Here is a 288,358-nt window from a genome sequence, read left to right as displayed (position 1 = left end):
TTGCATTGCATCACATCATATAGTATAGAGGAGCTGTTCTGTAATTGTAGGCAGAATTTCCAGGAAACCTTTTTACCTAATGCTAATGAGTTGTGACATCAGCACCTTAGTGGGATGAAAACACGGGCACAATGGCTTGAAGGCGATTAACTGTATGCAGACTCCATACTGAATAATCCACATCTTCACCCAAGACAGAAGAGGATAACATGCAGCTCTGCCTTCTATTCACTATACAGTGAGCTGATCCAGTGTGCTGTGCATGATTAATTAGCTTTGTGCAAGTTTTAGAGGAGACAATATTTCTCTGTTTCTACATTTAGTCATTCAGATAGCAATTCATATCACAGCCCTGCTAACAATTTATCTCTTGCTGAATTTTTCAGCCATTTTAATTCAGTACCAGGAAATAATCATTCCTCACACTTATCTTAGAATACACAGAATCTTGTTGTAGTCACATTAAGCCCTAATGATTTATAAGTCTCTATAACAAAACACTGAAAGTTAATGTACACTACACATGAGATTTTCCATTAATGATGCCAGTAGCTTGTGTGGCCATGCCTCCACTTTAGTGTTTTGCAAGCAGCCTTATCTCTGGCTCCTTGTGCAATGTGAGCAGCCAATTTACAGAACCTCGAACTAACTGCATAGAGATGAATTCCAGTTAACATTAATGCATTATTATGATTATGAAAATCGCAGTATTCGACACAGATATTTACTGTCTAGTAGAGTCTTATTAAATGTATACATGAACATCAGAGACGGTAGATTTTCAGATTAGTATTAAATTAGCTTCTCTGACACTAGCAGTTGTGGAGCTGTTTATGCCAGGAATAGCTATGTCATATGGCATAAGATGACGAATGTAGTAGGGGATGTAACTAGCACGCAGCTGAGCTAACAAATAAAAACACCCTATAATTTATAGTGAGTCAAGATATCCGTTTCTTTAAAAAAAAATGTTAGATAAGAGTATGACTACAACCAAATGTTTAATTGCATAGGTACTCATAATGAAGTATGCATGTTATAAATGTTTTATGTCTATTCGTATATCTGCAGTGTAGGGTAGCAGAAGGACTTCCAGTAGTAAAGCAGTATCTAATTATCCTTGTGTGAAATCCTGTTATAGGCTTTGCAGCGGGCTACCTGTACAAACATAGAAATGTGAGACAACCTCATTGGTAATGAATTTACGGTGGTTACACGAAAAGCAGAGTTCCTCCAGTGAGGCATATTATGTCATGTGAATTCAGCTGCAAGCTTTGTAGAAGGATTGAAATTGACCCAAAATTCTGTTCAGCCTTTCTGCACAAAGATCCTCTGCCAATGATGTTAATGTAGCCGTAGAGCCCTCTCTCCCCATCTACAACCAAAGATACAGGAGTACCATACTTCATTTGTAAAAATTTTGAGGCGGGCATTTGAAAACTGAGTTGTACTAAAAATACTCCAAGCGCATCTTTTAGAAAGATAACACAAATGGGAAGAATGCTGTATACCCAGATTGTTTTGTATAAAGCATCAAGAGCAGACTAGCTGTCAAAACATTAGCAGATGCCAAGGTTGACTGTTGCTTTATTTGGAGATTACCTTAGGCTTAGTTTGTACTTCAAGTGTCTGTGACCAAATTCAATGTCTGCAACCTTTTGAATGATTTCAAAGGCAGGTGCAAGGTTTGAGGCTTTTTGTAATGGACATACTGCTTTGATCAGTTCATCTGCCACCTGGAATGGATTAAGATCAGCAGTTGCAAATGTTGTATTTTTTATCAGTCTTACAGGCTGTTTCTGTCATGAAAGATTTTGCTTGGGCATGTTATTATACAGGATGGTCATAAAGCCCCAATCTAAACTTGTACTTAAATTGCACTTACGTGTTCATACTCTACATTTTCTGGCTCAGGTATAATACAAGATTTGACATTATTATATTACTTTATTATATACCATACTATTATTATATTGGGCATTATGATAATATATTAGATATATACATAACATATATACAGTGTTATATTATTGGACAAATGTACAATGAAAATTGTACATTTGTGTTAAAATATGACATTTTAACAGAAATAGATCAAGACTTTATGACGACGCTGTGTATTTAACCCCTTTCTGAAAGACTGTAAACCTGACAAAAATAGATTGTGTCACTTGAAGAAAGAATGTTGACAAATTTTGAGTCAGTGCAAGGAAACATGGTTAAAATGATGAGACAGGTTTGTCAGAGGAAAATAGGGAAAAGCGGTTACTGGTTGGAAGCTACCTAAATGGAAGTACTTTGACTCGGTAAACAAAGCAGAAATAGATATTAGATATTGACCTCACCTCAGTCACTATGGTATAGTATGTTCAACCATGTCTATTCAATTCCATTCTTCATCTACTAATAACCATTTTGTAGATGGCTATGTTTAAGTGAGGATAAGGAAGAGGATGAAGGAGGCTCAAGCACCCATTTAGAGGCCTCTCTAGAGCCCCATCTAGATAGATATATGTTTCGTATATCTCACCAGACACTTTCCCCGGGGTCCATTTCCTCACTGACTTTAAGTGCCATAAGTAGAGAGAACCATTAGATCTCCACAAATCATTTCCACAGAACATATCAATTTAGATTATCCAATAACTTTTATTTATGCACAGAAATCGTTTACTCTAGCTTGTCATGAGAATGAGGGGAGTTAACTGAAGAAGACAGAGAGCCATCCACAAATGTGCGGCTACAATCGCAGAACCTTGGTCAAGTCCCTAAGGATTGCCCTGTGTCAGCTGCTTAAAGAGCAAAATACTGCATGTAACTGCAGACACAATTCCAAACATAATGCGTGGCTCATAGCCCAGTGACTTGAAACAGGCCTTGGAACAGCATGGCTTTTCATTGGAGGTTGTGAGTTCCTGTTGCTAACATACTGGTTCCACTGGCAGCCAACGTGGAGTGGTGGGAGAGCGACACATAGCAGCTTCCCAGCTCCGTCTGCTTGCCTTCTGTAATCATCTATTATGGATGGCGTGAAAAGAGGATTTTGGTAACGCTTCTCGTTTCTCACCAACCCGGCTTCCCCACCTTCTCTTCGCAAACACATCGTGGGAGTGGGACAGTCAGTCACTGGTTGTACTACAGTAGAAGATGGTGAAGTCGAGGGACTGGGAAAGCACAATGGGGAACTTGGGAGCAGGCCAATATTGAGCTAAGTTTTACCACCACACACCATAGCATGCACAGTCTATTACTGCAGTGGTGTGCGCTGGCTAGCCGTGAGCCTCTGGTCCAGTCTCATCTTATTTGCTAAATGAGAGCAATTAAGTAAATGGAAACTTGAATCACCTGTTGTCAAGGTTGCAATCATCTCTGGTTGAAAGGCGTCGTGAAAATGCTGCACATATCCAGGAGCAGACAATACTGGGTTAGTTCGTCACATGCAGGGTACAGGAGTTTACTTTTCATGTTTCATTCTATTCCATTCCATGCTCGATGATGACTCCTCTGTCAATGTCTGTGATTTTGTTTCGTGGTTGTTATGCATAATTTATCTTTGTTATCATAATGAATGACATGCAATTCACAAAATGACTGCATTATTCCATATTGTGCACCTTATTGTGCATGCCATTTCTAAAAGTTTAATGTCCACCTGGCTGTGGACATGGTTGCAGGCCCCTTTTCCAGTAGATGTGCAGCCTCAGGTTTATTCCCCAATGCCATGTTTAGTTATAGATGTAATCCAAGTTCACAGAGAGTCCAGCCTCGCGGGCTACCTGGTAGTAATTATATGCAGCTCCAACTTGTTGCTTCTTCTTCAAAGTGCCGTATCTTTTTGAAATCCATGCATATTTCATAGCGTGAAACACTCAATCGATGTATAGAAGTGAGTGAGTGAGTGAGTGAGTGAGGGCTCTTGTATGAGAGTATGCGCGAAACATTCAAGAACCCTAGTGTTCTGGGTAATGGACTGTATTTCTGAAGAGGCTCAAGTGCTGTAGAGTATTCCTCAGGAAAGACTACAGCTTTAGCTATCTTTCTCAAGTAGCAGGTGACACAAAAGTTGTATCCATTAATATATTAGCTTCCTCCATGGTTTGGTATCTTAATTTTATTGATTTGCTTCAAGTGCTTTGCTGGAGGACCCAAAGAAATCCCTCAGAGACCCACTACAGCTTTTGCAGCACACAGCCCAAAGCTGCTACTGCTATGTTGCTTGCGTTTATATGAGGATTGAGCTGTCGGTCCCTGAGGTATAAGCTACGATCGCCAATTAACAGGGCTGTCTGCCCTCATTCCTCCAGTGTGATAATTACATTCAGCTCTGTGGCTTTCAGTATAGTATTGAACCAGCTGTGGTGGGAGGTTCCTCTGTCCGTGCCTCTGGACATTATTGGGTCAGCATTCTATCTGCCCGTACAAAACATATTTGTGTTCCACAAAAGCGTCAGGATCAATGGGAAGCTCAAATTAAAATTGGTCTACTTATCCCATTATCACAACTGAAATGTTTTTCTGGCCTGTCAAAGGGTAAGAATATCAGCACGGTCATTATTTTTCATGTTGTCAATATGGCAAAATTTTCTGAATGGGCAATTGTCATCTCTCTCTCACCCTCTTTCTCTGTCTGTCTCTCTCTGAGTGGATTGTTTGCTCTAATGAAGAAAGTGGGTATAGCCACACAGATTCAGTGAATTTTCCCCTTGGCAATGACAGTTTAGAGATGTCACTTTTCAGGTCAGCTTTTGCCTCCTCCTATCTTTAAATGTTAATAAAGAGGCTGGATCATGCTAAATAAAAACAGCCACCCAACTGTTTAAAAATTAAATGCAACAACAGCTGGCATGAAAGTATGCAGAACTAAACACTGCTGAAAATTTAAACAAATCTGAACCTAATGTCACAGGACCAAAGTGATGTTAAAAATTAATAAAGCAGCAGATTTTAAAACCCCTCAGCTTCTGTGAGCCAAACACTATACAAAAGGAGCTGGGCTAAGCAGCCAGAGCAGCACAGAGGAGTAGGCCAAGATCCAATTTGCTCCTAGCGCATAGCACTGCAGTTGTCACTTGGGTGAGGAGCTGGGAAAAGAGCTCTAAATGCCAAGGGAAATAAGTTTGATTACACACTACTGTATCAGAGGGAATGTATTAGTGTTCAAATGACACTGTCCTCCATAGTCTTCTCAGAAATTTGCAGGCCCCCAAATTGTCATACAGGCTACCTCATTAATTCTTTCTTTTCTCTTCTCCCTTTTAAAGGTCACGTAAAAAACTGCAGGGATTGAAATAAACTGGGTTTGATATCAGCTATGCTTACTGTAATTGTAGCTGTGGGTATCATTGTCAACCAACAGTGTGTAAATAGAATTTCAGAGCCATACTTTAAAAAAAAAAACAAAACATAAAGCTAATAATTTTGCAAAACATATAGGCAAGGTATAAAAGTGCAGTAGAGTCAAAACATATTTGTGGGGATTTGAGGCTAATATATGTTGAAATATTTTTCAGGTCAAATCAAAACTGTTGTAAATATAGATGGTGTTTGTGGTGATTTGTACATTTTGGGGTGATGAAAAAGTTCATATTTAGTTACGTTTTGCTTGAAATATTAGCATAAAACTGAACTTACTGTGCTTGGAAAATGCATACTATGAGGGTGTTTTGGGAAAAAAATGTAGCTAAGAATAGCATTGTAGCTGCTATAAAATTGATTTATGCCTGACATAATACCACAAATACAAAAATCATTAGTGTTATATTTTGTGTATCCATCTTAGCTTCATGCAAGCTTGGCATTCAGTTGTGGTATGGAGGTGCTTGGAATAAATCATATCCTGCGCCTACAGTCACAGCATATTTTTGGAGTTCTGCTCATGCGAGTTAGTTCTATTGTCTGTGTGTATTGCTGTAAAAAGACTTATTTTATTCAGTGAATTAATAAAAGGGATGATGAATAAGATTTATTTATGTTATCTTTGAGTGTGTGCATGGTCCCACACAACCTTTAGCTGAATAAGGACCTGTTTTGAGCTGTTCCCCTGTTATGTCATTGCTGAACTATGAAGCATTGTGTGTTACAGAGCATAACATTTATATCATACTGTAACTCATTTGTAAGTGTATTTAATAGTAAAAATGTATAAACAGTATCCATATCTTGTGGAAAAAAATTCTGACTGTGAAAAATAGATTTCTGGCATGTATTTAGGAATGTATCCCATTTTGTATTTGGGGAAAATAGCATGCAATTCCAAACAATTCAGTTGAAGAAGCAGTTTTCAAGGAATGTAGTAAAGATGTGGACCACATGTGTTTGTGTAGATTCCCAAGACAAAACAGCTCACATGGTTCAGGGAGCTTAATTGGGTTAAGCCAAACGTATTTCTGTTTCTGATTAATATACAAAAGAAATAAGCATGTGAATTCCAAACTATGTATACAACTGAGGAGCCCCTTCAGACCCTACAGATTACATCACAGCACATTTAGCAGATGCTCTGCAGATTGCGCTTTACTGTCCACCAAACCCAATCTGCCTCCCTCTCATTTTCTTGCTGGGGTTTAAGGAAAGAGCACAGAGAGAGGGACAGTGGGAGTGGACCGAGGCAACAAAACAGCAGCATGGTGGAATAAGCCAAGGATCCTCCCCTGATCTGAATCAGGCTGACGGTGGGGAAACAAATCTACACAGGTCTATCTCATCTTCTTGCTGTCTGGTAGAAAAGCTATGACACCAGCGCCAGCGCTAACTCACCGTCCATTCTGGACAAGGCTAGAAAGGGGGGGTGGGCGGGAGCAATGTAATCATATTCCAATTGGAAATCACTCGCCTGGAACCACTGAGCCCCACTCCAAGAATGGATTTTACATGCGTGCTATTGCAGTCCAGCCTATTTACTCCAAAACGCCTGGAAATGGGTGGCATTATATAGTGCAGCCAACAGTGAATGTATTCCCTGAGGTCGATGGCAATGGCTTATCCTTGTTTTTCTGAAGCGCTTCTCAGCTATTTGTGCATCTGGGCGTCCATTTGCCCATGGAATGCACCCACCGTGGAGCCATCAGCACCCCGCCCACCAGCAGGAATGCACAAAATAATAAGACTTGCGCTCTGGCTGAGGTCAATGAAGTTTTCAAGAGGATGGAGTCGGGAGGATGGTTCAGTTTGCTGCTAGCAGCACCCTCCCTTCTCTCCTCTCCTTTCTGCTCCCCATGTCTGATTTCTTCCGGAAGGGGAGCGAATGGTCATACACGTGCTTAGCTCTTCACAGCTGAAAAGGAACAAAAAAAAAAAAAAGAATCTGGAACCTTATTGTAACCCAACGTTTCCCATCTGTTCTTGTTCTTGATCGCACCTTTAAGGAGTGTGAAATAAGCAATTAGGCCCTCCATCTGTAATTTCTCAGGAAAAAGGCGACGCTACACTTCATAATGATAAATTCACCCTTTCAGGGATCAATACGACGGTTAATTGTGACAAATCTGATTGAGCGGAATATTGAGGTTACGTAATCACACAGTCATAATGTGGGCAAGCAACCACACATAGAGGTTTGCTCTATACTCATATCAATAATTTAATTTGTGTTTTCCTTTCGTGGAATCGCAGTATCTGTGTACCACCTTAAAAATGTTCATTCATGTTCATTCTGGTTTTAAGCAGTGAGTCAGACGGAATTGAATGTTTAATGTGAGTGTTGCAGAACAACAGCAAAGGTAAGATCAGGGCATGCTGAAAGCAGATTCACTCATCCCTCTTGTCACTGGCATACAAGTTGATGTTGTTTGCCTTTTTAGTTTATGTTATTCTTCCTGCCTATCTTGGCAGTGGTGTTTTGTAGTTTCCTAGTGTCTCTGGTTGAACCATTTTCATAGTAGCAGGTCCCTCACTATTGTGGAGCTCACCATTATTTTCCATTAATTATATTTCTGAATGCCATTTGAATACAGCCTGCACCTGCTTTTAAATATCAATTTATAAGTGTGTTTAACTTTTAATGAGAGGCAGTTACTTAGGTAGGGATAGGTTCCAGCCCTTGGCAATTTATACCCATAATGTGGAATTGAAATACATAAAATATTTTTAACTTGAAAATGTCATTGAATATGTCCCTCTTATAAAATACAAAATATAATTTTGATAATTGTGAGAATTGAGGATATTGTTTTATTCATTTTTAAAACAGATTCAATATTATTAGGAATTAAATAAAATTACGAGCACCTTCAAAGGCTTCCAGGCCCAATTACAATTATTAAGAAGTAATTAATGTGACAGGTACATAAAAGAATTGGGTTTTAATAGTATAAATGCTATTGCCACCTACCTGGAGTATAAGGGCATAATATAAGGCAGACATCAGAGGGAGTGAGTGGGCTTTCAAGCACATCTGTGTAAATTCGCTATACACAATATGGCCACAAAGGTATATAACACAACCAATTGCCAATTCTAGAGTCCTCATCAAAATAGTCTCATTATGAAACACTTTGTAACATCCCAAGGCTATGTGAATGGCAGAACTGTGAAATGGGAAAAAAAAAAATCACACAAACCTAAATTCACTGGCACACATTGTCATGACAAGGGAGATGACACGTTATAGGAAAATGCATGCCGAGCTTCAAGGTCTTGCACTTTGTGCCTCAGGAGGCTTTGGAATTTGACTGAAGAGCTGAAAATGTACTGGGAAATGTATCCGCAAATTGTAGGGCATAGCTTCTAAATGCAGTGACATAGCGACTGTTCATTCTCAGTGTCATTAGGGCACTGCCTCGATGGTATTAACGGTGATTGTGAACATCCTGTCCTTTTTCGTCTGGGAGGCTTACATATTCTGGCAAAGTAATGAAAAACCAACATTTTTAGCATGGCTGACTGGTCTGAAAACTATTTTACATGCATCTACATAATACTGTGGATAAGCATGCCAAATTTCATCTAGATGAGGTGAAAGCACAATGTGTTATGTGAGGGAGAAAAATAGGAAGAGAATGAAAAACCAACCAGACGACAGACTTCCAGATTACAGCCCTATGAAGGCATGCCCTACGAAAAGAGTCTATATTGTAGCACATTTACTTGCACTACTTTTGTGCAATTCGGTGCCATAGGTCTTAGTGGAAGTCAGTCTCTGCATGCAGTGAGGATCAGTACGTACACACTCCGTGTCAATGTTGTGAGGGTGTTTCAGCTTTCTCTCAACCACAGCTTGTTGCTTAGATTAATAGCTTACTACTGTAGAGTAGCAACATCAAGCTGAATTTAGGTGCCGCACAAACTAAAAAAGTAGCTCACTTGTTTAAAAATGTAGCCAGGATGATGCATGGAAGAACATCAACCGGACATTCAGGCAACATTTCACGTATTATGAAGGCATGGTAGTTCAAGCGTTCCATATAATGACTCACATCCACATCTGGTCTTCTTAATGTTGACAGGTCTTTGTTGTGTGCTTGCTTATGTGGTGGTTGTTCATACTTAAAACTTCATGACCATAACTTTATATAATCATACTGAGTTTTTTAAGGCATAAATTATTCTTGTTGGGGCTGTCAGATTTTTCAGTGCTTTTTCATCATTGGTTGATCAATGATTGGATCAATCAGTTCATTTAATTATTTTGAAACGATGCCATGATGACATGTTTGATCAAATGTATCATGATAAAACTGCATTTTGAAGAACCCGATCACAAAAAATTAACTCCCAGCAGTGTTTTAAAAAGAAGCCTTAAACCAAATCAATTACCCACCAGAGAACTAATTCCAGTTTCTTAAACCACAATCAAGTACCATAATAATGTTCAATACTCAAATTAAAGCTTTCATTATCACACTATAAGTAGTCTAAATGATGTGTAGGAATGTATTTGAAAATGGGCTTGGGATTTGTTATCCCTGCCATTGCACACTTGCCTGTAAATGTACAAATTGTAATGCTAGTCTGTAAGTGGATGGATTCCTTCAAACATTGTTGGCTGAAGGATGTCCAGTGGCAAAAATCTTATGTCATTACCTTGGTGGAGAGGCCTCTCTTTGGCTATAAGGGTAGCAACCTACAGATACTTGGAAAGGCATCATAAATGCAATGAAAGCAAAGTGCCTAAAGCTAACTGTAGGGATGTAGAGAAATGCTGTTTAGTTTTGGTTGAGTTTACTCCAGGCACTCCATCACTGATATTAAGTGCACACTATTTAAAAATACAGATGCAAAGAAAAGTCGGAACAAATTATTCTAACCAGCTTCTCTCGTCCACTTCTTACATGCACATTAATATGAATTGCCTGTTATAAATAATACTTCTGCCTGTTCAATCAGACTGTCTGTGCACCTATTTATGTTTATTTTAACACCATCTTCTCAAGAGAAACTTACAAAGCCATGACAAATGCATAAAATGCATCTCAAATGAATAACAAGAGCATAGTTGGAGAGTAGTCAGTGACACGACGCATGCCAAGCTGTTAACAGGGCTGGTATATAATCAACCAACAATAACTGCTCTGTATACAAAGTGCCTAGCAATTATCATTAAGAGCAGCTTCAGAATGATCCTTAAGCGCATCATACTTGCATCACTCCAACAATAAGAGGATTTTAGTTCATTGTGTTCATGTGGTGCTAAAGGATGATCTACAAGAGCCATATTGCTTTGCATTATATTAACATACTCATGGTCCAAAGCAATGATCTAATAGATTCATACTGTATCGAATATCAGTCGGCGTTTAGAGTGAGGAAGTATTGAATGACAGGAACATGCGCACTATGTTGTGTTTAATATAGATGTGGCAGGACCTCTCCTTAAGCAAGGATAAAAGTTTTGCAAATCCATGTTTCTTTATTCATAGTCCAATGAGCAATATCAACTCACCAGTAAAAGTGACAAGGAACCTTGGGATGATGCACAAGCTTGACCTTCCTGTGGTGTGTTTTCCGAAAAGACACCCTAAATCGTGATAATGACAGATGATATTGTTGCAGAAATGTGCAATAAGGTTCGCCGCTGTGTCCCGTAATTACTGTGCCTCGGATAAAAAGAGAAAAGGCCCCGCGCACCCTTGACATGGAGACAGTTCCACCACTGTAATTAAAGCAAGTGGGATGGAAAGAAATTAGATGAGCTTTTCAAGGTTTCCATTGAGCGCTGCATGGCTTAGGAAGTTCTCCTCCATCACTGGGAGGTCCTCACAGTTACAGCCGACAGGCCTGTTTCACGCTGGCATGACTACATCCATGTCTTTGGCAGATTTTAAACGGTTTAAACGTTTCCCCTCCTGCTTTCTCCCCCACTATTTTTACATTTTTTACATTTATAGTGTATTTGCACCTCTCTTTGTCTGTGTTGTGACTTAACAGTTTATTGTGTGTCAGCGCAGATTTCTATACTGAATGGCTTTAAGTCCCAGAGCAAATACACGATGACAATTTGTGAGACGATAGTCACTGTTCTGCATCTGCTGTCTACTTCTTTGCTTCTAGTATACTTTGCTGTTGTTATGCTGAACAGCTTTTTTGTCGCCGATGAAGTAGCTGTCAACGATTATACTAAGCATGAGTATTGCCATAGTAGTACAGATGCAGTGAAGACACTGCGCTTCCGTCCTGTTGATCAAATGCAAGTATCAGAGACACTGAAACATAGGGGTGCAGGCAAAGCAAACGTGTGGCGTTCACTAGGTGTATCGTGCCACTGAGACAACTGGCCCGATGGAAGAGGGCCAGGGGAAAGGTGTGACTGTCTACTGCCCACTCAGTCGATTATAAGACCTCCAGGAGTTACACTGACTTTCATAACTGATGAGGCATTATATGAACTTTGCAAACTTTAGTGCAGTTACATGCAATCCCAGTTATGTGTAGTCCTGAGAAGAGGTGTAGTGTTAGCCTGATTGAATGCAAGTGGGAGAAGGTATGGATAAGGAATAATGGATAAAAGACATGAGATCAGTGGAAGCTTGGAGATGATGACCAGGTACAGAGCGGCTGCAAGGGATGCAGAAGTAAAGAATGACCGATGAATATTGAGTTTCTTCTCACCATGGAGAATTTCCAGTAATGACTTTCATCAGACTGTTTGGTAAAATATCAGATGTTGTGTATACTGTATAATGTTGTACATGAGAGAGAAATATTATATTAAAAACTGCTATGCTCATGCAGTCCAATTTGTGAAAGCTTCTATGTTCCACATCTTTTTTGTTTAAATTCACATGAGAGCAGTGAAATATTACGTTACAGACGCATTTAGCAGACACTCTTACCCAGAGCAACTTACATAGGTTACAGTTTTTTACAATGTTATCCATTTATACAGCTGAATATTTACTGAGGCAATTGTGGGTGAAGTACCTTGCCCAAAGGTACAACAGCAATGCCCCAGCGGGGAATGGAACCGGCAATCTTATAGTCCTGCTCCTTAACCACTGCGCTACACTGCCACCCATGTGAAGAAGAGTTTAATTTAAATGAACAAGCAGGATTAAAAGAAAGATTTTCATTGATAAGTCTTTGACTCCCATTTACTTTTTATAGTTCAGGAGTAGAACTGTGGCAATATTGTTATTAATGTCAGTAAAGCTTTGAAGTTGAATTTGAATTTGGACTTGATAGATCCACCATAAAAGTTCATTTTTTTGTCATACTTAATCAGCCTATTAGGCCACCTCTTTGACATCTGGCTAAATTTAAATTCATTTTCTTTTTATTCCCATTGTTCAAGAGTGAACATGACAGCCTACCGCACAGTATACCTAAATTTATTCATAATTGAATGATTCAAGGAGGAATCCTTTCCTATAGATGCTGTATGTTCGTGGCATTCATGGCAACGGTTTGGATTATGGCTTGGACAGGAGTATTGAATCATAACCATGTGATTTTTGTCCACCCGTGGCTGTGAGTGGTTGGGTCACACTGCTTTTTCTCTGCATGAGATCTCTGACACTTCACTAATCTATACTAAGTCTTTGATTTCAATACATTGGAACAGACTTTTATGAGAAAGAACACTGCCTGTGGTGACCATTGTGGGTGCATGATGTGAATGAGTCAGCCTTAAGTGGTCTTAAGTGTAAGGCCCTGGTCTAGGGTCCATGCCAGTAGGAAGTGGCCCTTTCCTGTTTGGTAGGTTCATGATGTCATTGAATTAATCATTTATTCAGAAGAATCTGTCTCCATTTCAAAGAGTGATATGGAAAAAAAGTTGTGGCAAAGGTGTAATAATTGCCCTCACATAATTCATCTCTGCTCATGTGTACTTCAATCATCTATGCGGGTCCGAAATGATATTTTTCACTTCTTGTTTTAGATATTACATAGAGAAAGGGACTATCAATAAAATCTGCCACATCGCTATTAGTGAAATTATCTGAATTGTCTCAAAATAATAGCTGCTTTATCAGTAATTGATCTTATTTCCACTCTGTATGCTGTGCACTGTTTTTGAGTTTTCCTTTTATCAATGACATGACACAGCCCCAGAGTATCTGCTGTCTAATAGTTGGCTTTTCCTCATGTCTGTTGTGTCCACAAAGGCCAAAAGAGCGTGCCCCCTCTTGATGTCAGCCGGACAATAGCAACCCTCAAGACTGATTATTATCACAGAATAGCGCTGTCGGCTGGCTGAGTCAAACGTGGTTGTCGGAGATGCAGTCAGGGCGACTGAACCCCAATTGCCTGGCTTTAAATGGACGCTGAATAGGTCACAGTGGCTGTCCCCCCTCCTTGGAATTCGATTTCCACAGATGGCTCTTTCAGGAAGCGCTCAGCATCCACCTCTCTGGTTCTGCTGCTTGCTCTTCAGCTCTCCAGTGATAGACTGCCACTGGCGATCCTCAGCATAGCTCTGGGATAACTCCACTCTGAGGGTCTGTGAACAGCTCAGGTATTTTTTTCATTGCCGTGGTTCTCCCTACTCCTTTTTATATCCATAAGTTGCTGCTTTGTCATATACTTATTCCTGTTTATTAGGAACATAGGCTCAAAAGACAGAGATTCAGGCAGCTCAATATTACAAAGCCCAGTATTGAAGTTTTCTTTTTAAGCTTCCTTTTGAAATTAGACAGTGGGGTAAATGCATCATTTCAGCTGCAGGGAAACTAGGCTTCAGAGAGTGTTGCACATGGTAGGGTACTCTTTGTTTGGCAGCTGGTGAAAAGAAACAGAGGGATTCACCCTCATTCTCCAGTGTATCTGGAAACCCTGTCTTTGAAATGTCTAAATGGTAGACAAGACCTCCCTCAAGGCAAAGCTTATTGAGATGTGAATTCATTGTCACCTAAGCTTTCAGTTGCACTGCCTCCTTTGCTGGGGAAAAAGGAATAGCCAATCAGGTCCTTACTTCAGAGACTCGCACTTTCCCAGCTATATGACTCACAGTCATCAGAAGTGAAAAACACCACTGCAGAGGATCCTTTAGGAATCATTTACATTACAATACTACATCCAAATGCCTCTTTGATTTGTATTATCTTTAGCACATATCAGTGTCCCTCTTGTCTGTCTCCCCTCTTTTGTGCTGAGTTATTTTTGTCATTTCTTTTTCAAAGAAAACGGTCTCTGTACAGAGCGTCACAGGCCCTCTCGTGAGGCTGGTCGATTGAGGATGGGGAAAGGTCACAGAGATTGCTTGAGGCTGACTCGCTAAGGCTGTGTTTTAACTTTAGACAGCTATCACAACAAGGGATGTATGCTGCACTGTTATTTCTTCTGAACCACAGCCTGCTCATAACAGCCTGTTTGTCTACTGGCCAAAAAATGTGATTTTTCAAGCAAATTCAAGCTGGGTGTTATACGTGTTAAGAATCGTTCGGGAGATATAACATATCCATTTTCCCCCCAAAAGATTCTTATTTTTAAGGCTAGTATGATCTTAAAGGGGATGATGGATTGAATTAGAAGTCATGATTAAAGTTGATAAGACATTTTACCATGACTGCAGCAGACTCGGCTCAGTGTGATTGCTTAAGACAGCCTACAGAAATAAGTCCAAGTCTATTGGGACATGCATTGTCAAAGAACCTGACTGGGTCAGACTGTGCCTTGTTTGTACTTATTTGAGTATCTTAAAATTAAATTAAATACTGTATACTGAATGAATTTGTAGTGCATATATTTTCATAGACAGCACATTCCACAGTCTTGTTTTATTAAAAATACTATTCTTTATTGATGGTGCAGTGGTCCTTTAAACCAGCTTGGTCTGGTCATCTCGACTGCAACACTGATCTTTGTCAACATGTTCTAATCCCTAATGATCTTTGTCAGGGAAAACTTTGTCTTATTTATGTGCAGAAAAATGAAATCATTTTTGGGAGCATCAGAGGAGTGTGCAGACTATACTTCCTCTTTTGATCTCTTTCTTTTCTATACCTGCTGTGCTGTGGTAGCCATGTGTGTGTTTCCTGTTTTGTGGAACATGTGATGATGCTATCTGAGGCTGTTCCAGCCCACCTCAGCTCAAGAGATTGTCAGCGCACAGGAGAGGTCAGCTGACAGTAAGCAGATTGTCCCCTTTCGTCCACTGCCTTGGGGCCTTTCCCAGGGGAAGAAAAATAAGCATATTTAGTTTTGAAATGTTGACGTTTGAGCTGATTACTCCCTGAGGTACCAACCCCCACCCCCACCACCCCCAGCCCCCTACTGAGCCGGATGTTGTCTATGAGCAGCCCCTGGGTCTTTGCTGTGTTTGGATTCAAGGTGAACAGAGTGAACAGCACACTTCCCCAAGACTCAGTGCTGCAAAGCCACACGGGCGTATTTGCAAGAATAAATGTTGCACATGAGTCGTCCTCAACAGGAGGCTGGAATCTAATTAAGTGTCATCGGGGATTACAGCCTCAGAGTAACACGCAGCTTATTGTAGCACTTCAATAACAGCACAGCTGCAGCTCCACAACATCTTAAACTTACAGCTCCCATTTATACTTTCTTTGACGAATGCAGATGTGAAATTTATGTTCCTGACTTTCATTCGCTATGCATGCGATCACTATTTTAAGATTTGGTACACAGCACTGAGTCGGAGGCAGGAGGCTTTAACAGAGGAGTCATTGTGCTCATTTTCTCTGTGTATTTCCACTGTGTCCACCAATGTCAGGCACAGGGTAGGACTGTTGTTGGAGTGTCTCACTCTTCGTTTAACCATTTGAAACAATATTTAGTTATCCAGTTTAATTGTTTAAAGAGGGTGTATGAGTTCAATGAAGGAATTGCGCAGGTGGGAGGGGTGCACAGTTCGCCATTTCCTGCGGGTTTTTCCATAAGCATTTCCCGGAGCCCCTGCTCCGGTTTGCCGCCATGCGATTCTGCAGGAGCGCCTTGACTGGGGGAATTTGTGTCAGGGCTGTCGCCGCCGCTCAGCCTCTCCCCCGTCAGATCTCGCTTTTCATCAGCGCTGGAGGAATTGACGGATGTCACCGCTCTGCTGAGACGGCACTTCCCGAAGCCGCGCGGCAACGCCAAGGTTAGGGCCGCGTGACATCATCACTGTCTACCCCCCGGGGCAGAGATGGTGCATCATCGCCGCCCATCACATCAACCCATTTGTTTGTTTGTAAATACATCACTTCTTTATTATGTCAGTGACTGGCTAGCGGAAAATACCCTTAACTGGATTAGAAGTTTCTATTTTTTTGCCAGTGCATTTGCAACTGATTCAAATGATTGTTTTTTTTTCAGTTCTGAATTTGCTCGACACTGCCAATTATGTATCCTTTGTATTGGTTTAATCTAATTGGGAGCCTGCATGAATCCGCACAAATAGTCTGTAATGCTAAATTAGGCTATCAATTATGTTTCTTCTGTGAACATGCTGTGTTTAACCTTGATGTTATCCGTTCTCTAACACTGCCAGGTGAGTCAGACAGGGGGCGCTGCTGCATCTGTCTGGCAATGTCATTCCTCCCTCCCCTGTCTCAGGGGGACTACACAGAAGAACAATCTAGAATGAAAGTCATTCCCATATAGATTCAGGTTATACTTAAGTGCCACATGTAAATATGCCAGGCATCTTTTAAGATGGATGCCAAATTGGACTGTACGTTGTCCCAGGGGGCAGAGCCCTGGTAAATTGTCACGTCACATGACCACCCGGGGAGATGCTGCTAAATGCTAGATGTTAAAGGAGGTGGCCCTGCAGGTAGACTTGGAGGTGAGCGGAGGGGGGTTGTCTTGGGCTGATGATAAGGCCCATTGTGCCAGAAGGGGCCCTGCTGTGCCCATGCCAGGTGACGCCAGGCAGGGTGCGCTCCGACTCCACTCCCTCTTCCTGGGAGCGCAGCACATTCCTGTAATTATGCAAAAATATTCCAACCACAGCCATTCGTACGCAATTTGTACTTACACATCTATTGTTCTTGAAACAGCTTTTTGGCTCAGCCACTTCCTGCTGTTCAGAAAAAAAAAATTGAAAAAGACATCCCAGCACAAGGTTTTTTTTTTTTCCTCCTCTGCCAGCTTGACATACAAATCAATCTGATTCAAGTTTTATGTGAATGTCAGTTTTGAAATGAGGGCTTGGAAAAATGTTTGAGAATGCTGTGGGACTACAGTGGCAGACCCCTGCTGTTATTGTCTGCTCTGCTGAACCCGTCTCATGCATGGTAATGTAACTTTGCACTTGGGTCACCTTAACGTGGAGGGCACCACGGAGTTGGCTTCATTCTACGTCAGTGCAGACGAAAATTAAGAATCTGATTCCCTGTCAGTACTTCAAATGGTATACTGCAGAAATAAATAAATAAATAAATAAATAGATAAATGTTTCTGCATAGCCCCTCACTGATGGTGACATCAAGTGGGTTATACTAGAAAGCTTCCCTTGGTGAATGGGTAACTTTGATCCTTGTGAATTGAAAAGGACAAGTGTTTATTGGACTATTACCTTTCAGGACAGAAACCTTTGCTCTAATGAGAAAAATAAACTTTCGGCTTTTAACCAGAGAGTATAAGATGTGCATAGAGCATTCATATTCTTCTGAAGTGCTCCGTGACCCACTGATAATGGAGAAATACGTATTTGTAACAGAGCATGAACTTGCCTTGATCATAAGGTATTAATATTCTGTGTCAATTGATTTACTATTAAACACACAACTTCTTCATATTATAATGATACTGATAAGGTATGATATTACTGAAGCTCTGTAGTTTAAATGGAATATTTTAAGAGAGAATGTGATGTTTCTTTATCAGATTTAGTTCCCGTGTGTTGCACAGTTTGGAGCCGTTTTTCTTCAACCCACAGGAGGGACTAGGTTTTCATCAGGTACATTACAAAGACCGATTTAGGTGACTGTAGGAAGGCCATTAAAGATATGAGAGTGAAAGTTGTACCAGTATCCTTCAGACAGAACCTCTAGTGTCTTCTGTGTGGAGTGATGATGTGTCCTAGGTTCTGTGGGCAGCTTATGTTTGTCTTTTCTCAGTGTTTCCCCCAGTCATGCAACACTGCATGGAGTAGGGTGAACACGAGTGGGAGAGAGTATGCATGAGACTATGCATTGCACGTGTTGGTGACGTGTGCAAGTATGCATACATGTGTGCTTTTGTGTGCATGTGCCTGAAAGTATAAGTTCGTGTGTGCCCGTATGTGTATGAGTGTGTTTTGTTTGTACACGTGCCTGTATGTGCGTGTCTGTGCTTTTGTGTGCATGTGTGTGGTTTATGTGAATCTCCTCATATGTCCATGTGTGTGTTTCTGTGTACATGTGCATGTATGTACCAGTATGCGTGTGTGTGTGTGCACGCGTGTGTGTGCGTGCACGCTCTTGCATGTTTAAATATGTGTGTTTTGAAATGGAACTGGAACTGCAGCCTGTCCTGTTGTTTTAACCACTCACACTGTTGTGATCAAACGTTTCCCTCCAGGCTATCCTTGTCGCTAGTTCATCAGAACAGCAATAAGACAATTTACAGACAGATGTGCCTATTTCACTGTTATTGTTCCTATTAAGGTAATACACATAGATTCATTGTAGCTTAACAATGCTATAGATTGCACATTTGTAAAAAGGAATTTTCGATGCTAAGAAGCCGCCATCCAAAGCAAGGCAGATGTCTTCTCATTCAAAAGTAAATTGAGGCCTACTTCGCCTGGAGCTTCTGTTTATGAACTCATAAAACACTGAAAATGAAGGCCAGGAAACAAAAATGAAGTTTGTTTCAATGTTATGTTGAGAAATGAACCAAATTCATTACAGGATTAAGACAAGCTGGCACAACAATTAGAAGGCTAAGTGTGGATTCAGTCAGGGGAGAATTATTGTATTTCATTCCTTGGTAATGCCTACATTTATTTAGTAATGTGATGCAAATTGCAATTTTTATAATGGACAATACAGATGTCAGATGAGATAATATTGTGTACTGTATTGCAATTTATATTAGATTTCCCCCTCTTTTGCATAGTATTGAATAATGCATTTAAATTTAAAACACATATAATCCATTGGAATACAGTTTGTAACAACATCTATGTGTGCTGAACTGTTTGCATCGTAAAGTCATTGAATTTTTTTGATATGAGTATGCAATTTCAGATGTACCAGAGGTCTGTGCCACACAGGTGGTGTGGGTAAGTGCACAACAGATAATCTTCTTCTTGGTGTTTTAAATGAAGATTCAGGGAAGGGATTCCCAGATGTGTCCTGCACAATTAAACTAAAACTGGCTGAACTGGTACCTGCTGTTGAACTGTTTCTGGCAGTAGTCCCGACGGCCATTTGCCATCTCCTCCTCAAGCTTCAAGCCAAAGATGACGTTAACTATTCCTGTAATGCAGTATCTACACCTCCTATATCAGTACTTTGTCTAGTAATTCGAGAGGAACATTAGTATAGTTACCTCTAATATTTTAAGTGTCATCGTAACCCAAAGAATTTGATGAACAGAGTAAAAGCTTGAATGACTTTGATTCATTAGGTGTGAACTTTCCCCAAGACTTGAAGTGTCACTGAAACAGATTTCCTGCCATCACATGTATATCGTCAGTCCTGTGAGCGGAAATATAAATGAATACCGAATCAAAGCCCTGAGTTTGGCTGCGTCTCACTTCACTTCCGCCTGTCCGTTCACATCCGACACCGGGCCATCCTCAGTCTCCCGAGAGGAAGCTGGTGTTGCGTGGTCAAGGCTCCCTTTTGCAGAAAGCAGCCTTGCCTTCAGTGTTCACACACTTCCAAAGAATGCTTACATAAGGAATGGCCTCTTCTGAGCTCTGCTTATTGGGGCGGTCGCTGCCGCTACAGGGATTGAATTATGTTTGTCTCACTTGAATGCATTGAAACGTTATGCTTGGCTCTTTCTATGAGTGGATAACCTGGACCATTAAACATAAGAAGCAATGGAAGAAGTTTCAAAATTGCAGTCACAACATTGGTCCCAAAACTTTGTGATCAAAGGCCCAAGGTCGGGCTGCATTATAGTTGAAATTTTCATTCAAATGTACATGCAGATACATTCATTATAAACAAATACAACTCACTGAAGATTACTATTTCTTGCCAACTACTCTTGTGTAGTCTCTTGGTTTACAGTGTAGTGCAGAGTTTCAGAACTTGTGTAGATTGCAGTGTGTACATTGTTTCTTCATTGCCAGTGCAGATGTAAAAACTTAATTGCAAGAGCAAGGATGATTCTTTTTAATGCAAGCCCATTATAATTATGCAGCTTAATCTAGACAACACCAGATGACAGAGAGGCAAAAGCTGCAGTTACAGTGAAATTATTCTTAATTATTCCTAATGGCTTATTAACCAAATAAAGAACCACCACTGCGCTACCTTTGTTGAGCCTGCATAGTGTATGCTGTTTGAACAGTAAAGTTTTGAATGGGGAGAAACATTAGAAAGGTCAATAAGTGCATGCTTTTTTTATGGTAGTAGTAGCACTAAAAAAAGTCACCTACCGGTTGGATTAATCTGCGGCCTCTGGGGTCTAAATCAACGTTATCTACACTTTATTCATGTCAATTAAGTTTTTATTTCATATTTATAAACCTACGTTTTAGCGTAAGATCCAGTCCTTATGCAGCATATTTCCCCTCCATGTTTCATTACTAACGCTGCCCTGGCCAGAGCAACCTAAATATTTTAGGTTTCCAAAAATGTTTTCCTTCCAATGAGCAGTATAAAAATTGCATTTTGCTCTCTGCATTTTATGAGGAAAAAGCCCAAGGGCTCAGAATCTGCTCAACTCTTTCGCCTTTTCTGAATGGAGGCAGCGTTTTTCGTAAGAAACTGAGCTCTTTATGAAATCATATTTACACTTGTCTTGTTTGTGTCACTTGTTTGTGAAGGTCACACCTTCACGTGTGTTTCCTTGGGATTGGCTGATTATCGCCTGTGTCACAGACCCCAATGAGCACTTATCCAGGACTAAATCACACATTTGAACATGGGTAGGAGCCTTGCAATGTCTGAAAAAGACTCCTATAGGGTCACTGCTGTTGGTTTTAATTTTGTGCAGTTTAATTTAGTATACTACTACACTACACCCACACAAACACATATACATTCACTTATAAAAGTGGGGATACTATCAGAGGTCAGAGGTTGTTAGTTTTGGTCTTTTGCCAATGCAATGCAAAAAACCTCTCCTCATGGACTGAGGCTTTTTACAGTAGTTTTACAGATGAGGGTTGGGTATTCAAAGAGAGCTTTGATCAGAACCACTTGAAACTCTTTGTGCTATCAAACAGCCTTGAACTTCATTCCCTGCCTTTCTTTAGCAGGAGTTCAAGCACCCGTTGTCTTAGTTACCATAGCGAAGGCCTACACACACACAGGTAGAGACCTGCCATCAGCGGTCAGAGGCAGAGGTCGAGATATTGCCCCAAGCACTGTGGCTTTGAAGGCATACATAGTACCATATTGTCTTTATCAATTACCTCTGCTTTAGTGAACCGCTGCAGTGGATGGATTCTCCTCCCTCTGTCTCCAGCTCTAATGTGGCATATGCGAAAGTTATTTGAAGGCTGGTTTTATTGTTCACAGTCCATGTAGAATGAATGAATCTAAAATATTTGGAGAGTTTTTAGTCATTTACTTTATACTGCATTGAAGGTTAATTTATAGGTGGATTAGTTGATTCTTGATGTTGCTATTTTTTTTTAACTGTATTGCATTGCAAATTGACATTGATATGGGTGCCTACTGAATTATGCTAATAATGCTCATATGATCATCAGAAGGATAATTCTTCATTTAAACATTTTAGTTGCAAATGTCCATGGGATCAAAAAATATTGATGCAAAATGCTTACTATTTTGGCTTTATGCAGAAATGTATTTTGATATATACAGTTTGGCCATTTTCGCCCTGAACAAGTTACACTATTGCATGTGCTGTGTGTAATTTGCTTGCTTGTAAAATTTGGAGTTTTGCTTGTAGGGAAATTGTTCTGCTGTACATTTGTCTGTGTGTGTGTGTGTGTGGGTGTGAAGGGGTATCACCACACTTGACATGTATAAAAATGTTAAAAGGGACAGGAAAAGAAAGCCTTCTGAAAAGTGGTGGGGTGTCAGTTACATGTATAAAGTATGGAAACTAAAGCTTTGTTTAATTTAAGGTAGGACAAAATACATTCATTTCAACAAATTGAAAAGCAAAAGCTGTGGACGAACAGTCTGTTCAGTGGTGACTTCAGTGTCTAATAACAGCCAGTACAGTGGGCCAGCATACGGGAATGTAATAGACACAAAATAAATTTCCATCTCTGAGTCAGGTCTATTACTCTGCGCCTTCACAAGGACGGTCGTGCAGAATTTACCCTCTGTTGCACTTTTGTTTCTCCCGGCGTCACGTTGCTTCAGAATGATGGTCCATCAGCGCACGAGGCACCTTCACCACATCTGTTTATTTCCTCTTTCTGCTCTCTTCCTCTGAGTGAATTGTGTTTCTTGCCTCTTTCTGGGTCACTGGCTAGTTGCGGCTTTGGTTGGGCGCGACCCCCTGTTAATCCCGGTGAATCACTGCTTAGATGGGTGGGCAGCGGCACCTCCTCCCTGTGCCGTAAATGGCCTCTTAGCTGGCTCTCCGCTGCTCCCTCACTGGCCCTCAGGGATATCTAAGGCTGACAGCGCTGTTTGGGCTCAAAGAAAGAATGAAGATATGTGATCTGAATCATTTCTCCCAGCTTGTCGACAGCATTAACAAGAAACAGAAAAAAAGTACACAGCTCAGGCAAAAGTAACACACCAGAGGCGAAAACACATTCAAAACATATATATTACCCAATTATTACGAAGATACTCACTGGTTACTTGAGGGTATTTGCATTTGTTTTGTAGATATGGAATCTGTGGAATATGTTCTAAATCTCTGTAGAATCTTTGCAATTTTTCAAAAATATTAATGTGGCATTTTATAGCTTTTATTGCCTCCTGAGTGGTTCAGAAGTTAAAAGCACTTGATTCAAGAGAAGGGTGAGCACTATGGCCTGGGATCAAAATTGGTTGTGCCTATTGCCTACAGTGACCAGGAGCATACAATACCAGAATCACCCAGCTTCATTCCACTGAGGATAAAGGTGGATAGGTTGGCCAGGTTCCAGTCGTTCCTCCGCTGACACCCTAGGACCCCTGTAGGTGCTGAAGGATGTGCTTATACACTGCTGGCATTTGCCTCTAGGTGCACAATAGGACCAATGCAAAAAATAGTTATGGTAGGCGTGTGTTCGTGTGCATCATTGCACTCCCCTCACTACATGCTCCTACGTGGGGTTAACGGTTGTTGTTGAGGTAGCGATGAGCCTAGATGCCTACTAAAAAAGTTGGTTGAAAAAGGAGAAAAACGCCAAAAAAGTGCTCGTTTAATTTTGTTACATTTAATTTTGTGAATTAGCAGATGCTCTTAACCAGCAATTTACAAATGTGCACACAGGAAACGTTTTTCAGTGCGTATCTGACTTATCACATCTGGAACTCAGAGAGGCTTTGTCTCTGGTTTGGCGTGTCTCAAGCATTAAACAAATTTCCATTAAAGTCTATGTAGGGATTGTGCTCCAATAACTTGAAGCAGTAATTGTATGTTCTGGAATTAGTCATGAATGTTTGGTGATTAAGTTTCTGTTAATTGAACTTCCTCACATTTTTACTCAGAGTGTTTTGTTCAGTGTTTTGTTTTTTCTTGGGGAAAATGTAGTGATGAAGCTTATCTGAATGAGCAATGTGAGGGCAGTAATACAGAGAGTATGACTCATGTTAACATGCATTATATACCAAGCAGATGCAGTTTTAGCCAAGGTTACCGTTTGCTCTTTCAGTTATCCTTAAGCTTCTCACCGTGATAATGACATTGATGGCTGTTGTATCCTGCGCTTTTACTTGTATGCTTTAAAATTGTATGACACGAAGCGAAGGAGCAGAGTTCTCATTGTGATTGAATACACACCATCAGTTACTTTTTGAAAGACGTTTTATCTGTATCTGAACATGAATGTTCGTTATAAATAGTCATACTATCATATTCTCCAAAGCGCTGCATTGTTGTGACCAAATTCTGGCAGCCCATTACTCTGCCGAATTATCCTAAATGCAGGTTATTATAACTCATAGGTGTATGAGTTATAATAGGTGTCTTAATAATAAGTGACTTAATTGCATTGTCTTTATATGATTTATTCAGTGACAATATATTTAGACTGTTTCAGCAAATTCTGAAATAAATGCACCACTCTAAGCCAATGCACACTGTAAGTTCTCTGAAACAAAATAAGCAGAATTATAAATGCTTTGAAGCATAATCTTGGCTGAACAGTACATTATGATATTGCTTAGCAAACTGTCTTATCCAAGCTTACATACATACTGTAGCTTTCTCTGTACACATCCATATATATGTGGATAATGTGTGCAGAAAATGCTGGATAATTACGCAATTCTGCACAGACACAGTTGCCCCATTTGGGCTTTGAACATGCAACCTACTGCTGACCAGTCCAGCACCCTAAACCAGCTGCCAATACTATCTGTTTGTGCATAGAGAGAAAGAAGTGCTTCCCAGGTAGGAAGGGGGCATAAAGGATGGGAAGGGGGGCTCCTGACTCAAGTATTTTCATCTTAAGGTAAAGCAAAATGTTCCTCTTTCTGGTTCCCTGCCTTTGTAGTTAATTTTGTCCTCGTGCTTACTAATGAAGTTACATACTCTGTACTGCACTGCAGTGGCATTATGTGGTCCCAAGATGATTGGACACTATGTAGAGCACCTGTGAAACTTTAACAGTAAATCAGAGAACATTGTCACATGACTGCCACACACAGTGACTATGAAAGTAGATAAAAAGACACATGTTCTTACATGTTTTATGCGCTTGCGAAGTCATTAGTGCATGCATTTTCAAAACCAGAATTTAGGTCAACCTTTATAGTGAGTGTATCTTTATGAAGTAATAATACCATGCTCATGTAAGTGTCACATATGAAGGCCTTATGGAGTTCAATTTTACATGTAATGTGGCCAGTATATTTTCTCCAGTGCTTTATCCAAATGTGTTTATTCAACTTTTTGTAATACAGAAGTAAGTCGCTTGATTTATTAGAGATGCAGTCAGATCAGATTTAGTAAGGTACTGTGCTTGTTCTCTACTAAAGCAGATCAGGTCAAGAATGCAGCTCTGGATGCTGTCTCCTCTCCAGAAATGGTAAGTCCCATAAAAATCCAGAAAACACTATGAAAGACCTCTGCATTGCCTTCAAACCTTTTCAAGTAGTTCCTTTATGTAAGCACCGGGTTGGAATTTAGGAGCTTCTTGGTGACGAACTCCAATTGTGTCTGTGACTATAATGGCCCAAGTTCAATACTGTGTTACATAAGCACTGCAGACCTTGCCCAAATGTCCTCCTTTCCCCAGCACTATCACTGTTCTCAGCTGAATTCCTCATTTTAGATCCTTTGTTCTTAAGCAGCACACTTTCAGAGGATGTGGAATAACAGGATCAAATCCAAGATGTAGGTTGTCAATACTATATATAGATCTGCGGAGGTGGAATGGTTATTGACAGAGGAAAACAAGATTTCCTTCGGATTTGTAGAATTTCTAATTAGCAGTAAAGATGCTAGTAGTTGTACACAAACACTGAAGCCATTCTGATGTGCAAAATTCCAAGGAAATAGGGATATCTTTCCATTGTGGTAAAAACAAATGTACAAAACAAAGGCTGGTTAATGAGAATAACTTTGTCATATTTGTAATAAGATCAGCAACCAGCCTTATGTAGAACAAACAAACAAATATTATTAAATATTTCACTGTTGACATTTAGGACTCTATGAGACTGGAATCTTCATAAATCTGTCAGAGGCCGTGATATTTTTAGAAATGTTATGCACAGTAAAAAAAAGTAAATGTCTTCACAAAATATATATGGGCTGTAACATGTATGCGTGTGCTGTGCTACTTGAAGTAAAGAGCTGCTCAAGAGAGAGGATGAATCCTGATTGCTTTTTGCCATGCAATTCAGTCGACTCTGCGACTCCTTCATGGATGGAAGGAAAAAAAAACAGTCCCAGGAGTAAGGATTAGAGTCAAGATAATTGAAAATGGATCAGAGCAAAACTCCATCCATTTAACCACAAATATGTGCCCAGTGTTGATAATGGTGCTCAGTATGGGTCTGTTAATTGAAACCTATGTGATGGTGCTGCAAGGGTGAGGAGTGAAACTTAAAGGCAGCTCCGAGCCTAAAGCATGTGTGGCATTTATGAATTGAAATGAAACACATGCATTTCAGGAAGCTGTTTAACCAAGTAATAAAGACACAATTTACAGGATTTGACTTGATTCTGAACACATACTATAATGAATAAGTGTATCTGTGCTTAGCAAATGACATGAATGCTCTCATCCTTTTCATACATTTGTTCTGGATGCTGGCCACTGTCCAGTAATACAGACAAGTATGATGGTTGGACAGAGAGAAGACTACACACTCAGTGACAGACACCGAATAAGCCAAATAAGTTTTGACACAGAGAGGTTTCTTACAGTACACTTGCAATGTGTTCGTGCTGCCTTAGCTCTACTTTTAATTCCTGCATGAGTGATATTAAAATCATGAAAGTTTGTGAGAATAGGATATCAAGATATGTAACAATGCACACCAACACTGTTTTATTGCGTGGACACATGTATTTGTGTTACATTGTGTTCATGTCATTTCTTTCCTTTGAAGTTAGATGTGATTAAGCTACAACAGTATATCAGAAGAGTGACTCAACAAATCCATTTATTGTTGATCCCCCCACCCCTTTTTCATTCATTTCTGTGTTGTTGATACAGTCTTAAGAAAATGAATTCATGAGGTAATGCATATTTATCATCTGAACTCTCACTGACCTCCACAATTCATTTCATTAAGATTAAAACAATAGACTAGATGAATCTATAAGCTATCAGTTCTATTCTAATGAGCAATACAGTATATGAAGCCAATTAAAAATATGCTAAAAAAAATAAATAAAAATAATAATAGTTTGACCTGAGGCAGTGATGTACGTTCTTTGCTTCTAACAGACTGGAGAAAATGACAACAACAAGCAGCCAGATCCAAGATAACCGAGGAGCGTGTTTTCTTTGGACACAAGTTTGTCGACACCAGCTACTGCAACTACTGGCACAAAAGACTTAGTTGTGAATCAGTGAAAGAATGTGGGCTGAGTCACAGCTATTTCACACTTTATAATTGCCAAAAAGCTTCAAAGGCACCCTTTAGCTAGTTAGAAAGCAGGCATAATTGCTGTTACATCGCATGCTTGGAAAGGGAAACGGCAAAAAGGGTTTTTTTAATTTGTTTGTTTGTTTTAAGCTAGTAATAGCCATCCGCTGCTGGGTATGTGCTGTCTTCCTTGTCCGATTACTCATTGTAAGTCAACAGATAAATCATCCTGGAGCACTGTGATTGGCTGGAAACAGAACCACAGGGAGTGCCGTGATTTGACAGTCTGAGACTGAAGGTGAACCATGAACACTAGCCCAACAATCCAATAGATGTTAGCTCTGTAATCATGAAGTATCGAGTTTAAAGTTTGAACAAAGTCTTCAGAAAATATTTTCAGGTATATATTGATTTAATCATATAAATATGTCCTCATGAGACTTTCCTGTTGTTCAGGGAACTATGGCAGCTGGCAAATCCAATTGAACCTGAGTGTTTAACATTTGCAAGTCATATCACACTTAATATAGTTTCTCTCCCTCAGCATACCTTTTAGACCAGAAAGGTGCCAGTCGATTGGCCTTTAAAATAATAACAGTAAGGTAAGCTGGCAATGCACAATGTTTCCATCTACTTATAGTAAGATATAACTGAAAGTTTAATCTATGAAATGGGCAAACAAGTTGTATTATTGGCAGGTATCTCAAATTTCTTTTGTAAATATGCTGAGGACCAGCAATTAAAATGCATATTCCATGTTTTTCTGCTAGTAAAATAAAACCTAGATGTGCATAATGAACTTAACTTAGTCACAAAACAAATGTTATTTAATTTGTCAGGTAAACATTTACAGAATGCTGGCAGGTTTTAAGCAGGTGTGTTGAAAATAATGAGACGCAGCCTAGCAGTTAGGTCACAACCCAGGACCAATGAACAGGCAACAGTACATACTACTGTAACTGAATAGTGTCCATTCAACTTTATTGCTTATTCGCTAACATATGTTACACGGCTGTTATATTATTGTTACTTTTGTGTTAGTGGACTGCACCTTCCTGTTCGAAATTATCAACAGGTCTCAAAAGGCAAAGATTCAGAATGTTTAAGTGTGAAGACAAACGAACACAGAAATGCCTGCAAAGGGCGACGTCCCCTCGGGTGGAAAGAAGGGCCACACAGGCCAGTATGTCTCCCATGTGGAGCAAACCAAAATCCACAGTGATGTTCTTTATAATGGTCCTTTTCATCTCTGCCTCCGCTTCCTCTCCATCTCCGTGATACTGACAGAGTCCCTGTCTCTCCACTGGCCTGTCTGTACTGTCTACCCTGTCTGTGCTCTGTTAGTCATGTCCCTTGACAACTGTGGAGAGAGAGAGAGAGCAAATGGAATGAAATAGCCTTACAAATAAATTCTGTTTCACCAAACCTCTTCATTTCTGTTCTCATGTCTTATTTTGGAGTAACAGGGCTTAGGGGGTTTTTTGGTGTCAGGATGCGCAGATGGTATGTTTTATGCACTGATCTTTATATCGTCTGGATGGCTCTGCCTATTCACTAAGCCCCCGTATATAGCTGATTTGAACACAATAAAGATGAATCTGCACTGCATTAGTGAACTTCTTAATTAAGAGGTGTGTGTTTTCAATACAGTGCTTCGAAGGCAGTAATATCTACCAAAGGAAATGTCGTTTTATCTTCTCAAGTGGAAAATTATATATTTTCTTGTCTTCAACAGGAAATGCTGTTTTCTCCTTTTCACTGCAGCAAAAGGAATCCTAAGATCCCTGTTTATCAGAAAACTCCACTTTCAAGTACCTTTGAGTTCCTCAAAAGGAAAAAAATGTTGCCTTTAGCAATAGAGATTCCCTCACACCCCTGAGCCATGCACACATATATTGTGTTTGTATATGTGCATAGAAGGCTTGAGCTTCTTTTTAAGCAAATTTGATCAATATTTACTGTATTTTGATTTTTTATTTTGTATTTTGAGTTTGTATTTGTTTGCTCATGCAAATACATTTGCCTAATACTGTATCTGTCTAAAGCAATTTAAACAACTTACACACAGAAATTTAAGTGGTCAATTTCAGTGTTGCAGTATGTGATATCATTGTATTATGTACACACAGTAGATTTCCTAACAAGTTGCCAAGATGTTAATCTGTTGGAGGTGGGCCTGCTGTTTACAGTGTTTTGGGGCAAGAAATGATAAGATTATCATTTGGAGCGATTTGCTAGGTTAGTGCTCGGTTAGATGTTTGGTGTCTTGGGGCCAGGTGGCATATTTTATTAAATCTTCATGCCTTTGCACACTCAAAATTAGCTGGAACAAAAATAATTTGTTACAAGTTGACACTTTTTCATGGATTGCCTGGGAGGCAAAGGTTTTTCTCTTTTGGGATACAGATTCAGCATGCCCCCTTTTCTCAGATGTGTTGTTCAGAGATAATTATGCAGACAGTGCATTACTTTAAAGGTACAAACCCATGAACTAAAAACTGGATTTAAAGAAGTTTTACTTTACAGATATTCAGGTTTTTTTCCCCCCAAAGGTCTTTCAGGAATTTCTTTCTCATGATTTTGTTCCATGAAAGTGGAGTTGGCAGCTCAGTGTCAGATTTGCTCCACAGGCTGGACCAAATGCATGTGACATTGTGATGAGTGGCATTCTAATTTGAACTTGACATTAACATTAATTATGAATACTAAGGCGTTCACTCTTCCCTTCAGTCACCTGTTCCATAACTCCTTCAGTAAAGGGAAGACAGATGAAGGTTAGGAGGAAGTAAAATCCTTCTGAAAGGCGCTAAAGGCCAACAGTTCTCAGGCATTTCAGTAAACACTCACTGGCCACGGCTATGCTGAAATTGGTGTTTGCTCTTCAGTGCCAGAGCTGACCCAACACAAGTGAAGCAAACATCAAATCCCTTTTTCACAAATACACAGTGATAAAACTGTGTACCAACATGCTTGAACAAATGTGGATGGTTTGCCGTGAAAAAGGTGTTATGATCAATATAGGATGAGTCTAGTCATCTAAAATAAAGGGATAAGAAACCTGTAGACATAACACAGAGACCCCATAGGCCTGGCATAGATGGCCAAAAGAAGGACTGGAGTCAAAAGCAACCACTGCCCCTGTAAACAGGCTCTTTATGTTCACCCCCTGAGCTATTCGCTCCCATCAGCACTTTGTGTGAAAGGAATGCGTTTCATAGGCCATCGGAGTGAATAAGAGAAATCAATAAGCAATCTGGGTGATAATTAATTAGGGAGCTGGGAATGAATTACTGTTCCCTCTTTCCCAGATGCAGGTCAGAGTCGCACTTGATTTGGGAGGTGGTCTGTTTCGCCATTACAGCGCGCTCAGTGTTTTTGATGTGAGCAGAATGAGTGATGGGATGCCGAAGAATTGGGGTATTGTGGGGAGCAGCGGCTTGCGGTGGCCGACAATGACATGATCAATGCCTGGGTGGTGGCGGCTGCCAAGAGAAGCCCCCTCCTTCAGTCAGTCTGTTGTTAGCCGAGTAACATGAAGACTGGCCTGAGCATACATCACTGTCTCGCGATGCACATCTCTACCCCTCCGCTTTCAAAGTCCTCAGAGGCTACAGTCATGCCTGTAGAAAGTCATTGGCAATATTTTCTTTCCCTCTTAACATAGCAGTTTTCATCATGCCTCTCTTATTATACAGTGGATTAAACCAATTTACAGTACAAGGAACATGTAATGAATTGAACACCGGTTTAAAGCAGAAGGTTCTTGTTGCGGTAATTGCTTAATTATAATACTGGTAAGGAAACAGGTGGTTTAAGGACGTTAATTTTCTGTCACTATCACGATCATTATTTGTCTAGATTATCTTACGTAATTGCTCTATCAGTAGTTTACACTGGAATAATGTTTTCTGTGTTATGATCATTTCAATTGAGGGCAGTGCATGTGCAATTGTTTATAAATATATATTATGAGCTTACCAAATAAATGATTTCTTTGAGAAAACCGGCTGGTGAAAGTCATAGTAGGAGTAATTGGCATCAGCCGTTATAGGCCCAGTAACTCCCACCAAATATTTCTTCCTTTTACCGGTTCGCTGAGTTTGTGTGTGTACATTTCCTTTGTACTGTTCTTTTAAAAGACTGGAATTGGTTCCCTGTGGAATGCATTTTTTACCTTTTCCCTTCAAAATGTTAAGGTCAATAAAAGTAACACATCAAGCAACTTTATCAGTTGGCTTGGTCTCACAAAAAAAATCATTATTATCAGACCCAAGAAACACATATTGTTTAGGCCGATTGCAATGTCTGTGCAATGCTTGTAGAACGCCTTAACATACAATAAGTACAAGAACATAGTAGGCCCAACTTGCCATTGTCTTTTTGGTTTGAAAAAGACATTCCCACAGTTTAATCCAGCTGGGTTCAGTTTTATAAGCCTCTTCTCCACAACTCAGATAAGTGAGCTCTTGGGGTTCAGCACTGCAAAAAAACACGAACAGCACTGTAGCAATGCCCTAGGTGTGGGTCACAAAAACTACCAGGAGCTCCCTCTGGCTACGTAACTAAGCATTCATTTGTCTCTTACTTATTCCCCAATGTGAACTGACCTAAAATGGCACAGAGCCTTGAGCATCATGGTCTAAGATTGTACCTCTTCTAAGAGGCACCCATCCCTGTGGCTAGTTCCTTTCCTGTTCTCATTGCTTCTCTCCTCCAACAGTGGTCAGAATGAAACTTCATACATGAAGTGTTTCACCTTTCCTATTGTAGATATTCAGATAAATTCCAGGTGCATGTTCGTAGAAATACCAGAGCATAGATTGCCATATTGTTACAATTACATTACCTGCTCTATCTCTGAATATGTTTACAAATATCTGTACCAATGAAATGAGTGTCTCGATTCAGTCTTATTCATTTACAGACACTAGTCATTTGTGCAGTTTAATTTTCTGTTGTATTCAGAATGTAATCATAGATTCAATACCACAAAACTCATAGATCTTTTTTTATATTAGTGTTGAGAGCAGGCAATGGAACAGCTTGGCTTTTTAAGCTCACTGAAAACATCAGCGTCATTACACCACTTCCATCATACCCTTTTTCCATGCTCCAGCTGCCTTCAGCATAGGGTAACTTGGAGCTATTTGTTTATACTGCAGACCAGATGTGCTTTCTTTGCCAGCCAATCTGGGAGGAGAGCACACAAGCGTATTTCATATCCCGTTCTGAGGATAAAGTGATTAGAGCTGTATAAATAATAATAAAATCATATCTCTGTTGAGGCTTTATTGTACTCAAGGGCTTTCACAGCACTGAATATTATTATTAGATTTTTTTTCCCAGAGAACTGAGCAGCAAAGCTAAGATTCTTGAAAACAGTAGTGCATCAATAATGCATTTTCTTGCCTTGCAAGGGTTACGGGTCAATGCTGAATCCTGAGGGAGATGACCCCTCTGTCTCATCTTCTGTCCCCAGCACTGTTCTGTAGGATATTCTGATTCCGCCCACTGGATTACCAAACATGATGGGTGTGGAATTCAGAGATGAGCATTTTCATTGCAAGTGCACGTGCAATCAGCTGAGTGAGCATCAACAGAGCTGACCCGCACTTATTTTGAAAAAATTCCAACAGCACTTAATCATGTAACAAGCATGTAATTTTAAGGTGTTGATTTTGAAATAAATTTGCTCTTCTTTGACCCTGCCATTTCTACCACTTTTGCTTTTGCTGGGTAGCTAAATGTGTAAACAGGAGTAATTACCATGGTGGAAGTACTAATTAAAATGATCATTTGAGGCGCAAACAGAAATGACCACCAGTGACAACATGTTACCAAAACACAGTAGTTTCAGTGGCTGTTCATGAGTAGCTTTGAGATTTGCCTCTGACATATTCCTGTCAGGATTAGCCATCCTGTCTCTACTTCTCGATGTCCGTGTAAATATTTGTGGGAAAAAAAGCTGCTTGATAAAGATTTTTAACTTCTTCATGTCAACGAGGGTTCATATTTCTTTTATGGATGTTCCCAGAATTCATGGTCATAGTGAGGCTTTGCTTTATACAGAGAAAGATGGGGCTGAGAGCCTCCTCCTGCATAGTCCAGTATGAGCTGAAATTTGAATGAATGTGTTGACAGTAATGGGACAAGGGCAGTGCAGATGCCTATATTATTAATACCATCCTTTTCCCTTCCAATTATGCCTAACATGACTCTGAATGACGCCACTGACTGGCATCCATGCGGCGTTTCACATGACATTAGTCAAAGTCCTGAGCTCCTGGTCCACACAGGTAATTGGTGATAGAGGCGAAAGTTGCCGGTGGGAGAAGGCCTTTATGAGAAACTCAGGCAATGCCTCTTCAGTTGATCGACTGCCTTGTTAGAGTTCCGGAATGACCCAGCCTTGCCATGGCTGACTTTCTCTTACAGGGAGTCACAAATAACACTGCTTTTAAAATTGTCATGTCTCTCACTTCCCTCGGTCATCCTGACAGTAGCAGAGAACGAAAGTGTTCATGGCTATCTTCCAACATGTCTAATGTGATTGTAGACATTGAATTATATGTGCCCTCTCTCTGTCTGCTCCTGTGATTTTGACATGCTGTATCTTTATTCTTTCATCATTGTATGTTTATATTAGCTCACTCAAGCAGAGGTCAGATACTATAACATCATTTTGTGTGTATGTTTAATGAATTAATAAATCATTTAGTTAATATACTGTTATATATTAGTGTAAGTGCATAGGTATATCTGTGAAAAATATTCATGGATTGCTTTAATGAAGAAATGTATTAAATGCAGTTTTCATTTTTCATAAAATAAATAAATAAATGAATGTACATTAAAAAAAAACTTTCTAAAGGTGAGTTTCAGCATTAGAAATTCAAATCCACAGCAGGAAATGCAGAAATGGCAGAATTGGATGTGTCTAGACAGAATGCTTCATAGAGTGTACTTTTTGAGATAGCCGACCAGGAGCTACAAAGATAAAAGAGGTTATGGAGTTTTTTGCCACCTAAAGATTAAGAAATAACTTCACATACTGAAAAACTTCACAAGTTACCCAGTTCATAGTACAGTATATGTTTTTGTTTGAATATTAATCATCATTTAAATAAACTCTCTTATGATGTGGCATGCCATAAAGCATAAGGTAAGGTGCTGAAACAGCAGTTTGTTGATTCATGCAATGAATCATGCATGTATGAATCATGAATGATTGTATGTAGGTGGAGTATGAGCACAAATCATTAACGAACATTAGAGTATGTCTGCGTTTCACACTGCCACACCTTTGCAGAAGCCATCTCCATTTTGGCACACTCACCAGACTTCCTGCAGAGGCTGCTTTGCAGTGTTACAATTACCCAGACATTCAACACCACAATGGTTGTAACAATGATATTGTGCTACAAAATACCTATTGAACTCAACTGAGAGAATCAACTCAGTTATGACACCTCCCACTGACTGTTGGATGACTTTTGGATGTGCAATGTTAATGTTTACCTTTCCCATTTGAATCTGATTTTACCTTAAATGACTCCATAAACCATACCTTTGTTTTGATTTGTTTCCAGTTCTCAATTAAAATTAGCTGTTCCTGATAGAATATGGTTGCTTTTTCATCCCTTTCCTATCAGAATGGTGCTGTAGGTGTTAAACTCTCTAACTAATGGATCTAAGATCTTGTGAGCCCGTCAGTAGCTGTCATCTCTGTTATAATTTGAAATAATCCGCCTTCTAAGGCCCACTAGAGCCAGTAGTGAAAGTGGATTTGTGGGTTTGCATGTAAGCATGAAATCCTGCATGCGGCCTTGTATCTATTGAACAAAATTACTCTCTGTTTGATAGAACAAAAACATACTGCTGATTGGTACATCTCAAGGATTTTAGCACACAGCTGAAAGACGCAGAATGTCTCTTTGAACCGGGTACAGCTGAGAGACATAGATTTAAATCTGAAATGCATGTTTGACCAAAATTATGATAAGCAATTGTTGCCATGATCACTGTGGGAGACTGTGCTCACTGGTCAAAAATATATGTGACATAGTATATACTTTTGTGTCAATGAACTCTGAAGCTGCCAGAAAGAGATGGTAGTATTTACCATGTGCAAGGCTGGCTACCAAAAGCCTTTTTTATGTTCAGATGTAAGACCCCAGTTTCAAGTGAAGAATAAATCAATAACAGATCACTGTCCTTTGGTCAATAAATAAATGGAGCAGTTTAGGACTGAGATGGATTACTTCAAGGCAGTGACCTTTTCTCATGCTAAAGAGATAGCTGGATATCTTGGAATTGTATACAGTGCCAATGTGTACCTTTATTAATACTTACGATATGATTACTGTGCTATAGATTTTGGTGAGGAGACATGGGGCTAGTGAAATTGTTAACTACAGTCTCTTCATTCGAGAGTTAAATAAAGTGCCTTGAACTTGTCTCATCTTTACAGACATGTGGAAAGCGAAATACTTAGAGGAACTTGAAAAACATTAATGGCATAAAAATAACACATTTCAGAACCCCAAACAGCAAAAGGACCTTGCGATATTTTGTCTCCTGTATTTACTGAATGATTGGCAAGAGCATTGCTGTGATGCATCATTTTGCAAGTAATATGTGCATGCCCACAGTCATAAACCTGAGGCCTTTAATGAAGACGGCAGGGCAAATATGGAGTGTCACAGAAATATCATAACTCCCTATTACTCCGTAACACAGTATGTATTTGGTGTAACAACCAAGTGTCTGTGTATCAAAATGGGGAAAGTGCTTGTAGACCTTTTTGGTAGTTATTTTTGTGGTGGCTGTCAGCAAAACCTCTGTGTTAGCCTGCCAGGATTTCAGGATGACAAGGAATGTGGGCATGCTCTTCTGTTCATTTACCACTTGCATTCAAATTCTATCCCTGGACAGGCCTTGTAACCAGAATGATTTATTGTTCTATTCAATGAACCACAGTTGCAGTGACTTAGATTTTAGGAGAAACCACATCATTTGAGAGTCAAATCTGAAAGGCTACAGATGTATGGCAAATATAATTACTAATGGACCTCTGAGGAAAGGCCAGTACCTGTTTGAAGTTCAGTCTTTGTGAGCTTGGTACACTTTTATTAGCATACCGTGTCATCGCCAGCGTTGGTGGCGGAGCAAAGGCATCCAGTTTTCAGGGACAGAGAAAGTTCAGCCATCTGGAAACAGCACTGCGGCTCCCTGTCCCATGCTGTGCTAGCCAGAGGAGTGGGCGCGCCTGGGCATGGACCAGCCTGTTTGATGTAAGTCTGATAGCCTCTGAAACTCTCAATGCTACAAGAACGGTCCCAAGAAAAAGTGCTCATCTCATTCTTTGTCACCACTCTTCATGGCTCTGTTTAAGCCCAATTGACCGTAATCTGTGGGAGAAACACTGGCTCTGAGGTTTCATCTTATACGGGACAGACAATTTGCCCTGCACACCTCTGCCCGCCTTCGTGCAGTGAGGCAAGTAAATAAACTGTCTCAGCGGCTGTGAAAGAAAGCAAAATGGAATGCCAGGTTCGCCTGTTTTAAGGCGAGTAGAATGGGACAGTGGATGGGATTGAACCTACTGCGATCGCATACAAGCTGCCTGCAGAACTGCTGATAAATTAAGCATTGAATTTGACTTTAGCATTGACTTAGCCAGCTGTCGTGTGACTGGACCGCTGCCTGCAGAATTGTGCAGCTGTTGTGGTCCACTTATATCCTCAATGAAAACCACAGAAATGTACCCAAAGTGTGCTTCAGAGGATGAAGTAGTGAAGCAAATTCCCCTGCCTTCTCTTAGGCCAGCAGTCATACATTTTATCCACTTTTACACAGAAACCCAGCTTCATTTGAATCCGGTTTTTCCCCCCACAGTGGCCCATTTCTACTAGGCTGTGAGCAACGGAATTTCCTGTGTTCCCCATTTACATTTGGGCATCGTGATTATGGGTGTATAAGTGAAAATGTGTGAAATGTTGCTCATCTGAGTTCCAAGCCTCTCAAAAATTACACAGTTCACCAACGTATAAGCAAAATGTCTGAAAACATTTCAGATAATGTCAGTTAAGTAATTTTAGGTCTCAATTCAAAGGTCCTGTCTGCTGCCATCCTAGATTAATTTTTTGCTCTCAGGGCTTATGGAACACTGAGTTATTATAGGTTGCAACGCTACAGTGATACATAGTATTCGGAAATGGAGACAGTCTTGTTTATGTTTTTGTTGTAAAAGACTATATCATAAAATTTGTTGCTCTGTGACTGAGACAAATGGACAAATGGTCAGACATGTTTTAATTGTATTTGTGTTAATTACTATATTATGTTAATCTGGATGCAGTTCCTTGAAATCTTGTGGCCCTGCCAGTCTGGGAAGCATTGGTTTACTCGATTGAATGAAATCTTGATAAATTCTGAGAGTGAAATCTGAACTGAAAGTCTGTGGCAATATTTACACAGGAGAACCTCTCTGATGTTCTTCATGACAGGAATTGTGAGTGGAGGGGCAACCCACAATAGATGAATGTTCAAAAAGGTCCAAAAAGCAAGGAGTGCATGATGTGCAAATAATGAATCCCAGGATTCCCTTTTACGCTGAAGCAGGGTAGCGTTCCTGCATCTGATAACCCAGGAAGACCCATTTATACCAAGGGCAAACCCAGGAAAAAAACTGACAAAATAGTCCCAGGCCTGTGCAAAAGTGGTCTTATTGTGTGTCTCATCTGTGTTGTATGGCCTGGTATTTTCCTGTGATCTTATGTGTTTTCCCTTGTTTGCACATTCATGGGCTTAATTTTAATGTACTGATTGTTTTCCTCTTAATTGGAACACAAATGAAGGGAAAATGTGCTGGTAGATGTACACACCAACTTTGTAATAATGACCATTTCCTTTTTGCAGTCATACTTACAGAAGGCTGTCTTAATGATGGAACCATGAAGGACAGAGTTCAATCAATGCCCCTTTATATGAAAGTTGAGGCTTTTATTTTTTTTGTTTGTGTTTTTCTTTAATCAGGCTAAAAAAATGGCACCCACTCATGCACATTGACTGTATTAAATACAACATTGACTGTATTAAATACAACCATCAGGAGTACATTTTCTTCATTCCTAAACTGAACAAGTGTTGCATGGTTCAGAATGAAAGTTAAAAGTGTAAAGTAGCTGACAGGGAATTGAGCCTGCTTTTGAAATCCAGGGCTGGAGAAGGGGTAGCACAGGATCATCTGAGTGGATGTGGCCTGCTTGTTCTTCATTAAAGGTTATCTGGGCATCCTTGACACCGCCAGTGGCAGTTCCTCTGAAAATTGCATGCACCTTCAGCAGTTACATTCAACAGAATGGAGAGACTTGGAACATTAGTGTGGCACTGCGGAAAATAGGAGAACAGCCCTGCTGTGTGTGCTTGTTTTATTCAGGCAGACTACCAGGGCGCCTCAACCCCACAGTTTGAAGTGGTGCACTGTTTCTTCTTTTGTTTAAAATGATTGAAAGCAGGCTCAAAAAAAGGTTAGAAAACAAACATGTTCCTTATTTTCCAGGAAGGTATGTATACACAAGCCAAAAACAACAATTATACTTGATGGTTGGGTTTTATTGATATTGATATTAGTTTTGTATTACAGTTGTAGTTGAGACGACAATGGCAGCGAAGATGGAACTTACTTGCTGAGCGGAAATCTGTGATCAGGGTGTGGAAATAGTATGTTCTTGATGATGTTTGACAGAGGTTCATCTCAGATAATTAGGAAACTAAACAAGCTGCCTCATAGTGGATATTTTGACATATATCTTCCTTCTAACTCTGCAGAAAAGATAATCAGTAGACCCATTATGCCAAGAAGCTTCTTTTAGCGTGTGAAATTATGGAGTTGAAATGATGATGAAACTTTTTTTAAAGAGCACATCAGTGTATTTTAGAAGAAGATTATGATGTGCCAGGACTCCCAGTTTCCCGATGTCTACATTAACTGGATTTTCTTCCATCATCTCATTAATTAATAGAAACCAGAAGACAACCTCCTGCCATGAGGATTTTCTTATTGCTTTTCAAAACAAATAAAGTTTCCTCTCTCAGAGTAAATGTTGAGTCTCTAATTACTGTCCAACTCGACACAACTCAGAAATGTCACCAGGAGCCGAACAAACAATAAGCCATCCTGATTGGTGCAGGATCCACCCCCCCTCCTCATTGAAGATGTACAGCACAGACTGTGCTCCATCCTCACTGGACAGCAAGTTGCACCGGTCCACATCACTCATAGGGATGGCAAACAGATGGTCGTTTTACCACAATGAGTCAACCCTTAGCTAACTGACCTATTTGCATCTCCTGCGGCACCAACTTCCCTAGAAAAGCCATTGGCAAAGCCTGGGCTCCAGCCAGCAGCCCTTCCCCTGGTTAGAGCTGGCAGTGACATGTGGGCGGTTCATGGGTCCCTCCGTGCATGTGCTGTCTGCTCTGTCACATGACCTGCTTAGTGAGTCCAAGGTGGTCGTTTGAACAGTGCTATTTCTTTTTAATCTAGGTTTGCATTTACAGCAGTGATGTTGTACATTCAAACTCTACTGGGTACTATACAGAGATTTGCTGGAATAAAGCAGAACAACTATACTTTGACCAAACATGTCCTGAAGCATGTGACAAATCCTTTTGCCTGATGAATTCATCTTAGAGGACATAAGTAAGCCTTTGATTGTTTCTTTTGTTTATTTCTAATTTAGGGCTTTTTTTTTCAACAAGGTGCATAAGCAAGGATTTTATATTTTGCAACCTATGTCAGGTCATCGTGTTTATTCTATTAAATGTTGCAAAATATTTGTTTCAGAGGCTAAGCCGCACTTAATCTGCTTGAAATCCCAGTCTTATCTTTTTGCTCCACTGCAACTTATTTACCATTGACTAATTATTAAATGTAATTACAAGATGATTTGGTGAGATGCAGCTGGTGTGGTGCATGGAGCAGCGATAGCAGGGTAACACAAATCATTGGAAAGACTCGGAGGAGGTTGGCATGATCCATGGTTTAACCTTTTCAACAGCCTTGAACACTTTGAGAAACATTCTCAGTCAAGCAAATAATGGACCTCAAAAGTGCCTACAAGCTACTTTCACTTGACGTGACTTGATAGATTTCTCTTTGCAAATTTGCCCACTAATGTTTACTGAAACTGCAAGCCGAGCTTTGGCTTTGCTACATTAAAAAAAAAAAAAAAAATAGGGCGGTGACTTGCACCTGCAGTTTTTACTTACCCATGAGCCCCATCCAAGCGCCAATGCTCAAATCTGTGTGACTTCTATCAACAAATCACTCGTTATTACTCATTAAAGTTCATTATGGATTATTATTTTTCCTTCAAAGAGGGTTTTATGTTTGTTCAGTAATCAAGGTATGTTTCCTTGCAGCTTTGGTTTGCTGTGGATAAATGTATATATATTATTTAGACAAAAATGTTTGCTCCCATTTTCATATTCTGTATCTTGAAGTCAATTTGCATTGTCTCATTAAGTCATAATAACGTATTTGTAACTGGGTAACAGTTTTATTGGATGAGCCATCTTTATACTTTAAGATGGTGTAGGTGCTACAAGTGAGTGATATTGATGATCTTTGCTATTAGAAGAATTTTTTAACAAAGTAGATGGGAAATTAGAGATTTTGTTTTGTAGCTTTGTGTTTTATTCATGCCATTGATGCAGAAGTGAGCCACATTTTTCCATTTAGTAGTTTGGCACAGACTGTACAGGTTTGATTTATTGCTGTTTTATCTGAAGTTTTTATCACTCCAAGACCAAGGCAACATTCCCATGCCGCTGGGGTCCATATCAGAGTAATAATGAGGTGTCCTGCTGCTTAATCATTAAGTAATGATTCTTACAGGCTCTAAATGGCTGTACATTCTGTATTCACTGAATAAAATAGTTCATTGTGTTTGTAACTTGTAGACCTTTCTAATAGAAAACGGCTAATCTTAATGCGAGTGACAGAAAGCGTAGTCCAAAGTGTTGGCTGTATAGTTCTGCTCATGTTCTTTGTTATTTCGGTGTCATACATTGGTGGATCTTTCATTTCACATTTATGCAACAACTTTCATACATGCCAAGCTCCAGCTACAAAAAGTGTGAAAATAACACCCATTCTAAGTAGATTATCCACTTAAAATTCATTTTCACCAGTTATTCATGTCAGCCATTACTCACTTGGGAATTTCAAGATTTGCAGGTCCCTGCTCTGCAGGTTGGTGCAGTCATTTTCTCCCATTCCCTGTTTGTCTGTGTGTTGATATTTAAACTGAACAAAGAGGCATGCACAACATTCTTAACATTCCTAACTTCCTCCACTTCCACCTCCATTTTCTGTTCAAAAGCAGTAATAGGTCATGAAATGTTGGCTGTTGTGTTTCTTTCCCTGAGAGCAGCGAGGAGAATTTCAGCAAAAAAATGCAGAGGCATATTTGCAGAGTGCATTTCAAGTGCATGATTCTGCCCATCTGTTGTGGCTTTAAGATCCACCTCGAGGTATATGGCAGCCAGTGCTGTTGTGGCAGCCTGTTTACAGTTCCTAATGATGATTTAAATATGTATCAGTCACAATCCTCCTCCCGAGTTCATTTGCTAGCCTGGTATGGATTTGACTTCATCATAAATGCACTGAATATGCTGTGTGAACTCCTGCAGTGTGGAGAAGGCTACGCTCTCATTACAAATAGAAATAAGCTTAAAGAGTGAAAAGTGGAAGAGAGAGGGAAAAATTGATTTGGTCTTTTTAGAGGCATGTCATAATATTCATAACATTTTTTGCAAAAATATGTATTTCTGTATAGCATAGTGCAGGTCATCTTCATGTCAGTGTGTAAATAATTAATCTTTGGAGGCACAGCATCAAACTTCATCTGGAATTGTGCAATAATTAAGTATATTTGCTCTGATGTTTGCTTCAGTGTTTTTGCCTCTAAGGGGATGTTCTGTTTTGTACATTTCATTCTGTGATTTTCATTTATTAACAATAGAAATAAATCCCAGCATTTGCAACTTAATGATTCTTACATCCAAATGTGGCACACTGTTAATTTTTTCTTGTAGAGAGAATGGGGTATGTTAAATGTCTTTCAGCTTTTTAAGGAGAAATTTACACAGAGATAGTGAAAGAGAAATTTAAATATATTAAGAAATTGGAATAGAATATATTATATTACCTTACATTATTGTCATTTAGCAAACCATCTTGTCCAGAGTGATCTGTGTATTGTGTCTAATCAAAAGGCATGAAAGGTTGCACTAACAGAAGACCACTAATTATGAACAAGCTGTCTAGAGCAATATGTGCAATTCAATATACACAACAAAGGACCATACTGTTCCAGGTACAATGAACATATAAATAATTACACATAACCCTGAAGTACTCTTCCACATATATAATAGTTCAGAAGTGGAGAAAAAAGATCACATGTGTTGCCTGAAGAGGTGGATCTTTAGTCTGCGATAGAAGATGGCCAGTGTTTCCGCTATTCTGATCGCAGCAGGAAGCTCGTTCTACCACATAAGGGCCAATACAGGTTGGAAAGTCACGAGAGGAGGCTAATGCTAACTGTCCTGAAGAAGTTGAACACAGTGGTATGGCTGGTGTGTAGGGTCTACAGCTCAAATGAAGGCAAGAGGGAGCCATTACCCACACTGCTTGGTGGGATAACGCTTGTGTTTTGAAACACACGTTAATTGTACCGGTAGCCTGTGGAGGGAGATCAGAATGGGTGAGACATGGGAGAATTTGGGGACATTGTGGACCAACCAAGCAGCCGCAGTCTGAATGAGCTGCAGGGGGTTGATTGCAGAGAGAGCAGCAATGAGAGAGTTGCAGTAGTCTCGGCGGGAGTAAACCAGAGCTTGGACCAGGAGCTGGGCTGAGTGGGTGGTGAGGAAAGGGTGGTTTTTTTCTTTAGGAAGAATCTGCAGGTCCTACTGACTGCTACTATGTGTACTGTGTATGTCAGATCACTGTCCAGAATCACCCTAAGAAACTTGATGGACCAAGAGGCTGACACCATGGTGTTTTCTATGGTGATGAATGGAGAAGACTTGGCCTGAATATACAGCAGCTTGGTCTTAGCCAAATTGAGTATCAAGAGATAATTAGACCTCCACAATGAGACATCACATGTGTAATCTCAGATGCATGATGAAACCTGGGTATCAGATGTGGGAAAAGAAGAGGAGCAGTTGGGTGTCATCAGCATAACAGTAAGGTGAGAAGACATGAGAAGAAGTGGTCTTATATACAAGGGTGGCTAAGGACCAAACTCCTGTAAAGAGTCGATACAGCACATCTTCAGTTCATCTGAGAGGTCTGCCCTGAAAGGTTAGATGAAATCCTGCTAAGATGCCCATCACTGCCAAGAAAGACAGAAGGATGTGCTGATGTACTGTATCAAAGGCCACAGAAAGGTCTTGAAGTATCAGGACAGTAGACTGGGAGGCAGCCCTTGCAGAGTGAAGGACATTTGTAGCAGCACCAATTCAGTAGAATAGCAAGCCTTAAAGCCAGATTGATTGGGGTCATGCAGGCCAATGTGAAAGTTGATTAAAGATAGCACATTCCAGAGTTTTGGAGAAGGGCAGAAGGGAAGCAAAGGGGTCCAGTGTTGGTTTCTTGAGTAGAAGAATGATGCCAGGCTGATTGAAGACAGAGGGGACACAGCCAGTGATGAGGGAGTTGTTGATAGGTGAGGTGATGAATGGGAGGAATGTCCAAGAAGCAGGTAGCAAATGTTTGAAATGACATGAGTTATACTTAAGATGACCATACATTTTTTTATTTCACAGTTTTAATTCATCTTATTTTTTCATGTAACTCTAATATGGTATAATAGAGTGTCTGATTTCTCCTACAACAAAACAGAGGTAAAGCAAAAAACAGTGGGGTGGGGCAGATTTGTACTGTAGAAACAGTACAAACAGACATAGGTAAATTCGCAAAATGAATACAATGATGGCACTCATGAGAACACATGAGATGGTGCTGTCTTTTATTGCACCAGGTAACCTGAGGCAAAGCAGAGTCAGAGCAGTTTCTGTTGAGTCTGTGAGTGATGGACAGCTCATTCAAGGATTTTGAAGGCAAAGGGAAGCAAAGAAACAGGACGGTAGCTTTGAGGATTGGAGCATCGGGTAAAGTCTTTTTTTTTTTTGCAATATGAAACAGGGTTGAAAGCAGATAGAAAACAACCTAAAAGAAAGGATTTGTTAATAGAAGGAGAAGAAGTATAAGATGTGATGGGGGAAATAGCTTAGAAAAGATGAGTTGATACAGGGTCCCGACAGCAGCTGGATGTTTATGGCCCTGAAGGAAGCGAAAGTTGCTGCAGGCAGGATGCAGGCAGTAAAAGTATTAAGGGACAAGCATGAGTCAGTTGAAGATTTTGGAACAGCAAAAGAGAATTATTAAAAAGATAGCAAGGGCTAGTGATTGTAGATTTGTTATAAGATGCCATATTCACCAGAAAAAAAGAGTAAGATGTCTGAAGAGAAGGAGGTAGAAAATCGAGGTGGATGTTGCTCCTGTGTATCATTGTTAGGCTTTAGGTTTATTATATAGTATACTTAGAGCTCAGAGTTTGTATGTGTGTGTATGTGACCTGCAGGGCTTTCATCCTGTATTTTAATTGATTTCCTTCAGGCATCCCCTGTAGCATCTGCACACAGCAATCTTTAAGCAATCAGCACAGGCATGTGAATAATTATACAATGACAACTATACAACAACATACAAAGTGATACAATATCCTCCTTATACGTGGCATACTGACAGATGCAATTTATTTTACACAACCTAAAAAATGTCATCAAACCACACACAAACGGTAATAATAGCCTGGCATTTAAAGTGACAAAAATACAATAAAACAACATCTGAGATAGATGCGAGCAAAGGGAATCCTCTGTCAAAAACACAGGGGGAAAAGAAGGATGTCATTCATGATTTGACAAATCTTCCCATATATTTCCCTTGAGAAAGTGGATCAGCCAAAACTACATGCATTTTTAGACAGGCATGTAATAAACAGTGGGGCAATTCCATCAGCCAGCCAACTTCGCAAGGTGTATCTGCCATGGACCGCTGACTTGCATGAAATCAACATCAAAGAACCGGTCAAAATATCTGACAGCATATCTCAGTCACTGATGAATCAACAGATTGCTAAAGATAGGATAAGGATCATTCAAGCATAATTAATTATGGATGAGAGTTATTCCATGACAGAAGAAATTGTGAAAAGTTTAAATGCATTTGACGTGGATTTTAAATGTTTAAATACATTTGAAGACTTTAAAAACATGACTCCAAATGTGCTGCACAGTGTAAACTACATTAACTTACTTTCCAGCTATTAACTTTCCAGCTATTACATTAACTTTCCAGCTATTACATTAATTTTCCAGCTATGTTCGAACCCTTGAAAAATTTGAGCAGTTAACAAAATAATACTGTAACAGCATGTGCACCTCAAAGACAGAACCAATACACCACCAATATGTTAAAATATTCAGCAAGGTTGCAGAAGAGCTAATGGCAAGAAAATGTGTTCTAGTCAAACAGCTCATAAATTTCCTAAGGCTGTCAGGATTTTACTCCTTAACAAATTAGCAGTTTGGATGTGGAAACCCTAGCGTTACACTCGATGAGGACTGTAAAACCAGACTGGACAAATGCAAACTGTACAATTAAAAAAAAAAAAAAAAAAGTAAAAAAATCAACCTTTAAAATGGAGGGCTGAAGGACACTTGTCAATTCCTACCAGGTCTGCTAAGGCTTGGAGAAGTGTGTGTTTAAATGGTGTTCATTCATTTTATACATTTAGTCCGTGAAAGTAGCTGACAATCGTTAAGAGTATCGACAAAAACGAGAACACTGGACTCTCTCTCTCTCACTAAACTTGACATTCACATGCCCCTCTTGTTTATTTCATCCACTCCTACTGTAAACAGCTTGTCTACGGTTATTGCTTTATACTGCTTTTTACATGGTAATGCAAATTAACGTGTGTGGAGAAGCTGGCCAGTACTTCTCCAATAAACGAGTAGAAAAGAGCAACAAGTTAAAAGAAAACCATAATTTATTATAAAAACTGACCAAAGGAAACCAGCCTATGCAGAGCCAGTAGCAGGGACAAACCAAGCCTCTCCCCTGTGCTCAAGCCACACCTGTATTTAATGAGGCCTCAATCAGCAAGGTGTGGCTTGTTAGCCAATGAGCTGGTTCCCTTACACATTGCCAACATGTGCATACAATTATCCAATGATTGTTACACAACTGACAGTGGTTGACAGCAATTAACAGTTAGGCTTTAGGGAGAGGTGGTGAAGGTTCTCCTTCACAATGTGACTGCATTCATTTTCAAATTCAATATTTTCCCACATCTTCAAAGAAAAACAGTACTGTATACATAATTCTGGTGAACATTTTAAAAATTGTCACATTGTCTGCTCTGCTAAATAATTAGACAAAATCTGACATGTGATGGTGTCAATGGACATAAACATTGTTGTCAATCTTTATGCTTAATTTGTGGTAATTCAATCATTCATTGAAATGATTGAGGTGTCCAAAGATATACTTGTTCAACAAGTGGCTTGGCAATGAGGCTATGTCCTGATGCTGGGGGATTCAAATGCATGCAACATGAGGAGAAAAACTCTGGGCTATAAGTATAATGTATGTGTGTTTTTCTTTTGGATAATTGCTAGGCACTTTGTGTATCCTAATATAATCACTGTCAAATGCTTACGTTTTAACCTTGTTTCAAAAGCTTGATGCTCATTTGTTATGTTACTGGACATTCTGGACTTATTATTGCTGCTCCTGTGATATGAATTTAATAAGCTGTTCTGGACTGACAAATAAGTTAATAGTAGTAATCATAAATATTCCAGACAGTGTGACAGACTGAAAATGTATGTTTGACTAATTCAATGAGTCACTCTACTCTGCCGTGGCAGCCAAAATACTTTGTATACTTAATAATTAGTAATTATAATAATGCTGCTAAGCATAATGTTCTTTCAAAGTGTAATCATTAATTATAGTTAATTAGTAATAAATTAATAGTAGGAGATTATACATCTTGAATTTCTATGGTGCCATATATGTTTCAAAATGAGCTTGCCTTTGAATAATATATGTAGTCCCAGTTCTGCCTAGTGACTTTTAAGGTAATCACTTTTTTATAAGTTAATTCAAACCAATGTTCTGAATCAATCTCGAAGACTTGTCACTACAATATCTTGATAAGTTCAAGGAGTTTCTTCGCTTGTTTCAGGTTTTCTAAACCTGAATTTTCCCAATGAAGAAAAAACAGTAGTTTATTGGATAAATCCCTATTTCCTATTAATACATTAATAGCTGGGAGTTGATATGAGGTCACAGTGCAAAATCTGCTCATCTGGCTGTTAGTGGTATAATGATGCCAGAATCCCTTGCAGATTTCTCTTGAGTGCTCTCAAATAGGCCTTCTTAACATCACTCAATATAGACAGAGCTTATTTTTAGCATCCACAAATGGGCACCTACCATCATCACTGTATGCAGGCAATGTCTTGCTGCTCGGGAGCAGTCAAGAAACAACAGCATTTACATGTACTCAGGATCTTTATTCTGCAGTGAGAACATGTCTTTGAACAGAAAAGAATGAATACACATGATCTTCACTGTGGTAAGGTGATAAGATATGGCCTTTGTACACAGACAACATATTGATGTCACAAAATCAGATTACACTTCACTTATATAATGATAAATACATTCTTACATATGAATGCATTTTGTTCATCAGATGCTCTTAGGTCGTGCAATGCTCTGTGAGCAAAGGAATTTAATTTTAAATATTTCTGTAATTCCTGTACATCAGAGTAACATAACACATGCAGTACAGTATGCTAGAGGAAATATGCTTGATTTTAACTTCAAAATGAAAATGTCAATTTTTATGTTGCCATCCAGTCATAAAACCATTTTTTTGTGTGCGTGCATACATTGTTATTTTGCAGGCTGAGGTGTAAAAATGTGTACCCGTCAGTTTCTGGTGCCGATTAGAGTAACACGACAGCATTCTTCCACCGCGTTACCATGGTCCCCCTGTCATTGGCCATATATTAAGTCTGCTCTCTGAATTCTGCCAGGCTCCAAGAACTTGCTGACAAGCAGAAAAGGCCAAGCACGGCACACACTCCTGCTTGAATAGATGTCCACAATCAGCAAAAGTGACATATTTTGTTGCATGTTATTAGGTTGGACAGAAAAAGGATTAATAATATGGTGTTTGGCATGTGCTGTCAATTGTTCTCCCCTGAGGAACTAACATCAGTGTGTTATTAATAAGGAGATGTTTCTTATTAGTCTTTATGAATTTATCACTTTCCTACTGTGCCAGTGAGGCTGAGTACAATGATGGCTCTGTGATAAAGGCACCTGTCACCACCATCATCCTCACTTATGAAGGGTTGATGGTCATTAATGTGCGTGTGCGTGTGCGTGTGTGTGTGCGTGTGCGTGCGCGTAGGTGTTTGTGTGTGTACATGGGTGGGTGGGTTGTTTGACTTACTGCAGGATCACTGACATGCAACAGATATTAAAATCACAACATGTTACTGTCAAGAGCAGGTTGTGACAGAGATGTCATTATCCTGTCCAGAATTCAAAGCTGTCATCATCCTCTCAAAAGAGTAATATGCCCATTAGGCCCTTTACCATTCTCTGCAGTAAAGATAAGCAGATAGAATAATTAAAGGCTGGCAAATTACTGCTGCCATATTTATAAAGTGTACCTACTGCGTATGAGGGCCTGAAATTCAAAGCCTTTCCACAATGCCCACAAGTGACAAAGCCTGTTTCTGTTCAACCGTAATATTATTCCAAAAGGTTGACTGCTATTGTTTCACTTAGCAGAGTCAGTGTGGAGCACGATGTGTTTTCGACGTTTGACTGTGAGTTGAAAGGAAACGACACAAAAGGAAATGTGTTCAATTCCTTGGCTGATGTTGACTGCTGTGTGGCTTGCTCTCTTCAAAATTTGCCCAACATCTGTTCCCGTATTCTTTATATAACCCTTTTCTTTTAAGGGTTTGAAAATTAATAGGCCATGGTTTCTTGTTGACTCAGGAAATAGAGAACTCTAACAGGCACATCAAAAGCTTTTTGCTGGCATTTCTCTTGGCAAACGGTTCTGCAGTGGAGGTGGGAAGGACCCTTGAGTTACTGTATGCTAATGGGAGGTGAAAAGGGCCTTTGTTCCCAAAGTAGCTGCTGTTCATTGTTTTTGAAGGGAACGGGGTTTAGAAAAGAGGCTGTCCAGGCCAGCATTGATATGCGGCGCAGGGACTGCGGTGCGTGTGAAGGCCATTCACCATGGACCGTGAACAGGTGTTAAATGAAAGCTAGACAAATGCTGAAGAGACCTGTGCTTGACACCTATCCATCATCTGCCGTGCACAGGGCAAAAGCCGCTCCAAAAATCCCCACACCAGAGACACTTATGTCACCGGGGTTACTGAGCTGGGTGGACCTGACACCTCTCGACAGTAAATGATGCTCCAATTGGATCACAGGAGCTCGTTCACCTATCAGGGGCATAGTAAACGAAGATATCTCTTATCTGTATTGTTTATCTCCAATAATTATCTCTAGCCACAAAGTAAGATGTTATTTTCTCCCCAGTGCAACTGCTCCCATTAAAGTAATATTCCGGTCATTGCAAACATGGTAAAGTACATTGAAACTTGTCTTGTTGCTAAGATCTGGCTCACTTTTATATAAAAAATTGTAATATTGTATTGTGACTACACGTCATGAATATCGCAGCTAGTATCTAGGCAAAATATGAATGGCTAATGAGCTAACATATAGTGTGTGTGCAAAAACTTCAGGTGAGCATCAAAGTCTTGGATTCAAGAAAATATGCATTGTATAGGAGCAGTGGCTAAGGCTAACTAAAGGCTTGGCAGGACACTCAAAAAAAGCATATGTGGGAAGCTGCAGGGCTTCAGGACTGTATCTAGCCATCAAACAGCCCACAGTCTCTACACCACCAATACTGAAAATATTAAATGCGAGTGAAGGTGAATTGCTGCAGGAGAACTATATTTTTAAATGAAGCTCATTCGGTTTGTGATCCATTTAACCACTGTAGCACATCATTTTGTACTATGAAGTACATACTATCATTTTGTACTTTTGTAGTATTGCCAGAATCACAGGAACAGTGTTAATGTTTTTTTTTAAATGTTGTATTGTCAAACCAGAAGTGCTCATAAAATTATTAAACCTGGTTGCAAACCATAAATCAGTTGCACCCTGCTATCTATATCAGTTGGCTAGAGTCATATGTTAGTTACTGAATGTTTATTCATTGAATCTATTGGAACTGTAAATTACAACAGTTCTGTTTTCACAATGGAACAGTAAAATATGCCTGCTTGTTACCAGGGGCATTCATACAGAGTAATATCTCCTGTTATTGGTAGGTTCTGATCTAATTAAGATTCGTCCATAAGGATTAACAAGTGTATTGCCTTTTAGACTTGTTTTGGTGTCTTAAAACAACTGAAGGTGCAATTTCTTTCAGTTTAAACAAAAGGAAATCTGAATTTTTTTATTGTCATAGCCACATCTGAAAATGTATTAATACCTTGTACAATCACTGTATACGTATTCATTTACATTCAGATTCATTTGGGCTAATTTCTGTCGTTTGCAGTTTCTGTGTATAGATTTGATTCGCAGGGTAGAAGATACTACATTATGGATATCATATTGTCATTTTTTCGCTCTTAGCAATTGTACAGTATGACAAGTACTAGCTGGAGGAATGCCTGAGGCCTCTCTTGCTCTCAATTAAGAGGAGGATTCAGATAAAATGCCATTGTTGACCCAGTTTGCAGGAAAGGAGCGGCAATGTTTTACTTGAAAGATAACACTCGGCAGCACAGACCGATTTCACCTGAACCTTGGAAGGTGCATGTCAACAATGATTGAAAATAACCATTTGCTGTGTTTTATTAAATTACTATTTTTAGTCGTTTCTCCGATGTATCGCAAATTACGTCACGGCTTTTTGAACCCGGTGGTAAATTATTCATACTTTAACAGGCTTTCTTTTAAGTGTGTTGGGATATTTTTTTTACCTGCAAAGCAGTACATTCCCCTTAAAATGGCATGTCTGATGACACGGTGAGTCAGCTTTCTTTTATAAGACCACGGTTTTACCTCGGAGCTCTGTGCACTGCTGCTCTGGCCCACACAGGTGTGTGTCCACACGAATCGCTGTCGTCCTCCAGTTCGCTTCATTTCCCAGCACCCCCCCCCCCCCCCCCACACACGCACACCTCCCCACACCCCCCAGGCAGCACCGGGAGGTCAGGTCCGCTTTTTAGGTCACCCTGTGCCAACAATAGCGCCACAGGTCATCAGCGTATGGGGCACGGAAGCTTCTTCTGCAAGTCTGGCACGCCACATTTACTCAGCACCGAGAGGCCTGCGTGTGAGAAGACTGATACATCTCAAACCAGACACCGGAATTAAATAAGGAAGCACATTTTATTCCTGGTACCATCAGAGTGCATCCGGAGATTCAGATTCCTGGCTGTGAAATGGGCAAAGAGGGGATTATACATGAGCCATGTGCTGGGTGAGGGGACAAGGGGACACCTGAACTGGTGACCTGGCCTCGATGTGGCAGACCCTGGCTCCTCTCTGTTGTCATGGGCCGGATGCACATGCTTGTCTAATCCGTGTGTGGACCGAGGAGTAATGAATCCCTGTCTTCCTCAAATCCTCCAGGCCATCAGTTGAGGGGGGGGGGGGGGGGGGGGGGGATGGGGACTCTATGTACCCTGACAGGATTTCTCCACCATTTATACATGTGCACGCTGCAACATCCTCTCTGTTTGATATCTGTTCAACCCGATTTTACCAGTTTATTTTTTCTTCATGCAGCGTCCAACAGCTTCATGACTGGAATACTTAGTCGCTGCATTTCACAGACATGGTAAAACGTATTGCATTTTCACTAATGCTTCAGTGTGGGTTGCGGACGACAGTGAATATCAGTGTTAAATACATCATGTGCGAGCACACAAGCGCACACACACACACACACGCACACACATATAATTTATTCTTCCTGAAATTGCCTGTTTTGGTTCTGAACATGAATCTGTTCTGCATGAAGTGCCTGTGTCCCTCAGCACTTCAAGTGCAGTGGTAACCAGTTTTAACACAGTGACCCGTTACCTCCTATGCCTCCTGCAAGGTCCCCCCATGGGGCAATGCAGCCCACACCATTGAAAGTGACTGGAGGTTTGGAGACTCGGGCCCTGGCTTTGCGCACTCAGACGGTGCCTTCAACTGTCATTCTCTAGTTCCACCCTCTGCTATTCCTCGCTGACCTACACAGCGTGAAAGGTGTCATGACTGTCACATGTCGTGGAGATTCATGTCAGTGCCTGACATGGTAGCATGGGGAAAACTGGCCTTATTATTTTCAACTGTTCCTCTATCACAAGTCTGTGTATGATGGAGTTACCAGTGGTAGGAGCTGCAGGTTAGCTGCAAAGGAAGTAACTTGAGAATTCTTGGCTGAATTAGCTTTTTTAGTGATATTAGAATTGTCTGTGTTACTCTTAATAGGATTGTTTTTGCTAGAGATGAAATTAATTCTGCCATTGGTAACATAGGATATTTGTAAAACTTCACTCACATACTTGATATGTAAACTCACTTGATACTCACACATACTCAATTGATATTGAAACATAGACTTTTTTAAGACACACTGTAATCATCTGCACAAATGGATTTTAAATTAATTGTCATTGCACTGGTAATTCTGTAGTGAGAATGGGGTGCAATACCAGGGTATTTTATGATGTATGTATGTTTTTAATATGTAACAGATGTCAGGCACTCACACACACACGCAGTCAGGCATGCAGACACACATATATACAGACACACACACTTTTTATTTTAAAATTATTACAATAAGGTGTTTTTTATTTAACACTGGCATTCTTCTGGTTAAACATATGTAAATTACAAATACTAAATTAACTATGAATTACACTGTCCAATTATTTAATAATTAATAATTAATAATTGTCTCGTACATCCTTTTTTGAATAAATGTAATTTCTCTTCTACATTTCATTGAACAAAACAAGCATCAATGACTGGCAAGTTTTCCTTTCTCATGAAATCAGCTTCATATAATGTCACATAATCAACCAGAAGCCCATACAGCCGACTGGATAGAAATGCCTCAAATAATAGAATTGAGCAGAACTACTGTATAATCTTCAAAGATGGCTTTGTCAGAGCCATTTGTACCAGTGTTGCTTTGTCTACTATTGTGCAGAAGACCTGAAGCTAGTGTCACTCTCAATAATGGCCATTGATCAAGATTCAACACCCAGCACAAAGTGGAATGCATTCATCCCATAAATAGGACCTTAAAGGAAGTGTGAGGTCTACCATGCTTATTTAATAAAAAAAATGACTTAAAGCATTGCAAAGATTACTGTACTCAATAGGAAATATTTTATGCAGGGAGAGAGGTTATAAAGAGGTGTGTGTATGCGTTTGTGTGGGTGTGTGCGTGCATGTGCATGTGTGCATATGAGCGTGCAGGTCCACTTACGAAAAAACAGAGTACAGTGCTGAAATATGGGGCTTTCAGAGTAAGCAGGCTAAGAGACCACAAAAGTCCTCAGTGCAGCATTTTCTTTGGGAAAAATCTTCAGCCATATTATAGACTGGGGCAGTGGAGCATCTAATAGGCACTCAGAAGTTAGAGTCCCTCCTAAGGGTTCTTTACTTTAATGACCCCAAAGAATTTAGTTCATGTAAATATAAAGGAGGCTGGTGCCATGCGTATACAGTCAGCCAGCTGTCACTTGTGCTTCAAGAGCCGCCGTTGAAATGTTGAATTCACACCAACCCGACTGTTGGACTGAGGGCTTAGGTGGAAAAAAAAACAAAGTGCTGACCCAGGAATGGTTTTAGGGAACAGGAGTCTGCTCTGTGGGAGGATGCGTGTGAGACGTGGTTGCCTCACAGGATGTTTGCATTGGTGGAAAGTGACGCCCGGCATGTGGATTGGGTTCTCAGACTCAGATACGAAGAGACATTTACAGCTGGCTGGAATTTCCCTTGTGAGGTTCTTATTGGGCAGAGCTCCATTTGTACCAGGGCAGAGAGAGAGAGAGAGTCAGAGGAGGAGGGAGGAAACGGCAAGAGCGTTCTGACACTTTCTGACACTAATTGGCCCCTAATTTTCCGTTTTTCACCGGCGGAGGGCCAGAAGGACACAGCAAACAGGAGAGAGTGCACTCAGAACCGAATTCTCCAGGGAGGCTGCAGGCTCATAAGAAGCATTTGTGGTATTAAAGACATGCTTCAAATTGTGGCCTGCAGTATAAGGGGCGTGCAACCTTCAGAGTGCTCATTTGAATTGCATTGTTTCACGGGGAAAGGTAGAGAATGGAGAGCAAAGCTCAGTCGGAACCCAAACCTCTCCCATATGCACATGCGGGTTTGGATTCTGAGATTGGTGGTCTCTCTGAATTTGTGCAAGCCATTCTTTTTTAAACACAGCATAGCTGAGCAGCGAGGTAGAGATCAGCAATGTATCTACGTAGTAAATGAGTACAGGAACATTGTCCTTGATGCTCCTTTTGATGATATGAACATACAGCAGATCAACTGTTAGGAAGAGCACACTCATAGCTGGATTTTCTTTGCAGGTGTTTGTCTCTCAAGATGGTTGTGAAGGTCTGTTACTTGACAAGGCACTGTAAATGGGTCAAGGAGTTGGTTATGCTAAGTAAGCAGTGTTCCTCAGTTGCTTGAAAGACATTAGATGTTCACCCTCTATGAATATTTGATATACATTGTGGAGGATATCAACTACCAATTCAGAATGAAAAAGGCACATTATTGCAGGATCTAAGGCAGTTCGCTCAGTTTCACTGAACTGCCACTCGGCAATGAAAGAATAAAAAAGGAATAATCTGTGTGCAATCCAATTCCAATCTGTGTTTATTAGTGTCTGTTACTCAGGTCGAGAATACCCTTTTAAATCAAAATTACGTTAGAGATAAATGTTATAGACAAAATAGCTTTTTATCTCTAATTTAGCCGGAGACTAAAAAATACGAAAGCTTTTATTATGGACAGACGAGCTACACAAAAATGCAAATTTTACTCTATTCGATCATTTTTCTTATTTTCCTTCATTCCTCTACTATGTACTCTGTTACAGCTCTGCTCTTCACAGCTGCAAACATTAAAACATCCACATATTATTAGTTATTGTCAGTTTAATGCACCCCCATCAAAAAGAAACACGTTTGTCCTGTCTGATTTAACATTTTAAGTGAACTGCTCCTGTGTTGAAATATGATTCTTGTGTAAAACACACACCATACAGAGCTGTTTAATGGATAAAAATGCTTGTTACAGACATTTTCAAAAATAAAAATAAGCAAAGATGGAATTTGGCTGTTGCCAAGGTCAAGATATTTGGAATTCAAATGGACAAAAATTCAATGAGATTGACCTCATTTTCAAATGAGCCCTTTTTCCTTAAAAAAGGGCAAAATGAAATGCACTGACACACTGTTAATATGTACAGTAAACAGAAAAATCTTACCGTGTTATCACTTAAGAAATGTAGCCTAGCTCACCTGCCCTCAAATAACATACAGCACTGGAGACCAGAATTCATTTTCTACATTTATCACTTGTTTAATACGAAATCCAAGTGGGCCAATACTATACAAGAAGTGAGGTAAGTACAACAAAGGGGTGGAACTTCATTTGACAGATTGAAGGAATTCCATGAGACATTTCCCCAGTTTACATTTTAATAGGCAATGAATTGATTAATTTGGGATGTGACACTGGTGCCACATTTAAAGCAGTACTGTGTTTCCATGAGAGTATTCAGTGCAGTATGATGGTGTTTCCACTTGAATCCTCCAAGCCCTCTGATGCATAGTTCCAGCCTTTGTGGCATTGGCACTGTCACAAAAATAGACGCCATACAGTAGGGAACCGGAGTTTGATCGAGAGATAAGCGTAACTTGTTTAATATTTTTTGGATGATTCACAATCCACGGTTTGCAGACAACAGAAGGGAGGAATGGGGGGGGGGGCGGTGAGGGGGGTGGTGGGTGTATTTATTTGCAGATTGCGCCTTGGTCTGGGTGACCTATTCCCCAGTTCCCCATGCTGTTTCCTGCCTGCATGCAGCCCCACAGACCATTACCAGCCTGGCCTCTCTGTCTGTGTGGCAGTCTCCCTGAGACCAGGTGCCAGTCGAGATGGATGTTCTTGTGGAGTTTGGGTCCCACGCGTCCGACACGCGCGCTCGCCAGCCCGAGTGTGTCTGTCCCACCGGGCGCGGCTCTGCGGAACCAACGTGGCATCACACGCTGCTGCGGAGCTACACGGTGCGCCGCTCTGGTTGCTGTTCCGCCGGATTGCGAGAGCAATCAATAAAAGGAACGTCACAGGGGAGCGAAAGCTGTAAGCTGAAGTTTTAATGTAGTTTGCATACACTGTGGAAGGGGTCACAGCTGTGTCTTGACTCCATTTGCCATGTTTCTGAATTTTGGAGAACATTTGTTCTTGTAGCAAGTGAGTCTTTTCACAAAACTCATTAAAGGGAAAGGTATGTACATACACACACGCACATACGCATATATATACATACATACACATACACACACTGTAGGAAAATACATGCATGCAGATTACTCGGTTTGGGAAATGTTTAAATGGAATACCTCAAAAACAGATATTCTGTCCCATTTTACAATTCCATGGTGTATTTTGAGTGCTAAAGTTGAATTAACAATGAATTGACAGAAGACCAAAGTCTTAATTTAATAATCCTTAAACATATTTATTCAAGCCATAACCTATTGGAAAAAAAATACTGCCACCTCCTATTTTAAGCAGCATGAATTGTTTCTAAAATATTCATCAAGGTCCGACTGCTATATCTGTGAATGACCACCAGAGCCTGGCCTATTCCTCTGTGCGAGATGCACGGTCTTTGTCCTGGGACAGCATCAGAGAGGAGTGACAGCTGACCTCCGAGTCTGAGCGCCCTTCCCTCGTCAGTTTGCCCTGTCAACACGTATATTCCAGCAGCTCTAACGGCGCACACGCAGAGGCCTCTCCTGCCATTAGGAGCCAGTGGTCGATGGCACAGCTGTCTGACAGGGGGCCCTGCGCAAATCCTGATCCGCGTCAGCAGGGTAGGTCACCTTACTGCAACCTTGCCGTGTCTTTTCACGGGCACTGCTTTTCGTCGCCGTGACCGACCGCAGTCGCTCCGCCATGAAAAAAAAAAACCACCCCGAGAGTGTCTTTACGGACCCGGCTCTCCGTGGGAGCTTCTCGACTCCGGGGCCGGGAAGCGAACCCTCCGCCGGTGGTGAGTGACGGACCGGGACACGACCGCAGCCTTATCTGTCTGCTGACAAAACGTTCCTGCAGCCTCCCCCCCCTCAACCCGCCCACCCGCATTGACTGAGTCTATTGGGGAAAAAAAAAACTTATCTGATGGTAACTGCGTGATGTGCAGATTCCATCTGAAATGAAGATGCTGTTATTGTGCACACGGTACATGTGAGTGAGTGCAGCCATGAGCCAGAGCCATATTGTGTTTCGCCTTGTGTGCAATAATGCATGTTATCAGACGATAAGGGAAGACCGCTGTCATGTTTGGCCTGCATTGGGGCATGACTGTTGTCCAGCTGTAAATATTTTCTTGCAGGGCAACACGGCATGAATCAGAGCCTTCAAATTACGACCGCTGTCATTCTTGCTGACGGAGAGGGGGGAAAAAAAGAAGCTCTGCAGAGTGCAGACAATAAATCCATACTGTGGAGTGCATATCATTGTGCTGTGTACAGTGTGTCTGGCTCTGTAATTGTAATATTCAGTTGATCTCCTCTGGAAGCCCAGAACATCTTCCCCACTGTCAGGGCTGTCAGTGCAGTGGCGGTGCTGTGCGGAGGCTGGCCTCCTCCAGCTCAGAGGTGTCAGCTGAGGATGGGGCAGTAGGAGAGGCTGATGAGGAGGCGGGGCCCGTCCATCTGTTTCCACTCAGAGTGGTCCTGTGAGACCCCACCCCCTTCCTCTCTCTCTCTCTATGCCTCTCTCTTCCGTTCCCTGTCTCTTTCTCTCTCACACACTCTCCCTCTCTCTCTTTCTCAGTCCCTCTCATCTTTCTGTTTGTCTGTCTCTTCCTTTCTCTCTGTCTCTGTCTGTGTCCCTCATCTCCTCTTAATGTTATTTTGACCTTTTTTTGTCTGTTCGTCTGTTCTTTTCTAAACCTATTTATGCCTGTCTCATTCTCTCCCCCTTTCTGTCTGTCTATGTCTGTCTCACTCTCTCTCCCTTTTTCCATCATGGCATCCCTCTCTCTTTTTTATGTCCTTCCCCTGTTGTACCTCTCCCCCTTTCTTTCTTTCTTTCTTTCTTTATTTCTCTTTTTCTTTCCATCTCTTCCTCTCGTCTGTCTTTTTCTCCCCCCTCTCTGTCCATCTCGCTCCTCTCTCCTTCTTCCTCACCCCTCTCCCTATGTCTCTCCTCCTTTTTCTGTCCCTCTCTTCATTTCTCTCTCTCTCTTTCTTTCCATAGTCATAGAGAATGTCATTAGTGTGACATGCTGGGTCTTCCTGGTAAAAACAGCAGGGCCTAACGACTGGCTCCTGGGCCCTGTGCTGTCATCCCAGCGCGTCCCCGACACCTTGGGTAATTGCCTCCGTATAATGGCACTCAAACCCTCATTTGCTGGTCTGGGTCATTTAATTATTTAATATTTATTTACAGTACATCCGTCCTTCAGAATGATCACTGGCTTTAGACAGCACCTCCACCAGGTTGATTAATTGATATGGGAGGCATATACAAGAACAGGCTATTGCAACAAATAGGAGCTGTGTGTTTGCGTGGGGGGTCTTATATTTGGAGGAAAAAGCTGTTGCAATCGGAGTGTAGATTCTGTGCAGAGCTCTTGCAACAGTGCCGTCAAAATGTGTGTAATATGATTATATTCAATACACTATATGTACTTCTGTATTTACCCTGGGTAAATGGAAGTTGTCATATCCAAATGAGATCTGTGAATATGAAAATATGCAAAAACTATATATACAGAAAAGAGGTGCATCTTATTTGTTTTGATCAGTGTAAACTCCAGGGCATCCTCTAGGGAGACTTTGTAATTAGGCCAGCTCGTTCCCTCATTAACTTGCAGACGAAGGGAAACAGGTGCAGAGATTCACATAGCGACTGTCACCGCTAAACAGATACATAATTGCACTTAGCTGTGAAGAATTAAGAGTGCAAAACAGATAGTTGTTGAGAGAATCCAGACGAATATAATAGCAGTGAAAAGAAGCGTTTGTACTACATTCGAAAAGAGGGTTTCAGATTTACCATGGAGCCGGCCTCGGTAGACGTGAGTGTTACTGAGAGCTCATCCTCCACAGCTGCTGCCAAGTTCTAATTTTGCATGACTTCTGTCCTGCAGAGATGCTGTGTTTTAACTCATCCAGAGCTGTCTTTAAAGAACAAAAAGTATCTTCCATCCACGCTGTATGATTATTTTCGTGGCAGATATGAGCTTTAGTGCGCTAAAGCTGTGGGCATTCACATATAATTAACAAGCCTACGTGTATAAATAAAGTAGATCTGTTCGCTGGTGACATGCTTTTCTATAAATCTAACTGATCAGAATGACAGGGGGGCCAGTACAACGTAGGCAGATCCCTCAAGCAGCTTCTCGGTGGTCAAGGTTAGCTGGTTAATGGTAAAGATGTCAGAAGCGTTTCCGCAGGACACGGTTGTGGAGTTGTGACTGATGCTGCGGGGCAATGTTAAATCGTCCTTGAGTTAGGAGGGCTGGCTGCAAATAAAAGGCTCTTTCTGAGGGTCTCTGGCACTGACACCTGCATTGGCTCCGCTTCCAACACAAAATCAAACATCCCACGAGAAGCAGTGAGCTAATGAGAATGCCAGCTCGCTAAGCCATGGATACACATGTAGCTAGCTAATAGCCACACAAAAACACTTCTGTATTTTTTAAACAGAAGATAAAATATCTTTAGCTCCAGTCATCTGCCTTACATAAATTTTCTACTGTAGGTATTCTTTTAAGTACACTACGAATGCGTACTCTGTTAATTGATAAGTTTTTCTTCAGTAATGCATGGGAAATGTTTTTACCTTGACCGTTGATAGATGCATAATAGTTAAACAAATGTGAACATCCCATTGCAGTTGATCACTGCAACTTTTAAGTGATGACAGACTTAAGCGGAAATGATACCTCGCTAAGTAATAATGAATAAAGGACAAATAAAAGTCTAGGGGGTACAGCCTGGGCTTGGTCCGTGTCTAGAATATAATTGTGTGACATTAGCTGACTGGCATTGGCAGGTCGCGTTGAAGAGTCGGCGTGAGGGTGCAGAGGCTGAAGCAGCAGGTAGCAAGGTGACACTGCCTCGTCACCGTTGCCAAGTTGTGATATTGCTCTCCGTACCTCTTTTTCCTCCGGGACGGCCGTATCAACAAAAAAAAAAAAACACGGTGTGGACAAACACTGACTCCTGGATTAAAATGAAGCTCAGAGCCGCGTAACTAATTCTGCGGGTTTGGAAGACCTTGATGTGTGTATTGTAGATTAAAAAGCAACGGGTGACTTGCTGGGACCTGCCTGCCAACTCCTTGTTAAATCTATTTGATGTCCAGTGGCCTCTATTTCAGTATCACCCATCGCCACCTATGGCATCTGAGGTGGGACTTGCTGCCACGATTTATTATTTCACCTGCCAAATGTACAAAGGATTTATGGTATTAATCTATTTTATTATGGTTGTGCAGCGATTAACAAGAGCTAGTTTTATGAAGACCTTGGGCACGTCTAAAAACCAGAATGTTTAATTCTTCCCATTGTTAAAAGACGGCAGAATTTTGCGGGCCAGTGGTTTGATCAGGGAACCTTTAAATGTTCTTCATAAATAAACTGCAGTATTGACTGTGCGTTGGCACCTTGTGATATATCCTAAGTAAATAGCCTAACTGGCATTTAATATGGGTCTCTCTCATCTTGCAGTGACACCTATAAGCCTGGAAGTCAGTCCTGTGCAGCATGCAAGTGACATCAGTGCAGGTCCTGGAGAGGGAATTGCGAGGGAACAAACATTAATCCCTTGTTATCTTTCAAATGGTTAGTTTATTGACATAGTGTCAGAAGGATTTGAGCTAGATTAAGATGTTCGCATAGCCGTGAGGTATAATATTGATTCTGGGTGTTGTTTTTTTTTTTTTTTTTCTCTCGTGTTAAGCATTTTTAAACTAAGGTTAGAGTTTGCTTTAAGTCTTGATGTGTACTTTACAGTAGAGTGAACTATAAAAAAAACATGTTTTCGTCATTGTGGCTCCTGGGGTTATTCTGTTTTCCAGGGAATTAAAGAATAGAGACGTACCTTTTTGCCTCGCAGAGAGACATCCCACCTGAAAGACCTGCACATCCTGGTAAATAATTGGCCAAGCCTGACACGTGTCCAGCTGAAACGAATGACTAGGAGGGTGACGAGGAAGGGGGAGAAAAAAGTTTTCCAAAGAGTGCCAAATCCTCTGGGTTCTCTGCTTGCCTTTCCGGTGGCTTGATTGGCTGTCACCGGTAAATGTCACTCTAACTGTGATGCACGGCGAGGAGAGGAAACATCAGTAACCGAGAGGAAATGGCAGGCGATCCGGAGCAACATGACAATGCGTTTTGAAGTAGTTCATTAAGCGGCTAGGGTATCCGGCAGTCTTTCTTGGCTCCAGTCTCAGCAGGGTGCCTGTCAACGGACAGGTGCAGGGCCACTTCTCTTTATTAATGACAAGCAAAATAAAGCAACCTGCGCAAGGAGCCGGGCTGGGCCAGCGCCAGCGGCACACGGGAGGGGGGGCGGAGGGGGGGGCAGGGGCAGACCGCAGAATGCGTCGCACCTGAAAACTGACAAATACCCTGTCTATTCTGCACACTCCACCAGCACCGTGACAAATGGGTTTTGGGCCCAGTGAACGCGGGATGGATGGAGTTCCGCCGAGGAGCAGTGGCCTGGGAAGGGGATCGCACTGTCGTCTGTGGACTGAGGAAGCCCAAACTAGTCCTGCATCTAACCGAGGTTTTTCCAGCACTTTGAGCAGCCTCTCCTCCTCTGTGCTTATGTTATTGACCCGGGTTTGAGACTACCACCTTTCTGCTGTGTGTGGTTTGTGGTTTTCTGTTCTTGCAATGATGTCAACAGACACCCTGGGTATTCTCTTACTTTGGCTACACTAAACAAACAAACAAGATAAATCAGATATATAAAAATACTATATTTTTCACTTTAATATTCGAAAATCCTGGCCATGAGATGTCACAATTTTCTTTTCAGACTCAAAATTCACAGGAGCAGGTGTTTCAGATGATGTTTTGAGATTTTTCAACACCAGCAGAACACTAGGCACTAGCAAGCAGGCTGCCCTCTAAGCTTGGCCCACTCTGGAATTCAGTACCTCTGCCTCCCATGAGAGACTGGATTTTGTTCACTTGTGTTTAAATGTGCCATTTTTCTGATTTAATTTGCAACACTGGTCATAGCACCTTAGTTATTTGGGGGCATCATTTTTAGGGAGGCAGTGTGACTTGCTCAGGAAGCAGGGTTGCACCTGGTAGAGAGGGGAAGAGCTAAGTTAATCTAGATATCCTCAAATCAAGCAGACCTTTTCTGCTTATTTCAACAGGAACGTCTAAATGTCAAGAGAGGGAAATATATTGCTTCGGAGCAATGTAATAAACTTTCTGGTCTCTTCCTTATTTCCATACTTCTGGTCAGACCGAATAACTGCAATATTTATTTTCAGTATCATGCTCTTATTAAAGTGACTCATATTGCGGTTATACAGTTATCCCCACTCTTACAGTAAGAGTAATAGAAAGCTTATTAAGATCTGAAATGGGTTCGTCACTAATGTAATGATTATCTACATTCTTATCTTCATTTCAGTAGTGGAGGATGGTCACCCATATCTGTCCTTCCACAACACTTTACAGCAAAAACAACAGGAAAGGAATCCTTAAATGGCGTTATAGCATTACCAAAGTAAAGCAATCCTTGCACAACTTTGCAGTATAACCAATAGTAAAGCTTGTCTAATAAAATGCATTACAGCAGAGCCAACAATAAAACAGTCCTTACACAGCACATTGCAACATAACTCAAATTATTGCCTATATAACCAGGGGCTTGTTCGTTTGAGGTGCAAAGCCACAGCTAGGAAATATGGTGAGAGCGTCTTTCCCTCACACAAGAGCAGTGCATGAAGTTCTTAGGAAAGCAATGCCCGGCAGAATGGAAGCGTACACCATGTTGTGGAACACAATGCAAATCTATTTCTGTCAACAGAGATCGACTCCAGGCAATTACTGTCCTTTGTGAACATTTGATTACTACAGCACTTTGAATTAGGCAGAGTCTTAAGCTGCCAGTTATAGAGACATTCATCAGTTGTCTGGCTCAGTGATTTAAATATCTCTTTTTTTCCCCCACGAAGCACAGAAGAGGTTATGTATTTACTCTCTGCAAATGGACTGCAGGATTCAAACAAACAACAGGTCACAGAAAAAAACTGTGGACTTCCTCCATCCTTATTCTAATTTTCCTCCATTGTTTCCTGATTATTGATGTAAATGAATGGATAATTTATTTCAGATGAAAGTGAAATGAAAGCCATTGGCTCTCATTACTGAGCACTTCAGAATGTGTGTGTTTTTACATGGTGCGAATGTCTGGCTAATTTCAATATCATTATCAGTTGATTGTGTTACTGTGACCTGTTTTGTTTTTTTGTTTCGGCTCTTCACAGGCAACCACATATTGGGAGCTGAAAGGTAAAACCATCGGGACATATATATTGCCCTGGGGTTGTTATCTGAGTGAAATTGTGAAGGAAAGTGCTTTTGATTCTCCACTGAATATGACTTTGAAAATTGTATTGTTATTTTGTATTGTATCTTGTCATTCAAAGTTACATGCAGGGGCATTTATTCTGTGTTTGACAAGATGGTTGCTTCACTTTTAGGGGTGTCCTTTTGGTAGGCATAGATATCTGTGTAAGCCGTGTGTTAGACCTGTTTGTTCAGCGGTAACTGTGTGTAGCTCCATTGATGGAGGATAATCTGAAGTTTTCCGGCATGCCCTTGCTGAGTCATTTGCTCGTGTTCTGAGCCACAAGGTGGACATGGCAGTGAAAGTAAGATCATTTGAAAATAAAGACAGAGCTGAACATTTTTAATCCCACCATTAGGATTTCCGGGATCAGAATACCTGACAAAGAAATGATCAGCACTGTTGGCATGCCTCCAAACTGAAAAAAAAAAACACAAACTGACATTTTTAATCATAAACCCTCAAATTATGCTCATCTGCATGACATTTACCATTTAATTTTATTATACACTTTATTAAAGATGAGCTATGTATGAAATGCAACCTTTATTAAAGATCGTTTATGATTTTAGCCACATGTGCATGACATATATGCTGAAGCTGGCATGCTGGCCTATAAATTAACAAAATAAACTATTGGATAAATTGTGGCCCACCCTGTACAAAGTTCTTATAAGAAAGCAGTATTGTCTGAAGAACAAGAAGTTTTATTTTGAATTTGTTTTCTTGTGAAGAAACTTCTTCTGTGAACAACCGCAAAAAAAAAATCATGCCACAGAAAACAACTTAAAAATAAAATAAAATATGAAAAAAGAAATGCCAGCAAGAGCTTGAATGCAAATGTAACTTGTATTCATTTTTTTCTGACAGGAACATATGTAAGATGCATACATCTGTCTCTCGGTTAAAAAAAAAAAAAAAAAACAGCTGGTTACCCAAGTGAAAATCCACAGCAATCAGACGCTCATTTAGACAATGTTGTAGTTACAGAAGTGAAATGCACAGCTGAAAGTAATGCATTCAGGGGTTGTAATGCGCTGAAATCAGTGTTCACTGTAACTCTGCTGCATTCCTCCTTGCATGTATACTGCAGAATTGAAAAAGCGTTGTCGTGTTGCGTCTTTCTCTGAATCCTGCATGCCATAAATAAAAACAATGTGTATATGTTTTTCATTTATCATGTAACATATGGAGATAGCATAAGAACTTGCGTTAAAAGTCTTATTTGTGGGACATGCTGGCAAAATGCCAGAAGCACTGCTCTCACTGTGATATGTAAAGTTTTGAAGAACATGTTCTGTTTGTTTTTAAAGAGATTTGCAATTGAACTCAGATTGTTTGATTTTCATTGCACAACGTAATTATATTGTTTGTGCCATGACCTAAAGTGTTTCTCTGATTTTCAATTAATCTATATTCTGACATGTTTTATGGCATTTTGCTATTTTTGTTTTAGTTTTCTCTCACTGTGATTGGTGAAGCCTATCAGCAACTACCAGACAGCTTCTGATGTTTTCAGAGTCTGACAAACTACGCTCTATGTTATTTGCATGCATATTTTTACAGCACATTTACTGAAGGTATATGTCTGCATATATCTCTGCGCTGTAGGTACTTTTCTCAAGAGTTCTGACAATTTGTGCACGAAAGGTGTATGAACATCTGTTGTGTAGAGCTTTTCATATTCTCAGTTTGGCACAGTATACTGAGCAGATTTTACATTATTTGACTATGCTGTCATTTTGAGATTGTGCTCAAGACATTTATTGCCTTGTGAAAATCTCACCTGAGCATCTGTTGTTATTCTTCATTTGGTAGAATGACCCATTTCCAGGGTTATCTGACTTTCAAAGCAAGCTTAAACATGTAGCATGTTGTTGCATCATCACTTCAGACACTTACAGCAGAAGCTGCTAAAATAGATGAGAGCTAGATAGATAAAACTAAAACAACTGGTCAAGGTGAGTGGCAAATATGAAAGGTGTAAGCGAGTGAAACAAATTACAAAATACAGCTTGCATTGACAGTAGTCTTTTGATATTTTTCACAAAATAAGTTTTAATAAGTTCTTTTTAACAATTTTTTAATTAATTATTATTATTGTACATTGTACCAGAGAAACATTTGCGTTATTGAGCAATTATTTCATATTTCACTGTTTCCCACTATTTCTAATCTGATGAAAGTAAAACTCAAAATCTGTAGTTGTTTGGTATCCCCTTTGGTAAATGAAACACCATCTTTGTCCATAATCATAATTTCCCCTTCAACTCATTGCTAAATCACTAAAAGGCATTTAATGACCAAATCAATGTCTCTCTACACTCAACATCAACTTGTAGTTTAAAGATATCTGTATATTTCTAGGGTTGATATCCACTGGTATATTGAATTTAACCTTTCTCATCGTGCTTTCCACACAGTCTGTGTATAAATGTGCTGAAACCAGATGTTATCTGTCAGTATTCAAGATACCATTCATTTCACAACAGGAAAACAGCATTAAATGACTCACGGACCATGATCCAAGGTCTAAGCCTTCTAGGGAGCAAACCACTATACATCAGGGACAAAATGGGAAAAGTTGTTGCTCATCTATCAAGGACTAGGAAGGCAATATGACGATTGACCGTGATATGATGTACGGTGAAGTGTATGGTGTACTAATATCTTCATAGTGTGAATGAATTCTGGGAAAACTGGTGGCAGTTTCTTTGTGATATTAAAAAGAAACTCAAAAGCCCACACCAGAAAACATGGCTGCTTCCCACTACCCCTGGTGCTGTAGAGACTGCAGGCTTTTCTTCTGTTACCAGTCAGGATAATGGCTTCATTGCTACTCTCAAGGAGATGATATTCTCAGCGGTCACCTTACTGCCTGCATTTGTAAAGGGGCTAATAATTCACCCCACCCCAGCCCCTCCTCTCCAAACCGGAAACTGAGTACATGAAATGAAAAATCAGAAACCAGCTCCAGGGGTGTCAGCTCCCTACAAAAAATTGTGTGAACAGTTTCTATTAAAGCAAAATGCTATACTCGTAGACAAAATGATTTTGTCTTCTGCCTTGTGGGTCCTCTAGTCTTAAATGCATTGTTCTGCACACAGTACCTACATGCTAATGATTATGATCAGATAGAATAGCGCACAAACTGTATTTGTGAAATGTCAAATGCATAACGTGAGTGATTGACTCTGCAGACTGTCTAACCCAGAGCAGGGCAATTTCCACAGCATGACAGTGCACTGAATCAGACCTAGATTTATTCATGTTTAAATCTAAAAGAGGCAGAGGAAGTGGTGGAACCTTCCAGCCCTCAGCACTTTTAAAGCGCAGAGATATTTAAGATTTCATTTTAGTAGCATTACATGAAATATATAGGTATGTGCACAGAGAAGCCTAAAAAGACTGTTGTCAAGCATCAGATGTTCCTCTGTCATGTCTGACCTGTTACTTCACACTCCCTCAGGGCTGTGATACCAATGTACAGGTGGCCATACTCTCTAGGTAGTTAACACATCAGACTGCTGATGTCTCTCAGGATCACAGTATCTTTTGATGCCGTCCTCTCTGTCTTATCTTCCCATGCTATCTTTCCTCCCTTTCCAAACGGTAAATATGACCACTGTGAAGTTGAGCCATTCAACGGATTCTCACGAAGTATTAGAAAGTATGGTGCTGAAATAACAGACATAGAAGTATTGAATAAAATACAATAATAAGCAAGCTCTGGTGGCATATATCCAGTCTTTCTTAAAGAATTTGGCTGGGAACCGTTCTAAACTCACGTACATAAATGACCTTGATAAGTACAAAATAGTTAGGTTTGCCAGGGCCACAGAACGCAAGGGAGTTTAGAAATTACTAAGATAATACAGGCACTTTTGAATAAGATCCAGAAACAGGCAGCTTCTTGGCTAGTGTGTGCCCAACATTAGAAATACTTGGGTGTTGTAGATTCAGCACTGTCAGGAACTAGACATTGTGCTGAAGCTGTTAAAACGGAGAACTGCATACTGAACTATACAGCCATTCTGTAAGCAGGTTGTGCAGAAGTGAATACACTGCCTTAGTTACACCAAATTTTGATTACCACATTACACAGAAGAAAAGTTGGAAAAGTTGTATATATTTAGAAGGGAGCTAGTGTGGTGCATTATGTTAATGCTATTCTGACACTAGAAAGCATTTTTTCACACAGATATATTAATGGGTGGAATAGCTTGAAAAACCTGCAGAGTAAGTGACCATGTCCCCTCAAAGCCTGGACACTGATAGTTTCACGCTAGAGGCATTGTCACTGTAATCTACTTCTTGCTATTTCATGGATGGCTCCAATATCTGTGGTGGGGTGTTTGTTTAATTGCAGTATTTATTGCTATGTGCGTTAAAGGTTTATTGTCATTATTATAGATGTTGGCAAAAGAACAATCCAAGATGGGCTGAATGGCCTGTCCTCATAAATGTAATGTGAGACATTTGGCTTATCATCAGTTATTCTGTCATTTCTTCAGGGAAAAGGCTATTTTATGGAGAATGTTTCTATTTGCTTACAGTTCAGTGTTTCTTCTGTAAAATGATATGGAATTCCTATAAAAGTTACATTTTAGCCACCACTGAGGGTGATGTGATTTATATGTTCTTTAAATGTATTCAGATTCAAGAGACTTGAAAACAAAATGCCCTAATACCCCATCACATATCCCTTACCATGTGTTTACGTGACTGACGTGGCAAATAAATTCAAATCCTTTTTGTGGTCTGAAGGGGCTTTTGTGGTCAAGTCGATTTATCTAAAACGCCCTACAAGTTGTGCGTTGATAAACTGCCTCCGTCACAGAGAGAGGACCATTACCCTCCTCACATTTCCATATTTATTTCCCTCTGATAAGATTGGTTTTGCCTGTGCCTCAGTGTAACTCATTTCTGGAATCATATTGAAACTGCTGCACCCCTGGTCCCATTTATACCTGTGTAAGGATACATGTCCACCGAAAGCTATTCATTCACTCTTTCTCAGAAAATAATAAACAAGCTATCAAATGCAAGTCGGGACTGAAATTGCACATCAGCACAAAGTATTTGGTGGGCTATAGCTCTGACATTGACTTTTTTCCCCCTCTCTCAGCTGTCATGGCTGAAATTGCTATACTGCCTCATGATAGACTTGGCCGGTGTGCAGAAGCTGGGTCAAGCTATTATTATTGCAGCAGGTGCCAGGCTCTACAATGGATTCTACAATGGATTTCGGCAGCAACTGTGAGGTCTGAAGTGCTGAAGCCAGACAACAGAGCTTTTCTAGTTGCTTATGCACACGCATGTGTGTGTGTGTGTGTGTGTGTGTGTGTGCGTGTGTGTGTGTGTGTGTGTGTGTGTGTGTGTGAGAGAGAGTGCGTGCCCATATATGCATATATTTGTGTCCTGAAGTTACCAGGGATGTGTTTAAAATGGTTCAAACAAAACTCCTGCTGACCTTTTTATTTTACTAATACAGTTTAATGCTCACATCAGTATCGTCAGAAATTAATTTAATTGAAAAGTTTATGGTTCATTAATCTCTTTTTTTGGAGTTTAGAAATAATTAATTTCATGCAAAAGAGGATACAACCACAGAATTTCACATTTTATCTTTGGAGATGTTAATTCAGGCCAAATGGCAACATGGCTTTATTAATCAGGTCAGCAAAGATGATTGCATTAGCTTTTAGCCACTGTTTTATGACATAGTAAATTCTACAGAAGAGGTCCCCTGTCGTGGTCTTTTGGGGCCACAGTCAGAATGTCTGAAGAAGTTCAAAACTGGGACAAGTGGTTACATTGATTCAGGTTTTTTTCATGATTAGAGGGAGTCCGTTTGAAAAGAATTATACTGTGTAATAATCCTGAAGTAAGTGCAGTTGATACCTTGTATCTCCACTGCACCACAGCTGTGGCATGGAGGATCGGTATACGTTAGAGAAAGGAGGCAACAGTGTTGATATAGATGGGGCTGCAGACACGGCACTCCGTTAATTTTCAGGAAATTGGAAGAAATTATGCCAGCCTGAGAGGCAGACCTTAGATGACCCTGTAGTTAAAATTCCCACAGTACATAAGTTTATGCAGAGTTCCTGAGAGCATTTTGCATGGAGCGAACAGTAGGCTGTTCCATTCCCCCCACCCCCCACCCCCACCCCGCCCTCCTGTGCCAGCCACTGTTTGTCACAGCTTCAGTGTTGTCATATGAAGACTCGTATCGGGGCCACATCCATTTGCAGGTAGCTGAATAGAGTGAAATATCTTACTGCGTTAGACAAGGCCATCACAATTAGCAGGTCCCCTCTGCAACCGCAACACTGCGGAAAACACAAGACACGATGAATGAATCATTCAGAAAAGCACATTCACAATGACCCGGGGCAAGGCGCGCCTGCTTCACCCAGCGCCTCTTTACGTAATCCGTAACCTGTGCACTCAGCGCAAGCCTTTGTCTGAAAGACAACGCATTAACCCAGCAGACCGGATTAATGTGCGCTTCATCTCCCACATCCATCCACATAGGAGCTCTCATGCGCAAGCCCTGCACATCAGCCACCACCGCCGCCACCGTCCTCAGCCGCACGGAGCACACGTGCCCTCGGTGATGTGATGGATACCCATTTGTATTGTCAATTTTTCTCTGGTTATGACCGGAATTAATTTAAAACGAGTGTGACAAAAAATGATCGGAATAAATGTATGTAAGAAATCTATTTTAAAAATTGGTTGTGAGTGACAGTCGTGTGCATAAATTACAGGGGACAGATTTTGAATGTAAAAATTATTTATGTGACAGCGTGCAGAAAGACAAATTACTTTGAGTCAGTATACACACACTTGTGTAATTGCTCATAAATTATCATGGTTCATGTTGATATGCACTCAGTTTTCTTGAGGCCAATGAGCTCCCTAAAAGAATGGGAAAGAAGATGTGACAGCAGATTTTTGCAGTGGAACTGAAGAATGGTGGACTGTAGAAAATTGCTTGAAATGTCTTCTAAGAGCAATTCTGTTCTGTTGCTGATACAAAGAAAACTTGGACATTTTACGGTTTGAAAAAAAAAAAAAAAAAAAAAAAATAAAAACTGCCGAAAGTGTTCGAAGTATTTTTTGTACTTCGTTCAAGCAAGCATTTAGCAACACATAGTGCAAAAGTGCAAAGGTGCAGAAGTGTAGAGTAGAGCAGCACATTTCAGTGAGGCTTTCATCGATGTGCATTTAATACAGTCCTCTGCACTGCTGTACCTTCGGAACTTCAGCAGCAGCAGACACACGTTCGCTTTGGAAAACTTTCCCCGCCTTCGGTAAACTCAGACCATATCTTTGGAATGCGTATCTTTGGAAATGGTTTATAACGAGCCAACCTCACGTGAGGTGCACTAAGATGGCGGGCAGAATTTGGTGATGTTAATATTTAAATGCAAATATGGTCTCCACTTACAGGAAGAGTGCTCTCTCCACTGTCATTACCTACTGCTCTGAAAGTGTTCATCTCGCTGCACTTGGTATTTGATCTCATTGAGTCTTTTTTTACATTAAAAGTGCTTTACTTGACAGTTAGCCTCCAGTACGTGTGTCCTTTTGGAAATTGAAAGCGACACTACATTTTAAAGAAAAAGTCATTGGACCAGATCCGCTATTCACACATGCAAACAATTCTGTGCAGTGATCGTACAATCAATCTGACAAACATTTTAGAATTCATCAATTTGTTCTTCGTTGGAATTTGTGCTTAGGTTCACAAATGGTATAATACATTTACGTCTGCTCCAGACTACATGGACCACGTACACAAGTATACATTTTAGCAAGACAATGTGTGTTTTAACCATTACAATAAAACTGTAACTATCAAATTTATATGTGAACAAACTTACCTTTGTAGACAAACCTACTTGGTAGCATCAGCCGGCTATTAATTAAACTTACTTGTCACATTGTAATCCTGAATCTGTCTATACTGTAGCTAAAAGGGGTTACATGGTGAAACTGTGGCTGATGGCACTGTTGGCTAACCTGTAGAAACCACAGGGAGCCTACAACCATAGACATGCCAGTATATACACTCGCTTGGTGACAGAGTCCAGCACTTGTATGATAAAAGGCCTGCTGGATGTGTTTAGACTTACTGCTGTGTCCTAGACAATATGGCCATGAAGTAGAATAATTAAGCATCTTTCAGTCAAGTAGTGAAATACACGTGACCTGTAACCTTTCCACTGCCTGGTTTACAACTGTAATGGAATGAAACTAGGTGTTTCCGCAGGTGGAATGGATCCAACATGACTTTATTGGAATAAAATATGCACATTTTCATTACAATTTGATGAATGAGGCCCAATGAGTATATGAAATTTATGAAATGTGTTCAGTTGAATGTGTCATGCACGCACCAAGGCAGTGACCCTGAAAAGGCAGACTCACAAGTGCTTCTCCCTATCTTTTGAGTTATGCAGTGCCTCCTGTCCTGTTCTTAAAAAAGGAGGTGGTCGATGCTAGTGGTGCTTCTGTACTGTAGGCGTTGTATACGCTCTAAACCACAATGCATCTTTTATTGTAATCATGATGCCGAAATGATGTTCCCTTCACCTGCTGTTATATGCTATCATTTTGCCTTGTGTCACGGGTTGAAAAGATCATGCTCTGTTGAGCTGCACCGAGTTGTCATTAAGGTGGGGGTTGCCATGGGTTCACGCTCACCTCCAGCGGAAAATACAGATGAGAGCCACTGTAAATTACCAAGCAGAACTTGAAATGTCTTTGAAGCTGGGGAAAAAAATCTCCATTTTAGAATGCAAATGAAGGTCCAAATGAAAACACTGAATAAGAGAGGAGCCCAGTATGCTAATGCGTGGTGGAGGTGCACATACTTTCGACTTCATTTCCATCTGACCCTAGGTCCAGCGGCAGTGCTTGTTTAGTTCCATTATGCTCTTGCCGAACTGCACTGTACTCTGAAGACTCTTGGCACGCAAGCTTATGCAGCTGACCCTTTTCATGTTATTAAATGTGTACTGTGTATAATGTGCTTCCTTCACAGTGGACGGTTGTATCGACTGGTCGGTGGACCTGAAGAAGTACAGAGTGCTGGCGGGCGAGCCGGTCAGAGTGAAGTGCGCCCTCTTCTACAGCTACATCAGGACCAACTACTCCATGGCCCAGAGCGCCAAGCTGCGGCTCATCTGGTACAAGAATAAGGGTGACTCTGAGGAGCCCATCATCTTCTCGGGGCACAGGCTGAGCAAAGAGGACGACTCCATCTGGTTCCGGTCAGCCGAGATGGAGGATAACGGTTTCTACACCTGTGTCCTCAGGTAGGTCCCACTCCTTGGCATCACCTTGCCAGTCAGCTAATGACCCAGTCACAGGGTGGCTCAACTTCACTGCATCCAGCACCCCACTAGGGCAAAGCTGGTCTCCTGACTGCTTGGAACAGTAGAGGGAGAAGTCCATTTTTCCTGCTTGCTCTCTCTCCGTCTCTATTTCTAGCCTTGTCTTTCTCTTCCTCCTTGGAAACACACATGACTGACCATGTGACATTCACAGATTCGAAAGGCAGCAGGGATTATGCATTGAAGATTTTCCTTGTACCAAGATATGTAGCTGACATTCCACAAAAGGACCGGCTCTTCCAGCTTCATTAATATATCATCATTGCAGCGCGCTCTGTGTTTGTCTTCAAGTGCTTGCTTGGATTACTCAAAACCAAGGGTTCAGTTCATCGTAACACATGACGTTGAAAGGCCCGCCTGACTTACAGATTTCCTCTTGTAAATAATCAGGAAGAGTTAAATCAATATCTATACCTCATCACCAAATTTATTAGTGACTTCTCTATCAATGATGCTGTGAGACGCTCTCTTTTTCTCTGTTTCCAGCACAGAACTTTTGCAGTTCTTGCAATGAAAAAAAAGGCTGTTTCTCTGACAAACCTGATGCTTTTCCTGGCCAGTAATAAGGTTCCTTAATAAGTGCAGCTCCATATTCCCCTCACGCTATGCTGACAGTCTAATTAGAACCAAGTTCCTGTCAGTTTCACTGCGGCTCTTATTATACTTACTTTCCCACTCAGTCGGACATGGGCAGGGACAGACGCAATGAATGCCAATGTGTTGGTAGATAGCCATCAAGCTGAGCCTTTTTCTTCAGGACGAACCACAGAGACCGGTGCTCTGCATGGGCGAGAATTCGATGGGAATGGCTACCTGAACTTATGACTGTCTGCTACATACTACAGTCTCTATCTGCATATATCTATCACCACTATGGTACTTTGTCCTTTACCTAGAGTAATGACTTTAAACAGGCACTCAGTTTTTCAAGTCTGACAAAATGTTTTTCATTAACGTCAGTGCAGCCAAACTCATTATGATGACTAAGGTTGGAAGAAAACATAATGCTTGAATGTGATTGAATACCCCCTATAGTGTGAGATGATTTTAGACATTGCCGGGTTTACGTGTTAAAACATTACTGCTTTATTGCATATCGAGTATCGATCACTGTGATAAAAGAATTATGGAAACCAAATAAACAGTGTTCTTGTTCTCCGCTGATCCTCGTGCCAGTTAGAATACCGACAGCACATATAAATGAGTCTCCTAACGACAATACGAAAACACAATCAGCATTCAGAAGAGCTGATATTCTCTTCCAAACAGGGGAGCTCAGAGCCCAGCGTCGAGTCGCTGGGTATTTACAGAGAAATGTGACACGGTTCTGAGAGACAATTGCTGTAAAATAACATTGGCAGTGGCTGCTGTGCCTGAAATGACAGGATGGGACTGGAATAGAGGAATCTATTTGCCGTGAGGGTCCAGTGACCTGCGGGAGGGATAATATGCTATCTGTTTTTGTCCCAGACTTACAAGCCCCCTCTTTCTAAAGAAAAATAAACCCCTGAACCCACAAGTCACCTGCACTCCGGCACTCCACCTGTACCCCGGGAACGCAGAGGTGCCGTGGGGGACTGTTGGGCAGTGATGGAGTAGGCCAGTGCACCAGGTCAAGCCCCTGCCCTGCAGATGTGTGACGAGGCATGGACTGACCACTCTGACTTTGGAAGTGCCCCGCGTGACACATGTTAAGCCCCAGCCAATGGCACGCACTGACCACTCTGACTTTGGAAGTGCCCCGTGTGACACGTGTTAAGCCCCAGCCAATGGGCCCATCAGGCCAGTATCACTAACAGCCAGCAAGGTGGATTCCACGTAGCGTCTGCCACTAGCATTGGTGGATGAAGACAGGCTTTTGTCCAACAGTGCCTGTGTGTTATTTGCTAATTCAACAACTTCAGGTCAGAGAAAAAAAGTACATTCTCTCGGTTGGGATGACACCTCTAAATGAGTCCAGAGCACTTGTTTTGTAAAAAAAAAAACCTTCATTATTTTTCACTCTGCTGCCACTGTGTCCTTTTTCTTCAGCTCGGCCCTGCCTTGAGATAGTCCCCTGAGATCTGGCGAGTAATCTGTGCCACCTGTCTTTTTTTTCCTCGCTTATAAGATAATTCTGCTCCCGGCAATTGCCCGGGTGTCACGGACCTCACCTTACAAAGCAGTCCAGCTTTTTAAACTTCCTATTAATCTGGCCAAAGAGAAAACGAGAGAGCAGTCTCTGTGCCTTGCAGGATTAGAATCAGCTCTCCCTCGCCAGTATTTCAGAGATTAAGAACAGGTCTCAGTTCTGACTTTAAATGACTTAAGCTTTACTGCCACCTCAGTTGTGTTTTTTTCCTCAGAACAGGATGGGTTAGTGAGTGCTTAGACCCTGCTGCTCAACACAGATTACAACCTAAAGTTTGATTTTTATGGTACATGTTAGTAATGTTTTACATTTTCTTTGTGCATTGGATGGTGTTTAAAATAAAGTACTTTATTTCTGCACATAGTGTAAAGCTTGTACTTCTGGCTTTTTTCTGAAGTTTGTATAACCAGTCATTTTTCTAAGGCAGGATTGTAAACTTATTACATTCAAAGATTTGTTGTCATTTGAAGCTTCACAGTATGAAAAAATAACCAAGCGGGTTGTCTTGAACAAAATCGATAAAAAAGAAGATTCATTATATCTGAACCATGAAACAGCTTCTCTCGAAAAACAAAATACTATTAAAATCAAACTCCTTAGAATCAGTGTTATCGTTTGCTGAAAATCTTGGATTTTCTCAGGCAGCTTGTTTGAGAGAGGTCTTCAATGTCTGGTGCTCTTTGCATGGCCTTTCCAAAGCAAACCTCTCTCCACATAGAAGATAGAGGTATTTGCGACTGATTCTGCACATTCATTTGCCTCACAAGCAGAACTCCATGAGTGTTATCTTCCATGGTTAGGAGTCACCTTGGCTGGAGGCTGAACACCACTGGCACATTTTTACAGAACACAGCATGCAGTACAGAGAGAAGCCCAGACTTAACTAACCACAGTAGAAACCTCATCCACTTTTACACCTCCCAACACACACACAGTAACACATGCACACACAGACACACAGTAACACATGCACACACAGACACACATTTACACTAACATGCATGCACATATGCACACACACACACACACACACACACACATGCACACACTTGTAGACATGCACACTCTGAACCAAAAAGTTTATGATGTCAGGCTTTAAAATGAATTCAGAGTGTTACTCAGCTCCCAAGCATTGTCCATAGGGCTGTTTTTGTGAAACAAGTTAGAGTTGCTGATCTCCAAATAAGTGAACAAATAACTGAATGAAATTATATAGGTTGATCATTTAAAAAGAGGCCCCTGTAATATATAGCAGCCATACCTTTAGAATAGCATTCGTAAAAGCTATTTAAGTTTGTGACATTGTTCTACAAAACCTCTAAAAGTCCTGACTGGAGTCTGAAACCTCATTATTTCTTTGTTTACTCAAATTTAGGAAGGCAAATAATAGTGCCATTGATAATCAAACAAGCAGCCGTAGCGCTGCAAATTGCTTCAATCTGAATACCAATCGCTTTAATAATCTAGAGGCGCTGGCTGGGCCTTGGTGCACGCTGGAGGGTATAAGCCATTACCAGAGCCATCTCGGGCCCAGTGGCCCCAAACCAGGAGCTGATTTCCCTCCATGTTCATTAGCGGAAATGGCCTGCTTTCTCCGCGGGCTCGGGCTGTGGCGTTAGGCAGGGGGGCTCACCCGCAGGGCTGGCGGACGGACCTGGAAGACTTTGTGCTCCCTTGTGTGTGACGGTGCTCTCAGGAGCGGAACGCTGCTCCTCTCTCACCAACCGAATCTCTTCCGTCCTAATTACCAGTGGGGTGGGAGGAGGGGGTCACCTGGGAGTGTTGATGCTTGTTAAGTTGCTTTTGCGCACAGTTTCCTCTGTCCGCGCACAGCTTTTTGAAATCACCTTCCCGTTAACTCTTGCCATAGCGACGGCCCGTCCACAATGGCCCCCTGCTTAATGGCACGCTGTGTGGTGTGAAAGAGCCTGCAGAGTAAGCAGGTTTTAGGGCTTGAAAGCCCAGCAGTTTTGATTTGCTGTTGCCCAAAGGGACGGGCCTGTTAACGCTTGCACCCATTTGACCTTGGACATGAAATGTAGCCATTGATCCAGCCACGAATTGCCCAAGACTGTTGATCTGTATGGTGGGTGCAATCATAAACATTAAGTGTGCACAGTGAGTCCATGAAAAAATAAAACAACAAAATGCTGTAGTAAAGGAAGCTGTCTTTTGTGAAATACTGGTCTGTGTTTGTGAGCCAGATTTTCTACAGCTTTTGAATTAAACAGCGTGCAAGAAATATTAATGCCCGCTTTTGCATAAGTTGCTTCCTTTGTTATTAAATGCATGTAAATCCAGTCAATGCAGTATTTCGTTTTGTATGATCATTTGGAAGCTGACATGAAAAAGCATGATATTTGTTGTTTCATATTTTTTACAAAACATTTACCATTTAGCGTTCTACATTAAGTATTTAGTGTTTCTTTTAAAATGACAAAAGGGATGCTCTTTCAAGTACAATAAAATTGTGGAAGTGCTTTTCCCCCAGTTTGATCTATGGAATATTCCTGGATTTTGTGGCAAAGGTCAGAGTGTTGAATTTCCCTATCTGGAATGCATCTTTATTAAGCTCTTTTATTAGGTTCAAGCAGCCCACAGAGTCATTTTTCAAACTCGTGAGCAACCCAGGCGGAATGAGAGGCTGGTTTAAAATGCTATGTAGGAGCTAAGCTATACTCAAGGTCAGAGACTACACACAATCAATGTTCCTTGAGGACTTATGAGAGCAGTGCCCAAGAACTATGACACACATTGATATGTAAATATATGTTTAATATTGATTTACAACCAGGCAACTACAATTCATTCCATTCAGTGATGCCGCTGATATATCTGTTGCTTTTAAAGCTGCTATGCTTATGCCATTGTAATGTAGGGATATTGTACTTAAATTACTCCCCAGGAATAATATTTAAACGTATGTAAACTGCATAAGGTTCTAAAGGGAGGGGATGTTCCCTGTACAATTTGAGAGTTTCCATGGAAACACTCAGGAATCAATTACAGCTGGAGATTTTGGAAATTTTCAATTACATTTTAAAAATATACATAAGAATATATTGATGTAGTGTGCATGAAAAATACATTTTCAAGGCTGAAAACCAGCTTCATAAACATAACCTGTTAATGGGCCAAAGAGGCAGTGTGCAACTACTGCCAGGGGTTCACTGAGTTTTCGGTGGACAGCAAATCCAGCAGGCAGTGCCCATGCTCGTTAAGCACCACTCTCGAGAGCACGCTCTCAGTTAACACTTGCTCAGCTTTCCAGCCTGCTGCTTCTGGTTAAGGATTCAGAAACTTGTAAGGATTTCACTTACAGCATGTGAAATTCTACATAGCGAGAAAGAGAAAATGGTGGAAATACTAATTTCAGCTGTTGCCGAATGTCCCGATTTATATAATATAACTAGCTTACATTGTATTGAGACTTATACAGGCACAGTGCTGCATGGCTGAGAGACATGGCTGAGAAAAACTTTGAATGTATCAAATAAACTGTAATTGCAGCTAGTCTTGCTTTTGCCATAAAGTTATCTATGTAAACAAACCATTGTAATATTATAGAAAAGGTTATTTTTCAGCCATTCTGAAACTTCTGTCTTGCATAAAGTTGCTATAAAAGTTTGCTCGCTACTTACAGATCTAGGTAGACAGCAGTGTGCATCTGTTCAAACTGTATTTTATTATTTGTCCTTCTGAGTTTTTCCATACAAAGCAGCACAAAATAAGTTGGCTAGCACACTACTAATTACCATTGCTAGATAAATCATGAACAGCCCAGGCCCATACGGTTTGTATCATTTCTTTCTTGCAAGCGAAGAATAACACTTCAGTCAAGCATCCACTTAAAATGAAATTAAAAAGTTGGTTACTTGGCTAAAGTGCTAAGAGGCATATCAAGCCAACAACAGGCCACCAGAGTGTTACAGCAACATGTGGACCACCGTCAATGACCCCCTTTAGTGCAGTGTGTTGTGTTCCCATACTGTTTATTCTGTCCTTAACTGAGTGAATACCATTGATATGTTTAGCTGTGTAATACAAAGGGGCATTTCATTTAACAATCTCATTTAACATGTTATCACACTACTATCAGTGTAGTATTAGCCAGCAAGCTAATATTGCCGAATTGCACAGTTCCTGCAATGCGGTAGCATAATGACACCATAATGCCAGCTAATGCTATCATGGGTTCATTGTATTAATTATCATGTAGCATATAGCTTTACATCCACAGAAGCAGGCAGTATAGCCTACTCAATGTATCTGTGGGAAGGATACGAGAATGCAAAACATTCAACAGTTTAACAACTAAGGAAATAAGCATACAGCTAAAAATGTGTGTCTTTTAAAAATCATGTTCATACTTTGATTTGTAATGCAGGACATTATCTCATTGCGGCTGGGCGGGGGAAATTTTGTCCCATGAGTTGCAGAATATAATCCTAACAACCTAAATCGAATACTTTGCCACTCCACAAGTGAAAGAAACACAAATATTATTACAGGTAACTATAAAAAATCTTACTTGTTATGTCAGATTTCCTTTTTAAGTAGTTAAGGCCAATAATACATTTGCTGGAATTGTTTAAAAGTATTATTTTTCATTTTTATCTTTCGTTTTTAGCTTTTTTCTTAATATTTTTTTCCTCCATAACATAATTTTCTGTTCCAACGGCATGAGCACACAGATAAAGAATTCTTTTTAAAAATCTACTTTTCTAAAATACTAATTACGTCCCAAGTTTCCAAAGTTTCTATAGATCCTGTAAATTATAGTGGCATAATTCCTAAACCTTCACAGTAAATAGCATAGAGCAGATGCAGTGGTGGTACCAGAGTTAGCAGTCAAGGAACGTCATCGTCTCATTTCTTGTGGTAATTGGTATGGAATCTGCAACACCTCATTTTCTGATAATCGTATGTTCAAGAGCCTGTTGACATGCTTAAAGAGAGAGGTTCATAGTTGACGAATAAACTATTCCACTTTCATATTTTCCCCATAAGAGGTCACAGGGGGTATGCTCTTAGTGTCAGACAGACAGGGTGTCATTTCCGCACCAAAGATGCAGGGTGTCATTTTAAGCAGGTTCTCGCTCCTTAAACTCTGATCCTCTGATCTGATCTGTGGGAGTCTGTCTGGTAGGTAGTATCTGTGGTGGTCCAGAAAGAGCTGGAAACACAGCTTGAAACCTGTGGTGGAACACATTCGGTGACCTCAAATGAACTCCCAGTAGCAGCGTGTCAGTGGCCACATGTTTAACCTTATGGATCTGTGAGCCTTTCAGTGAATGTTGCTGTACTGTAATATTTGTGGTATTCATTTACTGATCCTCAGTCCAGTGCTTACCTAGAACAGGTTATCTCGTACACTCTATGATAAAAGTTTAAATAGAAAGCGACACTTGATGGCACTTTTTGGCATGCATGACAGTGAAAAGCAAATTAAATTTGCTCTGGGGAAAATAAGCACAGGTAAATGCATTTGCCTTTGACAGGGTATGGAACATCAAGAGTGCTCGGGGGGCATTAAGTAGACCATTAAAATGACTCACGTGGATACCAATACAGGGTTTGCACTTTATTCTGAAGCAGCTCACATACAAGACTGTGAAAATGAACTGCGGCTTATTGAAATCCCTCATTAGTAAGTATATGAATAATCAGAGGGGTGTTGCTTAAATTTTTGTTTGAGAATATCAGCACGAAAAAAAGAGATTATTAAAATGGAAAGGAATCAAGATTGCTCGATAGATTAAACTGAATTCTTCTATTAATTGTCAGCTGCAGTTCTTTGAATGTGTTCTGTTCATTTGTCCTTAATGATTGCAGCATCAGTCAGTTTACTCTTTTTGTTGTGCTTTTTGACGTTGGCAAAAAAAAAAAAACAATATGCAGTTTTGGCTAACATGAATGCAAATCAATCCCTGTCCCTTCACTCAGAGGGTAAACTAACTGGCAGAATTACCCTGTATTCCCCTCGCCCACACACCAACCCAGGGGTTTTGCAGGGCAGCAATGTGACGCGTGGTGCGTGATGTCCGCCTGTAGGCCAGCTGAATGTTTGATGTGGAATGTTAGATCTTGGCACCGAACACGGTGAACTTGTTTAAGAAGGTTCAGTGCACAGCAGGGCAAGGGCTGACACACATTGCCCACATGGCTGGCGACCTCATGCATTTTCAATCAGGGTGGCTGTGGCAGTCACTTCCGATGACACAGTACAGTCGCCTGCGTCGTCCAAGTGGGCCGCCTGACACAGAAATCCTCAAGGACGCCTGCGGGGGAGGAGGTGTGCGAAACAGCCTGATTATCCCTCTGCCATCTTTTTGCCACGGTTACTGTGCTCAGTTCATTAAACCATTCATAGACAGATTACCATACACTGTATCGAAAAGGGTGTAACGCTGAGCTGGTAGATTGGAACTCGGAACTGCAGAGCCTTCCTTTTCTCCCCTACCAGGAACTCCACGTACTGCATGAAAGTGTCCATGTCCCTGACGGTGGAGGAGAGCGACGATGGCCTGTGCTTCAACAGCAAGATACGCCACCTGGAGAAGGCCGAGATCACCAAGAGCAAGATGATCACCTGCCCCGACATCGATGATTACCTGGCTCCCTACAAGCAGCCCATGATGACATGGTATAAGGTAATCAGCATCACGCTAATGCACTACCTGCACTCTGAAAACATAAACAGTGGCAGGGATAGCTTGGTCAAAATGGGAACGTGACACTGAAAAAATGCAGATGTGTCACAGTTTAAGAGCGCATAAATGACCAGCGGCTGTCATCGGGCAGTGTTTCAACATCATCCTGTTCTGTCAGTTGTACTATAAAACTGTTTTATGAACTGTCAAATGCACTGTTTTTTTTTCCAAGACTTTTCTGTCTATTTGTATGTGTCTGAGCCATATACAGTAGTAGATGTGGTAACCAAATAAATATGAAGTGAAATGTATATGAAACAGTGTTGGCAGATATGGAATAGATAGACAATAGTCAGACTCATAATTTTTTAGATATAACGCTTTTGTGGTTGTGTCTTCCTCAAGGGTACAATGGCACTGCCCAGTCTGAACCTTAGAACCGGCATACTTCTGTATAGAGACAGCATAGGGATCAAATCAGAACGCTATTCCTTATCTTTTACACGGGGACCCTTTGCCTTCAGGAGTGTCAGAAGAAGACGTGGCGGAGTTCAATCATTGTGAACACCACCAGTGTGTGGATCCCAGAGGTGGAGGAGGACGATGGGGGGAACTACACCTGCGAGCTGAAGTACGGCAGCAGAGTGGTGCGGCGGACCACAGAGCTCAAAGTCACAGGTAGGGTGACATTTTATGCACCCAGCTGAGCCTCTTTGTCACATGGTGCAGGGGACTTTGGTCAAGCTTCAAGTTCTCAGAGCTGATGAGGAATCCTGTGTGCCTGTGTGTGTATATATGCATCTGATTTGTGTGATGTGTCTGTAGTTGGGTGGGATGCATATGTGCAGATTTTTGTGAGTGTGCATCTGAGGAAACCGTTTTAAAGTGCGGCACGCTGATTATTCAAAGCATGATTGATGCAATGTTGTGAAGAAAGCCGTGGTGCGCTCCACCCAAGCAAACGTGAACTTCTCTGTCATAGACTGAGCGAAGGCTGCACCATATACTGTAGACCTCTCAGCGCTCAGGGATGATTCTGAGTAAATGAAATATTGTGGAGTGCCATAATGGGATGCGCTGCAGCACTTTCAACAGTGCTATTCATCATTCGAGCGTTTCCGGAGCATCACTGTGTCTGCGCGCTGCCCTGCAGTATAAACGCTGGCCTCTGCCGTGACGCGAGATGGATTTATTTATTCCCGTTCCTTCCTGCGGTTTTGGGTTTGATCTTGCGTCTCTCCCCCACCCCCCGGCCCTGTCACGTGAAGGCTGGAATTCCAGGCCAGTGCACTGGACCTCAGCGCCGTGAGCGCGGTCCTGATTACACAGGGAACAGCTGCCGGCCGCGGCTCACTCGCCCCGTCCGCCTACTACCCTCCTCCGAAAACAGGGCCCATTGTGACAACACAAATAGCCATTACATAGCACTAAAATTACAGCGTCATTACACTGCAATGAGGCAAAACAGTGTCATTACACAGCACTGAAACCAAACATTCATTACACAGAGCACTGAAACCACACAGGGTCATTACACAGCACTGAAACCACACACAGCCATTACACTCACTGTTGAAACCGCATACAGCCATTACACTCAGTATTGAAACCACACACAGTCATTTCAGACAACATTGAAATGATACACTGTCGTTAAACACACTGAACCACACAGTTTCTACGTTACACCTAGCACTGATACTGTCAGTGCTCTAGAAACTATGGAAACATTACACAATACAAACATATATAGCCCTGAAACCACACAGTCACATTGCACTGCAGTCAGCTCTGGAGAAAACCACAACGTTGACCTTAGAAAAACCCGATGTATAGGACCTACTCCACAGCACAGCTGTGTGGGGCTGGAGGAGCATCCTGATTTAATGAACCTTCTGTCAGTCATACAGCACAGAGAATCTGACCTCCCACTGACGTGGTTTGAGATGTAGTACTGTAACACTGGAGGGAAAAAACAGCACATGGAAGAGCTCTCTAAGATGGGGAACCATATGCTGGTATCTTCTCAGGCTATATACGTCACCACGATTTCTCTAGAGAGTGTAAGAGTCTTATGTACTTATGCAAATATGAATCTCAGTAATTAACTGTATAGTATGTTTTTTTTCTCTGCTTTAGTAAAATGTTAGTTTTGAGCTGAAGCTGTGTAAGGCAAAGGAGATACTGTAGCATTAATTCACTATCTGCCCAGTGAAACATCACTCATTGCTTTATAAGCACCTGCACGCTTGATTTCCGAGGAGCCCCTCGCATCTCCAGGGTGTGCTTACAGTGCGTGCTGACAGGGCCAGCTCTGACAGGAAGGAGGCTGTCACGAAATGGGGGGTAAATGACAATGCATGGTGCTGCCACTGAATGCCACTGCATTCTGTTTGTCTCCATGCGGCCTGCAAGGGGGAGATCTGAGGTCTCCTCACTATTTTCACTGTGTTCACATGTCACATGCTGTGAGCTGAATGGCCTTACGGGGGGGGGGGGGGGGGGGGGGGGGTCGTTTACAGGCGGGCACTTTGGCCCACCACTGCTGTCTGCCCCACTGCACCCCCCAATGGGCAGCACAGACACCCAGCTGACACACCAACCAAAATGACAATAAGTAGAAAAAATGGGGTGAGGCCTCCCTCTACAGTCGGTGGCTAGGTGATAAATATTTCAGAAGCATTCCACAGCAAAATGCCTGTTACGAAAGAACATTGCGTTCTGGCTAAATTTAACAGTCATCACTGTCTCCATGAGAGGCAATGCAGTATGGCCATGCATATTGTGAGCCTACAAAATATTTGTAACGTATTTGTTTTGTCGAATTAGTCAGCACCGTGAATTGTGAAAAATGAGTTTACCCCCCTTCTTAGGAAGGCCATCAAGTTCATAGTCCCTGCAATTCCAGAGTCTGAGCTACCTTTTTACCCTTGTGTATTCTCCATGACCTATTTACTTTAATGCCTCATAATCCATCATAAAATGCTCTCTGCTCCCTCAGATCAATTTGGGCAATTCTTGCCCTTTTTTGGAAACTTAAATCTTTGCACATAAAACTTGAACTATCTCTGCTTTATCTGGATGTAAGGTTTCCATTAACGCACCTGCTAAAGTATGAAAATTTTCCTCTAGACATCATACTTCATGCACCATTAAACTGGATGCTGGCTAAACAGAACAGCCCTTTGAAAGTAGTTTTTGTGGCAAAAAAAGACATCACAGCTTAATTATTTGATTAGTGTCCCCCCATTTTACCGGATGTCTAGGAAAGGTTTGCAGATAAGCAGAGATAAATTGCCTAGAGCACACCATCTGTAAACCCAATGGATCATTCCATCTGGGCCGTGTGTGGAGTAAATGCAGGTACATAGCCACAATATGATGCCATTAGTCCCTGGATGCATTAGGCATTAGTCTTTTAACACACTGACACAACGGGTTATCACACACAGCAGTTTCAACCACCAGGGACCTCTACCTGTTATTTTTCAGGTATCATTCAAATTTGAACCGAGTATCACTCAAATTTTGGGATCAATCTAAAAATGAACATAACGTGCATTGCCCTGAACTTTGAGCAGTGAATTTATTATTACTATGCAGGTATAGCTCTGCTTTTGCTGAAGAGTGCCATCCTTACTACCATTCTGCTTTAAGCAGAAATTGTTCATTGTACATATCACTCCACGTCTCCAAAAAGTTACATAATACATATCCATTTTATTAAAGAAAAGGGACACTTTATGAGGTATTGAATGCACAGACTTCTGGGTGGAAGTGCAGTGACCTATGTAAATCTGAGCAGCATCTCCTTTTCTTAAAAATTCTTACAGTGCCCTTTATTGCAGACTAACAGAATCTGAGCTCTTGCAGTGATGGATTTTACTTGTTTCGGCAGCGCAGATGCATTTGGCTGTGTAGGGAGACACATGCCGTACAGAGCTGTTATGGTCGGGTCAAAGCTCTGGTACATATCAAATTACAAACAAGTCGAGCAGACATATTTGAATGTGCGTCTCTGTTAATGCGGGCCGAAGTTATGACACATCTAAATGTGGGCTGTCAGGGGTCCTGGAGCGATGCAGCTGTAGTTGGTTCACCAGGAGAAGGGGCCCTGGCCCACATGGCTGCCTCCGAAGAAGGGCTTTGGCTAAGCGAAGCGGAGCGTGTGATAATGAGCCGAGGGGAAGGAGGAGGATGTATGGCCTGTCAGAAGACACCACCGTGTCCTGTTTGTCTTCATACACCGTGTAACGCCGGCCGATGATAAACACATTTGTTTCTGCGCAGTCAAAGCTGACACGCCCTCAAGTTTAATAACCCCACATCTCGTCAGGTCATGCCGCGGCGACACCTTCGGTCCCACGCATGACGAGGACGGAGGCCAGAGCCCGGAAACAGGAATCGCCTGTCACTCATTCCTCCCTCACAACACCAAGGAAGGAAACCAAAATTTCAGTAAAAAAACACCCACCTCTTCTCAAAACCTGCCACTGGCTGCTCACCTCTCCAGCAAGCAAACTTTTTAGCTCTGTTTTTCCCTCCTCAGTGACACCATAAGGACATTTGAGAGAACCGTAGCTCTGGATTCTTCAACTGGCAATGATATAAAGGCTCATAACAGAAGTGATCTGAGACAGAAGACAAATAGATTCTAAGGGCAGGTTCAGCACATTATATTTCTCCGTGTGGCATTTATAACTATTTATTGGAAACTGAGTGGAAAAGACATTACGGCTTGACACTGATGAATCTCAGATTTACTTTGAGGTCTATACCGTTGGCTCGGCCCTGCATGGGATGCTATGATAGAAGAGTCTGGCCTGTTGTAGACTGTAAAAATGGACATGCGCTTTGCCACAGCCGACGAAAAAAAAAGAGTTCATCTAAGGTTTTGTTGTCGTTGGTAATGGCTTAAGCAAACCTGGAATTAAAAGTCTTCTCCGGGTCACAGTGCATTCATTATTTGGAGGTGAGTTGATACCCAGTGATTACCAATGGAAGGAGCACCGTGGTGAATCTTAACTCTGATTCACCCAGTGACTCGGAAAATTAGAAGCATGACTGGGCTCATTTGTTCATCGACAGGAAAATGCACTCAGTCATTGGTCAGGCAAATTGCATTATATCACCTACAGATATTTCATAGGAATAGCTGAGGTTTTCCGGTTTGTTCCTTCTAAATAGATGGGGGAGGATGTAAATCCATTGGGTTTGCACACGAGAGTTTAACCGTGTGGCAGAAATATGCCCTCCTCTACTCTTTTGTTATCCTCTGCAATGCTCATATCATGTGAGCCCCATCAGCTTATAATTCAAACACCTTAATTAAATTCCAAAAGATTCATTGGTTTGTGATGATATGGGGATTTTCTTAATGGTATGCCCATTATTATCATTACTTTTCATGATAATCATTGTTATATTCTTGTACTGTCTTCTGAACTAATCTCTGTTTAAAGAGCATTGCTTTTTGTGTCACAATGGACTGTCAAATATTGGAATCTGATACATTGACCTTCTTGTTGTAAATGCAAACCGTGTTGCCCTTGTTAAATTTGAAATGGAGTGAGTTTTGGCACCCAGTCTGGTCTTGCTTTTACCTTATCTCTAGCTTTCTTTTCATTATAATTCATAGCATGTTAAGATAAGCAGACAACCCCCACTTGCTGCGCTATTTCTGATGAAGACAGCATTATCAAAAGTGAGCACGTTTTAAACTTATTGACTAATAGTTTAGTAATGAAATCAGCAGTAATATATCATTACCATTCATAGAGGTCTCCTCATGGATAATTGGTTTGTCAATGCAGCCTAATTATAGAAGCTCTTTGTGTAGCTCATAGTGCCAGTGACCTATAGGTTGACTTAAAGCTTTTAAAGAGTGTATTGGCAATGATTTTAAGTCTATATCGTTTACCATGACAGGGGTGTGAATAAGAGCGCTGTCATCTTTGGCTTTTGCTCATTCTATTGATAGTGTTGGATGAGCAGGACTGCGGACAGTGAATATAGCACAGTCTAATCTAAACTAGGAACGCGAGGCCTTGGGACATTAAAACGTTCTAAGAAGAAAGAGCTAAGGAGGTGTGAATTTGACATTGAATCTGCATATAAAAGGAAAAACAGACCTTTACCCATTTAATAGATAAAAAGTAGCCCTTGAGGAAGCTCTGGAGTACAGTATGGGATCATTGAGTTTGTGGTGTGTCTTTCTTCCCCTTGTGGCAATAGACTGGTTACCTTCACAACTGCATGGCATAAATACTGGACATAGATATTCAGTTTGATATACTAAATCACTCAAGTTCCTGGCACATGCAAGTCAACTGTCTTTTAAGGCTCACTGTAAGATCTGAAGTCATCTCCGGAAAGTGGTCAAATCATCTCCTGAAAGGGTTCTGTTCCAACTGCTTATTAATAACACAGTAATACTTCTCTGGAGCCAGGTCACTGTGCATTTGGGGAAAATGAAAACCATCATGTTTTTGTGTCACATTTCAATTGGAAGAAACTTTGTGTTGCAGCTCCCGAACATGACATTGTCAGGATACCTGCTTTCTCCCTTGTTCTGAAAAAATGTGGTTAGAGTGCTTGTTGGTATTGATAAATTTCCTTCGATTGTCACAATTCACTACCCTGTTATTTCCCCCAGGTCTGTATGCTTGGGTTCTAACCACAGATACACCAAACGGCAACCTCAAGGGAGCGTCTCTGTGTTCCCCCTTTCTTTTCCGTAGAATAGGGCCACATCTCCCTCTTGTATATAAAGCTCCGGAGTTGCAGCTTTTCTTTTGACAGCTTGATTTGCTTGTTTTTTTTTCTCCCCCTTTTCTTCTCATTCTTAAAGGGATTGCACAGCTGATCCGGTAAGAAGATTTAACGTGACGGGAACGAAAATCACGTGAAGATTTTCACGCTGTGTATCTAGGTCTCGGTACCTGCTGTCCACGAAGGGAAGGGTATCACACAGGATTGCCATGCCCGCCATGTCTGCATTTATGCAGCAAATGTTGTATATAAGCACAGTAAATAAATGTGACATGCTGTGTAGACCTAAGACATGCTGTAATCCCCATGTCCGACCAACCTTTCAAAGGAAATCTAAATGGGAGCCCTCCCCTGGGAGAGGCACTTTGGGAGCAAATCCACTTAGTGCGTTCGGCTCAGTAAGAATTTGTGATGGAGAAGCACCTTTTTCACTCTTCTAATTGGTGTTTTAATTCTAAGCGTTATTTACTCTTTAACCAGATAGCAATGAATCCATTCCAGAAAACAGAGCTATTTGTCTCTGCTGAAGTCACGGGGGGGGGGTTAGGCTGGCTTTGAGAGGAGGAATTCAGCAACACTTTCTTGTGTACAGCTCATTTGTCAAAGTAATAGATGCGGCATCGCAAGCCCTGCTGCTGCGGTTGGAGAGCAGTGTTTTGCCACTACGCAGAACTGCCTTTGCAAATGGAACGCTAACATAATATCCACCTCTGCAACCCATTAGCCTCTTCCAAGGGCTCTCCTGATCACTCATTAAAAATGACACTGGGAAACGATCACGCGCATTAATCCTCGGCTCAAAGGCCAAAGGTAGCCGTTTGAGTTTGTCAGGGCTCCACCAGCAAGAGTTTTTTATTTAAATGTCTAAGTTTACAGTGGTGTGCCCTGTCAGTTATATTTTGTATTCAGCACATGTGGCGTGAGCGTCAACAGTCAATCTAACCACAAAGAACTTTAAAAAATCCTAGTGACTGCCGTGTAAATTTATTTTTCAAAGCTAAGAACTGTGGAGGATCAATTAGCCCCTGATCCCAAACACTTCCAGTCATTGAGAGAATGTTTACCATCATATTGCAGGGATGGTTTTATTGAAGAAAATGTATGCGCATACTTGTAATGCTTGTTGTTCTGTGGGGAAATGTATCCTCCAGGTTGCCTGAATGACCACAGTTTTTTCTCCATCTTATCCATCTTAATTTTTGCTGTTTAGCCTTGCTGGTAGCAATGTTATGTCTCTTATAATTTATGGTCATTTTGGGTGGATTTCTCTTAGTGTGCAGTCCATCTGTGACTTTTCCTAAATGTACCTATTAATTTCTCTGGCTGTTTCCGATCCAAAATCCCTGTTTCTTCCTGTGATGAATCAATCTGTGTAGTCTATCACTTCATAATTTATAAGGAGGCGGGTGTGACACCATGGCCATTTTAGCATTTTGCTATAATACATTCCTGTAAATGTCTGTCATTTCAAAGTATCTAAGCACATTTCATTTTCCCCCTTCAGGCAGCCGACACACTCATATTTCAAATGGTTGTAAACCTGCTTTGGAAGTGATTTGTCCGCTGTGATAGCCTTTTAAAAGGCAGATGTCAATCATTGCAATTTAGTCATATTAATGATGCAAAACATACAGTAGCTGTCACCTGCTAAAATGTGAAAACGTTAAGCATAAAGCATATTTTATATAACATATAAGGTATAAGGTGTCATTTTAGTTGAGGCATTAATTTGGACTGTGGTTACTTTATCCCACAGCTTTCCCACAGATCTGTGGTACATTAGTCTTATCAGGTTTACAATATTTAAGCAATGGTTACCTGGCACAGCTCTCAAAATATGCAATTACTGTTTTTGTATATACATTTGGACAATTTTGATTACAAAACATTATAAAGGACCTTAATTATATGTTTAGTAGCACTGACATATAATTACCTCTTGATTATATAATTTCTTACTCCTGGTTTTGTCTGATAATTCCATTGTACTCTTAGCCTGATGAAGATGGAATTATGCAACGTGCTTGCCACCAAAGAACGTTTTCTTCTCATTCTGCTATCTAATTTTTGAAAGGATGAAGTGGTTTTTGTCAGTCGTATAGAGAGCCATATGTGGATAGTCTTAGCAAAAACATGATAATATCTGTTTTAAATGAGATCGGCTTGTGACAGCAAAGTGGCCTACATTTTTGAAGATTAATATCTGACATTAGATAATAGTTTTAAAGTGATGGCTAGCCTCTGAGTAATGTTGAAAAGTGTCAGTATGCAGTTGGTTGAGCCAGCAAGCTACAAATCTGTATGATTTAAATTGAATTTAAGGCTTTGGGTAGACAGAGCATATTTGTACTTGCTAATTAGTTGCTGGGAGCTAATCTGCATATAAAAGAACAGCCATGATCTGACTGTCTTTCTGCCCCAGAGCAGGGTCCATCGTGTACCACCTGTGATATTACGGGCACATCCCTTCAATTTGGAATGCAATATTGTAATTTCTTATGCTAGGACATATTTTGTGTCAAACATGATTTATTCCTTTCTTCCAAATCTAACATAATTTGGTATACGATGATATGTGGACTAACCATACGTCATGTGGTCTGTCTGTTGAAACAAATGAATTGAAGTTGACAAATTAAGTCATCACGGTTATGCGTAAATATTTTATGAAAATCTCAGCTCCTATTCAGCAGATTGTGCATGCACCGGAACAGTGGTCTTAGAATAACTGTAATTACTCCAGGGACATCATGGCAGGATGTTATCTGCGATGCATACACATATACATGCACAATGCCCCCAGAGGCTGTGCGGGACTAAATGGACAGACCCCATTTGAAGTGGGTGGAGGAGGGACTATATTAGCAGGTTCTGAATGGAACCCTTGTGCAGCAGGAGCACGAGCCAGATGGACTTTTCTTCTTGTTGTTTCATCTGTGTTTCGGGGCGGGTGCTCCTTTAGCATGTGGCTTAATGGGAGAAGGGGAAAGGAGGGGGGGGGGGACAAAGGGTCCCATTATGCTGCAGTGTCATCCCCAATGTCACTGCGGTAACACTTCAGCAGTTCTCTAAACGGCAGAGTGTTGGAGCGCAGATTGATACACGCTGATGTGTGGTGACAGGGTGATTTATCGCAGGGCCCGCAACCTTCCCTCCACAAGCCCAGCCGAGCAGGGCGAGCAGGATCACCCCTCGATGAGTCAGCAATTCCACGCTTCTTCCAAGCACCCCTGGAGAACAACAAGTCGCTTCATGCACAAATTTCGGCTCGGGGAGCCATCATCTCTTCTGATGCTCGCTTCTTCCTCTTTGTTTCCATTTCGGTCGCTCCCTCAGTGTGAACTTGTTGACGGTTCATGGGAAGAGTATCAGTTATGATAGCAAAACGCATTTAAATGAGCAAAGACTATGAAACATTATAAAAATGGTAGAGAATTGTTTATATTCTTGGGATGTATGTGTTATGGACTGTTTAGTCACTTCAGTGTAGGTATAGCCTGCATGCTGTCACTATAAACTATGATATCTGAATGGAGTGGTTTTGCATGGCTCATTTTTTAATTGCATACTAGTACATTGTCATTAATATCTGCATACAGTTTACATTCCTATACCCACTGCTCTTTTGAAGGTTCTCATTTTGACATAATTAAAAATGGTGATTACTGATTCAGAGTTAAAAAGTAGAAGTGAAAACGCTGTCTAAAGTATGGCCATACGGTATATACGTAGAATTTTAAGCAATGCAATTTCAGCACAATAATGATAATCCCAAGCACATTTTATGACACATTGTAATGAGCATATTTTGAAATATTTTCATACATTTACATACATATATATATATATATATATATATATATATATATATATATATACAGGGTTTGCTGTGGGAATCAGCAGCTAAAACAACACGTCCAAAGGCAGCAGTCTGGAGAGCCAATTAGAGCAGATATATTTCAGATATCTGGCTGCATTACCATAAAATGAGAAGGCAAACAAGGATCTTCTCACAAACTGAATCCGCCAGAAATGTCAAGTCCTGCAGCCTTTCTACTTTTGCTTGCGCACTAAGAAGACCGCTTGAGAGCACGCAAGTCAGATCGTTGTAGTCCCCCAGATAACAAAATATGTGCATGGTAATTGTATAATTTCACTTGCCAGGCAGTAATTGAATTAAGACTTATGCCCTGCGAAGAGGCATAGCCAAAAAGTGAGGCAATGTGTGTGTGTGTGTGTGTGTGTGTGTAGAAGACCCTCCCACCCTCCTGCTCTCTGCTGTTTGTGTGTGATGGGGTATGTCAGCTCTAACTGCACGTCTGCGCAGATCATGGGTGGGCTGTTTCCTGACACTGAGGAAGATGATTCACTGTGAGCGCTTCCGTCCCTCCAGCTTCTGCTTAAACTTTAACTCACCTTTTCACTTGTCATGCCTTGTCCTTAATAGTTCATTACTGCACAGCATTGTTTTCACTGCTAGAGGAGACAGCGGCAGAAATATTTACCTCCAGTGCAATGTCACCAAAATGTCACTGCAAACATTGCTTTTTGTAGACTAATGAGAGAATGATTATCTGAGATCATTCCATTTTGTCCTGAACTCTGATAGTCTGGTACAGTGTTGAGACAACTACAGTAGATCAAATAATAGGTAGATGAGAATATGTAGTGTGTCTGAGCTGTGTGGAAAACAATGTCTGCTTATTTTTTTAATCTGTTACTGTCCGTGATAGCTATCAAGTGGAAGAGTTTGTTGTCCGAAGCAGGTGCTGTAACAACACTAGTGTAGCTTGCTGGAGTAGCTGACAGGAAGTTCCGCTGTGTTACTTCCTGTCATGTGCCTTAGAAAGTCCCATTTTTGTAACCTTCTCAAGCATAAAATTAGCTGTGGGAGCAACTCACACGTCTTGACTCCCTACTCCCATCCTTTCATGCAGTTCTGTACATACCGAGAGAATGTTTGCCCAGTGTGTGTGCCCCTTACAATCAGCAACACATTTAGCCCAACCACTGCAGGGGTGGCTCATGACCAACAAGTAAGGGAGACAGAACTTAATTTGATAATTATCTTGAATGTGTTCTTTATCGTTCTGCACAATTAAGAGGCATGCCAATTTGAGAAGAATCATTAGCACATTCCTTTTCTGCTTTATTGTGTCTACTGTGTTAGCCCTGCTTTTGTGTGCTTCACTTAATTTTAGATGTAAAAAATAGTTTTAAAGTAAAAACAAAAACATCTCCAGTCTTTGTTATGGTGAAAATTTTTATTTTATGTTATCCAGTTCCTTTGTGATGATTTAAATGATGTGACACGCACAGAGGTAACCACGGTAGACGTAATTAAGAAGAAAGATATCAAGGTGATTCTTGCTAAAACTTGTTAACTAGGAAAAACACATTTAGGACTGTTATCATTTGGAAGGTACATGCTCTGCCTCACTCACTTTTATACATTTTTCCTCTCAAGTGACTGGCACAGGAAGCCTGTTTCTGTGTTGACATAGGGCCTGCTTCTAAGCCTTACAGCAAAATTTTAAGGTAACAAGGTAACTTCACCAAAAAGTAGTTCTGTCAAGGAGATATCTACTTTCATTTTTGGCCTATTCGTTAACTTGGAAATCTTCCACCGGGTGAAAGTTTCAGCCGCCTGCTCTCTTTGGTTGAAGGGAGCTTATCGACAACACTGCATTACCATTCAGAGCATGAGGTGCGGTATAGGAGCACAGATAAATGAGCTGGCACTCCTGTGCTGGGGTGCAGAGGTGAGGCCACAGCATAGTGAAGGGATTGTCACCGCAGGCGTGGAGAGGCGCCATACAAGACAATGGAAAATTTAATTAACCCGGCACTGCTGCTGCCGAGGATGCTGCAGGTAGCAGTCCCATTGGAGACGCTGCCTCGCCATGTCACATCTAACTATCTGTGTAGGTCAGTGGCGTGACCTCAGGGGAATCCGGGCTGACTTTGGGATCTCTTTCTAGACCGGGCGCCCCGTGCCTGCTCAGTCTGTTTTTCATCTCTGTCGGAGGAGGATTGAGATGGAGCTCCCCTAAAAAAATAAGGAATCTATGGGTTTCCTCACAGAAGAGGGAGAGGATGGGCGGGGAATCCTGCCCCCATGTTGCCTTTGCCCCTAAAGTGACAAATCATCGGGATGGAAAGGCAGCAGGAAAAAATGCTTGTCCGATTATGAGAGCAAGAGAAGGTGTGGGAGAGAGAGTGAAAAAGCTGAACAGACTAAAAGTGAATGAAAGAAAAGGGATGAGAAAGCAAAGTGAGGGCTGGCGTGGTAGAGGCAGATGGAGGTGGAGAGAGAGAGGGACACAGAGAGAGCAGCAGAGAGCTGGAGGCTCAGAGCTCAGACCACAGCCGGCCCCTCGTTCCACCGGTGAGGAGGTGGAAGACGCAGAGCAGCTCAGCCTCGCTCCTCAAATAATGGGAAAGTAAATTGGAGTCGAGCCTTAATCACTGCGCTGAGGACTTTATAAATAAGTGGATTATTAAAGCGGCAATCACCTGCTAATTCTGATATAAAATGACTTTCATCATAAAAGAGTTGTTTTTCAAATTCACTCTGAGCTAGGGATTACTGAGGTAATAGTATTAGTTGGGGTGTGGAGTGTGGGGAGGGGGCTGGCGGAGGGTGGGGGGGGGGGGGCGAGGGGCTGCAGCATCAAAGTATGGGCAGGCTAACAGAACGACAATCATACATGGCAAGAGCAATGTCTTACTGCAAAGAAAGGGAAGTGACAGACTGTTTAATGAAATCAAGAGACTGGGGGAGCCCGCTGTGGCCTACTGTATCAGGCATGATGGTCTCCAGATAAAAAAAAGATTTATTCTTGCTCGGTAATGAGCTGGATAATTAATAACGCTGACATCCATCACGTTCTCAACAAGCCCATTGTCTTGGAAATTGCTCCTTGAAACCATTCCTGCCAATGGAGCAGGTAGAGCCTGTGAATCGACGAGGAAGTAATGAAGTGTGGGATTATTCAAGCACGCCTTATTAGAAAAGCTAATAGTTTCTCTCTTTTAATTTGCCGTATAGTGAAATGAACAGAGAACGTACATAATGATTGGAACTTGCGACCTGTAAATACAACGCTGGCAGACATTTTATGACGGAGAATATTATTGATGTCTTTTCTGTACACCAGCATATGTTTTTCCCGTGTTCATTCATGTGCTAAATATCTACGCCTGATAAGGTCACTCCACATATAAGGAATGCCTGGTGGTTGATATTGTATTCATCAGTGCGGGGGCACGCACTGCAGGTTTCCCACAAACACTGCTCTTGCTATAATGCATATCAAACTATCACCTGTTGAGTAGCACCCGCTCAGCATGTCCAATCTGCTGGCACAATAACATTTCCAGTGTCCTGCTGTGATCACTGTTACTTTTCAGCCAGACTGATGGTTCTGTTTTGAGCCTCCATCAACCTGACTTCACCTCCAGAACCTGATGTTAGTCCACATGACTGCGTCCCCACCCAGCCAACAGGCTACTGTAACAGCAGGCCTTCTGCATTTGCACACAGTCTTAGACAGAGTGTATCATATTGTATGCATTGTATGCACAAACCATTGCTTCTCGGTTTTCAGACAGTAATTTAACCAGCGGGGGTGTCCAGTATTGTTTGGCAGTATTATTAGTGATTGGTATTCTTAGTGATGTGGTATTAGGGTCAGTTAATATATTTAAAAACTATTTTATTTTTCCGGCAGTATTCATTTTAAACAGCAACAAGTCTGTATTTAATGAGTTTGAAGTCAGGAACAAGTTGGAGAAAGTTTTAACTTGGCCTTTAGCTGTAGATTTAAAGACACGTTTCTACACGTTATCAGTTATTTATGTGATTTTGCATGGTCATTTTAGAGTCACACATTTACAGTTAACATAGATATACACTAGGCTAAACTAGAAGTGCAATACATACATGTTAGTGAGACACAAGCCAAATGTCAAATAATGTTCAGCACTGCTGGTCCCTGATTGGCTGGGTAAAGTTGGCTCCCTGAATTGGAATATCATGGGGTGGAGCATGACCCAAGGGGAGGTGGCTGCCAGGCATGAAAGAGTATGCGCAAAGTCACAGCTAAATCATTTTTTGTGAAGTAGCCTAATAGGACTTTATCCAGAGAGTATCAGAGTTGTTAAAATGCTCAGAGCTGCATCGGGATCCCACGGGCATACGTGTGGAGTGGGCTAATGGTGCTCAGCTGACAAAAAGAATTTGCTCACTTCCATGTGCTGAAGGGCACAGAGACAGTTACTGAGCCCGGAGCAGGCCCACTTTATGGCTATTGGCTGTCTCATTTGGGTCCACCTGGCCCATTGTGTTTGTGCCTTTGCTTTGTTTGTACACCTTTTGCCAGTGGACTGAACGAGGGCCAATTTAGCGCCTCTCCGCCACGGAGACAAACGAAACCATCCATTAGATGAACTTGAGCACCATAAATCAATGCAACTGAGATGTGACAAGCACAAATAGGGCATATTGATTAAAAAGATGAAAAGAGATCATTTAGTACCCTTCACACTGCTTTCCTTGCAAGTCTCTCAAACAAATGCATGCATTGGAATGAATTTGGCACCCCTTTTGCCCTACTTTGATGAAATTAGTGTGAACTTATTTGCACTGATGTGTGATCAATTTTTTTGTTTTAGATTTGACGTGATTGATAATCTTGTCAGTGCAAGGATGCCAGTAATATTCATTCGTTACAGCTGCTGATTGACTGCTTTGAATGAGAATGAACACTCAGTTTGATGTATTAATATCTACAGGGGACAGTTTGCTGACGTACAGTAGAAGGCGTGCTTCTTGTTACACTGCACTGAATCTGTTGTTATATTATGAATGGATTATAGTCAGGATGCCAAAACAGTGTCACAAAGACAAATATGCAGATATCTGCCAGTGTTTTTTCAGATTTTGATTCTGAAGAGGAACAATGCTAATCTCCATCTTCCCCCTCTCTCTCAAATGCAATGGTCCAAGAAAAGCAATCAATTTTGGTACCTACACAGAGGTCATCTCACAGATAAGTGGGCCTGCTTTTGCTGGTAACATTGACACTGAGATAGTGTGTGCTTTCTATTTTATTTTGCTGTGGAGCCGCCATGAAACTGCTAAGCCTCTAGAACTTGTACAACAGTCTGGCTTCTGTAAAGGGTACCTATAATGCTCAGAATATGAAGGCATTTGAAAAGGACTTTGAGAGCCTGAAGCCTTTATTTGTATTCCCACTGAACTTGCAGGCAGAGCAGAAAAAGGTTGCAGAGGAAGTGTAAGTCATATTATTAAAACCTTTCATTTACACAAATTGATTTTTTTTAGCGTCAGTGCTTTTGTAGAGGCTCCATTCAGTTTCTCTTGTGGGTCATTTCAAATTTGTAAATTCATTAAGCTACATTGCAATTTTCACATTAGACTTTAATGAGGTAGAAGATTATGCTGTTAACTGTTTGGTTGCTGTCATCTCTGGCTTTCATTACTGCCTCAAAGCAGCAAAGACACAAAACAATTACTACTTTGAGGACATTGAAATAAGGGCTCTTTTAAAAATGGTCCGTTACCATGGCCACCCATCATGAGGAGGGGAGAGCAGTGGATACATGCTAAATATGAACACTACACAGTTGCAGTCTGCAGTCGTGACTTTTTCTACACTCGCTACGCATGAACCAGCTCTTTAACTAGAGAACCAGCCTGGCAGGAAGCTTTACATCTAGAACAGCACGGTAATTAGTATTGCAAAGGTGACAAAGTGAATATGGGAGGAGAGTGTGAGGTAGATTACATGCAAAATTTGGAACTTCCGTTGTGTGACATTGATACAGACTAACACACCCAAGGCCTAATCTTACGTTCACAGAAGGTTAGGGAATTGTCTCCTTTGTAATGAGAAGGAAATCCTTTTGACCTATTCAGCACACTTACACTTAATAACCAAAAGGCAATGGAGAAACTTATTTTTTTTAAATATACAAGTGACAAAGTGGTAAAAAAAAAAAATGTAAACATTGTATTGGACAACATATCTACCTTAACAGTAACCCATAAGCCTTTGTCCCTGCTACAGTGAATACACATTCCAATGCTTACTGATCTCTGAAAAAACACATTTGTCTTTCATTTAAGGATTGCTTAAGCTAGAAAGACACGCTACGCGTTTAACACGCACTAGTTTTCATTCACAAATCAAAAAAGTTGTGTCGAGGAACTTCTATTGACCTCCGACCCATTGGCAGATGTGAGACACCGCAACGGGATTCAATCAACACTTTTACATTTAATTAGCAGTGATACGAGGCAGTGGCTGAGCCCCGGCCACCAATCCACTCACTTCTCTTAATTTGATGCACTAACAAAATGTCCGGCCATCTGTTTGCCGCTCCGTGGCCCGGGCAAGCGCGTGTGGTCTCCATCCAGCTCCTTGTGAACCGCCGCCCAAAAAACAGATGATGAAAATTGCCGCAGATGGGCCCCTTTGATGGGTCTCTCACAGGGCGGAATCGCAGTCAATTAGACACCTTTCACATGCGATTACTGACTTTATACATAATCGGAGAGAACTCATTAGACATGACAGTACGTGAAGCTGCCAACCCGTGCCAGAAATTAAACCTTTGCCACTCGGTTAATTTCAGCAACTGGAATAATGAAGGGGGCCACTTCTAGACACGCAGACGTGATCATAGACCGGACAGCTCGCCCGTCTATCTTCGCTGGGATTTCTGCAGCCGCCCGCTGTTACACACGTGCCAATCATACGCATGTATCCCCTGAAGCAGGGCATGTAGGCTACTGCCGTGGGGTACATGGGTAAGCACTTGATTGGCGCGTGCATTTACAGTGTTGACCATTTTGTTTATCTTGCAGTTTAAGCACTGAGGGCATGGGAAGCTAAGACACAGCCACTGTGGTTAGGAAAGTCATAGATAATGACTACATGGTTCTGTTCATTACATTCAGATATGGTTTCAAACATCAGTCCTAACATGCTGTCTTTGAGGGAGACTGGAGTTAATTTCATGTCTAAACTACTAATCCATTTTAGCTTTTTTATCTTTTTAATTTAGACAATTATTGAAATTATTACTTAATTACCACTTTTAACCTCAATGCGGTATCGCCCAGAATGGAATTATCCACACAAGTGAAGTTAAGTGACCTCCATTAAAGGACTGTAATGGGCTTTAATACTGCAGAGAAAGAAAGTCTTTTGTGAGACTGTTTGAAAAGTCCTCATAATTTTGTGTGTGAGGATATGTTGGTGTGCAGTTTTTTTTGGTTCAATTGTAAAACTACTCCTGATAAACATGTTTATTAAGAGTTTGCCTTTACAAAGATATCTTCTGAATAATAGGTTCCTACTCAGAATTTTTAAAACTCAGCCCGCAGTGCTGAACCAAATCAGAAATTCATCTCCTATTTCATTTTGCCTGCTGACCTTGAAGAAATTGCATGAAATTGACCTTTGGGTCAATGTCATACATATGCATTAACTTTCAACAGTTTAAAATAATCTGGGGAAAATGTTTTATACCTCAGTTCATTACTAATTTCTGTGTTTAGCTGGACCATTCCCTAAAGCCAAATTCTAATCACCCTTTTCTTACAGCAGTCAATAAATTAATCTGGCACCCAGGATAATGCAGACAAAAACTCGTATAACTCTTGAGAACATTGCAAGTGGTGCAGAGACTATATTAACAAGAGATGTGAAAATATTGAAAGTTGAACAGCCTATTTATAACAATGTGGTTCATGGCTTTGGTCTATCATCTTTGTGCAAATCATGGAATTATATACTCTGGCAGTTCATAACTTGGCATTATGGTCTCCTCTCCTTTCCAGTGTCTCCTAAGTTTTAATTTCTTTGCTTATATATGAGGTGTTTATGGCAGGATGATTGGCATGTTGTGTCTTCAGCCCCAACCGATATTCCCACTGGAATAAAGGTATTTGGGGTCCAAGAGGCTCTTTAAAGCTAAGAAAAACAACCATCAAATGCAAATGTAAATTCTATTTACCACAACTGAAAAATGTAAAGTATATCCAACTCAGAATGAGACAGGTTAGAGGATACTTATTATGTGTCAAATTGTGTGCGTGTATGTGTGTTTGTCTGCATGCATGTGGGTGTGTATGCATGTGTGTTTGTATGTGTGTCTGTTTGCATATTCTAGTGTGCTCAAAATTGGCTTTAATTATTCAAATTAGCTTTTTAACTGAGCAGGGACTATTATTCTAGTACCGGTGCAGTGTGATGTCAGTGTTGGCCATATTAAAGACCTGAAAGCACCGTAATGTTGAGGTGATACTTCACCTATCCTTGGACCACATTGAGATCCAATCTGTTAAAGAGTGAACCCTGTCAGCCAGGTGCAGGACGCCATATGTCCACCTGATTTAAAAGGCGAAGGGCTTCCTGCTAATGGCACCTCTGCAGTCTTTTGCAGCCCATTCTGAGGGATTTGGTCATAATTGCTCTGATGTTCAAGGCACTTTTTGATTAAGGATGCTGATAACCTTCCAGTGGGCTGCAGTTGAATCCTTAAATCCACCAATATGTGTGTTACAGTATGGATTTTATTTAACATGGGAAGGTGAGTGTTCTTCTTTATAGCCTTGCAACTACAAGTATTGAACTGAGAGCACTGTATGAATCTAGTCATGTTTTTGATCTTTTGTAAAGACTGGTGCTAGTCAGGGAAAATTACGAGCAGTTCACCTTTCCTCATTTTTTTCAGGCACAGTAATGCATTATTAGTACCGTAAAGAGCACCAGCACAATTCACACTGAAATTGTGTCAGTTCATGTGAGATGAATGTACTGTAGATATGGCCTGCAGTGCAGCTTCAATGCAGACATGTGGTCAGTCATGTTCATGCTATTTATCCCTTGAAACCATAGGTTAGGTTTATACAGTCTCCAGGGTGAGAATATTTTCTTCCAGCTGTACTACTTTATTCCAGAACATATCATCAGGCATTCATTCGAGTCCACTAAAAAAATGGACATTGACTTGGACTGGACTTATTTTTGGATTAAAACCTGTTTTTTTTTTTAATGTGATGACAAAGTCCATAACATATCAAATAAAAATGCCTAAAATTAATTATTAATTAATTAATCCATTAATTAATTCACAGGAAAGGAAACTCAGAATGCTCCTGTCGAAGTCTGTCATTCTGATGCAGTGTTTTTATCCTTTTCACCAGATTCTACTCTGTCATTTCAGACTGCAAACTTTCTTCTCCTCCCAGTAAAATACTTATTTGCAGTCATGGCAATGGATTATCAAGCAAAGCCTAAATGTATGCAGAAAGTGTATCTGGGGCGATATGACAAACCAACACTGCTTACTGCTGTTTATTGTTATGAGTTGAGGCACAATATGCATAATAAATACACATTTGTCTGCCAGTATATACTGTAGATGAAATTAGAATATCTCTTGTTACTCACTTAACCTCGCTCAAAAACAATTGAAGAATATAATTACTTATTGGTCATTTATCAAGTACTGAAATTTTTACTCTTAAATGATGCACTCCTGTGAAATGAAGTGTACTGTGATTATCAGAAAATGACCCAAATAGTTGCATAGGGCATCTGATTGGCAGCTTAAACTTCAAGTTGATATTTGTCCCTAACATTACTGAAGCTCAGATACAGTGCTTTCATATAATTTTGTACGTGTGTGTGTGTCTGTGCACATGTGTGTTCTCTGTGACCTCATGCTGTCAATCCCTGCTGAAGTCACTCGGCAGCTTGGATTTTTCTGCACTGCTTGACAGGTTCTGTGTAGCTCTGATCCCCATGTGTGTGCTGGGGTTTTGCTCTCTGTGGAAGCACAGAAGCGTTGTCTGTAACACACACACACACATAGCACTATGGGAATCCCAGACCGCAGCCGGAGTGCATGGAGAGGACTGTCCTCTGAGTGGCAGGCAGTGGGGAGCGCGGGGTACGAATTATACCCACTCCTCAGTGACAGGTCCATAAAGCTGCCGTTCCCGCACACTCAGCAGGTCTGGACCAGACACTCGCTCAATACAGACAATAATGTTGGACCTGTAGATAGATGACCTCATACCAACAAACAGCCCCTGTGCACAGCAGGACGCCAGCCTGAAGGATTCATATGGCTATCTGATTAACTAACATGAATAAACTCACCCGCTTATTGGAATTTTGCTTACATGCAGTCCCAGTTTGGTTACTGTTGGTAGTAAGCATTCCCATATACTGGACTGTTGCTTCATGTCTGTCAGGTATAACACCCTTCCTCCTGTGTAGTCTACACTTAGCTGTTCTATAATGTCCATGGGCATCAAAAACTCATTCTAGATCCAAAGATATCCTGCCTGCCTCAGCTCTCTTTTGTATGGGATACCCACAAAGAATTAAAGAAAATAGCACAGACTTAGTATTATATTGGAAATTTGTGCTAATGAATTTGTGTTTTAGAGAAGATTGAAAATGCTTTAGCTGGAGAAAGTCAGAATAAATTAGATGTGGTGTTGGTGCTTGCACAAACTCATCCTTGCTTATTGCTGTCCTGCAGTTACTTTAGCAATAGGGGATGTTTTAAAGCACAGTAACACTGTACCTTGCCCTACCTGGAACTCTGATTTGAACAGGCCAATGTTGAGTGTCCTCTCTCCTGTGTCACTCCTGTCAGTACTGTAGTGCAGTGATAACACTCACCTAATGGCCACCATTCCATCTAATTTTTCACTTAGCGGCAGACAGGCGGCGCGGTACTAATCTTAAATCATTTGGATTTTAATTTTCTGATAAAAGGGAGGCATATTTCCAGGACAGCACACTGTCACCTGCTGGCACATGTGAACACAGGAGTTTTGGCTTCCTTATTTAAAAGTTAGGGCTGTGGAAGAATCTCTGCAGTTCTGCCCGCAGTGGCACTGTTTTTTGTAGAATTACCTTTGTTAAGCATTGTTTATTTTTTGACACTTTGCAATCCTGTTGTTTGCATTTTACATTATATTTTACATTATCAACTGGTAATGCTAGTGCAAACACACTCTGAACAGCCATTTGTTGAAATCTACAGCAGCACTGCACATTGTATTCAAATTAAACTGTGTAAATGAGGTTAAATGAAAGTGGTTGCTATAAGGAGGATAAAAGCAGTGGCCAGGTGACCGTTTAACTATGTTAAATGCATTCTTATTGCGGTGCCTTCACAGTTCTCTCTAGTCAAGTCACACCCATGAGGAAATCAAAGTTGACAGCAGTAGTTGTTGCCCTCAGTGTTTCAAAACAGTTTACATTCTTGGAATGGCTACAGACAATCAGAATACTGCTACTTATATAATGGCATCATCTAAGAAAGGTTGTAAGATACTCATACTATGGACAAATACTATGTGGTTTAACAGTATGTCAGATACCAGGAACTGATGAGTGTTGTTTATGTCTGTTATGTCATCCAGTTTCAGTAGGTGAATTACTGTGGCTGTGTTTTGGATCTGTTTGCTTATAGTGGTGAGTAAAACTTTAAACTTTACTAATACTGTGTGTGTGTGTGTGTGTGTGTGTGTGTGTGTGTGTGTGTGTGTGTGTGTGTGTGTGTGTGATTTCACAGTGTGTAGTTTTATCCATTGATATGAAATATATTCAGCACATGATTTTGTGTATATGTAGCAATCATTTCTGTGTATTATCTCCTAATCTGTTACACTTTAACTTGTTTGTTTTTTTATGGATGTATGAGCATCTAGCTAATTAGCTGATTAACATATGCCACCTATACGAGTGTTTAACAAGTATCACACTTAAGAGTTTAACTATGACAGACACTTAATTGCAGGATGAAAATGTTTTTGAGCTCTGAATCCCTCGGAGTCCTTCACAGGAGGTCTGAATCGCCCATTTAGTGTAAAACAGGATCTGAGCACTAAATGGACTTCCTGTTGAGTTCACAGCATTGTTTGCAATTAGGAGCCATAAGTATTGACAGTGACATATTTGGACATGATGCATAAACATGTCGTTAAGCAACGACAAATAAAATTCTCCAAATGATGAATTATGAATGAGCGATAAATCACTGGCGCTCACTTCACACATAGTTTGTTAATTATTGATGTGGCAGCCTTAATCTAAAGTGTTCTCAAGGTTCAACATCAATAATGGCCTAGCTGCAAGCGTAATGAATTATCAAATGGAAAAGACACATGGGCATGTTTGAAACATAAAAAAAAAGGAAATGGCAAGATGGTGGTGGCGTTTCATTGTGCAAGTATGATGTTTTAACAATCTGCTTTAGTTTTTTGAATTTAAATTTGAAATGTAAAGATTTAATGTGAAACAATGAAAAGATTGCATCGCTGTATTTTATTTAAAGGGGGCTTTTTCCATTTCTCTTTGCTCAGTAATATCATGATAAAGTCATTTTGACCCTGATACAATGTTAAGTACATACATTGCCGAAGTAATTGTTCAAAATCCTTTGAAGAGGAAAGCATTTTGATGTATTATTCAGAGGGGCATTTTGCTTGACATGGCTCTAATCTATAAATTACAACCCATCAAGCCCCTCCAAAGAAAGGTCACACAGTGGTTAAAAACCTTTTTGCACCAACAAGTTCTTAGTGCAAATAATGTTCTTTGCGTTTAAAATGCCTTTTTTCCCAGGCCTGAAATATAATTGTTTTAGAGTGTGACTCCTTTGTTTTTCCATTTCATTTTGAAAACATTAATTCGTGCATAAGTGCTGTAACAAAGCCCCGCTCTGCGTGAACGAGTACGAGTTTTGACAATATTTCAGTGATTTCATAAACACTGAGGGCGGGGGTGGGGGGGGGGGGGGGGGGGGCACATTAAGGCCCATTGCAGGATAAAAAACAAAAACAGAACAACTTTCCTTTCAGTCTGAGCTGTGGGACGTGATCCACAGACGGTCCCAGTTTCATAGCAGTGGATGAGAAGAGTTTGGCCTGTGAGGACAGCATCCCACAGAGCCTCAGTACTGCTATCATGTCTAATTGGAGCTCTGCTGTAGGGAGGAGAATTGAGGTGTTTAGGTGGAGCCAGGCCCAGAGTCTGGCCAAGGTGCTGTACCTGGACTCCCAGGGGTGCAGGGAGTAGACTATACCAAAAGGGGGGTGGTGGCAAACATCCAAGTTTTTTTTTTTCTGTCTTTCATGTAACCGTTTTGTAAACCCTACAAAAGCAGACACCATCTTGCCTCACTTGTCCTCCCATCTGTTTGAGACTGTGCAGCCCAACCCTCCACCTGGGGCAGGCCAAGGCAGTTCAGAGCGGCCGGTTGGGATGATTGTGTACCAAACCCTCACACACTTGGTCAGGGTAGTATAAGAGGTAGCACGGACCTCTTCTCTGTAATGAGCCTTCTGATAACCCCGAGCGCTTGTGTGGTTAATAGCTATGTTACAGCACTGTGGCCCATAGGTGTTTCTCATTCCTTCCTGCTCGCTGCCAGGACACCATTAAAAACTGTACAAAGGCCAGATCTCACCCATGTCTCCCGAGTGACCTCAGGAGGCACTGCGGTACAAAAGTAGTCTGCTCTACTTCTGTTCTGGCGTCAGCATTTTATAAGAGTTAGTTATTTGGGAGTGCAACTTGCAACTAAATGTGGTCCATCTCTAGGCCGCTACCAGCTTTTAGTACCAGGGGATGAGGTCCTTGAGTCATGGCTCCATGGATTTGGTAGTGGACACATGTGAGAAGCTTTAACTCTCTTCATATGGGTTCTCCATGTCACATTGTCCCATATCTTGCATAAGCCCCAAAAGACCCCTCAAACGCCTCATCTAGCTAGTCTAAGCATATGCAATACGTGGTGGCATATGCATCTTTTTCATTATGCAAAGGCCAATAACATTGATGGAGAACATACTGAAGATAATTGTAATCAACTGTGGTTTTTAATTAAAAGTTATGTATCAGTGGGGTCCTTGAAATGTTTTTCTTTTTCTGACGGAGGGATGAGTAAATAACTTCCAATCATCTGGAGACAGTTTGGGAACAAAAGGTACTGTGGGAGCCCTATTGCAAATTTGTATCATTTTCCTGAAACGCACCTCCATTAATTTGCTAATGATGAGAGCTATCATTGTTTTGCACTAGAGTCCCCATTTTTTCCACCACAGTCAGTGTTTTTATGGAATGATGGCCTGGCTTTGAAGAAAAAAAATGATGCTCTCTAAATTCTGCAACCACAACCATTATAATGACAAAGTGCCTCGATGACTCTGAAGACATTGCATACTCGGATTTTCTCAGAATTTGTCATCAGGTAACTTTCCAGATGAATATGTGCAGGGCATGGACCGCATTTTGCTGTACTAGTGAAGTTCGCAATGAAGTTATTTAGGGTTGTGCTTCAATGTGTCCTCACCATAAGGAATCCCCTGTGTTCTATGAAAGTAGTGTCTGGCTCTAAAGTCATGCACTTTAATAAAAATGTATACCAGTTATCTCTCCCCCCATCAGCTTCAGAAACTAGCTGTCCAGGGGAAAAACTAATTCCTTTCTCCTACAAAGCAAAGTTTCCAACTAACTGTTCAGACGGCATTTTTTTATTTTTTTAATCTGAGCCTCTCTGGTGGTATACGCGCGATTCATTTAAAATGTTCGTAGCACTGCTTGAAATGAGTGCACAGTACTGTTCAGTGCTGATGTTTACATGCTACAGTTGCCAGCTGTGGTACAACCATTTGCATTACTGACATGATCATCAGTGCATGCTGAAACAAGGCTCTGAAGTGTGTCATAAGGACTGCAAACAAGCAGCTGACTTGTGAAGCTGGTGAATATTTCATCGCTGTGGTTGTACAAAGAAAGTGGAAAAAAATAGTGGCAGTTGAAGTTTTAGATTAATATTAAATGGTGTATAATTGATTACATTTTAGTGTCCCAAGAGTCCCTTCCTTGCTTATTTTGCTTGTGTGTTTGTTGTATATGAAAAAGCATTACCCTGTCAAATATTATGGCTGTAAATTGCCAAGACGGAGGCTCCATTTGTTTTGTGAAATGTGAATAATCATGTTCGAGGCCACTGCTAAGACTTTAATGTTGCTGACATTTAACATTGAGCATGGCAACATTTAATTTCAGACATTGTATGGCCCTTTGGGAAATTTGAGTGTTTTTTTGAAAAAAATGTGTATATTTTTTATAGTTTATTTGCAAAGAGCTACAGCTGTTATTGACTAATTAATAATTGAACAGTAACAGTAGAAATAGTTTTTGCATGCATGCACAATTCCTGAGTTTTGCAGGGAAATATTTGAATGGAAGCCTATATATATCTACTGTATTTTTGATTGCTACACTGAGAACAATGACTCATTGTGTAACTATTGAGTGCAATGCTCCACTGTAGTTGTCTTGGCAAAGTTTGCACTTTGGCAGTGATCCAGCTGTTTAACAGGTTCACTTCATCTTCATCTACTTGTGCTTCTCAAAAATGAACTATAAGCAGTATGGAAATGAATTCTGATTTGGTCACATTGTTTAAAAACCTTGTAGAACAAACCTTGTGGCAAAATATTTTTTTCTGTAGACATGCTTCTGCTTAAAATGATGATAAGCTTTTTGTGTATTGTAAAAATTTGTAATTGACAGCAGTACTTTTACTTAGAAAGACAGATAGATAAAGAGATCAGGTAATTTTTCTGTACCTCCTCCTTTTAACCCACAGTTATAGGTAAGAGGCCGTTGCCAAAACCATTCTCTCTGCACATTTTGTGATGTCTCTGAAAAACCCACCACACTTTAAAGCAAATGAGCTCGTTGAAACCTTGTACTGGCCACCTCAGGCTTTCAAACTCTTAAAATGAGTGCTCCCAAACCCGTTTCTGTCAAATAAATGACCGGGACTATTTGCATTTTCCCCCTCAAAGTATTATTTAAAATCCTTACTAATTTCACAGTGCATTTAGAAGCTCATAGGTGGATGATAGGTGGCTCTTCACAGCATTAATGAAAACATCCTGAGTAATACAAGACATGTAACAGACAGCGTGCAATTTAATTTGCTAAGTAGGACTTTTTGGATGAGTTAGTATTTATAGTGACAGGGGTGTCGTTTGATTGGAGGAAGAGGCGATATAGGTGCCCATCACAGCATCACTCATGTAATGAGTCCATTTGCTTCAAGCTAATTGAGTGGGGTGGCATACAAATGTTCAGTTCCTTGACACTGTTCCACAATGCCTGTCCTGTAAAGCTCTTCAAATGCATTTTCTCTGTGTGCCTTTCCTATTTGTGCTGAAAAAGATCCTGCAGATTAATAGACAGGTTGTCATTATCAGCTCTCTTTATTAAACCGCTTCATAAAACTGTAAAACTCTCCCGAAAGCTTCCATAATTTATGCTTGTAAATAAAGTCACTGTACTATTGTACTCTGTACTATTGTTTTTCCATGAACATGCATACCTAAAGTGATCAAAAATCTGATACAGCTTGTTTGACTGGATGTTAGTGAGATTGTAGCTTGTGTGAGGTCATGCTTAAGGGTTGAAAATAAGCCCCCTTCTAGACATTGTAGATCTCTGTGCATCATTGCACCCTCTTTACATTGTCACTGTGTCACAGCAAAAATGGCCGAGAGGCTTAGCGCTGAACAACAAAGCTTACCTGATAAAGGTTTTTAAGCAGCATCCAAAGGAACGATTTTTTTTTCTTTTTGATCAATAACCATCTTTTGATCAGCACTTGACCCAGTTAATAATGATATGACAAATTGTTTGCTTATTAAACCAAATAGATAAGAGGGATTTTGCAACAGATCAAATACTGCCAGTGAAAAACATCAGTTCAGTCACTTTTAACCTCCAAATAAAAAAATCACATGAAAGTCACATTAAACGCATCGATCGCTTGCAAGTTGCCATCTGCTCTGAAGATCTTGCACTTGAGGAATGCTGTGTAAATATAAACAACTAAGTCTGCCATGTTGATTTTATTTAATTAAAGGAATAAATTAAGGTTCCTGTTTTCAACACAAGAAGTGATTGCTTTAGTGCAGAATCTGTTGTGCAGAGACAGGGCTTTTCATCTTTGCATTAGCTATGGAGTTTATTATTAATCGTGTGGCTTTCATGTAACTGCCGTTGATTGCCCATAATTGTGTTCCCTTTTATAGCAATGGCATGCCGCTTATTACACATTGTGTGCGCTTTCGCGTAGTTGACGTTTCTGTTTATGCGGTAAATACTTCACAAACCATAGGGTTTAAGAAGCAATTATGATTGACAGGTCCACCTGTAGAGGGCACACAGCGGTTCTCTTGAGGATTCAAGTGACCTCATTATCACTTCAACCTAAACAGGGCACTTTCTCTCCCAGCACTTCCATCTAGCAGATCACCAGGGGCCTGTTTCACAAATGTAGATTAAGTAATTATCCAGGATAACTTCAGGCTTTGAAAAATCTGACTTTTTCCAGTTTCGTGTAACTTGATGATAAGGGGTTTATTTCCATGGCAACTTATCAAACTTCATCAAACCATCCCTGGAGCAGGTTAACTCTCGATCTTAATAGCTTAATCCTGATTTTAATCCTGAAGACATTGTGGGCTAAGTGAAGTGCACTGTGTTTTATCAGATGTTCAGGAATCCATTGTTGATATATTGTTTACACACACACAACCAAGGCGAAGCACTTTTCTTCATGCTGTGTATCTGTTGATAGATATTTCTGTATACTGTACTTATAAATTTGATTTTGCACTTTCAATGAGAGTGGTTTGCATTTATGAATCTGTGATGTATCTGTGATAAATCTGTGAAGTATAGGTAGATAATCCCAATTATCCAATTTTATAATCCCAATTTTATACATTTCTGAATGACTTCCATAACACCGTAATTGACTTAATCTGAACAGTTAAGCTTTTTGAATATAAATACACTGTATGTGTGCCTCTGTGACTTGTAGTCTAGCCACCTGGGAAAATAATTTATTTAGATTTTATTTATTAGGTATTTTCAGAGGCAAGTGACAAAAGCCTGAATATTCTTAATTCAAAAACACTTACAGTGAATTCCAACATCAGTTGGAGCTACAGTTCAGCAGCCGTGTAGCATAGCGGTAAGGAACATAAAAGGTTGCTGGTTCAGTTTCCTCCTGTGGCACTGCTGCTGTACCCTTGGGAGAGGTACTTTCCCAGAATTACTTCAGTAAATATCCATCTGTATAAATGGATAATATGTAGAAATTGTAACCTATTGCATCATATTTGCTAAGTGACAATAATGTAATTTAACATACTCTTGTAAAAAGGATGACACTATGTGGATATTCACATTGCTTTTTCAATGCTTGATGTAGAATGGTTGCTAAATCCATATCCACTTCATGATGCAAGGCCCGACTTAAACCTAGCATTCACAGCATACTAGTAATAAATTCCTTGCCAAAGCTATCAGTTTAATATGATTGTTGTAAATTTGCTGTGTAATCATTCTTGAAATTATGTGACCAATGCTTTAAAAACACTGCTCTATGCAGATATTTGTAAAGCGGCATATTTAAGGAGGAAATTTAGGGTAAGTACATTGTTCAAGGGTATGGCAGTGCCTCACTAGGGAATCAAACCATCAACCTACAACCTTGAATTTAGCAGCCCAGCATTTTAATAACTAGCATAGTGCTGCTTAATAAGTTTAATTACTCCAGGACTCCAGCTCCCCGCCTATCCTTCTATGCAGAAATAAGAGTCTATAATTCAAGATTTTTTTAACGCATGAGTCCTACACATTAACTTCAACTGGGCATCTACTGACTAATTAACATGTGTTCACAGTATTTGACAATTTTACAATTAAATTAGTGCAGGAATCATGTGAATATATACATCAGATGAATACTGTGCAGCTAATCCTTCTGGCTACATTAGCATTATATCGGTTTGACCTAGCACATCCCTGCCTCGAAAAACATGTGGTTATAATGGCTGTGAAAGGGAAATAGCTATTGTAGCCTAACTGAGTGTTGTGTGAGCGTACAAAAAAAAACAGACAAACAAACCAAAATGGGGCTCGAGGCAGACCTCCCAAACCAAGATACTCACCACCTCCTGAGACTTCCTCTCAAGCCAGCACAGTCCAGGTTCAGACAGACACAGGAGTCACAGCGGTGGGTTGTTTGATGCAGAGTTTATTTTATTTAAAAACAATGGTACAGGGGAAGAGAGTCCGATTCCTTGCTTCAGGGAACTGACGGGGACACAGGTGATTCCAGCAATGCAGTGCTGCGAGTCCCAGCAAAACAAACAGCGTATCAGAGTGACCTAGTGTTACGGTTATCGCAGGCCCCAAACAAAACACTGTTTACTGGTGTCCCAGCGAAAACAAACAGCATTTGTAAATGACCAAAATTGTTGCAAGCCCCAAACTAATGCTGTCTAATGGTCTCCCCACAAATGATCCTAACCCCAAACTGCATCAAAGACACCAACAATTTCATCAAGTTTCATTTTTCCGCCGTATGTGTGTCTCCTGCTCTTCTGGTCAGCATTCACCCTTTTCTGCTGATCGCATGCACCGAATGAAAAAATACAGAACAAAAAGTGAGCACATGTGATGTGTCCATGACCCGTGCCTAACAATACCATAGCTGTCTGTGCATGACTGTGTGATTTCTGGAGTCTGAGTGCTTCCTTTTGGTTTTCTTGTGACATGGTGACCGCATGATTTCCACATCCATGGCCAGACATAGATGGCCTGGAGTTTCATCCTGCCCCATGTTTTTACCAATGGAAACATCATTAGTAGGCAGTATACCTTAGTACAATATGGCAATATGGTGAGTTCCACTCAGAGCCAGTTGCAATGCCTGTACTTGGTAAACAAGATATTTTTCTTAGTGTTGCAGACATTTGACATTACCCAACTACATGATTGTATACTTTATATGACACTTTTAAAACAACTCAGCTCAAGTTTTAAGAAGACGCTCAGTGTGTGCGACATGTTTTCTATGCTCCGCTGCATGCTCTTCCAGCTGGTTTCTTCTGGAGGCAGGAGTTTCATACCTGTAATTTTGGGTAATTGCGGTAGCTATCTTTGTTGTTCCAGAATTAGGTGTTATTTCTACATCTTGTAATATAAGGGAAAGACAACATACTTTAAATTGTCAAAAGTGGAAGTGCTTGGGTTGTGAAATACGCTCGATTTTAAGGACACCATAGGAACGCTGTGGGTGTGAGTGTGACTCAGTTGATGAGTCAAGTGCTGGGAGGGTTCTTTGATCGTGAAATTCAAGGTGACAAGAGTTGTGACATGATGCCAGTGCTTTAGGTGAAAGCAGCTCCAAAACAATGTTTGCTGAGAATATACCATGGTGCATGCAAAAGCACCACAAACACCTGTCTTGCCTTAACTAGGTCACTTGGAAGAAAAACAGATGATTTAACGGCAAGTTTAATTCCACAAATGTAATTCAAGCCCAAGTGAATTTACATGCAGCTTTTTTTTTATTACATAAAGCCCTATGCAACCCACTTTCACAAAACTGAGAGGGAAAAAGTGGTGCTTGATATTGACTGTGTGATTTGGTCTGAGCAGTTTCCTCTTCAGAAATGAGTATGAATACAGCAGTCTTGTCAAAACAATTAGATTTACGTTTTGCATGTAGTCACTTGGCAAATGTCCTTGCAGTCCATGTTCTCCCAGACCTTATAAAGCAAAGGTAATAAAGTGCATGATAAGGTCACTTGAATAAAAGTACATATATAAAAAGACAGACCACTGACAATAATTCATGCAGTGCTATAGTATAATCACCAGTGCATTACTGAATGTCAACAAGTGCAATAACACCCTATAGTAATATACCAGAAAAGGAAAAATGTACTTGTGTGTAAGAAATTATTCGGCATGGGATCATCCAGTTTCTTTTAAATATGCAGTATAATTTAAATGAAGTGATGCAATTCAAATTATCAATGCTCTCATTTTCTTTCTCTACCCATTTCCGCATGTATTTTAAGCATTTACCCTGCAAGACATTATGCATTGGCATGTTGTTGATGCAAAACCCCACATAGCAATGGGTTTACTGCTGCCATCATCGGAGTGAACTCAAATCATTTAAGTTATGCCTGACATTTTTAAAAAGCCCCAACATGGAAGGAGGCCCCTGGTAATGAGTAACCTGAATCTCAGGCTAACCTACCAGAAAGTTTTCAGAAAAGTGCCTTGGGGGAAAAAAGCATTTTCAAAGGCTTACTTTACCTTTGTAGACATATTCAGCAGAGATTGTCCTTTACCGTCCATGTCTTTTTAAGTCTGTAACAAGATGGTATCAAACTGGCATATTTTCCCCTTTTCTAGATTTCTACAAAAGTAAAGCACAAGACTAGCAGATTGTTTAACCTGACAAAAGCAGAAACAATGTAGCCGTTTCAACGTGAAGTAATTCCACTGTCATTGTTGGAAGAACAAGATCCAGGGGACGCTGGGACTAACAAGCAGAATTGGGAAGGAGACCTGCAAAATAGCATGTTGCATCCGGAGGTCATTATCTGTGAATGACAATTTGAATGCAGACAGGTTGTGATTTGTGACCATGAGAACACTTCGTACCTTTGTTACGTCTGAGGGTGTTCTCTGAATCCATTTCAGAGCCCAGCAATTATGGTATTTTTCTGAAATCACATGCACTGGCAATATTGGGTCTTTAGTTACACTATCATTTTCAAGTAGCTGCACTTTACTCTAAAGTCAAATGCAGAGCCCCCACAGCACAAAGTTTAGAAAAAAATGTTATTTTTATTTGTATTATTGTACAGCTTGGTACAAAAGAACTGCTCGTGTCAAATGTAACCCACACACACAGTTTTCATAGGTCAGGACTGAGCACACATTTTTACCATGTAAATAGTGTTGGAAGTTTAGTTCTTTAGTCGTATAGTGTTGGAAGTCATGATAATATGTTGGTTTCTGCTGCAATACTGGTTTTTGCTGCAATACCATGAATTTTTTTGTTATTTCATGAAATCCTGATATGTGCCGTAATATAATCAAGTCCCCATTTTAGTTACAATGGTTACAACACTGTTGATCTTTTCTCAGAAGCCATCCATTTACAATTTGATGTTTGATGCTAGGGTGAAAGCTTTGACTCAGTCCACGTCTTTAAGTATTCTTTAACCATTCTCTCAAGGTTCCAAAGATTCCTCCCTTTGCTGAGAAGACCTTTATTAATTGAATGCCTGTATTTAAAAAATATACATATGTCTGTGTGTGTATATATATATATATATATATATATATATATATATATATATATATATATATATATATATATATTTTTTTTTTTTTTTTTTTTTTATTTATATATAATAAATTGTGTATTGTGGTAGGCTGTAAGTAAATTTGTACCTTCCCACGTCTGCATGTTTGCTGCTGGGAGGAGTGATGGCAGGTTGCTGGCTCGGAGAATGAAGGAGGTCCTCCGAGAAGCGCGAGAGAAGATTGCTGCAGTGCTCATGCTGCGCACAGGCAAGCTAAGGCCGCGCTCATGTTCCTTGAGCCTTAGTTGGCATGCTTTGTCACGTTTTTGGCACACGGAAAAACACGCGGAAGCGTCTCTGGAAACTCCTTGTTGCATAAGCGTTATGTCCAATGAAACAAGCAGCTGAACTGCATGAAGCCTGGCGGAGCTTCTGGAGTGAGGTAGCAGCGTGAATGCAGACATACGAATACGCTGAATATTGCATGACGACCACTGCAGTCTAGCAGGCTAAGAGGGCAGTGTGCTAATTGATTTCATGTGAAGGGAAAAATCTTTTGAAACAAATCCGTTGAAAGATTTTCACATCCAGAAGTCACCATTATGGTAATTTACAATAAAATATTTAAGACCTGGTAGAGGTCCGTAGTAGCAACATCATACAGAGATAGATAAGTGCACATGTTTTTTCCATGTCATGCTGATGTCCTCATTTCTGCTGTGAGCGTTGCTCCGGTTTATATACAAAAGCATACACATGTTTTACACAAGTCAGCATACTGGATGCTCTGTACGCACTGTGTAACCACCACCAAGGATACAATTAAAATATAGACAATGACATCAAGCACCTCCATCCATATTTTTCAGAGTGGCTTTACAACCTGGCTATATTTCTGGCTGTAAAAAGGTTTGCATGGCTTAACCATGTGAATGGAGCAATAAACACATACACCTTTCTAAAGTTTGTAGTTCACACCACAATGTGTGATAATGAAATAATTCTCCAGAGATGCTTCAGTTGATTTGCCATAGTGTACCACTTGAAGATGAAAAGCAAGAAAACTATGTTCAGAAAAAAAAACCAAAATCGCACTGTGTCAGTGATTAGGGATGTTTTAATGATTAGAATTCAAGTTTTGCCCCCAGATATGGTGAGCCAGAGGGTGACACCTCCTTCTGTAAATTGCATCTGACAATAACAAACCAGGTCACCGTATTTAAAACGCTGAAACATGGAAGCGCGCGTTATCTCCTCAGCGGAGAGGTAGCAGATGCGGGGGCCGTGAGTGCGGAGGCAAGGTGGAGCGGGAGATTGCGGTCCGGCAGCAGGTGTGCCGATAGAGCGAGGGGCCACCGAAAGGCCGGGGCGTGCAGGAGGGTGGTCCGACCGGCGGGAGAATATTAAGTGGCTGCAGTCCGCAGGCGCGCGCTCCAGCTCCGCGCTGACAAGAATGATAGCTTTCATTTGCATGCTAAAGCTGCGGCTGTCCCCCCAAGATGGATGAGGGGTCCCTGCCTCATCCTTCACTCCCGCTCTGCACTTCTCATACAATGGAGAGGCAAAATTAAGCAGGGGCCAAAAGATAAGAATTTTCATAACGTACAATTTCCGCACTCTCCTTGAATTGAAGGTTACGTTGAGGGTTTCCGGCCCCTTTTTTCTCCTCCTGGATGCATAGAATAAACCACTGCACTGCTAAGTTGTGCGGAGCAGAGGGCTTGATGGTCAGTTTTGTGTGTGTGTGTGTGTGTGTGTGTGTGTGTGTGTGTGTGTACACGCACGCGTGTACACGCGTGCACAGGCACATGTGTGCATTCATGCTTGTGTACAATAGGTCATGTTTTCTCTGTCTCTAAAAAATGGCCCTGCTCATTTTATGGTGTTTTTTCCTCTGTCAGCTTTGACAGCTCTGTTACAGTTTGGCTGAGTTGTCCTATACACTGCACACACTAGCAGCTGAGTATAGAATACAATAGCTTTGTGTGTATATTTGAGTTAAAAGAAGGTTTTGGTCATCTTAAAAATTATGCTTAATCTATGGTAGATAATCATAGCGTATGATGATTTATATATTGTAATATATATTACAATTTCATTGCAAATCTATGTTCCTTGGTTTTAAAGGTCTTTTTTTTCTTAAAGGATTTTTTTCTTTTTTGGATAAAAGATTTTTAAAAACCTGAAAAATGCTGAAAAGAAATACATTCTTCCTCTTTGTCACAATTTCAGACGTGTTGTGAAATGTGATATGTGCCGTGTTGAACCATGTATTGGACCAACCTCAGAAACAAGTGCAGCTCTGGCCAGACCTCTGGCAAGTCCTCCTTCTCTTTGGGGAGTTAAATCAATAAACCACTTTTTCTCTCTGTAGTCAAGACCTATTGTCAGGCAGTGTTAAATATATTCATACTACTCTATTTTTAATGGGCTTGTGTAAGAACATATAAATACACAAGGTACTTCTTACACTTAACTCTGTAAGATCAAATGCTTTCAGGACACTTTCTGTAAAGTTTTCTTTTTTAGAGTAACTCTGGATGATTTATGTAATTAAGGCAGCGAGCTTTCATATTGTCAAAGCAGCCTATGATGTTGGGACTCACTCCTCCTTCCCACGCTTTATTAACAGCCATGTTAATAGAACACTCCAGAGGTCCAAAGTGTTTCTCATTTGCACAATCCCCACTGGAACTCAGACAGGGCTCTGGAATTAACAGAATGTATTACTTACTGGTGTGTGTGTGTGTGTGTGTGTGTGTGTGTGTGTGTGTGTGTGTGTGTGTGTGAGAGAGAGGGGTGGAGACGCACCATTTGCCTTTGAATAAATATGTGATAGGAACTACGGGTTGACACAGGGTCACTGTTAATTTTCGGCATGTTAAAGTGACCCAGATCAGTAACCAATGTGAAAAATATGTTTATGATCACCATATTATTCACCATATTTATTTTTGCGACAAACTGAATTCAATCTCTTCAGGGTGAGCACAACTGAGCCACCTCTCCTAAAGTTTGATCGCTGAACTTTGCAGTTCTATGGAGTTCAACTCCTGTTGACCCAGCAGAAGAACAAAGCTCGTGAATGTGTTGGTATTATAAGCTTTCTTCCAGCTTCGTCTCCTGTCTCACGTCTGGTTGCTCTTTTCCAGCTCTCCTCACCACCAGGCCCCCGAAGGTTCTGTTCCCCACAGAGAAGCAGCCCAGTGTTATAGATGTCCAGCTAGGTAAGTCTCCCACTGGGAGCACAGGCTTGTTAACTTTGACTCTCCGAAATACACGGATGGAATTTGTGGCAGCAAGAGAAAGTCCTTGCTGCTTTTCACTGTGAAGGCTTAGTTTGTCTTTGCTTGTTCATCTAAGTGGGTGAGGTTCACTACATGGCTTGTTTGGCTATCGAGGTGCATTATCTGTGGTACCTTGTCCAGCTCCCTCATTGGAGGGGAGGACTTTGGCAGTGTGTGTGGTGGTGGTGGGGGGGGGGGGGAGGCAGCTTTGGCAACGTGGGGGTGGAACATTTGTGGGGGGCGTTGCTATGGTAAAGCATTGTAAGTCAGAAACTGTCGTCATCTTTTGAAATGCTTGGTGGGGATAGGTTAGGCGGACCCTATAGAACTGTACTTTTATAAGTAATAATTTCAAATGTAGGTGAAAAGTTGTAACTTTATTTTTCATGTAACATCACAAATGTAATATTGATCACAAAAATATTGCAATTATGGAAAACATAACTGTAGACCTGTTGCTGATCTGCAGTTTACGGCTAGCTCTAGAATAATTAAAACATTGCTTGAAAATCACTCTGCGTCTCTGAGTGTCATAGCCAATTCTCACTTGTATGTTTTTGTAAAAACTGTCTAATAACTGGGGGGAAATAATTACAAAGATGTGTAACTGCAATCATCCTAATTTGCCTGAAGATGAATTTGCTATACATAAATCTGGGAGCTAATGAAAAGTGCAGTGCACAAAGTAATTGTTCTGTAGGAAACAGGGTACAGGATTCCCTAGACCCTCATTTCTATATTCAATTATGAGTTTGTTCTAACCTGGGGGAAGTTCTCACCGGCAAGCATACAAATCTCCTAAACATCAGGGCAATTTTGTAACAGGATGTTCAATAACTGGAATGATTGGAATGATGTCACTGTTTTTTCCGGCCTTGCATCCCCATATAGTGCTTGTTCCTCTCTGCAAGGGCATTTAATGTTATAGTTCCATTAATTAATGGGTCTTTCAAAGTTTTCTGTGGAATAGACATACTGTAAACTGCTGAAGAGGGGTACCAAAACAGTTTTACCAGAGCAGTGTTTTTTGACACTTTTTTGTAGACCATGCAAACTTTGCGCAATACAAACACTTTAAATTTTACTCCACACTCAGGGCAGTTGACAATAACAAAACAATTCAGAGAAACGCATATTTAAGCTGTCGACTCCTGCTAAATTATAGGCCATTATTCCACATGCATCAACACAGAGACTACGAGGAGACAGCTGAAGAGATGGAGTTTCCGAGCCCCTACAGCGCTGAGGAAATGTCGTCTCCTTCACCATGAGGTATTTAAATAATACACTCCGGCTAACAGCTGGTTGTGAAATACTTCCAAGAGGATACCTAGGGGTCTTCTTCCACCCCTCACCTATTGTAGGCAGCGTCTATGTGAAAGATTCAGAGCGCCGTTGTGCAAAATAATACAGCAATGCAGGATTTTCCTGTGTACACTAGGGGGTCCTTGTGTGTTTTTCCTGTGTGTTTACTCTCGTTATTGACATAACAGTGAGAACCATGACCACCAGGTGAGGTTTCCGTCAGTGAATGATTTTGAAATTACCCATGGTCCTCTGTGAATGTTCAGGGCTCCTTCTAGAGGAGTGTTTTGTTGTGTGCTCCAGTTGCAGCTCGGTAGCCGAAGGAGAGAAACAGTGTAATATCTCAGTGTAAATATACAGCTGTCCACGCACAGCATAAAGCTGATAATGAAAAATGTACCACCACCCCCCCCCACCACCTCTCACACACAGCAAATATATGGATGTGGTATGTTTATTGCAATCTTTTTATGGAATGCAATCACTTTGTCTTTTGTTGGCAGTATGGGGAAATATCTGTACCATTTTTCCCCTGGAACATTCGCAATCGTTACCTTTTTTCGTGTGGTTATTATATTTCTGATGGGATGAAGAGCTGTGCAGCCCCAAACCAATTAAACTTAATAGAGTGAGCAGTCTGTATAACACAGCATAAATCTCTCTCATCCAGTGAGCTCCTTGCTCTTAACAATGGATTTCACACCTTCTGTGAGAAGCATTAGACCAGTGCCCAGGATTTACTGAGGCAATGTGCATCAAACAGTGGTGCGGATTTTTACCTTGAGTAAGAAATGCACGGTCACCCTGCGGATGTCCGCCGGTGCGCTTTGCATATTTTTAACCCGGGAAAGCGGGAGCTCTTCCTTCATGATGGAAATGCAAAAATTGCACCTGTTTACGCTCCAAAGTCTGCTTTATTGAGCCATCTCTGAATAAATGGCACGCCTTGATTTAGAGCTCATTTTACCAATGACCGTGCTGGCAGCGTTGTGTGAAAGTGTTCCTGGAAACTTTCTCTAATCATTGCCAGGACCCTGGTGGTGGTGTTAATAACGTTTATTTGCTGCCATGTCATCAATCCCTCCTTGGACAGCATTTCAGCTTGTTTGTTTAAGCATTTACCACAAAACTTTTTTACTGGCCTATTCTTGTTTCGCAGTTTTGACCGGCAGACACTAAAAATGTCTTACATTTTTAGACATTGTTTTATTTAAAAGCTGTCTTGTTGTAACATTGTCCTAACATTATCAAATTTACCAACTCATAAAACCTGGAAAGAAATACAGAGAGTTGTACATAGTTTGCATGCTTCAGGTACCCAAATTCAATGTAAACAATCCGAAAATAAAGGAAGAAAGCATTCAAATTATTATATTAATATATGAACACTGCAATATATTAGTAAATGTTCTTATAGTGCGAGAATCTTTGAGCAGCCTCCTCAGAGAATGATGGAATTATTTCTTCCTCTTAAGAGTACTTCAGTTGCAATGTTAGGCATTTCAAACAATTAAAATAGGCTTTACCGTTTATTAATTAGGCCATTGTTCAAACTTGATTACCCAGTATGTCCTTGTAAATGACACTGGGTGTCTCCCCTTTTATGTTGTATTATATGTAGCTGTGATGTGAACACGGATTTTGTATTGATTTTTGTGAGTATGATAGGAAGGAAGCCCTTTTATGTTTAGCCATTTGTGTGAATGATGAAGAGAAGGGAAGTCCTGTCACTGATCATTTGAAGGAGACTTGAGAATCCTTGGGTCTGGCTGAGGTAATGGCTTACTGAAGGCCGTGTTTTCCCTCTCTGGTTCAGCTCATTCATACAGAACGGTGTGTTCTGATAATGAAAACGTATTTTCAGATTTGTCAAGAGCCAAAGTCAGCCGTGACTGCAAAGTTGTTTCATTTCGGCGTGACCCATTCACCAGTGTCTAAGGCAGAAGAAAAAGTGTCACAGTCGAAATTTGGAACATAGACATTGATTTTAATATAGCCGCAAAACTAAATAAAAGGCAATGCAGTACAACCTTGTCTTGTGACAGTAACGTAAACTGAATAAAATGTTATTTATTTTTTTTGTGGCTAGCTAAATTGATTTTGTACTGAAACTTAACTGAAAAAATACCTTATATATACATTTATATAAGTCAGTCATGAAAGGCACATGGCAAGATAGGATCCACTTTTATGCAAGGTCCTTGACAAGAACCTGTAGCCCCACAAAATTGATAATTAATTGTTGTGTGGAGCTGTCGTGAGCTCTGGCGGCTGGACTATTAGGCTGCAGCTGTCAGTGTTTATTAGCCAAGGAGTTGCTAAGTGCGGGGAAGATTTAATAGCTCTATGAAAATCAGCTCCCCTTAACCTTTAGACAAGAAGGGCCTATTATTAGCTACAGGGCGCCTGATTAGAAGAGCAGGCGTCTAAGAGGAGTGACACGGGGAAGGAGACCCACTGACTCTGGATCAGTTGTGCCTCCATAAAGCAGCTGATAAAGGAGGGGCCTCTCCAGCAGCGGATATATCACATTAAAGCACAATTACCCAGATTAGGGAGCTCTTTAGCCTCGCCATCCTGCTGCTAAAGCAAAATGATGTAACCAGAACACCTTATCACTTCAGACACAGAAATGTAGGAGTTTTTCGTTGTCACAAGGAAGGAGACAAGGAATATCAAATGGGTCTCGTGCGACTTCAGGTAAACAGTAATAGAGAGGTTTAATAGAAACATTTGGCATTTTCACTGCATCATCATTTGTTCGGTGCGTCTCATAATCTGATCACAGGAACACTGACAAATAGGGAGCGTTGTGTTATATCTAAACTTGACAGTTTGCGTCAACGCCTTCTGTCATCCCTCAGAGCCAGGTGGCTTCTTGGATCTTTTTTTGGCCTTGTTGTCAGAGTTATTGTTTTTCAAAACGTGTGGCGAACAGGCTGCGGAAGACAAATAAGTCTTTCTAATGTGTGAGATTAGATGGACACTCCGTCATTGTCGGTGTATTTGTGCTTCATAAAAATACATGGAGAGTGACAGGGAGCAGACTCAGAGGCCTACCATGCTGAGTGCAGACAGGGGGCTGTGTCACGGTGACAGAGTAATAGAAAGGGGATGGACTCTTGAGCAGGCTGCATCACCCCTTTGCTATCATTTGTCATCAAAGGAGCTGCAAAACTCATAAATATGCTAATTTGCAGGTTTGGCACCCTGATTGGAGGATAGAGAATCAGGGAGAGAGAGAGAGAGAAAGGAAGAAATCGAGGGGGGGTGCAAAGCAACTCAGCTTACTGTCGACTTACCTAATACCCACTTCACACTGGAGACACGTCATCCTTAGGTGAATGGGTTCCTAACTTTCATTTTAACATCAACAGTCCAGAGTGAGCCGTACTTGATTCAGCATCCTGGAGAATATTGCCCTTGTGCATTACATAACCGCAGCTAATAACTGTATGATCACAGACAACATTAATGGACCAACATAGTTCATGTAAGATCTGCCTGACTTTTCTCAAGGTGACAGCCTTGGCAAAAAAGTGCTTCCTACTTAATTATTACCAGCGAATCTAGCTGTTCATGTTGACTGAATGAGTTAGTTATGACACGAGCCAAACCCATGGCACTTTTTCACTAAACCATGTTTGATGGATACTGTTTGTGTTGTTGTTAGTTTGAAGGTTACCGGTTTGTGTAGTACATTGGGCATCAGGGTTCACAGTAAGTTAAATGACGCTATTGTTTAATAAAGTTTCTGAACACAAGGGTTTTTTTTTTCCATCTGATCCTGTGGTCCATATGTTGTTCCATATAATTATGTCAGTGAAGGACTTTTGTGACCATTTTTTACTTCATGGGAACATTCTTCATTTTTTCCGTGTAATGATTTCAAGTGATGATTTAGTGCAAATTCAGAAGTCTATATGCAGCATCATAGTATCATCATACGCATTTTGTGCATAAACAACTTTAGAGGGCTGAATGTGTTGGCCTGTTAGTCACTGTGTATCATATGCTGTCATGTATTTTACCAGACCATAAAATCACCTACATAGATTATAGTGTTGTACATGTGGGGTTATTGTGATATGGAGACTTGTTAATATGGAGCTTTTTTACTGAGATCTGAAATTAATATCATCATGGGATACACTAACCTCCTACATTTAAACTTGTAATTCATTCATTTTTTTTCCCAGCAGACAGTAATTGTCTTTAGTCTAAAAGAGAGCACCGCCACATGACCTTTCAGTATTCATAGGAGATTCTGAAATTCTTTGAGTTGTGTCTTGAGTATACCATAACTCTTTTGTCTGTTATTCGATTAGAGCCACCATCTTCTCCTTTTCTGTCTCTTTTAATTGGAGGCATTATTTCAACTTGTATGACATGTCAGTGAAGTTCACAGAGATGTGGATTCAGATTTGATTGAAATTACCGAAGATATCTGTAACAGAGGAAACAGCAGGGTTTCTTAGCTGTGAAAACTTGAGCTTGTCATTGAACATTTACACTGGAATAAAACTGAACTAGGTAGGTAGAAAGGATCAACCTCATTAAAAAAACACTAGGGACCTAAGGTAATCATATTCCAAATGAATTGCTCTTTTGAAAGACTATGCACTATTTCTTAAAATTTTAGCAACCATCTATTTTATGTTGCAAGTGTTAACATAACATTTGCTTGAATTCATAACTCAAAGTTAAGTTCGAATCACTGTGAGGTTAAATTGAATCTGAGCCATAATTTTGTTATTCAATTTTGTTATTCGAGTAAGACTAATTGCATTATTCAGTTGAGGACAAGTTCATTGAAGTCAGAATAATTCTGGGACACTGTCTTTGATCACAGTTAACTCATTGCTGTACCTGAAAACATCCACTCTACTCTCCAATGATTTGTCAAAAATGGTGTTGCATGTTCAGTTTACAGAAACAAATCCAGGGGTGTCTGAAATATTGATTATTGACATGTAAATCTACAGGACCTCTGTAACCATTTTGTCGTGACTACAGAGAAATACCATTTAACCATTCTTTTCATGTCAAGCAAACAGGAAAAGTTTTTAAGAAAAAGGTTGTAGACAGCTATAGTAAAACTCTACAGACAGATAATATATTTGACAAATGACTGGCAATGGACATTCACAATATCTCTGTCCACTGCTAAATAAAAGTCTGACAGACTGACTAGAGACATTTTACTGTCCATAAATAATAGTACCTGCTTAAAACATATATTGTCACCTTGCTTCCTATTATCTCCATGCCATAATTCTTACTGAGTTTAGACTCTGGCCTAAAATTTGGAGAAATTTTGGTGACATTCTCAGCAGTATATTTGTTTTTTAAGGCAACTGAGCTGTACCTTTTGAACATGAACATTCATTCAGTATGTATGTACTTTAGTTTGACAGTCACTTTTAGCACAAAAAAAAAAACTATTTCTACTTGATTTCATGATGAATTCATTGTTGTAGATATGGTCATCATCAACCACAAAAAAAGCTTATGTTCTGAGACATTCAACAACTTAGTCATAGTAAAGGATTAGATGCATCTTGGCACATAGTATCAATGTGAGATATACTTTTACCAAAATTACTTTCAGTGAGCAATTTCATAATTGTTTTCTTAATCAAAATGTTGTGTACAGACCTTTGTTACCTACTTACAAAAGAAAAGGTTTTCTTATAGGAAGCCCTGGACAAACAGAGATAGCATTAATATGGTGGATATTGTCGTTTTGTCTGGATGGTGTTGTACTCAATATTCAATGAATATTGTTACAGAGTGAATGATAAACAGCAGGTATTCTACACAGTATTATTCCTGTGCATACATAGCTATATTGGTATGAATTTGTTCATTTATTATCGCAAGTCATCAGGTTAGTAGATACTCACTGTAAGTGGTGTACTGTGAAAAAGGTTCCGCTGAGATTTGTTCATAGACTATTGTTAAACCAGTTAAAGCTGCAATTCCCAATCTAGAAATGTCATTTCTGCAACTGAGTTTCCGTAGGGATTTTCTAAATGCATGCCAGGAATGCACAAGTACTGCATATCGTAATTGTTGCCACTGTGCAATTGTTCTCGAAATGTCTGCTGATTTTTTTTTAATGTTAACATAAGTAGATTGATGGGGGATTGCCCAGAGGTGGTATCATTGTGTCACTTATATTGATTTGTCTTTAATTTTGGTCTTTAATTTTATTGGCTCTTCTGACCTTGTCACAATTAAAGGTGGCCAATTGCTAAGACTATAACGGGCACCCAGCGTTGGCACAATGTAAAAATCTGTTTGATGGTGTTTGACTATAAAAAACAACCATCCTACAGTGATATTTGCAATTTTTGTGTGGTTACAGGGGAACTGTATTAGGACTTTAAGATTAGCAAATGTGTATGGCAACGCCAGAGCAAACTAGCGTTAAACATGCGACCATTAACTCTCTCTGGCAGTGCTGTCAGAATCCCCAGCATGAGAGCACTCAAAGTAACAGCACAAGATCCCATGACAGTACTACCAGGTAATAGCCACAATTACAACCAAATCTTCCAAAATGTGACTTAATATGTTATCATTGAGCATTTTATCATTTGTATTTAGAAGGAAAAAGAAGATGTTATGGGAACAGTCCATCAAAGTTAATACCTGATCATGAAATTGTCCACTCAAAAGCAGCCAGATATTATCATTCATTTTATACAGTATCAATGCTGAGCACTTCAGAAAGCTATTGAAATATATAAGAGGTTTGGTCAATTATTGAGGCAGTCTTTTTTTGATTCATGCTCAGAGTATTGAGATAACATGGAGCATCCAAAAATGGAGCACCCAAAGATAATTTTATAAGAAAATTTTTTTTTTTGACAGCAAAACATATTACATGTGTTTTTTAAAATTATTTTTACATTATGGAGTGCTGCATCACAACGCCTAAGTGTGTGGGTGAGTCCGGAAGGTATACAAGTTCTGGAATACGGGAGAAGTTGATCAGCTGTGCATTGGTCTGTTACTGTCTGAGACCATGATTAACTCCACCTATTAGAAAAAAAAAAATTAAATTACGAGGGATTTTTTCTTAATTTGAAAGCAGCTTTAAGATGTTATGTGAAAGTAAACAAAGCTTCAAAGTACATAGCAGAGATATTGCATTGGTGTAAGTCATGTCTCACATGAAAAAGAAAAGGAAATGATAAGCACTACAGCTGTTGTTGATGAGTTTGAATTGTGGGGACGTTATCAAAATGCATCAAATCACAGTTGCTTGTGCATATGTATGCATTTGTTCTTGGATGATTTTAGAAAGCAGCATGGCTTTATGTATATGTACAGTGATTATCTCTTCAGAACTAACAGAAAAGCTTTGCTTATACAGTATCTGCTTTGCAGGTTTTTCCAGATGAATGCTACTAATTACTTAAGGATGTTTTTAGGCAGTGGTTATTAATGTAAATCTGTTATAAATGTGCGTAAATGTAAAAAGTTTAAAGTGCCACAGAATTAGGCTGATTTACCAAGTCACTCTGAATTCTGAAAAACAATTATTGATTTTTCATATAACTGAATGTGAGGAAAATTTGTGGTTTTAGTTTTTGTTGCTGCCCTCCCAGCTGCTTTCTCTCAGCACCCCCAAAACTGAGATATTGTATCTCAAGGGGTATATAAATAAATACATTAGCATAATGTGTGTGGTGGGGTTTGGGGGGAGTGGCGTGGTAGTGTCACACCCATTGAATTATAGTAACTACACTATTGCAAATCACACTTGTGATTTGAAATTTTATGTTCACACCTTTTCCATGGATTCAATATCATGGCATATGATGTGTCACATATGATCTAGGGTGCTACATACTGTGATGCCATTATTTTCCAAATTCACTCTACAGTTATAGAATGTATTTGTTGCTGTTTAACCCCAATTGAAGCATTGATCTGTGGAGAAACACTAACCAGACAGTGAATATAGTTGTTGTTATTTCTGGTATTTTTGTCCATGTCGCATGCCTTGTTTTTTGATTTAAAAGGGGTTTGAGTCCACGACACTTTTTCACAAAACCAGGTGTCTAGCCACTTCTGTCTTTTTGCTCCCCCTCTGTGTCGCCTCTCATCTCGTCAGCCCTATCGCCCAGACGTGCCGAGCTTCAAAGTCAAGTACATCATTACATTCACTTGCCATCCCCCGGGTGCGGAGGAAAAATCTCTTTCAAATTGGCAAATATCCTGTCACCTGTAATGAAAAGAAGAAAGGAAGTATAATGGAATTAAATTACCTCTTTTGACCATCAGGGGGCAGAATGCACTTTTTTGGGCTGACATCCAGCAAGTAGGTATTAAATATAGCGCCAGTGGTAGGTGAGGGCACAGGCAGCCTCACAGTTCAGAGGTTAACTCATTGTTGTCTCAGACACAGGCACTCATGTCCATTAACGTGTCCAACAAAGGCTGCTAGAAAGCATATTACATCACCGCGGAGGTGACCCAACAGGCACTCCATGCAAGCGCTCCGACAACTCCCTTTGAAAGGAGATTAGAGAAATGAAAATGTCAAACCATTAGTATGGTTTGTTTCACAACACATTTATGCATGTCACGGGTGTTCTTTTAAAATGCAAATACATGGTTTTTAGTGTTGAAAGCCACAGCAGGCCCTGTACATGGTTTTGACATGAAAAAAACTTAATGAAATTAGGCGATATCTTTGCTTGTCATTTGAAGTGCTGAAAAGCAACAGTCAGGGTATAACAATTAATAGAGAATTCTAAGGTATTCATTCTGTGTTCCAACTGTGTGGTTTGCTTTATGAAGTGGATGAACTGGATGGATGGATGGATAGATGAGCCAGAAGACAGCCATTTCTTTCTGCACTGGTGGCAGGTGGCATCACAGGTCACTGGCATTTGATTTGCAGTTGATCAAACAGAAAGTACTGTCAAACTGTCACATACCGTGCATTCTCATTGGGAAATTTAAACCTCAGCTAAAGATGAAATGCATTCCTTCCCTGTGTATTTGTGACTATAGCATTATTCTTCATGCAAGAGTGGTGATCACAATCTGTCTGTAACTAGATAGCCACTTGACATGAGCGCAGAAAACTTGTCACCTGGAAATCATACCAAATTCGTCTTTTCTCTTGTTATGTCAGACGAGCATGCAGCATTTATATGTGTCACCTTGACAATGTTAGAAGATTAGATTGTGTATCTGTTCAGTAGACACCCAGGAAGCTTCCAGCGTGCCACCGTTTCTGCATCTTGGATGAGTTGTATTTTGCTTAAGGGTGAAGCACCACAGCAGGATTCCACCTGGGATTGAAACTCACAGTTGTCTAGTACCGAGTCTGGTGTTTCTGCCCATTGCACTATACACTGTTGTATAGGGTAGCAGTGTAGCACAGTGGACAAGAGCATCTGTTAAGTGAATGTAATGTTATGTAATGTAACCGATGGTGCACTACTGTACTGAACCAACAATTTCCTCAGTAAATATCCAGCTGTATAAAGGGATAACATGAAAATTATAACCTATGTAAGTCACTCTGGATAAGCATGTCTGCTAAATGGCAGTAATGCAATATTATTTTTTTTTTGGATTAGTAATATGATGCAACAGTAACCTAGATGCCAGTGCTCCTTTTGATTCCTGTACTTACAGTACTTTTTTCATGGAGTGGAAAAACACCCGAGGCCTTGGAGTCCTGCCCAGTTCTTCAGTAATAGCTTTTTAGTATATAGCCTCAGAATATGGCCTGACAAGTATACCTGGTTGCATCAGACAGACTAACTGACCACAGTGCTGACCACAGATATCCACAGTGCTGGGTAGGAATATTAACTGTGTTGCCATTTTCCCTGTTCGTCTGTATTTAAGTTTTACACTTGAAGAGACTGAGGAAGATAAATCAATTCATCCAGGGCACTTTGACAGGCAGTTCAGACTGTGATAATAAATGGGTTTCCATATCATTTTTTTAATTTTAAAATATTGGCCATTATAAGTACTTAGCGAAGGGGTTACTAACCAAGGGCTATCAGTGATTGTGCTTTCTTTTTGTTTTGTGTGTGTGTGTGTGTGTGTGTGTGTGTGTGTGTGTGTGTGTGTGTGTGTGTGTGTGTGTGTGTGTGTGTGTGAGAGAGGACTGCACTCCAGACAAGACTCTCAGCGGCCCCATTTCAAAATCCCATCCAAAAATGTCAGGCTATATTCATCAATTCACACTTTAAACTTAGAGGGATATTTGGCTTTTTCATTATGCGCTATGCTTGCATTAGGCTGAGACCGTGCTGTCTGGGGAATCAGTCATCCAGAGTGTGAGGTGTTTGTGCCAGTGAATTGGATCTGAGGTATCGTGTTGTTGGAATGTTTTGATTTAGCAGGTCAGTTTCTGGTAAAGCACCAGAGCATCAAATGGAAGCTTGATGGAGCAAAGATGGCATAAACATTTAACAGTTTTATCAGCGGTTATCAAGCACATCTAACAAAAGAAAACTGTTGCCTGTCACAGATGTTCCAGTTTTGGATAAGTATATGCCATGCATTTGACACTGTAGTTCATTTTGTTTTTGAGATTCCTCTTACAGTGCAAATATGGGCTTAAATCCTTCTTGAAAATGGTTTTTTACTACTGTTTTCTGATCCTTTAGGTACATGACCATGAAAATCAATAAAACGTGGTTGGGTCACTCTCAAAAAAAAATAATAATAATAATTCTTTAGTTGTTGTTAATTTAATTCAGAGTATTGCATCACACGGTAGCAGTAGACAAATACACAGCAGATGTTTTGGCTCCAAAGCCAAACAGTTTTGTCAGAATTTGTAAGTTCACATAAATACAGTATATTCCATTTAAAGACACCAAAGAATTAATGTTTACAGTGTTATAGCACTGTAACCATCTCCTCATCACAGTCTTAGAAACAGAGAATAATGGTCTCTGCAATTGTCATTAGTCTGTTAATAATATGTTTGTTCTTTTTCAGTGTAAAATTCAAAACAGCATCACAAGTTGAAACCATATCCAAGTTAATAACCTAATGCCACATCAATCTCTTCCAAAACCAAAGGCTCTTGAATGAAATTGGATTTTTATTAAGTTTAAAGCCCTGGGAAAGCCCTAGGAGGTTAGTGATTCGATTGTGTGAAGATTATGTATTCGGAGTCCTCTTGACCTAATTCTTAAGTCCTTGACCTAACACATTCAGAGTGTCACCTGTGAACTTCAGTCAGCCACAGAATAGTGCTGGGGTCTTAATTCCAGATTGCTGGGGGGGGGGCAACTTTATCAAGAAAGCCTTTCTTTTGGAGAGAACTAGTTAGAAGGTTAATTTATACAGAAAAGTGTGGCTCCGTTCCCCTCTAAGACCCTCTTTCAGCTGCAATTTCAAAGACTTTCCATGGAAGACTCTCTATGGAGTTGGAGCTTCAGGTCGAGAAGTTTCTTTTTTTGGTGTTGTCTCTTAAAAGTGCACCACTGCTCCCTGCATTTTCACACCTCTAATCGGATGGCTTTTGCCTTAAGTGATTTTATTTGTTTTGATCTCACTCCACTTAGCAACATCCACAAACTCAACAGGTATTTACACTTTTCCTTAGTGTACTGACTGGTGCAGACTGCATTGGCTGAGGCCATGTCTGAGTAGATATAAACCCAGTCAAAGCACCCTTTTCGTTCTGGATCTGATTGGTTTAGTTTGTAGTATTTGTTATTATTAGCATGACTTTATAGCTGTGAGTGTACAATTTGCAGGATCAGAAAATGATGCTGTTATATCAAGACATACCCCTGGGGAGGATTAAGACCTCAGTGGTCCTTAGGGTATCCATTACAGGTCAGATATATGGAGGTTCATGTCAAAGTAAAAAAAATAATCAATATGTATGGAACGCAGTGCTTTTTGGGTTAGAGCTTATTGTGTTGATCCTCTTTAGTACTTAATGGGGTTAAGGGTATAGCTTACCATGTTGATCTGACTCTGTCTCCTCAATAGACAGTAGGGATGGGGACATAGCTTGCTCTGTTGATCTAACTCCTCCATTTCAGTACTCAGTGGGGGTAAGGATTACTTTCTGTGTTGGTCTGACTTTGTCTCTTCAGTATTTAAACAGGGTAGGTATGACTTTCTGTGTTGGTCTGACTCTGTCTCTTAAGTGGTATCACCAAGTTTACTATGGCCATAAATCTAATGGAGTTATTGTGCCCTACCCATCATATGGTCTGGTTATTTTGGTGACATATACTTAAATGGTCAATGGGTGAGTGAATGCATGCAAAAAGCCATTCTTTTGGAGCACGCATTGAACTGTTACCATTCAGAGACAGACTGATGTTATCCATCACTGGCAGATTGAAGTTCTGCACAATGTTTGCAACCATGGCTGATTTTGCATTGATATTATTTCAATGCGTGAGTATATCCCCTCAGGGAATTCTTTCAAGAAGTTTGAATTGCTGATGGCAAAGAGATTTGCTTCAAGCTGTTGCCTTATGGGATGAACAAGAGGTGCTGTCATTTATAGAATTCCAAATATATTTCCTTGCTTCTTTAAAGTGGCACGGAGCATAAATATTTGTAATTGTCAAAATAAAAATGCTGAAAGTTGTATTAGTTTGTGTTTCTGCAGAAAAGTGCTTTGATTAGGCGGAAATAGCAATACACAACTGTAAACATGCTTGTGTGAACCATACTGGAATGAAGCCATTTGTTTGTAATATTCTTTCTGCAGCACCTCAAGCTTCTTTCTAGGTAACAGAATGTATTATAAGAATTCTTTCTTCTAAAATTTGAAATAAAATTAAAAAGTTCCGAGCTACAGTCTTTCACTATTTTATTACTTGTCAGAAACTTATTTATTAATTTTAGTCTAAAATACAAATACTGTACAGAAAATCTATGCTTAACCACAACCAATCCACAAAAAATAGCATTGCAATTGCTCTGATAAAATTTCTCTCTCATGATAACAATATATTTTTTTAAAACAATTCTTTTATTAAACATAGAGCCAACTGACTACACCTGAGAGCTGATTTAGCTATTTTACAGTTTCCAGAAAGAGCTACTAGTATCCTCACTCATCTATGAGGACCATCATGTCATGCTGACTTCTCTATAGTGGACTCCTCTCCGAGGCACATGTTGGAATGTTGAAAGCCTTTGTTGTGGTGAAACAAGGGGGGGTGCTTCCAGGCCATAGATGTTGGTTTTGAGGTATGGAGTGCCATTTCATGCCCTTTTGGCTGGTGTAACTTGAGGCAGAGTTGCCCAAACTGCAGAAAGCTGCAGGCATCTGACACTTTATGATGCTAGACAGTTTTATGAGTCTGTGGAAAATAGATATTGCAATTGGTTGACAAGATTTAGCCTCCCTGTTTCAAAGATTCCCAAAGTCAATTTCTGAACCAAGATTTTTTTTAATCATTATAGTGTCCCTACTCAGACAGTCCAAAAGGCTGATAAGACAATTAACCTGTGCACAAATGCAAGATTAGATTGAATGTGATTTTATTTTCAAAATATCTGGTTGTGATGTCCATCACTCTGGAGGTTACTTATGCAGTCTGTGTTAATTAGATTTCGGTCAAGGTCAGTCACATATAAAGTTTTATCTTGTAATATAGCTTATTTAAACTGTATACAAATATATATTATCTTGGCACTTATAGGATTTTTAAACCATTGATATTTTATGAGTTTTTTAGCAATTGTGTATGTCTACAACATATCAGATCTTACTTTAGATTAATCAGATTAATTTACTATTAATTAATAAAGAGTTCAAAGGTATTTACATCCATAAGGTTATACTACCATTTTGTTTGTATCATTATTTCCTGGGGGCAGAAGTGGTAAGTTTGAGTAAGAATTTGTAAGGCAAGCACATGCAACCAATAACATGTGCCCTGTAACATTCCAGCTTATTCTACTGTTACTTAAAAATTGTAAATATAAATTTGAAAGGGAGTGTCTTCCAGTTAAAAACTAAATCATTATTTTGATCATGAACTGTCTTCCTTCAGCCTCACTAATAAAGTTAGGTGATTCTACGAGCTCGCTTTCTCATTAGTACAAATTTCCTATTAAGTAATTGATCATCAGCCCTTCTCAGCCAAGTGCCATAATGTGTGAACTGATGTGACACTTTTGCTGTTTATTTATTTATATATTTCTTCTATTGCCAGGTAATTAACTGAAACTGTTTCCTTGTACCACGCAAACACATGCCTGACAGCTGTGAAACTTAATAGAATTAGCTGAGTTACCAATGGAGAGAAAAATATTAAATCATAAGCATCCTGCATGTCTCTGATTCGTTGTGTGTGTGTGTGTGTGTTTGTACATGTCTGTATGCATGTGAAATCTCTCAAATATATGTAAAACTCCTACATAAGCACATGTGTTCCCTTTCCATCCATCTTGTACTGTTCCCAATCAGAATCTTCATCTTCCAAATCTGACAATTCTTAGATTCTCCTGATGGCAGAGCTTTGTAGCTTAAGCATTATTGAGACAGGTCCAAGGTATGAATACCAATTTCTGTGGTGGTAGGGAAGGATTTCTGTGGTAGTAGGGTAGAAATCATCAGGCTCCAGATCAAACAGAAATGAACCAGGCTGGGTGATTGCATAGCAGATTTTTTTTTATTTCTTTTCTTTTTTTCCTAACCAAAAAAAAAAAAAAAAAATCACCCTTTGGTGAGGAAGTCCTGTTAGCCTTTGAAAGAGAAAGGCTGGGACGTGAGGTTTTCAGGAATAGATTCTCTCCCTGTGAGACGTGACCTGACAGCTGGGGTGACCAAGGAGGGGTACGGGGAGGAGAGAGATGCAGCTGAGGGGGATATCCAAAGTGCCACAGCACCGCAGCTGCAGCCGTCTGCGCAGATGGTGCCTGCACAGCGCAGATGTTTGCTTCCTGGCTGCCTGGGAGGATGTTTGCTGCGCAGCTCGCCCCCCTGTGTACAGTATTCGCCTGTCAGACAGCAGGGAAAACAAACACAAAAAAAGAAATTGAGTATAAGAAATTAAATTACATATATAGTATGACAAAGTCCCAATCTTCTTTCTAAGGCCTCCTCAAATCGCATCATTTCTCTGCCTGTCCAGAATTGCGTTTTGCATGTCTCATTGCCATACTGTACCACTGTTACAGTATTATGGCATAAATTATGACAGCTTGTTTCAAGACCTATGTTTTCAGAAATCATAGTGTGCTTATCTTCAGTTTAATCATGGATCATCAAAGTAACACTTTAAGAACATCAGCAGTTGTACAGTATTTCTCAAAATAATGTTAACTTTTCTCTACTGTCTCTACCAGCCTAGAGGATCAAATAACCAAAGAGCTGGCATGACACAGCTGTTTATTCTTGGCAAAGGTAGCTAATAACAGAGCATTGTCCCTGAAAACAGTAAAGAACTATTTTGGCCTGTGCTAAATCAAATGGCTAGGCACACCAACGCACATTCAACAGTCTTAACTCTTAGTTTCTCTCAGGGACTAGAATTTAGGAAGTTGAAACTGTTGAAGTTTCAAGTTATGCAAAGTACAACTATTTCTGCTGAGTTTGTAATACTGTTTTTGGACTCAGAGAGTGGCATCCAGGACTGCTGAAATATACATGTACGTACTAATGCAGCTAGCAAACCGTTAATAGTGCCTAGGCAAACTATAACTTTGACAAAAATATGCCAGCTGTTGATAGTTTAGACTGAGATGTTTTGACAAGCCTTAAAATGAAATGTGAATGGCAGTTGAAGTTTGTTCTAATTCCAAAAAAGCTGCAGTTGTACAGACATTTCTACACAGTTGGCTTGCTAGGCTTGCTAACCGGTGTTAGCTTAGCTGGGGGTATCCCTTTGCTTTGTTGTCTAGTTACTGTTTTGCTACAGCTGGTTAAATCAATCATTTTAAAACTGCACATCAAAAAGCAAATAAAGCTGTTGGTCACTCTGTAGATGTCAATGAATAGCTGTTCTTGAGTCCATTTAACACTGAAACCAATGGCGTATGGAAGAAAAAAAAAAAAGGTAATATTAATCTGGTTCGTCTGTATGTGTTGTTCAAAGGACAGAAGGCAATATTTGCAATTTAATTAATTTTTAATAAGACTTACCTATCTTGGAAGACAACATACCTTATATTTTCTATACATATCAATTACCTGGATGCTAGATCCAGCTACATGTTTGCAGAAGCAGTTCAAGTTACTTGTGCAAAGACAATAGTGTAATTGTCACAGTAGTGGCCATACTCAGCAATCAGATCTGCACCCATGTTCTTACATATCCGGCAACAAAAATTAAAGCATCCAGTTTTCTAGAATTATACTGGTATGCAGAACTGTTTGTCAGAGAAGTGCATAACAACTGTGATGTTTTATATCTGACTATTGAAATTCGATGCACAATTTACGACCGGATATTTCTATTGACCTCGCCCACATCTGTCATGTTTCACAGACTGAACCAACTTTAATGAATTGCACGGTGGTTTATGGACAGTTCAGCAACAAGTGCAGTCTGTCAATTGCTGCCCTCTGACTGAGAAGTGCTTCATGTTTATGCAGCCTTTTGAAATATGAGGTTGTCCCCAGACGGCTGGGCTCTCAGCCATGCATTTGTATTTTAAATGTTTGCACTTTGACAGTGCGTTAAACAGCTTTCCATCATAGTCTATTGTTAGGAAAATGTGATAAATAACAGGGAATGTTTTAGCAATGCCTTGCATAGACCTTGTTTTATGTGGTGTGATACTGAATGATGAGCAAATGAGATAAGCTGTGTCACTGGTTAGGCCTGATTTTCAGATCTGTTTATACCTTGCCTTCTTAACCATGAAAAGATAGACAATGTTTTCCTCCTGTTTTCTATAAATATGCATGAGGTAGGAATATCTTGGATTGATCATTCTTACCAGCTGTGTACTATAAGTTTGTTTTCATACATATGTGGTTTCACTTCACACCTTGTTAACTTAAGCAGAGAATGTCCAGCATTGCAGGTTGGGTATTGATCTATTCAGTGATATTTATTTGATAGGTGCACCATTACAAGCATGTCATAAAAAGGGATTTATTTACTAAGTGAGGGAGAGAAAGCATCTCGGTAATTCTGTCTTCAGCGATCCTGCAGAACCTCACTTATCTTGTGAGTCTGTAAGTGAGGGGTGTTAAAGCATGAAGACTTTTACTTTTATCTCATGAACCTCTCAGTGGGGAAATCTGGGACACACCACAGCCGCATCAGCCAGCCCACAGTGTTACGCATTTACCCAAGGCCCTCTGTATCCCTTTACTGTTTGCCAGCCACTCACTTCTCTCCAGAGTAAAATTTGCAGAGTAGCAGAATTCATGCACTAAATAATTGTTGTGGGCAAAATCAATTTACCTCTGCAGAAATCTCTTTAGTAAGATATCCCGGATTCATGCCCGCGATGCTAAATTAAAGAGCCTGGCTGTGAAGTTGAAAGCCGTATTTCCCTCCCGTGTTGGGGAGGTGTCTCGCAGGGAGACAAGGGCTCCTTCAGATCTCTCTGCTGCCTGGGTTGCTCTCATTTTTTATTTAATATTTATAGATTTTATACTAATGAGGAATTCTTTCAGGTCTGATGGATCATTGCTCATATGCAGTGACAACACCAGCACAATTAATGCTAAAGCACAAATAACAGCAAAAGCTGTCAGCATTGTTAATGAAGGGACTTGGGCTGTTTTTGTGAGGAATCTTATAGAAAATAGTGCATTTTAACTTAGGTCATATACACTGTGCCTGTGTCCACTTCATGATGGTAACACTTTTTGCTTGACCTGCTGTGGTACTGCATCTTTCTTTTGATCTGAAGAGTCTTTATAATTGTTTTTTAATAAGTTTATTTGATGTGTTTCCTCTTGGCAGACAATCATGACTTTCTGTCTGAAACTTTTTTATCTTGTTTACTTTTTACCCAACCTAGATAAATACTATAATGGCTTCTGTAATTTGAGTCGTACGGCAACATGCAATTTAAAGAACTAGGTTTAGTCAAGACAAGCAACTAATGATGTCAAGTACAGCAGGGTAAACGGAAATAATGATGTGATATGCTTCCACTAAGCAGGCAACCCCTAATTGATTGCTACAGTTCAACAAACAAGCAGGCATTTTAATGCCAAGTTATATTATTGACGTTAACTCTACAGCTGTGCAAAGTTACTGTTAACTCTTTGTGAAAGAACAGATGAGGAAACATGTCAGTCAAAGTGATTCTTTTCCATTAATGTAAGGGTTGCCCTAGAAAAAAATACAATAACCCATATTCTTGTTAACCTCGTTTTGCTATTGTTTGTCTTGTATCTTCATCCAATAAATGACCTGCAGCATGTCGTAGCCCATGTTTTCCATAGTACTTATATACATTCCATACTTTAACAAACACAAACAAAACCAGCGTTTGTCAAAGTCACTTTTAAGTACACTAATGATCAGATCAGCAATGTTACATAATCAAATCTAACTCTAACTCTAACTCTTTCAGATATGGACAAAAGTTTATCATGACAGCACACGCTGTGCTTCTACCTACCACAATACTGTACACACTACTGTACAACAGTTGACTTAAGACAACATGTGATGACACTCAGAGGGTCTTTGGATTTTTTAAAGCAAATAACATAGACTAAAGAACTGCAGTATATTGCACTGTCTGCTCTTGCCTAATACCATTATTATCTAAAGAGGATAGGAAGCTGCCCTATCTGCAACCTTTCATTTCTTTATTTTGGCTTTATTGCTGGCAAGAGCCCAGTCAGGCGCATTACTGGCACCGACTCTGTGTGCCTGTCTATGGAAAATATGCTGTTACATATTTTTTAATGCTATTTTTTCAGGCAGCTGTGTATGCAGGGAAATGCAGAATACTCTACTGGCAGAAGTAGACTAGTCTAGACTAGTCTACTTCTGGAAAGCTATGCCTTAAGCTTAAACAGATACCCCTTGCAAGAGCTTCTAATTGCTCTCTGTCATTAGGAATATTGCTGACCACGCATATCTCCATTGAGGCCTAAGGTCTAATTTCAGTATAGCTACTACCATCCCATTTTTATCTGATCTTCCCCATCTGCAGGGTTTTAAGAATGAAGGTGCTGTATCCCATTCTCCTTTAACCCCCATATTTTAATCCGTCTTAGAATTTTCTCCATCCTCATGCTAACAGTATCATTATGACTCAGGAAGACATGCTCTTCAACAATATTTCAATTATCCTTTTTGTCTGCAAGTTAGTTGAAAAAACAAGCATTCAGTCAGTAAATTTTGTTCATTGCAGAAAAAGATAAAGAGTGGGGTAATTTCTTGCAATTTAAGACTGGAATTCAAGTAAATAATGATCCACTCACTTGTTGAAGGCTTGTTTGTAAAGTAAAGTCTTATTTATACGGATGGGAAAGTAAGTGATGTGATCTTACATAATTTAAAATAAGATAGATATCACATGAAATGAAAAATCTCTTGTGAGAAGGCACAACTAAGGAAACTTCCTCCTAGGATGTGAAAATACCACAGCATACACTTAAAAATTGAGATGTATATGAATAAAGCAATGAATTGAGATTGTCTAATTTCACAGAATATCAAATAATATCAGTAGTATCCCCCTAACATTCCCACATATGCATCTCACCTCTTCAGTATTTTAGTAACAAATCCAGCAAAGTACAGGAACCTCTCTGGTATCTTTCAACCTTACGGCAGAGGTTAATTGTATTGCGTAACTTCTCAGCTAATAATTTCTAGGGCGAAAAAGTGTTTTGAGTTTATCAAACTGTTGCATGAACAAGCAGCTGACAAATGGCTACTTTTTATTTAGTTACTAGCATTCCATTCTTACTGTATGTTTAAATTTAAATTATTCTTTTTGCTTTTTTCGTTCTTGTCAAAACAAATATGCTAATGAGGACTCTGAATGGTAGCTGCCTTGTTAATTTCCCCTTGTCCTTGCTGGAGATGTGGGTGAGATGTACTGTAAATGAATGTGAAGCAGTCAGATTTGAGGCTGTGAGAGACGGTCCTGGATTCCACAGTGATGGAGCCTCTCACAGATCTTTCAGTATTGACTTTAGGGCCAGTGCAGGCTGAGGGAGCTGCTGCTGGCTTTACTTTATGTGCTGTCAGAGGAGGCAGGACTGCCCAGGGCCTGACAGCCACTGACATTTCCTCTTTTGGTGCAATCGCCTTATCTGCAGCCTTAAGCACCCCGATTGACTGAGTGCGTTGAAAAATAACAGGTCAGGTAATATTTGGCCTGGAAGTCAATTCAAACTACCTGATACCCCGGCTACAAGGTTTACTAATATTGCAATGCTACAGGCTGTCGGCCCCCGGGGACTGCACGCACACTCATCCTCATGTATACCATTTGGTGACTTACTTTGATTTTCTCTTGAGAGCCTGAGTGCTGCATGAGCCCTCCCTGCTTAGTTGTCAAGCATTTTTACAATTTGCTGTTTTCTAATAGTCTGTCTTAATCGAACGTATTCTGTCAAGAATGGCTTCAAGGAAAAAAGTGGATTCCTTTAACATTTCAAAGTCATGTCTAATTCTTGACGTGTTGTGCCTATTTGATTGAAATTCCTTTTTTTAACTCTGAGGGAGATGAGCTCAGAAGCTGCCCCTGGGCTGCTGATTTCCTTTGTCTGAACTGTTTTTTCCACCCTATTGAGAGGGGTTTGAACACACTGCAGAGAGTGTGGCCCATTGTCCATCCACCAAGGATGCCTGGAAGTGCTGCTGTGCCAGTTCACCTCCGTCCCAAGTGCCCCAGTGCTGGTGTCATTGTGGCTGCCAGGGAAGGACTGATCTCTGCCGTTTGAAGTCACCTGTCAGGGTGTTGAGTGGAGCCAGGCTCGGCAGTACTTCACTGAAGTGGCCCATGGCCATCTGGGGGCTCAGAAAAGACCACACTGCTCCTCTTCTGGTCCCCCACAGCAAGACTTAAACCGGGCCCACAGCGGCCTGCTCCACCTGCGCTCCCACCTGACACCCTTGGCCGCCCATCCGTTTATTTTGAAACACGAGCATGTCTCTGTGAAGTAGCTCCAGGTTTGGCAACTGAATGACAGGCATTCCATTATACTCTACATATAGCTTAATGCTGTCATAATCAGTGCCTCACCAGAAGTGATGAACCCTACTCTCCTTTGCTGCTGCTAGGTAAAGAGAATCATCTCGTCCATAATGCCATATGCACAGAAATAGCATTGCCTTTTTCAAGATGAAGCCATTTGATGCTCCATTTCGAGAGTAGTGTACCAGCTGGCCCTGTTTGTCATTTTGTTTATGTGAATTGCCTGCACTGAATGATAGTGTAAAAAGCAAAATTCACTGCCGTGACACAAGAGGCCGCGTGTGTTTTCTATATTGATGCAAAACAACACCATCACTTGCGTATGGAGAGTGCCAAAAACAGGCCTAGTGCTGACACAAGTGTTTCAGCCCTTTCCTTAAGCAGGGGCCACTGAGTGTCAGGTCCCCTGTCACAGCTAATTAAAGATGAGAAGGTCTGATTTGATTACTTTGTCTGGCTAATTTCTGAGCAGGGGAATGGCAACTAGTTGAAAGGTGGTGGCGTTATCCGATGGCAAGGAGAGTTGCATTCCAGTAGCTTCTGACCCACCTGTCTTGGATGCTGGGTGATCAGACTTTTGACTGTGCTGCAGTGCTGCTGTCAAATGAATCCAAGGTCACTTCCAGCATGACACTTACCTGAGCTGATAGATTACAGAACAATCCAGCCCGCTCCCCCTGTTGCTATGATACGTTTGTTCCCTCCCAATGCACATGCCCCCATCTGCCCAATGTGGCATGCGTCCATAATAAGGATAATATGGGGGACTCGTGCCCATAATATGCGATCCCAAAGCAACACTCAAACCCTCTCCCATCAGCCAGACCCTCCCCGAAAGGCCTGCACTGCGCGTCAGGGTCAAATCAGACCATTATAAATTGGGTCACACTCTCCTAAACTCAAGTGCCTGGCACACAGAAATCCTCCCCGTTTCTGGAGCGCCAGACCCCCTTCCGTGCTGTGCGGATGATGGGGGAGAAACGCTGAAGTGTCCAGATGCCAGGCTGGTCAAAGGGTTCTCTGATTGAAGTCCCTCTCTGAAAGGGATGGTTATCTGTTCTGCCACGGATAGCAACTGCAAAGAGAGATGAGGTGACGCTGTGGGAGTCCAGAAAAGATTTTCAGAGTGGGAGCAGCAATGATGATTGTATCCAGCGCCCATTGTACTGTGGCATTTGCCAAGCCTTTTATCAATACAAATGTAAAATGATGGAAATTTACATTTGTAGGGATAAAATTCAGAAATTACTTAAAAAAGTTATTACCAAAACTTGTATTGTTCATTTGTAAGCATATTATTTTACAAATGTATGTTAAGAGGTAAATGGCTCGATAGCTTTTCATATACATCTGCAGTTTTTCCCATGGAGGTTCTTTAGCCTGCTATGCAGTCACTGAAGTGCTACATACATGAAGTGGCCCCTTATGGTCCCTAGATGATCCCTTGAGCATGCTGTGGTAATGGCAGGTTTAGTAGATGGGTGTTTCCTGTTGTTGATGTCCGAGATGTGGAGTGTGAGGGTCATGGGGTCAAATTCCTGAACAGTATTTTTTCTTTTTTGTAGTAATAGGTTACACAAATTGTACTGTCTAAACTGCAGCGATAAGCATTGTATTTCTGCAAATGCATAAAATGAGTGATTCTGAGTCACTATGAATTCCCCCTTCATGCAAGTCCATACAAAATAAGAAGACATATAATGTTGTAGTGTAGTACTCAACGTTGATCTAAAGAAAATGTGGCAAAAATCAAATCAAATTACAGTATGCCTGTAACAAGCACCTGGAAGAAGTACAGTGCAGCATGTAAGCCTTCATTGTAACTCTCAGCATATTCCCTTTTGCGGGTGTGTGTGGCTGGTTCTCGTACGCACTCGCTCATAATGGAGGACTCTCCAGCATCCAGGCAATATGACAGATCATTAAATGAGCAGAGATAATTGCAGGAGCTAAGAGGGGATAACCAGTGATGTCCTCCTGCTCTTCCGCAGGCTGAAATATTCAAGCGGCAAGGTGACCTTTGGGTAGAAAAGAAGGAACCTACTGAGAACCGATCGATACGTTAGAATCCCAGATCCATTAGCCCAGTTATCACGACCACCTCCAAAGCACGTTTCCTCTTATCATTGGCACACATGAATACGGTTAAAGTCTGCTGCCTTGGTTCAATTCTGTACCTACAGCTCATAGCAAGCGGTGTTTTGGCCTTAAGCAGGTGTGTGTTTCTTCTCTGTTGCTAGGGCAAGGTACCACAAGCCTTTTTTGATCACATATTTGTTTATTTTACATCTATTCTTTCATGTCATCAGCTTTTCTCTTTGGTTGTTTTCATGCTATGTGACATTGTACTGGCTACATTTTAGACGACCTGTTTTATCCAGCTGCTCACCAGCTAGCAAGCTACAGTAACGTAGGCCATTTATAAATTTCACACTAGCTTAAAAACACCACAGCATATTCATTTATTGCTAAAGTAGTTATCTGTGATGCTTCGGTATTCATTGTCTTAAGCAGTTTCTTTTTGTTGAAATTGACATGGAATATGTAGCCATTATTTAGTCAACTAGATAGACAGCTAGGTGGCTAACACTTGAATTTTACACTTCGCAGGTAGTAGCAACAGGAAAACATTCAGTCCACATTAATATAAATTTCCCTTGTGAACAACATGCAGTCACTCGACCATCTGTGTTTATATGCAGTGTAGAATACATCCTCTGCTGTACATCATATATGGCTATTCAGTTTTGAACAACAGTGGGATCAGGCTCGTGCACTTGCAATCCACGGGGGGGTACAAAACGTCATATCTTAAAAAACGTAATAAATACTATGTAGAAATCGTGATGTAAGGAGACAACTGGGGGTGCACTGAGGTCTGTCGGGGTGTGGGGTGCACCCCTAAGCACCCCCATAGCGCTGGCTCTGAGTGGGATCCCAAAAGTTATTGGAACTTGGAGAGTCTACTTAAAGCAGCCCACTGATGGTAGGAAAACAGAGCTTTCCATAGCAGGATATGTGAGCTTTGCCTTGGTTGACCCAGACTTTAACAGCCAAATATCTCTGTAATTACAGTACGTTGTGTTCTACAGTAATTGATTAGGGCCTGGAGGATTTGTTCATGTTCTCAACACGTTTCGGTTATTATAATCATCAAGTCCTTCTCAGCGCGTTAGAAATGCTCCATTTACAAACATTCCCAGGCACCTCGCCCAGCACTGACAATTTATTCTCCTGCATTAACCGAGCAGTCGCCTGGATTCAATTTAGGTAATTGGATGGCCAAATATTTAGGAGGGAATGCATGTCTCTCCTCTTAAATGAAGGTGATTGGGAGGAGGGATGGAATGCATAGCTGATCATTGCCACCAGTTGTCCAAGCTTTCTCTTTTAGAGGGTAATGAAGCTACAGCTAGAAGACTTGCATGGTGCTGTGCCCATAAACTGTCTGCACATCTGATTTCTTCAAACTGTCTTCAACATGAGATGGCAGCCTTAAAAGAACTGAACATATACCGGTCAATGTGTTACAAACAGTGAATAGCAGTGAAAATTTTAATTTAATTTAAGCACTGGCCATTAAAACACAAAAAATACAACTGTTGTAAAGTGTACATTTTTAGTGCTGTGCATACAGGGTGGAAAATATGTGGAAAATTATGTGTTTTGGATTGGATCATCTTCGTTTTTATGCAACCCAGTTTTTGGAATCGCCATTTGTTCGCTAGCCTCATCTCACAGCGACAACCTCTACACTTGCACTGACGTGTGACAAATCCAATCCTCATTCAGTCCTCTAATACACTCAACCACAGCCAATGGTTATTTTTCACACTATGAGTCACTCAGGGTGGACCTGGAGCTCATTGGAAGACAGGTGCAGCTCCACTGACGCAATCCGAGTAACTCACGGGCACCTGACAAATTGCAGAGTGCCTGGGGATAGTGAGAGAAGCAGCCCCTGCCGAAATACCCACCCCTATCCCCAGTGGAACAAAGCCAGTTTGTTCTGCCGCTGTGGGTCTCAGTTATCGTTGGCTAAGGACACGGCTGGGATTAAATCCAAGCACTCAGCTTGCGCACCTTAACCACTGAACTACTTAGGGGCTCTGGATACCTGTTTTAAATATAATGTTATGTGTAAAGAAGAAGCAGAAGATCAGTAGTGATACTGTGAATTAGGTGGGACACAGTAGCAATGTTGTTGCCATATTTAATGTTGAGCAAGTGCATTTAAATGCTCTAAGGTTGCACTTGTGTGACCTCTGCTTATTTTAACTGTGGAAATTTCAAAGGGAAGAAAATAATTTTGCTGGGTTTAAAAAATATGCAGTGATATGTAGAAATTAATATCAGATCATAAATATCAAAAAACTGCATTTTCCATTTCAAATGCATAACAAATTGGCCTCCTCAGAGACTTCCATTTTCAAAAAAAAATATATAGCTATATACATTTCCATAATGCAAAGTATAATCTCTCTCCTTGTGAGTTAGTTAGAGTGAACATCACTAAAGCTCAACAGTTGATGGATATTCTACTGGGGTCTTGCTCATTACTTCTTGTGGAGAATATTCATATCTCTCATCATCCAAGACCGGTCTGAAATATTGTTCCTGATGGAGAATTGAGTAGCCTTGCTGTCACCGTTATTACAGGCGCTGTTGAGGAATCAGAATGGCTATTTGAAAGATTTCCATTTAATCAGCACATCTGGAGTGGCGGTCGGAAAGGCCAGGGTGGAATGGGGCATTGTCCGCCCGGCGGATGTGGCCGGAATCAGCGACAGCCAGAGGAATTGCTTCATTCAGGGGGACAAAGTGGCACACGCTTACCAGAGAGGCTGAGCCCATGAAAGATATTGAGGAGAACAACTCTCATTGTTAATAGATTTTTTCCCCCTTTCACCTTCTGTTTTTTTTTAATTAAATGGAAATCACCACTTTTTATTTCCAGAAGCGGAATACTGCCTGTCTGTGATGCAGACAGAGATTAAGCAGGGATCCGGGGGCCATTTTAAAGTCTTGTCGCGCACCGGTGTTTTGTCTTAACATTAGTGCTGCTTTTCTTGGGCTCTGATAAAGCTGAGTTGCAGGCAGCTGTATAGATCACCTGTCTCTGACTTCACTGAGCTGTCAGTTCTCCAAGAGAAACCCCTGTTGATTCTAATGTTTACTAAAAACAGCTCTACGTGTGACGCTGCTTCTCCTTGTAAAGCCTTCAGAGCCATCTGTAAAGACTTACGCTGCCACACTTCATTTGCCTTACACCCCTGAACAGGTGAAAACAAACCCTCCAAAATGTAGGGCCCAGAATCAAAAGTGAAGCTTCCACAGCACCCACAGGGGGATGCAAGCATTGGTTTATGTGACACTTTGCAACTTTTTTTGGGAAAAAACAAGTGTAAAGTGAAGGCAGTGGTAAATGTTTCATGAGTGGGATCCTTAATCTTTCAGAAGTATCTGTGTTTTATGCCAGGTTGATTTGCTGGATCCTCAGAGTAACCCCGTGCTTTGATTTCCTGGGGTGTTGTGCAGCGTGGGATGGTGAACAGAGAGGGATCACAGTACTTATCAAACACCAGGAGTCAAACAGTGGTGTAGACCTCCGTGTATCGCTCAAGGAGGCTAGCATTTCAAGGTGCACAGGGGCATATTCAGTAGATGCACTGCGGATGAAGGCCCCATGTCACCAATGGTTTTCATGGGCTTTGTTGGGTGGAGTGCAGTGACTGGGTGATTTTGCATGCTGTGTGCCAGTGATCAGAGTGTGTCAGTGATTAAGGTGTAAGAGCTATGTGCCTGTGATCAGTATGAGAACTGTGTACCTTTGGGTGGGAGAGCTGTGCACCAGTGATCAGGGTGTCAGAGCTGTGCACCAGTGTTAAAGATGTCAGAGCTGTGCACCAGTGATCAGGGTGTCAAAGCTGTGCACCAGTGTTAAAGATGTCAGAGCTGTGCACCAGTGATCAGGGTGTCAGAGCTGTGCACCAGTGTTAAAGATGTGAGAGCTGTGCAGCAGTGAGAAGTACATGAGACCTGACTGGTGCATTACACTTGTCCCTGCAGGCATGCCTCTCAGCCTGGACTGCAGGGCTTTCTTTGGCTACAGCGGAGAGTCCAGACCCATCATCTACTGGATGAAGGGGGAGAAGTTTGTGGAGGAGCTGGAGGGTCACATCAAAGAAAGTGAAGTCAGGTATGACTGCGCACATCAGTGGCATGGAGTGTGCTTGTGTGCTTGTATGTTCTAAGAAAACGTTAAACACTTAATCTTCTGCAATAGCTTGCTTCACTTATGCCTACGTAAAGTTGCTTTACAATTATAATTAAAACAGTTGTCATGGTGAATATTAATGTGTGGAATAATGAACACAGAGTGTAAAATATAATTAAGGCTGATTACAGATAAGCGCTGTAATGCAGCGTCTCCCAAACCTCTCCTGGAGGACCCCTTGTCCTGCATGTTTTAGATCTCTCCCTGCTCCAACACAGCTGATTTAAATGATCAGTTTGTTATTAAGCAGCTTCAGGAGTTCATAACGAGTTGATCATTTGAATCAGCTGTGTTGGAGCAGGGAGAGATCTAAAACATGCAGGACGAGGGGTCCTCCAGGAGAGGTTTGGGAGATGCTGCTGTAATGCATCCGGTGCTGTCCGGTCATGTTCAGTGCTGTCCAATTCGAGGTGTTAAACATGATTGACAGCATAATGTTGAGAACCGCGGGTGGGATTTATTTCGGTGTCAGTCTGAAACTTCATCAGACTTAAATGCAGAGCTCTGGGCCTTTCACTGGAAGGGAGGTGGCAGAGCCTGCACAAAATGACTCAGTAACAAACAAGGACTCGGTGAGGGGAATTTGGCATACAGAAACAATAGGCTATTCTGACATTGGGGGCTGGGGCTGAATTTGACCTGAACTGTGCTAAATGTGACTGGGAGAGGCAGGAGACCCTCTCATTTATACCTTGATCTCCATACACAGTGGAAAAGAAAATAGAACTTGCATAGCTCGTAATCACCACGTAAAACTGTCATGTAAATTGAACCCATCCTATTAAATGACAAATAACAGCCCCGGCGCCTCCGGGGCACCGAGTTGCATCTTGCAGTCATAAAGTACACAGTGAATTTCAAAACAACTGCTCCTCCTCGCCAGGGCGCAGTTCTCAATTATAAATCTCATTCTGCTCCTTGTCCTATCAATATCCCGCCTGCTCTCCCAGGGCCCCTGCCCGGAAACAATCGCTGCCTCTGTCTCTGCCTCCCCTCACTGCCAGAACAAAAAAAAATCCTCTATTCAAATGAGGCTAAATGTTTCTACAGCCTCTCTCAGGCCTCTCTGCAGAGACAGTGAAAAATGAATTTAAAGTGGAAAAAAAAAAACCGTGAGTGGCAAGAGGGGGTTAGATACTGGAGAAACAAAGGTTGGCAGGCAAACACTGCAAATTCTCTATTTAGCTATTCCATTGTGAAAGGAGAATGACGAGGTAAGTGGGAAAAGGGGGGCCTTTTTTTACATAAAAGTCTCATCACCTTAAAAACAAAAGCGCAATACGTGTCTCTGAGGAAACATGCTTTGGAAATCGGAAAGAGAGGGCAGGTCAGGATGGAGCAGCTGAGTGCTTTGACCCAATTTCTCCGGGCTTTTCATAAGACTAATGCAATCTCTGTGTCTGTATGACGGGGAACTGTGAGCGTGTTGGTATGTGTGTGTGTGTTTGAGAAAGAGAGAGGGGTTCCATTTTTACCCCCATTACCAAGGAGGTCAAAGGTAGCTGTTAGAGCACACAGTATTGGTCCATCTGAGTGACGGGCAGCTGTGTGGATTTTGGGTACTCCTGTAGGGGAGGCTTTTTAACACCACAGACGCTGCTCTGGTTTTGTTTTCCTGCAGCCAGGCGAATGCTCCATCAGCCCAGCTAACAACACAGCTAATTACGCAGCCCCTGACAAAAACTGCATCTGACAAATGTAGATGTTGTGGCTTGATTCGGGTGCTGCATCAGCCCCCCTCAGTCCCTGCCTCAACACGTGCGTCCCTCCTCCCAAAAATACTTACACACACACACATACACCCCTGACAGCTGTATAAACAATAAATCACAGTCAGCCCCCATGCCAGACAGACCCATCAATTTGCTGCTGTGACGACGGGCAGCGTGTCCGCCAGCCAACGGTCCAGCCGAGCGCCCCGGAGTCTCCCCAAGCTGGGGGATTACTGCTAATAACCCCCACCCCCAGCGCCACTGACCGGCCCCTCCACAAGCCAATCTGCCACTGACAGCACTCCCCTTCACACCAGTCTGGGGCCTCTGCACTGCCACACTCCACACCACCACAGCAGGAGGGTGTTCGTGTGTGCATGTGTGTGTATGTGTGCGTGCATTTGTGTAAGTGTGTGTGTCTGTGTCTGTGTATGTCTGTCTCTGTGTGTGCGTGCGTGCGTGCGTATGTGCATGCATGCGTGCGTGCGTATGTGTGTGTCTGTGTGTGTCTGTGTGTGTCTGTGTGTGAGTGTTTGCATGAAAGTGGTGTGGGTGAAACTGAGGCACACTGCTTGATGTTTTCAGGCACCAAAAAGCACGTCCTCCTTAACTATATTAAAATGAGCTTCTTTGTTTACTTAAAGAGGGAGCGAGTCAGCAGAGGGACCGGAGGCGAAATTCATGCTTAACGAGGATGACCTCAATGATGAACCCTTGTCAGATGTTTTGTGAAAGCGGAGCCCCTCTCTGAATTCTGGGCGCCGGGAGCGCCGTGCGGTCGGGGCGGTCTGACCCGCAGCAGGGCTCTTTGGCTCACGCACATTTTCCCCTCTCATCTCCCCGCAAACGCAGGGTCCTCAGAGAGTACCTGGGGGAGAAGGAGGTGGAGCTGTCCCTGACCTTCGACGCCGTGGAGGAGGGCGACATGGGCAACTACACCTGCTACGTGGAGAACCACATCGGCCGCAGACACGCCAGCGCCATCCTGCAGAAAAGAGGTAAAGGAGGCGTCTGCAGCGCCTCTCCCGAGAGGAGCCGTCGGGGCTGCGAAACCCCCGCTGCTTTCGCGAGGGGCGTCCCGCTGTTGCTCTCCTAATGGGACAGGTGATTAGAGCAGAAAATAAACGATGCCTCCCCTTCGCTGTCACCAACACACCCATCACGGGGGAGGGTTACGACCGAAGGGTGTGGACCAGGCCCCCCATCACCGAGGGCAATCCTGTATGGTAATGCAGCCAGCGGGTGTGCAAAACAACCCAGAATATCTGTCTCTCTTTCTCTCTCTCTCACTCACACACGTGGGGAGTCTCTGACTAGGGCTGACTCATGCTCAGCACTTCATTTAGTTCAGATTCTGTTTGGGATTGGCCTTGTTCTTCTGTCCCCTGGATTCCAGCACGTTGGACATAGACACTATCAAAGACACATGCAGTCTGTGCTGTCACCCTGCTGGCTAGAGTCCTGATTATCTGAAATCATGGGGTACTATACCTGCAGCATTGAATCATACCAATAATACACTGAATCTTCATGTGGTTTTAGTTTGTCTGGTGTAACCTGTCATGCATTTTTGACTTAATAGTAGATATCTTCCCACTGAGTCCAATGCTAACAATAAAGATGAATTGGGCCCATGATTTGAGCTGTAAATCAGAATGAGAGCCCATGAATATTTAATTCGTGGATTACCTTTTACAGCACTCATAAACACCGAAACGCAAAGGCTCACGGTGAGGAGAGAGTGGTCTTTTTTTGTTGTCGTTCTCTTTGAACAAGTGATGGATGCGTACCGACAACGTTTTGGATGTCATACAAGCAAACCGAGCTGGTCCAACCTCTGCCTCTTCCTCTTTGATAACGCACATGCTGGGGTTGAATCACAATGATTTCATCCTCTTTGAACTTGCTGCTCTTTTGTGAGCCGGCATAGGTGAGAATGAAATCTGTTTTGTCACCAATACTCTAAAACATGTCCAGGACAATAAGCAGCCTAGCATCAATGCGACAAAGCCAGTAGGTCACAGAGGACAAAGGCATATTAATGCTCAGAGCAACACTTTCTACTTTCTTTAATGTGGGGTTATAAATGAATCACGAGAGCTCTCATAACCTCCTGAAATGGCTGAGTCACCATCTCAAGGCCTTGTTTTGACTGATGAGATTCATTGCTGAAAAAAATAAAAAGAATGAATTCAGCCACTGCTTTTCAGCCTTGGGGTGTTGTAATTTATCCATTAATGAGGAAAGAATCATAATTTCAACCTGTTAACTTCAGTCTTTTAGGCAAACAGTGAACTGCATAAATGGTCATCATTTTTTGTAAGTATCTTAAGGAAATGCTGTTAGGGTAGGAAGTATTTTTGATGATGCTTTGAGTAAGCATAGTTGGCCACACAATCATACCTACTGCAAACAAGCTGGATAATCAGCTGTTCTGAAACTGAATTTTAAGTGTGTGTGTGTGTGTGTGTGTGCGCGCATGTGCACTCACACCTGTGAACTTGTAAAAGAGATCGGGAAGTGAAAAATAATCATTTGAAGTAGTTTAGTGAAAACACATTTCCTCTGTATCGGATTAAAACATACAGAGCACAGGAATGTAAATTTGTTTATCTCTCTAAATGTTTCTCTCTATTAATAGAGACATTCCCATTATCATTTAATACAGTACATAATATAAGAAAGCAAAATTCTTTCCCCAGGCGGACCAGTATTTCTGAGTTTGTGTTCGGGGATTCAGGCCTCGGAATAGGGCTACAGAGACCTCTGCTGGTTGGATGTTACATGGCTAATTACACTTGCGGACTTTGCTGCAGCTGCAGCTTTGGAGGACTTCATAAATGTAGAAAGCCACGCCAGAAAGGGTCCACGCAGTGTGGAATGGTTTGTTTCAGTGGCAATATGACTCTCCTGTGTTTGATTTTTAATGGTGTCTAATGTACAGCACCATCTCTACCTGAGATCATTCTGCACAGAAGAAGGAAGATGTGTCGTGGAAACACTTGTCTGGTCTGGTCAGTGGTCTAGATTCTGGCAGATCCATTACTCAATAAGATGATAATTTATCATCATGACCATAGTGGGAACAATACTTCCAATGTATACCTATAACAGTAAGTGCTACATTATGTCATTCAGTGCGTTAAAAGTATATAATTTAAAAATATGTGTATGAAATGAGTTATTTATTGGAATGCATGTTTGAGTATGTAAGTATGTAACTAATGGTAAATAGATGCATTCTCCCCATCCACTAAAATAAGATTCATGTGCTGTATATTTGTGTAGCCCCTGTAAACTATGGCTTACAATACTGTGTATGCAAATAGGATTTATATGTGGTTTATATTGTTGTATCAATCTTTGGTTTAAAGGGGAAGCAAAGTAACAAAGACAAAATAAGGAGTATCACCAGTTATAATTTTGTGCTATGTTCATAAAACATAATTCCTCACTTATATGAACACCTGTCACAGTAGAACATCTATGGCACTGCAGCATTGAAGTGCTACTACTTGACCATTCTCTGATGTGGCGTATAGAGGTCTCCTTTCTTTAGAAAACTATTCATCGTCTTTGACCCCAGCTGCCCAAGCACTTCTTTTCTAAAAACCTTGGTGGAGTGTGTCATGTAGACTCACATTCATATAGTACATTTCTGTTTAAGTGTATACTGTGTAATTATATACAGAAAATACATGCAGTTGATGTATGATCTCTGATAAAAATCTGTGGAAGTATGCAGGCAAATTCAAATGCAAATGGAAAGTGGTCTTTTTCACAAAGTAGGTATTTTTTATGGCAGTATTGTTTTTTTAAGGTGTTGGATGTCCTTTTTGTCAAGGAAACTCCTTTTGGGTTTCTTATTGGCTTGTGTTAATATTTACCATTTAAAACATAATTATAATATTTTCAGAAAAGTGAACATACCACTCAGCTGCATAGATACATTAACTGTAAATATCCAGGATACATATACCAGTTGCCTGGATGTGGTGGCATCACATTCCACAAGGTCTATATTCAAATTAAGATTAAATTGCACTTTTCCTGAAGTAATACAGAAAGATTATTGACATTTGTTAAAGTGAATTGTAAAAAAGACATGGGTCTATTCTCATTCTTTTATCAGGGTCTTTGCAGTCATTTTACAGATGATTGAATTACACACTATGCCGTGTAGCATTGTGCAAGATGTCATTGACAAGTGGCACCTTCTGCTTCTGTAATGTATGAAGGATGCTGCTGGAGCAGCAAGTGTGAGAAATGATGCTGCTATCAAACAGAGTGACCGAAGCAGAGATTTATTGCTTATATTTGGTGAATGGCAGCAGGGCAGACATGAGCGATTAGACAAACGATTATAACCAGTCGGGCGTGCGTCTGTCACGTGCGTGTGTGTGTGTGTGTGTGTGTGTGTGTGAGTGCATGTGTTTGTAGGTGTTCATTTGTATTCTGCCTTTATTAGATTTATATTCAACAAAAGCATACCTACAACCCAAATGATTCCAGTAAAGTCCTGCACTTTTCCATGTTCTCAACATTGTGTGTAACACAATACAACTGTAGCACCATACAGCTACCTGTGAGAACAAAAGCACACAAGATATATCAAAGCCTTGTACAGCAGCAGTTCAGTCCTCTCTTTGACTCTCATCTCTATGTTGTTCTTCTGTAGACATGTACAGGCTGGAGCTGGCTGGAGGACTGGGAGCCATCCTGCTTCTTTTGGGTCTCCTCACTGCCATCTACAAGTGCTACAACGTGGAGATCATGCTCTGCTACCGCAGGCACTTCGGAAGTGACGAGGCAGAGGATGGTGAGCAGCACATCACCTGAATATTCCCAGCATGCTTGGCAAGGGAGTTGTTGCTGTGTTGGACCATTTGCATAAATGAGGAAAAGGATCCACACCTGTCAGCATTTGCAAAGCAGTTAAATTATCAGGGAGGGAGTCTTCACATCAGAGGTAGATACATGAAGAGGTGATACATGTGTCCAAGGTACTAGCTGGAATGTGGTAAGAGTGGGAACTCAAACCCAGACCATGGCCTCAATATAAGGGGAAGTCATTGTCTAGGGGCTATTTTTGAAGTGTTGCTCATGGCTCCTGTTCCGCCTCTAACCAAATTCCAGCCAATTTATTCCTTGATGAACACATCATCCCTATGTAAATCCACCCCTCAGTTTTTCAGGATTAAGAATTTAAATAACTGGATGTCTGAATTTGTATTGACAATATCAAGCATGACATTGTCAGGCTGCTATTCATGCATTACTCACCATTAAATCATTTTTTAGCGTGGAAGTATCGATTAAGGGCGTTACAAAATGCATTATCATTTCCCCTTGCCTTTCTGATTAAGTTTGGTATAATTCAACCAAAGGAGAACTGCAGAGCATCCAGATGCCTTTCCGGTCTTGTCTGGTGATGTTGAATTGCTCTGTTAACTCTTCTGAAATCCTGCATAGCATCAATAAACCCATTGTCCCCAATGCAGACAACAAGGAGTATGATGCGTATTTGTCCTACACCAAAGTGGACCTCGAGTCTCTGCACCGTAACACCAGCGAGGAAGAGCAGTTTGCACTGGAGGTCCTTCCGGATGTTCTTGAGAAACACTACGGGTACAAGCTCTTCATCCCAGACCGTGACCTCATCCCCAGCAGCAGTAAGTGATACGCCACCCTTACACTTGTCTCCCTATTGGAGGAGTTTTTTTCTTCCATTCCGAATTTACTTGGTTGTCAAGGATCATCACATCTGAGGCACGTCTTAATCTTTTATGCAGCTGCAGTGTTATCTCATTCATGTATTTCATGACTGTTAAAACAAAATTTACCAGTGCACATGTACTATGTTGGCAGAGGGAGGGGGAGCATACATTGTGCTATCTGTCTGTGATTCCCCAAGCGTCCCAGCAGCCATTTATCTCTGCTGGTGCCTTATGGGAAGGGTCTGAAGAGTCTAATAGGTGTCGCACCGTTAAAGACACAGAGGAGCGTGGAGAAAATAACAGTGAGTCTGTGTACATTTTTAAATGTTTGAAATGTGCCTCAAGGATGTTTCTTGATTTTGCATTCATTCCCTGCACACAAATGAATGCATTATTTCAGCCAATGGCATTTGGCCTTCTCTAAAGACTCCTGAATCATTCCCTTTTTTCTACTTTTCTCAAAATATATTGCAATCTGTTGTCCTTTCTTTGTATTATTTAGGAGGTTGTTCATTCAAAATAAATCAAAAAGTCCTTAGGCTGGTTAAGCCAAGGCTTGCATAAATAAAAATCTTCAGAGTGTGTTATTCGCTTGCACGCCACGGGGTTCAGCAGGCTGTGCTGACGGTCCTGAGACAAGGGGGGAAAAATGGGTAGGAAATGAGAGGGAGGAGTGTGCACAGTCACGGGAAGCCATCATTAGCCCAACACATTTACAGACCAGACTGAGAAAGGTGCAAATAGCATCATTCATTTAAACAGCTCATTTGTATAAACAAGGTTTGCTGGCACTTATTTGTATTAATTGATTTACATAATCACGAGCGTATTAAAAAAAAAAAAACCTTCACTGCTTAGTGCCGCTTGTACAAATTGTATTATTTATGCACTGCAAATTGACCGTGAAATTGCAATGTGTTGTTGCTCTTCCATCATTCTATTTTTTGGAACTAGAGAAAGAAGAAAGGAAGAATTCCATTTCAAATATATCCACAGCCATATTTTAGTAAAGCTATATTTTTTAAAAACTAATAGACAAGCATCTAACATGAACTACTGACTTAAGTCTCATACTCAGAGCATTTTCAAATTAGCTGTCCCATGACAGTGCAGAATTAATTTTGTTTACACAGTATAAGTAAATGACTTTCAGATATTTCTGATAATTTCAAGTTTATGTTTCTGCAGACATACGGTTTTGTCACTCATATATTTATCCATCCATGAATATCAAAAAGATACTCTATAAATCGCCAGATAAAGGACATGCACTATAATTTTATGGTCTGTCTTCTATTGTTTGGAAATATATAATTATTCGGAATCGACACTGTGCAGAATATCATTTCCATTTTATGTTAAACAGGGATTATGCTCAGTTTGAATAACAACTGCAATGAAATGAAAGAGAGGCCAGCCTGTCATATAAAACCTTTATCACCTACTTCCTCTGATTCTTTTAGTTTCACTTGCTGCAAATAAACTTACTTACAGGGACAAGGGAGAGACTGAAACCATCTGTGCACGTGTGTGGGGTCACTGAGTTCTTCAGTGTGCAAGCATTTTACTCTCTTATTCCTAGTCAGCAGCTAATACTAGCATTTTGAAAAGACCTGACATGCTATCTTTTTTATCACGAGTCTGGAGAGTCGTGATTGACAGCATCTGGAGCCAGAGCATATCCTTGCGGTCCTGCTATTTTTGGATTAATGTATGGTGTATTGCTTTGAGAAAGTTCCCTGAACCCCATCTTCATTCTGGATATCTACAGCCCACTAAAGTCACATGCTGAGAAATCTCCATTCCCTCCAAAGGGCCAGTCCTAGAAAGTTGTCCAAGTTGTGTTACACTTTTCTATGTATTGTCTTTTGCCTCTGGCTATGTCAACTACAGTAGAACTCAAATCAACATGCAGTTGCACATTGAATGGAGTGATGTATTAGATAATAAATCAGTCTTAGCTCACAATGAAATGGTAGAAATGTAGTACTAGCATTTACGTTCATTCTTAGATATACGCTCTATTAATATGCCTAGAAAAGGCACTGTAGCTGGGATGTGGGGTTTCAGCACCATGTAGTGCAGCTATCTTTAATTCTTTGATGTTTGTTTAGTCTGCTTTTTATTATTTTATCAAGTGCGTGTCATCTCTAGCCCTGAACATTGATTTATGCCATCTCAGATTTACAGGTTTCTCAGATCTGTATGGAAAAGGGACAGGTGCAGTTGGAAGGAGCACTTTCCTCATTTGTTATGCTAATGCTAGCTGGCTGGGAGAGTGGGTGGGGGAGGATGCTGTACAAGACTGCAATAATGGGAATGCTGAAATGGAACAAGATGTGAGTGATACGGAAATGTGAGGGTGGATACTGTAGACAGAACTGAGAGTAAAGCTGAAACGTAGAACATGGTGAGCGCAGCTGAAATGGAGACACCTGTGATTAAAGCTGAAACAGAGACACCTGTGAGTGAACCTGAAGTAGGAAGACCTGTGTTTAAATCTGAAATGGAGAGACCTGAGAGTGCCGCTGAAACAGAGAGACCTGTTAACCAAGCTGAAATAGAGGCAGCTGAATGATGCTGAAGTATGTTTTGTAAGAGATGCTAGAATGTAGAGCGAGCTCACTGCAGATGGAGTTGGCTCAAGGCCCCTTCGGGGCAGACCGAGGCTCTGTGGACATTCACAGATTGGTCTACAGATTCCGCCTGCAGGAATGTGTCACCCACAAAGAGCGAATACACCATTTGCTTCTGTCACCCCCCACTCTTTCTCCATCTCCCATGACTGACTGCGCCAAGCCCAGGTTAGCATTATGAAGTCAGTCTGCAGGAATTCTGCACTTTAACATGCTGAGGTCAGAGCACAGGACCACTGCTGTTGAACCATAGTGAGCTGATCAAGATTCAACTGTCTCTGTAGTCTCATAAGTCATTTCGCATCTTTAGTTTCTGATATAAAAAGGGGCATAGGTCATGTTATATATCCTGAAGTTTTACATTATTGTAAATTGTGAAGACAATCTAGCAAAATGAGGTAAAACATGTAATATCAGGGTTACTTTGCACTGCAATAATAGCATAAGGACCTTTATTTACCTCATGCTCATTCAGCTAACTGCTAAAGGAGTGTATGTCCTTATTCTTAAAAATATTGATAAGACATTTATTATGAGTGAAATGATTATCAAATACTGTAGATAATTTTGTAAATCTCCTTAGAAGAAAAAGTTTGACTGGAATGAAGAGTGCCCTGCTCAAGTGGACCTGGAACAAATGTCCCCTCTTTGCTCAATGTGACCCACTCAGAAGTGCCCTCTTTGCTCAATGTGATCCTCTTTCTCTCCCTCTCCTTCTGCCTTTCTCTTTCTATTTCTCTACCCCGCTGTTTCTCTCTGTCTGCCTCCCTCCTTGTCTTTTTCTTGTACTCCCTCTCCCTTTCCTTTGCTCTTTCTGTTTTTCTCTCCTTCCTCTACTTCTCTCTCTCTCTCTCTCTCTCTCTCTCTCTCACTCACACACGCACACTCTCTCTCTACTTCTCTTGTTTCTCTTTCTTTCTCCCCCTCTCTGTCTCTCTCCTGTAGTCTACATTGAGGACCTGGCACGGAGCGTGGAGCAGAGTCGCCGGCTCATCATCGTGCTGACGCCTGAGTTTGTGGCAAAGCGTGGCTGGAGCATCTTCCAGCTGGAGACGCGCCTCCACAGCATGCTGGTGACCGGGGAGATCAAGGTCATCATGATCGAGTGCGCGGATCTGAAGAGCGTCATCAACTACCAGGAGGTGGAGGCCCTCAAGCACACCATCAAGCTCCTCTCCATCATCAAGTGGCGGGGCCCCAAGAGCAACCAGCTCAAGTCCAAATTCTGGAAGCAGGTTCTATACGAGATGCCCGTCAAGAGGAAGGAGACGCTGTCCCGCCGGCAGGTGCTGGACTCCGGCGAGCAGGGCCTGTTCGGCGACCTGCAGACGGTCTCCACCATCGCCATGACCACCACCTCCGCCTCGCTGGCGCCCTCCCACGCTGAGATCCCTGACTTTAATCAGACCAACCACCCCCAGATGAGACACTTGTGCCGGAGTTATGAGTACGAGATGCCTTCTTCACCGGTGCAGATAGCCACCCTGGGAAACCGGCACATGTACTGCAACATCCCCATGACCCTTCTCAATGGACAGGTGGCGCAGAACAACTCCACTGGCAAGAGCAAGCCAGAGATCCACTTGAACAGCACGTTCGTCCCGCTGTCCGGGCGGGAGCTCACCAGCGACATCTGGTAGACTAAACTCACAATAACTGTCTACTTGGGTTTTTTTTTTCTTATCTGCATGAAGATTCATTAAGATAAAACATTGATCAAAATGAATACAAACTCTTGATGAATTTTTAAATAGCTGTATATCGGTTTTTGGATTTTCTTTTTTCTTTTTTTGTTGTTCAGCTGAAAAAAAATGAGGGTCACTAGATATCATTTTCCTACTTGAATTTCTCCTTTTTGGAGATGGGTAATATATGACCTTGTTTTTAAAGTTCAAGGTGTTGTTATTATGTACAGTTTTCATATCTTATAGAGACATACATAATGATTCATTTGAGATTTTATTGGTGTATGAGTATGTGTGTGTACCCACGTTAAAAATTTCTAATTGGGGGTCATTCAAGGCAGTGTGACAGTTTTCACATTGTAGCACAATTCTGTAAAGAGGGACTGAACACATTCATTGTGAGCTTTAAAAATATTATATTTAAGCAAATAAACCATGTTTCAATTTACACCAGGTATTGTCATTGTTTGAAGCCAATTAAATATGAATATTTGAAATATTTTAAAACCATGTATGGTTTGATTTGTTTTCTGTGACCTTCGTTGCTGCTCGTAGTCTTGGTCTTTTTTGACAATTCTGTTTTCCCTCCGATTATCTGATTATTGTTTCCTGATGCTGTATTTAATGTTACTCAATGAAGACATAAGGAACACCTGTGGCACTGCTTTAGGTGCAACAGGAAAATAATCAACAGATTCCTGCCAGCCTGTTCTCCTCCCTCCATTGCAAAACAAAGCAATTATTAGTTTCCAGATGGCAACGAGTCATTTAGCCAGGTAGAAACAATGATCAGGAAGCACAGATGGACTTTGGGATCGTGGGACCATGGGAATCAGCAATAATTAAAAAGTACTAATCTGGGAGTGTGTTAGGACTGGAGCAGATTTTATGTCATCTTCATTTGAAATGGCCGTGTTGAAATATACCAACTAATTCAACTGCCTAATTGGAAGCAGTCTAATATTCAGCCCGTCATTAGTTACTCCGATGCACTTGGCCAGACTGCATGTGATTGTGTACAGCGGGTCTCACCCCCAGCGTCTCCACCCTCACAGAGGCTCTGGATTGAGAGCATCCATATTTTCCACCTTCATTCGAACATGTTAAACAATATGGGTTCAGCTGAGCCTTTAGGGAGGCTTAAGGGAGTTCGACCAACAACAGATGTTTCTTCTGGCTTCGGTAATTTGTTTTTTGTTTTTTTCTTTTTTTCATTTACTCATCTATTTTCAAGCTGTTAGGCATTTGCGAGGGTAATGCAGTACTGAACATCTACACGCATTGTCTATTTAAACACAAAGAATGGTTTTATAAGAGCAAAAGAACAGTACATTAAATGACACTGGGCTTGAATTGGCTGGCACATAGGCTTCTCTCATTGGCAGTTGCTTTTTTCATTTTTGGACAGACGTGCATTCATTTCTGCTATTCACAAGTTAAAGTATTTACATTTTGATGAACTGAAGCCTGCAGTTGAACTTGTGTAGAATTTTTGTAGGATTTTGTGATTTGTGTTGATCTGAGATACTCCTGTCACCCTATCAAGTTCTTTCACATTTCTTTGTTTCTGATGTCAAGTGAGGAGTTACTTTTCTCTAATGTGGTCTTTCTAACGGGTCAGAAATTGTGTTCTTGTAGAACATCATGACCAGGTTTGGGCAACTGGTAGTTTGTGGGATGCAGTGTGCACCTGACCAAATAATACACAGGCCCTGTGGAGTCTACAGATTTACTTTGCTTGATATAGACATTTTGGACATGGCAGTTACTGCAATTCTTGTCTGTACTGTCTACACTGCTTGTCTGTATAGGTGCAGATAATTCTGACTTCACACAGATTGCTTAAAGGTTTATATTCTCACCTTTCTTATGATACTAAGCTATTGTGTGTATATCGTTCCTTTCATATGGTGCTAGTACACACATAGATGCCAATGTGCATGTGCATTTGGGGGTAAAAAGGTACAGGATTCCAGGCCATATTGGCCTTGGCAAAAAAGTAAGTAAACCATTTCTGTTTGTGAGATGGACATTGCCTAAAAATATTTTCAGCACTACCAATATTGCAATTGCTTTGACATAGTCATTCACACTTACTTCTCAAGAGGAGACAGTTAATTTACAAGTTGCTCATCAGCTTTTATTTGAATGAGAGTGGATGTAACAGGGCTACACACAAATTAGATACAATTAGCCACACGGAAAGCTACATTAATTTATTTCCACCAGTGATTAATTAATTGCATTAGATGTGAGATATGTGACAAACTACACAGAGTATTACACTAAAGACCACCGGGCAGCAAGTTATCAATGGAGAAAAGGACAGTATAGGGATATTATTTTTAAAGAAGAGAAGGACAGAATGACACAATGCCCTGGCAAAGCAAGACATTCCATTTTTACTGACCTCAGACGCGACATGCTATTGCAAAACACCAATTTGGGAGCATCAAGAATAACAAGTTTAAGAAACTCAGAGGAATTCACACTGTCCAGTTATTTCATGTACCCGTGGCTTCTATGGAAACTGTTGTCCAGTTTGCCAGCCATAAAATCTGGTATTTAAAGGAGTTTGTTTTGTTTGATTGGCTTTATTAAATGGAAATTAATGCATTTATATGTGTATGTGAAATAAATGAATGATTCCGGTAATGTGACATCTCTGTATAGTTTGGTTGGATTCTTTGGCCCTTTGGTCTGCATTAATACTTTCTGTAGGAATGCTGTGTTTCAAGTGCATATTCATTTATAGATAGTTCCTTCACAAATGACACCACAGAGGCAATTTCTTGAGTACAGAACAAGTTATGAAGCTATTTATGGGCTATTCCAATGCTCTTTGTAATGTTAATTCTCAGATTAATTCAAAGCCGAAATGTAAATAACAATATGCATATGAAATTGAGGGGAACAAAGCTATGCTTGAATGGAACTCAGAGTATTGAAACCTGTTATGGACTTGTTGTTTTGGAACATTTGTTAACAGGAATGATGGACATTGAGCGATTTTTACCCTGCTAGAGTTTCACCCATCTACAACCTAGACAAATCACCAGAGTCAACAGCGCCCTCTAGTGCATATAGCCAGTTTCTTGGAGTGATCATAATGCAGGGACAGGTACCCTCTGCCAATAGCCACACTTTTCTTTGGTTTCTCTGTAATCTTAGGTTACTAAACTGAATGAACAAGCACACCAAAATAAATCCAAATTAGTATGTTTTTACAGTACTAAGAAACTTTTGGAGACAGCTGTAACATAGCCATCTAACCCAGCAATAACAGTCCCTCGATCACAATTCCCTGTTTTCTGAGGAATATCTTTTAACTGGTACTAGTAAAAGACCATTGGTCAGGCTACACTGTATAGGACTAAATAAATAAAGACCTCAAATGAGTAGTAGCTCACCACAGGCTATAAATACTCTTCTCCTGTCTGCAGGGAAGGCGTGTCTTTTTCATTAAAGAAAAACTCCTTATACAGTAGGCTACATATGGCCTGAAGAGTCAAAAACCACACTAGCACATGTTGCCCGAAATAAGCCCATAACCGTCAAGCTAGCGGAAGATGTACAGAGTTGCAGCATGGTTGTACATCAGCTGTTGTACATCAGTGTGAGAAAAATGCCTCATACTGTAAATACTGTCATAATGTTTCTGTCACTTTCAGACATGGTTCTCTGAAACTCAGGCAGTGTTTCCTTAACCGCTACAAGCATATATCTAACACCTTTATAAGGGTCAACTGCGTTGCGTGCTGGGTTGGTCCAACATACACTTTCCCTGAGTTTCATTTTTATCATTATTTTTCATTTTAATCTCTAGTTAGATACATAATGTAACAGTGATAAAAGCAAGATAAAAAATGTATCTTTTTTACAGCCTAAGGTGCCTTTTAAGTGAATCTCAGACCTGAGAATAAAATACAAACTGAGACCATGAAGAACAATAATTTCCATTAACTGTAGCACTTGGGTACATTCTAGAGACCACAAGGCAGCATGGTTTCAATTTTTCTTTTTCTTCCAAGCACCCTGTTGACTGACAAAAGTTACAATGGTCAGAACCATGTTTTTCTTCAGTGCTTAGTGACATTTATGTGCTGTTTATTGGTGTAGATTACATGTACCTGAAATAAAGGGAGAAGCCTGGTCCTTCCTATCTTTTCCTATTTGGTATTCTTTGTGCCATCTTGGGCTTCTGATGAATTAGACATCAGCTTACAGCTCACATTAGACTCAACCTTGGCATGATGTATCAAGCCATATCTATAACCAGATGCTGAATGGCATTGAATAAATATTTTTGCTGTGTTATGCAACAGTATTTAAGATATACATACAGGAATATGTCTGCAGTTCTCTCCCTGCTGGTTCCTGCAGCCCTGTGTGAAAAACTGGTTTTGACTTGTCTCAGACATTTTTCATTTATTGTAAGAGGGAGGATCAAGAAGAGTAAACAGACATACGCTGCCCCATCATCTCTGAACAATTGCTCTTTAAAAAGATATTACCAATATGGCAGAAATATTGTGAGCAATTACCTTTTCATCTATTTTTTTGTGACATGTTCATATAAATTAGCCTGGCTTTTGCAAGGCCATCTACTGATCAAATAACATCTGACATTTAGGCAAACAGGGAGAGTTGGATTAAAGTAATCCAACAGTCTTAACAGCTAGCTGTAGAATGCTTTATGGTTTTAGTGTTTTAATGATGCTTAAAGTGTTCGCACAATTCATTTTTATTACATTGGTGATGACTGAGAGTGACTTTTTTGAGACCTATGTGCATGATTTGATTTTGGGAAATGTATTCTGTTATAATTAATAATTCATACAGCTGCACAGAGATCTAAGTGGGCAATATGATATTTTCAGAATTACATTTGTGTTAAGTGAGAAACACTTCTTATGATTGTAGCAGTAAGTAAGCAGGATCATTTTGATGTAGCAGCTTGGATACAGTTTTTTGTTTCAATTTTTTATGAAAGAGAGAGCAGTTCATAATGATTTACTTCAACCATGTTGGCTGTATGTGTGCGATTTGTGGATTTTAAAAAAGACACAACCCTGTCAAGTAAGATTTATACATTAAACCTCTCCAATACTCAGATGAGGAGATCCTATTTAGCATATGTGTTACCAAATGGCATCTCAACATTAACTGCATATACACAAACCCCTGACATCCTCCATGAATCCTAAAGGACTATTTTGTCTGGTGTGCTTTCACGACCCTAACATACAGTGGGAAATAAAAGCTTGCTTGATTGATGACTCACGGTAGAGCAATTCGGAAAAACCAATTAAACTTTGCACTTTTTCTGTAAGTGTTATTTTGCTGTAATGTATTTACACTGGGCGATGTTGTTTAAATGCAAATTTGTAACATAACACGAGCCAATAAAATTTCTGCATGAAAGAGAAGTAGCACAGTTTATCATGTGGCAACCTTTGTCTGTCTTGCATGCCTGTGTCCCATGGGCTGTCCTCAGCAGCTGGAAACCAGCAGAATTATGCTATTTATACACTGTGGAGAGCAGGCAATTTACTGTATGCAGCAAAGGGCATTTATTTGTGTTTGCATCCTAGTGAAACCAAGCTAGAGTAATAAGCCTTTCCAGCATAGCTCATCAATAGAAATAGCAGCTAAATTAAAACCAAGACGGTCTGACTCTGACTCAGTAAGGTTAAAGGTCATGGGATCATATATTCTGTCTGCTAATATGACCCTTTTTTTCTTACCCCACAATCATCACCACCAGCCTAATTTGCCTGTGTGCTTGCAGACCGTACTGAAGTTCACCCAAGGGGATTCTGCATGCCAATGGTCACTTGGAGGCCCTGGGATGAAAAATATTGGTCCAGGCATATGTTAGCTGTTTGAATCAGTAAAGCAACTGGCGCAACTTGCAGTTTCTGGCCCTTGTTCAAGAGGCATTGTGAACACAGACCATTTTCTTATCCCCCCCTCAACGCTTTCCTTTTCCTCAGAGGAGAGTTTAGAGAGTGTTGATCTTTTGCCCTTTGAATTTTCTCCAGGAAGCCACATACTGTAATGAACTGGAATGAATTCATTTTGATTGTTATAAGACTGTAATGGTTTGATTGATCATGTGCTAACAGACCAGAAACGGGTTTAGTCCCTTTAACACCCAGTATATTGTCCATCTACAGCTTGCATGCTCTCTCTCCCTGCCTGTATTGTATACTGTACATAAGGTGTCCAAAATGAGACAAATGTGTATAGAATAGTTGAAAGTGTATTTTGATTTTTTTGCTTTATTTAAACAAGGGATGGGAAAGCAGAACAGTTTTGCTGGAGTGAAGAGTGAGTTCAGTTGGACCCCCTTATTCCATTTCTCTCTCTGTCTTTTGCTCTCTCTCTCTCTCTCTCTCTCTCTCTCTCTCTCTCTGTCTGTCTTTCTTTCTTTCTGTTATTTAATTTTACATAAGAATGTCATTATATCATAAGCCAGTGCAGCTCTTTGCTTATTCATCATGTCCCAGCATTGTTTGTGCCCCTGCTCAAGAAAGGACCCTCTGTGGCCTGACACAGTGGTCCTGTTCTGGGGTCAGCTGCCTCAGGCACAGGGCAGCTCCTGCCACCGCTCACCGAGTGGGAGAAGGAGACGCTCACACAAAGCCTCCTGGCAATTACCCGTATAAGTGACTGATTCATGACACTGACGTCAGGCACAGCTGAAGGGTTCTCCTTCCATGGAAGTAATTCTGGTACACACAACCCAAATTTTATGAGTATGATGTCCGTGAAGGTAGTGCTATCATCACAATGGGATACTTCCCCGGCAGTGAAACCATAAGTGTAGTTTTCTGTGTTTCTGTGGCCTGTGCAACTTCATTTCTGTCAGAGGTCTGGGGAAATATGAGTCACTAGTGCTGCATTAATGCTATTACATTTCAGCCTTATCGACTGATTTGATGTATGCATTTATTTATGTATGTTTTGTAATATGTATTAATCGGCGATCTAACTTTAAGGACAGAGTATTTAATTTCCATTAGCACCACAATCACATGCACAAATCTAGACACAAGTCTCATTCATCCTTAAGAATCTCTGCGACCTCCAAGCAGTTTCTGCTTAGGTTTGCTGGGTACGATTGGATCAGTTTGATCAAGGTTTCGGACACACATTCGGACGTCATTTCAAATTTCAGAAAAGCAGTAAAAATGTTCTATAGGTGTTTCCTGTCTTTCTACGCTCGAAGTGGTTTCGAGCACAACATTTCAAAATTTGTTTTCTAGGGGGGAGGAGAGTGGGGAACCCTTTTTTTGTTTCCTCTGAGTTTTTCCGGGTTTAGCTGTTGGATGAGAAGTTTCCTGTGTTTGTCGCAGAGTAGCAGCAGCAGCAGCCATGGACTGACACGCTTTCAGACCGTTAACTTTGAGAAATTTAAGTATATGTCTTCTGTTTGAGTACAATCGCCAAACGAAGCATAGTCATGGCTCGAGATTGCACCACTAAAAGTTTGGATAGTATTGACCTGTCCTCTTTAAGGGTGAGTAAAGGACTTATTCAGCATCAATTAATCCCAATGCATGCAGACGTCTGAGTAAACATGCCTCAGATGTTGTCGTTGGTAGCAAATGTATCACGTAAAACAACAAAAAGTCTTAAAATCTTCAAAGTCCGTGTAAGTAAACTTTGTCTGAAAAGTATAAGGAAACTTACCTACAGTATGTCTGTTTTCCTCCTTAACGACAACACAGTTTATGTGCCATAAATGCTCGTTCAACTTCGGCGAAGTTTTGCACCAAAAGTAGCTCATTTGCAAACTGCAATCTCTGCACTACGCTGACAGTTTGGTTAAAAACAAAAACACTTGTAGAGCTCCAATATTCGGCTGTGTTATATTGCAATACACCAAAAACAACGAGAATAATTATGAACGGATCGAAGTGCCTGTTACTTCTGTCCACTGTTACCGCAAAATAAAACAAAGAATATCTGGGTTGGGACGTGGAGGTGTTTTCACGGCTAATGGTTTGTTTGTCAATTGATGAAATGACATACAAGGTCCAAAGCCAGCTGGAAATATGTTCAGTTCATGATCCTAGCTGTCAGATTGTAAAAGTTAGATGTGCTTTGTATGCACGGCCACTTCAATGTACTCGGTGGTTAATTGAGTATTCTGTCGATTGTTCTTTGTTAAGAGGAACTATTTGGTTTCAGAATGACGTTTGTCATGGAACTACAGTCGTGTTATGTGTAATATCGTGATTTATGTGTAAAGTGCGAATAGAAGGTAATTATGTCTTACTGTAGTTTCAAGTAATTGTTTCTCTCCTACTAAACTTTTATTTTCCGTGTTTTCAGGATCCTGCAGGCATATTTGAACTGGTGGAAGTAGTTGGAAATGGAACCTATGGGCAAGTGTACAAGGTTTGTTTTGAGTTATACCTTTAACTAACACTTAATCTGACTCCTCCCTTCTTTCAAACCACGCTTAATATCTTTTTTTTTTTCCTTTTCCACAAACACTGCAAGATAGTAAAAGGAATATAATGAAGTTTAATGTAGATATCCAGGTATCAGCAAGCAGATACAACAGTCTTATACATATGCAGATGTAGACATTGCTTTCATGATATTGAAGCAGTTGTCCCAGCTGATCATGACTCAGTTGCTCAGCTGTGCCTATGTGAGTTATGTGCTTGTGTGTGTGTGTGTGTGTGTGTGTGTGTGTGTGTGTGTGAGAGAGAGAGAGAGAGAGAGAGAGAGAGACTTATATCCATTGGTGTGGTTGCCGACAGATATAAGCATCTTTTGCACTTTTGGGTGGAGTCCACTTCCTCATCAACACAGAGAGCACTAATGGTTTCACATGGCTTGTGGTTGTTTAAAAAAGTTTGTGTGCTTTAAAGTAGCTTTGCAATGCTGGGACAAGGGTGCAGCAGAATGGTGTTCACCACTTTCTCAGAAATGTCAGAAATGGTTGCCTCATAAAAAAGCAGAGGGCATGGTTAGGTTGGTTGCATTAAATTGATTATTGCTATCCTTTGATTTACTTTACAAGGAGGAACATAATGAGACCAATTGTAAATATATATATATATATATCAAGGATTAATTGTATGTCCATATGCAAATAATAAAAAAATGGTTTATCCTTGGAGTGGGCCTCACTAATTTCACAGTTCTGTGTATATGAAAACAGAGTAGGGCCATTTGAAAGCCACTGTAACCTTTGTGCTTTTCTGCTGACAATTGAAGTTGTGAATTCTTCCATGTAGCAGTTTTTACAGACTTCCAGCTGAAAAAAGTGTGTGCTCCATGATTTTATCAGCAACATGTTGGCCAGCAACATGGCCTCTTTTCCTCCTCCTTCTCTGTCGTCTTCCCAGGCACCACACATGAACATGAAAGCAATGTCAGAACGGAGCAATAGTTTCTACTCTTCTGCTGACCTTTGTGTTGGGTCTACTCGTTATGATATATGCACTGTCAATACGGGACAAAATACCAAGGCTGCTCGATGGACTACAGAACTGTCAATCCCAGTGTCAGCAATATGCTTCTATTCAAGGAGTCGGTAGAAAGATATGGTAGCTAACAGCCTACTCAAATAGTACTGTGTACTACAATATATGGTTTTCAATACACTATTTTTAGGTCCATGTTTATAGTAAGAGGTAATCCTTAAAAAAAAGGAAATCACAGTTTTAAAACTGTTAAGTAATGGGCATGAGGTTGGGGTTTTAAATGAGCTCAAATGCTGGAATAATCAAGATATCCTTATTGACAGACTATATTGATTGATAGACAGTTGCTCAACAGTCATTTAGGTATTGGAAACACACAAAACATTTTACTTGCCTCTAACCTCTAAAAAATGTCACACCACTAGTGCTTTCAGCATAGCGTATAGTAGACTTTAACTACAGATGACACAGACAAGTTGCAGTTTGGGTCTGGATTTCTGCATTTGATTAAAGATTCAAAGAAATATGTATCCTCTGTATTAAGTGTTGGAATAAAACATCTTAGTCTCAGATTCAGTCTAACAGCTGTGAGTTCCAGCAAGTGGTGTTATGTTTATGCCTTTCTCACACATTTTTGTAATCTCACTGACTGCAACACTCGCAGTCATATGGGAGGAATAAAAGGGGAAAATAAACAAGACAAATTATCATAAATTTGTTACTCAAAGTTCACGAAAGAGTACATTTTGGGTAGTGTGAGTCTTAACTTGAATGATGACAAATCATATTGTCCCAGGAGGGTGTATCATCGTGTTTGTGTACAGCGCCCCATTGCAGGAATGCAAAGTCAGTCACCTCGCAAATTTCAGTCATGTTTGGAGGTGTTATAATGGTACATTTCTGCAGTGAGGGCCTGAGTCTGTTTAATGTTGTATCACAAATATGTAGAGCAAGTATTGGCTCCAGGTGAAGGTCAATAGGTACAGGGAGCAGGAAATCCTGTTTTTGAAAGCTTTGCATCCTGGGTGATTGAGCGCATGAAGGCGCGTGCAGCTCACAAAGTGCTACAGTTTCATTTTCCCCCTGCCAAGATGCCAGGACTGCAGACAGAATATCAGTGGGATTATGCTGTTCTTGATGTATATTGATTGGAGAATTGCCTCCTCGGTCCTTTACAAAAACATCAAGGCGTGAGTTTTCTTTTCAGGGGGAGCGCTTGTTTTTAATAATCCGGCCCCTTGTGATTTTATTGCAAAATGTCTGATCGATTCAGCAATTTTGTACCATGCTGAATCCATAGGACATGGCAATTAGGAGGTTCAGAATAAACAATGAACCAAGGAACATCAAAGTTGCCTTTGCGCTCCGAGGAGGGCCTCCATAAAACTTAGCATAACTGTGTTTCTGTGTGTCCCCGAGTCTTAACGCCGTTGCGTTTCTCAATTAACTTAATAGTGCTTTTTCTTCTTCAGCACACACTTGAGGGCAAATGTTCAGCAGTTGCCTGCGAAGAAAAGGGAAAATATAATAATTTTCCTAATGTGTTGCGTGCCATTTTGTCCAAGGCCTTCATCTGTGCTGTGAAAATAGCTTCACAGCCATGCACAGATGAATGCTGATGTAGGCACGCACCCTAGAAGTCCTGGCAGATGTGACACCCATGTGTCCAGGGCACTGATCTGCATTACTATGCTGGTTAAAGAGGTCACGCTTTAGCTTCTGAACTCTGCTGAAGCCATTAAGATTACAGATTTTTTTTATTGTTTTTTAATGTCTTTATTGTAACCTATTCTTAATAACAATGACTTAGATTATGCAAAACATTAAAAAATTACATACATAGCTGGAACTCTGGCAAGGCTGGCCTTGATGTCACCATCAGACAGCAACTCTCTCAATCCAGTAAGTACACGGCAATCGTGGTCCAGCTCTGTGTCTGGCCTTACAAGGTCCCCCACAGAGTTCACTGGTAGAAAAAACAATGCATAGTCCATGCAAATTTCATATCATAAGGCCATTGCCTGCCATGTACAACCCAAGACATTCATACAGGCAGGAACCAATGATGAGCAAGCACCTTGTAATTCTTTTAAAAGGTACAATGGTCATGGCATTGCCCTCCGCTTTTCCATGCAGTTAGACTATGTTGTGTTATACAACACATATGACCAGTGAAATGCAACATGGCCCATTCAGATATCGCTGATGTCACAACTGGTTTGAGTTCCACTTTCCATGATCACAGCTGTGGGTAATTCTATTGGTGCCCTTTCATATCTTTGAGAGCCGCTTAAATTTAAAAATGGTCCTGTCAGTGTAGCAGATTCTAATGCTAATGGATTGATTGGATTAGTTCTGAAGGCAATCACAAGACTCGCTGTAGATTTGCCTGTATTTTACAATAACTTCCATAAAAGAAATCATTTTTTATTAATTGCATCACAGGTCTTAGTTCTGTCTCAGCAGGGAATAGCTCTCATCTTGTTAGTGTGCCAGAGACTCCCAACCATGGCTCCGGTTCTACACTACTTATGCATGGATAAAAGGACGTAGAAATCCAAAGATAGATTTTATATACGCCAGTACACTGATTCATATTTCTGTCACTCTGTGGCGTGTCTGTGTTGCGACATGAGTTTTTCTCTCAAAGCAACCGATTGTTAATTATGTTTCTTTTATTGAAGAAACAGTATTATTACTTTCAGATGTTGCACTATATGACCTATATTTATGGAGTGAAATTCTGTGCTTCAGAGGCAGCCCAGCTGCATATTGCGGCAATGCAAATCACACAAAGCCAATGGGGAACAGTGGCTCGTAGGTGGCGATAGTGTAAAGGAGCTAGGTTCAAACAGCAGAGAGCAGGCATAGTTCACTGATGGTTTAAAGTCACAGTGTCAGAATCAAAACCATTGTCTACTCTTATTAAACTGGCATCTTTGTTCTTCACACCACCAAACAGATCTCTCAAAATGAGTGAACAGAGATGTCTGCCTGTTTAGTGTTGACAGTTAATGTGAACGTGTGAGATGTTTTTAATATCAGTGTGCTGATTTTAATATTCTTGTTCAAACTGCAGTGAGGCTGTCTTAAGCATGTGTGTAAATGTGTGTGGTATTTCTTTCACATGACAAACACCAGCAATTGCAGTGCAAAAGGAAGATGTGTTACTGTGTAACGGTGCGGTTTACTACAAACGTGCCTTGAAAGGATGCATGTGAAACAGATTTTTTTGCCGTGATGTCAGATGGCTTGAGGTTATCTTTTTCATGTAAACCAGCTCAGTGCTCTCGAGGCCTTCTCATGCGATCCTGTTTGGGACCCGACTTGGCATTCTTGCCGGACCATTGTCTCCAGTTCCACTTTACTCGGAGGGCTATTTTCTGCACCCGTCCGGTTTTGTTCTCCTGATATTGTTTTCATCTCATTGTTAGAAACAGGAGACCCTGGAGGTCGTCTCGCAGACTCTCTAAAATTGTTTGGTATCTGCCATCCTCCACATGACTCTCGCACAGCTGAGAGCACCAGCCTCTGTCTGCTCATAGGGTGGACCTGCCTGCTTTTCTGCCTGTAAGAGAGGAAGACAGGCAGCTTCCTAGCAACCTCCTTTCCTAGTGTCTGGCTTTCTCCAGACTGGTGACTCAGTGGAGTGGCTAACATCGTGGGCCACACCAGTCTTGTCCTGAGAAGGAAAATGGGTGGATTGTTTGTGAGGGGCATATGATAAACATATAATTCCCTGGAGCCGTTCCTCCAGAGGGCCCTTGGCGGCTGAATGCTGAGCTTCCCTGTCTGAAGATGAGGAGGGGGTGACTGAAGGAAGATGGCGTTGCCGTGACCGGCGGGGGAGAGGAGTCATGTGAATTTCCAGTTATGTGTTATGGTCGGTCCCGTGATGTCAAAGCATGTAGAAGTCCCAGATGTCCTGGGGATCCGTGTCTCACAACATTTCATGGTCCCTGTAATGGATTATGCTGAGAACAGTCTCATTAAGACACCATTAGAACAGCTGGCCTCACAACATTCTGATCCAAGAAAGGATGTCCGAAAAGTGGGGTCGGTCTACAATCATTTTGGACAACATTGAAATAAACCAACAAATCAACAACATTGAAACAAGGGCATGGAATTTAAGGGAAAAAAAATCACATGTATGCATTTATAGAAGGTCAAATAAAGCAGTAAAGAAAACATAAAGGAAACACTTCTTTCCTCTGCTGTCATCCATGAATTCATCTGTATCAGGGATGTATTGACTCTTGTGTGTAGATCTTATTAACTCAGATGTCATTAATGAACAGCGCTAAAGGTGTGTTGTGTACTGAGCCCAGCCCAGGCATAAAACGTACTTGGGTATGTCTACCAAAATAACAGCATTCTTGCAGTTCTAATTAGAGGTTAAGAAAAGTATTAAGCTCCCTGTTAAAAATACATTACAAATTTGAAAGTAAGCTACAACAAGAATGTCTGACCGGATTTGTACTAAGCATAGATTTCGCTTATGAGGTGAGGGGAAATGCTCTGCGTGTCTTTCTCCAGGTTTCTGTTTTCTGAGAACTCGCCTAAGCGCCCTTTAAACTCCCTTCACACTTCTGTTTTTTGATCTGTGAATGGACATTTCTGAGACACAGTGATGGAACAACAAAAGAGCCAACAGCTGCAAAGTAGTAGTACTGTAGTAAACCACTCTGCTTGTTCGGTGATCAGTATGAATGGGACTTTTGGGTGAATTTGGGTGAGTGACTGTACATTTGGCACAGTATTCCTTCAATGCCACAATAGTTCCCGGTGTGGATATCATCAAGGAATTTCAGAAAGCCTGTTGTTGATTTTGTCTGATTTTTGGTTAATTTCATCTTGTTAGGGCTCTATGGGTTTGAGAGTGGTGGACATTGAGCAAGATGCTGGTATGGGCCACGCTGTAGTGAGGCTTTGTAGCGTAATGACATCAATAGACTTTTCCTCTTTTGAAATAAGCACTTCCCTGTCCCGCAAGTTGAAGTGTCATGCATTCGGTCACAAATGACTCCTGTCAGCACTGATGCGGTTTTGACATAGGCGAAGATGGCTCAGCGAAGAGGCCTCTCTCAACGCTCACGATAACTGTGGGCGTTCCATATTGTGAAAACACCATTGTCGTGGAGGAGATTACCACGTGGCCTGACAGAGGAAACCGCTTTCTCAACACACATTTCCTGCCCTCGCTGTTCAAACAACTGGGTCTCTGCCCAAAAAATCTGGTGACGTCATGCAAATCCCCTCTGCACTGATGCGGCATGAAAGAGGCCCCCGGTGTTGAAAAGCGGCCTTCTCTTTCTGAGCGTGCTCAGGGAGGAAGGCGAAAGCGCTCCACGGCCCGCAGCGTAGGAACTGTGGCACTGCACGATAACCTCTGGACCCCACTCCCCAGAGGTGTCAGGAGGGCGCTCGCTGCCAAGGATATTTCTGTCAGAAGGGGATTTCCTCATGCACCCCCCTCCCCCCGATCCCCCCCATGGTACTGAGTCCCTCTCTCCAATTCCCATTGTATTTAATGACAAGGGGAAAAACAGGAAGAATAGGGGGGGAAAAATTGACAGCCATCTCAAGAGAGTCTCCATAAACAAAAATACTGGGGCATTTTAGTAATGAGGAGTCCCTGCGAGGACACTTGATATTTGCCGCACCCGTTTATTAGGGCTAGGGGGAAATGGAGGTTGAGGGTATTGACAGTGAAGCCAAAATGCTGTCTTCACCATTTCTATCCACAGAAAGAGAATCACTGCTGTGGAACACCCGCCAGAAAGCAACCTCATAGTAATCATAGCATAGGACTGTGCCGCATGTTCCTTGAAGTGAGGCATTCACATACGCTACATCTTGTGATAACTTTGACTTGTCTAGGAGGGCTTACTGGTACGTCACATTGTTTAAACTGGAACACGATTTATGCCTGAATCCAGCATATTTCAAAATGAGCAGCTCATGGGAGCACTGCTGGGGATTGTTGAATTCTGAGCTTTAGGCTAACTAGAGGACAGTTGGATTCCTTCTCCCCCTTCCTTTGATCATCATGAGGAATGCTGTTTAATGCAACTTTGCGCCCCATCCCCACCCCCCACCCTCGGCCACCCAGAGATCCTGTTTATTAGGGGATGCGGTAGATCATGTCCACAAATGTCCTCTTAACATGATTCGGCTTACAGACACAAAGTGTATGCAGTATGTTTCATAAAGAGGCATGAATTACTCTGCCATATGTAAGGATGTGCCACAAGATTACATAAACCCTTGTTGCAAGACCTTGTTGCAGCCCTTGTTCTTGTGAAACGTCTTATGAAAATGCTTATGAATCTAATACTGTTCACCCGAAGGACTTGTGTCTTTCTGTTGTCATTGGCCATATCCATAAGCCTTAATGGTGGTGCCATAATTTCCATCTCAAGGAGCCACACTGCACATGTGGAATACTGTAGGTGTCAAAATGTTACTCTGTGTTTATCATAATATTCTAATGTTATAAACCGGTATAAGCATTTGTTTGTGTGGGGGGCTCTGTGTCTGTTGTTAAGGGTTTTTAAACTTTACTTCATGCAAACAATAGAAGGAAACCGGACTTTCGTTTCGTCTCCCTCTCCCTCTCCTTTAAACGGATATTTCCACCGGAGACGACACACGTGCAGCGGGTTTGTGTGCTGTGCTGGGGCAGACCAAGTGCATGTGAAATCCAAGATTTTCTCCTGTTACTCGGGGATCGCAGCTGGACAGATAACTTAAAGGAAGCATTATCTAGAGTGGGGCCTGCTTCCAGTGAACAGCTTCAAACACTTTGGTTCCCTTCAGTGGCTCAGGATTCTTGGAATGGCCAGATTTGTTTATTTTTCCTGTATTCTGAAATTTTAGTGTTTGCACATTTCTTCTCTGTCATTGTTTGGACAAAAGACAAGGTTTGTGTTGTGAAAGTGTGGCAAGGTATTACTGCCAGCCAGAATGAGAGCCATTTTGGTGAGAGCAGATATGTTGTTGAGCTTTTTACAAAAAAAAAAAAAAAAAAAGAAATTACATACATTATACATAATTACTCACTGTTGTAACCAGTGCGTTTATTTTCTCCAAAAGTAATTTACAAATTCTCAAACCTGCTTAATTATCTTTGGTTTTTCTGGGAACTTGGGCAAGTGCCCTTCTCACAGCAATCACAGTAAAATGAGCTGAACTTATACCACTTTGGTCCTGAGCCCATATCTATACTCTGCACTGCTGCCAACGATTCTGCAATGGCTGAGATTGAGAAAATACATTTCTCATGTCAAATTTAATGTTCAGTGGATATTGTAGAGGCTAATAATGCACTTGGGCAGAGTGACAGGCTGACGTAATTAATTAACCACATTAAAAATCATTTAGAAACACCTTTAAGTACGAACGATGTTGTATAATATCTGTACTGTAGCACAAAAACTGGGAAGGAAATGTGGCAATTGGCCTACTGCTTAAGTACTGAATACATGTAGCCACTTATCCACTAGAACTATCCTTTTCTTTTCTTCCAGAAAAATCTGACAGGGTATATGCATAAAACTACCCTGTGTATAGCTATCTAAATAAACAAATGAGATGGGAACTGGAAGTACATTTTAGAACAGCGGCTTTTTGAAGCCTAATTAAAGCTTTTATACTCCATAATATCTTCTTGCACTGATTCCCTAACTTTAGTGTAGATCACTGTGTAGTTAAGAAAAGCATGAGGTAGGTATATCAGGGAATTAGAAAAAGCCCGGAAATATCAGTTTCGGCAGATATGGTTGGGCCAATCAGATATCAGGTTAGGCTCAGAAAGTCTCTGCTAGTGCACTTCTGCTGTTCAATGCCCAGTCAGAGGGTAATACACAAACGCTCTCTTCTGGGAGGGAGGGGAAGCTCTGTTCAAGCAGCCATACTAGCCATTTATCTTGAGAATGCTCAGCAATGTGAGCGTTTATTTTCTAATTGTTTTCATGAAAGCCAATGTTATATGAAATGATCAATCATCCAGAAAATCTACAGTCAGTAACACACATGATATGTCATATTTAGACACATTTTAAATCCATTCCCTGCCTTCTTGATCCCAGACATAGGAGGGTGTTCGATTTTATTGATAACACCAGCGTGACATCCTCGTATGCCTGCCTTTAGTTGCATAAAGATCGTGAGATAACGGTGTGTTGGCCATTTTGCCACCTTTTGTAACCAGAGCTCCCTACATACATGCATTAGTGTCATGCTAACCGTTTCAGCACATACAGTAATGCCTAAAGAGTGTTTGAAAGTTTGAGGAGAAAATTCTGAATGCCTCAGTGAATATTTTGTGCACATGCACTCAATTCATGTTTAAACGGCTTTGTTGATAAAGACACTTTAATGAGGTTGTTTTACTCACCCTGCTATTATCCACATGTGCACACTCCAGCGTTCTATTGGCCTTGCATACAGACCCATGCCCCCCACCCCTCCCCCCCCCTTCTCGTGTCTGTGAGGAGCCACAGCGTGGCTCGTAATTGAACCCAGCGCTGGGGGCTGCAGAAATGCTTACGCCGCATGAAACGGAGCGGCCTTCCATCGACCGCTCCTCAAAGGCCGCTCTGTACTGTACACAACCAGAGTCAGGATCGCTCTCTTTGTGAAAACATCACAGCCAAAGGCAGGCAAGCAACAACAGGAAATGCCAAGGTTACCACAGAAAAAAAAAAAAAAACTGTGCCAGGGGTATCTTGAGCATATCGGCGTGTGATCTCTTTTTTTTCTGTCTAGGGGTTATTCTTTGATTTCCTGTGTTGTCGTGTGGTACTCCTCCAAATTTGATGTTGTAGGGCCAAATGCTCTTCACACCTACTGGAGCTGTTAAGATTACTTTAGTTTTTTTTACAGTATGTGTAGCACAAGGTTCTGGAAACGGGAGTACTGGTAGTAGGCAGATGTTAGAAGATGTCAATGATGTCTCACATAACTGTCATCTCATGAACATGATGTGCATGGTCTCCCGCAGAGATGCGGTACCATGGTGGCAGCATATGGCCATTCATGAACTTTCTGTCTGAGAGTGAAGAGGTGACTGTCTCATTGTTCACTGTTGGTGGTTGACCTCTGAACCCACAGACACTAACAGATTTCCACCAACAGGAAGGGAGAAACAGGGTTCACTAGCTGGTTGACTTTTACTGGGTGTTGTGAACTGTTTCAGGGGAAAAAAACAGTTCCGCTGGGTGTTTCAGATTTAGGTCATGAACCTTTTTTTGTTTGTTACCATCACCAGATTTCTGTGGAAGGTCCAAAGAAGTTTAAAAATAGTATTCCATTATCATGTAAAACATGCAAAATATGCATAATCATGTAAATGTATGGAGTTTAAATGGCACCATGGGCTGGTCTGTTAGAAAATAAAGGCAAGTAAAGTGTTCAGTTGGACTTGGCAAAAATCTTTGTAAGGGCTGTTAAGATATTGTGTACAGTAGTATCCAACTAAACATTTTCCTGACTTTTGTAGAAATTTAAAAATTAATCCCCAGTTAGATGTGCAGGTTAAATGGCAGAATATTTTCAGTCCTGTATGCTCTGTAAATGCTCCTGAGCATGTGCACTCCATAGCCTTTTTCTCCAACAGTTTCACTCTTCCTGTGTCTTCCTTCCTTTTGCTCCCTTTAAAGAGTGCGGAGCTGGCTGTGTCACCAGTCAGGGACGTTCTCCATGAGTGGCATTAACTTGAGTTGCACTGTCATAAACTTGTGCAATATTGTTTCTCAGAATGGGTTTGCAGTAGAGTGGTGTAAGAAATTCATTTATACACTCATGAATTATGCAACAGGCGGAGTACAAAGTACTGATGGGGTTGGTAATGAAATATAGCCAGGAAAAGAAACAGGCACCCACATGTATATATGTATGTATACAGTACATACACACACTGATGTGTGTATGAGTTGGTCTATAGTTTTTGTAAATTATACACAGAAGCAGGTTCTTTCATTCAGCATTGTGACCCCCTGAATGATTTTAAGTTTGCCTCAGTGTTACTGTGTTGTCTGGGTATACTACTGTTGCAGAGAATGTATGCTGCTGTTATTTATTTCTCTTTTTAACATCAGGGATTTTCAATATTTTCAGTACATGTCAGGCTGAGGTATATCAATAGGAACTGTGTACATTCTTCCGAATCAGCCACACTAAGACCCTGTAATAATCTGTTATGAATTAGGAGTGGTGTGATAAGACCGTCGTGTTGGTAGACAGTACAGCTGTTGCTGTTGTTCAGCTGTTAGCACAGGCCCTCTTACCAGGGCAAGAACTGTTGTTTTCATGGAGAAAACGAAATGAATGCTGCCGTCCTGCTATCCGTTTTTCATTCAGTATTATTTGTCATAAGAAGAATAATGGCACAGTCATTACACTCACTTCACTGGCTAAGTAACGTAAATATATGGCCGCTGTCAAAATTGCGAATTCATTTACAAAATAATGGTAAACTATGGCAGGCCACATCAATCTGTCTCAGCCCATAGCGCCGTGACTTAACATGGAAGCAAGAGGGCTGCCGGCATAGCGTTGAACAAGGGCCGTATCGGCTTCTGGGGAGAAACTAAATGTTCCCTATTGATTACGAGACCGCTCCACCTGAGTGATTATGATTTGGAAATAGGATATTGACTAACATTTTAGGAAATGTGTGTCATGTTCAAAGTTTTTTTTTTTCCCCCTCATATTTGTCTCGCAACATTCCACTTTCCCAAGATGGCAGATTTGTAGGTTCTTCAAATTCGATTTGACCTTGCAACATCCTCTTTGAGTTCTTGCAACGAGGCTTGCTGCCACTGCTGAACCAGCCAGCACTTCTAATCACTTTAGATTTGTCATTTTCTATCAGCAGTAAGAGCAATTCTCACAGTAATCCAGATGGCTGACATGCACTGTGGAATAAATAAACCACAATATCAGAAATGTATTAGTCAGCAACCTGAATTTTTAACTGGAATCAATGATTGTGTCCAAACCCAACTGAAATTGACCAGAGGGCAAATGGCACTAGGGAGATTATAAATTGTAACATGAATGAGGTCACCAAAGGGTTAAATACAAATTGTTCACCAGACCCGTTCACCAGATAAAAAAAAAAAACCCTCAACTACAAGATGAAATACTGATGCTGGAAGCAAGGCATATCTCCCAGGTAAGAAATAAAAACCGCCATCGGTGGCTGGTTTGTTCTCCGAGATAAGCTATGGTTGGCCATAGGTATGACACAATCGTTAGGTAGACACTTGGGTTTCCATGGAGGATGAAATCTAAATTACGCAGTGTCTGGGCGTGATTGAGTTTTTCCTTGCCTACACATGATGTGGCACATGGCGCTGTAAAGTCGCATGGACGAGGTGAGCAATTTCTCAAATAATGGAGGTCAATCTCGTGAGACATGCGCTGCTCCATCAGACCTGGTCCCATGTTCCATTTCTTCTGTACACATTTCTCAAATAATCGCTTTTAAAGTCCCCGTATTCCGCCTCCACAGATTTTGACATGTACAACGTTTTCAATTTTAGCGAAGCACTTCGCCGCTTTCAGCTTCGTTCATCTTCTGCTTTTTTCTGCTGAAATGAAACCAGCCTGTTTGAGAGAAGGAGAAGAGTGTGTTTCCCTTTTTTTCTGTGGCACAACACCTGAACAAAGGTTACCAGTGCAGAGGTTCAAATGTGTTCATGACTGTATTTGATGGTAAAGTGTTAAAAACCCCAAATGTTAACTACACATCACAAATAACCTCCATTGTTTCAGTTAAATTGGCTTGCAAATGCATTTCAGCATCATCACAAATGACATTAGCCCCATTTTGGCAAGGTGTAGGAGTTCCCACTGCTACTTGCATCATCATTGTAGTATAATCTCACTTTCTAGTGTTGGTTTCCCCGTGTAATTTCTGTTCTGCTCATGAAGAACGTCTTACCTTGCTCGATTGAATGGTGTTGTGCTTACTCGTGACAGCTGGAGTTCATGACGTAAAATTAAATGGCTGGTTTTGATTGCAAACATCTAAAGAAAATTTTCCTTTTGATGTGAAAACAAGAGTATTTTCTGTCCATTTTATATTAAATCAGTTTTTTTCTGGAAGCAGTTCTACAGCTCAGGGTCCAGAGCTGTCCAGATCACTTCATATTCAAATGGCAAGGGCTGGTTATGAAGTTAAATAAGAACAGAGCAAAGCACGTGGCACTTCCAGAAATCCTTGATTGTTGCCGATATTGCCGGAGGCTGATGACCTATATGTCCTTGTCTTCCTGCAGGGGAGACATGTCAAGACGGGACAGCTGGCTGCTATCAAGGTCATGGACGTGACAGAGGTGAGACTGCCCCTTTCCTTCCCCGCAGCAGTGTGGCCTTAGGGGTGTACAGTCCTCCAATCATGAAGACGGAAGACATACTTTCCCAATAAGTAAGCAAATCAAATGCAGCTTTCTCCAAAGAAGGTGTGTTCGGAAATGCAAACGAGCTGGGGCCGTTTCTGTGCAGCTGAAGTTATTACCATTGCTGTCAATCAGCAGTGGAGTCGTAGGAGGTTGTGTTTGCTCAGTGAAAGTTCATTCAGCCCCTCACCCCCACCCCCCTGTGCAGTACTCCCACCTGCAGATGAGGTGAAAATAGACTTCAAGGATTGAGAAGCACATTATTACAGTAGCACAGAGTGAACAGACAAACATTTAATTACATTTGATTTTGCTGCAAGGCACATTTCAGCTCAGAATTTGGCATGTGGGAACAGCGGGGGGGCGGGGGGGCGGGGGGGGGTGTGCGGGCTCAACATCATAACTATTCACAGTGGAGTCTTGGGCTCTGTCTGTGGATGGGAAAAATGTTATTTCTTAAAATTATGGGAAGAAGGACACAAAGAATCGATACAATGCGTTTGAAAACGGAACATAAAAACATTCATTATTTGATAATACCGTAGAGCTGCTTCGCTTCCCAATTATTAAACTGTATATTTGCTGATGCGCCGCGCGATATGAGATTGGGTGAGATTGCCTAACGTGTAAAGGACGGCTGCCTCGTTGGAAGTGTGTTTAAAAGGCCTGCCTCCCGCTGAGGCACTCCGGAGAGTGCTGCAGTGCAGATAAGGCTGCTGCTGTGGCGGCCGCGACAAAGATCTCTCTCTTTTCGGCTCACAGGCGTCTTTTCCCTTTTCCTGTCCATCTTGTATTGTCTATCTGCCCTGTGTGATAACAGCAGGAGATTTCCTGTCGAAGTGAATTGCCCCCTGCTGCAGGCTGTCGTTTCCTCCACCCTGACAGATTCCCTCAGTCACACGCCCCCCCCCCCCCCCCACCCCCCCCCCCCCCCCAAATCCCCCCCCCTCCCCCACTCCCAGGCCGTCCGAGACCCAGACATGGCCGGGTCACTTTCTGCTCCCCTCTGGGGAATAGCGAGCTTGTCCTGTTTGAGAACAGCAGGCCGGGCCTCTCCGAGCAGGAATGTCGCCCTCTCCGGTTTGATTTAAAGGGAGATGAAGGCACGGTCATGTGTTCTGGTTTTGTCATTCTTCAGGACAAAAAGTGAGGGTCCTTTCAAGGGGACACACAGGGTTCAGTCCCTTCATCAGGGGTCAGATGTTGACCACTGTCTCCCACAGGGTCAGGGGCCACAGAGAGTTTGTGTGTAGCTCAAAGGAAGCTATTGTTCTAGTTTGTCATTAGATTCCATGTTTTGAGCTGCTTTGTCAGTAAATAAGATGCAGAAATAAGGTATGCCTTAAAATGCAGCTGTCCCAAATTCACTCCATGTTTCTAGATGAATAGAGGAAGAAAACACTTCCTTCCAAAAGTCAGTATATTTTTGTGAACTGGTCCTGTGGTAAAGTTAGTACGTTAATGCAACACAACACGAGCACAGACAGCAATAAAAAAAAAATCATTCTCAATGAAAATGTATATTATCATGATCATCTGAGTACTAATATGTCTTATGAAATGCATATTTTGTTTACAGTAAAAATGGTTGAGATTGCCTGCCTTGAATCATTAAAGCTTTTAACAAAGTGTGCTAGAATAAGTTGAGAGGTGTTTAGGACTAAAGCAGGAGATGGGGGAGGTTATACAGATGGAACGGACAGGCCCTGGTGTTACTCAGTGTCAGGGAAGGCTTTTGAATCCCTTGGAGTGGAGCTATTGCCACGCTTCCTCCAGGACCTCCCTCCTTCAGGGAGCCGTTCTCATTGCTCAGCCCTTCCAAACAATGTTTGCCTCCTCGCTCTCCACAAGTATAAATCAGAGAAAAACCACAGGGGAAGAAACAAATCAAGTTTCATATCCCCGGTGCCCCAAAGAGTATAAACACAAGATTAAAAATGGACCTAATATTCCCGGGTCTAAATAACCCGCACAGAGTAATTGGAAATGACTGACCCAGTGATTACTGTACATCACTGCCATAGTGCGGTGAAGCTTTGCATCGAGTGAATCTAATAACAGATGCTCACCAACAGTGGCCACTACAGTCTAGCCCTTAAAACTGACCCAACTCATTATATTTACTGCTTTACTTTCTTCAGTTGTAGCAAAGTGTAAAGTGTGCTAAAGTGCGATCATCATCCAAACAGTGGTTTCAGGGATGCTAGCCTGTACACAGTGGCATTTGATGTGTAAATCCTCTGAAATTGTATCTGCAGTTACATCTGTGTTGTGGTCAGTATCAAGGCATAGTAAGCCATGACTGTTTTTGCACACAGAATTTTAAGTGTCTGCCATTTTGGCCTGGGTTTTGTATTTGTAGGAGGAAGAAGATGAAATCAAGTTAGAGATTAACATGCTGAAGACGTACTCCCATCACAGGAACATAGCCACCTATTATGGTGCCTTTGTGAAGAAAAGCCCACCGGGCCATGATGATCAGCTCTGGGTGAGTTCGATGCCTGTGTTACTCTCAATTTCTTTTGAGAGAGGCCTGTCAATATAAGATTGAGTTTCTCACTAATTATGAAATTTGGAGGATTGTTTTTTTGTTTTTACGGTGTGGCCCTAGGCAGGGCTGTGCGCTGAAGGTTTGCTTTCAAAGGTGACCTGGTTCATATCACAGCAAGATTCTTATCTTTATTCATATTGTTTTTTTCCCCAACAAGATGTTTTATTAATACTTTTTGCAACTTATTAATGATGCACAATCATTATACCAATTTTTTAAAAAAGCATACTAATGACTTATTTGAAAGATGAGGTCTCCGGAGTGGTCAAACAAGCCTTCACTGGCAGCTTCTCCTAGCAAAGCGTTAGTAGTGTCATTGCAAACATGGACACTGTTAATAAACACTTCAGCATGTGGTGCACCATGGAATAAATGGTACAGTAAGTACGGTGGTGGGTGTCTGAGCAGTTCCCTCTGTGCTGTGTCTGTAGCTGGTGATGGAGTACTGCGGGGCTGGCTCAGTCACTGACCTTGTGAAGAAAACTAAAGGGAACTGTCTGAAGGAGGACTGGATCGCCTATATCTGCAGGGAGGTCCTGAGAGTGAGTGTCACTCATGCTTTTTCCATCAAGGCCCACACAAGACCCACTTTCTCTGCTTCCTGTTGAAGGATTCATTTGGCAGAGTTTCAGTAATAGTGTGTATTAGTCTTTATGTTCTGTTGTTGCAAAATGTAGTCCTGCCAAATTGTTTTGATAACTTTCCAATGTTAGCGCAGTAGTTGAAGGCTGGAGCTTTGCCCGTACAGTATTTAAAGATCTGTAATCATTGTACACTAAATTCAGGTTTAACTTCAAGTCATTCTCAGAACAAAAAAATAAACTTCTTTCTTGGTTTATTTGTATTGCTTTGACACTGTGTACACATAGTAGACTTGCCTTAGGGTGCTCTTCTAGTCTGTCCTGACCCTCTGTGTGTGTGTGTGTTGTGTGTGTGTGTGTGTGTGTGTGTGTGTGTGTGTGTGTGTGTGTGTGTATGGCCACTGTTCCCAATCCTAACACTGTGCGTGTCCTACTCAGGGCCTGCTACACCTCCACTCTCACCACGTCATTCACCGTGACATCAAAGGACAGAATGTGTTGCTGACGGAGAACGCCGAGGTGAAGCTGGGTAGGTGACCGAAGCGAAGAGTGACACGCGGTGTAGCCATTGAGTTTACACAGACACTGTACGAGCTGGAACTGCTGTTGCTCCATTCACCCAGTGTGCCTTTCTACATATTACATGTTTAAGTCTGAATTGAAACACACACAGGGTCTCACTGTTGCGTGGTGCCGTGGCATTGACGTGTTGCGTTTTGGACAACGGAGCTGAGATGGTGAAAGGAAAACTTTTGACATGTGCCATGCCTGTGCCCCCAGTGGATTTCGGAGTCAGTGCCCAGCTGGACCGGACCATTGGGAGGAGGAACACCTTCATTGGCACCCCATACTGGATGGCCCCAGAAGTCATTGCCTGTGACGAAAACCCAGGTTCTACCTACGACTACAGGGTAAGTGTTCAATGTCATAGCAACACATATTTAAGAGAAATATGGCACAGCCATAGGATTTTCAAGTTCCGATTTTTCAAATTATTTTAAATTCACCCAATTAGGAGTAACTAATTGTACATGAGGCACGTCTCACCACAGTAACTTCTGTGGGGAAGCACAGGGCATAGCAACACTTGCACACCACCTGGTGAGACAAGGAAACCCTGGCCAGTCTAACCCCACCGGAACAAAGCCAATTTGTTCCACCACTGTAGGCTCCCGGTCATTGCTGGCAGATAACATTGCTGGTTTCAAACCCAGGCCATAGGGCTTTGTCTGCGCTCAGAGCGAGCATTCAGTTGTTGATCTTTTGATATTGATTATCCAGGCACAGTCTCTTCGTGCTTTTTACCAGAGGTTGTGAGACTGGTGAAAACGTACCTGCACAAGACATAGGTAGAAATCCTTAACTGTTTGAACAGATAAAGATATCTGTAGAATCAATAATAAATGAGCACAGAGCATTCAGCTCTGCTCGGGTATTCCCTTTGCTCATGTTCTTTTGCCAACACATGAGATGCCATTTCAGATGTTCACTCTTACTATCATGGGCCAGGGCATAGCATATAGGATGTAGTCTTGTCCTTTGTGTGTTGTTGAGGTGCTGTCTCTCTCAGTGGTGCTTGATGGCTTGACAGTCTCCCTTTCCCTGTTACAGAGTGACCTGTGGTCCCTGGGAATCACTGCACTGGAGATGGCCGAGGGGGCTCCACGTGAGTCTGGACATTTTCTCTCTTTCACCCCCACGCTTTTATCAAGTCATTTCAGTGATTTGGTACATATTTTATGTTCCTTGTGGCAGGGAAAGGGACAGATGGCTAACTGCTGCAGTCAGCAATCAGAAACTATATTTTATAGGAAATTTTTTTGATAGATCACTTTCCTCAATATCTTCAGCTGCAAGAGGTCAAAAATGAGGTCACATTAGTATCAGAATGTGGGTTGGCAGTGTCCCTGAATATGGATCTAAATAGTGAAAGCCAATAGATGCTGTCATTAATTCATTTAGAAATGTCTTTACAATGGCCACTGGCATACAGTCTGCATGTGATCTCTGTAATAAAAGTATACTGCAGTAGTATTGTCCTTCAAATTTAACATGGTTGCGTCTGTTTCATGGTGGAAATATGCTAATGTCATTGCATTTAGGGTTGCAACACTGAAAGATTGTATCCAAAGCAAACAATCTCAAGAGGTTGAGCATCTGTATTTTAGCTCATTAGCGTAGATAATGGCTTTAGGAATATTGTCAAACTTCTATGTTTTATTGTGTCTTAGCAGATGCCTTAACCCAGGGTTACTTACACAGAGTGTTGCATTTATACAGATGGAGAGCAATGTAGGTTTTTGCATCCTAGTCATAGGTATAAGACCAGTGTCCCACACAGGATATCAATGCTTGTTATTCCAGTATGCGGATCCCTGTAGTCCAATTGTCAAACTACAACCCCACATTGTCATCTACATGCAGAGTAACATGAATTTATGCAGTTTTAATGGCAGCCTTTTAGGTCGGAGCACAAAAGATACATTGGCTACATAATTCATTGTGTAGATAGTTTTATAGATAGAGATAGAGATGGATATAGATATACGGATATCACATTTTACTGTTTAATTGTTTATTTCCTTTTTGACAGAGTATACATGTGTTAGTTTTTCAGCTGTAATAACATTGTAGAGCAGATTAAGAGTGACCAGGAAAGTATATGCATGTACAGCTGGAGTGTGTTAACTAGCACAGCCCCGCTGCTTTCCTCAGCGCTCATTCTCAGAGTGGAAATCTTGGGTTAAAGCAGACGAGCAAATTAGAACCTCATGACCGCTCAGTGCCGGCCAAGCCCAGTGATGTCATGCAGCTGAGCGGAGCACTGCATGAGAAAACAAGCGCTGCTGGGAGACTTGGTGGGGGGGGGGGGGGCACACACCGCAGGGAGGGGAGCACGTAACATGACTGTGACACTAACGCGGCCGCACTCGGGCCTCGCCGCCATGTGATTTGCCACAATGGCTCCGTTGATAACTGGCTCTCGGCATCTGTGTTCCCCCAGCGCTGTGCGACATGCATCCCATGAGGGCCCTCTTCCTCATTCCGCGGAACCCCTCCCCCAAGCTCAAGTCAAAGAAGTGGTAAGAGAACCTCCCCCCCCCGTTCACCCACACGGCATCCGGAGGGCAGGGCATGATGGGAGATTTTGCTCTGAAACCATCAGGTCGGCTAATGAAAGCTGGCATATGAGTTGTACTGCTAAACCCATATTGTAATTCCCTTTACTGGTGTCAGATTGTTTCTTCCTGTTTTGATCTGTTTTCTAAATAAGGTTTATGTCTTTGCAGTCAGCTTAGTTTATTTGCTTAGTCTGCTGCTGCATTTTCGTGGCCACATTGGATTGTATCTTAAGCAAAGTCATGTTTGACAGTGCGTCTCGGGGATGTTAACTTAACATCATGATTTTATAAACTGCTTTGATTTTGTCGTTTAGGTCTGTAAAAGCTTTCTAACCAGGTGTATACCCTTTGTAAAGTCTGTGTGTTTGCAGTGTCCACGTGATGTGGATAATACATCTGATGCATATGCAGATAGAACATTTTTGTGCCCATTCACAGTCAATCACGTCCCTTCTGTCCACTGCTCTACATTATTTATAATTCTTTCCCTTGCCCTGTTGTTGAACTCTTCCAGCTTGTTTGACCGCATCATGAGGCTTGCGAATATGGACAGTATGTTCTGTACCCTGTCCCTCCAGGTCGAAAAGGTTTCTGAACTTCGTAGACAGCTGCTTGGTGAAGAATCACCTGCACCGGCCCTCCACAGAGACCCTTCTCAGACACTCGTTCATCAAAGACCTGCCCAACGAGCGACAGGTGCGCATCATGCTCAAGGATCACCTGGACAGGACCAGGAAGAAAAAGGGGGAGAAAGGTAGGCCATCGATTGCATATGTCTGAAAGCAACAGACAGTAATAGTGATAATAGTAATAGCTGTCTCTGTTGATAAAGCCCTGTTGATCATAGCGTTGTTTTTGGGGCTGATTCCTTTTTAAGAGGTGTGCAAGCCAAATGTAATGGAGTTATTGTACTCTGTAATTAAGGCCATAATCTTTAAAATAACCTTTCCACAATAATGTTTAAAAATAATGTACCTGAACCATTGAAATTAGTTATTCAGGAGGGAGGTCAAAGAAATCTCTATTTGATGCTGGTTTAGGGACCCCATTTTAAAAGAACAGGCATTAAATGAATTGACTGACAGTGGGATGCAGCCTCTTGCTCTAGTCTCCTGCGGTCCATGCGTTTAATAGATGTTTGTAGCACGGGTGGTGCTTTGCCTGTAATGACAGGCTACGTCATGACTCTGGGTCGAGCTCGTAATTTGGCAGATACGGGATACGGCTGCTTCGAGCGGGACAGCTCACTGTGGGATCGAACACTCATGTCATGAGAGAGGAACGTTAAAAAGCAGTGTTTAATTACCTCCCCTGCTCCGCCGGGCGAGTCCTCCTCTTCCTTCTCACACCACATAATGACATCGCCCGGCACTGCTTCCGAGCCTTGCGGCTTTGCTGAAATGTAAACGCGGTCCCAAACCGTGCGCCGGGTCGGTTGGTCGGATGGTCACGGAGATAAACTCTAAAACTCTAAAACAAAGCCCTGTAGCCAAGCACTGAAACAGCAGCCCCAGAACATAAAAAGCTTATTACCCTGCCTTCATAACCTTGGAGATTTTGGCTGTGAATTAAAAACAGATGCCCCTCTTCATTCAACTTTCCCTCCTTTTTTCTTCTCTCTCTCTCCCTCTCCCTTTCTCATGCATGCATTCTCCCTTTATTTAAAATGACCTCTTGTGGATCTGTTCCAGGAATGGAAAACCTTGGAACCCAAAATGACACACTGGTCTTAAAATAATATTAAGCCGATTCTTATGAAGCTTGAAATCTTTTTATTTTGTTGACGTAATTCAAGGCAATTGGTAGCGAGTGAACAAGGAAGACTGTTGACTCATTGTCTTATCAAGGCATGTATTACTTGCTTGGAATCAAATAAATGAATGAAGTAAATTGGATCAAAAGGCAATAATACAGAGGTTGGCCTTCATAATGTTTACCTCAGAGAGGAACTGACAGGCTGTGGAAAAGTAGTTCATATGAGGTCTTATCTCAGCCTCTTTTCTTACCCTGGTTTCTGACCATACAGACAGTCATGCGCATGTGGTTATGGCCCTGTTTCCTTTTTTAAGCTCTCCAGACATTTTTTTTCCTCTGTCTGCAGCAGAGCATCAGTGTTGTACATGACTGAAACAATGTTTTGCATCTTAACTGTACTTAATTTCATCAAACAGAGGAGACTGAGTATGAGTACAGTGGCAGTGAGGATGAGGAGGAGGAGATGAACGAGGACGAAGGAGAGCCCAGGTATGTCCTCCTGGAGTTGCTTTCCACTCAGGGTGTGATTGGCTTGTGTGAGCGAGTCACTGCTATAGCAACAGGGCCAGGGCCAAGAAAGGCCATTCATTGTCATGTGCATGTTCCCTGATGGCCTATCTGGTTTAAAAAAGGTTAAGCGAAATTCCTATGTGAATGAATGAGTGTGTGTTCCCTGATGGCTTATCAATTTTTAAGAAAGGTAGAATGAATTACCTGTGTGAATGAATATGTGCATGTTCCCTGGTGGCCTATCTGGATTGAGATTGAGTGTTCAGGTTCAAGTTCCTTTGCTATTGATTGAAAAAAGAACAGCTTTCAGAAACTTCTACACTACCAAGGTGTGTGGTGCAGTGAGTTATGAAACTGCATTCAAGGGAAATGATCGCCCTGTGTCCTTGCGTCTACATAAAAGCATGGACTAATCGGTATACAGCGTTACTGTGTCACCAGATGCTCCTGTCCGACTGGGCTTCGGGCTCACATATGGCAGTGACAGAAAGTGTAAAGCTGCCTTCCATTTTACTGAGTGTGTGTGTGTGTGTCTGTGTGTGTGTGTGTGTGTGTGTGTCTGTGTGTGTGTGTGTGTGCGTGTGCGTGCCCCCACACGCGCATTCGTGCAGCTCCATCGTGAACCTGCCGGGTGAGTCCACTCTGAGGAGAGAGTTTCTGCGGCTGCAGCAGGAGAATAAGAGCCGCTCGGAAGCCCAGCGCCAGCAGCAGGTCCAGCAGCAGCAGCTCCGGGATCAGGAGAGGTACAAGAAGCAGCTGCTGGCCGAGCGGCAGAAGAGGATCGAGCAGCAGAAGGAAGAGCGCAGGAGACTCGAGGATGTGAGAGGCTCCATTACCTGGCTGTTCCTTTCAGAGACTTACACTACCTGACTATTCCTCTCAGAGACACACACATCTCTATCTGACTGCTCCCTCCAGAGACATACTTTACTGTTCCTCTCAGTGACCCAGACTGCTTCTTTCAGTCAGAGGACTGCATTGGGTTGTACACATCAGCACAATAGGGAGAGGTATTTAGCTGCATTGAACAAATGGAGAACTGTGTTGTGTTGTGTTGATGTGTACTATGAGCAAGGAGAGCGATGTTGTACTGCAGCACTGCAAAGAGTGTGTGGGGAAAAAAAGAGGGTGATGTGTTGTTGTTTACGGATGTGACATGCATAAATGCCGGGCGTGACCTGACGTTTTTCTGTGTTTTTTCGGGCAGCAGCAGAGGCGGCAGCATCAGGAGTCCGGCTTCCATTGGCCAGAGCTGCAGGAGATGCTGTGGAGGGAGGAGGCGGAGGCCGACGACAGAAGCGCTGCAGAGGAGAGGCGCAGGAGAAGCGACAGGAAACAGGTAGCCACACCCAGGGTCTCTTCAGTTCCTCCTCTGCTATAGCTGATGAATAGTGAGGGCGTGATGTTTTATTCAAGACACACCCACCGCTTTCAGCTCCGAGTGGCCCAGACTCCAACGAATTCTGGGTGCAACAGGTTTTTGCCTCGTTCTTTGGTTTTCTGCTGCAGTCTGAGCTCTTTTTTGTCACGGACTGAAAGTGGATTGAATTTCGCTAAAATGTTCCAGTTACACAAAAGCGTGGGAAATGGTATATGTGCAGGAAATTCCTGGGTCAGAGCTCGAGGTCACATCCTGAGTATGTTGAAAACAGACGTTTTGATACGATTGCAGCCATTATAGCATTGTGAGAGGCTCATTGTAACATTCAGTTGCTCTGTAATTCTCTGGTTGTATGTCTCTATTTGAAATTAGGATGTTGACCTTTTCTATACAGCGTCGTTACTTAGAGGTTACATAACGTCTTTTTCATTGAAATTCTCATTTTGTTTGGCAGTCCTTACCCATTGTGAAAAATGACTTATGACAAGGTCAATGCATTATTAATTCAAGTTGTAGTTAACATTTTATACAAGTGCTGCCTAAACTACTTGCAGGAAGGTTGACACAGCGGTTTTACCTGCATCCCTTCTTCTGTAGAGCAACACGATTGAATCTACTAACTAACACGCAGTTAATGAACGGTTATGCAGTATTAAAGATCACAAGCATAGCCTGTGGGGTAATTCTATGAGAAAATAATTAAAAGTTTGTTCTTGTCCTTTTTCCCCATTGTCTTGTGTACTTAGGAGAAATGAAGGAGCTATCTGCTTCGGCACGACCTTAGCGACAATTACAGCACTCAGTAGCAGAGCTAAGAAAAGTGTCATGTATATTGCAAAGAGTTTAATTAGAATGTGTTTAATTCACATAGTCAGTTAATTAATCTCTCACACCTCAGTGGTTTAGAATGAATCACTTGAGCCTGAGAGGGCTGGCTGACATGCTCTCAATGCAGGTTGTTTCAAGTCTTATATTGAGAGTGGTCACATGATCATCAAGTGTGCATGTGGATCTGTTCAATGTGCTTGCGGGCAAAGAGTGCAAAGGACATGGATGGAAGAACATTTTCTTCACTTTATACATGCATCCCGATTTTATGTTCATGTTTCATTTCACGAGAGCCACGCAACAGCGCTAATGAGTTTTGACAGAAAACTGGAGAGTAGCCTGGCAACTAATTAATTACAGATGGTCAGTGGGTTTCCATTCCTTTGCAATTCACAACTCTCAGCTGCACAAAATGTGTTTTTCTCCTCGCTCTAAAAAATTCAAGTAAAATGTAGGTCCATCATCCCAAATCGGTTTCATTTGCAATATACGCAGATGTTTACTGTCTGCATTAAATGACCAAATTCACAAATAAAAGCCATGCAAACACACTTGGTTTACTCTGACATGCCATTAGAAGTGATGGTCTGATTCTCACAGTTAAATATTTTAAGAGAGGAGGTTTAAAAGTCTTATGCAAGCCAGCAGACACTAAATATTTTACATTTTTCACAGGAATTCAGTCGCTGGATTTCAGAAGAGTCTTAATTCTCCACGTTGTAAACTGTGTTTATTTTCTCATCAAAAAAATAGCTGGAAGACTCAGGCAAACAGAAGATCGATGCTGGCGGCAGACCAGTGTGCTCTCTGATAGACCAGGTAAAAACAGATTTCACTATTGCTCTGAATTACACTGGCATGAAGCATATGTCTGCATCTGGGATCAGCTGGCAAGTTTAGATCAGCTTGCAGGACTCCTTACGCCATATTGACCTGGCAGCAATAAATCGTTTTTGATGTGAATGTCACTGCTGGTGTTTCTCTGTTTGGTCGTATAGTATGTAGTGTATGGAATGGGACTGTGTTCCCTATACAGAGTGTCCTAGTATAGTCTTAGTTTGCAGACTTTAAATGGAATGTTAAAAGGGAACAGAGAAATGTTATGTTTTCACATTGTTGATAGAGTTGAGGTGAAAGCCTTTGTTGTTACCTTATGGTGTGTGATATGCCAGCGAATAGGCTTCCAAAAAGGCCACTGATTTTCCACGTTTTACTTAACAGTTTCCATAGCAGGACCTGTTGTAATATGTACCGTATTTTTTAGCATTTTGAATCTGTCTGACATTTAGCATCTGTTCTGGAACAAAGGAGTTGATTGTGTTGGAGTTGGGATTGCACGAAACTCTTTATTCTTGCACATGAATGTAATGATAGTTTAATTCAGCTTTCATAATTAAGTTTCATAAATCATTGTCATACTCCATGTCCACCATCCTACATTAATTTTGAATAGTAAAAGGAATTGAAATAGGTTTGTATATAGGTTTATAAAAAGGGGATAGGGTGTGATTTAGGATTACACAGAGGAAAATAAAAATATTTAATGATTATGCAGAGATCAAACACTGTTGTTTGTCTCTTGTATTTGCTGTGCTGTCTGCGAGTTGGCCTGGGAAGACCACAGCTGTGCCAGGAGTCGAATAGCTTATTTATGCATCTCTGCACAATCTCTTCATTGTAAACATTAGTACTCATCCCTTGATGGAATTCCTTGGTTGTGCAGCACTTAAAATAGTGTGTTGTGCTTGGAGACAAATGTTCTCATAGTGGCAGTCACTGTGGGTTAAAGAGAGGGTAAATGCATGACTGTATAATAGGCTTTTTGTGTTTCATTTTTTTTTTACATGGACACTGATAGGAGAAATATTGTCTTGTAACATTTCTTATGGGTAAAAGGTGAAACATACCTTTATTGCCTGATTTGGTTATAGGTGTTGAAGTGTCATTCAGCTTTTCTGGATTTAACTCCATGTCGACGTAACTTCCAAATTTTTCCATAATGGATGCCAAGAAATTGCATTAGGTATACATGGAAGGTGGAATTTCCTTGGGGAGACACTGCTCTGAGCTAGCCTGCTGATATTATGTTACCTACTGCTGTCTGTCAGCCTGCGTGCTGTGTGAAGGTGTGTGTCATAATGTGTATATTGGGGGGGGGGTTGTATGTGCCTGCTTTCTGTGTGCATGGATCACAAAGTGTGGGGAGGTGCCTCCATCTCCAGAAATAACTGCCCCGATTTTAACAGAGATGCCGCTCGGGTTAAATTAGAGGTTAGCGGGTGCCTGCGGTGGAGCCCCCCTTTGAAGTGGGCCGAGGATGAGCGCCTCCTTTATTTGTGTCGTTGTGTAGAGAAGAGCTGAGCCTCCGCCTCTGCCTCCTCCTCAGCAGCAGCAACAGCAGCAGCAGCAGCAGCAGCAGGGTAAAAAGTTCCACCGCACGCTGCCCAAAGACCAGGCCCAGCTGCTTTCGCTTCAGCACGACCACAGGCACAAGCAGAGGGAGCCCCAGAAGGCCGCTAGCGCCGCGCCTAGCTGCCCCGCAAATAGCCAGCGCAGAGCGGTAAAGCTCCCACCCCACACCCCTGCCCCCCTCCTCTACACTCCCTTCCTGCTGCTTCACTGTCTCTCTCTGTCTCCGTCTCTCTGTCTCTTGTGTATCTCCTTCTGCTTTGTGTCTGCTTCCGTGTTACCGTTGGCCTGCCTCAGCTGTAGATCAGTTAAAGCTTCTGCAAAATGACCCAGGGCTCACAGGATGTTGGCCAATCCCAGGTATGAAGCCAGTTTTGCCCTCGAGCCCAAGAGAGTCAAGAGGAAGCGGGTGTGTTCCTAAAAGAGGATGATGTTTTGAAGTGCCATAGGCGAAAGTGTCTTGCTCGATGCTTGCCCCCGGCTGGAAAGTACAGTCCTCCTCACATACCATCCATACTTCTAGAAAATAAACATTTCCCTCCCATGCTGTCAGCCAGAAACACATATAAATAGCATCACCCACCACAATCTTTTCGTTGAGGTCTTTCCAAAACAAGCAACAGGATGTTTTCCTCCATCATAAGCTAGCAAGAAAGTGCATGAATGTGAGTCAAAAAGTGACCTCATGCATTCTATTTATAAACAAGGCTGTAGGTGGTACCAAAAAGCACTTAAGCAGTAGGTAAGATTTGATGAAGAGAAAATCAACAGTTTGAGTGACAGTTCAGCACCCACACAGGTAAGGCAGATCAGTGGAAATGCGTTGGCGTTGGTCATTAAGAACACGGGTCACATTAATCAATGCAGCCCTCTATTGTTGAACAACGTAAAAAGCACTTCATCTTGTGTCACCAGTCAACCTATCCTGATGTGTAGAATTCCAGTGTCTCTGGAGGGTCAGTGATTTCTCTCAGTGTAAGGATATACCTATGGACATTGGCTAAAGAAGTGAGGTGGTGAATTGCTCCATTGCTGTCCCTCAGATGGATGACAGGACAAAGGCATCAGACGCCCATCTCTCCAACCTGAATCGAGTGGCTGCTGGGCTCCCCCTGCATGTGCAGTCCAGACTGGGCTCTGGGAGCAACTCCAGCCCCTGCACCCCAGCCCTGCAGAGAGCCGCTGTGCACCAGGTAAAACCACCCACTGCCCCATAAGCCCAGTTCACCTCAGTTCCTCCAGCGAACACTTCTTTCCCAGACTGCATTACCTCCCCACTCACCTCTGCAAAAAGTTCAATGCCTGCCTGCATCAAGAATCAAAGCTTTAAGTGAATGCTAATGATAGCTTTGAGATATCATTATTATAAGAAAATAATCTCATAATTCATTATTTAAATGCAGTTTTTCTGGAATCCACCTGTCCTATTGCAGTCATAGCAGTACATCTGTGATAATAAAATGTATTATATCATTTTATTATGTCATTGTATTATAGGCATGTCTTCAACCAAACTGTAGGCATAGTTCATTACCTAATTTCTGTCAGATTTGCTTCATTGCACTTGAGGAAGTGGTGGAGTAAGATGCATGTTAGTAAATGCAGAGGTGTTTATTTGATCCTTTTTGCAGGTCTGGCATAGTCATATTAATGCATCATGTCAGGGCCACTGCTTCTCTGACAACCAAAAATGATTCTTGAATTGTGTCAGTGCCACGGCTTCTCTGACCACCAAATATGATTTTCATATTGTGTCAGTGCTACATCTTCTCTGACCACCAAATATGATTCTCATATTGTTTGGTAACATTGTTATTCACGCCTGGATCAGCTGTTCTGAGAATTGCAAATGTTTCAAAACTCACGTGTTTTTCTCCGAAGTATGTGCCATCCTTTGCCTTGTGAAAGGCATTAGTCAAACCACTATGAAAATCTGATTTGTCTGTCTTCTGTTTGCACTTCTCCTTTTTCTTCTTCTTCATTTTTTGTAGAACTGTTATGATGAGGAGACTGGCTACGAAAAACAAATATTGAAATGATGCCAACACAGATAATAACTGAAAGCTGATGTGAAGTGTGTTTGATAAAAATACCTCAGTGCATGAATGTGAATGAGATGAGGAAATAGGTGTTATACCTGATTATGGTTATTTTAGCACTGAATGTGTTTGAAACTGAGCTGTGATGTCATGTCTAGAAACATGAGGAAAATGCTAAATTTGTTTGTGTGTGTGTTTATGTGTGTGCATTCTTTTCAGAATGCCAACCTTCGCTCCAGCAGAGATACTCCACACAGCAGCTCCATGTCAGATATGGCCACCACTCCGATATCCCCCACCTTCGATGATGTCTTCTGGGACTTCCCTAGCTCTGAGGATCGCCCCCCAAAGGTGGGTCAGCATTCATGCAAGGAAGGCTTATGAATTTACAAACAGGTAAAGAGTACCTGACACACAGTGACACTCAGTCTCTTTGGTTGTAACGCAAAACCCTGAATTACAGTGACTGCTGAACTGCTGATGATTTAAGTTGTCCCACAAGTTGAGAACAAAGCACCACTGGGGCTCCTGAGTGGCTCAGTCGGCAAGCTGCTTGTCTCAAGTGCACTCTGAGCCCTATGGCCCAGGTGTGTCATCAGCCAACAATGACCAGGAACCTACAGCGGCAGAACAAATTGGCTTTGTTCCCACTGGGGCAGGCTTAGGTTGCGTTCCTCTTTCTCCATTGCTCCTGCAGTAGAGCAGAGGTTGCTGAAGTAAGACAAGTGTAGTGGCCTTTTGATGATTCAAAAAAGGGTGCCTAAATGGGAAAAAAACATACAAAATTAAGTACAAAGTACCATTGCGGCTATCTTGAATGCCGCCAAAAGTTTCCTAAAGTCAGCGAGCAGAGTGCGGGGACTTTTTTCAGGGTGAAATCATTTTTACCGTCAGTGCATACCATCCCTTTCCTCTCATTCTCACACTCTGCATGGTCAGCACAGAGCACTTGGACCATGAGGTCAATAAGCATGTTTGTGGTGCTGTCTAGGGGAAGTGAAGCTTGTGTATGATGTTTTTGTGGTGGATTTGCTCATGTCCGGGGGAGGTTAGCCGCTGTTGTGGTGCTGTTATTGACCATGCCAGTGCAGGAAAATAGAATGCTGGGCACGCGGTCGGAAGTGCCATCAGGGCTTGTGTGACCTGTGCTCAGTAATGTGGTGGGCCTGTTGTGTTTTTAAAACTGTTCACCAAAGAATGTCCCTGTCACCAAGGAAGTAGCTGCTGTTTGGGAAGGAACATGTGGTGTCAATTTCTTAATTAGATGCAAGCTGTCCCATCAAATTCTGATTCAGAATGCTGAAATTGAAGAAACGTTTTTCAGACAAAAAAAAAAGGCCCACCCTCCACCTTGTTTTATCACAGTTTCCAGTAAGCCCCGTAGAGGTGGTTGAAGATGACAGAGGTGTGTATTTTAAGAGTCAGTTCCTCTTTCGCTGGGTGGAGTCTTCCTTCCTTTTGAGATCAATATGACACATTGACACATGGGCAAAAAACCGAAAGCCTGGCAGCCCAAACTGAGAAGTGAGAATCATTAGTCACACAAGTTGATTCAGATTCACATACTAAAAAGAGCTTACCGCTTGGTTATGTGTCAGTAAGTTTGTCAGGCTGCTCGTAAGTCTGATGTAAGGCATGTCTGGAGTTGTGTGATTCTCAGTGTCCTAACTCTGTCATGTATTTTATTAAGGCCTTTGCAGATAGTGTTGTCGTGAAAGCTACATCTGCACTGTTTGTTTTATTGAGTCACTTGTGAAAAGGTCTTACTGTGAGGCTATCTAAATTTGCACACTCCCACTCACTCCTTTTGCTTTGAGGAAAAGGTCTCTCCCTCCAGCTCTTTGTATCCTTGGACATCTTCTCTAAAACGAGTGTCAGCCCCTCTTTGTGCTACATTAATAATTAGCTCAAAATCCACAGGAATAAAGAGATATTTAAAAAATTAACTTCGAGCCCTGTAGTTTAAAGACATAAATCACTTTATAATTAGCTTGCCATCACCATTGCGCAGCTCATGTATCTTCAGAAAAGATATGTTTTCAGAAACAGTCCCCCTTGAAAACTTTTGCTTAAAAAACAACGGCTCCGAGGTGTTTGCAATTTTCTCACAACTTTGAAATGTCTTTCTCAAGGTTCCGGAGCGTACAACATCAAAATTTTACTGTAAAGATCTCCTGAGTCACCACAGAACGGCGTCAAGGTGTGTCCATCTTTCTGTCCTCTGTATATAAACAGTTTCCATCTCAGGAAATTGTCTCATTACATTTCAGTATGGGTTGTTAAGACGTTTTTACTGTATGCACCACAATATATGGTATTGTCTTGCAAATGTGCAATTGAGAGTAATAATTACGAGTGAGGTTCATTTTTTTATACCAGGTGCGTGTATGTATTTCCACACTTTTCCACCAGATTTGTCATTAGTCATTAGTTCACTAAGGTCTTATTTTCGTGTCATTTTCCTGCTTGTCTCCAGTGGGTTTCCTCAGTCTCCAGTGGAAAAGGGGGGGAAGTCAACCTCCTCACACAGCAGTTCCACCAGCAGCACCCAGTCAGGTTTGTGTTCATTGCAGACCAGGGCTCTGTGCTTTTTCCTCTCCCCGCACCTCCTCCTCTTCTCTCTCCCCCTTGCAAGCATCTCTTAGACTATCTCTGGGTGGGGTCAAAACGTATTGTCAGTTGTTTTCAAACACGGAAAATGTGTTGTGCAGTTGTATAAATGTGGTGGTTTTAAATCTTTGTACACACCCAATGTATGGAACCGCACAGCCGTTGTGGTTGAAAATAACTGTCACGTCAAGTTTCAAATTCCACTGCTATGTTCTAATGGTGTTCTGAAATGCACTTCAGGGGTGCATAGCAAGCAATTAAAGATTTTTATAGGTCACTCGATTTTTAAGATATACTTTTTAACTGTATGATACCTTTATTCACAAATTTAAATATGCTGTAGCCATTCATTAAGACGTCTTCACTCTTTCTCAAATTCACACCCATGTGTATGCATTCCAGCTGCTTAGAAACTGTTAACTTCTGTGAGCTAGTACCTTAAATAAGGATTATGAGCTGTTGATGAGAGAGGCAGAGGCTGGCCTTCTACAGATTTGATCAGACCAGCGTTTGTCAGCTGAAAGCGCTGTGTGTGCGGGCGTGTGGGAGTGTGTGAAGGCATATGGGCGAGAGACGGGCCCTGCGGTGGAATGGGTGTGGGAATACGCTACAATTAATGGGTGTAGCAGAGTGAGATCTGAAAATAGTTGAAGTTGCTTTTGCCTTTAGCCCAGCTTGCGCTGCTGTCTTCTTCAGAGGGATGCTTTTATTTTTTTCAGTCGGTGGAGAATCCTCCTAAGCTGTGTGGCTTCCCTTTGAAATGCGCTCAGTTGCACCTGGCATGGCGTATCTTTTTGTCACTCTTTATTGTTTAAGTGTTTTTGACATTATCTGTCAATCACCAGTGTCCCACCGAACATAAGTGTGCTGGATCTGCTAAATGTCTGAAACAGACTCTGAGTAAACTTGGTTTTAGAAGGCAACTTGTTAGTCACCCTGAATCACTGTTCTGCGGCTTAGAGACAAACAGCTTGCTTCCCTTAGACATGGGATCACCTTTTGTAGTCCTACACAGAGTAGGATTTGCTTTTGATTTTGGTATTTAGGTGTCTGCAAGATGTTCAGGGGTATCAGAGTTCTCTTTGGTGTTCCCCTTCAGGATTTACCAGGATCGAGAGCCCGCTTCTGCACAGCCGAAACCAGCAGTACAAAAAGCCCCAGGACCACTATCCAGTATCTCCACCACAGTACCAAGTATGTTCTAGCTTTAGTCCTCTGTCCTTCTCAGAGATGAGTTTCATACATTCCCTCAGTCTCTGATATCACATATGTGTAGAAAATTGCCCTATAGTGGGAGTTCTTTTTTTGATTGGTCATGGATTAAAATTTAGGTTTAACAAGGGCCTTGGTCTCTGGACATCTGTGGCTTCTCATTGAAGTCATTGTGGAGACTTGCCTTAGTATACACATATCTGAAATGTTTCAAATGTTACAATGGATAATAAATAGCTTGTTTTCAAAGTTTGATAAAACACTAGTCTACATAGCTGCACTTGAAGGACACCTTTTTAAGTACACATTCATCAATATTTGCTAGAGTCGTTTCTCGATTCTTACGTTTTATATACATTCACCTAAGTTTAACATGCGATGATGATAACAATCAAAGCTCTCAATAACATGTTTCATAAGCAGAGCTGGTTCTCCTGTTGTGTTTTCATAAAGACGGCGGAATGCGCTTTTAGTTGGAACTCTAGCCGAACCATAAGACTAAATAATGTGTGTTGTCATGAATAGGCCTTTCAGCCGAGGTCAAGGGGTTGTGATTCCAAGAAATAAAGGCAGTTTAGAGGCTGCTGGTGAAATTCCTTCCATTCCTCTGGGAGAAGAAGACACGGCAGCATCTCGGGGTCTAGTCCTGGGCTGACCTATGAAATGATACGAGGGTTGTTCTCATTGCTTGTCAGCTTCTATTTCAAGTTCTGTAACAATAAATAAACCTATAACCCCAGTGATGTTATACGGAGCTACTTAGTGGTAAACGCATGTTGTGTAACGTGAGCTTCCTTGAATGAATTTCCCAGGGCTTCGGCCTTTGCTCCGGGCCCAAGGCGAATGTCAGTCCGTTTCCTAAGGCAACGGAGTACTCCTCCTCCAGCGATGAGGTGGGGAGCAGCGATGACGATGAGAAGAGCCGGTGAGTTCCGCTCTTTTGACTCTTTTGACTTGACACTTGAAGGACTTAGCAGAAGCCACCTTTCTGCTTACATTTTGTTACATGTGTACAATCACTGTCATACAGGGCCTTAACAAGACTGCACAGTGATGAAACTAATATGAAGGTCACTCTGTTGTTGGGACAAGATAAAACCTTGTTATGTGTAGCCCACTTTCTTTGGGTTTTGTCTTTATTATTATTATTTTCTTGACTTAAAATACATTTCAATCTCCAAACAGATAGTCATGTTTAATTATAGCTTTGGGAGACAAAGCCCTACGTGCACTTGAATCAAAACAGATGGTATCCCAAGAAATGACTGCATTATGTCAGAAATGGGACTTGGTTTTAACATAAAATGATTTACTAAATTGGTAACTTGACCCAATATCTGGAAATTGTCATTTGATGAGAAACAAAATGGAAATCTGATTGTGATGCCTGTAATGCTGTAAGTAAGTAAGTAAAAGTTATTTAGGCCTACCTATGACCTTGCAGCCCTCTTCCAGACAGAAACAAGAGTCATAGTGGTAGAGTAGCTATGAACAGTTAGTGGGAAAGAACCTTCCTCCCCTGTCTTCTCTGACTACTCTGCTACTGTTGTCCAGGACTGCAAACAACGCAAAAGGGAAGTTCTTCAGAACGGCCCCAGACGGGATCGTCCTACAGCCCCACTGCAATCTGAACCAGCAGCAGGTAGAGGCTCTCCCCTGGACACGGGCTCCCGTTCACACACCGTGCGCTGTGCAGATGGCCCTGCGCTCTTTATCAGTCCCATTAAAGCAGACTGCCACTTGAAGCGAGGCGGAAACCCGCTCTGCCTCTTTGCATTGCAAACACTAGAGGGCCCCCTCGCGCATGCTAATGTCCCGCAGAGCAGTCAGACTTATGCTCGCGCCCCGCAGAGCTCTCACCTCTGTACCGAGTGCCATTTGCAAGCAAATCCGTGACATCTGTGGGACTCAGACTGTTACAAAGAGGCCTGGCTGTCAGCTGAGACATTCTGTCATAGAAAGAAAAACAAAGGCAAGTCCTGTTGCAGCACCGAGGGCTTTAAGAAATGCCACTCCAGAGACCAGGCCTTGCATTGCTGTTAGAATGTGACTGTGAGAATGTGTACAGCGGAGGCCCCTCAGTAACTCAGGCTGTGCTGTGTGTTTTCTTGTCTTAGCAGAGTGTAGCAGACCTTAAGCGCAGCCCCCTACCAAGGCCGATAGGATCAGAATTCAATCAGAATTACCTTCTCCCTGATCTCCTACAGAAGAGCCCCCCTCACAAGGCACCAGGACGGCTCCCCCGCGAGGCCCAGTACCCCCAGTCCCCCCCTGGCCACACCCATCAAGTGGACGTGAGTTCTCAGCCACGCCACAGAATATATGTCCACAATGTGGTGGAGTTTTTAAATCAATTCTTTTTAATATTGCTTTCTTTCTTTTTGCATGGGAGGTCTCCCTCCATAACCCCTTTTCATAGAAGCCCTTGATTGATTTTGAAGTGGATGTCTTCACAATGCAGTGTTTATGGCTTGAACCTGCACGTGCCTCAAACTGACCATCATTCCACATTATTTCTTAGCTCTTGGTCGCTATAAGAACTTGGCAAAATGTATACACAGTTAATTTGTGACCACTCATTTGTTTAATAATCCCAGTCCTCCAATAGACCTAGTTTTTAAGAGACATTAAAATGTTTCTGAGAACAACAATTTGAAGCAGTCGGAAAGTTTTGATTTAGAAAGTAGTTGCATTTGTTTTATTAATTCCACGCTGAAATGCATGCTTTATTTTTGTCCACTAGAGGATGCTGATGTTCTGATATTACAGGTGCTGAATCACTCCCAGGTTACTTGTGGCTGAGTGTGAATATGAATACACTGATCCATGACTTGGAACAAGCCTTTCTTCATATATTCCGTTCATCATTATACCTGTTTATCTCTGCAGAAGCCTGTAAATGGTCAGCCTGGAAAGAGCAGCTCTTCTTCCTCCTCGTCCTCCTTCACGCACTTCATCGACCCACGCCTGCTACAGATCTCTCCTCCACTTAGCCCAGTGGGCAACAGCCCAAGTGAGTACTCTGCAGCCGTCACACGGCACACATTACACTGCACACTATTCACTTAACACTGCACGCTGCACACTTAACTCTGCACTCTGTGTACTTTACAGTGTACACTGCATGCTTTAAACTGCACACTGTACCCTGCAGTCCTCATACTGCACACTGCACACTTCACACTGCGCATTGTAAAGTATGGCCTGCATCCTGCAGCCCTCTCTCTGTAGATTCTATACTGTCCCCTGAATTCTGTATGCAACACAGTTTACACTGTACACTGTAAACCCGTTTGCCACAAAGAGAACAAAGTCCATCCTTATCAATGCGCCCCATCTACATCTGCCTACCTTGTGGCATATCTCATAGCGCATTGAGCACTTTGTCTGCCTGCCTATTCTTTCTGAGTGGCGTCCTCAAGGTCTCTGACAGTGGAATAGAAGGGTATCTCCTCTCCTGTGCCTTTGCAGCAAGCTGTAAGTCAGAGCCTTTCAGGAGAGAGAACCACAGGAAGGGATCTGTGGTGAACGTCAACCCCACCAACATCCGGCCCCAGAGCGACACTCCAGAGATCCGCAAGTACAAGAAGAAGTTCAACGCTGAGATTCTGTGTGCTGGTCTGTGGGGTGCGTACTGCTATTAGAGAATTCATTAACCAGGAGCCAGGCTCTGTGCGAATTATGTGTGAATAAAGTTTTACTCATGCCTCACTTGAAAGGATTTGTTTCATTTCATAGACAGTTGAATTGTCATTAGCATTGTGCCAGTGTGGTGTAATGAAGTAAAGGATGGTTGTGTATCAGTCCTACTGGTGAGGGTAACCTTTGACCTATGACTGACTCAGTGAGGAAGCTTGAGCAATGTATGGTTAGACACAGACGTTCTATTAAGTTTCTGGTTGGCGGTAGGAGGTTCCAATGCTGGCTGTGTTGCTGTATTAGCTTTCTGCGTCACAACACCCCTACATGAATAGTCATAGTGAGGCAGCAAATCACAAGACTTCAAACAGTGGCAGACAGAATTTTCAATGTTAACCACCTTGAGGTGAATATAGTATCTGTTCAGTTAATAAAATGTCTGTGGCTTAGATTTCAATCTCAATTCTTAGGGTGAACTTTGACCCCTGACCCTTTATGGGACATAACAGTAATGGTTGGTTAGATGGTTAAATATCAGTCCTGATGCTTAGTTTGACCTCTGACCCTAGGTGTGAACCTGCTAGTGGGCACGGAGAATGGGCTGTGGCTCCTGGACCGCAGTGGACAGGGCAAGGTCTACTCTCTCATCAGCAGGAGACGTTTCCAACAGATGGATGTCCTGGAGGGACTTAACGTTCTCATTACTATCTCAGGTAGGAACAGAAGAAAATGACCACTGCTTATTTCAGGTAAGAGACAGTGTACACTGCTTGACTTAGGTAAGAACAAGAAAGAATGAGCACTACATACCCAGATAAGAACAGGAGAATGAATGTATGGGTACCCATTACTCCAGATCATGTAAAAAGATTGAACAAAATTAGTGCAGTGTGGATGTTTCAGACGAACTGACATTTCCAACACAAAATCCAAGTTCACCCAAGCAGCCGGTCGTATCTGCTCTTCCCATTGTGAACTGTGATTGTTGATGTCTGTGTTAAACGTGACATCTCAGGTAAGAAGAACAAGCTAAGGCTGTACTACCTGTCCTGGCTCCGGAACAAGATCTTGCGGAATGATCCAGAAGTGGAGAAGAGACAAGGCTGGACATCTGTAGGGGACCTGGAGGGCTGTGTGCATTACAAAGTCGGTGGGTCCTGCTCGCATAGAAAGAGAAGTAATCGTGATAATAACCCTCAGTATGCAGATACTGCATTTCCTGTTTATGGAAATGACAGCAACGTCTCCTGAAATATCACACTTTACGGTCACATTTAAAAGCAATATTTAAAGCAGTCTTTAAATTATGGGTTGCACTGACTGCTGTAAGCATATATTCTATCACACATACTTTAATCATTGAAATAAAGGCAAAAAATAACCAAAATACATCATCAGAACTAAAAAAAAAAAACAGAAGAGATGATGATGCATGACATGACAAAAATGGAATCAGTGAGTAGGCCGTGTTATTAAGCATGGAGGTTCTGAGTGCAGGTTTATTATTGAAAGGGTAGATGAGGATTTTAGTCGATGAATCATTTCCTTGTCCATTCCTCCACCCTCGCAGATCAGGACAGCAGAGCTGCTCTGTCTGGGAGATAAGGAGCAGGAACAGTGACACTGACGTGTTTTCAGTGTGTGTAGTGCTGAGCACAGCAGAGCCTCCTTTAACTCTTCCAGAGGTCGGGAGAGAGAGAGAGACCCAAATCGAATGAATACCAAAGCCTCCTCCTCTTTCACACAACAAATACCACCTTCTGTTCCCCACCTTTTGTCAGGCATTTCAGGGTTATTTGTTAGCATAATAAAAGTAAATTCCAGGAATCTTGCTGGCAGTAATTGCCATTTTCAGAGCTGCCATAGCATCATCACACCCTCGGGCCTCCTGTTTTCCCCTTATGTGATTTTTATCTATGGCCAGTTCTGTTTGCCCACAGATAAAAATAATCAATGAGCACCACTCCAAAGATAATATGACACTCCACACAGTATTAAAGCTGGCCGTAAAACTGGTCATTGCGGCATTCTAGTTTGTGATAAATTTCAGTAATGTTGAGTTAAACCAGTCTCAAAAGAGGTTGAAAACATCTTCAACTTTGAGCTTTTTTACTGGTCAAATAAGAGAGGCAGAGCAGTTCCAACCTGACCCAAAAGCAGGGAGGAAGGGTAGCCTCAATGCAGACCTCAAAGGTCAAATAGGCATTTCAGAACGCAACATAAATGTTGGAACTGTTTCCAGTAAAACCGTGGTGGTTCCTTGTTTCTTCATTAGTAGTGTTTTTTCTCAGTCTCACTTTTGTTGAAGTCTTCGTTTTACCCCTCTGTCTTTTCAGTGCGATATGAAAAGATCAAGTTCCTCGTCATCGCCCTGAAGAACGCAGTGGAGGTGTATGCCTGGGCTCCCAAACCATACCACAAGTTTATGGCTTTCAAGGTGAGGGCTGTGTTTAAAGACCCAAACAAAGCAAAAAAAAATCCCTGTCAAATGACTCAATATTGATGCTCCATTAAAGAAAGTAGATACATGCCTCCTTTCCTACAGTTACAATTCATATTGTGGACATGCCTTTGAAAATACAGTACACTACGATGGTAAAAAAAAATGGATTTTTGATCTTAATAAGGTCACCTTGCAAAGCGTCCTAGTTCTTTAAATATCTTGAGGGGCTCGTTCCAGTTTTGACACATTTTCTGCTATCCTCATATTCGATCTCATTCTGTTCTCTGTACATTACCAAGGAGTCTTTCCCGACTGAGAAGGAGAAATAATACCTTTCCATGACATATCGTACTATAATGTATACACTAATGCTGTGGCCCCTGTGTGACGTTGCAGTGAATGTAAAGTTGGGTCTCCCTGCTCTCTCCTCTCCCTGCAGTCCTTCACCTCGCTCCCTCAGAGACCCATGTCCGTGGACCTGACCGTGGAGGACGGACAGAGGCTGAAAGTCATCTACGGCTCCATGTCGGGCTTCCACGCCATCGACGTGGACTCGGGGACGCCCTACGACCTCTACCTGCCGACACACGTGAGTCCCGCCTCCTCCCCCCACCCCCCGCCCCCGCCCGCCCATCGGATCAGCGGGCTCCGCTATGCGGCTGCGCACCGCCCACGCAGCACAGCTTTCCGAGTGAACTTTTGTACTCCATCCCCGTGGGCAGGTGCTGTTTACCAGGAGCGGCGGGCTCGCAGCATTTAGCACGTAGATGTGTTTTAAGAGCCAGATCTCATGATACGGGGGTAAATGAAACCCAATCAAGCTCATCTGTGGAAACCTGTGGAGAGGGTGTTTGTCATAATAGAGCGAGGGAAATCAGCTCATATATCTAGTCCTTTGTGACGCCACACACGCCGTTTATCTCCAGGGCTAAGGGGATCTGCGCGTGTTAGCTCTCCCCAAGGGAGCACTCAATGTGCTGAAACGCATCCCGCTTTTCTCCGCGTTTGCGTCTCGCACGACGCCGGAGTAATTACTGTGAGAAAATGAGCGGGGCAGCAAACGTGTATGGCGATCTTTAAGCCGAGAGCGCTGATTAGTTTAAGAGAGGTAAACAGAAGCGGACGAATGCAGTCTGACAGGGCCACGTCCCTCAGCGGGATCCCGCCGTCAGTCTGTCCGCGTGTGCGCGGCCGTGCCATCTGGCCCCGCCGTCCGCGCGCTCTTCCCCCGAGAGCGGGAAGTGTTACTCGGGGACACGGCGAGGCGCCGGCGATTCTGTGTCAGTCCACAGCAGGGAGCTGAGACCGAGCGCTGCCGAGGAGAGAGAGGCACACGCCCACACACCACTGCCGCGAGGCACGAGCCAGCCGCGGGAGCAGCGCGGAGGAGCGCGGCCGAAGCGCCGAAAAAAAGCAGGCCCTGCTGCCGAAAAAAGCGGCCTCGTCCCAGCGGCTCTGATGCTCCCCTCAGAGTCCCGGTCCCACGACTTCCAGTGAGGTGTCTGTCCCAGATAGCTGCAGTTGGCTGCCTCCCCCAGCCCGCGCCTCTATCCACGTGTGCTACTTTTCACCAGAACGCGCTAAAAATACCTCCCTGCAGTCTCAGTGGCGCTCACAGACCATGCGCCCGTTTCAGTGACCTGCTCCCTGCTCCGTTTTTCTTTTTTCCCCCGTCCTTATAAATATACATTTCAGAGAGCTCTACACATGCACCGTAATACTCGTTCAGATCAACGCCGGTTCGCCCCGCATCAGATTCCGACACTTTCCTCATCACTCACTCACTCGCTCGCTCGCTCGCTCTCTCCCACTCCAGAAGCCTCTCTCGCCGTCAGACGCGCACACTCTCGCTTTCTCCCACGTTCCCCTGCTGCTGTGCGCCGATGAGAATCCCGCGGCAGCGCATTAAGATTGCGCTCCGGCTCTGGATGCCCGTGCTGATGTTAAGGATTGTGGCGGCGCAGGGAGGAGAGGATGGAGTGGTGTGCGCAAAGGGACCTCCAGGCCGGGCAAGTACAGGGATCCTGGTGGGACTCGCACCAATGTGCGTGTTTAACATGGGGGCTTGGTGTTTGCAGGATGCACCCAGCGTGCGGTGTGTGTGTGTGTGTGTATGTGTGTGTGTGTGGGTGGGTGTGTGTGTGTGTGTGTGTGTGTGTGTGTGTGTGTGTGTGTGTGTGTGTGTGTGTGTGTGTGGGTGGGTCCTGTGAGCTAATACAGAATTTTTCATCTGTGTGTTAGTTCATTTCATGGAATAAGAAATGAAGCTTTTACGGAGATGGAAAAATTTTTGGCAGCAAACTGGCAGAAATACTCTGCCCCAAAGGGTGCAAGAAGAGAGCCCCAGACTGTGTCAGACAGTTCTGAGGAGTGTCGTCTTGATTTCACGCAGCTGGTTACAGGAGGAACGCCTCCACACAACTTGTTGGCTCGAAAGTGGCTTTGCGCTCATCGCTACTTTCTGAACTGGAGGGCTGTGTGTCGTCCGTGTGGCGCTGGAGCACCTCTCAGCGGAACGCACTGAGCTGTGTGATTGCTCCTCTCATCACCTCACTGGAACAGGAAGGGAGACGATCTCTCTTTCCTCCTTCTGGTTCTGGCGTCGCCCGGCAAATGAATCGGCAGCCACGGGAACTGAGCCATGACAGTGTACGATAATTAATAGAGATTTAAGCATGAATTAAAACCCAGAATCTCTGGCTCTCTGTGCTGTACAGCAGTCCATTGAGAGAAAATCCTGGTGATTTAACTTGTCAGTTGGGATTCAGTTCAATGGATCTGCCCCCTACTGCTAATCAACCTGAGTTAATGAAGACTGTTTCATATTTTAGTTCCAACCAAACCAAAATTGACTTGTCAGAAGACCTGGGCCTCTGATCAGCAGAATGGTGTGAGAAGCCACAAGTACTGCTGTATGCAAGATGTCTTCTCATAGGGGTGGGGGTTCTTTTTTTTGGTGTCTCAGATCCAGGGACTTATCCGGCCCCACGCCATCATCATCCTGCCCAACACCAACGGCATGGAGGTCCTGGTCTGCTACGAGGACGAGGGGGTCTACATCGACACCTACGGGCGCATCACCAAGGAGACCGTGCTGCAGTGGGGCGAGATGCCCGCCTCCGTAGGTGTGTATCTCCACCAGCTGTAGCATCTCACTTACACAACAGCAGCAGTCCTCTGCGGAGATCAGTCTGCCCTTGGAATGTTGTAGCGGCTCAGGCAGCAGCATGCTGAAGGGGTTAGGGAAGGGGGCAGGTTGTCGGCGGGATGCCGCTTTGATATCCTTGGGCAAAATACGTAACATAAATTGCTTCGAAAATATCCGGCTGTGTAAATGGACCGTGTAAATTGTAAGCTGTTAGGGTCCCTCTAGATTAGAGCATCTGTTATGTGAGCGATGCCATTTAAAGTTGAATAAACCAGGATCATTGGTTGCATATATAACTCTTCTTGGATGAGCTGTAAGGATCTGTTGTTGGTTTCACTTTAAATTGTGGGGCAATTAAGAGATTACCCTTTATTTCTTGTAAATGGATCACTGGATGCAAACAGAAACAAACTGGGTGTGAAAACAAAGAGCCGAACGAAATCCAACTCTTCTTGACAGATTCGGGACACGGGGTCTAAAAATAAGATGTTCTGCGAGACTCATTGTGTTGGGTCCACTGACCAGGTCATTAATCAGAGAGAAGCTTCTCCATTGGGAATTGTCTCGAAGATGCCATTTTGCTTTTAGCCAGAGTGTAAATAAAACGTCAGCTTGGAGCGCATCCTATGAAAAAGACTCAGAAAACAGCCCTATTGATTTTTTTAAAAATGCATTTCGTGTTGCTTTGCAAAGGCATCTCCGAAGAACGGCTTAACATGGCCTAAAAGCTTGTATATTTAGAAGCTCTCGTCTCTGCTGTGCTTTCCACAGCCTACCTTCAGTCCAACCAGGTCATGGGTTGGGGAGATAAAGCCATTGAGTTGCGATCGGCCGAAACGGGCAACCTGGAGGGAGTGTTCATGCACAAGAAGGCCCAGAAGCTGAAGTTTCTGTGTGAGCGAAATGACAAGGTAGGGATGTTACTTGCCCCCTTTTCACACCTCATGATCAGTTGTTGTATCATCAAGGACATTGTTTTACAATGCCATTAGACTGCATGACCTTGTGCCAGATGTTGATTGCAGTTTGTTTTGGGATAACCGATTGTGGGCCCCTAGGGCTGTTCCCAATTTAAAAATTTTTTCACTATGGTACTTAAAATTGTAATTCAATCTGTATATTATTTATATGTCGAATATTGGTTGAAAAGAAGTCATACCTTTTCTGTATTTGAAAAACAACCACAGATAAAGTGTTAAGTCAGGTGATCCATACACACAACAAGGGAATTACCACTATAAATCTGATTTAGAGATGCTTAGTAAATTCAACCTTGCACGTCCCCCGGGATTTATTGTCTAAGGTGCTATTTAAGTACTCCTCATCAGTATGAATGATTGGCATGTATTTTGGGGTCAATCTCTGAAGGTAGATTTGCTGCACGTGTGCATGAGGGTTACACTGCTTACATCACTTGTGTTTTCTCTCTCTCTGTGCGAAAGGTCTTTTTTGCTTCAGTGCAGTCGGGGGGCAGCAGCCAGATCTACTTCATGACACTGGGGCAGAACTCTCTCTTCAACTGGTGATCCCTGGAGCCTGGAGAGACCATACCTAGGCCCTCATTCTCAATGCTTTTCGTGCAGACAGATAGTCCACGCAGCCCATTCGGTTTAATAATTCTGAACCTGAACTCTGATGGATTTTGATATCACATGGATTTTTTTTTTCTAAAAAGCACAAGTATATCAGAGTTCATGGCCAAAACACATTCAGAATTGGTTTAGACATGGGCTCCTGTTTGAGGGGAAGGAATCTTTGCTCTGTAAACCTTGTACTGTTGTTGAAGTCAGTGAAGGTCCTGAGGTATAAAACCTTATGTTGTTGCTATTGCCCATGGCATGTAAGGTGTGCAATGAAGGTAGTCACATATTTTAAGCTCTAGATATATACCTCGGAACATTCAAACGATTTCATTATTCCAAGTGGATCTGTTTAATAGAGAGCCCTCAAAATAGGATGGCCTGTTCAGTGCCTAAATCCAAGAGCAGACAGCTGTTGGATGATCTCTTAGCTGTAGTGAAATGTTAGAAATGATGTGATTCACCCATGCATTAACCCCTCCGTCCATACTCAGACATGTGTCAGGTTTCATTGGATCCCATTCTCGCTTTTCACGTTGCTGTGTCTCTCACCCAGAGTGAGCATAGAGACTGTGTCAGGAATCACATGGACAGAGATGCTCCTACTGTGGGTTAGATTCGCACAGGAATGATCTCTGCTTACCAAGCAAACTTGCGTATGCTGTTTAGAAGTTAAAGAGACTCGTATTCAATTAAATAAATTAAATGTAATTAAAAGACTTGGAAAGACCCCATCATCAGTTTCATAGGATATTGTAATTGATGCACGATGAATAATGTACTTTGATGGGTACTAGTAATAAATCGCCGTTGATCTGTGTAGTGTGGAGCAGAGTATAGGGCCAAGATTCATTCACATGTTGGCTCTGTAAATGTGCCATTAACAGTAAAAGCCTGGCTTGTGGTTAACTAATATCCCTTCTAAAATAAAATGATAAATATTAGGAGCACTTTAAAGATTAATTTGTTCAAATGTAAAAACTGAAACATAAAACACAGTATCATTTTAGTTATCTGTGAAGAGAATTAAAATCAAGCTCTGAATCTCAGCATTAAAAATGGCATGTTTCCCTTCACTAACACAGCATGGTAAGACACTGTTCAGATCTGATAGCAGCTCCAATAGCAGCTTCAAGGCATGTGCACACACACACACACAGAGTGATTGATGTTCATATTTATTTCATAAATGAAAAACCGAGGAGATCCATTTCCCTTACATCATTCACACTGCGAAAAAATAATGCCGTTTGTTAATGATACCCACCATATTACACAATTTATCTTGCAACTATTCGATTAACATTTGCTCATTACATTCATGAAGGGGTTCCCCCTTGCCTTACAGCTAATGTATGAGTGTTGTAATAATTAAATTAGCTATTGCTAGCCTGTACTTCCACCCCTGCATTCCACATGTCTGTCAGTATTCAGGAGAGAGCTCTGCTTTTGCATTTTAGTCAGATAATGGAAAAAGCATTATGATGTTGCATTAATTCTTCTCAGAAGGCAAGTATTTGCTTTAGACTTGTTCTGAAAGAGGCAATATATTGCACTTGTTTTTTTATGGAAAAGAGATATTTACCCTGGCTTGCTCCAATAGGTCTTTGTGTACATTGGCAGATGTACATATTATTTGCACTGTTTTTATAGATATTTTATATCTACTGGTCATCTGCATGTACAGAAGAAAGGGGTTTTCAAAATACTTAGTCCTTTGCACTATTATGATTTATTGTACTATGTCTGTAAGAAATGCTTTATTCTAGTAGTAATTAAAAAAAAACTGAAACACCTTTTATTGTATTCACACATAGTCAGTATTATGTAAATCTGAAGAAAGGGGGATGTATTATGTTAGAAATCCATCCTATATACTGTAGGGCAGATGGCTACTCTAGACACTTTACTTACTTTTAAAATGTATAAACAAGACAAAACATGGACAATCTCAGAGATAATTTTCACAAAAAGTGTTATGTGTGAATCATGACTCTGGAAAAGTCTTCAACCAGTTTCCAGATGAGTAAAGTCTGAGAGTCAGTGTTGTCAATGATCACATGGATACACCTCAGTTGTGCGCAAAAATGCAGTTAATTATTGATAACGGAAACCTGCCCAGGAAAAAACTACGTGGGTTTACTTAAAAATGTGAATCAATGCCTATGTTATTGTACTATGTAATTGTGCTACGAGTAAGTGTTACAGTGTTCCTCCTTTTACATTATCTTAAATCTACTTATCCTACAGGTTTTATGTACAAGTTAAAATCCAGTTGTTTATAATTCTCTTAAAAGCAATATAGTTTCAGTGTTATTGTGTGGGACTTTTCAAAATTGTGAAAACACTGTTTTTGTTTTGTTTTCTAATTGCCTTTTTATGTTTTTGTTCATTTCCCCAAAGATTTTTTTTCTTATGCCACAAGGTGGAGCTAAATATTGCCGTTACAGTTCAATTGGTCATTGTGTTTTATGTGATAATGCAGCTGGTTCTGTAAGCATATTTAAGAATAGAAAAATGTCATTCTTTACTGGACAGTTTATTATTGATTAACAATTTGTTGAATAATCAATTAGGATTTTACTGCGTCTTCGCTGTATTTCACTGTATATAGACAATTGGTGTGAGGTGCTTTCAACTGACAAAAGTTTTACACATCACAAGAATGAGGTACTTTTCTCAGCTTTTATTATTTACAATATGGTTATATTGGATTTCTAAGGATTCAAATCTCATTTGCAGTTAGCATGCTTTTTCATACAGTTACCATGGTGGTTTACCTTATTATTGTCAAAAGAGTACAATAGTACTAAATGAAACAAATTCGACAATATAAATAAAGTAGGCTTATAGTAAATGACTAATGAAAAGAAATGATTCAACTGATTTGATAGAATAATGAAAGATTAGGGGTTTTCTTGAAAATATAATAACAATGTTGTGAATAAATCACAGTAATATGCTTTGGGAATCTGCTGCATTGAAAAGGATATTTTGCTACAGCAGACAATTGTCTATCAAATGTCTGAAAAAATGCTTTGAATTTAGAGACTTTTGTTAAGAGATGTGATGTGTGATGTAGCTACTAAAATGCAGTGTGTCATCTGACATCACTGTGTTTGCATTAACAAATAACGGGAAACAGGCACAATATGCGTACAGTAAATATGTGAATTGCTGTACCTGTAATTGTCTGCTGCATACAGTTTACTTATTTGTTTTATTGAATTAGGACAAAGTCTAATGAACCTGAAGTGTCATTTCAAGAGGGACCACTTGGGCAAAGATTGTAATGTTGATTACATGTTTCTCTGGAAATGTACATGTGAAGGACTGAGTAAGTGGATGTAGGACTGAGGAAAGTGTGTAATTAGTTGGAGGAGTGTTGCTGAAGTGTGCCAGAAGTCAGTTCTGCTGAAAAAGTGAAAGGTTTGAAGATTTTTGTACTGAGAAAGATGGCTTTGTCTTAAGGAACATTGAAATTTTGGTGATGCTAAAATGACAACAAAGAACAATTAAATACAAATGCAATTTTAATAAACAGTGTGATGGCATAGTTTTTGACCATTGAACCCGGGCTGTAGTTTGTGTTCAAGGTGATCTGATCAGACGCAGCTGGGAGCTCCATTACTTACTATGGATTGACATACATCTTAGTGCCAATAAAAGTCTGCATACATAATTTTCTCAGAAGGTGCAAACAAATAGATCTCGCTATAACAGGCAATTGAAAAAGGTGATCATTCTCCCAACTGCCCTAGTTTTTTTTTTTATTAAAAAATGCAAGTATTTTCTTTAGTTGTGTATGCTCTGCATTTGTGTAAACATTTTAAAATTTGTACAGCATGCACATATCACTCCTTTCAGTAAGTTTCATTATCTCATTATGACCAGTTTTATTATCTTACAAATAAGTTAAGAGTAAAATCAATCTCTGCAAATACCATCAAGAAGTCAAGCAGCTCAGAATATTTAAAGGGTTTTTTTAAGAAAAAGGGAAAAATTAACTTTTGTATTGTCAAGATCATACTGGTAATGTTTGACCAATTCCATTTTAATGAAAGGAGGAAGGAATTCATTCATTGGTAAGTTCACTGCAGTGAGAAAATTGTCAGGCATAGCTGGTGATATTTTCAGGTCATACTAGGGGCACATCAGTGTTTTTGGTGTACCAAAGCCTACAAACATAAATAAAACAGCCTGTTTTTCATATTACTTGCTATTTTTCTGTTAATTTTCTCTATTATTTGTACTCCTTATACTAGAGAAGGTAGTGTTAACCAGAAAGCACATAGAAGTAACATGGGATTATCACACAAATCAGAGAGACTATGCTGAATCAGTTCAACACATCAGACAGTCCAGTAGAATATTCTGCATACAGAAATCAGCAATGATATTGTTCTCAGCATTATTTCAGGGGAGTAAACCACACATAGCTAAGTGTCGATAATGTCCGTCAGTGAGCTTTCCAAATTAGACCTGTATAAACAAGTGCAGTATGTTTTTGTAGTATGATGACCTGTTATTTAACAATGGTGCTTCAGCTGCAATATTTACCATTTTTATTAAACTATGGTGAATTAGTTTCATTATTTTGTGAGTCTTTCTTCTACCATTTGCCCTGCTCTATCAAGACTTCCATAACCTATGTGTTGCCTCTAAAGAAGTAATAGAGGACTCCCTTTGCTTGAGTAGCACAGTCAGCATTCTTTATTTTATTGAGTGTTCCCCCTAGAGCTTACTGTACAACACTGTAGTGCTCCTTAGAGTATGGGTTGCTGTTACATGGGTTATCCTTGTGCAAGGCAGAGCAATGCTTTTTATTTTGCTCTGGGTTGGATAGCCTATGGTCCGGTACAGTGAACCACTTTAATCAGGTCGGAGTTTCATTCATTTTCATCCTGCATATTTCAAAGAATTCAATGTTTTCCCACATTTACTACCAAATATTTTACTGAGGTTCAAAGTATTGAGTTTGTACTTTGAGACGTGCAGAAGCAGCACTCAGAGTTAGGGGTGCTGTGACCTGCAGCTTGCCACGGTCCACATCCACATTCCCTGTGTGCCTCAGGGCACAGGCCAGTGGGGTAGCAGAACCGGGAGACCCGTAAATCAGCTTTCAATTGTTGAGAATTCAGTCTAGCTGCACATTGGTCCAGTTTTCACAGCAGGGTATCACTGAAAAGCAGGGGACATCTTCCAGACAGAGATATCAAGGTCATTAAGTGAGGATTGGTTATAAAATGACATGTAAATCAAGGGTTTAAAATTTAGCCCAGTCATTTATTACATTTGCATTATTCATCTGAGTGGCAGACACCCTTCTCTGCAGGTTCTCTGTGTATACAGCTGGATGTACACTGAAATAATTCAGGTAAATCTCCATGCTCTATCTGCAAAGGGAACCTGTCTTTGCATTACAATACCAGCTCCTTAATCACTACCCCACAGAGCCACCCACCACTATACTCTGCCATCAGAAACATAAAAACTCTGCACTCCACACCCCTCCCCACTGCCCAGTTTACCCTGACAACATGCAAGTTTCAAACAAGATCACGTCTATGCTTTTCTCTTACAGGAGCTATTAGTGGGATGGCGTGTGCTCTTTTGAAAGACTCAGTCTTCCCACATGGTATTCTCATTTGTACTGGAGGGAGAGTAACTGTGCGGCCCGCTGGTCTATATTTGAGGTCCAAGTGTTTGGTTTTCCTTTAACTGTGGAGTCAGCTGTGTCAGATGGTGAAGCCGTAACCCGAGACGGGCTTGAGCTCACTTCCTCGATTTACTCCTCTCCAGACGGCCCAGTGCAACCTGCACACCCCCCCCGAATCTCACCCCCCCAATAGATGACCTCCTGCCAGTGCAGGGAGAGGGGACCCTCTTTGCTCTCTGTGTGCTGTGTAGGTGTGGAAGGCTCTGACAGGGAGAGGACCAGGACCATAACCCTGTCTTGGTCAGCCATCGCCCATTGGAATAGTACCGGATCTGCAGCTGCAAAGTGATCCACTGGTAAGACCCCCGATTTTGCACGGAGCTCCACTTTTATTTTTCCCCCAAGGAACAGTTAGTGAAGGGAGGGGCGGCTTGGGGATTAGGAGCCGATGATTGTGCCTTCTGTCACTAGATGCTTACTCATGAACCAGGCTGTGGAAGTGTGAACTTAAGTCTTTCCTTACTGCATGCAGTTACAAAGCCGTCCTTCCTTCAACAGAACAGTTCTGAGGAGAAAGCAAAATCACTCAATTGAACTTTTATTTGCGTGCCATTTTTAAAAGGCAGGATGTTATTTGCACATAACGAGGTATGCAGTGTTTGTAAAATATGACAGACGGATGAATTCATCTTGTGGCAGATCTTAAGTAATAAAACAGCAGTAAGGAAAGCTGTTGCATCCACAAGGAAATATGCTTGTTGCTTTGAGATACAGGATTTAAAAAGTGGTCATCTGTGCTGTGCAGAGGGTGAGGCAACAGAGCATTCCAGGGTGGGGTTTGAGGCGGGGGGGGGGATTAGCTGGGGGTGAGGGGCGAAGGAAGGGGGCAGGGTGAACATGCTTTTACTTTGCTTTTACAAAGCAGGGACTATGATTGGCTCCCTAGGGATCATGTGAGCCTCCAAAGTATGTTAGCTTTTATGTGCTGCTCGGGGATACATGGGAGTTGTAGTTTTGGTGCTATGATGTAGACACCAAAATGCCTGAACATCCATCAAATCTTCAAGACTGCTTCTATAGTCAAATGGACCATTCTAGACTTTTTTTGGATATTTTGGGTGGTGAAAAGTGACATTTGAAAATGTGTTGATTTATGATCAGCTGAGACTCTACACAGGGAACCTTTGTGGTCTCATTATTAGACATTTTGTCCTATATTTTCATTTGTTCAGGCGAAATACCACTAATTTTGCCAGCATACACTCTGTCTGCTCCATTTATAAGATGTCTATAAATATCTTTATTTTTATTTTTATTTTTATTTTTAAGAACATCAATAAGAATACTAAATATAGCTGGAGGAACTGGGGGACCTAGCAATATGGCTGCTGAGTCATATGATGAAAACAGAGGTTTCATTTAACCTGTTGACACTGTTATGGGAGCAAAGCAAAACCATCTTCAAAGGTTGCTGTTGTGAATGTCCAGATCCATTTCAATAGTCTATTCTTAGGTAGTTAAACGCAGTTCATCTTGAATTTGAACTTTCTGTTTTGCCGAGTTTCATCCCACTGGATATTGTACGCAGTTCTGAGATGGCAGATGACATGCCTACCACAGAAATGAGTCATCATTCTGCAGATTTAGTGAATATGAAGGAACATATAAAAACTAACAGCATTGACTTTGTCTCTCCTGGTACACCACACAATAATGGGTCTTAATTAATGTGGTGTTAATGACGGCTGAGTCACAATACTCATGTATTGTAAAGGTGTTATTTAAAGGAAAAGAGTGCATAGTAGTGATGAACATCCATTACACTGAAAACTGAATATTCGTGTTCTTTGGTTGCTATCTTCCTTTTTGCTTATTATCTGCAAACTAAAGGCCAAAATATGTCAGCAGAAGAGGCAGTGCAGAACTCGATTCGGTTGATAAACCCATTAATTGGAATGAGTCAGTCTGCATCAGCTGCAGGCCTGCTGCACAGCCAGGCACATCACTTCTCAGGATCAGAGGCAGTTGTTTATGCCATGGTGTGCAGGAAAACTATATGCATAAAATAGTATAACTAACCCCTGAATGAAGCCTTGTTTCCACATCCTATTTTTTTTCCTTTTCCTTAAATGGTGATTGATCAATGTTTTTTTTTTTTACAACATTTGGGACAGTGAAAGCATATTTACGATTGCAATATGACCCCATGGGCTTAGAACTTGCTGTAAAGATTAGACAAACCTAACCAGACATGCATTAAATTACATTAGACTTCTTTTCCTGGAACAAGCATGATATCCATTCAAAGCCTATGCATTCTGACTAATAAAGCAACTAAACAATGCAGATGCAAATTCATTGGAAATAAGAAAATGAAGGAGGAGGCAAGTTCAGATGGGTCACAGTACTTATAGTGCGTGTTTACAGCTGATGATCCTGATCGGGTTTATGCATTGTAGTTATAACTTGTTTATAACAACTGTTATAATGGTACATGTAAAAATGGCACACGTAAGAGCAGGTGCGTGAGCAACGATTTACAGTGGCAAAGAACTTCCAAGCATTTACTGCAGAGCACACAATACTGAGAAAAAGCCAAGGGAAGAAAGAATGAGTCAGAGAAAGTCTCCATCTTTTGTTCTTCATAATAGAATGTACCCAAAGGTTATAAATCACCCCTGTCTTAAAGGTGGCAGAGCAGCGCTTCTGTTTTTGTTATTGATTAAATGATTACATCCAGCTGTATCTTCCAGAGCACTCCAGCTATTTCGATTGTCCTGACGGAATGTGTTCTATCTCTGGAAACTTATTTGTGAAGCCATATTAGACAAACAGCTGTTGAACTGACACAAGGCTTGGACCGGCGGTGGTCTAGTGATGAGTGACAGAGAAAGAATGAACACGCAGAGAATGATACGATTATTCTTTCTTTCTGTTGCTCTCCTCTCTGCTACTGGTCCCAAAAATGTTGGGCTAAAAAAATGTAAAAAAAAAAAATGCTATGAGGCCATCAGTAACAGAGTCTAACTACATAGAGCAGAAAAGAAATGATATCTCTGGCAGAAAGACTATATTGTAGGATTGGGCCTCACTGTCTGTAAGCCTCTCCTGTAAGCTACTCGAAAGATCTGCGCACACACAGGCCTTTCGGTAGCTTATTGTTGGCTCTTTTCCCCTAAACACACACCGGCCACTCTCAGCGTGTGCCCGGCTGTTTTGTAGCTTACAGACTGAGGGAATTCACTGAGCTCCCCTCTCATCCTTGTAGCACCATCCCACCCTCTGCTTAAGCTGAGAGCGCTGGTTTCAACGTAGTATTTCATGATGGCCTGTCCCAAATGGACGCGCTGGATAAAATAACAAAGGGAAGGACCAGAGGAAGCCTAGCGTAAATATGTGAATAAAGCCCTGTGAGGATTTAGAAGGCACTTTGTTGCAAAGCAGTGACACGCCAGGCCAGGGGAAGATTTATCATACGCCATGTGTTTCTAAATCCAACACAGAGGAGGAGACCAAATTAGATACAGCCCGGCTCGGGTTTCCCAGTCCAGATCTTCTGTACCCCACTGGGCTCCGGGGGCTGATATCTGGGGGCCAGTAACTGGTGATGGCCCCGAAATCAGATCCCCCTTTGCTCTTTGCGTGGGGCTTAGAGAAGCACAATGACTGAATTCCTCCGACTTTAATACAAGTGTGTGTTTACTGAGTGTTTAATGGCACCGCTGAAACATCAATTCGTTTGCATTCACGAAATGAGTCCCACGGTGACACTCTGGGACGGGGGTTTCTTTCAGCTGCGCCCTTGGTGGGGTTCCAAGCTGAAACCGGTTTGTTTCCGGTATTCAAGAAGTCAAACGCAAGAAACATCACGTTGTGTTGCATTATATTACAGTTACCACTCTCTCAGCTGGTGATGCTGTTTCAGTGGGATGAACATGTACATCAGTCTTGTTTGTGTTTACAATTCAGATTTAATAGTAGCATATAATCCATTATATGTCAGATTTTGACTTTGAGCTTCTTCTGTTTGGCTTCTGGGGGACTTTGAGACACAGGTGTTAACTGTGAAAAGTGAACGCTGACTTACACTGAACTAAATGTCCTTTATCAGTTCCTGTCATACACACATACATGAATGACATTCTGTTACAGACATCTGTTAAGAGGCATAAATTCTAGTCTAAAATCAGCAGCTGTCAAGGTATTGAAATGCTGAACACTATAATTGAAAAAGAGAAAAAGTTTTCACATTAATATTAGCTTGTGCATTACTAATTGTATGTTACTAATTTTATTCATTTCCGCTTCAAAAGCAAAACTAAACAACAAAGCTAATTGAAAGTTAGTTGATCATCAGACAAATAAGGTAACTTGGTAAACTGCATAGTGGTAATACTGAATTATTGACATTGTTGGCACTACTTCATATTTCAGCTGATAATTTCCATGTGATATGCTAGCTCTTTCTTGATCTGTGAAGATATTTTTTCAAAAGCATTCTTCGTGGGGTCTTAGTACATTCTTCGTGGCTAAGGGCCCACCTCTTCTGAGCCTCCTTGAGTTACACCCTGACAACCAGGCTGTCCCATAGGATCCTATGTTGAATTTGCGCATCCTATAACCGTTCTCCAGTTATGCATGGATACCTGCGGAAGCATTCAATCTAACCATCATGGCACTTTTTTCCTTGGCTTTAAGAATAACTGATTTAAGCAATAATTACATTTTTATTGGACTGCAAGATTTACTTTTTCAGAAATTAACCGATAATATTGTGTAAGAACAAAGTGATAAAGTTAACCACAACATGCCGCAGCAGTTACATTGCATTAACCCCCAGCAGGTATTTCTTTGCCAGCTGTCTCTTAAAGTCCTGACTCTGTGCACGCTGCATGTTGTTGTTTTCATGCTCAGCATTTTGAGGTGTCTTGTTGCTATGCTGGTGGAGTGTTTAGAAACCCGGGGCTAATTCTGTCATAATGTAGGGCGGGGGGGGTGGGGAGTATGCTGCTAACCCAAGGGGCTTGACTCCACAGAAAAGTGAGGGAAGCCATCAGCAAATGTCAGGCATGCACCAAACACTGTGTGGCACTGACAGCGCCCAGGACGCATCATCAAACCAGTGTCATTTCCCCCCCTCCTAAACTGTCACACGGTCCTGCTGCTCTCCTGTGGTTGGTTAACAAAGTAATTTTAGTTTTCTGGAAACTTACGGCAAGTTTAATTATGCCAAGTTTAATTATTATGATGCTGATTCTGGGACTGTAGAGGTTTTCAGCTTTTCACAGAAAATGATTCATTGTTTTATTAATGGTTCAGGACAGCAGGATGCAAATCTGTCTTGGCAGTGTTGTTTGTTAGGCAACTTTTTTCAAGCCAGATAAATCATAGTGAACCCACAGCGATCAGGGTCAGGACAAGTCATGTCCCATTTCTGGCACATCTTTAAACATTAAGTGGTAATGTCTGAGTTACATAATGTAAGTAATTGGTCTGTCAATAAAAAAAATCTGATTCACACACTGCTGAATGACGCAAAAGCAATTGCGTGTTTAAGAGGCTGATGCTCTTGAACGTACCGAAAAAGTAATGGAAATGTACAAGCTGCATCTATAATGGAACTGCGCCTTTAAGTGTCACAGTGTTTTGCAACATCCATTCTGAGGACAAGAGGTCCACTTGTTTACAAAGCACTGCAGCCATTCTCAGCCCACCCTGAGATGTGCCAATCTCATGAAGGATGGTGGCATGAGACGCAGTCTATTTATACAGAAAGGGGATCCCACTGGCACATAGGACACAACTAGACAGCACAGAACCTGTGCCCTTCCAAACAAGTCGTAACAGGGGCATCTTATGGACCGACCACAGCCCAATCAACACGTTACACTCTGCGGCGGAGCTTCCTGTGAGGTCATTTGTGACGAGCCGAAGCTGGGGGTATTCTCATACCCTTGGAATTGGATCGGCTTCATCACAAGCAAAATGACGTTCCGTGGAATCCAATATTTTTTTACAGAAACATGAAGTTGCTCTGGGGTAGCTGGGTTGATAATCACAGCAATAATCACATTCATTGACCCCCCCAAATAGGAGGACCAATAAAACATGCATAGATTGTGACCTTGGTACCTTCATTGGTTTAGAATGGTTGATGAAATGAATGACATGAGGTGATGGATACATTTTAGAACGTGTCGGTGCATTAAGCTCCTTGAGAGTGAATTCCCATTCCGACTCATTATGCCCCTCTCTGTTTAGACACCTACACCAGCTGGCCACAGCCACGACCCTGGTAACGCCTGAAACATGGCACAGTGAGTAAAAATGCGCATGGCAGACCGCAGTGACAATAATGAGTCCGTGCAAACATTTATTTATAACATTTGTAACATATATAATGACAGCAACAATGCTTGCACTAAGCATGTGTCCCTGTGTACCTTCTCCAGGGTCCAGAAGAAGACCACCACCATGTCCCTGACCATCTCCTCCTGCTCCAGGGAAACGTCCTCCACCAGTGTAGTCCAGCAGAGACACTCCAGCCTGGTGCAGCCGCTATACATCAGCCCCCAGAGGGTACGCACCATCCCACCGCTGCACCCTTGCTCCTGCTCAGTGCCACACCCATCCACCTTCTTCCCCTGCCCCTCCACCCCTAAACCCTTCTCACCCCCCACACGTTCGTACTCATCCACAGCCCCACCCATTTCTAAAGACCAAATTCTCAGGTCCCATGCTGTTTTCTCACACAGAAGGCTCTCTGAGAATTGAGTATGGCACCTTGGTTACCGTATCTGCAAAAATGAACAAATCTCTCCTTCAAGCAGTGTTTCAGCTTCTGGAAAATACAGAGGGGTTACCTCTGGAGAGGACTGTAGTTTTCACAGGCTGACCTTGTTGTCAGATAGCAGCAGTATGAATGCTGTGGTTATGATCTGTTCATGCATTATTCTATCTATTCGGTTCATGTATTATTCTGTATTATACAGTATCTTTTTTATGTACTGTACAAACATGCAGTCTGTAAAATATTACCAAAAATATCATTTCCCACAGTCTTTCTGATTCACTAATTGTAGTTACTGATGTTTTCTACAGACGCAAAGTCCATCTTACAGCCAGAATTATTCTGGGAATGGAGGTGTAGCCCCAACATTTGTAAGGGTAAGTTTTTTCTGTGAAGACTGAAGGAGCAATATGTCTTTAACCCCCTCCAGTGGTGTGCTTGGGAACTGTCCTGAAAATTCATCTGAGGAGTAGAGATAGTTTTATGCAGTGTATAAATCCTTCAAATCCCCACTGCAGCAAAGCGAACACCTCAGAATCAGACATACCGCCAATATTTAATCCATGGTATAAACAGAAGATCACCAGGTCCCTTTTCAATTCCTTATGACTCAGGAAAAATAGACGTGCAACTGTTGAGTCAGCTGAGCGCTGAAGATATGAAACGCTGCCGCTTGTTTGTTGACATTCATAAAGGCCAATATTCTCCATATTAATTATGTCAAGACCTTTGCCTCAAAACAGCTGTGCAAACACTTTATTTTCGGATCCCGACGGGAGGAGAAGGGGTGCCTGAGATATCTGAGTCAGAGAAAGGATCCTAGGCCCGTTCTGTAATCCCGTTCTGTCCTCCCAGTGTCTGCATGATGTCAGCACAGTGAAGGGGCAGTTGGTCGTTCTGGAGTGCCGCATCCGTGGGACACCACCTCTACAAGTGCTGTGGTACCGGGAGGAGGAACAGATTGTGGATTCTGCAGACTTCCGCATTCTGAGGAAGAGTGAGTGAGGTTACAGCATGACAGAGCAAAGTGTACCCCAGCAGACAATGAGGCCCAGGCATGTGAACAGGGGAGGGTTGGGGGGGGGGCTTATGCCCCTTCCATTTTGCTCATAATGTCAAATGTGCTCTTTCCTGCCAAACAAACCATTAGCAAGCCATGTTCTTTTTTTAAAATTTGAAACCCTGTCCTCCAGAAAGTCTGTGCACGTCCCTGCCTGACAAAGCCTGCTAAAGAGCACTGAGGAACACAGCACTGATGCCTACTAAAGCTCAGTCAAGTGCTGAAGTCTATAAAAACACAATCCAGTCCTAAGGCCCGCATAAACACAATCCAACTCAGAGGCCTGTGCAAATTCTGCACAGTTCTGAAGACTACGCAAACACAGCACAGCGCTGAGGCCTACATTAAGCGTAATGCAGCCATGGGGCCTACACAAACACAACCCAGCTCTGAGAAGTAGAAACCACAGCCCAGCCCGGCGCTCTGCATCAACACAACCAAGCACCTGAGGCCTACTAAAACACAACTTAGCCCTGAGGTCTGCAAGAAAACAACATATCTCAGAGCATACTAGCAACACAATCACAAGCAAGATCATTCTTCTACCTCACTCACTTTTTCTTTCTCTTTCCAGAGGCCAGTTCTGCATCAGTACCTGGTGAGCATACATTCTTCTCTTTGTGGTATCCTATTTGTATTTTACATATGCAGTCGATGACAAGGATTCTCTCAGAGAAAGAAATTTCCAAGTGGTTTTCTTTTTCTCTCCTTCCATCTCCAGAGGAGCTGTGTACCCTCGTCATCACTGAGGCTTACCCAGAGGATTCTGGGGTTTTTAAGTGCATTGCGGGGAATCAGTATGGCACGGTGTCCTGTAGTGCCCTACTAGAGGTGTACGCAGGTAAGCTCAGACTTTGAAGGCCAAGGTGTACTAGCACCCCCTTTCTCTCATGCGCAGCTGCCCAGACTCAGTCTATGTTTAGGGACTATATTTGAATTTTACCTACTTCTAGCAATCAATAGCATCCATTATTAAACAGACATTGAACAGACCACAGAAATATTGAGAGCTTTAGAGCATTTAACCCCTTTTTGTGATGCCACTTCCAGACTTGGATGAGGTTTTGGCAAACGAGGAGGCCCCAGAGGAGTCCGCCGGGCAGGAACCCGACGACTTCCCCTCATTCCTACGGGATGCCGCAGAGATCCCTCCCCCAGAGTGGCCGGACAGCCCAGAGGAGGAGGCTGCCCCCCTGTTGGATGCGTGAGTCAGATAGGCTGACTGCGCCCTGTGTCAACAACTTCATTACATTACATCACAATCATTTAGCAGATGCTCTTATCCAGAGCAACTTTCAGAACAAGAGAACATAAGTGGGTCCATTCAAGTTGAATGAGCAACAGTGTCAGATCAGGCTAACAACAATCCCAGACCAAAGAGTATGATCACTTTGGAACTACACAGCCATTCATCCAATATTTAGGAAAACATTTGTTTTTAAACCACAGATTACAGACTTTCTAACTGTTCTGTAGAAATGATTGATTGACATTTGTACATTTATTCAAGTAGGTCTTGAATGTGCTCACACTCACTGTTCTGGTAGTTTTGTAAGCCAAGTCTGTTCATTCAACTTGAATGGATACACCTATGTTCTTTTGTGCTGGAAGTCGCTCTGTATAAGAGTGTGAGCTAAATGAATGTAATGTAACCATGCCTCCCAGATTTATTCTTAAATTTAGTCATATCACCAATGCAGCATTTGCTGATACACTGCTGTTGCCACAGACACAAATCACTAAAAGAAGGACTACAATGTTCAGAGAGCCAGTAATATTACCTCACACTTGTACATGAGGCACAATAACTTGCTTGGAAAAGGGCATCCAAAAGTAAGCACCCTGATCATCCGACATATTTGAGACAATAAGCACTGAAACGAGATGAGACTGCTTTGCTATAGCCAAAGGAAGTTATAACTGACCAAGGCCGCTCAGACAAATCTGAAAACAAATGGAGACATAATCATTATGAAAACGTAGTGGTCAGCCTCCAACTAATTGCACAAGGGGGCTCATAAATCCAGTCCACTCAGTGCACAGCACAGTATTACAGTGTGTAGCTCCAGAAAAGAAAGTTTGTCCAAGCAAGCATCTATAATCACACAGATGTGTCACCAAGAGCGACTTCACCTAGCAACACTAGGCACATCTGCTCCCTTCAAGGAACTATGAATAAATTTCATGTTCATCTGCACTGATAATTACATGTCTGTCAGAATAGTGAATATGCTAAAATCAACTAAGGTCTGTCCAATAAGGACATTTGCTACTATGTCCATACGTTACCCTGCGACAGCATAAATACTTCGATTAAAATAATCTTGCTAGAAGGGATCTATTTTTCTGCCAGGAGAGGGAGCCATTAGCACAATTATGTAAGTTACTATGCGGCGACAGGGAGATAAGGTTTAGACAAGAAATTAACTATAAACTTTGATAAATATACCTCTAGCCAGTTAGTCTGATTTATTCTAAGAAAAAAAGCCTCAAAATAACTAATGAGTGATTACTTTGTATTTGGCTTCTCGGTATTTGGATCGCTTCTGTTTCGAGAAGCAAACAGGTAAACCGATAGCTGCACAAGTGGGGTCGATTAAGGAAAATACCTATTCTCTTAGGCTGACAGTTCTCAGAACAGAATGACACAACTGAATGAGAAAAACAAAATTGCTTCATAGATTTTAGGTGAGATTTAAAATCCATTACCTGCAAAAAACTTGACACAGTTATTCAATAAAACTAGAGTGAATATAGTATTTAGACCGCTTTTAAAATGTAAATAAAAGAGGGTACGAGTGTAAGTGATGCAAGCAACCCAAAATACTGTAAATGAAAGGTCAGGTGTTGCTCACGTGATGCAAAATGACTCTTACTTTGAAATGCGGGGAGCATTCGAATCAGCTGGGACCTTCATGCGTCACTGCCCGGGCTGGTGTGAATAAGAGGGGCAGACCTACTACACCCTCTGTCCTCTGGCATACGGTGGTGTGCGGTGTTGACCCAATCGCCGTCATTGCAGTCTTCAGTTTTTAAACGAGGGACGGCGGTTTATCAAGGTAAAGTTTGCGCTACGGTCTTTGTGTTGGAACGCTTTTATTATAGTTTGCTTAGAGTTGCCACTCAGGTGATTTCAGCGCTATGTCATCGCCAGGTTGAAAGTCTGATATTTAGTTAATGTTTCCAGTGTTTTGATGGACTGTTTTAGCAGACGCTCCCTCTTTGTTAACTAAGACGTTCAAGTGCATACTATCATTTGTCCAGTCGGTTCAATACTAGCCAGCAGCTTTTGCAAACAAGAGAGAAAAGGGTTTAGCACGAATGTTGTTGATCTGCTGCTGAAATTGATTTTTGTTATGTCAAACAATCAGTAGTAGCTACGTAGAATAATGAGTCATTTAGTATTACACGTAGTAGTCAACTGCTTAGTTGCTGTTAATTAGCAGTTGGTTTTTCTATTTTAGCGGCTTCTTGCAAGTGAAAGGTTTCTTTATTAAAATACGGATTTTGTTATTTGTCACTGCTGCATTTTGAAATCATGTAAACAACGGCTGTTTCAGTGTGTGGGGCAATTTACAGTAACACTGCCGTCACAAGTCCGCAACAGCAGCTGTGGAGTGGTTTTTTAAGCTACCGATTTGCCTTCAGAGATAGGCTGAAGCGTACGCAACTGAGGAGGTATCTGTATGACTGACACGCTTCTATCCCTGAGGAATTACTGCTAGACTCGGGAACGCGTGATGTCATGGAACTTTAGGTGGCTCTTTTTCGATAATACCCCTTATAGCTGATCAGGGACACCCGGGAACGCATTGCGTTTAATTGTCATGGTGGCCGATACAGTTTTGATAAACAGTTGCTTGTTAAACATTCTGGCATGTCCCCAAGGGGAAACTTTTGCCGTTGTTAGTTTTTGAACGGCCCCGATTCTCTCGTTGAAGGGCACTCTAGGGACTGGTTGTGAAAAACTGACACCTTACCCCTAGAGCTGATGATCTACAGGAGAGAACACTGTCCCCAGTGAAAGGTCCTTTCGGAATTTCGAGGAAATAGGTAGTAGTCCTTTACGAAGATTGGATGCAGAGTGAGGGTCTTAGTAGTGGCTCCAATTTTATCTTCTTTCAAGCTATCAGTCTAATCTAATTTTGAACAGATTCAAAATTCCCATTTTCAGTCAGTTTATGTAGTCATGTTTCCAATACTATTTCAACCAGTAAACATGAGCATATTTTAATTTTTGCAAAACATTATTACTGAATTGATTATAGTGAATGCAGAGACAAGAAGATTTGTTTTCTGTGATGGTTTGCCTTTATTGTAATATAACATTGCCAAGATGCCAGCACACAAAGACTTTCTAAAATTGATACATCTATCTTGAGCTCATCTTCCTTGCAGTAACTCAAGTTACAATCTACTCATAGGCCATGACACCTGTTGCTTCTGGTGATTGTATAGAAGGTCAAGTGAATGGCATGTTTCACTCAAAGCAAAACAGACATCACAATTAATCATTACCTAATTGCTATTATTTGTCTTAAGTGTACCTTTTTATTACATTTGTCACATTTTAGAGGTCTATAAGATATTTAAAGCAGGTTTTATACTCTATGGAGCATTTTTTTCTGTTGTGTATGGCAAGCAAAATGACTTGTCTGTGAGAAACCTATAAAATAATAATATCCACAATAACCCATTTTTATTAAAATTGAATGCTTTTTCTGCTACTTGGAATGTGATATAAAAATTATTTGCTGTACCAAAATAAACCCAATTTCAGCTACAGTTGTGTAGTGTAATTACAGAAGTGTAATTAAACGGTAGGAGTTCTTTTAGAGTTCAGTCATCGACGTAAACCCTGAACAGCTCTTGGCACTTGACACTTTCATGCAGGTCTTAAACTGACAGCTGTTGCTTGACTTAAGTACAGTATGAACTCCAGCATCTACAGAGCCCAAAGGGGAAGCTCCTGCGTTTATTCATTATCAGCTTCAGTGTTGCCGTGCAATAAACATGAAAGAATGTGCATGTTGGTAGGGGTGAATTCCTTCTTCCAAGAGGAAGGCTGGCAGATCTCCAGGGAGAGTTTGAACAAAGCTCGCTGAGAGGGACTGAGCTGGATTGCTCAAACCCGATCACATCTTTTTGTCCCACCGTCCCCTCTCAATAGGCTCAGTGTATAAGCTTCATACCCATTCAGCTTCTCTCCCCCCCCCCCGCCCCCCGCTTGTTACATAATGGGCAGAGCCAACGCTTGTGTGGGTGGCGGCAGTGGCCCCCTGCCCATCTGTCAAAGAGGGGGCATGTGCGCTGGACACGAGTCTCATAGCTGAGAGATCAGGCTCACCTTCCACCCTGTTTTGCCTTTTTACCGTTTGCTTCAGACACCGGCTCGTAGGTCCGGCCTGGTCTCAGGCTGGTTCATTTGTGCCGTCGTTTTCCTCATCTTCATTTACATGTAGCAGTGCTGCATTTTTTCATAGATCCTCAGTAAAAGAATTCCACCGGTCTCAGTTTCACAAAAAGAGCAAGTATTGAATTAGCTTTGACAATGTTAAAATGTTTAGTACAGTAACTTTCCGCTCATGTAGCGTGACTAGTTAGGGTAAAACTCAAAGACTTTGTTTTAGGAACCGTTTTTGTTTCAGTGGAGTTGTCCGCAGGGGAGTTGGAGTACAGTTCACCCCTACCCACAATTCACTTCGCAAGGCCACGCACGTCAGAGGAGGCTGTAAATGAGCTGCACCTGCCAGATGATGTCAACCGACTCTGCAGGCTCCAGTTTTAGTTGCGTCGACACTTAAAAGAGGCACATGGAGATCTGTTTCCATTGCTCTCTTTTGTGTCACCCTCCCAGGTTCCAAGCGATTGCACATCTAAAGGCTATTTTTAGCAAGCAGGGAAAACGATAGCGTCTTGGGCAAATGAGGAGATTGGCATGAAATGGCCAGTGAAACCAGTGTAAGTGTTTGGTGAATTCATGCTGTATTGCCTTAAGTGGGGGGCAGAGACAGTCATTGTACAGAGGACACGGTGCTTACAATTGTTTTCTGGTTTGGTCATGTTTAACAGAATGCCTAGTGGGCACTAAACACTTACAGGGGTATTGAGCTGGAGTCACATGAGGCAAAATTCTTAACTTAGAGCAACTGTCAGTCTCAATAGGGCATGTTGGCTGCTTGTAGAAAACCAGCATGTTTTCTTTTCCACCACAGGTCTCCAGAATTAGAGCAGCTGAGTAAAACTGTGGCTGAGCCCTACAGCCCCTCTGGAGAGAGCAATCACAGCTCAATATCTCACAACTCTCCTGAAGCCCGCAGTCTCACCCCGCCACCACCGGCCAAGGAAAAGCCCCCTTCGCCCAAACCGCCCTCCAGCCTCAGCAAAGCCAGTATTAAGCCCAGCAGTCAGCGTGATTCGGGTGGCAGCATGAGCGTAGCCGACCTGCCGACCTTTTCCCCCTCCCTCTACCCGCCCACGGGCTTCAACTATGAGCGACCCCGCCACTTCATCCAGTCGCAGCCCCACTTCCAGGCCCCGAGCTATGAGAGCCTGCAGGTCTCCAACGGAAACGCGAAGGCCTCCCCCTCTTCATCCACGCTGAGCTCCCCGATCTCCACCCCTGCGTCCTCAGTGAGCTCCCCCCGGGAGCCCCTGCCAGCCCAGCCCGTCTCGCCCTCCCGGGGCCCCATGCGGTCCAGCGTCACGCTGATCCCCAAAGTCGCCAGTGCCCAGCCCTCCCAGCAGTCCGCCCCGGCTGCCTTCCTCTGCTCTGTCCTGCCGTCTCAACCTGCGCCCCAGCCCAAAACGGCTCCCGTCCCTCCCCCCAAGCCCACCTCCCCAGTCAGCTCCCCGCATTCGCCCACCCCCCCAAGCTCCCTCCCTAAGACCACCGACACACCTCCGCAGACTGCCCCCCTGTCCTTACCTGCCAGTCACTCTCAGTCCCCCTCTCCCCCCAATAACTCCCCTTCCCTCCCCAAGACCACTGCCACACCACAGCAGAATGTGGCCCCATCTTCATTCGTTTCTCTACCTGCCAACTACAAAGGGACCTCCAACAGGTATGTTCCACCTGAACACTGCACATAGTGGCTGTATTTCACCCAGCTACCATTTACTGCATTATTCTCACCAACACTGTAACAGAGTGTTGCTTTTGGGGGTTGTATTTACATTGCTGTCCCCTTGTCAGTCTCCCCAGGCCCATACTGAAGAAGGCAGCCTCCAGGCCAGTATCCCGGTCCACTGATGAGGAAATCCAGGGCTCAAAGGATGCCCTCATTCAGGACCTAGAAAAGAAACTGCGCAGCAAGGAGGCACGTCGGAGGAATAACAGCCAGGTATCTGTCACAGGGTGGAAATCTGGGCTGAGTCTTTGGCAGGGAAGGCTTTCAGCTGGTCCAAGGTTTAAAGCCCATATGATGCATGCAAACCGCATCCCTGAGGTACAGATGGATCAGCTTAATATCCCCTTATGTAATATTTTAAACCCATTACTTACATACCTGTTACATATTTTTTTACTACATGCTGTGTCTGTGTTAACTGAAATATAATATCACATTAAAACCTGCTTATTATCACCTGAACTTTTCAAATGCCAAATTTTCAATGTCAATTTCACCAGAAATGATGTACATTGCTTGTGTCGTAGTTAACTCTCTGAAGCAGTAGGTGTTAGTAGTGTCTCAGAAGAAAGAATTGTGACAGGAAAAAAATGGCTTTTTCTCTTTTCGCAACAAATGTGCATTGCTCTAACTGAAACAGTGATATGTCCGGGGGGTGGGGGGGTTTACACTGTACTTTGCCAGTTGGATTCAACTCAAGCAATCCATTCAAAGTTGTCTTTGGATAAAGGGCTTCACCCAGATCAATGAGTCACTCTCGGTGTGTTTGTGCACAGTGATTAATTGATTGCAGCTGTTGTGTTTGGGAAAAAAAATCATCCGATGGTGGCATCTGAACTTCAGATGAGTGCTTCGCCGCTATAAAATTCCTGCCCTGTGGCTGGTATCGTGTCCCCTGACAGAAGCTGTCCTATGAGGAGCGCATGGCTCGGAGGTTGTTGGGTCCAGACAATGCAGCCTCAGTCTTTGATCTTGAGAATTCTCCAGACTCACAGCCTGACCAGGTAGAGTTTATTAAACTTGTGTTAACTTCATCCATGATCCCTTCATTAGCTGCATAACATAATGAGGTTGTTATGAGGGGATCTACTGCATATACTACGCGGAAGTGAAGACAGACAGACGTCTACCTTTAGAGAGAACTTAATTCCCAGAGGCCTGTCACGCGTGTGTGGACTGGCATTTAGACTGGTGTTCCACGCACGGCATGTACTGTCCTCACTCCCCTGTCATTGTCTATCACTTGGGCCTGCTACATAATGGGAGGAGGGCAGCAAGCATTTCTGCTTTTGCCTGTCTGTCATCAGTCTTGAAAGATAATGTCCAACCAAACTACATCCCTCTTCCAAGAACAGAGCCATAAATAGCGGGCGTCAAGCCCTGGTGCCATTTCAGCATTCTAACAATGATCAGGAGAGCGGGATGCCAGGAGAGTCCACAGCACTGCACACATGTAATCGCCTCAGGATATAGTTGTAAAGACGTAAAACAAGCCGAATCAGAGACAGTAATTGACCGTGATCACTGTCCTATATACTATATGGCTTAACAAAAGTGTAGCAGCCTAACTAGTGTAAGTCTTGTGAGTTTATAGACATGAAGCTCATCAGAAGGGTTGCCTGTTTTAAGTTTAAAAAGTACCACGCACCTGTTGTGGGAGTGTGATGTCATCTTTGCTAGGAATCTGAGCCAAAATATCCAAGCTGTTTACATGGTCCTCGCCCTTATGATACTGCTAAAGAGTTTGTAAGTTAACATTTAATATCTGTATATTTAACATTTAACGTATGTTTAACATAAAAATACTACCAAAGACTTCCTTCATGTGCAGTAAAATACTTTTTTACATTTTATAGTCATGCTCAGTTTGTCTTGGTCCTTCTGAAATGAAGTTAAAGTTGCAACAGTCTCTGTTTTGTCCTGGGCATTTTATAAATCAATTTTAAAAATTCAGAAAATTTAATCGAACACTTTCTCCATTTTTGCAGCCAGATTCGCCAGAGGGAAGGCACACTGGAGGAATATGGTAAATTATACCTTGGAATGGGAACAGTACACATTAACACAACTTCAGTCGAGGATATTCATAAAACATTAACGTGTCCTTGCTTTTACCCCCTGCTTTGTGTACTCATTGAAATACATTAAATACATAGGATGTGTCAGTTACTCAAATATGCATTTACATTATATCTTTGTGAAGCAGTTGGCCTGATCCAGGCATAATCTTACAGTTTGCATTTTTCAATTTTATCCATTTGTACAAGTGGGTATTTACTGATATGTTGCTGCAGGGTCCAATAGCAGTGTCCCATCTGGGAACAGAGCCTGCAAATTTTGGGTTACTCCATAACCACTACATCACACTGCCGCAGTTTGAGTTTTGAAAAGGTTTCTTCTTGCGGGAAACAAAGATGGACAGGGTGAATGTGTAACGGCTGTACTGCACTGCTTTGTGAATACATGAGAGGCTATTCTGAATACCGATTGTCCACGAGTTACACGTGAGAAGTGCGGCATGTGTAAATGTCGGGGGGGGAGCGGGGGGGAGGTGGGAGGTCTGATCTGGATTCAGTTTCCTGGCGCTAATGCATGTTTGTGTGCTTGTCTCTCTGCTGGGCCCCACTGGCTCCACTCCCCCCCCTTTGGCCATGCTGTAATGGTGACAATTATAGAATCTGAACTGGACTGACCCGTCTCCAAGGGGATGATGTGTCTCTCCACTCATCCGGGTACCCTCTCATTTCAGTCCAATCAACGGTTTGGCCTCCTGGTTAGGGCTCTAGAGTCATGGCCCGGGCAACACACTGCTGTCATGTCCTTCAGCAGCACACTGCCTGTTATCAGGGAAGAGCCAGCTGCAGACATGGGTTACATAATGTGAGATTATAGGTATAGGTTTGCTGCCCTACGCTAACAAGACAAATCAATATACCTGGTCCCACTTTACTATAGGTTGTCTGAAGCACAGTGTAACTGCTGTGGACATGTTGCTGACAGAAGTCAACAGGTTGAACAGCGGCAAGTACACTTATGTAAAAACCACAATATTTACATGCGCAGTAGCGCGTATGTAGGTAGAATGCAAATATACAGGTATTAGGGTCACTGAATGCAAAGAGGGGCCATATATCATAATGGAAGAACATGTTGACTGTTCTTGCATTTTTCCGTTCTTCTGTTTTCTGTTGTGTATTTTGGATATGCAGGGACTAGCAGTTTGTTGTTTATGGATTTGATGTTTTTATTGATGTTTTTCCTCAGCCTTTCATTGCTGTCCAGTTTTCATGGTTTCTGTACTTGTGGATATATAGTTCCCCTCGGGGAAAACAACAGCTCAACCCTCAGCCAGTTAGGTCACACTTCTCAGTCAAATGTGACAGTTAGGATTGCGGCTGGATGTGGAAGCCCCCTCACTTCCTGTTTCCCTCTTGCTTTCAGGAGTGCGCAACACTCTGGGACTGATGGCAATGAGGGCTCAGCCATCCAGGAAAAGTGTTACGCACCTCGCTTTTTGCAGGTGCCCCAGGATCTCACTGTAGAGGAGGGCAGGTTCTGCCGGATTGACTTTAAGGTACACTCTTTAATTGGTACATTTATACGTAGCTATTTATACAGCTTATTAACCAGACTTGACTCTTCAGTTTAAAGACACCCAAGGAAGTAAGTTGTCTCAAAGTCTTTGCTGTGACATGGTTGATTATTGATTATATGATTATTCAAGTGGCACTGGAGTCTGTTTGGGTAAAATTCCTTTTAACAATTAATACTCCAAATTGTTGTATGTGTAGCTGTAAGTAGGTCAAGTAGAGAATGCATGATCAGGTGTGTTTTTGTATAGTGTCATGGTTACAGGTCCCTGCAATTTGTCTGTTGCTGATTTTCAAATGCATGATGTTTACAAATATATGGCCTGTTTGTTTCAGTAACATATGTCCTCATTCATGCCACTAGAATGACAATTTTGCACCATATGTGGTGGCCTTTGCTGACCAAAAAAAAAGCCCATGACCTTGTGAAGTAAGAAACTCGGTCAGGCACAATTTCTCTCAGTTCGCAGAGGTCTATAATCCAGCAAAACCAGCAGGTCTTTTTATACTTCAGGTTTTTCTAGAGAGAGGATAATGGACTTGGACAATCAATCAGCATTTAAATGCATGTAATTAAAGGCCTGGGTTCTATTAAAAGAGAAACACCAACTTGCAAACAGCCCAGAATTTAAGAACAGTGCTGTTGGACTGTGTACATATATCTGCTACACATTCTCTGTGTACTTGGAACCCCCACACATATAATGTGCATCCATACTGCAGTGATGATGGTACACTCCCACTTATTCCCTGCTGTGGGAATACCACCTTCACATCATCCTGTGCCCGCAGGTCGGGGGCTTGCCCACCCCCGACGTGTCCTGGTACCTGGATGGAAAGGCCATCCGCCCAGACGACTACCACAAGATGCTGGTGAGCGAGAAGGGCGTGCACTCCTTCATCATCGAGATCGTGACGGTGCACCACGCCGGCGTCTATGAATGCGTGGCCAAGAACCGCGCTGGCGAGAGTAGATTCTCCCTGCGCCTGGACGTCATCGGTGAGCTCCAACAGCTTTTTACGACGTTTCTAAAATTGTACGAATGGCATTGCTCTGGCAGGCACTTGCGGTTAGCAGATTTAATTGTAGCCCTTAACAACTGGGTCATACCATACCTACAATAAATGTAATTGTAGTTTATTTGCCCTTAACGTCTTTAAATTTTACATGAATTCTTCGTTTTTTTGTACATCGCAGAATATTTTCCATGAAGTGCAAAACTTAATGCTGTGCTTGTGTGTGCGTGCGTGTGAGTGCGTGCGTGTGTGCGCGTGCGTGTGAGTGCGTGCGTTAGTGCGTGCGTGTGCGTGAGTGCGAGTGAGTGCGTGCGTGCGTGCGTGCGAGTGCGTGCGTGCGTGTGAGCGCGTGCGTGTGAGTGCGTGCGTGAGTGCGAGCGTGCGAGTGCGTGCGTGCGTGTGAGCGCGTGCGTGTGAGTGCGTGCGCGTGCGTGCGTGAGTGCATGCGTGCGTGTGAGCGCGTGCGTGTGAGCATGTGAGTGCGTGCGTGAGTGCGAGCGTGCGAGTGCGAGTGCGTGCGTGTGAGCGCGTGCGTGAGTGCGTGCGTGCGTGAGAGTGCGTGCGCGTGCGTGTGAGCGCGTGCGTGTGAGCGCGTGCGTGTGAGTGCGTGCGTGAGTGCGAGCGTGCGAGTGCGTGCGTGCGTGTGAGCGCGTGCGTGTGAGTGCGTGCGTGAGTGCGTGCGTGCGTGTGAGTGCATGCGTGCATGTGAGCGCGTGCGTGTGAGCATGTGAGTGCGTGCGTGAGTGCGAGCGTGCGAGTGCGAGTGCGTGCGTGTGAGCGCGTGCGTGAGTGCGTGCGTGCGTGAGAGTGCGTGCGCGTGCGTGTGAGCGCGTGCGTGTGAGCACGTGCGTGTGAGCGTGTGAGTGCGTGTGTGAGAGTGCGTGAGCGCGTGCGTGCGTGTGCATGTGCGTGTGAGTGCGTGCGTGCGTGTGTGTGTGCGCGTGCATGCGTGTGAGTGTGCGAGTGCGTGCGTGAGTGCGTGCGTGAGTGCGCGCGTGCGTGTGTGTGTGCGTGTGAGTGTGTGAGTGCGTGCGTGCGTGTGTGCGTGCGTGTGAGTGTGTGAGTGCGTGCGTGCGTGTGTGTGTGCGCGTGCGTGAGTGCGTGTGCGCGTGCGTGCGCGTGTGCATGCAGAACTGCAGAATTATGATCACTATCCTCATGATACATTCCTCTTCTGTGGCCCCTCCCCTCCTGCAGCCCAGGAGGTGCTGCGACCCCCGACCTTTGTGCAGAAGATGCTGAACTCCCGGGCCCTGGAGGGGGACACTGTGAGGTTGGAATGCAGGGTCGCTGCCTCCCCTCCCCCTCAGCTCTACTGGAAGAAGGACAAGGAGATGCTGCGCATTGACCCCAACAGAATGAGGTGCGTTGAGAGTCGTAGAGTCCACAAACTACACACAATCAGATGTATAAAAGAGAGCAAGCATACGTCAAACGCCACCATAGCTATTTTCAAATGACAGAAAAGGTGCCTCTGTAGAATGTCCAAAAAAGAGAAAAGAAGTGCTAACCCCAGAAAGCTGCAACCAGGACTAATCCATAGTAAGCAAGTGGAAACATTATAGTCTCACATTAATTAATAGCACATAAATACAAATTTCATTGTGGACTGCTCATCATACAATTATTTTTTACATTAACACCCATGTGTACATTTTATTCCCTTACAGTTTCCGACAATCCCCAATTTTTTTCCTCATCAGTCTGTTGTATTTCAGTTTTCAGAGGATAATTGACCAGTGCATAAATCCACACTCCCCTTAAATCATATGCAAAGTATTCAGGTAAGGTTCAAATGAGTTTAGTTTGAAGTCACAAGCCATTTTCAATACGATGTGTAACCATCAGTCTTCCAAGTTCAAAAATAAAAAAACCACAAGCATAGGGTTTATAATATCCATGTGGCACAAGGCTCAAAGTTCTGTTGTAGTTCCAGCAGAATGGACAGACAGCTGGGGTTGCGTAAAGCTCGGGGGCCTTGTGGTAATGTGGGCGTGGTCTCTTCCAGCCTGTACCAGGACAACACAGGAAGGCTGTGCCTGCTGATTGACAGGGTTGAAAAGTCAGACGCAGGCTGGTACACGGTGTCTGCCATCAACGAGGCCGGCATGTCCACCTGCAACGCCAGACTGGATGTGGGAAGTAAGTCTCAAGCGTAGCCCAGACCACAAGAGTAACACACACAGGATCTAGGAATGTTGTTGAAGGCTACACTTTTGTGTTCCTGTGAGACCGAAAAAAATAAGCCATTATTTAGAAGTTGTTTAAATGGTTTGTTTTGCTTGCCCTGACCCTAAGCTGCCCATATAGTTTTATTGTGCAGTCCTGCTGACCCCTGTGCAAGTATGACAAAGGCAGGGATTATTTATCTGTTTACGTCCAAAGACATTTAGTTTCCAGAACTACCCCTGTTCATCAGAGGGCCATTTCCCATGAAACAACTGGATGTTTGCTTTTACATGTCACAGACTGGCTACAAATTACCCATAATGCTCTGTGAAATATCAGCTGTAGTCGAATGTGAAAGTTATAGCACCTTAGATGAACTGTGTGTTATTTAATTGGAAAATTTACTGACTGAGCTCAGTATCATTTCCTGTTCATTTTTATTGTGCATAAAAAAGCAGTTAATGTACTTTCCTGTTGCTCAGACTGTTACTATGGCAGTTTCGACCTGATAACAGCCTAAAGTAGATGCAATATTAACTAGCACAGGAAGAAGTGTGTTGTTCGCAGAAAATGCATTGATGGCTATTACATTTCCTCCTCGATCATGTGACATGCCATCTGTCAGATAGAGCCAAAGGAAAGTATTTCATTTTCACCACTTGCTAGTTGTTTGACTTCAACACTACTAACTGTTCAGAGCAAGTGTGATTATCTGTGTGAGCTCAGTGTCCTTTTGTGCAAGAGCCATAAATGATTGTTTATTTGTATTGTAGCAGATGTGGTATCGGGCCATGACTGTGCAGCAAAATTTAGACTCATACCCCGGCCACAAGGAAAGATTGTCTTTCGACCTCCCTAGGGCTTTAACCTGTAACCAGAGCCGGGCTTAATACAGAAACAGCAGTGCTGGCCAAGGAACAGGGAAGCCATGTATGCGTGCCTGCCTGATAGCTCTCGTACAAAGCATTATCCCAAAGAACAGCTTCCCTGTTGAGCTAAGTGGGGAAAGTCTCCAAGCATTAGGACAGCCTGCATTCCTTGTGTGGAGGACAAACAGCTCCATGCTGTGAAATGTGGGGCACTGAATTTGTTCATGTTGATCAGTTGGTTATTACTCTGCTTAAACATGATGAGATTTTTGTCACTTCAATGTTTATATGCACTACCTCCAAAGGGCAGACCTGCCCAAACCCCTCCACTGAACATTCCCTAAGACTCATGTGTTTCCTGCAGTAATGACCTTTTTCCCCGTCTCTCACCAGCTCGCTTAAACAAGGCTGCCCCCGCAGGCAAGCAAGTGAAAGCGCGCCCAGCGATCAGCCACTTCTCTGCCTTGAGCCCAGACAGCGGCTCACGGCAGCCAGCTCCTCTGTACGAGAGTGAAGAGCTATAGACGGGACGAAGCTGTCGTTACTAAAACCCTTGCATTTGTGTGCTGCCTTTCATACCTGCCCTCAGAGTGTCCGCCGAAGCCTCTCTTGCCCCCAGAGAGGAAATGGGGTTGGAAGGGGCAGGTACCTGGACATGCAGATGCTGCTGCCTTTCTCCCAGGACAGCCCACTACACCCTCCCGCATTTCTCAAATGCACTTTAGTTTAAGCCTCTCCGGTCCTGTTCCAAATGACAGCCATCAGTCACCCCCTCCTCCACCCCAAAGGAAACACTTTTTCCCTCTCCACGTTTGTGCTGAAAAACAAGGCCTTCGCTCCACCTGTCAAATGCTGTCCCTGTGGTTTGCTGATGTAGCGGTTAGAGGATGATTTGTGTATTAGATTATGAAAGTTGTCACTTGTCTTGACATGTTTTTATGACACGGAACTGCCTCTAGTGAGAATGTATGTCCAGTGAGGTTTCTTTCTATAAAAACGTTAATAAAATGATTCTAATATATTAACTATTTATTGGGATACTGGTACTGAAATGCTTGGCCAGACTCAAATACTACCCAAACTCCCTGCTAAGTAAAGGATTTGCATTTTTTCCACCACTAGAGAAAGCCACGGTTTGGAGACAAAGACTTGAACTGCATCCCTCTGTGTATGTAAAAACTGAATGGCTACATAATAAAGTCTTCTTGACAGTAGTGGATTGGGTGTTTTGCATTCAGGTTTCTGCATTTTTAAATGCAGGACAAGATTTTCATTTAAAATCCCGATAGAGCCAAATTCACACAAACGCTTCAGAAGTCATTTCTAGGCCTTTATATGAAGTCAGTGCAGCCTAAAACAGTAATTATTAGTCCCATTTATTTCCATATCATTACAAAACAGTCTCTTGTCTATAAAAAAAAAAGATTTTAAAAGGAAAATTCTCACTTGAAGGTAACCTGTTTCTGCCTACTGAGGCAGAGGACTGGCTTTAAGACTGGTGACACAGGTGACATAGGTCTATCTACACCACACCTTGTGTCCATTCAAGATGAGAAAGGAACCACTGAAGGTCAAAACTGTTTGACCTTTAACCTGAGCCCTGGGGACAGGAACCCTCCCCTCCTCTGTATAACACAGAGATGGGCAAGAAAGGATTTCACAAGTGACTAAACACGGGTTTATGACTCTGCACCTCTGGCCCCCCCAAGGCCACCTCTTCTGGATGCCTTTGCAGTGTTAACAGGAAACACATGTCTGGGGGAAGTGCTTTGTAGTACAGTACTGCTCAAGTAGAAAGGTGGATAAGATGGGTCTACTAAATATTTAAAACAATACAAGTATATGTGTATGTATATATATAAAAATGGACAAAAAAAGAAATCAGTTCAAGGTTTAGGATGCTGGCCTCCATCATCTCACCAGGGTTACATGGCAGTCAAGTCAACGTGATGGAAAGATAAACAAGCCCTGTGTCCGAGTGGAGGGAGAGAGGGTCATCTCCGTCCATCCGCCGGGCCATCAGCGAAGTCTTCCGGTGGATTCTGCTGGCTCTGTTCCACCCAGAAGGAAAGATCCTCAGCTGGCCAATCAGATCTCCACGTCGCTCTCTTTGTCATTGTCGTGGTCACCATCATAGAATTCATTGGCTGCTTCTGGCCTATGATTTTGAGTGGGAGGAAAACATTTAACACCTGACATTGTTTTTCATATAAGGAATGAATACTGAATACTGTATTATAAACAGGTGGTGGATCATCACTCAAATTACTGTCCTTGCATACATTGCATCCATGCATACTGGAATCTGTGAAATGATACTCAATAGTCCATTTTGTAGGTTCTCAAGCTGCTCAGTGCAGCTACATCCAAAAGGAGAATATCAGTGACAGAGCATACCTTTGTTGCAATGAAAACTGTGTTTATAATACACAGCTCTTTTTCATCCTTCTCCCAAACGACTTACAGAGGGAGCCATCTCAAGTGCTCAAATTGTAACAGAATGGTACAAACACCAAATCCACTTCTTAATCGGTAATTGTTGTACTTGGTTGCATGGTATAACTCAGAATTCCTGTAGCTTTGCCTCTTTTTGAAGACCTGAAATCACTCATAGTGTACCCTTTAAGAGCAAAGAAGCAAAAGCACCTTGTCTAATAAACATATTTCAGTTAAAAGTGTATATTCTCCTTCTGACTAATGACGTTATGTGCCCTGAAAATGAAATAGTCTGACACGGTAGGGACTCCACACATGCTGTGCTGTGTGCGGTCAGGAACATATGCCGGTGGGTCACCTGGAATAGTTGTCCTCTGAGCCCCTCTCGTCAGGGTCGGCTTCGTCCGTGCGCTCGTAACTCAGCAGATCGGAGGGCACATCGTGGATCTGGACGCTGGGGGCGTGGTTCAGCATCTTCAAGTTCTCAAACACTGTCTGACGGATCTGCTCCAGGTACTGAACATCACAGGGTGGGGAGCACAAGGGGTCAGTGGAGCTCGCAGAGTGAACCAGAACAGGGCAGAGTATGGTGACAGAGACAAGTCATGTGATCAGTGAGGAGGAGGGAGATTCAGGTGAATGAGAGATCCAAGGTCCAGCAGGACTGCATCCCCCACACACACTGGACAACCCAAACCTGCAGCACTGACAGCAGTGAAGAGGAAAGAGCAGGCGTAACCAGAACTGACCTGCCTGGAGTTCTGATTCTCTATCCTGGTGCTGACGTCTGGGTGGAGCGTGAAGTCTGGGGCGAAATACTCAAAGTATTCTGAGAGGAAAGGACAGAGTGAACAGGAGAGAGGAAGGAAGACAGGGGGAGTAGAGAAGGACAGTAAGGAAGGAAGGTTAAGTTGGGGAGAGAAAAGCAGGTGGGAGAGGAGAGAGAGTGAAGGGAATGTTCTGGATAAAATGGTACAACATGTCAGGTATTCTGTTCTGCAATCTAGAGACAACAGCGCATGCAGGGTATTTGGACAGGAGAAGGCTGGGGCATCAGTCATTTGCATTCCAGCATTTTAATACCTAAACATGCCGTACAGTGTCTCACTCTGAACACAAACTCACCACTATAGGGTAACTCGTCACTGATCGACTCTTCAACTAGCAGAGAAGTCTCATAGGTCCTGAAATTGAGATGGAAGGACGGTTCAGAGACGGTGGGCGCTGAATATGATGCTAAATAAAATATTGCAGTTACTCAACTGGAATTGCTGGCATGTAAGGCAGAAGAGAGGAAAACGATTCGGCATATTCTATAAATGTCTGTCATAATTGAACTCTCTAGTTTCCAATTTCTCTCTAGTTAACGAAGGAAACGTGACTAACAGTAAATCAAAGCAGAGCATTAGAGCCAATAACACAAGACACTGCTTTGAATTATACACTTGGTGTCAGACTTGTTCCACTAATGCACAAACAATATTCATGTTTTTTTTTTTAAAACAATACAAATTCATTGCCAGAATGGTACCCACCCCCCCCCAATTCAAGTTTCAAAAGAGCATGGTATCACCCTAAAAAATCCTTCAGTCACATGCAGTGTCCTATCCAAGCCCAGCTTTCTGACACAGGAAATCCTGACTACACTGTGATAGCAAGAATTCTGCCAGAGACAGACATGACCGTCACTACGGCCGATCACAGCAATGATGAACTGAGATACTATCGCCACTGATACCACTTCCGGTGACAGCAACAACAGACTGTGCCACCTACCAGCATCGGGCCACGTTGCGCACTGTGTACCCGCCTCCTCCCAGCACCAGCAGGGGGATCTTGAAGCTCTTTACAAACTCCACACATTCCCTGCGGAAAACACAGACGAGACATTACACTAACATCCTATGACCACCAGCCTTAACAAACACTGAGGATATAAACAAAAGCTGCCGGACCGCTGACCTCCAGCACCCAGAAACCGCACATGCAGTCTGGTCGAGGTTATTTTCTCACTAACTTGTAATGTCAGGTCACATCCAGAGGGTGGCAGCATAAGCTGAAAAAGGGGAGCATCGTACCGGGCACACTTCAAAAGCATCCTTACTGATGTAATGCAGGCTTACCCATGGCCTCTGATGCTGAGGTTAAAGCAGCCCAGTCTGTCGCAGCCCAGTGAGTCAGCACCACACTGCAGGAGAACACAATTATTACCCAGAAGGCACCATCAGCGGTCTCCCAAGAGGCTTCCGTTCAAGTGGCAGCGAAGGTCTCACCTGAAGGACGATACAGGTCGGCTGGTAGAAGTCCACCACCTGCTTGATGACTGGCTGGAACAGTTGTCTGTAGCCTAAGAACGCCAAAAGACTGGCGTATCAGCACTTTCAGAACAGTTTGCATTCAAGTCACAGAATCATAAAGCACCACTGCGCTATTGCCAGTTTATTGCTACTAGCTTTGGCATTCATAACGCGCTTAAGGGGCCACAGATTTCAGGATTTTAATTCACCTAAATTGTTCGTTGTCAAAATTAATTTAATCGTTGTCTGACTGCAAGTTACATTTGTATGCTCTTTTGTGCACACCTGGCTTACACTTATCATATGTACGATCGACCAACATTAAATTAACTATCATGAAGTATATTGTATGCTGCACATATCTGGAGATGACAATCCCCAGAAGGACCACAGGGCATGGATTGCCACTGCATTGCATTAGCTGAGTAGGAAGCTGTCCCAGAGTGAATTCATCTTGCCGTCAGAGAGGAACAGGGAGTACAGGACTCACTCTGGTCATCAATCCCGTCTCGGAGAGGAACGTTCAGGCAGTAATAGCGTCCACTCTCTGCCCCCACCTCGTACATGTCACCTGAAAGACACACGCACACACAGCATAGGAATCATAAGAGGAATCATACAGCTGCTTTGCTTTCTGATATCATATGTACAGGTTTCCCATTCAAATCAGATTATTTTCAGTGCCATTTGAAAAGTGATTATTTTATTGGTTTCCATGAAATCGAGCTACTCTGAAGATTGAACAGGGATTGAGAGGGGAAGATTTAAAGATGCATTACTTTTGATCTGAAGGCACACACTTGTGGATGCTCTTGACAGTGAATTACAGTGACCAGTTACTTTTGGTGATGGGTGTAATGTACAAGCCCAAGAGCTGGCCCAACTGTTAACTACAGCAACCCATTAATGTTGATACACACAGTTGAACTTAATGAGTTAGGAAGAAAGACTGATGTATTTTAGTCACTATAGATCACCTTCCAAGACTTTTCAAAAACAATGAAGTATTTGATCACTGTCCATGACTTTTACATCACTCTTCCAGGTTGAACATGTTTTCATGGATCTTCAAGGACCATAGCAACCCCGTACATAGATCACCTTACCTGTTCCTGGAAAAAAGTAATTCCCATATTTATGGAAGGACACGGTCATGACTCGATCCGTGAGATAGAAGGCTTCTTGCACCCCGTCACCATGGTGAATGTCAATGTCAATGTACAAGACGCGTGGGTGGTACCTGGGAGGACAGGACACAGCCCTCACATACACACCCTTTACTAACTGGTAAAACTAATATCCATTTCCTGCATGTTGCACTTACGGTTACATCCGTTTAAAAATTGTTGGGAATGGAACTGTTACCATTTCACCTGAATCTCATTCACTAACTGTCCGGCTTTCTCTTATAATACTGTTTCATCAACGTGCCACTTGGATGGTTCTCAAGGAGCAATCGTAATCCCACTGCTCGTCTCATGGTCATATATGCTACTTTGTCAGCAACAGTTTCAGCTACAGCATTTTCACAACTGTTTGGCTAATGGACACGAATATGTAACCTCTGGTACAGTTCTCTAAAGGGTTCCATCATTAATTTCCGTTCCACTCCTGTCAATATACTACTAAAAATGACTACTGCAAGAAACGTATCAGATTAAGAGATCTGAGCCAATGTGCCAGGGAGATCCTTTTATCCACAGACTTGTTCCCTTCATATCAAAAAAGACCACTTCCCATCGACGGCAAGGCCCAATAAATTGACCTGCTGTAGTAAAGAAGACACAGATTCATCAATAAATCTGATGCTTGTGTCCCATCTCATCGTTCAGCTCATTTTTTTCTCCCACACCTCTGTGAGTTCTGTATCTAATAGTCCTGAGCAGTGATCGTCTCAGGTGCCATGTCAGGTTAGTGTACATGGTGAAAACTGATGCGGAGGACTTAGACTGGTTACAGCAGTACTCTGTGACAAAGTACTCTCTCAGCTACCTTAAATTAGAGTTGCTGTGTACCTGCAGTTATTTAACGGATTAGGTGAAATTTATAGAAAATCAACACATTCTTACTTCAACAGTTCCAGTATGCTGATGACAATGTCGTTCACATAGCAAAATCCAGAGGCCTGCAAAGAATTTTGGTAATACAGATTAACCAAAGATAAAATGTAGTACAATCTGTCAATGATATATAATTTATATATTACAAGAAACAGTTAAACAACAGGCAACCAGCTCACTGGTGACTTCTGAAAATGATGCTTACCTCAAATTTTTTTGCATGATGGAGACCTCCAGCCCAGTTGATGGCAATGTCACATATCTAAAAGAAAAATCACAGAGCACAAGCAGAATAGTCACCTCTATAACTAAAGCCATATGCACATCTCAAGCACATTTAGGGCACATAGATAATGTAAAAAGATATGATTTTTACGGTATTGAAGTTCATTAAGTAAAACTGCCTTACAGTGTCTAATAGTTTAACAATCCAAAACACTCTCTGTGAGCGTTTATGTCAATGAAAAATGCAGGAACACTGCTTTCAACTGTATAACAAGGGATTTCAAACACAGCGCCCCTCAGTTACAACAACAGGTCATCATAAATATGTAATCCAACAGACCATGGATAAATTCAGCTGGTTACACCGGGGGGAGGGGTGCAGTAATACATCAGTATAGGCAAAGCATGCAGAATTTGTAATAAAATTATATTTACAAAGAGCAAGAAATACTCCTTAGCTGAGCAGTAGACATCAAAATGTTAGACCATTAAATCAGAACACAATGTGTCTGGGGTGCTACTGAGTCGTGTGACCTATAAATAACAAATAACCTTAGGACTCGGGCATGAAAGAAAGCTGACTTGCACTTTCTCTTTCTCTGGATTCAAATACTGGAGTGATGTGACCTTCACTGTCCTCTACTCAGTGTCACAGGAGGCAGCGTGTGTGTGAGCGCATATATACATGTTTCAATGTGTGTGACACTCTATAGGATGTGAGAGCGCATGTATGTACATATGTGTGTGTGTGTGTGTATGCGTGCGTGTATGTTAGCGTGTAAGATTGTACCTTGTGGTTTAACTGTGTTGCTCCCTGCAGAGAGGCTCCTGTGTACCGGGAGCAGAATTCAAACAGGCCTGGAAACACAGGGCTTAGAGAGGACAGACAGGGACATCATTGTTAATACAAAGACAGCATATTGCAACCAACCTTCATATCACACAGGCATTGAGGGATCTCATGCTTCCCTTTCCCAACTAAGAGCTCATAATCAGATCTGATAAACCAAATAATTGAATTCTACAGACTTAACCTTGAAGACAACATGTGCGAAGTGCAATGCCGAAACATTCGATCTTACCAGTCATCTCCCACATTGAAGGTGTTTAGACTCTTTGTGAAGCCCTGCATGTTGTTAGGGCTGACCTTCTGCAGGAAGTCTATGTAATCCTCGGAGTGAAACCGGCACATATCGTGCTGAGAGGCTTTGTATGGCTTGAACACCTGACACACAAAAGTAGATGAATGAACAAACATTCTACCCAACTGCTTGGGTGCAGGAGAAAATGAAACATTCCATGTGAGGTCAAGGCAGGTAATAAAGACATGAGAGTACAACATACCTTGATTACTGCTGAACCTTTTATTTCTCAAAAAAGGAGCATTGATCAGGAATCATGTGGCCCCATTTAAAAAAAAAAAGATGGAAGCCACTACGTATCATAGATATTACACTATATAATGACTGCTCTTTATTCAATGTCATCACCTGTAGATTGTTCTAAAAATCACACAGACATTTGTGGTAGCACTGGATCAAGGATTAATTCAACATTTCTGATTCCAGCAAAAAAGTCATCATGTCAGGAGACATGTCAGGTAGAACGCTACAGTATTTGCATTCCATAGAATTCCATGACGACACTGTTGTGTAATTAGAATAAAATAGATCGTACCATCATCTTTTTATAGAGGCCATAGTGTAGAACAAGACTATGCGTTAGGGACAGACGATGAGGCTTCATTGGGTGTCCAGCACCTTTGGAGGAGGAGAAACAGTTACAGTTATTACTGTCTGTTACGCAGCTAGCTGCCAGATAACTAGTGAGACAACAGTGCAAACCTATGACGGCTACCAGTCGGATGGAATTTTGCATTTTCAATGATATTCACCATAAAATTACAACCAATTATAACACATTGTGCTTTTAGGATCTTTCAACATAAGTTATTTTAATACCGATAAACAATTCCTGATGATTAAAAAATAGCAACATCTATAAGCGGTGTGCATGGTACTACAATGCTGAGATATAAACAGCGCCATTGCAATAACAATATCACATACTGATTTTCTCTTTACTCTGAAGTCCAAAATACAGCTCCATCTTAATGTTTTCGCTGGGTTCTTACAGAATACAGTTTAAATACCTAGCTATTACTAAATGACGTTAGACTCGAACTTACCTACCAAAATGTGCCTTCTGTTAAAATACCTGGACTATGATGCTACACTGTAAAATAACCGATACTAGCATGTTTGCAAATGAATTTCGATAAAGCGTTGCAACGTTTGGTATTTCACATGCTGCTTGTAAACACATTAGAGGTAAGTGAGCAAACATGAGAATTGCTCAATAGCCAGTTAGCTAGCCTAATAGGTTTAAAGAATTTAGCTAGCTATATTACAAAACAATATCCGAGTCACACAGCTAACGAGGTGAAATCGAAGCTAAAAAAAAGTTATTTTCGGGATGTCTCGCCAAGTAGTTCAGACAGAAACGCTCGGAAGTGGGAACTTTTGCTAGCTAATTGATCAATTACCAGGTAGTTGGCTACCTAGCAGTTTAGCACAATCAGCTAACAGTTTCCTCTATAACCACAGCTCTAGGTAGCTATCCATTCAGTGAATCATCGCTTTTCGTTATTTCTTGCTAGCTATCACCTCGCTGTATGAAACAGGTCGAAATGTAGATCGGCCGGGATCTAAGCAGTTTTTCTTACCAACGTTAAAGAAATGGCCGACACTACCTAGCAAGCCAATTATCGAAATATCGAAACAACTCATTATCAAGGAAACTTGCTAAACAGATAGCTTGCTTCCTAGCTAACTAGCTAACAAGCTGCATCTTACCGTAATGAAAGTTCCCCACGTCCGGATCATAAAAATACGCTGTTCTATTCGTCATTGCAGACTAAATCTCTTTGCCCACAGGCGAACAACAAAAATTATTTCTATGTTAGTTTTCAGGTATGGAATCCTCTAAAATTCATTCGACATTAATTTCCCTTCATTTACCATATAGCCGCCATTGTAAATACAGAATGGAGCACCAATACGTCATCAGAGGTCGACATCACAGGCGAACATGAGCATTCTAATTACGTAGCACTGGAAGGGGGCGGTCTGTTTAAGGGGCAGGCAGTGTAATTATTTCTATAGGGACTTTTCCCCTCTGATAGCAGATCCAAGATCAGCTTTCCCATCCCATTTGTCCTCACATCCCTATTGTGTTAGCGTTTTCAATTCTGATTCGGAATCAGTGTTTAAGGGTACAAAGTGCCTACTCTTTATTGGAGCTCAAAACTGCTGAAATCCCTTTTAATGGTATTGTGAAATTGTATTTGAAAAGCACGGACAGGCTAATTACGACTGCTTTATTTAATAAACAGAAATATGTTAAGGTAGATCATAAAAAAGAGGAGACAAACATGGAAGCTAGCTTATCACACTAGTCCTGTTGATTGTGTATTGTAACACAATTACCCCCATTTCCTTAGCCTTTTGTTAAGCGAATCCTTTATCATAGTTTTGGATTTTTATGTCACCGTTGTTCTTCTCTGTTGTGAGCACTCAGCACAACATATGTTATGTGTCAGTGTATTTTGTTTGTATTGTGTATGTGCATTTTGTTTAATTTAAACATGCAACCATACGTGTTTTACTCATATTTAAATGAAGGTTATTTGTGAAACTGTCAAACCGTTTCAGAAGAAACGCTCCAGTCTCACAAGTCGTGATCAAGTTGAAGGAGGATCTTCTACTTGGGGAGTTTTCAATTATTCTGGCTCACACTTACCCCTCGGATCAGGGTCTTGCATTCACTCTCTGGAAGGCAGAGGCTTTGATTTTAAGAAAGCTATGACTTAGTAATGATTGATGTGGCAGGAAAAGGAACTTTGACTTTTGACAAAATGGACAGGGGCTCAAGTCCTCCCAGACCATGGCACTGCTTGCGACCCCCCCCCCCCCCCCAACACACATGCGCGCGCGCGCACACACACACGCACACACACACACACCACGTGTCCGCAACGGATCTTCCCTAGATTATACTAATATAATAATATAATGAAAATGATAACTGTCATGAGGCTGCAATAATGGATAATTCAACGTCAAAGCTGATTTTGATTTCTAGATGGCCTGCTCTATCTTGGATGTCTGAACAAGGTTTAATGCAGTGTAATAGATACAGGATGGTATAATACAGTATTTAAAATATTGCACATAGAAACTTTATTTTTTTTAGGATTTGATACACTGTCGCAAAAATTGAATAATAAATTCCTCCAGGTCATGATCGCGTTGTGTCTCGGCTATTTTCCCTTTAAATAACTTGGAGAATTTCTCGCCCTCCCTCCGTTTACTTCGGAGCAGAGCTCGTTCATATTTCAGTCAGCAGGCGCATCTCAATGGTCCAAGGGAGGGGAGTGAGACCTGCCGTTAAAACACCCCGGTGAGTCGGAGTTCCGGTTACCTGTATTTCTGAGAAAATTACAGTCGGTGAGTAAGCGTCTTCATATGTTATTACCTGGATTCTTCGTCGCAGGGGGAAAGAGTCCTTGCTGATGGGCTGGGCTGATGGGTGGGCATATGGGCACGGCAGCACGGTATGTGTGCAACCGAACCGGGGAGGCTGTTTGTAATGCAGCAAAGGCATGGACGCGGAGGTGTTATTTGTAACAGTCATAGTGATTACATCTAAAAGATACGATGCTCTGAATAATTTTTTCCCTCACTTATTTATTCCCTTCTGCAAATGATTATGAAACGTGCTGGTAATGACAATTTGTGGATTCTGTCGGAAATCACATGTAATTAATTGCCACCCCCCACCCCAATGCGCTTTTTTGAATTTTTTTTTTTTTTTTTTTTTTTGCTACGGGCACACATCTCGTTCTGGCTTATATGGTTCTTGTCCGCATCTCAGCAGTCGTAGCTACGCTTAACATGATTGTAGACTGTGATGCAACGCGTCGTTCTGTCTGACTCCAGTAAAATGCCAAGGGCAGATGTGTCACGGGCCACGCTGGGCTGACGAGATGATTACAGACTGGAAACTTGGAAAAGATGCTAGGTGCGGTATGCACCTGGGAAACCGCACCGTGTTGATTTTTCATTTTACCCCAGGAGTCTTTTTGTCATGGCGACGCGACGATTTACAGAGCAAGTGCAAAGGAGAAGGAGAGGAAGGGGACATCGAAGAGGGACGAAAGAATGTATGATCCATTAAAAAACAATACCAGAGCCTTGTGTCAGGAAAGCATGATCACAGGGAAAAAACCCGGCGATGAGTAAAGAAAGAATACGGACGGGCCCGAAAGAAAAGAGAATCACTGAATTTTCTTTCTGATCATCATTGGAAAGTGAAAATTATTATTACTCTTGACGTTATTTCAGTTGCTTTTGCTTTCATAATATAAGGTCTTCATATATTTGTGCGTATGAGTAATTTTCCTTATAAATATATCAGACAGTCATCTTCCAGCAGGCGTCAGGTGAGTAACTTCAGAAAGTGTGAGAAGTCCTGCATTCCTCATATGACTGAGTATTTAATTACCAAGGCCATTACCACGTTTACCAGGTACATCTTCAGGTAATAGGTGGCATGTTATTCTCTGCCAAATCTAAGAGCCTAGGTTAGGGCTTGTTGAAGTTCATTCTTCTATACAGGTCAGGGTATGTATGCGGAGTTTAATATTACTTACACCGTCAGTTTGAATGTTGAATATTTGAATATTGAAAATCTCATTAAAGCACACTGAAAATCGCTGTTAAAGGAAAACAAAAGGCATTCTAAGAATAACTGATCATGTAGTTTTTGCACTGGTATCTGCTGAAAATTAACAATGTAAGTCAGGCAACAAATATCAAGCTCCCACACATACAATACACAGGGAAAAAAATAGTATGCACAAGAGTCTCACGTATTCACTAGACAACTGCAAACAGTGTAGGGCCGATGAAGCAAAACAATGGCTTCTGAAATCAAGGTCACTCTAGGTAAGAATGCATAAAATATTTCAGTGTATGTTCATGCACTGAGTTTGCAGAGACAGTTTCCAAGCAAATCTGTAGCCTCTGCCCATGAGCCACTTTATCCAGGGACTATTGTGTTGTTTCATGGTGTGTGATTCTCCCTAGGTCGCATGAAATGAAATAAGAGACGTTTAGTCACCAGAATATTTGTAATATCTGTCCTTACAGTGTGTATTCTGCCTCTGAAGGATGTGGAATGCAGTATTTGTCCGCTGTAGCGCGCAGAGTTGATTAAGCTGTGATCATTTGACAAGGGCAAGTTATAGTTGCCCAAGGCCAGACAGACAAGGCTTAGCCAGTCAATAAGAGAATATTGCTGTCTGTTCCCTCAGATGAACTTGGTTAAGCACTAATAGGTATTAACAGGCAGGCTTGCTAGACTTTTTTTTATTAACATACATTCTGTATGGCACAACATTCTTTATTGCAAATTTAAATGTTTTCAAGTATTCTGTTGTTATATACAACAGAAATGCTCATACTTACAATGAAAAAAAATTGAATTAATCATCATGATAATTGTCTAAAATATTTAAATATTTTTAAAATAATTCTATTCAAGTAATATAAACAATACACTTTACACACATGCAAATGTTTAAATAATAATAAATAACGATAACTGTAAATGTAGGTAATGTGATAGAATATGTATTAAAACATGGAGTTGAGTGGATGATGTTTCAGTGTACGCAATGAGATAAGATTATGCAGTAAAATGCTGCTTATGTCAGCAAAGACATAGCCTAAATTAAGCAGTTAAAGACAATGGAGTGCAGGAAGAGAGTAGTGGCAAATGACATGCTTATCTGATCAGTCAGACCAACTTTAGTTACCAAAGAAAGTTTAAGAGAGATGTGTGACAGAGAATATATACTGTAAGCACACACAGGATGCCCGTTGGTAATGTTCAATTAAAAATACCCACAAAAACCATGTAGAAACAACATATACATGTGTTCCACTGAGGTCATATGTGGGGCAGGAGGGCGTCACTCTGGGGTCTGTCCTTAGGGAACTGGCCTTCGAACATGCAGGTTGCTGCTTCACATCTTGTGAGGGACATTGCAGTTGTAACCTTGCAAAAGGTCCTGAATTATTTAACTATTTATTTACGCAAATATCAAACCATATACGTGTATATCATATAAAAATGTAGGATGTGGAAGCTGTAACAGATCATAGCAAGACCAAGTAAGTAAATAGTTAATGTGTTGTAGTAAGTCAATCATGCTGTGGAACAGAGTTTCACATTATTAGGATGTACACAAAGCAGCTGCATGTGGTGCTATGAGTGAGTATTCTTCTGTCAGTGATTTTAAGGACCATCTAAATGACTTTGACGTCACAAAGTGCAAGCTGGATGGCATGATAGTGCTGAGTCACATCAGGATTCCTGTTGCTCACTCTCTTTTATTTTTTTACAGACTCTTTTTTACTGTTTTTCCTGTTCTTACATGCATAAAACAGTATGTCATAGTGAACTAGCTTATTTTACTAGCCATGCAAACATGGTTTCTTGCCACGTCTTATCATAGAGGAACTGATTTTAAACTGACCTCAGGTTGATTCCAGACTTAGTGATTCTAGACTGGGTTTGTTGTGTATGTTGACTGAACATACAACAAATTGCCATAGTGCAAATTTTGTTTGATTAGTCTCATTATGAAGTGCCGTTGACAAAAGCCATATCAATTTCTGGGCAACTTCCGGTAGGAAAGCTGATAATATGAGAAGATAATATTTAAGAAGAAAAAGCTTCTGGTTTCCTTGTGTAAACACGCCTGAGCAGGAGCCAGAGCAGCTGACAGGGGAGCCTGGGAATATTGTAATTATTTATTGAAGTCTTACTGAGGGTTATGGTTTAAAGAGGCCACAGGAAATAGTCAAAGACTGTTGCCAAGGGAACATCCCAGGACTTTCCTCTCTGATTGCAGCAGAAAAATGCTGCAAGTTCAGAAAACAGATGGGGGGTCCTGCTGACAGTATGAGGCTGGGTTACAGGGGGCCCCCAAACCATGCTGTGACTCCACTGCAAATTTCCTCAAGGGCTGTGGCTTTTGGGGAACATGTAGCAGATGTTGTGTGGCTGTGCAAAGAACTCGGCTGAAGGTACAGGACATTTCGTTTCTTTTTGCCTCCAAGTTGGCTGTGGCAGTCTGTGGCATCGGCAACTGTCAAAGACCATTGAAAAATGTCAAGTGTGTGCAATCACACAAATAATGCAATTGGTTCACAGGCGCAGTGAGAAAGAAAACAGAAAGGCCCCTCTCTTCTGATTGGAGGAATTTGGCATGCTGGGCCTGTGAAAAACAGCTGAGGGTGTGTTTCAGGCCGGGCTCCGCTCTCCCGCCTGCTGAGGCAGATAAAGGTAGCATCAGTGCACAGTGGCTACATGGGAGCAGGGAGGGAGGGGTTATCTGCCTGACACAAGAAACTTAGATGGGGAGACAAGCCTGTGCCGTTCCATCAATGCAGCAAAGGAGATCAGCCCTTGACGTCAAGTGGGAAGGGTCCTGATAAAGGCGAGTGGTGTGCGCTCGTACACACTTGTGTGAGTAAATATTCCCCTTCTGTGTCTCCGTGGCCCCCCATCTAGGGCTCCACTTTTGACAGAGAGAGGGTGAGAGAAACAGCAAGCAAAGAGAGAGGGAGACACGAGGATGACAGACCAGGACAGCACCACCGTGGGGGAGCCCCCTCCCCAGTACATGATCTTCCTCCTGGTCTTCTTCTTCTTCCTCACCGGCCTCCTTGGCTTCCTCATCTGCCACATGCTGAAGAAGAAAGGCTACCGCTGCCGCACTGGGGAGCTGGATGACGACGAGGAGTGCGAGGACAAGCTGGCACCAGATGCCAACGGTGGGTGCCATGACAACGAAGGGTCTGCCCACCAAGCTTAAGGCTTGGTCTTGGTTAAGTGTACTTACTGGTGGTGTCAAAGGGAATTTCTTAGAAAAAAAAACTCTTCTTTTAGAAAATAAAATCAGTATTGGAGCTGGAAATATATTTTTATGTTTTCAGCTATGAAGTCTTTTTAATAAAAAACTGTTTGAAAATTAGGCCCAGGGTAACAGTTCACAGTTATTCATTTGGCGTTTGGCAATGGTTCAGCTTAATGTGCTAAACACCAAGCAAGGCTGATTCATAAATACTAGGCACTGTGCATTTTACCAAGCAATCCCTAGGATATATCTTCTTCTGTGATGATCTTGGGCATCTAGTAATTAATTAAGATTAGAGGAACCAGCTCTATTTTCGCCCTTAGTTAAAAATATGTGATTTTTAACAGGAAGGTCATGTTCTCAGTGGAGGTTTATATGCTGGCCCTGAAGGGAAAGTGACAACATTAAAAACAGGTGCACAACATTTCCAGAAGGGGTGCACAGAATCTTAAATACATTTTGTCATTTACAAGTGCAATGGAAAGCTTCTTTGAAAAACCTAAGCACATTTAAAAACAGACTGCATCTAAAGAGGTGTCTGCCAGATATGAAGACTGCCAGAAATGACAGCGACAGGGAGATTGTCTGTATTTATGGATTTCATCAACCAAAAAGCTTACTCCTATTGCACGATTTTGGATATTATATGGCCACTGTTGCTAAGTATTGCTGGCTGAAGAAGCATGTTACATTACAATTGTTGTTCTTGCACTGCATGCAGGCTATGTTCACACCACTGTGTGTTAGTTTGTTATTTTCAATGCGTTTCGTATCTTACAGCCCATGAAAATGTATGCTTTTATGAGATTTATTTTAGAATATGCTCAGTAATTGCAAGCAGTATGAATACATGTACTAAATTAATGTTATTGTAATGTCATTATATTAATTGAAAATCAGAAAAAGATATTTAAACTTTTGGTTTATTTAAAGTTTTGGTTGAAGCAAAAGTGTTTCTTTGCTCATCAAGAAGTGGCCAATGATACTGAAAAGATTTTTAGATTCCATGGGGCAAGGCAATATTTGGCAGACAGCACTGTATGATCATGATTGTTCATGTTTGTGACACACACTTGGAATTGATTTTGGTTGATAAAGTCCAATAAATACCATCCATGTTCCTGTCGTTACTTCTGGCACAGGTTCTTGTATCCAGAGACCCCTTTTTTGGATTGATTTTGATTTATATGTTTGTCTACTTTTTCATGTTTTGCCAACACTCTTGGAAATGACACACTCCTTGTTTGCAGCCCCTTTTAAATACTGTGACTTTCAGGGCACAAGTAGGTGTGCCAGTCATTTATCAGATGTTAATGGGCTGCGTTTTCCTCAGTTGTCTGGTGTGCTACTTATGGCTACAATAAAACATGGATACTTATTTTCTAGACTACATAATTTGATCACGTTTAATAATTTAATTGGATTTACACTACCTGATCAACACTTGCTCCAGCTCTCTCAACATGCTGGTCAAAAGGACCGCATCAGTTGCAACTTTATAAAAAATATGCCATGAAAATGCTTTGTGGGATATCTGGCTGATGGCTAACAAATGTTATCCATGGATTCTTGCTTCCTGTTTTCAAGAGGATGGAACAGAAGAAAATCAAGACACTGTGGAGCAAATATTGAAGTGCATTATTGAGAATGAAGGTAAATCTTTTCCTCTTGCTTTTCAAGTGTTGTTGATAGACATTTTGTAATTGTTTTTTTATGGATAAGTGCATAAAACATGCAAAAAATGCAAATTTTGTGAGTATACTTTTTATATATTGACCAAAGACCAAGAAAAATGTACATGGTTATATCAGCAACAACTCATCATATTAACCAGAGGTTATCTGCTCCAGTGTTTTAAGTTCTTTGACCTCATACAAGTTTGTTTTGAACAGTGACCTTTAGAACTTTCAGGTTTAGAGGCAAATACGATATCTTAGATTTGATGTATGACCATTTAATCTCAGACACTATTATTCATTTTCCATGAATATTTTGTATTGTTTCTTCATGTCTGGTAAATGGACCAAACTTGTTTCTGTTGATAGCAAATATGGAGGCCTTCAAAGAGATGCTGGTGAACCAGAATGCATGTGAGCATAATGACCCCAGGTAGGCACTTACAATAAATGAATGAGAACAGTACAAAAATAAGTGCATTATGATGTAACATGAAACTTTCTGTAGCCATCCATATTGAATCAGCACAACCTGTTGTAGTATGTAATGCAGACTGTGTGGCTGTCTCTGCAGGAGCTAGCATGGGGGAGCTTATTAAGGTGATATTCTCTTTCCACGAAAAATGGCAAACATTTTTGTCCGGAACATTAAATTCTGCTTGTGCTTCCATTAAGCTACTTTAAAGTTAATCGAATGACTTTCATGCCTCTTTGTTAATCTTACTGGCGATACTCCAAGGCGGGATAATTCTCCCTGGTGAAAGTCTTTCTTTACTAGTGAACATGAGAGCCTCTTTGAATGTAGGGATTTAAGCCCAAGAGAACAGCCAGCAGGCACGTCTGATGGACTCAATATTTTTCAGTGTGGAGAATGTACTGCAACTGTAAATTGCCCAGATCCTAGTCATTGTGTGAGAGGAGTGATAGAGAGGGCCCACAGAGAGTAGAGAGCCCCATACAGGGAAGTACTTCCATGTGTTCTAAAAGTTGCTTTTAGACTGAGAATTCCGTGATTGAGAGTGATTAAATCTCTCACACAAGGGATTCCCTCAAGGATTTCGTTTCAGTCAGAAAACCAAAAAGGTGATGCTGTTGGCTGCTTTAAGATTTATCAGACCACAGCGTTCATTCAAAGTTGGACAACAGTTCTGATGCAAACCGCACAGCTGGATTTCTAGCATAGCAGGCTAGTCTTTCACATTTCGGTCTGCAGTACACCGGCGGACACTCAGAAACACCGCAGAAGAACGGGTGAGAATGAAGGCTCAGCTAGGCTGGAATTAAGGTTCTGCTATGCTGGCTGTCTAAACAAAGCCTGGATAAACACAACACTGATGTGTGTGCCTGGGGCTATCTCTGGGGACCCCCTGACTTTCTGTATTCCTGCACACTGCCTTCATCAGCAGTCCTGTGACCATGCCTCTGTCTCTGTGAGAACGAACTTGACTTTGGATATAGGGTCACATTACATTCAAATACACAGTCCCAACACTCTGTTGTTGGGACTTCAATCTCTCAAATCAAGTGCCGCTGGCTGTTTCATACTATCTGCTAGCAGCAGGCCCGGTAAAGATATATAGCCATGAGAGCAAGAGAGTAATTGGAAAAGAGAATCTGTTTTTCTCTGTAATCAGATCCCAGACCTTGCTCAAGCACAAGAACGAGCTTTGTATTGACTGAGCCCAGGAGGAGTGAGACTGGGAGAGGTGCTGTTGCTCTCCTGGCTGGTTTGCTAAGAGAAGTGCTTGGATTGATCACACCCAGTAGAGACCCAGGACCACCCATTTGTATTCCTCCCACACTTCCTCCACTCGGCAGCCGCAGTGTCTCCCCAGGGAGCAGGGCCTTGTCAGGGGGTCAGGGACAGATGCAGAGAGAGCAGAGCACTGCAGGCTTCATTTGTCACGTCCTGTAACTCAAAGAGATGTTCCAGGATGTCTCCAACAGACAGCGGCGCTGCATCACTGTCCCGCTCCCTTGCCGAGCGGCTTCCTTTAAAGGGCATGTCTATTTATTCATTCTTGGGTGGGATATTGAAAATTGTAATGGGAAAGGGTGACGAAAGTTACATATGGTCCTCTCCCCCCCCCCCTCGGCAGGTTGCTGCGCAAAGAGAGTCTTGGGGGTGTTCCTCCTCACCTGCACACGGTCCACTCCGGCGGCGACCGCAATTCCTGCCATCTCTGTGTGCAGGGCCGCTCCAAGAAGGCCCGGCGTCGAAGCCGGGTAGCCCGGAGCAAGGTCCGACCGGGGGAGCAGACTGTTTTCTCTGTGGGCAGGTGAGTCACACACAGCCTACCGGTACACATTTCATGCCTTTCTATTCTATCGTTTTACAATATTATATTGTTACACAGTGGTTACCTTGCACTACTTAACTTATTATTATTTTTAGATATGAGCTACTTGTATAATGGAATGTTAACATAAGCAATTCCGATTTTATTGGCTTGCTCTAGGGTACAACATTTATATCCCTCTAACTGGATAAAATGCCAGTTCCCCAACTGCCAGACCACACTGCTACCATCTACCATTTCGCTTATGATTTTGACCTTCTGACTTCCACTGTGCCTGCATGTGGGTCTGTATCATATCTTATATGATCATATATATTATATCATCTGCTATGCCTGCCTCCTCTGTGTCTGTGTGCACAGGTTCCGCGTCACACATATGGAGAAGAAGAACAGCATCCAGGGGTCCACCAATCTGCCCATCGGCGAGTCCGGAGACCACTCTGACCACACCGAGCCACTGGACGGTGAGAAGGACAACCCAGGCAAGCCGCAAGAGGGGTACAACCTGCGCAACATGTTCAAAGAAGTCAGATCCACCAACGGTGTGGTCTCGCTGGAGACTGTGGAGAAAAAGAGCGTCACCCTGGCGCCGCTGCGGAGAAGCAGTGACCCGGTGGTGACAAGAAAGACCCAGGAGCGGGTGGCAGAAGTCGAGGATGAGGACGAACGCCCCGACACCCCCGAGCCGGTGGAGAGCCCCGCGCCACCTCCTGAAGAAGGCACTGACACTGACGTGCCCACTGACTCTGAGATGGCCAACGACAAAGCGCCCCCTAGTGGTGGGGTGCAGAACGGCACGGTCGGCGTGGAGGATGTTATCGTGCGGAGGGCCGTCCCGGAGAGGATACGGGAGTTCGCGGTGGTGCAGATGGGCGAGCTGGCGGACGAGGCGGCGCAGGGCGAGGACGGAAGGGATGACATGGTGGAGATGGAGGACATCAAGGACTGCAGGGTGAGCCAGGAGGAGGACTGTGGGCTCTCTCGGGAGGAGAAGAGGAGGTCCGTACACAGCCAGCACAAGTGGTGAAACGACTTAGGGTGCTGGCAGTGAAAAGGCTGATGCCCCACTGTAAAGCACAGGGCAGACAGCAATACTAGTGGAACCGAGCCATGCCAAACTGTGCCGGGTCATGCCCTGCCTCCCATTGACTTGAACCACGAGCTCCCCGCGGCTTTGATCACGGGGATGGTGTCAGACGGATTGCGATCGATCCTGTGTCATCAAGGCCATGTTGTAGCCAAGTATGTCAAACCAACTTTTGGGAAACGTGGCTCCGCTACCATCATAATCAACCATGCGAGCCCTTGCAATCAGCAGTGAAGGTCCGTTCAAAAGTGTTCACTGACTGCATTTGACGATGACAAAAAAAGAACAAGTATATACCATGGCTATCAGTGGACAGATATTTTCAGTATATTCTGTGGCTTGGCAATCTTTGCACTCTTACTAACACAGCCACAGACAGTGTTGGAGGAGCTCCAGACTCCTGTCCCCCTGTCCATCTGTCTGCAGCTCTCTGCTGTTACCTGCATTTCCTCATCCTTTATTACCCTGACCATGCGAGGACAGGGCAAGGGGACGAGCCCAGAAAATAGGATGATGAAACTGTAGTTCTGACTTGAAACACATCGGAATTCAAATAACAAAAAGTTGCTTTTAGACTGAGAAATAAGTGATAAATAAGGTAATGGGAAATCTTCTTCCCCATACAAGGGTCTCAAAATTTCTGTATCACTATACAAAGGGATAAATCTTTTCCATGCTATATTTGAGTTACTCCTGATATTTGATTGAAGGCAATATCAAATCAGGCACACCCAGTATGTCATAAAATTGTCCTCTTCTGAACCCCATAAGAAAATCATGTCACCTTTTCAGATTATATTTTATCCATTATATCCCCACAGTAACAAAAGCCCAAATGCAATCCCCCCCCCCTCCTTAAAATGTAGTCATGGAAAGATCTGTCACAAACAATGATGTAACCCAGCAAAACTGGTCTTTTGTAATTCCAGACAATCTCTCAGACAGCATAACCAAATGTGGATCCAGAAAGATGCCTACGGGTACATCATCCAATACAGAAACTCTATTTTAAATCAACACTCTGAGATTCTATGCATAGTTCTGCTCAAAACAGGTCACAGAAGTCTCAAGTGAACTCCATTCAGAAGAAATGAAACAACACTTGAGATGATCCCAGGCAGGGAAGGTCTGTAACCACGGTTCTGTGCAAAGCTGGCCTGTCTGTGCCATGGATTCCTCTGTCAGAATGTGAAGGATGCTGCATTCAGTTCCTCTGTTTAAGGTTTTTTCACAGCTTTTTTCCAGCCTTTTAAACCCTGGCTGGCAGTGCTAGACCTGTCTGCTCATACATCACATCACATTCATTTCAAAATGCTCTTTCAAGGTTACCTTGTTCTCCACTAGTTCTGAAAAAAGGCAGCCATCTCAATATCTCTTACCCATGTACAGTAACCCAATGCCAGGTGTGGGATAGAAGTAAACAAGCTTCTGTTTCTGTAAAAGAATGGTAAAATGCTGTGATGCAATGTACATACACTCTTAAACTGCAGTTTTACATTCTCATTGATACCAGTCTGATTGAGTGCAGCAGTCTAGTTTGCCTCTGCACCCCTGACGAAGGACAATAAGTTGTTCATTTATGCTGGAACCTTGCTAGCTTTAAGCAACGTGACAAAAAGAAAAACAAAGCTATTGAGGAACTGTTATCCCTAATAGTCATTCCATACTGTGTCTGAATGTTTCCCCCTGCTGCTCAAAGTCTGTATTACACCCACACAGCACCTCACCCACAGGGTGTAATTCCTTTGTCTTCCAGCTAAATGTGCAATCATTCATTGGTGAGCACCTGTCACATTTGATATCTACACCAATCAAAGGAGAGTACATGATGCATATGAAGAGAAAGAAAAACAGCTGTAAGGTCAAGTACAGTATTCAGCTTTTCCTGGTGGCATTGAATGAGATCTGTGAAGTTCCCTTTCCTCTGTAATATTTTTTTTGCACAAGGAGACTATACAGTTTAGCTGCATAAAGATGGACAATACTTCTGCAATGCACTTGACTTAGGATACTGAAGACAATTTTTATTTTTGCCTCCTTCAATAAGTCAGCTTCTCAGAACTTCCTTGTGAGTGCAAGTTCATAAACGCTGTACACTTAATTCACTGTTTTACTTGACTATATTGTAAGTATGCAGGCAAACATTCTTCTTTTATTTGAACAAAACAGTTTTGTTGAATTTTAAACTCATTTCTTTGATTACTAGGATGTTGCTTTGTTTCCAGCTATAGTGCTTTCTTAATTGTTTTGAAATTAATTTTAAGTGAGTACATGCCAGACTTACTGTGATCTATGATTGAACGTACAGGTTTAAAAACAGAAGTGACTGAGGCTGTGCATACAGCTTATTTGAAGACATCAGAGAGATTATTCAAATTAATAATACAAAATTAATTAATAATACTATGTGATTACAATACACAATGATAATGGCCATGGTCATCACTACCATCACCATCACAGCCTCCGAAGAAAAAGTATTGTTTATTTTTGAAAGAACTTGAAGTAAATGACTGCTGTAGAGAGAAAACATTGAGAACTGACACTTTTGCTCCATTTGTATCAGCACCACAACTAATATTTCACCAGCAAAGTAAGTAGCTGCACATGTTAACAGTGCCTGGTAATGGTTCCACAAAGAAGCACACGTACGATCAGATCAGCATTCTCGGGAGACAAAAAGAACGAATCAAAAAAGGAAAAAAAAAGATAAGCACACCAACTGTCAACACATTGTGTTTGTTAGGTTGGAGGCGTTTGGTGTCTCTGGATCAAATGCATGGGATGTCACCCAGTTGCCATCTGCCATGGCAGCCAGCACCAGTTCACAGCGATGACAATACAATTCTCACTCATGGGTAAACCCTTCACTTCTTGTCTGTTGAGTGCAACTACTATATATAAATGTGTTTGTATAGTGGCCTTAACAATCGTATACTGCATGTCTATCTACATTGACAGAATCAAGCTGGAAATATTTGTAGAGAATCAAAAATAACAAGGTGCATATATCTATCTGGAAAAATATATATATACATATATCTAGTTGATAAATTATGGTAGTCTCAAACCTGGAAATGCAGCTGTGCAATGAAGATGTTCTCTGTAATTTAAAAGGAAACAAAAATAAATTAAAGCTATGCATTTTTAACACATCTTGGAGTCAGTTATTTTTCACTTGCTTCACTCCAGTTCCACACGTTTCCTGTTAATAGCCCCCCTAAGTATGTTACACTTTAACTGATAATTTGTCAACTTTCCTTGTGCGATTATCAAACCTATTAACAGCAGAAGGCTAAATCCTGCTATTATTTAGTAATTAGAAACTGAACAGATGGTATATGTGTTTTTCGGCCTCTAGCCATTGAATTACTGTGAATCAATATGTCATTTGTCTTAGTTTGGCCCCCATGCAGCTCAGTGTAATCATTCTTTAATGAATGGTCCCTGACCAGAAGAACACTGTTACTGCCACACAACACTAGTGTTAAAAGTTTTTATTTATAATTCATATGTCATCATCCATTTTACATCTGACATTTACTTCTTTTCTTTTAATGCAGAATTAAATGCCATCTTGTGACATGTTTCTGGTTATAAAACCTTGCACTGACACATTGACAAACTCAAAATAATGGCTGAATGTACCTGATGTACTAATGGTTACCACAGTAACCATTCTGATTTTAATTGTTCACGGATAACATCATCCTTTTTACTTATCCTGCAAGATTTTAATTGCTGAATTTACTGCACAAATAAAATGGTTTAATCTCTGATAGGCAGTGATCCGTGAAACCCCCTTATCTTTACAGCTAGGCCTGAAAAACTATTTCAGTGGTTTACATTGCAATCAACAATTACTACTTAAATATAACTAGCTGGAAATAAATGCAACAGGCTCTGGAAAAAGCACTGGACAATGAACCGTTGGGTGAGTGTCTAGATGGGTATACAGTAAGAAGCATACAAGTCAATAGCCCTTAAAAGGTCAATTTATAAATACTTTGTATGTCCACCCAAACTTGTTCCCTGGGTTTTATTTGCTCGTGCTAAGTGCATTTTCAGGGAATCGGTGATTAGATGCCGTTTAATGAGAATTCACTCTCCTACAGAACACTGGGGTAATACAATACTTTTCAAGCAATGTACCAGCCAAGGTACTTTCAGGCATGTTTACTTTGAACATTCCCATTATTTTTCTGGTGATAATCTGAAATGAGATTACAACACAGGCAGTACAGTAGAGAATGGAAACAAGTAATTCACAGACAAATGACAGTTGGCTATAAATTTATGAAAGCTGTTTAAATATATGAAAAAATAAAATTTCAGTCTATAGGTTTAAGTACTGTGCTGGGCGATGATATGCTTGGACCACTGATACACAGCTGGGATAAATGTGTTCCACAACATTGCTGACATGAAACAGCAGACATGAAAAATAATGAATTCCAATAGGAATGAAGACAACAGCTGCATACATTGAGAATACTGATTTTCACAGTTTTTCAAAGAAAACATGTACCATAATAACTTAGCACTTTAACTCGTAACAGACAGGAGGCTAAACCACGGTGATCAATAAGAGTCCCCTCATGTGGTAACAGAAGAGACATCATCTGTGTGCAGCCCCACTCAGGAATGTTACCTCCCCAAACAGGGTCTTCAAGGCACAGGGGAGTACCTGTGTAATGGAGGGAGTGGGGGTGCCCGGGCCTAGGACAAGCACACACACAAACAGTTCTTGTCACACCCTTTTTAACACCCGGCAATCCCAAAACTTCCCAAATTCTTCAAAACCTGAGATCACCAGCTCAAATTTATGAAGTCAAAAACACAAAACAGCTTGACTTAGTCATGAGCATCGAGAAGCATATCATTTATTTAGGCTGAACTTCAAATTTTCATCTCTCAAACAGAGATTTAGCTGACTCTGAAAATAAACTCTGGAAGAACCTACATCGTATTTTAATATGGCTTAGGCCCTACAGTTCTTCCCACATCACATGACATTTTATTTCAATGAAGCAGTGCTTTGATGCACTAAATTGCAAGCCGAAAAAACAGATGTCTTCATGGAGATTGATGCCCACACTGTCAATTTTGTTTTAATTCAAATCAGGTTTCTCTGATGAAAGAGGTCAGCATAAAGATAAACTGAAAAGCATGCTGACAGTTTTCATCAGATTAGACTGAAAAAACTCAGTTTAGGCAGGGATGATGTGCTGGGTTTAAATTAGGCTACAGTCTCTCACTTTTAAACAATAAGCCCAGCTATGTACAAGCATGCAGCCTGGACTGAACATTAATATCAGGCCACCACCATGGGAACTCCATGATGGTATATTTTTTTAAGGCTTAGCTTATAATAAAATAAACAAGACCAAAGAGCTGCCTGTTGGTTTTCTACATACCGGCCGGATCCGCCTGCCTGAGAGGTCTGGCGAGCTGTGGGCACTGCTGCAGCTGCCTATGCAGAATAAGGGGGATAAGGGGGTGAGTGAGACAAACGAGAATCATGTATCCACAGAAACGTAAAATAAAAACACATCGCTGACACAGCTATAGGCCCTTACCTCCTCTGCTGTCAAAGACTCTCAGCATGTCCTGTGGCACCACCTGCAGTCGGTCCTCCCCGTCTCTAGGTGGCGTGCTGTGTGCAGACCAGGACCCCGGACAAGGCGAGGGGCAGTGCTGACCAAGCGGGGTTCCCACGATGGGAATGGGCGGGGAGAAGGGAGGGGGTGTCGGAGAGGGAAAGCACTGCAAATAATGGTTATTATGATTTGATCTGAGATGTGATAAGATGTTCATTGTAAGAATCTAGAAGTATCATAAATTTCTTTTGAGGTCAATGTACATCTGAGTCAAGACCACAGTGTCACTCACTGAAATTTTACTGACTTTTCAAACTTTGGCAGTTTTTTGATACAGTGACATTTACAGACACATGGATTACATTTTGTTGGATTATATTGTGTGGTTTAATTTGGATCAGTGCATGGAATACCACTATTGATAGCCATCATGGCTAAATGTTTGATCTGTAATAATGGAATATAAAGATCTTTTAAAATAACATGTTGGATCATGAAATATATTGAATGAAGTATGTTTATGTAATGACCGAGTCAGTATAAGTAGTTAACAATATTAACAAAAATTTCATGTTAAAATTTAATGTTAACAATTAGGCTGTATAATTTTTGACACAGTAATATTTGGAAGTTAATTTTAACTTTTAAACTTCAGACTAAAATTTGAGCACAATTTCAAAGAACTCCCAAGTCTCAAAAAGCATCATCTGCTGTCTACCCACAAAACATATATAGTATATAGACAATTGCCACAGGGTGGCAGTATAAACATCTTTACTTCCACTCGAAGTTCCCGTTTCAGTGTTTCTGGGCCTCAAACCAGAAAGTTTGTTTTACATCTGGAGCCCTGAGGTATTTGTTTCAATCAGTTACTGCCTTGACTGAGGCAGCTGGAAAACTCTACTGGACTGTAGTCTTTCTGGACCAGAACCAAATTCCCCTTCTCTAAACTGTTTTGTAACAGTCCATTATGCAACAAATTCGTTTGAGCCCTTACATGGCTACTCCCTGTAATACACAGTAATGTGTATTACTATGCATGCATTTCCCATGAGCTCCAGGGAACCTGGCCCACCACCTCAGTGGAGACACGCTGCTCACCTCTTCCTCGTCTTCCTCCTCATCCTCACCCTCTGCGAGCACCTCTACCACCAGAGACGGGAAGACACCGACGCGGCCGTCCACCTCCCCCTCCCAAAAGCCGTCGTCCACGTCCCCGTGGCTGCATCGCAGCAAGCGTATGAGCGCCCCTTCTGGGAAGGACAGCTCCTCTGCGCTCTGCCCGCAGTATGGGTACAGCGCCCTCGCCGTCCCTGCAGGTTCAGTCAGGTAGGTAGAGCGGGGAAAGATGGCAAAGTGCGGAGAAGGGGGCCCCCAGGAGCAGGATTGAGAATCAGTGCCCTAATGTATCTTCAAGGTCCACATGTGTAAGTGTCTGCTCATTTGGCTGACAGACCATCCAGAAAACAGTTTAACAGCTGTATTCGTGTTTTGTCTGTAGAATACAGGTAAAACAAGTCACTGCACTGCATAACCACTAAAACCCAGAAGACAGTCTTTTGAAATAAATGTGAGGAAAGTTCAGAGATGACATAATATCCTACTGCAGTGTGACATTGATCTCTGGTTACTTATTTGTGGTTGCATTGATAAGGCATCAGCAATCTTGCTAGGGCTTTACTCAAGGTATCACTGAGAAATGCACAGAATTCCTTATCATAAAAGATCACCTGTGACATGAATCATCTGTTTGATGTTTCAAACCTTTAGAATTTTGTCCCTGATTTGTAAAAGATGACAGCATTTTTCCATGGAAATTCTATTACTGAGCAGCATTGGGAATGTACAGACTTATCCACACCATTGTACATGCCCCGTAGCCAAAACAGAGCATAGATTAAGCATTGTGAGGGCAAATGCATTTTGTTGTGTGCGCAATTCATACATAATAACACACAAGTTCACATGCACAACTCCATGGATTGGACGCCGCGGATCTCTGTCAGTTGTGAAAGGAGATATTGAGATTATGAGAAAAACTGACCTCTAGTGTGTGAAGATTCTTGCTCCCTGCTGGAGAGTCCAGATGAGGACTCGGAGCTGTTGAAAGACCAGTCCAGATGAGGGCTCCCGGGCACTCTGCATGCAGCAGCGCCCTCTGCAGATGACGACAGGAATTGCAGATACCTCTCAGGCACGTACCCTACCTGCCCAGTAGCATTGCGTGCCTGCAGAGGATAAGTGTGATTCACAAACGAAAAACATTAACACATTAACATTAAGAAAATTTCAATATGCAAATTCGTAAAGACGTTCAGGTTTTCTAAAGTCTTATCATTAATCAGACTAATATCAGTTTTTTTCTTCCCTCACAGGCTGTATTTTTCTTTACTTTTTTCCACAAGGTCAACGTTGTCCTTTCAATAGCTTTTAAATTTCCCATCATTACTGTTTACCTAAAGACCTTGTAGGCTGCAGCAACACTACACTTCCCCAACACAAGTTAAGCAGAACTGTTTACTTTGGACTGTCTCAGAATCAAACAGGAAGTGGGCTGACCGCAGCAGTTTTGTTCAACCCAGCCCTGTGAGGCAGAAGTGTGTGCGTGGGGCCAGACAGATGGCTGCTGCCTGGCGTGGACTGCTGAGAAACAGAAGCGTTTCATCACAAACCTTCAGCCAGTCCTCCATGTCTCCGTCCTCAATAACCTGTAGCTCCTCCCCTTCTTTGATAGTCAGCTCATCTGCTTGGCAAGCCTGCGGGAAGAGGGCCGTAGCCAGAAACACTTTCAGAGGTAGGGAGAGCCAATGTTTGCATAGCTTTCTGCACTCCCTCACAGAGGGTGCTAGAAAGGGCATAGACCTCACCTGGTAACTGTAGAGGACCCTACAAGGCAAGGGGTATCCACACGGACCGGGCCCAGATGTTGACTCGGTGAAAATGTCACCGTTCTCATCGAAATCCTCAAAGTCCGTGAATTCAAACTCATCCTCCTAAGATCACAAGCAGGGCAGCAAGAACTGAGTGAGTGCACGACACACAACTGAATTTGATGCAAGTTACAAACTTGCTGGTAGAAAACCAATGTGGTCAGCCAACGGTCAATCGCCTGCTTTAATGACTCAGAGATGGTAGTATGACTGTTTATCAAAATGGACTAGGGGAGCATTCCAAAGGAGAGCTGGGAAACTGACCAGAGGGGTGATGTCTCCGTTGGAGAGCCGCGCTTCGCTCAGCCTCCTCTCCCTCTCCAGCTCCTCTTCCACCTGGCTCATGGCACTGCTCACCCAGGGCTCCACATCCACCCCCACGGAGGCCAGCAGGGCCAGCCTAGCTTCGGCCTTCACCCGGCTTATCTGGGAGGGGCGCACGCACACACACACACACACACACACTTGTACCTCTGCTACCTGACCTATCGACCCACCACCCACAACACCGCAATGACCTGTTTCTATCAGCAGAAAGGACACTGATGTCAAGGAATGCGTGGGAGTGGGTTTAGCTCACACACAGCCCCCTCAGACATTGCATATGCACGGCGAGTGGAAAGGCTCAGCGGAAACTTTCTTTGTTTTTACTACAAATGAGAATTAAGAAAACAGCGACAAGATAGGAGACAGAAAATAATCAGATTCCTCTGAACGTAACTGTAGATAAAGACAAATACAATAGAATCAGCGGTGGGCGGGTGAATGCACTGACTCATCCTGATAGCTGCATTTGCATTTGTCCGCGTGATGTAGGCTGCTCGTGATGAGTCACCGCGTTCCATAAAAAGCACCTGTGAGGAGTGAGCCGATGGGCGCGTGGAGACAATGGCGCATAGAGGAGGAAACTCTTTCATTACATGAGAAACTAAAAGCCCCGACGCACCGGCTTATCAATCCACTGAACTCTACGTCCACCTTTTCTCATGTTTATTCGCCAACCAGTTAAGAAGTTCCCACATCACCTAGGGTTCGCTGAACACACATTACAGTTCGGTGAATAGGCCCCTGTTCAATTTCCACCACTGTCATGATTCTCTCTTAGCGAAACTTAGTGACTGAAAAAGGAAGCATAGAGGTAATGTGCCAGAAATATGGCAGCACCGCAGGCACCACAGGCCCTACCTGTGCCTTCCTCACGCTCTCCTTCACCTCCTCCATCTTCTGCTCCACGCCGGAGCCCGCGTCCTCCCCCAGAAGCTTCCAGCGCCTCTCCAGAGTCTGCATGACCTGCAGAGCACAAAGAAGGGAGGTCACATTCCCCTCCCTGAAAACTCCTCACAACAACTGAGATCTTAAAAAAGGTTCTGATCCCAGTCAAGGGCAGCCATGCCGGGATTCCACTCACCCTCTCTCCATGGGTGATGATTTTGTAGTCTTTGGCAGCCTTGGTCGCCCACTTACGTGCCTCTTTGTCCAGGTAGCTCTCACCCTCCGGGGTGGCACGATCCTGCTGCAGGCTGCACACCTGTAGCAGGTGTGCAAATAAAGTGCTCTCAGACTGAATATACGTTCATTTATTTTATGACCTGGCTTGCAGGAAGCATTCTCCTGTTTCAGTAACATTATCACTAGAATCAAAGGAAACGTCACAATCACACAATAGATATAAGATATAAGACGGATAAGGAAATAGGGGCCCTCCCCAAGGGAATATTACCTTTTTTACGGAGTTATTAGGATCTATGAAGATTTGCATGTCTAACACTGATAAAGACTGCACTGTACTTATACCTAAAAGATAATAATGTGAATATGGTGAAAACAGCAGCAGCATAATCTCATAAATTCACTTCAGATTTTCTTTGCCAGGAGGGCAGCTTGAGTCCAACAAATCATTTATCATTAGCCATAATCTTAACATGTTAAAATAATGTGGTAAATAATGATATGCCAAAAAATAAGCCAAACACAGACATTTTGAGAATGGAAAATGTGAGGTTTTACTTAACCAGAAGCACATGATGGCAAAAATACTTCTACATAATGTTTTGACTGTCTTTAAGGAGGATGCTCTTTTTTCTTTTACACCAAAAGAAGGATTTAATCTCCTTGAGCTCCACCCTTTGTACTTCTGACAGCAGCTCAACATATCGGATGAATAGTAAATCTCTGTGACACCTTCCAGCTTTCTTTCCCTTTGTGGGGATGCTAGATCACAACTCAACGAATTCAGAAAACATAGATACTACTATTTTATCAAATTCTTAAAAGGCGACCCTGCAAATGTAGAACCACTGCAACTGCTCAGCTATTGAGTGTCCGTTGGCAGTACCTTGTCACTGGGTGCCCTCTGGAAGTGAAACACTGATGTTGGTGTGAAGGCCGGTGATTCCTGGAGGAAGAGCTGGAGGTCCTGCTCCCGGGTTACCTGCCATTGAAAACGCAAACGACACTGACTTCCCCATGGAAAGGCCACTCTCTGCCTGCTATAAGCTGGTAAGGAACGTTCAGGGATGTGACACGGAGTGACAAATTCAGGCCTTAAGTATTTCTTGTGATTAGCAGGATTCACAAAGCCACATGTTCAAAGCTTCACCTGGCTGGAGACTTTGCTGATCCTGACAAACTCGCTCTGGATCGACTGGCAGGTGTCGATCTCTGTGTGGCACAGGAGGGTGAACTGTTCTCGCAGCTGGTCATAGAGGTCCCCATCCATGCTCTGCTTTTGAGAAGGGGGATGAGGGTTAGAGCTAACATACGTCGTTTTGAGAAATAAAAATGGGGTGTTTTATTTCGTATAGCAGCTTCCTCACTTATTTTCAGCACTCTTGTGGGATGTGGCCAGTTCCTCAAGTTCACTTCAATGTCCAAAAGTAGGAGAAGTTTGTTTTTGATTCTATCTTTCTAAGCATTAGGAATTTTCTTTAGCTAAATGTGTAAGACCTCAAATGCCATTCCCCACCCACAAAGAGACTGAAATTTCCTCTGAAATGGCTCCACAAGCACGCAACACAGCAGAGAGAGACTTTGATCAAATCTTGGTGAGTTTCAACAATTTTTGCTGTTACAGGGCACTGTAATTTTTCAAGATGGGGAAAAAATTTGTGTCCCCTTGACTAGTGATAATAGAATGCTTATTCAGTTTGCTTTGATGTTTTTTTCATTGAGGGGAAATCCTTCAGAGAGACCTTTCTAACGCCAACTCTTCCTTCTTCCTACAGAACTTTTGCCTACATGAATTTTTGTTTTAGCTCTGAATGTTTCCTTTTTGCTGTTGGACAGTAATCTTGGTGCAGATGAGTTTTTGGATGTTGCATCAACAGTTCAGGAAACCACAACTACAAAGGAAGTGATGTCAGCTCAAACACATTCAGAATTACTCATCATAAAGACAATACGGAGCTCATTTTCTTACCATTAATGACACTATTTGAACTATATGAAATTATGATACTTTTCTTATTTCAGTCAAAAACACAAGAGAATATAATAAAATGACAGTGGGGAAATAGTACTAATTTGCCAACAGAAAAGACTGATTCAGACCTTTCTTTGATTTCACATTTCTTTGCAGTGCATCATTAACTATTTCTGGGTGCATACTTTGCCTGATGAAAGTCAAAATACAGAACAGAACAGTTTCTTACATGGTTCAATTCTTTTACTTTCGCTCTACATAACAGAGAAAATATAGTTAACCTTTTTAGAAGCAGCCTTATTATGTTTTGAATACAGCACTGTTATGGACTATTGTGATTCACTAACGTGGACACATTTGCAGCACTCCCACTTTGTTGCCTGAGGAAGACCAACAAAAATAGTTTTGTTTGGCTGAAGCCAGACGATCTGCGGTCAGATTCTCCTGGGAAGCTTGCTTTCTCAGCCCTGGGAGCTGTCCGCCCTCGGTGCGGGGGGGACGGGTCTAGGGGATGGGGGAGTGGTCTGTCGGCCGTACCCTCATGATGGCCGGCAGTTCTGCAGAGTGGTAGTGCTGGTGGTGAGAGTTGATGGCCGCCAGGGTCAGCAGGTACTCGTTGCGCACCTCCGTGAGCCGCTGATCACACTCATTCAGTCGGGCGTTGAGCTGTCCAGGAGCAAGGTAGGGTGGGATGGGGTGGGGGGGCCGGGGCCGGGGCCAGGGCCCGGGGGGGTGGGGGGGGTGGGGGGGGGAATGGGTTATTCCGAGTGTTGAGAGGTGATGGAATGTTCAGCGTATATCTACAGCATCTGCACAGACAATCACTAATTACAACATCGCTACTGTTACTAAAGTAATTAGCCTGATGTAATTGCATAGCAGTGACATACAATAAAAAAATCTAAAATAGTACAAAACTATAAATTCTTAGTTTCCTGTTGTGCAGAAAATAAGCAGGAATAAAATTAAAGCTGGACCCACTCATCATATATCCCGTGCTAAGATTTTCCAAAGTGAGACCAAATCCATAATTCTGATAACTCAGTTGCTGTTGTTCCTAATGCCTGGACTGAATGAAACCGAGACCCATTCCCTCCTCCAGAGTTACAGCTCCTATCAGGAATTTCAGACTGAGGTGTATCCAGCTTGTCTTCCACTAGAAAACACACTCCTAGTCATCAGTTGTGATAATTTAGAGGAGTAAGTGTCTTTATGAAATTCCAACCCTTGTGCCAGGGACTGTGTTTATGTGCTCAAGCTACCCAAAGCTTAACCCAAGTAAACCAAAGCAAACTAACTTCACTATGTTAAGGATTTAGAGATTAAATGTGTCTTCACTGATGCTAAATGTTGTTAATAGTGTTACAGAAAGAAAAAGAATCATTCACGTGACAGACATGGGTTAGACGCATTGCCTACTCCTTTGAAGCTTGTCTGCATGACATGTACCTTATTACCTGTTCAGACTTGCACCTGGCTGAATGACTTACCTTAGCACTCATCTTCTGCAGACCTGTCCTGAAGTGGAAAATTCCATGGTCACTCTTTTTGGACCTGTAAATACACAGGGAGAATGAAAAGCAATGAACGGAAACATTGACCGCAGCTCCACCTCTTCACCCTGCAGAATACCGCGCTGAATTATGCAGGATGCAACTGCATGTAAACATGCTGGTGCATGTCTGTCCCACAGCGAAATTTCTCCATTGTACTGGTGCTAATTACCTCCCAGGTGCTCAAGTGGCAACATTCTACTGGCAGAAGGTGGATGAGAGAACATTCTTTGAAGCTCCACACCTCTGTGCTTAAAGGTCCTCTAACCACTATTGCCTGAGGATCGGGAGGCATATTTTGGGGAGGCAGAAACTTGCCTGCCGAAATCATTGATGGTGCTTGTCGGTAAAATGGCAGACACCAATCCCTCCCATAACCCAGCAAACAACTCACTTAGCCTGGGCGTCGGCAGCTTTCTCCCTGGCGACACTGGCGATGTGGCCCAGCTGGCAGTACCTCTTCTTCACCTTGTTGAGCTCCCGCAGTGCATCCACCAGCTCCCCTTGTACCCGCTGCAGCTGCTCCAGACCCTGAGACAGCACAAAGCATGCAGCATGCTGTGCACAGGGCACTCCAGAACACAGAGGACCGCTGCAATACTGCTATCACACAACTGCTGCAGCTTATTGAACCTTACGACATAACGCACTCCACTTAGAGTGCCAGACACACTCTCACACCTCTGCGTTTTACAGGTTACAGTAAAATCCTCCCACAGCCTTCACTGTTACTGACGTGGGTGTGTGTGTGCGCACACGTATGTTTATGTGTGTGGGTGCGTGTGCGTAATTCCAATACTGCAGTTGCCACATGGGAGCTCAGACATCAAACATCACATTGCTGATCAATTTTTGGCTTTACGTTCATTTGCGTCAGCAGTACATGGGTGTGTGGAAGGGCACTGCGGGCCCCTCCCAGAACCCGCTCTAGCACCCACCCTCTTGGCCCGCTGCTCCTTGGCAGCCCGCAGGCTCTTCAAGGCCTCAGCGGTGAGCGAGCGATAACCCTCTGCCGCGCTGAGACGAGATGACCCGCTCTGCGCCGTGGCTTCAACCAGAGACCTCCAGACAGAAAACACACTCCTACACACAGACAGAGAAAGCAGAAGGATGGGAGACTAGGTCATCACTTGGCATTACTCCATTCTCGCCCCAACCCACGTGTGTGTATGTGTGTCCATGTACATGTTCCAACAAACATCAAAGATTCCATTTAAAAGCAGGAAAATCGAGATTCAATATGAATCACAATTCTCCAGCCAAACTGGAAGTGTACAATATGTGGCAGTTCTTGATGCATGAGTGGACACTGTATCTGTATCTGTATTACTGGAGAAGAATGAAGTAGGAAATGTAGAAAACACCGTATAAATTTTCAATTAAGGTAATACAGGTGGAAGCTATAAGTATCTTTAAGTTTAATTTCTTGGTATCCAAATGTTTACTCACATGTGGTTAACATCTTATATGTTCATCTCTTCTGTTAAGATGTTGCACAAATACATCATGATAAGTTAAAGGGAAAGTGTAAATGTACAAGTAGTAAGAAACTTGTAATCCCTAAATTTTTCAGGTGCCTCTGTAACCTTTATGTTTGACCTTGCAATCTGAAAATCAATGGGGTTCTGGGAAAGAGTGACAACAACTGCATTCAAAACTAATTCATAATTTTTCGATATAGACTGCAAATAGGATCTGTGACCTTTACTAGTGTTCTGGGGAAAAACAAGGACAAGATGTGTTAAATTTAATAAAAATCTATGCATAATTTGGCAAGTTAGAGACGAGAAGCTCCATTAATTACAGGGGGACAGAACCACAGAAGGGAACCCAAACTATAATACCGTTATCATCGACTTAACCAGATGGACATAAAAATTGATTGCCATTTTCAATCTGGAGCACTCTTCAGTAGTGGGTACAAGGAGAGATCCATATGTCTTGCGTGTTTGGTCTATGGGTATGTCAGTGGATTTAGAACAAAAACAAGTGACCTTTGTAAAGCACAAAGACAAGACATTGCTCCAAACAATGATACATCACTCTGACACTCCTATGAAATTACCCAGAGTTCACAGTGTCTCCCTTCCCTCTGTGCCAGTCCTTCTTCTGGAACTGCACCGCCAGCCTTTGCAGGGCCTAGGAGACAGGCAAGACATCATCACTGCTATTAATCTACAGTCTCAAGAAAAACAGGGAGGCTGCCAACATGCTCGCATCATAGAGATAAAACAAAGTAAACATGCAATCTGAGAAGCATGTTTACAAAGACAACAGTCTGATTCATGTGGGTGCTGGGCGTCAGCCCATGGCTCTCAGCCGAAGTCATCACTTTCCACAAAAAGCCTCTGTCTGTGTGCATTAGCCCGCGTGGCCCCTGATTTGTGCTCAGCACCTCAGGGAAAACATCAAGTCTGACTTCCTGCGCAGGGGTCTAAAGAGTGACCTAAAGGGGGAAGAACCCACCTTTGGGGGCCGACGCACAGTGCCTCCTTCACACCGATGCCTTGCATATTCGCAGGACAGCGCGACGGCAACACCCACAGACACACAATGCGGCCTCAGTTCTCAGATGTGGCGGGCCTGGTCTGTGGGACCCTCAGACCATCACCACCCTGCTACATTCCTCACGGCTGCAGCCCCGGCGGGCAAACACTCGCTGCCGTGCCCTCCCTCTGAAAGGCTGCGGATGAAGCGCGGGCGAGATGCAGGCCAGGCTGCTAACATGATGCAGGGTGGGTATGCGCAGGGAGGAGCCCAGGGGTGCAGACATTCACTTATTTAAAACACACCGCAGAAGCAGTTATTCGAGTGAAGGGCTCCTTGGGGGATGAGTACATGTTCTTATAATCCTCCCGCCATCGCTCACATATGGTTTTGGCTTTACAAATAGTTGTAAGCAAAGTGAATGGAAAACCAGCCATCCAGACATAGTGAAAGAGGTGGCGGCCCTGTCACCACTGCCCATGGACAGATGTACAGTTCACATTCAACTGAGATGAACGAGTATATTCAGCACCCCGAGACACAAACCACTCACGTAATAATACACATACCTGCACTATGATGGGATACCTGGGCGTGTCATATATATCATATGTTCTTGCATATCCATCCAGCTATCTCTCTATCCATTAGATAGATAGAAAAGTTGACAGATGGACAGATGGGTAGGTATGATTTTCAGACTACTACTCTAGGTACTCCTTTCAGTTTAAATAATGCAAATTTCAAAATGGAGTTTCATATTTGCTGCTGAAATCACAGGTAAGAGATTATGTAGGACAACGCTAAAAAAAGACTTGTCACTCAAACTGAAAAATCTGCCTTCTTCCAGCTGAAGAGTCTTTGGGACTGCAAAAGCCGTTGTGGTTTCACAAGCAGCCTTCAGAGGCCTCATAACTAAGCCTTCACTTCCTGCACCAGAGAACCACGATGCAAATTAGGAGGTAACCACAGTAGTTACATACACGCATCCAACTCCATAGACATGACTCTCTTCAATTTTACTATAATAACGCTTGGTCAGTGAGACCCAAGTACAAAGTCCACGCCCATGTGCAACTGAGTGAGCTATTTGTGAGTAGCTTACCAGGAGACCTCTCACATATTCTACTTTCACAGGCCAGACTTCAGTCTCATCTTTAAAGCTTATGGGTTTTTTTGTCTTTTTACGTTTTTCTCCCCTTGTGTGCGACTGTTAGCCACACAATGCACCACTGTGACGTGGGCGCCAATTGGAGGATAGGTGCTACTCCACTGACGAGATGAGAGCAACTTACAGGCACCCGAGAGTAGTGACACAAGGAAGCCCTGGTTGACCTATCCACCACTATCCCTGGCAGAAGGAAGTCAATTTGTTCCACTGCTGTGGTGTCCCAGTCATTGTCAGCAGATGACACAGCCGGTTTTGAACCTGGGCCAGTCAGTGCTTTGCCAACTGAACCACTTTGGAGTTTACTGTCTTTTAACCGCAGACACAAAGCCACTGGGTGCCTCTTTCAGAGCCGTTGCAGGTAATGCAAAAATCACCCACTTACTGCAGCTATATCTATTAAGTGATGAGTAATAACATTACGGGCCAGGTTATTTATTCTAAGGCATTGATACAGACAGAGCAGAGAAACCACCGCTTTTTAAGGAGATATAAGTCAGAATCACTTCCTAAAGATAACTGTTGTTAAACTTTGAAGCATTCTGAAACATAATGAAAGTTAGAATGCAACACGATGCTATCTGAAAAAAATTGCTTACTTCTTTTGGCCTCAGAATACGAAGTATGATCTGACAATAATTCAGGTTCTATAGGAACTGTGATAAGGACCAACAAAACTTCACATAGTGAGTACTGTTAGTGAGTGTAGTGTGTGCAAGGTTAGTGCAGGTTATTGTGGAGGCAGGGGACAGAGACTGCTCTAAGAGGGGCAAAATAATACTCTTTCAAGCTCCTGACCTTGGATACAACCACCCAAACAGCCACTGTTAATTCAATATATTCCTACTAGTGCTATCAACAGCTCTAACAGGGCCCCTACAAAATAAACACAAACAGTGACTACGATTCTGGGTAATTACTAGACAAAAAAGAAAGACAACAATGCTGTTATACCTAAAGATGTGTCATTTATTTATCTAGTGTGCTTGTGTTATCTTTCAGATGACTGTATATTGCTGACTGTAACAAATATCCTTATTTTCCATTTGTATTCTGCATTGTGTTTTACCCTTATGTGATACATTAAAGAATCAAGAATTGCACATTAGGCTTTTCTCATTGGGAGAAAACCTGTACAGTCATGCAGGATCATTGAAGCAAGACAAATGCAATCCTCTTATACACTGTTGTTTTTCATACTACAATTCCCATAGTGCACCACAGTGAAGTGGGCAGTCTGGGAATTGTTTGGGCATTTCAGATGAGCTAATCAGAGGAGCTTCAGGTTAATATGTTCATTTGAAGAGAATTGCACAGATAATAGACCATGTTGCAAGTACTTTAGTTTTTAAATATTCTCTTCACATAGACATCTATCTGAGGCAGGGACACCCACCTAACAGTTTTTGCAGAGGAGGTAAATGCAATTGTATTGTTTTGCAAATGTAATTAGCACAGCCACTGTTTAAAAAAAAAACGCATACCATTACAGCTGTACTATCAAATCTGATGACTGATCATTAGATCATTAATGTACCTTACAACCTTACAACAAGGTGTGTTAGGTGCATTAGTCTCTGGTTTTAGTAACTGATACAGTTCACTGGATGTACTGGCAATATCCAGCTGTCCATATACCCAACAGGACTCTCATAGGCCTGCAGGTCCCCATCAAGAGTGCATTCAAGCATTTAACTGCTATATCACTTGATCAGACTCTTACTCATGCAAACATTTAAAGAGCTCCACCCATGCATAAAAAGGCATGGAGTACCTCAGTGGAAAAACATGAAGTGGAAAACTAGGATACACATTTGACAAGCTGTGTCCTTGAAAAAAAAATCAATGTGAAAATGCCGGGACCATTATTTTCACCCATGTTCTCTGAGTGCTTTCGGTAAGGCCCTGATGTCCTGCTGTGGGAGCCTTTGCTTCGACTTATTTTCAGCAGGGATAATACTGAAGAGGTGTTTTGAGTGAAATGAAGAGGTGGCAGTAAAGGCCCCATTTCCCTTGAGGCACAAGGGCAGCACAATCTGACAAGGGGCCTGTGTCTTTTTACCCCTCTCCTCTGCATCGATGCTGTGGAAGAAGCAGGCATCCACCTGGGAGAACAGACAGCACCTAGCGGCAGGAGCCTGGAGGAGGAAGCAGCTACTGTAACCTGTGAGACAAACATGAGTCAGGTCCCCCCGTGCTTGTCGACACATATTAAAGAAGACTCACCTGACCATAGTCTTTTTCAATGGCTGCCCTCTGTTTGCTGTAGGACCTGCAGTTGGGGAGAAAAAGAATCAGTACAGAGGCCTTTTCATTATTATTATTGGCATTTAGCAGACACTCTTACCCAGAGTGACTTATATCAGTTACAATGTTATCCATTTATACAGCTGGATATTTACTGAGGCAATGCTTTGGATATCACTTGACCGAAAGGAAAATCAGACCAACTATCAAACAAAGTCTATGCCTGTTTTGTCCATAAATCGTGGTCCCCCTTTTGGCCTTTTAGTAGGGTGACACTCATTTGCAGATTTGCCTCCATAAAATGGGATAATCTTTATCCATCCCAGCAGTCTGGATAAATTGGATTGAAAGACCTTTACTGCCACAGTGTGTCCGGCAGCAGCCCGGACAGGTCTGCTGCCTACAGTCGGCCTCTCCCCATGCTCTCAGTGACCAGCCCTTCTCAGTGGAGAAAAAGAGGAGCCGCACATCAGGGCAGAGTCACAGCGAGCATGGCAGCCCTGCAGATCCAACAAGAGGATCCCACTACACCCCCAGCAACATCATCAGGACTCCTGACCCTCACATAAAGTAAAATGAACCAGCACTGTCTGCTCTCTGCTGCACCATCTGCCCGATCTAACACGGAGGGCTTATTGCCTCTCACGTAAAGCAAACCCATTTGAAAACAAGGCCTTGGCTACAGCCTCAGGGGCAGGCGATGCTGAACGTTGTCGGTGCTTTCCATTACAAAGGGTGGGATACGGGGTGGGCGTTTATTGATTGTTGTTACAGTCTCTCTGTTGTGTCCGAGAAGTTAATTTACTCAGGGCATTAGGCAGAGTACACTTTGGAAGCTAATATGTCTGGCAAAACACTTGGGGAGACGGATCAAATGCACCAGCTAAGCTGCAGGGTGGCTCATGAATCATTCATTTATCCACTTGCTCCGCACTGCTCAGTGAGTGGTGTCAGCTTGTTTCCCATCATGGTCCCATGGAAAATTTAACCTATGCCAGTTTGTGTTTTCGTAGAGAAGACAGTGTTGATAGATCTAAGCAAGACATTCAATGTCCATTCAGAGAGTACAATTTTGCAAGGATCTATAAGATGCTGCTCTTCTGGTGAGCCATTGTCTCTCTCTGACAAACACACATAAAAAAATTTACAGTGATACCATACCAGTTTTTTTCTGTCTGGCCCTTCTATATTATAGGTATTACTCATAGACAGTGGTGTGTTCTACAACAAAGAGCATGGAATATTTTTAAAGGGCAGCTCAGGTGTACGTTTTTCAAAACTGCTAGTCATGTTCTTATGCTTTGATACATCGCAGCTGGCTTTCCTGGCCAACCCCATCACCACATAACGTGAAACCGACACAACCTACTTAAAAGAGCCAGGGGAACAGTGGTGAAAAACAAACTATAGTTTCACCTCACAGTAATTGTTCTGCATTATTTAACCACATTCACTGCTGTGTTTAGATCCAGTATATTGGAACCATTTTAAGACACTTTCCCTTTTGAAAGAGGGAACTGTATATCTGTATAACACTGTAAAGTACCTAAGACAGAAAAGAGAGAGAAAGGAAGGGAAACAGACAGCTGGAAACTTTGAGAGGTCAGACTGTCTCATTAATAATTGAACAGCTGGCTGATTATTCACTGGAATACAATTGTTATAGCTTGATTTGCTTTCTCAACTTGTCTCCATTAAGTTTGTTTCTAAGTGGCAAATGGCACAAGAGAAAGCTACAATCCAAGCAAAGGGCTTCTTAACTCCTGTGGTTATATCCTGTAGAATTCCTGCACATTGACATATGCATTGCTGTCAATCAACTGTATATTATCTAATACACATAAGTGTGAAAGCTACTATGTGGTAAATTAATTAAAGCTGAATGAGTACAGAGGGAAGTGTTTAATAAGCGTGGTTAAAGGGGGACGGTGTATGTTAGAATGTGCTGGATGGCATCAAACTTTAAGGTTGTTACTAAGTGATAATGCAGGACAAATGTATAATTATACAGCCCTCAGAAGAAGACAAGTGCCATGGCAACAACTGAAATGTGTTTATTGTACATAGGCACAGCATCTGAGAAATGCTGCTATACCAGCCAGGACAATGGACAGTTCTTACAATGAGTTAGTTTTGCTTAGTGGTTATTCGCAGCTAGTGGGTAGCTGGATGATCTACCCAACTGCTGTGCAGCTATTTGGGAAGACGACAGCACCCTGGGTCCTTTTCAAAATAGAAGTTCCACATCGGAGTTGTACTGTCATTCTACCTGTAGGATCACCCTCTATCAGGATGCCTAAAAAGCCAGGGAAGATTTGTTATTTATCAGAATGGAATAAAAATAAAAATTCAGCAAAAGTAGCTGAAGGCTCAAGAAGAATTATAAAAATTTACTCAGAATTTCAGAGCACGAGCATGAACACCTGAACTACATTTGAATACTGGCCTGTATACAAATTTGAGGATGGTCACATCAGTAGAACTCTGCTGGCGGCAAATCTGTTCCCTCACTCATCTGTACCTGAAAGGTCATTTACAATTTGCCACAGTTTTATTTTTGCAGAAGAGGAGCCGTGTTGTCTGTCTACGTGATCTGGGCATTGGTGTCACACCTGATGTCCTCCAGTAGCTCACTCTCCAGCTGGTGCTTGTTCTGTAGCCGAGTCACCTGCTCTGAGAAGGCCACCTTCACCTCCTGTGTCTCCTTCACCTGTGGATCATACATGCCAGCCACCATCAGACATGCTCTCCATGCAACAGCTAACAACAGAATGAGTTTCTCCAGAGACGGTGCTGCTACAGTAAACCCACTATGCTAAAACATCAAGGCCCACATTCAATCTATCAAAAATCCTTGAGCAACCAGTCAAAGCAGGTGTTATGTTTCATTTCATTAATTTCAGTCACTCTTAAACCCAATGTGAAAAACAAAGAAAACATTTTGCTCTTGCTTAAAGTCATTACTGAAATGTAAGGTCAAAGCTCACTGTCACTGGATTGAATTGCCAGAGTATTAAGCATGCAACCTAGGATCTGGGCTCAAAGGCAGTTTCTGGGTCCATTGGGTTTCCAACAAGATCAAATCAGTGCACACTTCACAGTTCTAAGGCATGGATCCAGAAGAAGGAAACAAGGTGCTCACTGAACTAAGGGGACTTTACTAGGATAATAAAGGAAAACATGGCCACAAGTATCCCAGTAATGTGTTGTTTAAAAAACAGGGTTTACTTTTCCTGGGGTTCAGGCACAGCAGCTGAGGAAGGCTATTGATATATTTGTACAAAATTATTTAGTATATTGGCATACCCATGACAGAGGTTAAAAGCAAAGCCTTTTAATAAAAGGAACAAAGCTGTTTCACTTCCTTGTGTGGAGAGTTTGTGGAGTGCAATCCTCGGTAGCTTTTTCATTTTCATTTTACTGAAGATATGTTTTACTGTATAACATCTTAACAATGATTTAAGATCATACATCGCTGCTTGTTTATGTGACAAGAGAGGCACAGGGTTATTAACAACCCTGGTCAGGTGGACTGACTATATCACACTCACTTTTAATGAAAAAAATTAACTGGCCGCTGTGTTGTGCCATGACATCACAGTGACCTGGAGAATTTATTACAGTGAAGTAAGGACTTTGGAAGGATTAGTTGTGGAGTACGCTATCATTCCCTGTGTGGTGTTGTCATGGAGTAATCACTACAGGAGTATGCGAAGGACAGGGCACTCCCTCAGTGCAGCAATCACAAAATAGCAATCGTACGTTATCATACTGTATCGAAATATAACTAAATTCCAATCAATAGAACTAAAAACAATTAGTTAATTATACAAGGTTCAACAATTCACTTACTAACCAATAAGGCAAAATACAAAGCAAGATTGCTCTCAAAACGTTTGGCTAAAATACAGATAAGAACACAAAGAATGTATTTTTTGCTGAAATAACACGAACAATTAGGGAAGTAGTGTGAAATGAATGAAAAGAGCAGTGAGCATTGTAATACAATTCAAAAACGTACAAGTAAAAAATTGGCAAACTTCAGAAAAGTCCGTTCCGAATAAGCGCAAAATTCCAAGCTTTTGCTCACCAGCAATCATAAAATACACCTTATATAAATCCAACTGTACACCGCTGTACCCTTATGCATAGTGATGGAGTATTCAGAAAGTGTGAGAGATAATAAATGACTAGCTAAAGACCAGTCCAATTATGAGCTTCTCATTCCAGTGGACTTATAATGTCACAGATCGTAACAATAATAGCCTAAAAACTTAACAAGAGCGTTTGGAAACACGTTTGTTTTGCCAGTCTCGGCATATAACCGTAACAAATACGCTCGCATCCCGTTTTTTAATACCCTGCCTGTTAATTCATTTGATCAACGCACCGGTGTGGCGTCACAGGTCGCTGAAACCAGAGTTTACAGTTCAACACTTAAACACAGTACAACGCTTGAAAACATCAGCAGTGCGCAACTGCTGTCAGAAAGCTGGTATACTAACCATACCACGCTAAAATATAAAAACTGCACGCGAAACTAACATCCTGTTTAAACATGAAACCGTGTCATCAACATTACTCAGTCTTTCGATGCTCTTTTTTCTGCTTCAAAAAGATTACCTTTCTAGGTGGAGGTTGCATTTCTTTCTGCATTTCTATCGTTTCCACGGCTGTATTCAGCTCCTCGGATACTGATTTTTTTTTTCTTTTTTGAGTTTTGGGTAATACTTCCCCCGCTGATTTTTCCTCTAATCCATTCCAACCGTGTGTATTCACCACAGCGCACTGAGGTAGGAGGAGCTGCAGTCACACCTGCGGTCACCCACCGTGTGACACCAGCGCCGCCCCATGGAGGCTTGAGAAACGATGATGGAATTGATCAAACTGGGTCTGCCCACAGGTGCGACGCCAAACCCCCACGTGTTGGCTTTACACCGGCCTCAGTATTTTTGTCCTTGTACAGTTTATGGTGTCATGATCTATTTTACAAATAAAAACACTTCAACTCCATGGATACCGCAGAACTGAGTTAGTGTGGAAGCCAAGCCAGTTTCATCCATCAGTAAGAGCCATGAGTGGGACTATTAACAAAATACAAAATTATATATAAATCATATAATTTTATATATTTTTTGTTGTTATAATTTTAAATTACAATAACAAAATTATTTACCTGTTGCCATATGTCAATCTTTAATTTCAATATTGTTTTTTAATCATGGGATTTTAACATTAATATGCTAGTAGTGCTTAAAAACTTAAAAATAAGTAAAACAGACAAAAAAATCACAGATTTACATTCAAATAGTTTATTAAAGCGAAAATATCCCTGCTTATAAACCCAAACAATAAGTTAAGAATAAATTAGAATATTGTTAAATAAATATAACAAGGTCAGACACTATCCGTTACGTGCTATCAATTGTCTTTCACGCATGCAGCATCAGACAGTTGTTGAAAAGCATTTTTATATTGCTCTAAAAACTCGTTCAGCGATGTCGGTCCTTTGCAGGTCATATTCCTCAAAGGCGTGGAAGTCTGCGACAAAAACACACACATGTTATTTCGTGTTTTCCATTTTCAGGCTTGTCTCCTCAGTTTAGCGGGTAATGTGTTGAAAAACAGCACAAGACTTAAGTGCCCCTCAGCACATTAAGGTTTCATGTTTACATCTACCGGCACAGACTATGCTAGATTTTTAAAAAATGGCGTAGTTGTACCAGATAGCTAATTCAATTGCCCGATATTGATTTTCTTTAGGTTGGAACACATTTCAAAGTGGACTGTACTAAATTATCGATAGTGGTCGTACTTGAACACATACCTGAATCTTGGCACCTTTCGTATTATTCGCCTTGACTAACAACCGTTCCAGTCTTCTCGCGAGCAACTGACTTTGGAAAAATGTTTTTCCGTTGTCGTCACGGAGTGACCTCAGCCTTTCAGTAAAGTAGTCTTTCGTGCAACTTCCCTGTGCAAGAAGAAATTTCCGAATATTAAAAAAAAGAATCAGCAATGCTCACAATATTGGCCTTTACCATACATGTGAAGTTGGTTCTGAAAGTCTGTTTTACCTCAGATGTAATGTCCAGTTGAGGACAGCATTTTGATTTCTGAAAAGATAAAACAGGTGAATGTATGAGTTATGGGTATGTTGAGTTTATGACACATCATTGCTGGCTGTGGAAATTTTTCCTTGATTTGTATTTATATTGAGTTAGCATTGCATTGTATTTATATTGTTCCTGTGTCTAGTAGATGCATTTGCTTGGGATAACTTACACAGCTTACAGCTTCTAAATATTATGTACATGGATATTTACTGAAACATTTCCGGTCAAGTAGTTTGTTTAAAGTTGCCTTGGATGAAAAGTAAAGAGTTCTACATGGGATATGAACCTTCAGCATCCTGACTACAATCCAAGTAGGTAAATCCCGGGCCCCATTGCTCTTCCCAGTTTTCGTTGCTGGTGCATGTATTTATGATTTATGCAAACATTTTAGTGTCGAAAGTGAACTATACAGAAAGTCATATTCTCACTTGCATGATATTTCCATTGCCATTTAATCTTTGATGTTATCATTACAAAAGTTCAATAAATAATACTTTTTCATTGGCAATATCTTCTTGCATTATGAAGTTTTTTTTTTAATTTACAGAGTATGTACAGTGCCTGTCTTTTAGAAAAAGCATAGTATTACAGGCACACTGTTTTGAAGATAAAATGTATAAAAAATGCTGCATCTAATACATATTGCAAAATATTTTACACAGTAATACTGTCCATATCAATACAACAGAATGATGATATCAAGATGTTAGGCTACAAGTCAATTCTACCTAATATAGAGCTTTCATTTATTGATGTAAGGAATTGTTACCTTTTGTCATATAAAAATTGCACAACAACAATAAAATAATCTGTTTTCAGTTGACTTGAGTTGTGATCATGTAATGAAGTTGACTAAATCTACCCAATACCATTCACTGATATAGAACCTTTGATATTATGTCTGTTTCTTTCCCTTCACACTTGGCCTATAACACCAACAAACACTTTTAAATATAATAAATATAGTAAAATGACCCAGTTTCAGGTGCATTTATATATACTTTAGAAAAAAACACAATTACTAGGATGTTGGTTACAGCAACTTCAAAAACAGCAAGGCTGAATAATTCATCACTATAGAGTACTGATAAGATCTGAATTGCAAAAATATTTTTTGCAGAGAGATTAGCCAGAAGGAAATTACATCAAGATGATGCTTTGCTTGATGTCCTCACATTTAAAGTGTTCAAGTGTTCAAAGTGTACTACAAAGTGTACTGCAATAAACTGTCGCCTCAGACCCATTTACAAAGGCTACTGGTCTTCAAAAGAGATGGAGGCCCAGTAAACATCAACATGTACCCCAAGAAGACACATGACTGGAAGAGGAGACAACACATTGAGAACAGCAGCAAGAGAGAGGAGCTCACTTACAGATGTGCCGTTGCAGGGGTCAGATGCACAGTCCTGTACAAAAGAAAACACCTTAATTTCAAACTGCCAATACGCTGGCCTGTGAGGCATATGATCTTTTTCAAAAGTTATTGTTTCAGAATTTCACAGTTGCTGGCTCCTGTTTTGATGCTTATTAAAATTTTTCAAATTGCGCATTCACGTGTGACATTCACCTTACCTTGAGGACTGTTTTGAGACCTGCTAGGTCACTCTCATATTCCTTCGTCTGGGGACAATGCCTCGACAGACCCAGCCCTGCCAGGCTCATAATCATAGCGGTAAAGAGGAGAAACGCAGCACCCTTGTCCATTGCTTGATCTTTGCTCTGGGGTTCCAAGTGAGGTTTTCACGCAACCAAGCCTTTGAATGGATTCTCTTTCTGCGCCACTGCTTTAAATGAAAGCTCCAGGCAGACAGGGAAATCCCTTGAGCAAAAAATAAAACAATTCTCCCACACTATACGTTATCATCTGTCTAATCTCTTTCTCTATCACTCCAGAATGATAAGTCTGCTCCTCTCGCATTTTCTGCTCAAACTGCTGTATACACTCCAAGAAACTCTATGGGCCAAAAAAGGTCAAAAAACGATTGGCCCTTCTTTGTGCTTAACATCTATGGCACTGGCAGATCAGTCTAGAATTAGTTTACATGATAGCTGGCATTATCTTTATGGCAGGGTGTCCAACAGCTGCCGTTTTATATTCAGGGAATAGACATCTAATCA

At 41.8% G+C, this 288,358-nt stretch overlaps 6 protein-coding genes across 7 annotated transcripts; 4 read left to right on the top strand and 2 right to left on the bottom strand.

Annotated features, from left to right (window-relative positions):
* Positions 1-67,360: 67,360 nt before the first annotated feature.
* il1rapl2 (interleukin 1 receptor accessory protein-like 2) lies at positions 67,361-159,652 on the top strand. The gene is made up of 11 exons (XM_036548548.1): positions 67,361-67,388; positions 69,510-69,551; positions 73,801-74,074; positions 82,750-82,936; positions 83,461-83,614; positions 119,120-119,194; positions 147,740-147,869; positions 150,512-150,657; positions 154,338-154,478; positions 155,161-155,331; positions 158,958-159,652. Exons 1-11 carry the CDS (start codon positions 67,361-67,363, stop codon positions 159,650-159,652), a joined length of 2,043 nt encoding a protein of 680 aa, XP_036404441.1.
* A 7,414-nt stretch (positions 159,653-167,066) lies between these two features.
* On the top strand, positions 167,067-213,699 carry si:zfos-2326c3.2 (mitogen-activated protein kinase kinase kinase kinase 4). Its single transcript, XM_036547575.1, has 32 exons — positions 167,067-167,222; positions 168,041-168,106; positions 181,437-181,493; positions 183,919-184,044; positions 184,539-184,649; positions 185,127-185,217; positions 185,469-185,599; positions 186,300-186,354; positions 187,693-187,771; positions 188,389-188,564; positions 189,982-190,054; positions 190,687-190,894; positions 191,283-191,414; positions 193,038-193,103; positions 194,635-194,844; positions 195,737-195,886; positions 196,952-197,083; positions 198,865-198,932; positions 199,209-199,288; positions 200,442-200,536; positions 201,367-201,479; positions 202,109-202,196; positions 202,672-202,848; positions 203,444-203,567; positions 204,026-204,181; positions 204,763-204,906; positions 205,209-205,343; positions 206,530-206,630; positions 207,076-207,225; positions 209,602-209,761; positions 210,556-210,695; positions 211,227-213,699. Exons 1-32 carry the CDS (start codon positions 167,166-167,168, stop codon positions 211,308-211,310), a joined length of 3,735 nt encoding a protein of 1,244 aa, XP_036403468.1. The 5' UTR covers positions 167,067-167,165; the 3' UTR covers positions 211,311-213,699.
* A 3,518-nt stretch (positions 213,700-217,217) lies between these two features.
* myot (myotilin) lies at positions 217,218-240,862 on the top strand. Its single transcript, XM_036547765.1, has 17 exons — positions 217,218-217,379; positions 223,285-223,340; positions 223,476-223,602; positions 224,125-224,190; positions 224,669-224,810; positions 225,448-225,471; positions 225,595-225,714; positions 225,924-226,077; positions 231,089-231,937; positions 232,069-232,216; positions 232,906-233,007; positions 233,992-234,029; positions 235,445-235,577; positions 236,386-236,593; positions 237,808-237,973; positions 238,619-238,752; positions 240,042-240,862. The coding sequence occupies exons 2-17, from the start codon at positions 223,333-223,335 to the stop codon at positions 240,170-240,172; spliced, it is 2,550 nt and encodes an 849-aa protein (XP_036403658.1). The 5' UTR covers positions 217,218-217,379; positions 223,285-223,332; the 3' UTR covers positions 240,173-240,862.
* An 80-nt stretch (positions 240,863-240,942) lies between these two features.
* On the bottom strand, positions 240,943-249,701 carry hdac3 (histone deacetylase 3). Its single transcript, XM_036547766.1, has 15 exons — positions 249,522-249,701; positions 248,344-248,426; positions 247,749-247,891; positions 247,457-247,538; positions 246,647-246,703; positions 246,451-246,506; positions 245,488-245,621; positions 244,872-244,952; positions 244,358-244,431; positions 244,208-244,272; positions 243,861-243,950; positions 243,210-243,268; positions 242,834-242,913; positions 242,443-242,600; positions 240,943-241,806 (listed from the first exon to the last, which is right to left on the bottom strand). Exons 1-15 carry the CDS (start codon positions 249,574-249,576, stop codon positions 241,737-241,739), a joined length of 1,287 nt encoding a protein of 428 aa, XP_036403659.1. The 5' UTR covers positions 249,577-249,701; the 3' UTR covers positions 240,943-241,736.
* Positions 249,702-250,938: 1,237 nt separating this feature from the next.
* rell2 (RELT like 2) lies at positions 250,939-262,466 on the top strand. 2 transcript variants are annotated; one of them, XM_036547609.1, is made up of 6 exons: positions 250,939-251,127; positions 255,310-255,572; positions 257,243-257,308; positions 257,701-257,764; positions 259,431-259,610; positions 259,992-262,466. In XM_036547609.1, exons 2-6 carry the CDS (start codon positions 255,374-255,376, stop codon positions 260,656-260,658), a joined length of 1,176 nt encoding a protein of 391 aa, XP_036403502.1. In that variant the 5' UTR covers positions 250,939-251,127; positions 255,310-255,373; the 3' UTR covers positions 260,659-262,466. The 2 variants fall into 2 exon arrangements, with proteins under 2 accessions (XP_036403502.1, XP_036403501.1); XM_036547608.1 differs by having other exon boundaries at positions 250,939-251,174.
* A 2,895-nt stretch (positions 262,467-265,361) lies between these two features.
* LOC118791506 (F-BAR and double SH3 domains protein 1-like) lies at positions 265,362-284,875 on the bottom strand. The gene is made up of 20 exons (XM_036548888.1): positions 284,748-284,875; positions 282,737-282,834; positions 280,104-280,149; positions 276,288-276,361; positions 275,161-275,305; positions 274,617-274,753; positions 274,160-274,223; positions 273,207-273,335; positions 271,848-271,970; positions 271,584-271,679; positions 270,657-270,776; positions 270,434-270,538; positions 269,513-269,674; positions 269,186-269,311; positions 268,991-269,074; positions 268,363-268,546; positions 267,420-267,631; positions 266,298-266,484; positions 266,136-266,191; positions 265,362-265,437 (listed from the first exon to the last, which is right to left on the bottom strand). Exons 1-20 carry the CDS (start codon positions 284,778-284,780, stop codon positions 265,387-265,389), a joined length of 2,232 nt encoding a protein of 743 aa, XP_036404781.1. The 5' UTR covers positions 284,781-284,875; the 3' UTR covers positions 265,362-265,386.
* Between the last annotated feature and the right edge of the window lie 3,483 nt (positions 284,876-288,358).

This window comes from Megalops cyprinoides, chromosome 16 (assembly GCF_013368585.1).
Source record: "Megalops cyprinoides isolate fMegCyp1 chromosome 16, fMegCyp1.pri, whole genome shotgun sequence".
In the NCBI taxonomy this organism is placed as follows: Eukaryota; Metazoa; Chordata; class Actinopteri; order Elopiformes; family Megalopidae; genus Megalops; species Megalops cyprinoides.
Note: the sequence above shows the minus strand (reverse complement) of the source record. Positions and strands in the feature narration are given on the sequence as shown.

Coding starts and splice junctions, on each gene's coding strand:
- rell2 (XM_036547609.1), top strand. CDS start 255,374: ATGACAGACCAGGACAGCACCACCGTGGGGGAGCCCCCTCCCCAGTAC. Junction 255,573..257,242: donor GCTGGCACCAGATGCCAACG/GTGGGTGCCATG, acceptor CCTGTTTTCAAG/AGGATGGAACAGAAGAAAAT. Junction 257,309..257,700: donor GTGCATTATTGAGAATGAAG/GTAAATCTTTTC, acceptor TTCTGTTGATAG/CAAATATGGAGGCCTTCAAA.
- hdac3 (XM_036547766.1), bottom strand. CDS start 249,576: ATGACGAATAGAACAGCGTATTTTTATGATCCGGACGTGGGGAACTTT. Junction 247,539..247,748: donor TTCAATGTGGGAGATGACTG/GTAAGATCGAAT, acceptor GTCCTCTCTAAG/CCCTGTGTTTCCAGGCCTGT. Junction 242,914..243,209: donor TGACGAGTTACCCTATAGTG/GTGAGTTTGTGT, acceptor CTTTCCTCTCAG/AATACTTTGAGTATTTCGCC.
- myot (XM_036547765.1), top strand. Junction 232,217..232,905: donor GTCGGAGGAATAACAGCCAG/GTATCTGTCACA, acceptor GTCCCCTGACAG/AAGCTGTCCTATGAGGAGCG. Junction 237,974..238,618: donor ATTGACCCCAACAGAATGAG/GTGCGTTGAGAG, acceptor GGTCTCTTCCAG/CCTGTACCAGGACAACACAG.
- il1rapl2 (XM_036548548.1), top strand. CDS start 67,361: ATGACGATTGACCGTGATATGATGTACG. Junction 150,658..154,337: donor CGCCATCCTGCAGAAAAGAG/GTAAAGGAGGCG, acceptor GTTCTTCTGTAG/ACATGTACAGGCTGGAGCTG. Junction 154,479..155,160: donor AAGTGACGAGGCAGAGGATG/GTGAGCAGCACA, acceptor TCCCCAATGCAG/ACAACAAGGAGTATGATGCG.
- LOC118791506 (XM_036548888.1), bottom strand. CDS start 284,780: ATGCAGAAAGAAATGCAACCTCCACCTAGAAAG. Junction 271,971..273,206: donor AACTGCCGGCCATCATGAGG/GTACGGCCGACA, acceptor TCTCAAAAGCAG/AGCATGGATGGGGACCTCTA. Junction 266,192..266,297: donor AGTCTTTGACAGCAGAGGAG/GTAAGGGCCTAT, acceptor TATTCTGCATAG/GCAGCTGCAGCAGTGCCCAC.
- si:zfos-2326c3.2 (XM_036547575.1), top strand. CDS start 167,166: ATGGCTCGAGATTGCACCACTAAAAGTTTGGATAGTATTGACCTGTCC. Junction 202,849..203,443: donor GCCACACCCATCAAGTGGAC/GTGAGTTCTCAG, acceptor TTATCTCTGCAG/AAGCCTGTAAATGGTCAGCC. Junction 204,182..204,762: donor TCTGTGTGCTGGTCTGTGGG/GTGCGTACTGCT, acceptor CTCTGACCCTAG/GTGTGAACCTGCTAGTGGGC.